Consider the following 288,358-nt stretch of genomic DNA (forward strand, 5'->3'; position numbering starts at 1 on the left):
TGATTTTTGACAAAGGAGCCAAAACCGTCCAATGGAAAAAAGATAGCATTTTCAGCAAATGGTGCTGGTTCAACTGGAGGGCAACATGTAGAAGAATGCAGATCGATCCATGCTTATCACCCTGTACAAAGCTTAAGTCCAAGTGGATCAAGGACCTCCACATCAAACCAGACACACTCAAACTAATAGAAGAAAAACTAGGGAAGCATCTGGAACACATGGGCACTGGAAAAAATTTCCTGAACAAAACACCAATGGCTTACGCTCTAAAATCAAGAATCGACAAATGGGATCTCATAAAACTGCAAAGCTTCTGTAAGGCAAAGGACACTGTGGTTAGAACAAAACGGCAACCAACAGATTGGGAAAAGATCTTTACCAATCCTCCAACAGATAGAGGCCTTATATCCAAAATATACAAATAACTCAAGAAGTTAGACCGCAGGGAAACAAATAACCCTAATAAAAAATGGGGTTCAGAGCTAAACAAAGAATTCACAGCTGAGGAATGCCGAATGGCTGAGAAACACCTAAAGAAATGTTCAACATCTTTAGTCATAAGGGAAATGCAAATCAAAATCTTTAGTCATAAGGGAAATGCAAATCAAAACAACCCTGAGATTTCACCTCACACCAGTGAGAATGGCTAAGAACAAAAACTCAGGGGACAGCAGATGCTGGCGAGGATGTGGAGAAAGAATAACACTCCTCCATTGTTGGTGGGGTTGCAAACTGGTACAACCATTCTGGAAATCAGTCTGGAGGATCCTCAGAAAATTGGACATTGAACTGCCTGAGGATCCAGCTATACCTCTCTTGGGCATATACCCAAAAGATGCCCCAACATATAAAAAAGACACGTGCTCCACTATGTTCATCGCAGCCTTATTTATAATAGCCAGAAGCTGGAAAGAACCCAGATGCCCTTCAACAGAGGAATGGATACAGAAAATGTGGTACATCTACACAATGGAATATTACTCAGCTATCAAAAACAATGACTTTATGAAATTCGTAGGCAAATGGTTGGAACTGGAAAACATCATCCTGAGTGAGCTAACCCAATCTCAGAAAGACATACATGGTATGCACTCATTGATAAGCGGCTATTAGCCCAAATGCTTGAATTACCCTAGATGCCTAGAACAAATGAAACTCAAGACGGATGATCAAAACGTGAATGCTTCACTCCTTCTTTAAAAGGGGAACAAGAATACCCTTGGCAGGGACGAGAGAGGCAAAGATTAAAACAGAGACTGAAGGAACACCCATTCAGAGCCTGCCCCACATGTGGCCCATACATATACAGCCACCCAATTAGACAAGATGGATGAAGCAAAGAAGTGCAGACCGACAGGAGCCGGATGTAGATCGCTCCTGAGAGACACAGCCAGAATACAGCAAATACAGAGGCGAATACCAGCAGCATACCACTGAACTGAGAATAGGTCCCCCGTTGAAGGAATCAGAGAAAGAACTGGAAGAGCTTGAAGGGGCTCGAGACCCCATATGTACAACAATGCCAAGCAACCAGAGCTTCCAGGGACTAAGCCACTAACTAAAGACTATACATGGACTGACCCTGGACTCTGACCTCATAGGTAGCAATGAATATCCTAGTAAGAGCACCACTGGAAGGGGAAGCCCTGGGTCCTGCTAAGACTGAACCCCCAGTGAACTAGACTGGTGGGGGGAGGGCGGCAATGGGGGGAGGGTTGGGAGGGGAACACCCATAAGGAAGGGGAGGGGGGAGGGGGATGTTTGCCCGGATACCGGGAAAGGGAATAACACTCGAAATGTATATAAGAAATACTCAAGTTAATTAAAAAAAAAAAGAGTAAAGAACTTAGACAGCCAAAGTCAACAAGTCTAATAACTTAGCCACGTTAGGAAGAAAAAAATACCTCACTCCCGAGAAACACAAAAGTTAACTTGCCAGAAAACAGAAACCTTTGTTTTCTAATCCATTTACCAAAAGGTAAAGAAAAAACATAGTGCTTTTTTCCTCTTCTGGAAATGGAACATAAAACCTGGAAATTGACCTAATTAAAAAGCCCTTTTGTTTGTTTAAAAACTAAAGGAGTATATGTCAAAATTCTTGCAAGTACCTTTCATTATGAAGAACTCCAGCAAGGAAATCTGTATGATACATGAGATGGTGTGTTAACAACAGTAAAAGCGGCGAGATGATTTGGTTATATGGGTCAAATCACATATGTGAAGAAGAAAAACAAGAATAAAGAATCTGGTCTTGGCTAGGACTTTAAAACAAACCCTTTTTTTAAAAAGTTTATGAGTGTTTTGCCTGCATGTATGTCTGTGCACCTTATGCATGGCCACAGAGTGCAGAAGAGACTGTTGGATCCCTGCAGCAGGATGTAAAGATGGCTGTGAGCTGCTGTCTGAGTACTGGGATTCCAATCCAGGTGCTCTGCAAGAGCAAGTGCTCCTAATCTCTGAGCAATCCCTCCAACCCTAAGACATAAAAAAATTAATATCCAGCCACAATCGCTTAGTGAGAACTGGAGAAAATAACTTTCTTAGAGGAGCTGACCAGAATGTTTAAGAGCTAAATGGAGTCTATGGTGAGAAATGCTACAGTTTAAAATATACATGACATTAAAAAAAATGTAAAGACCCTCTCAGAATAAAAGCCTCATAAATCTCTACCAAGATCTCTAGAGAGAATCTCTTATAAACATCACCTGTCAATAAGAAAGGCAATGACCAATACACTCGGGCAGGAAATAGGAGGTGGGACACTGGCAGGAAGTGAGAGGATTCTGGGAAATAGTGAGCAATAAAAAAGAGACATAGGGAGAGATAAGGGAGGTGAGATTAGAGACAGGCAGAGAAGACAGACATAAAACAGCAGGGAGATGCTGTGGAGATACTAAGGAAGAAGCGGGCTGGAACTGAAGAGCGGTAACTAACGAGTGGTAGAGAATGGTCAAATGGGTTAAATAAGCTACAAGTCAGGGAATGAGCAAAGCCTATGGACTAGGAACTTAATAAATAATAACTAATTAGTCTCAGAGTCACCATTTCAGGAACAGGACTGGAAAGAAAAAAATCTTTCTTTTAAAAATTATTTTAACAAAGATCATGTCAATATTTCAAGAAAATTTTCTACATAACACATAGAGATTAGATCCTGAGTGAAAGGTCTTTTATTTAGGGTGACATCTAAATCAGATGACAAAGATCTCCCTCTGGACTCAACTTGCCTCCTGGCCCTTAGGGTCTGTATCAAAGAATGTAAATGAGATATAGAGACGTAGGGTAGGAAAGGGGCAGAGTTTATCGTAGAGTCATGTGGAGGGTGCCCAAGACTGAGAGAAGACAGTGGCCAAAGGCGTCCTTGTACCAACCTACACTTTTGGTGGGCTTTACAGTATTTCTTCTATTTGTTTTTAAGCCTTCACATTTTTATTCTTTGTGCACAAAGACTAGACAGTTTCCAACATCACTAGACACAGTGGATTTCCCCAAGAGGCATTTTTCTTTTTATGTGATGGACACACCCATAAGAGCTGAACTGCTTTCAGGGGAGGGGACGATGTCATGTTTCTGTTCAGTTAAACAGTAATCTTGTGACCTTTCAGGCCGTTCTAAGAGTCATGTCTCCACCCAGTCCTGAGATTCCATTCTTTTGAAAAAAAATCATGACAAGAAGTGTGTGTGTTTTTTTTTAATTTACAGATAAGAAAACAAACAAAAAACAACCAGGATTCAACAGAAAAAGACAGCCTTCCCTTGATTAGCTTCACTATGCAATGTAACTATGCCTGCTACCTCTAGCTTCTTCACCACAGCCTGAGAGGTCCACAGCCTGCTTGCAGCCCCTAGTGGCTATGGATGGCTATTAATGTAGCCCAACACGAAAGCATTCCACTTCTTTTTGTAACTTGACTGTGCAGTTCTCAATTGTTGTAAACAATTGTGTAAACACAATCGATGATGTCCTCTTGCTGTGTCAAGAAGTTGGTCCTGACTGGATCTGTAACGGTCCTTCTTGGCGTCCCTAATTCTAAGGAGGTATTTCTCCTCTCTTGATGCATCACTGGTTTTCACTTGCAAAGCCAATGTGTTTACAGGGACAATGAAGATAAGGTTTGATGTTGGTTTTCAGGAGCCAACAGAACTGTCAGGCAAACCAAATGTCTGAGGACAAAGAACTCTGCTAAATGCAAGAATATTTCACTCGGCCCATGCAACTTCTGAGCTCTTTCACCTCTGAAAATAGAGAGTACTTTTATTTGAAGCAGAACATCTCTGCTACATTTTCCCAGCCCCTCGATTGAGTAAAAGGATCTCTTTCATTAGTCTCTGTCTCCTGGCTTGCTTCAGAAGAGGTGGTGGGTCATGAGAACTCCAGCGCTCAGCCACAGAGTCCTAGAGCTTCAGTGCTCGCTTTACAAGTTGTTGGTTATAATGGTCCATCCCCAAAGGACTCCAAGCCTGTTAATATTTAATTTTCTACCTGACAGATAGTTCCTGGAACAGAACTCTGCAAACCCACAGCTCCAGAATGCCATTGTAGTAAAAGTGCTTTTATTGTCGCCCAAGATCCCAGACAGATGGAGGTCTCTTCTGAGTTCTGAGGAGTTCGGCCTCACGCGACGCTTCTGTGTGCGCTTGACTTACTCTGTGTTGTCCTTTCTGGGACACGTCGTCCTTTCGTGACTGGTTACAAAGACCTGTTGAGCATAAGAAAGAGGAGGCAGCAAATGACTGGGGGAGGGGGGGGTGGGAGCTGTAGCCAGCAGTTGTGACCTGTTAGATGCAGTCACTATCAGTTTGCAGATGCTCTCCTGAGAAGCAAGGTTGCCTGCAGCCAACTGGGTGTCAAGAGTAGATAATTGGGTTCAGGACACCACCGCTGACTGGAATGCTCCGTGCCTCCTGAATATGAAGAATCTGCTTGTTTTTTACGAACACATCTGTGCCACTTCCCTCCTCCGTACTTAAGATGCCTCACAGGCTGCAAGCTTACTTGCTCTATTAAGTTCTTGTCTACAATATCTTCAAATAATATGGAAATATACATAAATGTCATGTCTAAGCGAACAACAATTCTCAACACACCACTGGATTATTTTTTTACTGAAAAATATGTGCTGATCACTTACACAGAAGCAATGTGTTAGAGATATAGCAATTAATAAACATGGCTATTTCCTTACCACGTCAGAGCTGTCAGGCTAGTGGGAGCAACACGCTGAACATTTCTTGGCATAAATGTACACACATACATCCTTGTTTGGATGTATACATCTTTTTATTTTGTTATCCTGGTCTCTGTTTCTGCAGGGCCACAAACCTGAGGTCTCAAACCATAAATATTAAAGATGATAAAGATAAAATTATAATGTGTTTTCCTGGCACTTAAAGAATATGTGGATTTAGCACTGTCAGAATAAACCTAGGCACATCACTTCCTCACGAGTCTCACAGTCCTGCAGATGGTTTCTTCAATGTTTAAAGAGATAATATAATATATGGGTAAAGTAAAAAACTTTGCATCCCTATCAAGGGGTTTCTGTTCTAATCCAATTTATGAGGAGGCAGGGGCCTTCTCTTTTTCAATGTTTTTATGGCCTCAAATGGATTATTGGATTTCAAAGCTACATTTTCTCCTCTAGGCTTAAGTTTGTTTCTGTAGGTGGAGCTGTGGTTTTATTTCTTTGCTCTTGAATAAAAATGTGAGACCATATGGAGATGGCTATAGGGAAACCACCTTGAGAAAATGCATCAGCTTCATTCAGTCTCATGGTGCTTTTCACTAAACACTGAGGTAGGTAAGAAAATTCTTATCCATGGTATATCTACTCCCTTTTCTCAACTTCCATTCCTCACACAATTTCCCCATATCTCCTGTCTTCCTGCTCAAATGCCCAAAGCACATTGTGCCCCATGTTACAATTTCAGCAACCATGGGATTGGCTCATCATTGCCTACAAAGGCCAACGCCACAGCAGCAAGAACGGGAGCAGCAGGACTCCTTGCTTCATACATGTTGCAGCCTAGAGTCTTAGTTTCTTTTCTATTGCCAAGGCAACTTATAAAAGAAAGCATTTAATTGGGGTTATGGTTTCAGGCAGAGCCCATGAAGGCAGAGCAAAAGCAGGAGGGAGCAGCAGAAAGCTCACACGTGACTCTAAAACAGGCAGGAAAAAAAGGACACCAGGAATTGAACGTTCCTAAAGCCCATCCCTGGTGACACATCTCCTGCAACAAGGCCACAGCTCCTGATCCTTCCCAACAGTTCCACCAAGTGGGGAGCACATCCTCAACCGTATGAGCCTGTGGGGGCCAGCCTCATTCAATCCACCCTCTGTAAATTCTGAATGAAGAGAATCTCTGCCCTGGGAAAGAATTCTCTTTAAAGAAGGTTATTTCAGGGCCAGTGAGATAGCTCAGCATATAAAAGCGTTTGCTACACAACTCTGGTTATGTGAGTTCAAGCCACAGGTCCCATAGTGGAAGGGGAGAGCCAAATTCCCCAAAGTTGATCTCCAACCGCCGCCACCACAGAGTACTATGGCGTGTTCAGACCTGCACTCACACACATCTTGCACCTACACAGACACCTGTGTGTGTGTGTGTGTGTGTGTGTGTGTGTGCAAATAAGAATTGATTTAATGCTAAAATCATAAAAGTCAAATACAGATATTTCAATGAAAGTGGTAAATAGCAATGAAGCATGTTTGAGGTCTGAACACAGATGCTCCAAGTTTGACCTTATTCTTTCTCCTCTGTAAACCTGTAACTGTCTGAGAATCTCACAAATAAGGTAATAGACTTTGTTTCTCATGCAAGGATGTGTCTTAACTCCTCAGCATAGAAAAAACTCAGGCTCTCCGTCACTCTAAGATCACATTCACCCCAATTAGGAATGGAGTGTGGGAAGGGAGGGAAGTTTTTGACAATCAATCCTTTAGACAAATGACGCCAAAAGTCTACATGTGGCTACTGTTAAGATGCTCATGTGTAGTTCTCTTAGAAGTGTATACTTGTGTCTTTGTGGGTACTGTGCTGTTCCTTAAACTTCCCCTCCTGATTCCTGTGCTTTAATACAGGTTAAAAAGTCTTTTCTCAACAGACTCTAACTTTGCTTCCTATTGACGCATTCTGAAATTTCTTCCTCCATCAAAGTCAAGAATCCCCAGCCCACCCAGACAGAGGTCTCTGAAGTCTTTTGACTGCCATAGCTAGGCAGTACTGAGCTGTACCTCCTACTCACACTCCTCCTAGTAACCTCGAGTTCCATCCTACCCACCATGAGCAAAGGATCTGTATGGACGGTTGTTCCAGAGAAAAAATGATTTTTTTTAATGACTGGGAAATTGTGTTTGTTTTAAAAAGAAAATTTGACCAGGTGTGGTGGTGCACACCTTTAATCCTAGCACTTGGGCGTCAGCGGTAGGCAGATCTCTAAGTTCCGGGCCAACCAGGTTTACATGGTGAGTTCTAGGACAGCTGGAGCTGCACAGGGAGACCCGTCTCAAAAAACGAAATAAACAAAACAAAAAACAAAACAAAAAAGTCTTCCTTTTTATTGTTTTAAGAGACACATCTACAATTAACATGCAGAAGTTAAAAGGCAAAGACTCGCAACTCAAAAGAGGAGGCCTTGGATAACAACAAGTTCTCAGAAAATAAAACTGATATCCTAGGAGGTTATGTAATGGTCTCAAGGGCCTTCACATGTCTGAATACACCATATAAAGAGATAAAGACGGACAAAGCCGGAATCAACCTGTGCCTAACAGCACGACTTATGGAACAGTTCACGAGATAAGGAAAGCAAATATCCAGAATCCGGAGCCAGACACAGACTACTTGTAAAAAAAAAAAAAAAAAAAAAAAAAATGAGACAGACAGGGTGGGACTTTGTCAACCTCCTGTAGGAGGGGCCAACCCTATGGGCGGAGACTCTGAACTGAAGGATGACCCAGTTTACCTTAACTGAAGAGCTGTGTGTGCTGAAATTCTAGCACTGAGGATGCTGAAGCAGAATGTTCACGAGTTCAAGTCCAGGCCAGCCAGAAGGTTGTACAGTGAGACTCTTGCTTTGAATAAACACACACATAAACAATCAGACAAATAAGGTATTAACAAAACCAAACAGGAAAAGAATAACCAAACCCTTCGCAGCAACATAGAAACAGAAGAGGGCGCCAGAAAGCTATGAAAGCTAGTTTGTGTTCATTCCTCCCTTTCTGCCACTTACTGCTGGCTTGGGAAAGTACTAGGTACTCAAATCGAAAGAAATCTAAAAACCCTGCACTCACACAGTTACTGTAATCAAAAACATCAAGTGAACAGCAAAACGTTCCAGATGAAGAGAATTATTGCAAACAATTTAGGCAATCCAATGAAATATCCTTAAGCAAGCATTAAAGAGTCTGGGGGAAAAATACACACACAAACACACACACACACACACACACACACACACACACACATATATTTCAAAGTTAAATAGAAATTTACAAAAAACAGAAAATAATGTGAAATGAGACTTGATTCAACTCTGGAACCAAAGATAAACTATTATCGCAGAACTGATGACTAAGTTGGAACATATTTAAGACAACACAGGCCAGATCAACAATATAATAAAAAGAGCAATCACATTAAAAAAATCACAAGAACAGTACAAACATGGAAAACATAAAATGACACAGTATTTTATGAATTTTGTTACACATGTTTGTTTGGGACATAAAATAAATTTTATAAGCACAATGAGAAATAAGTAAAGCTTGAACATAGATGAACAGAAAGGCAATGGCAACATATATAAAACAGTAAATACAGTGAGATAGTATGAGCTAATTATAGCAACAAATAAAAACAAACTTAACCGGACCTTTTAAAAAAAATTACAAATTGGCTTATCCATCAAGATTAAATCCTCCTGTACCTAACACACCCATTTTAAACATTTTGACTCAGAAAGGCTGGCCCTAGTACACATAAATAAGAGTCCACTAATTTCAGTAGTGATTTTTACATGAGGAAAAATTCAAATTTAAAAATATTAAACAAGACCAAAATTCTACTTACTAAATGAGAAGGGCCTAATGTACCAAAATGAGTGGTTACGGATGTGGATACTCACTGAATTACACAGACGCCATCTCAGTAAGTCAGCTACAGGAAATCCCCACCCTATCACAATGGTTAAAGTTGCACTGAAAGGACTAGTTTTCTGGTCTTCTGCATATTGTAACAGTACCACCTTCTGGAAGTCTAGGGATAGCAGAACGATATTTTTCAGAAGTTGGGAACAGTCTTCTGACAATGGTGGCATGAGGACTCTGTGCACTACTGATTTCAAAATAAGGTAAGACAAAATCAGACCCTCCTCGTTCTGTAGTCTCGGGATATATAGTTCTTAGAACGGAAAATGATAGGGTAGAAATTAAATGCTGTGGGCATTTTTCTATTAAAGATATTTCAGAGAACTATGGGAGTTGGAGTAGTGAGTTAAACTAGACTCAACACTTTTGTACTTTCTTCAACCAAGATACACAGAAAAGCACAAACAAAAAGGTAGTGACTACAGGTGATTCTTCAATGCACATTGGTTCAAAATTGATACGATAATTCATACTAAAAAAATCAAATGCTTGGTTAGCAAATTTTTGTTCTAATTAAAATATTTATGATGTTCTAATGAGAAGACACTGATAATCCCCCAAATGACTTCATCTAGTCTTGTCTCTTAAAATAAATAGAATTTGTATAGCAGTGTTTTCTAGTGAGACAAGAAATAACATTTGATAACAGCCATATTGTAATCACCCAAATGTCACACGTACTAAACAAACTTTTCAGAGAACTTTTCACATCAGTCACTGCCTAAGTACCTCAAAATATTTACTTAAATTTCTTAAGAACCATATGAGGTAGATGCTGTAATTCTTTCTGTTGAATTTATATTGAAGTAAATTGGGAAACAGAAGCAAAGAAATTTTCCCAAGAGTACACAACCAGGACTTTAAGATATGGACCTACCTATGGTGATTAGAACAGACAATGCTCCCTATGGGTTCACTTCTTAGAACCTGTGATCAGTCCTCGGTTTCTGATGCTGTGTAAGGGGGTGATGGATGTTTTAGAATGTCTATTCTTCTGGAGGAAGTGCACCACTGCGGATGGGCTTTGCGGGTCTATGGTCCTGTCCCACTTCCAGTTCACTGTCTCTGATTTCTGGGTATGACTGAAGATGTGATTTCTAGGCTTCCTGCTATGACTGCCTGTTGCTGTGTCTCTCCTGCTGTTAGGGAACTGTAAGCCTGTCTCTGGAACTGTAAGCCAAAACAAATTCTTTCTTTTGTCATGGTGTTTAATCGTGGTGTTTCATGGCAGCAACAGAGAGTAAATAATGTACCACTCCAAACTTACTTAACAGTCTATGCAGACAATGACTAAGTCATCTGTCGCTAACAGCTACTTTATGTAGAAAGTCTTCGTACATAATGAAGAGGAAAGAGCAACAAAATAATTTCTTGAGACTTTCGCAATGGTCAGAGGCCATATACTATGCAAACTTGCTTGGGACTAATTCTGAAGGTCAGGGACATAAAGGCAACATAAGTCCATTACAGAGAAAGACTATGCAGTAAATATGAAATGATGATAATTACAGGGAAAACGAGAGCACAGAAAAATGTTACACAAGGTATAATTGAGATCACTAATTAAATAATTGTAGTGAAACCACTGTATGTAGACACCATGTTAGGAAATGCTTTAATAAATGAGAGAGTCTTGAAAAATCACAAGGTGTCTAAGAGGCACTATGAAAACCAGCAAGAGGCTCAAATAGAACAAAGAAGGCCAGAAAAGAAGAGAGGAGGGAAAGAGAGGGGACGCCACAGCAGGACAATGGAGGCTGATGTAAAGATTCCGCTGTGTATTTACAGGTTGTCATTAATGTTCCTAAGGGATGGATAGTACTGGCCTTTGTATGTTTAAGTGGGCAATTATATCTTATCAATTGGGTAAAAAAAAAAAAATAGAACCAAGAAGGCCAGAAGACATCGCTGTTGCAACAAGACGGAAGGAGCAAAAATGTATTCTTTTCTTTTAATCCATTGAAGAGCAATAGATGAAATACAAGACAGAAACAAAACAATAACAACACCTTTTTGCTTTAAGCCAGAAGAGCAATAGATGCAAAGAAGTCTAAATAACGTGAGTTCTAAAGAAAAGTAGCAGTTCTTGGTGACTAAGACCCCATCTGCTTTCTTGGGGCCAATAGTTTATTTGTATATTAGTGGATGCAACATTAGCCTAGAAATGGGTATGAACACCCACCCACCATCACTTCCCCCTGTCCCTCCCATCCTGGGAAGAGAAACAAATAGTACTGTCTCTTCAGATGGCAATATGATGGGCCTAGTAGATTGCAAATAAAAGACATAAAATGGGAAAACAAATCACTGGGCCAGCCTAATAACTCTCCCTGCAAGGGAACTCTGCTAAGAGAAAAGCTGGGGGGGGGGGGGTGACAAAACAAAAAACAAGCAAAACAAAAAACCCAGGAATTTCTCTAGGTTTTGTCAAGACTTAAGTTTGGGGATCTTCCAAGAAGACACAAAACAGGAAACAGAAGCACATAGGCAATGAAGGTCTCTCTAGCTGAAAGAATCAAAGTAATCCATTTTCTGATTGCTGGATGCTAGGAATCAGAAATATCAGAAATATCAGAGATATAAGCTGACACGAAACACATGTGCACAAACACGAGGCTCCACTCCAAGTGAACCAGGGCCATAAAGAAACTGGAAAGCTGACCCTTCTCTGCAGTTAGCTCATGAAAGGGGGCCATGGGTGAGCCTGCTTAAGAAAGAAAATACAGAGATTATGTAGTTCAAAGTTTAATATTCTCGAAACGCCCTTAAAATAGGAAAAATGTAGCCTCAAATAAAAAGTGGACAGGATGCAGCTAGAATTACTATGGTAATAAAAATTACTGAGAAAAATGCTGAGACAAATGAAAAAAGATTAAATACAAAAATATTTTTGAGGTTCTTAAAAGTTAACAGATGCAGTAGAAAAATGAGGAAGAAACTAAAAAGATGTGGGGGAAAGGAGACGTTCATCTAGGGCAGGGTTTCTTCCTGAGAAGATGAGAAAAATCTCATGATGATTATCTCAATAGCTATATGTAGACTTAGACTTTTTTCAAAACCTGCTTATAAGGTTCTTAGATGCTTTAACCTCCCTTCTAGCCCACTGCCCACCAGAGGCAGTGGAAAAGAAAGGTCATTAGGATACAGGAAAGTGGACCTGTTTGGAAATAGTTCTTTGGAGCAAATCCAATCTGCGTTGTCAGGATATCAGCAGTTCAGTTCACACAAATCAACAGCAGCAGCTCAGGCCACACCATTCATGAGTCAGAGACTTGGGGCAATTTTAATCTCCAATTATCATGATACCTAGCAAGCTAGTTCAGTAGTGTCAGGATAGCAAACACCATCAACAGTGATGGCACCACGCAGCAGAAGCAGCCATATTTATTCTCCTTCTTAACACCATGCATCCGTTCACGTGTCTGCTTTAGCAAAGCATCCTTTGAGATAACTGAGTTTCCAAGAAATCAGAAGTTTCCACTTCAGTTACATTTATCTAACAGTGAGCTACAAGAACCATAGAATTGAGAATATACTGATCTTTGCGTTATGCAATTTTTAGGAAAGTTAATGAGTGCTATACACAACCTCATGCCAATAAAAGGAGCAATCTATGTGAGGTGGGGAAAAGGGCTTGAAAAGTACATCCAATGCTCACCCAAGAAGAAACAGATTTGAATACTATATTCTTTTATTTATTCGTTAGAGATACTATGTTTTTAATAAACTTCCCACAAAGAAAATGGTTTAAAAAGTGAAACATGTTCAACTTGTATAAAAATGGAAAATAACTTAGGCATGATATGGAAACCCTGTAACTATAGTACTTTGGAGGTGAAGGTTAAAGGACCAGGAGCTGTGACGGAAAATTATGCCCAACAAAGTACATCTATAAAAATTTTTAAAAAGTGACTAATTCTTTCTAATTCTTTTTTCAAAGGGTAAAACTGTGTATATATAAAAATTACTTTTCTTAACTTCCTTTAAGGATGAGCTATTTAAAGAAAAAAATTATACATCACAGTCTTCATAGGACATGGAGACCTATTTGTATAAGGGAAAGTCTCTTTCAGTGCATGTGAAGTATTATAACATTTGCTCAAAATAAATTGTGATAAGAAACTATATTATACTCTTGCAATGCTGGCCAATTATAATAGCCACTAGCTATGTGTGATTAAAGATACAGTGATTTAAATTTACACAAAATTTACAAGTCATTTCCTCAGTGGCCTGAGGCACATTTCAAGTCCTCTTGGCTAGAGGCTGTGCATTCTAGACAGTATAGCGATCAAAGTGCATTCTAGACAGTATAGCCATTGAAGTGCGTTCTAGACAGTATAGCCTTTGAAGTGCATTCTAGACAGTATAGCCATTGAAGTGTGTTCTAGACAGTATAGCCATTGAAGTGCGTTCTAGACAGTATAGCCATCAAAGTGCATTCTAGACAGTATAGCCTTTGAAGCGCATTCTAGACAGTATAGCCATTGAAGTGCGTTCTAGACAGTATAGCCATCAAAGTGCATTCTAGACAGTATAGTCATGGAAGGCTTCCTTCATCACAGAAAGTTTCACTGCAGAGCATCACAGAACACTGAGGTGACCAAATAGCTTCCTGAGAATGTCTTCTGCTGCTGCCTTATCACCACATCTGTCTTACAGTGTTTCTGCCATCCCATTCTGAATTCCTTGACCTCAACTACAGCACTGACCTCCACGCCACCCCTCTCAGCTACCTGGGGCTGGTGTGAAAGTTATTGTCAATCAAAACTGTTGGTTTCAAGATCTTAAAGCATAACCTTACTCAGTTTGACCCCAACCTGAACACAACTGCCTCTGTTACACCTTACTCCTATACAAAGGGCAGCTTTCTTGCCATGTTCTTCCAACTTCTTAGCACCCACCATTCACGCTTGAACTGTGTTCTAGCCCTAGTACCAGATTAATTATATTGCCTGAACACTCTTCTGTCCTTCAGAGCTCCCAAAGCACCCTTGTTGATATCTTAGAGTTATTAATTTTCATAAAGTATATGCCCAAAACTTTTGCTTCAGGATTCTTGAACCGACTTCCTACTGATTAATCCTCCCATAATCCTCTAGTCACACTGCAAGTTCTTCATTGCTATCCAACAGCTTGTCTCTTTGGATTCTGGTCTAATTCTCTCAGCTGCCATTCTTAGCCTCGTTTTATTTCTTGGTCCTTCAGCCTAAACCCCTCCTACCTTGCTATCCTTGCTTCCTGCTCCCGCTGCTGTGATAAAATACCAGTACAAAGCCACTGAAGGAAGAACGGGTTTGTTTTGGTTCACAGTGTGAGAAGCAGTCCATCCTGGTGAGGAAGTCCAGGTACCAGGAGCTTGAATCAGTTGGTCACACTGTGTCCACAGGCAGAAAGGAATGCTTCGACTTGGTGTCTTCCTAGGTAGTTCTAGATCTTCTCAAGTTTAAAATTAACACTAAGCCATCCCAGTGGGGATTATTTTTTTAATTGATAAAGGTGGCTAAGTACAATGTGATAATTTTTAATATCCATGTACTCTTGTCCACTTAACGTTTCCTATGAAAGAATTTTCTCCTCTATTTCCACTTTTTCTAGATGTCTTACACTGCTGGAATATAGTACCAGTCAATCATTTACTTTGAGCAATAAATCTACGTTCTCTCATTGAGCTCAGAGTCTTATTAGGAATTGGTGAGTACTGATGCTTATGAGTATTTTAATTAGAGATGAAATCATGAATATAATAACTATTTTAGTCAAAGTTTCTATTACTGCACAAACATCATGACCAAGAAGCAAGTTGGGGGAGGAAAGGGTTTACTCAGCTTACACTTCAATGTTGCTGTTCATCACCAAAGGAAGTCAGGGCTGGAACTCACATAGGGCAGGATGCAGGAGCTGATGCAGAGGCCATGGAAGGATGTTACTTACTGGCTTGCTTCCCCTGGCTTGCTCAGATTACTTTCTTATAGAACCCAGGACTACCAGCCCAGGGACCACACCACCTACAATGGGCTGGGCCCTCTCCCCTTGATCACTAGTTGAGAAAATGCCTTACAGCTAGGTCTCCTGAAGGCATTTCCTCAAGGGAGGTTCCTTTCTCTGTGATAACTCCAGCTTTCTGTGTGATAACTCAAGTTGACACACAAACCCAGCCAGTATAATAATGAGTCATGTGACTGGGTTTGAAGCTTTGAAGGTACCAAGTGTATCTATACCTTCTTTATTCTGCTACCCTGCAGTCCCAAGCCAAAGTTGTGCAGTCAGGACAAATACTTTGGAATGAGCTTTTCTTGTAAATGAGAATTCTGAGTGGAGTTATTTGGTAGTTGCCTTGACGTCTGGAGATCTGGTTTTGGTTTTTGAATTAGTTTTGGCAGAAAATTAATTAAGAACTATATGAAGTTGTTTATCCCATTGGCATCTGATCCAGATAATACACAGTGTTTTCAGATATTACTCACTGTGGTACATTGAATGATGATGTCTCTATGGACTGATGGCTCATAGGGACTGACACTACTGAGATACATTCTTGTTGGAGTAGAGGTGGCACTGTTGGAGGAAGTGTGTCACAGCAGCCAGACTTTGAGTTCTGAAATGCTCAAGCTAGGCCCAGTGTGGCATGTCTTCCTGCTGCCTGCTGATCCACATGTAGGACTCTCAGTTCCTTCTCTAGCACCATGTCTGTCTACATCCTGCCAGGCTTCCTGCCATGATGATAATGGACTGAATCTCTGAACTGTAAGCCAGCCTTAATTAAATGCATTCTTTTATAAGAGTTGCCATGGTTATGGTATCTCTTCATAGCAATAAAACCCCAACTAAGACACCAGCATATGAAAAAGTCTTTAGCTTCTTGTTTTCAGTTGGCAAGGACTCTTGAAAAGGCATATCAGGCCAGTAGGAGAAAATCACTCAAGGCAAGTGCTTTCAACAAGAAAATGCTGTATTCTTTCCACTGTCAGAATTTGAAAGATGTCTGCTATGTTGTGGCTCAGAAAATAACACCTCAGACTGAAGTCTCAGAAATAGCCTCAGAATACAAGTTTCTGACCTTCTATCTTCTGGCCTTCTCTCTCTTTCCCTTTTCTCCTTTGTCCAAAGCAAGACACACACACACACACACACACACACACACACACACACACACACACACACACACCCACCCATAAAAACTCTTCCTGAAAAGTGGGTCATGGAAACTAGAACAGCTTTTCCCTAAACCATAAAGTTTAAATTCTTTTAACTATGATATACTCTACCTTACTGTTTCAAATAAACCAACATTCTGACATTCCTTGACTGATGGTGATCAAAACAACCAATTTGGGCCAGCAAGATGGCTCAGTGGGTAAAGGTTATTGTTCTCAGGTCCAGTGACTTGAGTTCAATACCCACGGGGTGGGGAAGAATCAACTCCCTCAAGTTGTTTTCTTACTTCCACACGACTACACACACACACACACACACACACACACACACACACACACACACGGCAAATACCTGTAAAATATATTAAATAAAATCTTTATAGAAAGAAAACAAAACACCCACCAACTGACTCAGACAGGTGCAGAAACCCACAGCTAAACAGTGGGTAGAGCTTTTGAAAGAATAGGGGGAAGGATTGTAGCCCCTTAGGCGATAGGAACTCCACAGGAAGACCAACAGAGACAACTAACCTGAACCCTTGGGGCTCTCAGAGATTGAACTACCAACCAAAGAACATACAAGGGTCAGACCGAGGCCTCCCTGCTCATATGTAGCAGACGTGCAGCTTGGTCTTCACATGGTCCCAAACATCTGGAGCAGGGCTATCTCAAAAGCTCTTACCTGTATATGGGGTATGTTTGTTCTTCTAGCTGGGCTGCCTGGTCTGGCCTCAGTGGGTGAGGATGCACCTAGCCTCACAGAAACTTGAAGTGCTTGGGTGTGGGGATAACTAAGATGGCCCCCATCCACTGAAGAGGAGGGGAGGGGTCATGGGGGAAGGATTATGGGATGGGTGACTGTGAGGGGGACAGTGAGCAGGATGTAAATAAAAAAAAGACAATAAAAATGTGTTTGGCACAAAGAGGCCAAGAAGAGCCCAGGTAGGCTGTGCCTCATTTCCCATTCTGATAATTTGCATGTGGCAATAACCTATTCCCTAATCTGTCTTTCTATAGTTATTTGTATTTCATGTCAGATCCCAAGCACAAAAGCATCCTAAGTATTTGGGCCTTCAGTTGGGCCTTGTGTTACCTAAAAGCATGGTTAAATAAATTTATTATATCCTCTTGTTAATCTGTTATATGGGTGTTGGTTGTGACCTTTTATGATGGACAAGAGGCCATTCCCATATCCACCTCTATTTCAACATCTAAAAATATTTCTTTACCAGGTATTAATTTTTGGTTCTTTTGTTTTGTTTTTTTGTAGTCCTGGGGACTTAACATAGAGCTCATACATACATGGTAGACACGTGCTTTACCAATGAACCATGTCACCAGCCAACTGCTCTAAAGGCATACGACATTTTGTCATGTATTCCTTCATAAATCATTCTAAAAATATTTACCATTTATCTACTCTGTGCTAACTATTGTTGCTAGTGACACATAGTTAGCAAGTAAAACAAATAGTTCTTTACAAAACGCACATAGCATTTTCCTGCATAGTTCTGTAGTTGAAAGTTTCTCAACCAAATGTTTTTTATGCACTGAGTTGGAATAAAGATAATGCCCTTTAAAGATCCAGATACAAAGTCTGGGTCATCAAGGTGGTGGATTTAAAGTAATGTGAACTCTGCAAGATACAGGAACTTAGGGAGACTTTAGAAGTACGTAGTCCCATCGTCTGGTACGTTCTCTTTCTACTCCTTGGCCCATGAATGTTTTTTTCTACCATATGCTCCTGTTAAATACTATCCTTTCCAAAGGCTTGAAACAATGGGGCAGGATCTTGGGCTGGAAACCTCGGAACCATGAACCAAAACTTATCGCCTCTATTTAAAGTTAATATTTCAGGCATTACATTAAAGCAATGAGGTGATTAACACATCATGTTTAGTTGATCATCTTTCTTACTCTCAACTCATCTATCATGCTGAACTCTTGTGTTTTTTGGTTTTTTTTTTTTTATTAACTTGAGTATTTCTTATATACATTTCGAGGGTTATTCCCTTTCCCGGTTTCCGGGCAAACATCCCCCTCCCCCCTCCCCTTCCATATATGTGTTCCCCTCCCAACCCTCCCCCCCATTGCTGCCCTCCCCCCAACAGTCTAGTTCACTGGGGGTTCAGTCTTAGCAGGACCCAGGGCTTCCCCTTCCACTGGTGCTCTTACTAGGATATTCATTGCTATCTATGAGGTCAGAGTCCAGGGTCAGTCCATGTATACACTTTAGGTAGTGGCTTAGTCCCTGGAAGCTCTGGTTGCTTGGCATTGTTGTACATATGGGGTCTCGAGCACCTTCAAGCTCTTCCAGTTCTTTCTCTGATTCCTTCAACGGGGGTCCTATTCTCAGTTCAGTGGTTTGCTGCTGGCATTCGCTTCTGTGTTTGCTGTATTCTGGCTGTGTCTCTCAGGAGCGATCTACATCCAGCTCCTGTCGGCCTGCACTTCTTTGCTTCATCCATCTTGTCTAATTGGGTGGCTGTATATGTATGGGCCACATGTGGGGCAGGCTCTGAATGGGTGTTCCTTCAGTCTCTGTTTTAATCTTTGCCTCTCTATACCCTGCCAAGGGTATTCTTGTTCCCCTTTTAAAGAAGGAGTGAAGCATTCACATTTTGATCATCCGTCTTGAGTTTCATTTGTTCTAGGCGTCTAGGGTAATTCAAGCATTTGGGCTAATAGCCACTTATCAATGAGTGCTTACCATGTATGTCTTTCTGTGATTGGGTTAGCTCACTCAGGATGATATTTTCCAGTTCCAACCATTTGCCTACGAATTTCATAAAGTCATTGTTTTTGATAGCTGAGTAATATTCCATTGTGTAGATGTACCACATTTTCTGTATCCATTCCTCTGTTGAAGGGCATCTGGGTTCTTTCCAGTTTCTGGCTATTATAAATAAGGCTGCAATGAACATAGTGGAGCACGTGTCTTTTTTATATGTTGGGGCATCTTTTGGGTATATGCCCAAGAGAGGTATAGCTGGATCCTCAGGCACTTCAATGTCCAATTTTCTGAGGAACCTCCAGACTGATTTCCAGAATGGTTGTACCAGTCTGCAACCCCACAAACAATGGAGGAGTGTTCCTCTTTCTCCACATCCTCGCCAGCATTTGCTGTCACCTGAGTTTTTGATCTTAGCCATTCTCACTGGTGTGAGGTGAAATCTCAGGGTTGTTTTGATTTGCATTTCCCTTATGACTAAAGATGTTGAACATTTCTTTAGGTGTTTCTCAGCCATTTGGCATTCCTCAGCTGTGAATTCTTTGTTTAGCTCTGAACCCCATTTTTTTTTGGTTCTTTTTTTTTTCGGAGCTGGGGACCGAACCCAGGGCCTTGTGCTTCCTAGGTAAGCGCTCTACCACTGAGCTAAATCCCCAGCCCCTGAACCCCATTTTTTAATAGGGTTATTTGTTTCCCTGCGGTCTAACTTCTTGAGTTCTTTGTATATTTTGGATATAAGGCCTCTATCTGTTGTAGGATTGGTAAAGATCTTTTCCCAATCTGTTGGTTGCCGTTTTGTCCTAACCACAGTGTCCTTTGCCTTACAGAAGCTTTGCAGTTTTATGAGATCCCATTTGTCGATTCTTGATCTTAGAGCATAAGCCATTGGTGTTTTGTTCAGGAAATTTTTTCCAGTGCCCATGTGTTCCAGATGCTTCCCTAGTTTTTCTTCTATTAGTTTGAGTGTGTCTGGTTTGATGTGGAGGTCCTTGATCCACTTGAACTTAAGCTTTGTACAGGGTGATAAGCATCGATCGATCTGCATTCTTCTACATGTTGACCTCCAGTTGAACCAGCACCATTTGCTGAAAATGCTATCTTTTTTCCATTGGATGGTTTTGGCTCCTTTGTCAAAAATCAAGTGACCATAGGTGTGTGGGTTCATTTCTGGGTCTTCAATTCTATTCCATTGGTCTATCTGTCTGTCTCTGTACCAATACCATGCAGTTTTTATCACTATTGCTCTGGAATACTGCTTGAGTTCAGGGATAGTGATTCCCCCTGAAGTCCTTTTATTGTTGAGGATAGCTTTAGCTATCCTGGGTTTTTTGTTATTCCAGATGAATTTGCAAATTGTTCTGTCTACCTCTTTGAAGAATTGGATTGGTATTTTGATGGGGATTGCATTGAATCTGTAGATCGCTTTTGGTAAAATGGCCATTTTTACTATATTAATCCTGCCAATCCATGAGCATGGGAGATCTTTCCATCTTCTGAGGTCTTCTTCAATTTCCTTCTTCAGTGTCTTGAAGTTCTTATTGTATAAATCTTTTACTTGCTTGGTTAAAGTCACACCGAGGTACTTTATATTATTTGGGTCTATTATGAAGGGTGTCGTTTCCCTAATTTCTTTCTCGGCTTGTTTCTCTTTTGTGTAGAGGAAAGCTACTGATTTATTTGAGTTAATTTTATACCCAGCCACTTTGCTGAAGTTGTTTATCAGCTTTAGTAGTTCTCTGGTGGAACTTTTGGGATCACTTAAATATACTATCATATCATCTGCAAATAGTGATATTTTGACCTCTTCTTTTCCGATCTGTATCCCTTTGATCTCCTTTTGTTGTCTGATTGCTCTGGCTAGAACTTCAAGAACTATATTGAATATGTAGGGAGAGAGTGGGCAGCCTTGTCTAGTCCCTGATTTTAGTGGGATTGCTTCAAGTTTCTCTCCATTTAGTTTAATGTTAGCAACTGGTTTGCTGTATATGGCTTTTACTATGTTTAGGTATGGGCCTTGAATTCCTGTTCTTTCCAGGACTTTTATCATGAAGGGGTGTTGAATTTTGTCAAATGCATTCTCAGCATCTAATGAAATGATCATGTGGTTTTGTTCTTTCAGTTTGTTTATATAATGGATCACATTGATGGTTTTCCGTATATTAAACCATCCCTGCCTGCCTGGGATGAAGCCTACTTAGGTTTGATCTTCTCATTGAGTCCTGGATTTCCTGTATGTTTTGGACCAGTAGCTTTTTCTGCTTTACATTATCTTTGACAGTTGAGTCAATGATTTCTATGGTATCTTCTGCTCCTGAGATTCTCTCTTCCATCTCTTGTATTCTGTTGGTGAAGCTTGTATCTACAGCTCCTTGTCTCTTCTTTTGGTTTTCTATATCCAGGGTTGTTTCCATGTGTTCTTTATTGATTGCTTCTATTTCCATTTTTAATTCCTTCAACTGTTTGATTGTGTTTTCCTGGAATTCTTTCAGGGATTTTTGTGACTCCTCTCTATGGGCTTTTACTTGTTTATTTATGATTTCCTGGAATTCTTTCAGGGATTTTTGCGATTCCTCTCTGTAGGCTTCTACTTGTTCTCTAAGGGAGTTCTTCACGTCTTTCTTGAAGTTCTCCAGCATCATGATCAAATATGATTTTGAAACTAGATCTTGAGCTCTCTGCTCCCAGACCCGGTGAGAGAGAGACCCAACCGCCTGGTCAGGTGGGCACTCCTGAGGCTGCAGAGCAGAGGAGACCACCAACACTGCTCACCCCTGCCCACATCCCTGGCCCAAGAGGAAACTGTATACGGCCTCTGGGCTCCCGTGGGGGAGGGCCCAGGAGCGGCAGGACCCCTGCCAGAGACACCGCCGGACCCTGAAGGAAACAGACCGGATAAACAGTTCTCTGCACCCAAATCCCGTGGGAGGGAGAGCTAAACCTTCAGAGAGGCAGACAAGCCTGGGAAACCAGAAGAGACTGCTCCCTGCACACACATCTCGGACGCCAGAGGAAAAAGCCAAAGACCATCTGGAACCCTGGTGGACTGAAGCTCCCGGAAGGGGCGGCACAGGTCTTCCTGGTTGCTGCCGCTGCAGAGAGCCCGTGGGCAGCACCCCACGAGCGAACCTGAGCCTCGGGACCACAGGTAAGACCAAATTTTCTGCTGCAAGAAAGCTGCCTGGTGAACTCAAGACACAGGCCCACAGGAACAGCTGAAGACCTGTAGAGAGGAAAAACTACACGCCCGAAAGCAGAACACTCTGTCCCCATAACTGACTGAAAGAGAGGAAAACAGGTCTACAGCACTCCTGTCACACAGGCTTATAGGACAGTCTAGCCACTGTCAGAAATAGCAGAACAAAGTAACACTAGAGATAATCTGATGGCGAGAGGCAAGCGCAGGAACCCAAGCAACAGAAACCAAGACTACATGCCAACATCGGAGCCCAATTCCCCCACCAAAACAAACATGGAATTTCCAAACACACCAGAAAAGCAAGATCTAGTTTCAAAATCATATTTGATCATGATGCTGGAGGACTTCAAGAAAGACATGAACACACTTAGGGAAACACAGGAAAACATTAATAAACAAGTAGAAGCCTACAGAGAGGAATCGCAAAAATCCCTGAAAGAATTCCAGGAAAACACAATCAAACAGTTGAAGGAATTAAAAATGGAAATAGAAGCAATCAAGAAAGAACACATGGAAACAACCCTGGATATAGAAAACCAAAAGAAGAGACAAGGAGCTGTAGATACAAGCTTCACCAACAGAATACAAGAGATGGAAGAGAGAATCTCAGGAGCAGAAGATTCCATAGAAATCATTGACTCAACTGTAAAGATAATGTAAAGCGGAAAAAGCTACTGGTCCAAAACATACAGGAAATCCAGGACTCAATGAGAAGATCAAACCTAAGGATAATAGGTATAGAAGAGAGTGAAGACTCCCAGCTCAAAGGACCAGTAAATATCTTCAACAAAATGATAGAAGAAAACTTCCCTAACCTAAAAAAAGTGATACCCATAGACATACAAGAAGCCTACAGAACTCCAAATAGATTGGACCAGAAAAGAAACACCTCCCGTCACATAATTGTCAAAACACCAAACGCACAAAATAAAGAAAGAATATTAAAAGCAGTAAGGGAAAAAGGTCAAGTAACATATAAAGGGAGACCTATCAGAATCACACAAGACTTCTCGCCAGAAACTATGAAGGCCAGAAGATCCTGGACTGATGTCATACAGACCCTAAGAGAACACAAATGCCAGCCCAGATTACTGTATCCAGCAAAACTCTCAATTAACATTGATGGAGAAACCAAGATATTCCATGACAAAACCAAATTTACACAATATCTTTCTACAAATCCAGCACTACAAAGGATAATAAATGGTAAAGCCCAACATAAGGAGGCAAGCTATACCCTAGAAGAAGCAAGAAACTAATCGTCTTGGCAACAAAACAAAGAGAATGAAAGCACACAAACATAACCTCACATCCAAATATGAATATAAAGGGAAACAATAATCACTATTCCTTAATATCTCTCAATATCAATGGCCTCAACTCCCCAATAAAAAGACATAGATTAGCAAACTGGATATGCAACAAGGACCCTGCATTCTGCTGCCTACAGGAAACACACCTCAGAGACAAAGACAGACACTACCTCAGAGTGAAAGGCTGGAAAACAACTTTCCAAGCAAATGGTCAGAAGAAGCAAGCTGGAGTAGCCATTCTAATATCAAATAAAATCAATTTCCAATTAAAAGTCATCAAAAAAGATAAGGAAGGACACTTCATATTCATCAAAGGAAAAATCCACCAAGATGAACTCTCAATCCTAAATATCTATGCCCCAAATACAAGGGCACCTACATATGTAAAAGAAACCTTACTAAAGCTCAAAACACACATTGCACCTCACACAATAATAGTGGGAGATTTCAACACCCCACTCTCATCAATGGACAGATCATGGAAACAGAAATTAAACAGTGATTTCGACAGACTAAGAGAAGTCATGAGCCAAATGGACTTAACGGATATTTATAGAACATTCTATCCTAAAGCAAAAGGATATACCTTCTTCTCAGCTCCTCATGGTACTTTCTCCAAAATTGACCATATAATTGGTCAAAAAACGGGCCTCAACAGGTACAGAAAGATAGAAATAATCCCATGCGTGCTATCGGACCACCACGGCCTAAAACTGGTCTTCAATAACAATAAGGGAAGAATGCCCACATATACGTGGAAATTGAACAATGCTCTACTCAATGATAACCTGGTCAAGGAAGAAATAAAGAAAGAAATTAAAAACTTTTTAGAATTTAATGAAAATGAAGATACAACATACTCAAACTTATGGGACACAATGAAAGCTGTGCTAAGAGGAAAACTCATAGCGCTGAGTGCCTGCAGAAAGAAACAGGAAAGAGCATATGTCAGCAGCTTGACAGCACACCTAAAAGCTCTAGAACAAAAAGAAGCAAATACACCCAGGAGGAGCAGAAGGCAGGAAATAATCAAACTCAGAGCTGAAATCAACCAAGTAGAAACAAAAAGGACCATAGAAAGAATCAACAGAACCAAAAGTTGGTTCTTTGAGAAAATCAACAAGATAGATAAACCCTTAGCCAGACTAACGAGAGGACACAGAGAGTGCGTCCAAATTAACAAAATCAGAAATGAAAAGGGAGACATAACTACAGATTCAGAGGAAATTCAAAAAATCATCAGATCTTACTATAAAAACCTATATTCAACAAAATTTGAAAATCTTCAGGAAATGGACAATTTCCTAGACAGATACCAGGTATCGAAGTTAAATCAGGAACAGATAAACCAGTTAAACAACCCCATAACTCCTAAGGAAATAGAAGCAGTCATTAAAAGTCTCCCAACCAAAAAGAGTCCAGGTCCAGACAGGTTTAGTGCAGAATTCTATCAAACCTTCATAGAAGACCTCATACCAATATTATCCAAACTATTCCACAAAATTGAAACAGATGGAGCCCTACCGAATTCCTTCTACGAAGCCACAATTACTCTTATACCTAAACCACACAAAGACACAACAAAGAAAGAGAACTTCAGACCAATTTCCCTTATGAATATCGAAGCAAAAATACTCAATAAAATTCTGGCAAACCGAATTCAAGAGCACATCAAAACAATCATCCACCATGATCAAGTAGGCTTCATCCCAGGCATGCAGGGATGGTTTAATATATGGAAAACCATCAATGTGATCCATTATATAAACAAACTGAAAGAACAGAACCACATGATCATTTCATTAGATGCTGAGAAAGCATTTGACAAAATTCAACACCCCTTCATGATAAAAGTCCTGGAAAGAATAGGAATTCAAGGCCCATACCTGAACATAGTAAAAGCCATATACAGCAAACCAGTTGCTAACATTAAACTAAATGGAGAGAAACTTGAAGCAATCCCACTAAAATCAGGGACTAGACAAGGCTGCCCACTCTCTCCCTACTTATTCAATATAGTTCTTGAAGTTCTAGCCAGAGCAATCAGACAACAAAAGGAGATCAAAGGGATACAGATCGGAAAAGAAGAGGTCAAAATATCACTATTTGCAGATGACATGATAGTATATTTAAGTGATCCCAAAAGTTCCACCAGAGAACTACTAAAGCTGATAAACAACTTCAGCAAAGTGGCTGGGTATAAAATTAACTCAAATAAATCAGTTGCCTTCCTCTATACAAAAGAGAAACAAGCCGAGAAAGAAATTAGGGAAATGACACCCTTCATAATAGACCCAAATAATATAAAGTACCTCGGTGTGACTTTAACCAAGCAAGTAAAAGATCTGTACAATAAGAACTTCAAGACACTGAGGAAAGAAATTGAAGAAGACCTCAGAAGATGGAAAGATCCCCCATGCTCATGGATTGGCAGGATTAATATAGTAAAAATGGCCATTTTACCAAAAGTAATCTACAGATTCAATGCAATCCCCATCAAAATACCAATCCAATTCTTCAAAGAGTTAGACAGAACAATTTGCAAATTCATCTGGAATAACAAAAAACCCAGGATAGCTAAAGCTATCCTCAACAATAAAAGGACTTCAGGGGGAATCACTATCCCTGAACTCAAGCAGTATTCCAGAGCAATAGTGATAAAAACTGCATGGTATTGGTACAGAGACAGACAGATAGACCAATGGAATAGAATTGAAGACCCAGAAATGAACCCACACACCTATGGTCACTTGATTTTTGACAAAGGAGCCAAAACCATCCAATGGAAAAAAGATAGCATTTTCAGCAAATGGTGCTGGTTCAACTGGAGGTCAACATGTAGAAGAATGCAGATCGATCCATGCTTATCACCCTGTACAAAGCTTAAGTCCAAGTGGATCAAGGACCTCCACATCAAACCAGACACACTCAAACTAATAGAAGAAAAACTAGGGAAACATCTGGAACACATGGGCACTGGAAAAAATTTCCTGAACAAAACACCAATGGCTTATGCTCTAAGATCAAGAATCGACAAATGGGATCTCATAAAACTGCAAAGCTTCTGTAAGGCAAAGGACACTGTGGTTAGGACAAAACGGCAACCAACAGATTGGGAAAAGATCTTTACCAATCCTACAACAGATAGAGGCCTTATATCCAAAATATACAAAGAACTCAAGAAGTTAGACCGCAGGGAAACAAATAACCCTATTAAAAAATGGGGTTCAGAGCTAAACAAAGAATTCACAGCTGAGGAACGCCGAATGGCTGAGAAACACCTAAAGAAATGTTCAACATCTTTAGTCATAAGGGGAATGCAAATCAAAACAACCCTGAGATTTCACCTCACACCAGTGAGAATGGCTAAGATCAAAAACTCAGGTGACAGCAGATGCTGGCGAGGATGTGGAGAAAGAGGAACACTCCTCCATTGTTGGTGGGATTGCAGACTGGTAAAACGATTCTGGAAATCAGTCTGGAGGTTCCTCAGAAAATTGGACATTGAAGTGCCTGAGGATCCAGCTATACCTCTCTTGGGCATATACCCAAAAGATGCCCCAACATATAAAAAAGACACGTGCTCCACTATGTTCATTGCAGCCTTATTTATAATAGCCAGAAGCTGGAAAGAACCCAGATGCCCTTCAACAGAGGAATGGATACAGAAAATGTGGTACATCTACACAATGGAATATTACTCAGCTATCAAAAACAACGAGTTTATGAAATTCGTAGGCAAATGGTTGGAACTGGAAAATATCATCCTGAGTGAGCTAACCCAATCACAGAAAGACATACATGGTATGCACTCATTGATAAGTGGCTATTAGCCCAAATGCTTGAATTACCCTAGATCCCTAGAACAAAGGAAACTCAAGACGGATGATCAAAATGTGAATACTTCACTCCTTCTTTAAATGAGGAAAAAGAATACCCTTGGCAGGGAACGGAGAGGCAAAGATTAAAACAGAGACTGAAGGAACACCCATTCAGAGCCTGCCCCACATGTGGCCCATACATATATAGCCACCCAATTAGACAAGATGGATGAAGCAAAGAAGTGCAGACCGACAGGAGCCGGATGTAGATCGCTCCTGAGAGACACAGCCAGAATACAGCAAATACAGAGGCGAATGCCAGCATCAAACCACTGAACTGAGAATAGGTCCCCCGTTGAAGGAATCAGAGAAAGAACTGGAAGAGCTTGAAGGGGCTCGAGACCCCATATGTACAACAATGTCAAGCAACCAGAGCTTCCAGGGACTAAGCCACTACCTAAAGACTATACATGGACTGACTCTGGACTCTGACCCCATAGGTAGCAATGAATATCCTAGTAAGAGCACCAGTGGAAGGGGAAGCCCTGGGTCCTGCTAAGACTGAACCCCCAGTGAACTAGACTGGTGGGGGGAGGGCGGCAATGGGGGGAGGTTTGGGAGGTGAACACCCATAAGGAAGGAGAGGGGGGAGGGGGATGTTTGCCCGGAAACCGGGAAAGGGAATAACACTCGAAATGTATATAAGAAATACTCAAGTTAATAAAAAAAAATTAAAAAAAAAAAGAAAAGGGGAATAAGAATATCCTTGGGAGGGAATAGGGAGGCAAAGTTTAGAACAGAGACTGAAGGAACACCCATTCAGAGCCTGCCCCACATGTGGCCCATGTATATATATATCTACCAAACTAGATAAGATGGATGAAGCTAAGAAGTGCAGGCTGACAAGACCCGGATGTAGGTCTCTCCTGAGAGACACAGCTAGAATATGTAAAATCCAGAGGTGAACACCAGCAGCAAACCACTGAACTGAGAATTGGATTCCCATTGAAGGAATCAGAGAAAGGACTGAAAGTGCTGAAGGGGCTTGAGACCCCATATGAACAACAATGCCAAGCAACCAGAGCTTCCAGGGACTAAGTCACTACCCAAAGACTGCACATGGACTCACCCTGGGCTCCAAATGCATAGGTAGCAATCAATAGCCTAGTAGGGGCAGCAGTGGAAGGGGAAGTCCTTGGTCCTGCAGAGCGTGGACCCCCAGTGTATGGGATTGTTGGGGGGACAGTAATGGGGGAGTGAATGGGGAGGGGAACACCCATAGAGAAGGGGAGTGGGAGGGGTTAGGGGGATGTTGACCTGGAAAGGGAATAACGTTTGAAATGTAAATAAGAAATACCCAATTTAATAAAAGTGGAAGAAAAAAAAAAGAAACTAGATCTTGCTTTTCTGGTGTGTTTGGATATTCCATGTTTGTTTTGATGGTAGAATTGGGCTCCGATGATACCATGTAGTCTTGGTTTCTGTTGCTTGGGTTCCTGCGCTTGCCTCTCACCATCAGATTATCTCTAGTGTTACTTTGTTCTGCTATTTCTGACAGTGGCTAGACTGTCCTATAAGCCTGTGTGTCAGCTGTGGTTAGGACAAAACGACAACCAACAGATTGGGAAAAGATCTTTACCAATCCTATAACAGATAGAGGCCTTATATCCAAAATATACAAAGAACTCAAGAAGTTAGACCGCAGGGAAACAAATAACCCTATTAAAAAATGGGGTTCAGAGCTGAACAAAGAATTCACAGCTGAGGAATGCCGAATGGCTGAGAAACACCTAAAGAAATGTTCAACATCTTTAGTCATAAGGGAAATGCAAATCAAAACAACCCTGAGATTTCACCTCACACCAGTGAGAATGGCTAAGATCAAAAACTCAGGTGACAGCAGATGCTGGCGAGGATGTGGAGAAAGAGGAACACTCCTCCATTGTTGGTGGGATTCCAGACTGGTAAAACCATTCTGGAAATCAGTCTGGATGTTCCTCAGAAAATTGGACATTGAACTGCCTGAGGATCCAGCCATACCTCTCTTGGGCATATACCCAAAAGATGCCTCAACATATAAAAGAGACACGTGCTCCACTATGTTCATCGCAGCCTTATTTATAATAGCCAGAAACTGGAAAGAACCCAGATGCCCTTCAACAGAGGAATGGATACAGAAAATGTGGTACATCTACACAATGGAATATTACTCAGCTATCAAAAACAACGAGTTTATGAAATTCGTAGGCAAATGGTTGGAACTGGAAAATATCATCCTGAGTGAGCTAACCCACTCACAGAAAGACATACATGGTATGCACTCATTGATAAGTGGCTATTAGCCCAAATGCTTGAATTACCCTAGATCCCTAGAACAAAGGAAACTCAAGACGGATGATCAAAATGTGAATGCTTCACTCCTTCTTTAAATGAAGAAAAAGAATACCCTTGGCAGGGAAGGGAGAGGCAAAGATTAAAACAGAGACTGAAGGAACACCCATTCAGAGCCTGCCCCACATGTGGCCCATACATATACAGCCACCCAATTAGACAAGATGGATGAAGCAAAGAAGTGCAGACCGACAGGAGCCGGATGTAGATCGCTCCTGAGAGACACAGCCAGAATACAGCAAATACAGAGGCGAATGCCAGCATCAAACCACTGAACTGAGAATAGGTCCCCCGTTGAAGGAATCAGAGAAAGAACTGGAAGAGCTTGAAGGTGCTCGAGACCCCAAAAGTACAACAATGTCAAGCAACCTGAGCTTCCAGGGACTAAGCCACTACCTAAAGACTATACATGGACTGACCCTGGACTCTGCCCCCATAGGTAGCAATGAATATCCTAGTAAGAGCACCAGTGGAAGGGGAAGCCCTGGGTCCTGCTAAGACTGAACCCCCATTGAACTAGACTATGCGGGGAGGGTGGCAATGGGGGGAGGTTTGGGAGGGGAACACCCACAAGGAAGGGGAGGGGGGAGGGTGATGTCTGTCCGGAAACCCGGAAAGGGAATAACACTTGAAATGTATATAAGAAATACTCAAGATAATAAAAAAAAAAAAAAAAGAAATATCTGGTGACAGAATAACATAAGAGAAAGCCCTTGTCAAGAGACTGCAAAAAAAAAAAAAAAAAAAAAGGAGGGGGGGGGCGTTTGCCCAGCAAGCGCAAGGGCCTGGGTTCAGTCCCAAGCTCCGGAAAAAAATATATAAAAAGAAAAGTCAGCACTGGTTAAAAAAATTTTATCCTATGTAAAAAATCTTTTTGTGTGTGATATTGGGGATGGAGCCTGTTACATATTAGGCAGGGGCTCTACCACTGAGCCACGCCCCCAGACCCTCACTGGGGGATTCTAGGCAGGGGCTCTACCACTGAGACACGCCCCCAGACCCTCGCTGGGGGATTCTAGGCAGGGGCTCTACCACTGAGACACGCCCCCAAGTCTCTCCATCTTGTTTTTGGTTGAGAAAGGGCCTAATTTGATTGCCCAGGATATGAGCCAGTGAGATGGCTCAGTGTTTGCTGTCAAACCTGATGATTTAAGTTCAGTCCCCAGGATTCATATGGTGGAAAGAGAAAATTGACTTCTGTGACTTGTCTTTGGACCACACATACGGTGTTCGCATATGTGCACAAACACAAAGTGAATACATAAATGTTATTTCTTAATTAGTTAAACTGCCCAGGCTGGCCTTGAACTTATTTTGTCTTCAGCCTCATCAGTACCCAGGAAATCTGGTGTACGCGACCATGCTCCGCCTCTTAAAGAGTTGTACAATGGGGGCTGGAGAGATGGCTCAACGGTTAAGAGCACTGACTGCTCTTCCAGAGGTCACGAGTTCAATTCCCAGCAACCACATGGTGGCTCACAACCATCTGTAATGAGATCTGGTGCCCTCTTCTGGCCTGCAGTCACATATGCAGGCAGAATGCTGTACATTAAATAAATTAATTAAAAAAAAAAATAAAAATAAAAAAAAAAAAAAGCCTGTGTGTCAGGAGTGCTGTAGACCTGTTTTCCTGTTTTCTTTCAGCCAGTTATGGGGACAGAGTGTTCTGCTTTCGGGCGTGTAGTTTTTCCTCTCTACAGGTCTTCAGCTGTTCCTGTGGGCCTGTGTCTTGAGTTCACCAGGCAGGTCACTTGCAGCAGAAAAGTTGGTCTTACCTGTGGTCCCGAGGCTCAAGTTCGCTCGTGGGGTGCTGCCCACGGGCTCTCTGCAGCGGCAGCAACCAGGAAGACCTGTGCCGCCCCTTCCGGGAGCTTCAGTGCACCAGGGTTCCAGATGGTCTTTGGCTTTTTCCTCTGGCGTCCGAGATGTGTGTGCAGGGAGCAGTCTCTTCTGGTTTCCCAGGCGTGTCTGCTTCTCTGAAGGTTTAGCTCTCCCTCCCACGGGATTTGGGTGCAGAGAACTGTTTATCCGGTCTGTTCCTTCAGGTTCCCATGTTTTTTTTTTTTTTAATTAGTTGTTTTTGTGCACATCAGTAATTTTCCTTGAAGATATGTCTTAGGGTTTCTATTGCTATGAAAAAGACACCGTGGCCACAGTAACTCTTATTAAAGAAAAGCATTTCATTGGGCTAACTTATAGCTCTGAAATTTAGTGCATTATTGTCATGGTGAGAAGTACGGGCACATGCAGGCAGACATGGAGCAGGTAGTTGAGAGTTCTAAACCCGGATCAGCTGGCAACAGGAACAGACAATGACACTGTGCCTGGCTTGAGCACCTGAAACCTCAAAGACCCCCCCACCCCCCTAGTTTATGGAACTATTATGACTTTGCTGGAGAAAGTTTGTCACTGGGAGTAGATTTTGAGGTTTCAAAAGCCTATGCCATTTCCCAGTTAGTCTCTCTCTCTCTCTCTCTCTCTCTCTCTCTCTCTCTCTCTCTCTCTCTCTTTCTCTTCTCTCCGCCTCATGTTTATGGATCAAGAGTGAAATTTCTACTACTCTAACCCTCTGGCATCATGAGCCCTCTAATTAAATCCTTTCTCTTGTAAGTTGCCTAGGCCAGGGAGTCTTATCCTAGCCACAGGAAAGCAACTAACATAGCATCTAACTCAGCATTCGTCTTTTACCTGCTGAGTGACCTCAGCAGTCCCAGGAATGAGTGTGACAGTTCTTTTAACTTAGGGGAAGGGATTTGCAGTTTCCATGTCTCATACCTTCCCATAGCATCATGTGGGACTTGGATTATTAACAAATTTCCCCACTTCTCTGTTTCTCTATTTCTTCAACTAAAGCCAAGAACAACACCGTGACTGATTTTAATACAACCTGTTCTTCCTGAAACACCCGTTGCATTTGATCCCTTGTACATAACATTAAGAGGTGGGAACAAACGCGCTCTTTAAATGTCAATTTGGGAGCTACGTTCATAAGGGAATTTAACCTATTCATGAGATCAACAGAATCACAGGTAAGTGTCTTATCTCAAGAAAAATCCTGCTATGCAAGTTACTCCAACTCTCTTGACTGAGGAGGCTCAGTGCAGCTGTGAACTCTACCTTCACCAGAAACAGTCCATGGACTTGGTCAAAATGAAATACAGTCACCTGAACATTTAGAAGGAACATGGTCATCTGTATGTTACAGCTTTCTCCACAAAACAAAATACATCAAAATACAAACACACACACCGTGCAGCAATATTTATATTCTTTTCACTACAATTTTGAAATCCCCCAGTCTCAGTAAGGCACTAGGCCATTTCCTCTGAAAAGTGCAAGCAATTGGTGAGGTAGCTTTATACGTATAAATCTCTGGTATAAAACAGAATATCACATTCCCTTGCTCAAAATGTTTCGAGCATGACAACTTCCAGGAAAAACTAATTTTCACTGAAAGGGTATCAGATATGGCATACACGTGCCATTCTTCCTATTCTATCAGAAGAGAACAGAGGTTGTAGTCATCGCAGTAATGCAGTTCTAGTGACATTTTCATAATTAGTGTCTGCTGAGGACAGATTAGAAACTTTTTTCTGATAAGCAGTTAGTGAGTCCTTGAAAGATCCTAACGATCCCATGGTGTGCTAAGCAGGCTTACTGCTTCCTAGTGGGGCCACCTTGATAGCAAAAGAGAGACCATGAGAAATGAAAGAACCACAAACTTTGGTTTTACAGAATTTAATATTTTCAAAAAGACAGAAAATATAAAATTATCAAAAATGTGAGAGTTCATTTTGTGGAAAAGTAGTAGGATTGAAGCTTGCTGCTGATTCATGGTAAAGTGTCAGAAGCCCAGCTGTAGTAGCTGTCCAGTAAACAGCCCTCCTCCAGAGAGGCAGGAACAGGAGGGACCGGAAACACATACACCATGACGTGCGGCTTCCCAGGGTCCCAAAGGAACTTCATTTCGCATGCTTAGATTCTACTTCTTCAAGAATCCACTCAATGCCATTCAAGAAACCAGTCAGAGTCTCAGCCTCTGTATCCTGGACCTGCAAACAAGTAATCAGAACACGGTCAGTTCAAAGCAGAACATTGTGACAAGTCACACTTCTCTAGCCGTGATGCTTTTAAAGGGAGCTAAAACGACTCACATAAAACCTGCGTCCATTTTTCCAGTACTATCACCTGACACAGTCGCGTAAATAAGTGATCTTCTCTTATACTAATCTTAGTTAGTGATCTTCTAACTAATTCAGTATTAGTTTTATTCCTAAAACTAAGCTCTGAAACAGAAGAAACAGGCTTCTTATATATCCAGGAAAACAATCCCTCCAAACAAAAACAAAAACAAAACAAACAAAACAAAACAAAACAAAAACACCCACTTTACCCACTTTAAAAACACTTTTGAATCAACCTAACCAGCCAACTGATAAATGCGACACACTGCAAAACCTGCCAAAGCTGAATGGACCTGCAATACATTTAAAAAACATTTGGCTAAGAGCTGCAGAATACACACTTTTTTCATCAAATACTGGAACATTCTCTAGAATAGACCATATGTTAGATGACAAAAATCTTCAGCAATAATAATAATGAAGTAGAAAATGTATATTTTATGGATACAACAGAATAAAACTGGAAATAACAACAATAATAAAAAGTTAGAAATGGACAAATACGTAGATTCAACATACTAATAAATAAACAACGGGCCACTGAAGAAATTAGAAGGAAAGAAGGAAGGAAGGAAGGAAGGAAAAGGAAAGGGAAGGAAAGAAGAAAGAAAGAAAGAAGGAAAGAAGAGAAAGAAAGAAGAGAAAGAAAGAAAAGGAAAGTATCAAACACATGATATATGGCAAACAGTACAAAAAGGCAAGTTAGAGCAACAAATATTTATTTGAAAACGTACACACACACACACACACACACACACACACACACACACACACAAGATTTCAGGGGTAAGAGCATATGTTAGGTCCAGGCCCCATTAAATAAATAGCATTTCAAATAGACATCCTAATGATGTATTTCAGTGGGTTTGAGAAATCAGAACAAATCAAACACCAAATTATGATACAGAAAGAAATAAGCAAGATACAGGACAGTGATTTAAAAATTATAAAAGATAAACAGTTGGTTTTCTGAATTTTAAACAATATCAACACACTTTTAGCTGGGTCAGGGTTAAAAAAAAAGAAAGATCTTTAATCCCAGCACTCGGAAGGTAGAGGCAGGTGGATCTCTGTGAGTTTGAGGCCAGCCTGATCTACATAGCAAAAACAAGGATGGCCAGAGTTACATAGTGAGACTCTGTCTCAAAATAAATAAATAAAATGATGATGATGATGATGATGATGATGATGATGATGATGATGATATGGTGGTGGTGGTGGTAAAAGAAGATACAAATTAAAAGATAATAGACCATTAGAGACTATTATAAAGTTCATCTATGAAGTTTCATTTCAGTTTCCATTTGAAAAACACTTCATTATTCGAATACAATTCAAAGCAGCAGATTGTGAGGCGTACATTTGCAGTGGTGCTGGAGACCATTTGCAGGTTGGGGCTCCTGCATACTAGGTAGGTAGTTTACTACTGAGCTACCTCCTCAGCCCAGACAACCTATGTTTTTACAATTCGTAAAGCATAACTAACATTGATGTTGAGACAACCCGGACAGTAGCATCCTTAAAAACAACCCCAGTTACTGTCTTAATGTTCCTACAATAGGAGAGGTAAGTAGAGAACAGATGGACAATTCTAATTTACTAGCACCTATCAATCAAGCCCTTATATTTTACATTAAAATGGTAGTTCACATCAAAGATGAATGTTGTCCTCCCAAGTAGTTTTCCCTAAAGTTCTGAGTGTTAGAGGCTTGGTCCCCACCCTGAGGTGCTATTAGTTAGAGGTAACACTTTTAACAAGTAGTGACTAGTGGGGGATCATCTGGAATGTTCCTTGAAGCCTTACTGGGATCTCAGCCCCTTCCTCTTTCTTGTTCCTTTTTGTTCCAAGACAGAGGTTCTCTGTCATGCGCTCATACTATGAGCCTTTGCACAGGCTCAAAATCAAAGTCAACTGAACAAGAAATAAAAACGTTAAAAGCTGAGACAGATATGCCTGTCTTCTTTTTAGGTTCCTGTTTCAGCTATTTTGTTATCGTAAAAGAAAACTCACAAGACACATACCTGTAAACAAACACATGCATACATATGAATGAAGACATATCATAGAAAGAACACTAAAAATGGGTTCTTGGGTGCCAGAGCAGTTAAGACCTTACCATCCATGGGTGGTTCAGAAGACTGAGACGAAGTTCATGAGCTAAATAAAAACAAGGCATTCTTTTTACATCTGCTTGAGAAATACAAGATAAAACCAGCATTGGTCTTCCTGAAGATCCAAAAGCTGGATCTGTCATGGCCATAATACGAGAAAATTCATCTTGCCATTCATGACCTAAGGAATTTAAATTAAAATACATAATTTGCATTACTCAAAATTGCTCTAAAAATAATTATATTTAAAATAGCACACAAAGGAATTAAAATTTTTAGTAGGATTTAAGTACAACAACTGCCTTTATTACTTGGATTTATATATTGTTCTGCCACAGAATTCTATGAAATAGTCTTTCAAAGATATAAATTTAGATGAGGTCATAAAGAAATAGTCAGAATAACACTCAGGTGTACCGATTGTTTAAAGTAACCGTGACATGATAATTTTCTCTTACACATTCTGCAACTATCTGATAACTCTTTCTTTGAAGGGTCTTACTTCCTACATCTGGGCCTAAGATTGGGCCTATTTTTTTTTCATCCAAATCTTTTATGTCTGCCTTTTACTGGAGAGTCTAGATCACAGACATTCTGTGGTAAACAAAATTCCCAAGCCATTTCCCTACACCAGCTCCCAAGAAACTTAGACTGCCAGTACAAACCACGGTTTTTTTCTGTCTCAGAACTTTTAGATTTAAAGCTAGATGTTTTATATATATATAAAAAAAAAAAAACAGTTAGAGACTGGAGTGAAGAGGGCTGACTCTCAGAAGCCAGCTCCTGTGACTGCTGTGTCACTGACATGTTGATTCCAGTCAAATGAGTCATCATTGATGGATATGGTCTCTACTGTGGTAGTTACTGTCAACACAGAGAATTCAAAGTCTCTCCAGTCAGGTGTGGTGGATCACCCTGGTAATACCCAGAAATCAGGAGACTGAGGCAGAACAAATGCCGTCAGTTCAAAGCCAGCCCAGGCGACATAGTGAGGGCCAAGCTCAGTTTCACATGCCAGCACCAGGGCATAAATAGTGAAAACATTTTTTTGGTGTCCCAGCATGACTCCTAAATTCTTCCCTGTACTGGTAGAAAGGTGCTTCCTATCAGAGGGTTATCAGACAGTTGCAGAATGTGTAGTAGCAAATTATCATGCTACAGTTACTTTAAACAATCAGTACACCTGAATATTCTCGAAACTGTATTGATTTGTGACATCAACCAATCAGACAAGGAACCAGAAAACAAAGATTTCCTTCAGTCCAGAGTGCTTGCTGTGAGCTGGGTCCTGACGTCTGTGTTCAGGCAAAGAGCTTTGGCTTCTACCATTGTCTAAGGTAGCAGGCAGCCTCTGCCAGAATAAAAGGCAGGGGAATTTCTCATCCTATGGCTGTTGACAGGAAGCTATGGCTTCGTTTGAGAAAATGATATAGAAAGCAGGGCTGCACTCTACTCCCCTGTGTTGCAGTCGATCAACACTTGCCTCAGCCACGAAGGACCAAGGGGTCTCCTGTCCTCCACTACCCTTTTAGTGCACATCCAGAAGGGCTGCATGGCCAAGATACAGGAAATAGGTACAAATTATTTTTGTATCCTGTGGATTTTCCCCCTTGATCGTGCTTAGGATTGAACCTGAGACCTCAGTTACGAATTATGCTAACCCCTGCTTTTCCTCCCCGTTTTACAGGAAGCTGTTAGGATCAATCTGGAAGACAAAAGTAAGCTCTGCCAGTGTTAGCTCTCAGCCATATCTCCACCAACGAATACAAATATTGGTGGTTCAATAACTTTTTGCTGAACAATTAAGTCTTCCATTGAATAATGGAATAATATGAATAATTTTATCCAGGATTTCTAAGTATAATTTCCTCCAGGATTTAACAGACTGGTAGAGAAATAAATTTGTGGTAAATTAATTCAACACACTAAATAACTATAATATTTATGATGTGTGTTATATAGAAGCAGTATATACATATTAAACAATTCATTCTATATTTATACTCTAACTTGTACACAAAAGATTGGGAGGAAATTATAACACTGTCTCACGGTTCAAAGACATACCAAATATACCAATGTCGTTCCAACACAACATTGTCAGTGACAATTATTGAGAGTATATGGAGAATAGTATCAACCCACTGATTTAATTAACTTTAACCTACTCAATTAAACACCTATCCCCGCATCTCTCTATTATACGGGTAAGAATGAACCAACACATTGTCAGTTACCTGCACAAATCATTTGAATATATCAGAGGCAGAGAGAGCATCAATAAATTTTAAAATGTAGAATTAAACAAAAGAATACGGCGAATCGAGCTTTGGCTTATATCGGAACCCTGTGGTGCTTATAGAAACCAGACGTGCAGGATTCTGGGCAAATCCAGGGATGACAATGTGGCAGTCTAGGAATCTCCCACGTGATCCTACTATACAGCAAGGGCTGAGAACACGAGTGATGGTAACGGCCAGAAACTCACAGTGGTAAACCTCTAACTGCTGTTTTTGTGATGCTGTAGCGCCTTGTAGGAGAGAAAAGGAAGCTTACGTCTATGAGCTTCAGCATTTGCCACGTAGATAAACCCATCTACAACCTCACACACTTTCTGAATCTGTGGGATAACGCTGTAGCGGCTCCCCTGTTGCTCGTCTCCCTCGCTCTGTAGGCTGAACATCTTGTTAACCGTGCTTGTGTGCTCCTCCCTCGCTCTGTCTCTTTCCTTTCTGCAAGGAGAAGAAGTGTAAACATGGGCGACACTGAGACAGTAAACAAGTTCCATTCCACTCAGGTGTTCCAGTGCTGATGTTGCAGGGAGCCTTGCAAACGGTTCGCCTTACCTGGTAGTTGAGTACAGTATCAGGATGTTGAATTTGTGTTGATTGCTCAACTGGAAACTGACTCCAGATCCAATACCTGCATGCAAAAGTCAGTTATACAAACAAACCCATAATAAAAACAGTAAAAACAAAAAAACAAAAAACAAACAAAAAAAAAAAAACCCTCCAGTGAAATCAAAAAGGGCAGAGGAAAAACCCCAGCAAGTTATATGCAACTTTGGAATGAGATGCAATGCTTGTGACTTAAGGCGGGGGGAGGGGTGTGTGTAACTTTGACTCACAGGCAGTAAGAACCTGGAGGGAGAGCTAAGTGTTGGGCGTACTTCACAGCAGCAGCTGGGGTGTGGCCACTAGTTCTGTTTAGCCCAGTACTGATTCCTCCCCGTATTTTATGCTTCCATTGGTTTTAAACTCTGTGGATACAGTCAGCGAGAGCCCACGCCTCCCCTAGGAAAACTGTTTATAAACGTGTGGCCTGTCGTTACAAGTCAGACATTGAGTCACAACTGCAGATGCTGGAATTTGGAAGTAGGGTGACTTGGGTTAGAATCCTAAACTTGCCATGGTAGTCACTGACTTGGGAGAGACTGTTTTGACACAAATCTGAAATAATATGAACTTTTTTTAGGGATAACTGTGAGGATTATTTGAACTATGAGATAAACCTAGATTGCTAAATATTGGCTTCTTACTCTTTTGTGTCTGACTCAACTCAACACCATTGCTGTTTCTTTCTTAACATCTGGTGTTATTGTTGTTGTTGTTGTTGTTGCAAGTTTGTTGTTTTATTAATGATTGATGTCTTTTTTGGCCTTCTGGGGAAAAAAAAATCCCTCTTTATTCCATAGCTCTAGTTCTTGCTATATAAATGTCCTCTCTGTTCTGTTTGCTTCTCTCCACTGCCGTTCTCCTTTCAGTACAAATTAACTACCTGACGTCTGTGACCGCTTCTAACCAGCCCTCCAATTCCTTTAGTTTTACCTAGACTTTCTTGCAATAGCAGATTCATTGCTTAGTGATACAAGTCTAAGTATTTCTCTTCTCTACAATGCCATTGGCCTTCAGACGTACAAACAAAGCTCACCTCATTAGAGACAGCTCCAGCTTTTCTTTCCCCTAATTCTTGACTTCTGACTAAATAAGCTATGTCATGTCGTGTCACCCTCTGTCACCATTCTAAGCAACATGTTTATAGATCTGGACTTGTGGGCACTAAAACCATAAGTATCCCGAGCCACACATTCCTCTACTTCTCCGTGATATTTCACAAAAAAGCACATGGAACTAGAAACCAAATATTTCTGCTCTTCACTTTTATCAGTCTCAATTTCCAGAAATTATCCTTTCAACACATTTAACCTCAGCCCGATTTATTATGCAACCCATGATCTTCCCTGATCTTGTAGACTGGCATTTTCAAGCACTCACTTAAGTCTCTAAGGGGAAAGTAAATGCCATTTCATAATTGTCTGATTTCCTCATGTGTTCTGGCTTTTCCTGAAGTATTGCCTTACTCTAAGCCCTTGACTGGAACTGGTCTGCCTTAGGTAATACTTCTCTTGCCAAGGACTCCTATTTACCAAGATTGCTTTATTTCCTCAGACCCCATGGTGAAGGAGTAGGCTCTCTATTCCCAACGACTTGTCTAAACCATTACTCAAGAACACCCTGGAAGAGCTCCATCTGAAAAACACATCATTCAGTCTCTCCTTCCTCAACTCTGTCATCCACAATCATCTCTCTCCACACAGTAGACTTCAGCATGCAGATCACTATCTTCTCTACCCTCCTAAACTTCCAAATCCGTGAGAACTGCTTATGACTCTCAGTTGTTAATTCTTCAGATCTGAACACATAATCAGTCATTCATTTACTAAATGTGTGTGTGTGTGCACCATAGTTGTTACTTTTCTTATTTTTCTATTGCTGTGACTAAACACCATAATCAACTTATAAAACACAGGATTTAATCTGACAGCTCATGGTTCCAAAGGGTGAGAGTCCATGACCATTACGACGTGTGCACAGCAACAGGCAGGCAGGCTGTAGCACTTGCTGGGAGCTTCTATCTGAGCTACAAGCACAAGGAAGAGAAAGCTAACTAGTAATGGTGTGTGAGTGTTCGAAACCTCAAAGCCTTCCCTCAGTGACAAACCTCTTCCAACGAGGACATACCTCTTAATACTTACCAAATAGTTCTACCAACTCGGGTCAAGTATTTGACTATATGGCCCTATGGAGGCCATTCTCACTCAAACCACCATAGTGTAGAGGCTATGACATGTCTGGTATGACATATACAAACCAAAATAAAACTGACAAGGTCCTTGTCCTTGTGGAACCTAATGAAATTGGGTTGCGTACAACACTCATCTTGGTTTATATAACCTGCAGTCCTCAGAGTCAGCAATTCCATCCCTAGCTCCTGCTACCAAAACCAACAACCACAAAAGTCATTCTCCACTGGTGATTCCTTACCCAAGTGAATGGCTTTCTACTCAACATTAACCCCAAGGCAGAAGCCTGCAGCTATCCTTATTACATTATCTTTATTAATTGCACCAAGTTTCATCCCCAATAGTTATTTGCTTCATCCAGTGATCCCTTTTATCATACATTAGAGCAGCTTCTTCAGCCCCTTCTAATCAGTTTTTTACTCAGGAGCCAGAATAAACACTCTAAAATGAAAGTCTGATTAGGTACCCCACATGTCGTTGCTCACCAAAATCCATTCTTTCTAGATTTAGAGATACTCAACTAAGTCTTAAACATTCAGAACGTTGTGCCTTTTCTGAGTCCTAAACATTCAGAACGTTGTGCTTTTTTTTCTTGTTGTCTTAAGGGTATATATATCTCCTAAGCCTAAAGAGTCTTAGGAGGCATCATCTTCAATGTGCAGCCTTCTTTGGTTGTTATCTTTCTATTCAAAACAAACTGATTGGGCTGGAGAGATGGCTCAGTGGTTAAGAGCATTGACTGCTCTTCCAGAGGTCCTGAGTTCAAATCCTAGCAACCACATGGTGGCTCTCAACCATCTGTAATGGGATCTGATGCCCTCTTCTGGTGTGTCTGAAGACAGCTACAGTGTACTAATATATAATAAATTAATTAATTAAAAAAGGAAACTAACTGATCATATTCTAATCACCCAAATACTTTCCTGTGTCCTCACTTAGATCTATTGGCCTTTATGGAAGACCCCGATTGGTTCCAAATCTCTGTATATATACAATGAGTAAAGCATATCTTACATTCTGTCACTGCTCATGTTAATGATACATTCCCACCTCACACGCTGTTTTGTGGACTTCGCAAATTGATATTCAGTGGTTTTCTTGATATATTTCTCCTATGGTAAACATGCTATGGTCTGTTGAAATTTATTCTTAACATATTATTAAATTCTAAAATTAAAAACTTGGAAAATTAAGAAGAAAAGTACTTCTTATACCAATTTTTCCCATTTAGTAGGACCAGGAGCCCATTCGCCAATTTCTATATTTTATTACAAGGTTTAATTTTTTAAATGTCTATCTCTTTAACACTAATGTCAAGCTCCAAGTATTGTCATTACTAGGTATTGTATATTAACATGAAAATTACCGTCAATCTGTCTATGAGGTAAACCAGCAGTTGGGCAAAGATCCTCAGAAGACATCAAACTCAACACCAAAGATGTGTTCAGTTCTTCCAAACCTGGTCCAAACATAGCAAACCGGGGTTCATTCTGAATGATCAGTGAGTGTAAGAAAGAGGTAACCGCTCCATACATAGGACGGCTGGCTTTCAAGGCTCTTCTCGTATATGGACAGCACATTTTATAACTGCATAAAATTGTCACAATTAGAAAATAAAATAGAAAACATTTAGCTTGTTCATTTGAGAATATATCATTTATTGAGTCCTCTGTAATACATGGTAATATAAAGATTATAGATTCAGCCCTCCCAGACAGTATAGGATAAACACCGTTATAACATGTAAGTAGCAGAGAGCCAAGGGAAAACACTAGGTGCTAGAGTGGGGTGACCATAAGGCTGCAGAACCTCCCTAAGGAAGACGTTATTTACTTTCTTTTACTTAAATTTCTTACATGAAACATGTGTTCTAATGTTTGTTTGGATAGTTGAAACTAATTATATAGAATAGTAGCTGTTCTCTTCCTAAGAAAGATTTTATATTTATCCTATAGTACTTGGCAATGTCTGAACAATTTTATGTGCACATCTGGGGAGGAGAAGGCTGCGATACTAAAAGTGACTTAGTAGAACTAGAGATGTCACCACCCATCCTAAAACTCCCAGGACACTAAAAACTGGTCCAAAACCTCCATAACGTTAAGATTGAGAACCCCCATAATAAAAATCTAAAAATATCACTAAAGCCACTAATATCGAGTTTCTTAAATACTCCTTTAATAGGTTTCACATAATAGCTGATTGAAAATACTAAATAAATACACAAGGAGGCCCAAATAGACCTCGCTGAAAATTAGCAAAATAAAAATCATGTGAAAGAAACCATGATGGCTCAGTAGGTACCAGGGCTTGTAGCCAAGCCTGATGACTCAGGTTCAATCCCAGGGACCCATGTGGTGGGAGGAGAAACTGGACTCCAAAAGGTATGTGTGCCTACCCACAAATACACACAATAAATAATAAATTAGGGTAATTTTAAAAAAAGAAATGTCAGTGTACTTTGAGATTATCTAAAAAGATCATATACATTTTGACCCAGTCACCTCCTGGTATCTGACAGGATAGCTAGCATCTGGGTCAGAGAGGCTGAGTAACAAAACAGTGGGAGAAAATCCTATATGTAGCCACTGAATCACTAAGCAATTCTTAGAGCCAAAGGACAGAGATTCTTTGAATTTATTTTATTATGCTTTATATGTGGAGTTCACAGTAAAGCAAGTTTTACCTATATACACTGACATATTCTGAGGGAACATGATACTATTAACCAACCCTTTATACACCATACCATATGCAAACCATGTAGCCTCTCTGGCCCTCTACATACTTAACACAAAGATAAAATCCTCAGGTTGAACAAGGACATATACACAAGGAGTAGACATATACACATACATATACACAGCAGACTCCCATAGAACCCAAAATGCAGCACTTGCTCAATAAAAGTATTTTTCTCGTGTGCATGATACTCAAGAAACTTAGAGGCCTTCAGGTAATTAAAAAAAAAAAAAACCACAAACTTTAAGACTATGGAGTCTTAAAAAGTCTTTTTCCTCACCAAAAAGAACTGTTTTCTGGTCTCGGGACATTCCTTCTCTGATGATGAATATGTATTTACAGTTTAACAAAATGGAAAATACTATACATATTATGAGAAGTTTAAGAAAGTTTTTTTCTTGTCTACTGTACCACATATAATTAATCAAATACTGGTAGTCATCACAGGAAAATAACAAAAGTTTAAAGCTGCAAGGGTTCTATGAAAAAAAGTCAATTTGCTCAACCCCTAATTTTATCAAGGGGACATTCAGACAAATCCTAAAGACCAAGTTAATATTGGGGTCAGAACTAATGTGGGCCATTTAGAGCTTACTGTCTCGTGTTAAGTCATAGAAATAGATACTTACACCTCCATGTAATCAAAACATGTGCTGTCGGTGACCTCAGATATGGGCTTTTTTAATATCTCTAGATCCGGAAGTGACTTCCAATCAACAGAGGACCAAGAAGGGAGATCTCGAAACAGAAAGTATCTCCAGAGAATTGGGTCTCTTACAGTTTCATTCCAATAGTGATCTGTACTTCCCAACTGGCACAGGTCATGGGGTGAAAGAAATGACAAGATATACAGCTGCACATCAATCTGAAACAGAGGCAAGCAGCACACAAGAGAAAGGAGTCATCTGTCTGGGGAAACCATTTGGTGGTAATTTAATAATTGTTATACCAAAGGTCACCTGGATGCTTCCTTCTTTACAATACTTAAGTCTATCTTACTATCCCTCCATCTAGAGAAAAATCAAAACTAAACGTTTTCACTCCTAGCACACCTATAATGTTGAAAACTCAAGCTCTGACTTTCTATTTTTCAAGCAGAATAGCCAGTTCCTTTAATTTCTCCCCATGAGTATGTTGATGTACCAGTTAATAATTTATTCTTCAAAATAAACGTGTATCAAGTGGATATTTTTCTGATTTTATCACTAGATCAAATGAAAGCATGTGAATCTCTCATTTGAATTTCTCTATACAGTGTATTGATCAGTTTCAGAGAACAGACGAATGAATGTCAGTGGAATGTACCAATAAACCAACAGATAAAAGTATTGTCACCAACAGTGTATAATCTATTTTATCTTTCTCTGAAGCTTTAAATAATATGCATTCTCTTTGTAGCCTGTCCTAACTTGAGGTTCTTGTAACTTCGTTGATTTTCAACTACGTGGCAGCTTTGTGGCTTAGGATATATCAGAGATGCTTGCTCTGGGCGACCCCCTAACTGGAATTCATTGAACCTGGGACTGAAGATTAGTATGTGCACAACAAAGGCACTGAATTGCTTTCCAAGCCAACCCATTTCCTTCATCAGATTTCCACACATCCCATTTGGACGACTGACAACTTGTGGATAATCTCGCTGGTCATTAGTGTGATTTGTGGAGCGACCTTGGCTGGTCAGGGGATACCAAGAGTCACCATCTAAGCGATTCTGGCCCCTTCACTTCCAGGCAAGCACACACCCGGAAGTGGCTGCCCTGCGGGCCCAGGCCCGGGTGCTGTGGCGGCCTCTGTGCGCGGCCTGCGACCTCGGCTCACCGGCAGCCGCGTCAGCGCGCTCGTCTCCTCCGCCTCCTCCTTCCGGGAGGCCGTCCGCGTCGCCCGCTCCTTGCCCACCGAATTCCAGAAGGTCCTCCAGCCGCTCAGGATAGCAGCCTCCAGGCGGCCCCAGTCGCTGGCGGGCGGCGGGGAGCCGGCTCCGCGGGGCTCGCTTCCAGCCATGGCTGCGGGCTCCGCGAGACACGGCCGGGCGCACCGGTTTCCCAGCCGCTCGGCCTCCGTCTCCGCCCGCCCCGCTGGGACGAGCCAGGCTGGTCTGCTGGGCGCGGCTCCAGGCCGAGGTGGCCCGGAATGACTCATCCCGGTTAGCACAAACCCTTGGCCGAATGACCGCTGATGTTAACCCAGACTACATATCCTCTAGGTCCCTGGCTCTAGGCACCACCACAAGGAGCAGGGAGCTAGGGCTTGTGGAACAGCCAACCCTTTTTCTGTAATCTTGGTTCTAACACTTGCTTCCCCTTAAGAGTTAGGTATTAAGTAGGCTGTATGTGTGCTTCTGTGTTTTGGAATCAGCAATCTACCGCTTTACTGGAGTTTAGCAAAAACATGGAGACGATCAAGAGCCTGTGGAACTAAAGTGCTCCAAAAAGTCCCATCTGTTATTAATGACATTGACCTTGGCTGACTAGAACATCGTGCTGTGGAGAATGTATTGTAGATGGAAAGCCAAAACTGCCTAAGGAATAGTCCTTTTAATAATTCAACCTGGTTTTGGTCTGACCTCATCAGGAATATTAGGTGAAACCTGTTGTAAGCTTTGCAAGCATCTGGCCTTTGCTAGTGCTTAAGATTTTATTTAACTACATGATGTAGGTATGTGCATGAGCACACAGATCCTGCAGAGGCCACAGTTATCACATTCTCTGGAACTGGACTCACACTGTTGTGAACCACCTACTCAGGTCCTCTGAAAGAACAGTACATCTCTCAAGTACCTGCCCCCTTTACCTGTGGCTATAACAGTTCATGTAACTGCTTCCACAACTTGGTGTGCTAACAAGATAACTTGAATCCAGTCTCTGGCCATGGTAATTCATATTTTGCTTACATTTACTTCCTTAAGCTCGATTATTAGATATTTTCTACCAATATAGTGAGTTTAGAACAACTACAAAAAAATGTAAGTACACTAAAAAAATTATTCAATGATCTATCATAAAAGGACAGAAGAAAATCTGATAGAAAGAAAAAAAAACAATATGTGGTATTCTTAAAAGCCATTAGTGAATTTTTAATCTTTTAAAAGTAATGTCTATTCCACTAACTTTAATCATAATCTAAAAGAAATTTAAGAAACCAGAGGCAGACTATATAGCAAAATATTAATAGCACCGGATATACTTTCTTTAGGAAAGACACAAATACCTGTTTCCCTGCAGGTGTCAAGTCTCTTTCAAGTAGATTACCTCACTTAATCTAATCCCCAAATCCATTTCACAGCTAGACTTCTTCGCAAGAATACTTCCAATTTAATAGTCTCGTGTTAAATTATTTTAAAATCTTTTAGGATAATCTAGTTAGAATGACTACAGTACACCCCAGTAAGAAAAATGCATTCCAAATAACCTGAGGTGTAAAATCCTGTTCTGGAGAACAAGCAAATAATCTATCTTAAAATCACTGTCAACCTTTAACTCATTACCATTCCAAGACCTGTTTTTCTGAAAAGTTAAATTTCATCTTCTATATACAACTGATTTAATATCAATTGTCAAAATGTTCTACATCTAGTCCATAGGATGTATAAAAATTAATCCCATTTTACAATCTTCAATGTAGAAGGCAAAGGCCACATCTTTAAAAAACACACTAGACTACAGAAAATAGTTGCTAGTACATAAATATTAAAATAATACTCAGCAATATATACCAGCATGTGACAGTACTTAATACTCAGTGGTGGACCCTAGCTGCTTCACTCAAAATGTAGTACCTGAGGATCTAAGTGCAAAGTAACAGAAACTCAATACAGCATGATGCTGGGCAGCTGACGGTCTGTCAGTACCTACACTTAAAAATGATTATTATTCTCTATGACATTGCTTAGCAATGAGTAGGTCAACCACTGGCTCAGATTATCAGGACAAGGGGAAAAGACTTATGAAATACTTATGTGGCCTTTCTCCTCCCTAAGTTGTGTTTTGTATTCAGAGAAAGAAAATTAGCATAAGAAGTCATTTAAGTATGAAGAAATGAAAATGCCACTGCTTTTATATTCAAAGGAAATGTTAATTATCTACTGAATGAGGAAGAATTCAGTTTGTTATAGAAATAATTGTTAAAAGTAAGATATGGGTCAGTACTTAAGAGCTCCTCCTGTTCTTGCAGAGGATAGGAGTTGGGATTCCCAACACACCATCAGATAACTTATATTCATCTCTAACTCCAGTTCCGGGGATCTAAACTCTAGCCTCCATGGGTGTGTGTGTGTGTGTGTGTGTAATAAAGATTTAATAACTGACATAGAATTAGTTAGGAAATGACAGGGTTGTGATTTAACTCAGGCCTTCTAATTCCAGAACTAACAATCTGAATCCTTATGCTAACCTTTTTGAAAGTTACTAGGACCAGAAGGAAGGTATTCAGAAATTAGGACAGTATAAAAGAAAGTAAGAAACAAGTAGGGGAATGTCACTTTATTTTATTAATCATATGCTCCAAAACACTGTAGCTGGAAAATGTCACTAAAAGTTGCAAAAACAAAACTACTAAACGCCGGCATAATACATAATGAATACTTTTAATTCTGGCTATCTTAAGCTTATATTGATATAATACTTCTATAATATATTTCATTTTATATTAAATAAATTCAGGGTAAGTAATACTAGAGAACTATGGAATCCTGGATACTGTGGCAGATGAAGTATCCTCATAGAGTTATAAAAGGGCCCAAGGAGTCAAGCAATGTACAAGTGGACCATGTTAGTAGCAGTGGGTTTTGAAAACATCATGAAGATCACTGAGAACACCTTCAGACACAGTTGATACTTTAATGAACATCACAATACTGAGCACGAGACTGAAGCTGGGAATGTATCTTTTATGGTGCCCTCTTAGTCATGACTTTCACCTCTCTCCACTGTATGCAAAGGTAAGAGGATGTCACCATATGCGCCTTAACATCAAATAATGCACAGCAGCCAGCCAGACAGCCTATAAACATAGCAAGAGACAGGCTCTTAAATCAAGTCTTAAAGTCTACTCCACATCAGGAAATCCATACTGAGTAAAGAATGATAAACATTTAAGGATTGTTGAAAATCCTATAACATTTTACATTTAATGAACAGCAGAAAATTCAAACTGAAGATAAATTTTTACTAGAAGCAGGAAAGCAAAAGCTACCAAACACCAGCATGATATAATACATATGTTGTGTCTATATTAAGTACCTCTTAATGTAATGTTTCACACAACACTACCTCACATTGTGTTTAAGATATATAGGAAGTAATGCTAAAGACACTATAGAGTTTTGGTTTCTGTGGGCAGATGTAATAACCTTATAGAAAATAGAAAAGGGAACTGGAGGGTAGAAAGAAAACCACTTGAGATGAATGAAGAACCCAAGGCTTTAGGCAGCATGCATTAGAAACAGATGAGAAAGACATTAAATACAACAAAGGAGAAGATCTTAAGCATAGGAAAATATCTGAGTGTACTGAATACAAGGCATGAGAAACAACAGGATAGAATTTGAAGGCAGCTTAGATGGAACTTTCTAACTACTCTACATACAATAGCACCCATCTCCAGTCACAGTAGTCCTTACACCCTGCTAAGTGCTTTACAGTGTTATCACTTGGCATACTGTACAGTCGCCTCCACTAAAAGCTCTATAACGGGGGGGGGGGGGGTGCTTACACAGCTATACCCTCAGTGCCTAGGACAGAATACAACATGTTGTAGGCAAACATTAGCTGTTGAAAGAATCTATTATAGCTTATTACTGTTCTTATGTGGAGTATTTGTTATTTTGAGATTACTTCATTCTAAATAAAACAATTTACTCATCAAGATTAAATTAATAAAAAAAGATGCATTTTCCTTTTATAACACCACCATAGAAAGTGCTACAACTATTATGGTCTACAAATTGTTCTTCAATTGTTTGGGGAAGGGGAGTAAATTGTACAAAAAGCACCCAGAAATACCCTCATAATTATACCAACCAGTGAGCACACAAAGGTCATAAAGGCAAAAATGGAAGTTCTCAGCTTCTGAAGACAAAGTCTCATTTTCTCAGGTTTAGTGTTCAATTAACACTTTACTCCTCCGAGGAAGACATACTCCCTTTTGCTGTATCAACCAGTGGTATAGAGAGCATGGCAGTTTGGAATGCAATAGCAGCAACCCTTTTGTGCAAAGTTTGGCATTTCAAATCATGCCTCATTAATTCAAAAAAACATTACTACCTACCATACAATTAACAGTGAATGCAAAGATAAAATTTTAAGATATGAAGTTCATCCAGTAGTAAAAAAAAATAATTACAATACTTTGTACTGTGGTGACATGGGAAAGGAAGAGAGAAATTAAAGAAACATCTAACTTCTACTGGAAAGGGTTGAAAAAAGCCTTTAGACACAGTATTACTAATGGTAGTCACACCAGTAAAGTACTTATCTGGCCACAGAGAAGGGCCCAGCAATAGTGACGTCTATAACAGTACTAAGGCTGTAAAACGTAAGTGCTTGGGAAGGTAGTGGAAGCATTTGATTGATTATGATGATTGATCAGGATTCAGTAAAGAAATCTGTGCTTCTAAAATTCACATTGAAGATTTAGAAAGCTACGATATTTTCCTAGTAAAACTTGCTAAAATGCTAGGTTACATAAAAATCTTGGTTGTAAAAAGACAGGCCAAGAGTTGTGGCAGGGACTGAGGGATATCCCTTGGCTTCCACTGCTTACTCAGAATTTTATAAAAAAGAAGCCTGGGATTTTGATGTCTGAAAACTGTTGGTCTAGAACACAAATAAGAGTGTATGCAGAATTAAGGATGGGAAGTGGACCTTCTATTTGCTATTTGGGAAAACATACAAAACAGGAGGGAAATGAAGCAGAGAAGATTTCCATAAGAGATGAAAATTTGTTATTTGCTCATATTGAACTTAAAAAGACCATGCAGTTAGTATTTGTCAAAGTGGAGACATTTAATAGGGAGTTAAAAATAAAATTCAGAGAGCAAGGAGACTGGGATTCCAGTTCCCAGAAATCAGCCTGACAAAAGCCATGATGGCTGTGAAAAATACTGCTTAACATGAGTATTTAGAGTAAAGAAAAAGAGAGAGAAAGAAGAGAACAAAATTTTTATAAGGACAGGCAGAAACTGAGAAACTACAGGAGAAACAAAGGAAATAACAAAGATCAGTCTTCAGCAGAAAGCTGGCAACCTCTTCTCCTTTAAAACAGAAAAGTGCATAAATGAGTTGATTCTCTCAGAATCTAAACTTCCTGTGAAAGAAAAAGGGTAGAAGTGACCAATGAACTTTGACTCTACCATAGTGGGAGGGGGAGGCACCTTAGTAGCTTGCAGTTAGGGTTTACAGGAAGTCACATGTGTAGCAATATACTTTGAAGGACTGCATGCCTTCCATAAAACTCAGTCTCCTAAGAAGGAATGGCTGACAAGATAATACAGTGTGAGAGCCTGCCAACGATGACTCCAACAGGTAAGACAGAAGAGGAAACAAGGGAGGACAGTATTCAGGTGATGCCCCATGAAGGGTAGGGCAAAAAAGGCATGAAAGAGGTTCACTGTTCAAGGTTAGAGCACTGGAAAGAAGCCTGTGAAGAGGTTGAAAGCTGCAGAGAAAAACCAATAAAATCAAGGAAATTTTGAAAGCTGGAAAGATGAGAATTGTCATCATTTACTAATATTTAAGACTTCAGAAAGAGAAACTGAGTGTGGTTCCTGCTTAGGTGCAGTTACAGAAATGACGGGAATGTGAAGATGCCACTGGGACAAAAGCCTAGTGCATCGGAACGTATCATACAGACCATCGCAAGACAACAGGATTTGAGGTAGGCAGAAAAACAGTGAGCAAGACAGCAAACTAGGCTCTTTGGCCTTTAGCATTTCCATCCTAGTGAAAGGCAAAACATATGTAAAGTTCATTATATGCAAAGGTGTGCCCTAAAAGCATCTGAACTAATGGGAGACTCCTCTACTCTGACTTTTACCTTCATTATTGGAGAAACCATGTAGTTTTTATTTTAAGCAAAATAAAATAATTTATAAAATGGATAAGTAAATAATTTAAGTATTATTACTAATGCATAGCAAAATAAATAAGATTCATTTTTAAAATATTTTGATGTTTAGATTACTGGAAATGAAATCTAATTATTAGTCATAATCTTCCAATTGCCTACATTGATATCTATACCATATATTTGACACAAGGAGAAAAACTGATTTTCATCTTTGAAGTATGCATACTTCAAAATAAGGAGATTCTGTGTTACATATATTTTAGTACAATAAAAAATATAACATAAAATATTAGAAAACAACTGTCCGTCTACATTGGGTTCCTCCTTACCAGTGGCAGGTTTACATGTAGTTCAGGTTCAGTTCGAATGGCACATATGCCATTTCAGAAATTAGAGAATACTTTCTTCACAGACCCAAGACTACAGAGGGAAAGGTGACAGCATTAGAGAAGCGTAGTCACACTGGGCATCTTTATGTAGTGTAACAGTCTCAAGATCAGTGTAGTACATCTCTGTTTTCGGAACCATCTTTTCCACTTCAGCAATCTTTGCTTCTTTCCAGCTGAGACCTACATGAAGGCCTAGCTACAGCGCTGCTGGAAGAAGCCTAAGATCTGCTTCGCGTTGGTGGTGTTCCACTCCTGCTCCTTCAGAGGTCCTTCACACACCGACACATATTTCTTCAAAATCTTTTCTCCTACTTCTCGAAAATCCAAGGGTTCTCTGTGTGTGGTGCAGCTTGTTCCAAAGACATCGGTGTCAACTTCATGGTTTCCTGACTGGTGATCTGTGCAGTGCTTTACTCCCCAGTAGCACATTTCTCCACTGTACATCATAGCCAGCACATGAATATCACTAAATATTCCTGGGAAGAACAGGCAGAATTATGGTTATAGTGTTCAGTTATTGGAACACTAATAAACCTTTCCATATCATTTACTAACTTGGAGAAGGCCACTCTCACTAGCACAGTCCTAACTTAGCATTTCTCTTTAACCTAGAAAAGTTCAGCCCCCAGACCAAGCAGAGTACTGTCAGACAATTTTTTAAAACCGTTTAAGTGTGCTTACTTAACATTTCTAGGAGCCCCTTTTAGGACCTTTTTTGAGAATTAATTTCACTAGTGGAGCCCTTTTAGATTATACCCTAAATTCGGTATACAACTTCAGACCTCTCATGAATTCCTTGAATCATGCTTGTGAACACAAATGAAAGATGCTCTATGACATGTTCTATACTTGAGTCTACCGTTAGTCTCATGTGTCTTCATGTATTTGACAGGCTATACAACTCTAAATTATCACAAATGATGACATCCAAAATGCTTTGTATCGCTAGGAAAAAAAATACCCATGACAATTTCCATCAGAAGGTGACTATTCCTTTAACATTATTCCCAGCAAGTGTGTAATTAAATATTTATTATCAAAGCATGTTAATTTGTTAGAAACATAAATTACTTAGGTAGGCCAGAGGTAGTAAGAACATTTGTTATTCTAGTTATTGTAGACAAGATTACAGTTGCAGACCAGCTTCCTATAAGGCTAACCTAGGCTATACAATAAAACCTTATTTCAAAAACCCAGAAGATTAAAAAGTAAGTAATTGAAACAAAGACAGGTATTGAGATATATGATCATTCAACTTAAGGTCACTTAATACAAATAAATGATTTATTCTAATGTATAACTACTTGTGTAGTAAGGAAACCTAGCTCAAATTAATGATCATGGTAGCTTCACATGTTGGTTTAAATAAGAATGGCCCCCATAAGCTCACATATTTGAATGTTTAGTCACTGAGGGGTTGCACTATTTAAAAAGATTAAGGTTATGGCCTGTTTAGAGGAGGTGTGCCACTCAGGAGTGAACTTTGAGGGTTCAAAACCCCATGTCAAGCCCAGAGCCTTGCTCTCTGCTGGGCCCAAGCTCTCTGACTGTCTGTCTCTTTCTCTCTCTCTCCTTCTCTCTCTCTCTGCCTGCTCTCTATGGATCAGGATATAGCTCTTAGCAACTTCAGCAGCACAAGGCCTGCCTCCCTGCTTCTACCATGATGATAATGGACTAATCCTCTGTGACCCTAAGCAAGCCCCCAATTAAATGCTCTCTTTCATAAGAGCTACTTGTTGCTCATGGTGTCTCTTCACAGCAATAGAACAGTGACTATGAGACACACCTAAAACAACTCAATAGAACTACAACTAGGATGGCAGCAGAATTCAGTTCTGCTGTTCTAAATGTACCAAAATCCCAAAATTTGTTCTTACAAATTGTCATCTTCAAATTCTTCCTAAAAACAGTGGGAAGTGAAGTAAGAGAGAGGTTCAACAAAATAGCTGACTCACTAAAGTATCAACAAAAAATAATTAGAGGAGAGCCAAATCTGCGGTTTGCATTCATGAAAATGAAAAAGCACGCTACATTATGCTTTCTATGTGTAAAATAAGTTCTATGTATCAAGGACATAAAAAGCCCAAATGTCTATCCTCTTTAAAACTTACTTCCAGTATGACATTAACAGCCAAATCTGATTCCGGTCAAAATAAAAATAAGCAAAAGTAATATGATACATTAACTCTCTCAAGCAAGCCCCCTCTGGGATCCTCTTCTGGCCTCCATGGGTACCAACATACATGCATATCCATTCACCCATACACAATCACATGAATAATAGTTTATATGTGTGCATACATAGATAATACACACCATATATATAACATATATACACACATTTGTGTGTGTATGTATGTCACAGCTTACTATGTACCTCTGGCTGTTCTGGAATTTACTATGTAGATCAAACTGACCGAACTCACAGACCTACATCCCTCTGCTCTTGAGTACTGAGATTAAAGACTTGTGCCACCACATCTAACCAAAACTAAGTATTTTAAAAGTGTTTTTTCTACATTATATGTAAAGATTTTAATACTTGAATTCATTTAAAATCTAGCATGAAATTTAAATGAGAGTAAAGTTAGCAAGCTTTCTAAAACCTTTAAAAAAATTTTCAACCACTTAGAAAATTTTAACAAAAAAAAAACCACATTACCTGTACTCAGTAATTTAGCTGTGTCTAGGTCTTGGAAAGAAACACCTTCATTTAACTGGACAGGGCATCGATAATTTAGCATCTGTAGCAAGTAATTGATCCCATCAACCAGGTACTAAATAAAGAAGCCAAATAAATTAAAACATTACACAAAGAACTTAAAAAACAAGTACCCTTTTCTCATTCTTTACTCAAAATTACATAGACTGACATACAGGTACATATAATTACTATTACATTCCAATGGCATTTGGACTCAGCACTCTAAGACTGTCCTAATAAAATAAACCCCCAAATACAAAAATATGAATCAAGAAAAAAATGTCAACTACAAACGCATGCTGCAGTAATACATTTGTTCAGAAATGTTATCAAAGGATAAATTCTGTAAAGATGGATTAAAAAGAACTTTACAAATATATATGGAGTTTCATTTGTTTTGTAATACTTGGAACTGAACCAAGGGCATCATGCATGCTAGACAGTACTCTAACAGGAGACTAAATTTTCAGCCCTTTCTATGATTCAGTTATATTTTAACTAAATTTTTCTACCAGAATGTATAGCCTTCCAAGCTGATGAAAACTATGGGTACATTTAGACTGAGCTAGAATTCTTAGTGACACAGTACTAAGATCCATGTCTCTATACTACTACTAATAATTGTTAGAACAGAGATAAATCACAGGCCACACTGTTTTAAGAGCAGGGTCATACAGACTCTTCAGGAGTATCTTGTCTACAAAGAGATATTCACAACAAGATTATTTCAACCAAAGAAGATATTTAGAAATAAATAGCTTTATCTTACATCAGATGAACATAAAAATCGAGAATGATGACATCGTTCACTGCCATCTTAGTCTTCACAGCAACTCTAGAGCCTGTGAGCCTGAACTGTGGTCTGCTAGTGCAGACCTCTCCTCTCACCACCTTATAAAATGCTCTAGATCCTGGAGATGTCAACAATCAAAATCATAACTGATTTTTCTTTTTACCTTTTGAAGCAAATTAGATTTTCGCAGGAGCCACTCCCTTCTCTTAGTCAGAGAATGGCAATACATATACAGCAGGGCCCCTCGTCTCCAAGAGAGGCACTCCAGTAGCTCATCCCCAAGCAAATCACACAGCTACAAGGAAAAATAAAAGGAATAACCACAAAGAAAAGCAATATTTCTACAGATGTCAAAACTAAACAATTAAAAGCCCTCATTTCACACAGCCTGTCCAAGTTAGGTCACAGTGGAAAACGTACATTTGAATTAAGTAGAAATATTGTAGTCTGTTGGTAAATATACGTCAAAATAATTCTGTAATTTACAAATAGTTTTATAAAATACCTTGAAATTACAGTAGCAAATTCCACTACTATTATTTGGAAAATGCAAAATTCATTATCTCATTAAAAGATATCATTTTAGAAACACATTAATTTGAGACTGTATCTTTTCTCTAGAAATAGGAATTAGACTAGAATAAGAATTAAATTGCTAGAATAATGAAAAGCTATATGCAAAAAATAATTTTAATAAATTGAAATGTTTGTAGTGGTATGGCTTTTATATCTTGGTAATCAACTCTTCCTGCTAACATGTATTTTTTTTAAAGATTTATTTATTTATTTATTTATTTATTTATTTATTTATTTATTTAATGTATACAGACACACCAGACCTCATTACAGATGGTTGTGAGCCACCATATGGTTGCTGGGAATTGAACTCAGGACCTCTGGAAGAGCAGTTAGAACTCTTAACCCCTGAGCCATTTCTCCAGCCCTCCTTGCTAACCTATCTTAATGAATACATAGAGCCAACAAGAAGTGGACACTGAGCAGGCACTTAAATACAAGAAATAGTTTACTTCAAGAAGTATTTAGTAGAGTGAACAAGATAGCTCAGCAGATAATGATGCTTGCTGCCAAACCTCAAAGCCTGAATTCAATTCTAGAACCTATGTGGTAGAAGAGAACTGACTCCAGCAAGCTGTTCTCTGACCTCCATATGTGTACTATGCACGTGTATGTTCATGTACACATATACACCCACAAATAAATGAAAAAAAATTAAAAGAATATCCAGGGCTAGATATGTAAGCCTACCTAAAGAAAGCAGTTAAAAATTGTGTGAATTGGACATTACAGACATAACATAAACTATCAAAGGATGAAGAAGTCATACTTTGGCAATGCCTGTCTATGTCTAAATGAAAAAGAAGAGGGTATCTGACAAAGAACAAGAGAATACTTAAGATGACAGAGAAAAAAGGAAGCAGGAGATGGATGATCAGTGCTGGTAAGAAAGGTCGAAAATATTCATTAGGATCAGGATTTTAAACAGACAGTAAGGACGGGGTGTGGCAAGACACGATTGTAATCCCAGTACTTAAGATGGAGGCAGGTAGCTCTGTGAGTCTGAGGCCAGCCTGGCATACACAGTTCCAGCCAGCCAGCATTTACAGAGTGAGACCTTATCTCAAAACTGTAAGGGGAAAAAAAGGTAATAAAAACAAATGTATCAATTAGATTGTATGACTATCAAGAAACAAGACTTATAAAAGGGTAACGGGTATATCTGTGTTAGAAAAGGGTTCTGTGGAGCACTGCAATTCAAATTCCATTATATAAATATTCTAAAAGTAGTTAGTAATTTTTCCGATCATGGCCTAGAGTATTAAGTTCTCTTCTACCACCCCCTCTATCTTGAGACAGGATCTTTCTAAGTACAAGACAGTATCTTAGCCAGCCTGGAGCTCCCAGAGATCCTCTGCCTCCCAAGTGATGGGATTCAAGCATAACACCACTACTGGCAAACCTCTTCATTTAATCTTAACATGAAACAATGATACGCTCACCACCAACAATAATATACTCTAAAGAACAAAACAGCAACAGGACAACGCAACAGTGATCCGTCATCACTGGAGAGTGCGGGACTTACTTTGGGATGCATATTGTTTTCTTTAGCTAAAATTTCTGGTTCTGAAAGAAAAGCGAGCAGCTCTTTTACTTTTTGTGGAGAACAGTCCTCAGGAAAATCCTCATCTACTAGCTTATTCTCCTCAAAATATGTCATGTCCAATATGGCCTTAAGACAAAGAAGAAATGTATCTGTAAGAGATGGTACTTTGCAGAATAAGGGAGAGTTTAGTCTTGAATATTAGACGCTTTATTAGACATTCAACTATGTCAGCACAGCATTTAAATGTGAAAGTAAGCAAACTGTTCAGCCATAAATAGGATCAGGGATAACACCATTTGAAGAAGTAAATGAAGATTCATGTTTCAACTAACGTGTTATAATTATGAAAATGTAATCAATTATTAAATTATTTGCTGTTAATAGGTATATAACCCCTGAAACCTTTATAAATGATGGAAGCATTACAGTCTACTTCTTTTCAATACTGAATCTTTGGGGGGATTCCCAAATATGCATCCTGCTGTCACATAAATGAAGCACGCCATCAATATATACAATTTCAGCACTGAATGCCCAGTACCCTCTAAGACTTTAAAAGTCCTTTAGTACTTGTACTTAATCTACTGGATTAATACTAAAGAAACCGGGCTATAGTGGTCACCAAACTAACCAAGGACAAGTCAATGTCCCTTCAAAGTTTCTTCAAGAGTAAAATGAATATGTAAAACACACAAAACACTCCAAGCACAATAAGTGGTACAAATCAAGATGGAGAATGACTGAAGAAAACACCCAATTCCAACCTCTGACCACTACATGAATACACATAAGTGCACAAGCACCCACATCCACATGAATACATGTGTAGACTTATGCACCCCCAAGACAGCCAGACCTCACATTTGTTTTAGTACCTGTGTGTATAGTTCCAAAAGATTTGATGGATTTGAACATTCCTCCTCTTCTCCACATAAAAGTTTCAATTTTTCTAGAGCTGCAGAGGCCCGAATTAAAAAGTGATCTGTAAGTAATAAAAACATGATTATTTTACATAAATTCAAACATTTAAACCAGGAAAGCTATGCACCATAATTGATATAACAAAACTATATTGTGGCAAGATAGTGATATCTCACCTCAAACATACATAAAACCCAATCACAATTAAGTAAACATACTCTCAAAAGCAAAGGAGTGCAAGCTTCTTAGATTCACTGTTGCCATTTGTTAAATCCAGTCTACATTCTTTTTTATGAGACATTATTAAGAAATTAAGTATATAGCCCACTTCTTTCTTGGGTGTGTATATGTAGTGTTTATACATGTGTGTGCATGTATAGTAAAGACTGACATCAAGGTGTCTTCCTCAATCAGACACATACTTGAGGCAGTGCTTGTGATTCTTCTAGCCTAGCTAGTCAACTTGCTCTGGGAGCATTGGGATTACATGGGGACCACTACACCACTTGGCACTTACCACAGTTCCTCATATTTGTACCATAAGTAAGTGCTTAACCACTGAGCCCTCTATGTAGCTCTCGGTCTATTCTTAAAATACTTCTTTTACAATGTTGACATGCTCTAAATACTTAAAATTTTACAACTTTTACTGAAATAATACAAAAATCTACAAGTTTACAGAAAAAGCTGCCATTGAATGCATGCAATTTCATAATATACTTGCTAAATTTTTTTTTTTGGTTCTTTTTTTCGGAGCTGGGGACCGAACCCAGGGCCTTGCGCTTCCTAGGTAAGCGCTCTACCACTGAGCTAAATCCCCAGCCCCATATACTTGCTAAATTAACTAAAAAAAAAATTGATCTGATCAAATATTCACAAAATATCAGACTGTAAACAACTCTAAGTTTACCATACTTGTATTTCTAGCTGGTGTAACTACAATGACATTTTAAAGGGTTATCTTATTCATTCAAAACTTCAAAATGGGGGGCTGGAGAGATGGCTCAGCGGTTGAGGGCACTGACTGCTCTTCTAGATTACCTGGGTCCAAATCCCAGAACTCACATGGCAGTTCACAACTGTCTGTAACTCTTAAGATCTTATACCTTCGCACAGACATGCATGCAAGTAAAACACCAATACACATAAAATTGAAATAAATGATTAAAGAAAGAAAAATCTTTGAAATTGAACAAATTACCTCATTCCTTCAAAACCTATAAGAAAAAAATAAAACCCCCAATACTTCCTGCTTGTTTTCTTACCACAATTTACCCAACTTTCCAAACTATACCATCTTAACTCAACCACCTGTTTACTACCATATTTTCTTTATGATTTCAGATTTTGAGGGCCCCACCCTTCTGCTTCATTTCATGCAGTACATATATATAACATATTACAAGACACAAATTCTTTAAGCATCTGTTCTTAAATACAAAACCTTTCCTAATCATCTACCTGTGGATAGACAATGTAGGAATTGGTGTGGCTTCCACAGTTACATAAAGAGATAAGCTGTTCAGTGCTGGAATAAAAATACCATCAGGTTTATCAGCAAGCAGTCACTAAACGACTTTAGTTTTCCTGAATAAGCTGGTGCTTTGGAGGATTTTCTATTGCTGTAAGAACGCTCTTAGCAGTCTCCACATCTCCCCTTGGCCCAGAAGTACCAACCTTACTACCCAGAAAACAAAAGTCTACTGAGAACCAAAATACTCCAGACCATGGCTCTCTCCATGTGCTCTACAAGCTGTTTATATTTTTCCCTTAACTTCAGAGATTATTGTAAATACAAAGACTTGTACTGAACTGCTGACGTCACTGCTGAAGAGGAGTGGTTGGGTGTAGTGGTGGCATATCTATCATTCTGGAAAAGTCCATGAAAACACATTCCCTTTGCTAGAAATATTTAAAGTAAACTGGCAAGGTAAAAAATAGATGACTCATATAATCTTCAGAGAAAGTCCTTCTTATGATTCCATGTAGGACAATATCATACTGTTAAGAATGAGAAATAGATGAACAATAACAAAAAAAATGGCCATAAATACAGAGCATTCTTGGGTGGGATGATGGTTAGCATTCTCTTATCTAGTTTAAATAAAATAGAAACTATCCTTATCGCCAATTCAATAAAAACATGGCAGTTAAGCTAAAGGACAAATCTCTGATGTATATTAATTTTGTTGTATGAAAAAGGGCCAAGTTTAATTCCAATACATACAGTCTCGTTTTAAGTAAGCCCTGCTAGTAATTCTCTGGTAAGATTAACTTCAATGTTGACTAGTAGCTTGTAAAGCAGACGGCTACAGTTATGATTTTAGTAAATTTCCAGATCTATAATGCCTCCAAACAAGGCCACCTAACATTAAATTTTCCTTTCCAGGCTTCCTTTTACATCAGATCACAGAATTCTTTCCAAAAAAAAGAGTTACTGTTAGGTTCAGTAATAAGTGAATAAATAAAACTACCTGAGCTCTCTGGGCTGACACATGGATATAGCCCAGGTAGGTAACAGAGACTATAAGCCCTATGTTCCACTTGCCACAAACCAAAACATATAGCCTCAGTGTGCTGTGTGGGTCATGTGCTTCATTTAATTGAAGAACTGATTCTGTTAATATACCAACTATTCAATCACCTGGGAGAAAGTTTCCTTATGGTCTAATCTTCGAATCTAATCACATGAATTTTAAAGCTCCTGTAAGGTGAAGGCTCAACATTCAAAAACAAACAAACAAACAAAACAAGTACCATCGAACCAATTGGCAACTGAGAATTTATAAAAACCAAACTGAGTCTGATGTCAGAAAAACCAAGTATTTCCTAACCCATTTTCCCCTGTAAGAAAATAGCTAAACACTAAATGGTGCGTGGCGTGGTGGGAAAGGTGCGGGGGAGGGGGTTGCGTTTAAACTACACCGTAACTGTGTAAAATACTACTTATTTACAGTTGTACTTTGAGGTGAACACAAAGTGGAAATTTAAAAGCACTAATGAGAAAGTGAAATGTCATGCATGTCTCTCCGCATTTACTGAATGCCAAAAAAAAAAAAAAAACGTTCATTTTTGGACAGTATAAACATTCTGGAAAACGTCAATGTGTACTTTTATTTAAAGTCTACCCTTTTCGCAGATTCGACACCACACATCTGGTCGGATGTAAACAAAAAGAATTTCAAGGAATCTAGAAAACGCTGCCTTGGTAACACGACCTCTGAGCAGAGGTCCAATGACTGCCCAATAGGGACCGGCTCAGAAGTGCCAGCCCTCAGTAAGGACCCCGCCTCGAACCGAAGGCCGCGCCTTCTAGCTACGGAGCGCAGCGGCCCCACGGGTCTCACTACCGTCCGCCCACTTCCCTCTGCGGCGTTCCCTCACCGTCTTCCCCCGCGGCTTCGCTAAGGTGCTGTATGTGAGCCTGAGCCAGGTCCCCGAGCTCTTCCACCCGCCTCACCACACCGGACACTGCGGCCGCCATGGCCAGCTCGGGCGCGCCCGCCCTGTCCACGTGACCACGCGGGCAGGAGATCACCTGACGGCCTGGATGGCGGAATGGGGGCGGAGCCCACCCTGATGGTGGGCGGAGACATAGGCTCCGGGCTACGACCGCCCCGGCCCGCAAAGGTCGTTCCGGGTATTGAGTTCCTCCCAGTGGCCCTCTCCCTCCCACAATCCTGTGCTGAGAGGGACCGGTGTGATGTAAGGGCACACCTCTCTCCCGCCTCCTCCTTTCAACCAATCGGAAGCCGACCATGCTCCGGGCTGAACCAATAGGACGTCGGCTCTCTCCGCGGGTGCCTGGAGGTTGCAGCCACCTCAGCTGGCTGGAAGGAGGCCGATTGGAAGGTCTGGAAAGAGGATTGCAGCGGTTGGCGCTGTAGTGAAGGAGGTTAACTAAAATAAAACTTGATTGTAATGGGGGAGGTCACAAACGGAAGTCTGCGGTCGGGTGAGATTCATCTAAGCTGCTAGACGTTGTGTGAGGGCTGACAACTCGGCGAGCTAGCTAGAGTAACGCTTTTCCGAATTTTAACCCTGGAGCTTGTTTTTAGCTCGGATTTATCTTGGCTAGCTCACATTTAAAGTACCTTAAATGTCTTGCGCCCTAAACATGGTAGCGACCGCTCTGGGTTTTAGTTTCACCTTGAGACCCTCCTGACAAGTGTTATGTGTTCTTCCGGATTTTAATCAGCACTCAAGATGTCAAAAGGCTTTGCATTCATGAAGGCTAATGTTTGCCGTTGGCCACGGAAATCTAATGCTGGTTTGTTCCCCCCACCCCAACCCCCCAGGTTTGGCAAAATATATCTTGAATAACTCTATCCTTCCCATTTTATTTTTTAAGGTTTTGTTGTAGCCTAGTAGAAAATATTAAAAGTATGAAAATAGTAATGTGATCGTTTAAGAGTGACTAACCACAGTGACTTTTCTGCAAGTGGCCATGGTGACCATTTGTTGGTGGTGGTGGTGGTGTTTTTCCTCTTGTCGTTTTATTCTAAATGTGTTCCGTGTCCTCGGTGCTTGTACTCAGAAAATGGTTTTTAATTGAAAACAATATCAACAACAAATCCTCATGTTACGTTCTAATGAAGAATCTGAAGGCCAGGAAAATTACATTCTACAATTAAGGTGAACTGAAGAGTGCAAATACATGCTAGAGTGTTGACATACTGCTCAGTAATCCCAGCACTTGAGAAGCTAAGGCTGGAAGGATGCTGCCAGTTCTAGAGTAGCCAGTACATCATGAGACCCAGTTTACAAACAAGCAAGCAACCCACAGAAATTAAAGACCCATATTCTAATATGCCAAACTGCACTAAATAAAATTTACAGGCGCAAACTGGAGAGATTCCTGGCATCCACATGGCCATTTCCAACTTTCCAGGCCTCCAACTCCACAGCATCTGATGCCTCTTTTGGCCTCCGTGGACATTATATACAGACATATATACATATACAGACATTTTGCAGGCAAAATACCCATACACACAAAAGTAAAGAAAAAAATTACAATCATGATAATGCATCAAACCACGGTATTCTAAGTGAAAAGCCTTAACACTGGGAATTAGTGTTTAACTGATATTGAGGTGTGTTCATTTTCAGAGAGAGAGTTGGAAGGGATCTGAACCTAATAGTCTAGTCCTTTGTTTGCAGATAAGGAGAATGAAAAGGATGAGACTCTTAACCTCCAAACTATAGAATACATGATTCTCTGGCTTATTCAAGATCATAACAAAGTAACTTCCCATAGAAAGCTGGTTTCATTGCAGAGATACACACAGGCAACAACTTCACCTTAACTCACAATGAAGTATTTAAACACAGAACCCTTGTACTAGAAACAAAATCATTTCCCCCTCCAACTTATAGCTAGTTCTTTTTACCTTAGGAAACGCACATGAATAGAACAAATAAGAGATAAATGCTAGATTTATTTTTAAATCTCAGATAAATTATAATGTGTCAAAACTATGAAAGAAGCAAATCAATCACATTTGTGCTATCTGCCTTTTCACTAACATTCAAAATTTAGCTAAATATCCAGCAAAGAAGAAATAAATTTATGCAGATTTTTGTGAAAGATTTAAAGCTTTTAGATTTAAAGATTTTTTTTCAAAGGAAATCTTGCTTGTCTCTGAACTACCAGTTCTGTTACTAATACCAATGGCCTGTAACATTCTTTTGGAAACTTCTCTACTTGGCTTGGTGGTGGGGACAGACTTATTTTTTCATTTAAATATACCAAATGACTAACAATGACGTGCAAGTGTAATTACTTGCTATAGATGACTTCTATATACTAGGATTGTTCCATATTTATTTGGTTATGAACTCTGATCGATGGCACCGTGACTACAACAGTAAATACTTGTGGCATAACCCCTGCCCTCCTACAGTTTATCTAGTAAAGCAGCATAGAGATAGTAACAACACACAGCGAATTTCAAGTTTTAGAATTGTGGAAGAAGGGACTAGGAAGGAAAAATAAAGGAGTATTATTTGATATGAGATACCAAAGAAAACATTCCTCAGGAAATGATATTGGCACCTAAATGATAATAAAATTAGCCAATGAGGAGCGATAGTTGCTCAGCCAGAAGCTAATGAAGAGAAAGCAAACACATGATGTTGAGCATAGTTATTATAGCTTTGAGTCTAGTTCCAGACTCAGGCAAGTGGTGAGCTAGAATCTTGAGTTGAATAGCAAAATCTTGCTAAGAAAGGGAATGGAGCAAGGCCTCCCCGTGGTAATTTGAACATAGAAAATTCAACTTAAGAAACTATGAAGCATTAGAATGACAGTGTATCTTTAATAAGAAGAAAGATCTGAAGAGTAAAAGTCACAGAAGAAGTAGTTGTACTCATGGGACAAAGATTCAGATCTTTCTGGAGACCTCATGTCCATAGTTTACTGGGTGGCAGTAAGTCACTGGTTCACTTCAGAAAAATGTCCTGGAACTCCGTTTCCTGAAATTTAAAGAAAAACAAAAATCCTCTAAGGCAGTGGTTTTCAACCTTTCCAATGTGATACACCTCCTTTACCATAAAATTTTATTGCTATTTCAGAACTGTAATTTTGCTGCTGTTATTAATATAAATATCTGATATGTGACTCCTGTGAAAGGATCATTTGGTCTCCAATAGTTTGCGACCCACAGGTTGAGAACCACTGGCTCCAAGGTTTTAGGGAAATCTGTTCATGGACAAGTATCTCACAGCAGTCTCACTAGTTTAAAATTTCCCAAGTGATTGTTAAAGCAAGCTGGCAGTTGCTTTTTTTATATAACAATTTATAGCCCAGAGAACTTGGGTTATCTTTCTTTGGTAGGAGCCTGGTACCAGCAAGCTGCCCATTCACTGCCAAGAAAGTGCACTCACAACCAGGAAAGACCTTTTGCCTCCTATATCACCTTTCTAATTCCCTCTACAATCAAATCATTTAATATATCTGCTGACAAAAGTAAAAATTTAAAGGGTCCAGATATGCTTGCACAAGTAGGCCAAGAGGTTAAGTTGGAGCTAAGAGGCAAGAAATCTGTGACTTGCGTGGAACAGAAGAACTTACAAGATTCGGGAGATAACATACGAAAGATGTCTTGAGTTGGGAAAGAGCTTAGCACCTTGGAAAATGAAAGAAAGCCAGGCAAAAGCCAAGAATGGAAGAGAGCCAACAGGAAGGTGAGGCCTTAGAACACATGCAGAGGTTATATCGAGAACAGAGGCCTTCCTCTGAACCACAGGATGGACTCCAAAATGTATGTAAGCCCCATGTTGGCCATGCTGTTAATTGTCTACTGGACCTTAATTTCAACAAAATGGCCTTTGACCATATCATCCTAGTGGACCAACAGGGGGATCAATTTATGCAAACCTGAATCCATATGCTATCTCTGCTCTTTCACTGTATGATAACCAGAAAGCAAATTAAAATCCCTAGTCCTCAAGTTGTTTATTTATTGAACGAGGGTCAAGCAAGGTAGCTATCTATTCAACAAGTTGTTGTGAGGGTTAAATTAAAGGATCTACGTAAGGTGTCAGTGTGTTTCCCAATATATAGTGATATTATGTAAGAATGAGTAAATGGTATTTAACTCCTGGTTGACCTCACACATAATCTACTGGATTATATCTTTTCTTATTGTATTCCATGGCTGACAAATTCTGCTGTTGAAAGAGTTAGCTGAAGAGATGGGCTCTGTGAAAGTTTAGACCTTTACTCTCCCTGGAGGGAGCAGTGCTTCTTTAGACCCACAATCAGTTCTGCTTGTATCCACAAGTACATCTAAAGATTTCGTCATGAACATCCATGCCATAGATTTAGCAATAAAAAGACGTGACTCGATACTTGCTATAACTTGAATGAATCTCAAGGGAATGTTGAGTAAGAGAAAACAATACAAAGCCTGAAAACTATATATGAGTTCATTTACTGTTCTTAAAGTGACAAAACTCCGTTTAAAAAACAACATTTTAATGGTCATCAAACTTAGGGATAGAGGAGGTGGGAGGAGGGAAGCATGCGTGTGTGATAACAAAACAACAGCAGGTGCTGTGGCTGTCCTGTTACCTTTTTCACCGTGGTAATAGACACGAGACTATTTGATCAATTTTCATAGAACTAAGTACACATGCAACTGATGTCACATAAAGTTGACAAAAACCTGCAAAATGTTCCTGAATTGTATCTGTGTCGGTTTCCTTGTTAAACTACAATAATGTAGTTTTCCAAGATCCTTCTTTACCTGGCAATGAGAGTAATGAGATTTTTCTACTTTTTCTTCCAAACACAAGTGAATCTACAGCTATTAAAAAAGAGTAGGAGGAAACAACAAAATGTTAACACTCTCCTGGTATAATAGGTTTAGACATTTAGAATAGGTTTTGACAGGTAAAGATAGAAGTGAAGCATTAAGAGGAACTTTCTTGTTGGAGAGACTTAAGTCAGACAAGTTCTGCTGTTGAGTTAGCTGAAGAGATAGACTCTGTGGAAGTTAAGACCTTTACTCTCCCTGAAGGCAGCAAAACACCACAGAGAAGTGAAGGACATACTTAAGGTGAAACCTGTGACTGAGTTTAGTGGAAGTCTAGAGAGCAAATGGGGAAGTACATTCAAACCAGGCAAGAATGTAGACTGGAGCAGCAGTCAACGATGACCTCGGGGAACAGGAAAAAGCACACTACTGAGATTGGTTATTGGACATGAGACTGGGCCCTCTGTTCTAACAGGACATCATTTGTCACTTTGTCACTGTCCTCTCAGTTCAGTCAACCACTAGACAGAAAATATCCCTAACTAGATGACATGGAGATATAGTGCAGCTTGGAGAGAACAGAGTCATGTGGTACTCTGAGAAGCTAATGGATTGTCAAATATAAACTATAAGTCGAGATGAGAGGGTGGTCTCCACAGCAATTGTTGTAAAGGTCAGATGTAAAGGGTAGGAAAGAGATATCGTTGTCTATTGGTTGACAAGGAGGAAAAGTTCACAAGGAAACAGTTTAATGACTGAGATAGGAAAATAATAGATCAGGGTTCCACCACATGCCTTCAGAATCATCAGTAGTTTGAAACACAATAAAACCTAAAATCATATAAATAGTTGTTCAGAGAGTAATATTTGAACAATATAAACCTTTGACTTAGAAAATTGATTTCTTTTAAAAATTGCCTATCTTCCAAGCTCCGTAAAATATGGCTGGCAATGTAACCCAAAGACAAAGGAAAAGTTGTGGGTCTATGGGTTCTTTCCGACTATGGAGTTAGCTCTCAGTTCCACTATTCGCATCATGGGAGCCTTACAAAAGACATAATGAGATGAACATAGTCAGATGACTCATTTTCTAGCCATGGAGTTTGGTGTAGGAAAACCTGCTCAGGATTCATTAGTCAGCTTTAGTTAGTATTTGAATCAAAGAATAGTTCCTTGTTAAAATAGATACTGTGAAATATTCATTAGGTTCTTTGATTGCACCTATGTTTTATCCGTTTACTCCCTATAAATGTCATTAAGAGTCAAAATATCAAAATATACCGATAGCATCTTCACTTCCATTACCTGTCCCATGCCATGCTTTCTCATGGGTCCTGAAGACCATGTTGGATCTCCTCTGGCTCTGCTGAGCTGAGTTAGTCAGCTCTGGTTAAATTTCAACTATTTAAGGACCACTGAGTCCTGACATCAGCACTCTTTTAAATTTGCGGAACACCAGAATTCTCTTAGCTTATAAATACCCCCTCTCCCTTTAGCAATAAGTATGATCACATTTTTTAGACCTTTCCAAAGTGAATGCTAAACTTTGTGATAAGAAAGTACAAAACAATTTTTTATTAACTTGAGTATTTCTTATTTACATTTCGAATGTTATTCCCTTTCCCGGTTTCCGAGCAAACATCCCCCTAACCCCTCCCCCCTCCCTCTAGATGGGTGTTCCCCTCCCCATCCTCCCCCCATTGCCGCCCTCCCCCCAATAATTACGTTCACTCGGGGTTCATTCTTGGCAGGACCAAGGGCTTCCCCTTCCACTGGTACTCTTACTAGGATATTCATTGCTACCTATGAGGTCAGAGTCCAGGGTCAGTCCATGTATAGTCTATAGGTAGTGGCTTAGTCCCTGGAAGCCCTGGTTGCTTGGCATTGTTGTTCATAAGGGGTCTTGAGCCCCTTCAAGCTCTTCCAGTTCTTTCTCTGATTCCTTCAACGGGGGTCCTATTCTCAGTTCAGTGGTTTGCTGCTGGCATTCGCCTCTGTATTTGCTGTATTCTGGCTGTGTCTCTCAGGAGAGATCTACATCTGGTTCCTGTCGGCCTGCACTTCTTTGCTTCATCCATCTTGTCTAATTGGGTGGCTGTATATGTATGGGCCACATGTGGGACAGGTCCTGAATGGGTGTTCCTTCTGCCTCTGTTTTAATCTTTGCCTCCCTATTCCCTGCCAAGGGTATTCTTGTTCCCCTTCTAAAGAAGGAGTGAAGCATTCGCATTTTGATCATCCGTCTTGAGTTTCATGTGTTCTGTGCATCTAGGGCAATTCAAGCATTTGGGCTAATAGCCACTTATCAATGAGTGCATACCATGTGTGTTCTTCTGTGATTGGGTTACCTCACTCAGGATGATATTTTCCAGATCCATCCATTTGCCTATGAATTTCATAAACTCATTGTTTTTGATAGCTGAGTAATATTCCATTGTGTAGATGTACCACATTTTCTGTATCCATTCCTCTGTTGAAGGGCATCTGGGTTCTTTCCAGATTCTGGCTATTATAAATAAGGCCACTACGAATATTGTGGAGCACGTGTCTTTTTTATATGTTGGGGCATCTTTTGGGTATATGCCCAAGAGAGGTATAGCTAGGTCCTCAGGTAGTTCAATGTCCAATTTTCTGAGGAACCTCCAGACTGATTTCCAGAATGGTTGTACCAGTCTGCAATCCCACCAACAATGGAGGAGTGTTCCTCTTTCTCCACATCCTCGCCAGCATTTGCTGTCTCCTGAGTTTTTTATCTTAGCCATTCTCACTGGTGTGAGGTGAAATCTCAGGGTTGTTTTGATTTGCATTTCCCTTATGACTAAAGATGTTGAACATTTCTTTAGGTGTTTCTCAGCCATTCGGCATTCCTCAGCTGTGAATTCTTTGTTTAGCTCTGAACCCCATTTTTAATAGGGTTATTTGACTCCCTGCGGTCTACCTTCTTGAGTTCTTTGTATAATTTGGTTATAAGGCCTCTATCTGTTGTAGGATTGGTAAAGATCTTTTCCCAATCTGTTGGTTGCCGTTTTGTCCTAACCACAGTGTCCTTTGCTGTACAGAAGCTTTGCAGTTTTATGAGATCCCATTTGTCGATTCTTGATCTTAGAGCATTGGTGTTTTGTTCAGGAAATTTTTTCCAGTGCCCATGTGTTCGAGTTGCTTCCCCACTTTTTCTTCTATTAGTTTGAGTGTGTCTGGTTTGATGTGGAGGTCCTTGATCCACTTGGACTTAAGCTTTGTACAGGGTGATAAGCATGGATCGATCTGCATTCTTCTACATGTTGACCTCCAGTTGAACCAGCACCATTTGCTGAAAATGCTATCTTTTTTCCATTGGATGGTTTTGGCTCCTTAGTACAAAACAATTTGCAGGGTACAAATATCATGTATATACTGCCAAAACCCTATCTATAGGTTCTCACATAGTGCATAGACAAATATGCAGACAAAATATCCATATATACATATTAATATACATATAATATATACATATACATACACAAATATGTACATATTATACATACATATACTACATTGTATATATTACACACACACACACACACACACACACACATGTAGGGTAGGGGGCACTGGGAAGGTGATCAACTGTTAAGAGCACAACAAGGACTGGGATTCAGTTCCCAGCATCCACATGGTACCGCACAAGCATCAATGCTTCCAGGTCTAGGAGATCCAGTGTACTCTTCAGGCATCCACAAAGCAGCAGATAAGATAGTCTGAATAGGAACAGCCCCCCATAAATTCATGTCTTTGAATGCCTGGACCACTGGGAAGGGCACTGTTAGGAGGTATGGCCTTGCAGAAGTAAGTGTGGCCTTTTGGGAGGAAGTGTGTCACTGTGGGATGTGGGCTTTGAGGTCTCTTGTGCTCAAGCTACACCCAATGTAGTATACAGTGTAATACACAGGCTGTATACTACTGTCTGTGGATCAAGATAGAACTCTTGGGTCCTCCAGTACCAAGTCTGTCTGCATACTTCCTATCAGGATGATAATGTACTAGACCTCTGAAACTGAAAGCCAGCCCCAGTTAAATGTTTTCCTTTATGAAAGTTGCTGTGGCGATGGTGTCTCTTTATAGCAATGAAAACCCCAACTAAGACACCAGGCATGCACACAGTGCACACACACATACATACAGTGCACACACATATACATACAGGCAAAACACTCAGACATATTTTTCTTTTTCCCTTTGTTTCTTCCTTCCTTCCCTCCATCCTTTCTTCTTTCCCACCTTTCTTTTTTCTTTTTTGTTTTGTTTACACAGAGTTTCTCTGTGTAGTCCTGGTGTCCTAGAATTCTTTTAGACCAAGCTGGGTCAGATTCAGAGATCTGCCTGTCTTTGTGTCCTAAGTGCTGGAATTAAAGGTGTATGCCATTACTGCCTGGCTATTTTTCATTATTTTAGCTATTTCTTTTATTTTTGAGATTATAATATAATCAAATCGCTTTTCCCTTCTCTTTCCTCCTACCAAAGCCTCTCATATTGCTGTCTTCCAAATTTATAGCCTCCATTTTCTTTAACTGTTGTTGTTGTTGTTGTTGTTGTTGTTGTTGTTGTTGTAGTAGTAGTTGTAGTTGGTGATGGTGGTGGTGGTGATGGTGGTGGTGGTGGTAGCGGTGGTGATGGTGGTGGTGGTGGTAGCGGTGGTGATGGTGGTGGTGGTGGTGGTGGTTGTGTGTGTGTGTGTGTGTGTGTGTGTGTGACACACAACCTGCTCAGTCTGCTCGATGACTTGTATGTATTTGTTTATGTTTTCAGATCTGATCGCCTGGAAAGACCATTTCTGTCACTCTTAGCATTCCTTATTCACTGTAGTTCTTCGTGTAGGGTGGGGCCTTGTGGGCTTTCCCACATCTGTACTGTCGTGGCTGTGGGTGTCATCCTGTTCAGTTTATGGTTAGGCAGTCATGCTGGTGAGATTTATGGGTTTAACTCCTGACATTCCTAGTATACAATCTTACAGCAAACTCCCTGTCTCTGCCTCTTACAATCTTTCCATCCTGAATTCCACAGTAACCCCTGAGCCTCACATGTAAGAATTGGGTTGTAGATACATCCGTGGGAACTAGGTTCCAACTGCATTTTGATTAGTTGTGGTTTTCTGTCTGTTGCAAAGAGAAGTTTTCTTGATGAAGAATAATGACTACACTTATCTGTGGGTTTAGATATTTAGGATATAATTAATGTTAGTGTTGTTTTTAAATGAATGTTGTAGTTTTTCTCTTAACCCAGCTAGCTCCCAAATAATTGAGACTGTATTATTGTATTTATTTATCAAGCATTAAGGGAACAACGACTGGGTATTACTACTCTATTTTAATCCCCTAAACTAATCTGGCTACCTCAATATCCCTGTGATATTTGCATTTTAGTATAGATGTGGCTCTCTGGGCTCTAGATATTTTCTCATGATGTCTCCTGGACTCTCTCCTACCTCCTCTGGCTGGGAGAAAGTTCAGCCCTATTCTCTCCCCTGCTCAGTCATTGGATAATCAGTTAGCTTTCTTGACCAATCAGGGAAGAATTTGGGAGCAATGTTTACACAACACTGAGACAGGAGAGTCTCAGAATAAGGATTACAATCAGATATGGGGTGGGGAAATTGGCATTGAATAACACAAGCACACAACAATATGCCTGCAGCGAGAGTTGCAGGTTCTCCTGCAAGATCCATGGCTTCACTGTCCTTGGGCAGTTGGCTAGGTTTTCCTTGTGCTTGCTGAGCAGGTCTTAAGTCCAATTACATAGGTATTGGTAGCCAACAAGGTGTGAGTGACACTTTAAGTGTGCCCTTAAAGTCATTATGCCATGCTGGTCATTACTGTTGCTTCGCAGGCTTCACAGCTGGGAAGTGCTGTTGATTGCTTCTCTCCTTTGGACACTTGCATGGCACTTTCTGGTACCATGAAAGCGAGTCCTGAAATATAAAGCTTTCAGGTCCCATCCTGAAAGGGTGCAGGGTTTCTGAGCCTTGTGTCTGAAATGCATAGAGTCATCAGCAATATAGATTTATCATTCACCTTTGGCAGGTGACCTCTGCCTTGTCACCAAGGCCACTAACAGTAGCCTGTAATATCTGGGAGTCAACCTAGACCAACAACTCAAAAGTAGACTTCTTATGCCTGGTGTGTGTGTGTGTGTGTGTGTGTGTGTGTTCTTTTGTTAGATACTCTTTTGCTCTTAGAGGAACCAATGTCATTACAGGTGAGAAATTTTCCTTTAAACTCTTTCTGTGTATATATACACACTGACTTCTTTGTATTATAGGTATTTTTTAGGTAGATAGTTAATACTGTGAATCGTTATGAGTTTTCAGGAATCCTTATTGTCCTCTTACCTTCCTCCCTTTGTATTTATCTCAGTGTGGATAGTTTTCAAAAGCTTTAAAAAAAGAAAAGAAGAAAGTTATTATGGGACCTAATAATTCCACCCCTTGGCATATGCCTACAAATACTTCCTCTGCCACGTTCACTGAAGCTCTATTTACAATAGCTAGGGGATGGAGATGACTTAAATGTCTTTCAGCTGACAAATGGATAGTTAAAATGGGGTACATATGCACTATGGGATACTACTCCACTGAAAAATTTATATGAAATTTACAGATAAATGGATAGAACTAGAAATATCACATTGAATGAGTTAACCCAGACTCAGAAAGATCAACATGGCACACTGTCATTTATCTAAGACCCTAGCTCCAAATCTTCAAATGACAGCATACAATCTCAGTAACTACAGAAACCAGGAAAATTTAAAAGGGACTGTGTTGGTGGTGCGTGTGTGTGGTGAGGGCGGGGTAGAGCAGCTCAAACGGATGTCAAAACCTTTCTTTGGTCCAAATAAGAGTGTTTGATCAGTATGTGCAAAAATTATTAACCACAGCTTCCTTCTCACAGGTAACCCCAACCTGAGACTGCTCCCCACAGACTAGCACCCCACCCCATCCTCAGATGGGCATAGCAAACCAGCTCACGTTCCAGGGTGCTGTGCCGTAGCTGCTCTCCATCACAGAGAGACAGTCCACCCAATCCCACTGTTTGTGTAAGGTTTTGGTTTTGGATAGTGTCTGTCATTTCTTCCTTCTCATGTATCCCCTGTCAGGTGTCCAGGACCAAACAGAGGAGATGGGCTAAACAAATGTGGAAGCACACGTGCACTGTAATATAATGGAAACCTCAAAAGTATGCTTTTTGTTTTTGTTTAAATTACATTAGAATGATCGTAACGGGACAAAAGAGATGGCTGAGCACATAAAGGTCATTGCTACCAACCTGGATGACCTGAGTTCAATTTTCACGACCCACACAATGAGAAGGAAGAACTGACTCGACTCCCACAGATTGTCCTCTGATTTTCACACACATGATGTGCCATGTGCCATGGGTGACCATGTTCTCTCTCTCTCTCTCTCTCTCTCTCTCTCTCTCTCTCTCTCTCTCTCTCTCTCTCTCCACAATCAAGGGTAATTGAAGTAGAAGTAAGGATGATGATAAATAGGTGTGGTGATTTGAATGAGCAATGTCCCCCACAGGTTCAGGTATGTGGTACCCAGCTGGAAGTTTTGAAGGTGGTGATGCAGCCTCCCTGGATGAAGTATGTCACTGGGGATGGGCTTTGAGAATTCATAGCCTCACCCTACTTTCAGTTTGCTTGTTCTCTCTCTCTCTCTCTCTCTCTCTCTCTCTCTCTCTCTCTCTCTGCTTTGTATTCGTAGTTGAAGATGTGATCTCTCAACTTCCTGCTTCTTGCTGCCATGCCTCCCCACCATGATAGACTCTTACCCCTCTGAAACTGTAAAACAAAATCAATGTTTCATTCCATAAATTGCTCTTGGTCATTTATTTGAGGAACAGAAAAGCAGCTAATGCTAGGTTTGTATTCAGTTCTCCATCTCTGTGACCGAAAACCTGAGCTCTACTTCCAGGAGGAAAGATACTTTTATTGTACTTACTTGGCTCCAGTCACTCTGGGCCCAGTAAGGCAGAACATTATGTCAGGAAACATGTGGTGGGAAAAAAGAGGCTTGCTACACAACAGAAAAGAAACTGAAGGGGAGAGGAAGAAAGGGTCCAGGGACGAACTATTTCCTTCAAAGACCTACCTCCTCCTAATAGTCCTGCTCCTAACATCCCATTGACTATGATCTCTGTGCATTAATCCCTGGATGGAATCAGTGCTATCCATTCAGCTATCTCTCAGTAGTGCCATCAGAAAACCAAATCTTTAAGATGTGAGCCACTGGCAAAGATTAAAACAGACACAGAAGAAACACCCATTCAGAGCCTGCCCCACATGTGGCCCATACATATACAGCCACCCAATTAGACAAGATGGATGAAGCAAAGAAGTGCAGACCGACAGGAGCCGGATGTAGATCTCTCCTGAGAGACACAGCAAGAATACAGCAAATACAGAGGCGAATGCCAGCAGCAAACCACTGAACTGAGAATAGGACCCCCATTGAAGGAATCAGAGAAAGAACTGGAAGAGCTTGAAGGGGCTCGAGACCCCATATGTACAACAATGCCAAGCAACCAGAGCTTCCAGGGACTAAGCCACTACCTAAAGACTATACATGGACTGACCCTGGACTCTGACCCCATAGGTAGCAATGAATATCCTAGTAAGAGCACCAGTGGAAGGGGAAGCCCTGGGTCCTGCTAAGACTGAACCCCCAGTGAACTAGACTGTTGGGGGGAGGGCGGCAATGGGGGGGAGGGTGGGGAGGGGGAGGGATTAGGGGGATGTTTGCCCGGAAACCGGGAAAGGGAATAACACTCAAAATGTAAATAAGAAATACTCGAGCTAATAAAAAAATTAAATAAATAAATAAATAAATAAATAAATAAATAAATAAAAAAGATGTGAGCCACTGGGAGCATTTTATATACAGACTTTAACAATAGCACAGTTATGTAGACTTACTACAGATCTTCCAATTTAAATTTTCAAATACTATAAGCTGTGAAAAGTAAACTTATAGTCATGATTTAATAGAGCCTTGAACAGAAAAACTTCTGTAAAACGTGTCTGAAAGGAGGTGAGTAACCAGGACACATATGGAATCATGTTTCACATACTTGCTGCTGTACCAAAGCTCCTTAGAAAAGTCAACTTAAAGATAAGCTTTGTTTTGGCTCATGGTTTCAGAGGTCTTTGGACCTGTTGTGAGTCTGGACATCACATAAAACATAGAAACTGTTCTACGTGGTAGATAACATAGAAAAAGAAACTGTTTACCTCACTGCAGCAAGTGTTGTGGGGTATTCACTAGGAAGCCTCCTTGGACGTGGATTTAAAGCAATAGAAAGGTTTATTAACTCTCTGTCAACTACACTGGGTATTCCAGATCCTAGAATAGTCCTGATCCTTTCTCAGGCTTAGCTTTTAAGCACAAAACCCATGTCCTTGGTTGACATACTTCAATAAACAGGAGCAGTTAGCCAGAATTAGAAATACAGAAGCCAAAAGACAAAGTTAGGACATTTAAAGACTTTTCCAGAACTGTGGGCTTCGATGGATTTGGTCTTTGTTGTCATTTTTGGCAGGTGGTGCTGTCTATGTGTTGATTTTTGTGGCCTTAATAGCACTTCTCTCATGGAGGTGGTTGTGCTAAGGTAGGTCTGGGGCCCGGTTACACAAGGAAGCAAAGAGAGGCTAGAGAAAGTGGGCACACACCCTGAGTTTCCTACTTCCTTTAGCAGATCCTATCTCCTAAAACCTCTTCATCTAGGAATGGATTAAATAAGGTTAGCACTTACATAAAGTAATCAACTCTAAAAGGCTCCACCGTGGAACATCACCATTTGCATACCAATATAAAAGCTTTAAAGGAAATCACTTTAAAACCATATCATAACAAAAAGAGATAGTAAAACTATAAAAAAAAAAACGCAGACAGGTGAGAATGCTGTGTGTTCTCTTCATGGATGACAGTGTTAGGAAGTGATCGTATTTGGAGGTGATGGGCTTCAATCCTCGTGATTAACATTCTTTTTTTTTTAAGATGCATTTATTTAATGTATATGGGTACTGTAGCTGTCTTCAGACACACGAGAAGGGGGCATCAGATCTTATTACAGATGTCTATGAGCACCATGTGGTTGCTGGGAAGTGAACTCAGAACCTCTGGAAGAGCAGTCAGCTCTCTCAACCATTTTACCATCTCTCCAGTCCTAATGTTCTTTAAAAAAAAAAAAAAAGGCCCCAGAGAGACTCCTACCACCCTCTTCTAACTAAAGACATAGCAAAACAGATGATTGTCAATTATAAGATCTTGGGCTTCTAATCCTCCAAAAATGTGAAAATGTGTTAAGTACAAGTCATCTAGTATACAGTATATTGTTATGGCCATGCAAAAGGACATCAGTTAATTTTATTCTTTGGTAGATGTTCAAGTAATGGTTGACTATGTAACCACACAAAGAGTTTTGCATATTATTCATAACAGCAATATTTATAATGAACAAAAGTAAAAAATAACCTGAATGCTTTTAAACTGATTAATGAAATATGGCTTAATCGTACAATAGAACATCACTCCAGCATAAGAAGAAATAGTGCTGGTATACATGCTAGCAAATAGCCCTAACGAAGTGTTTTATTTGGTGTGACAAAATCTAGACACAAAAGACAAGTTATTCAGTTCTAAATGCTCAAGTTATATAAACCCCAGAAACAAAGTGTCTGTAATGGTCCCTTGGGTTGGGGTGGGTGGGATTGTGGAGAGATTGCTGACGAGCCAAAGGCATCTTTCTAAGTTGGTGAGGATGCGCTAAACCTGACCGTGGGGATGACTGAATAGTATTTACCTGTGTAGCTACTTTCCTTAAAAGGATGGAAACTAACGAATGAATTATAGGCTGTGTGAGTAATAGTTCGACAAAACTTCTTAAAATCACTGTAGAAATTGAGCAGATATTCCCTAGCAGTTCTTACTCACAAATTCAGAGGTTGTAGCTCTGATGTACAAGTCCTCAGATACTCAGTAGTCAAAGCAATTTCACTCGAGCAACATTTTGAATTTGTCAAGCACAGAGCAGGCAAGTGTTCGATGGATGTCTGGTAATTTTTAGAAAACACAGTCTCTTCTTGTTTCTCCATCTTTATACATGCGTGTGCGTGCGGACACACACACACACACACACACACACACACACACACGACCCTGAATACAAATCAAACTTGAAAAGTTGTCAGAGGAAACACTATGGAACCCTTTATGTCAGGGAAAGGGTATAGAGACGCAGGCCTTGGAGACATCTGGAATGGCTCTCAGCTAGACACAGGCAAAATCAGATTTCTGGCAGAGACATGGGTAGTGAGCATGAGGGATTTTGGAGTGTGAATGTAAAGAGAAGAAAATTGGTGAGAAGACATGAGTAAAAGGCTCGACAAGGATATTAGTAGGAAGGAAAGAAGGTGGACAGGACCAGGTAAATATTATTTAAAAGGAGGAATAAGCAGAAACGGGTCACTAACATGGCATAAAGCAAACACTCAAAAGCACGTCTGCCAAAGAGAACGATCCATCATTCAATCTACTAAACCTCCCCATTGCTTAATTTTAGTGCTAATTTTGGAGATTAGACATTATTTTAGCGTACTTGGGCCTGGTACAAGTCTCAGCATTTCCTATTTTCGTCTTTAATATAGTGAGAGAATGAGTACATTATAAAATATACTATCAGATAGCAGCCTGAACAACGACACTTCCCTTCCTTATCCTTGATCCACAAAGTACCCTTCCTTTGCATTGCAGTCTTTATTGCCTACAATAACCTAATCAACTCTGACAAATGCAATTGACTTTGCGTGGTTTAAAACAACATACATTCTGTCAAGTCATTTGAAGTCTGTCATTCCCCGCCATACTCCCTATCCCTTAGGGGGATCACTATAATTTGGATTTGCTTCCACACCCTCATCTCTATACCCTCAGCTTCTTTTCCCAGAGCATCCTGACAACCCCGGGTCTCCACTGCATCCCTGGGACTCTTGCTCTTGTGTTCATCAGCACCTTTGTTTCCTGGACTTTTCCATTTCACTACATGTTGTGGTGAACCCCTTCACCATAAAATTATTTTTGTTGCTACTGCATAACTGTAATGCTGCCACTTCTGTGAACTGTAATGTGAAAAGCTGTGCTTCCAACTGTCTTAGGCGACTCCTGTGAAATGGTTGTTCAACTCCTTGGGAGTCAAAACCTACAGAATGAGAAGCCCTGACCGAAGGGATAGAAAGCCTTTCTATTCCTGCTTGATAAATCAGCACTGTCTGGTACAGTTTCTGTGGTAATAGAAATGGCCTATATTTATAAATTACCAAAAAATTAATATTATATGTGTCTCTGTGATTAGTACTTCTTACTTATTTTTTTGGACTGTTGTTAAGTAATCTGTTTTAAAAAGTGAACTTCTCACAGAATAAGCATCTTGACATAAAATGTGCAATTTCATCATTCTTGCCAACTCTCTTCCAGCTCCTTTTGTGTCTGACACCTCCCTCCAAAATTCATAATCCCCTCTTTAATATTCTTGTCGCACACACTCACACACACTCACACACATGCAAATACCTATACACACATATGTGTGAATACCTGCATACTTAACCCAGTGAATCTGTTTAATGTTGTTTGTATGCACTTGTGTCGAGGGATTACACTTGAGATTGGATTATCTGTGACAGAGCTCTTCCCTGGAGAAACTTGACACTCTCTCTCCCTCATGAGTCACTGACCACCAGTAGCTCTTCATCTGGGTATGAAGCCTGCTCATATCATGGAAGACAAGAAACAGAGAAGAAGACAGGGAGAGAGCAAAGACATGATTTAAATCCCAAGAATATGACCTACTTTCCCCAGCTATGCCCCGTCTCCTAGTGTTTCCAGAACTTCTCAAAATAACATCGTGAGCCAAGGACAGACCTCTTAATACATGATCTTTCTTTTGAGTGACTCATCATATTCAAGCCATTACATGACCAGAGAATAAAAATAAAAAGGGCTACATATGTGCTGGATGAATCCCCCACAATCCACAGGCCTCTAGACCTCTTTTCCCCATCTTAACTAATACCTATCATTTATCTAAGTTCCTCAAGTTCTGTTGAAATGGGGGTTGGGAGGGGAAGGGAATGATAACTCCATTCCCACATTCCATCTCTAGAATAAAACTTCTTTCTTCTTTTTGGTAGACTATCTTTATTTATATGAGTACATTGTAGCTATCTTCAGACACATCAGAAGAGGACATTGGAGTCCATTACGGATGGTTGTGAGCTACTGTGTGGTTGCTAGGATTTGAACTCAGGACCTCTGGAAGAACAATCAGTGCTCTTAACCACTGAGCCATCTCTCCAGCCCCAACTTATTTCTTTCTTATCACCTCTCTTTGCCAAATGTTGGCTGGACAGCAGCAAGCAGCCAGACCTATGTCTGGCTAACACTCCTGGCAGTGAGGTAGGCTAGTGACCAAATCTCCAACACCTGGCCTTTGAGGGCTGTTTAAGATCCAAAGCATAACAAAGCATATGCTGCTGTTCTCCAGGCACTGAGAGGAAACATTAATACTCAATAGGAAGCACAGCTAATCACTTGAAATTATCCCTGGGTTTACAGGTTAAAAATAAAGCAAGTGCAAGTTGGTAACCAAGTAATATATTACTGAGGCCAGGACTCACACACAGTGTCTCTCTCTTAATAAGGAAATTGGAGTTCCCTTTTTGGGTTCTTAATCTCATGGGTAAAATAATGTAAAACCAGAACAGAAGAAGCATTTTATTAGCGTTTGAAAGAAAAACAATGTAACAGGCCAACTGAAAATCTTAGCAGCTCATGGGACCAGGAAAATGAAACGAAGGAAGCCATGCGTTTTGAGTTAGGGTTAAAAATAAACCATCCTGTTCAGTAGTGGGAATCGGAAAGCAGCTACATAATAAAGAGGGAGAGAGGCTTCAGAGAAAGCACGAGAAAGTCCTGAGTGTAAAGGAAATCATGTTTAGGTTGTGGGCCAGTATCTGAAAGAAAAATATGGAAGAAAATGTGAAAATTATTTTTTGTTGTCATTTCCATTCTGATCTCAGAGCTAAGGAAATCAGGCAGGGTTAGCAGAGGTGCAACTGCATGTGCACGTCACAATTAATTTGTCCATCCATACAGAAGGCGCCTTAAGCAGCTGCATCCACAGAGGAGCTTCTGAGGACTAAGTGCATTATCTCATTAAGGGGAGATTATTTCTTCAGGCTTCTGGCCATGCAGTTTACAAGCCTAGCTGAACTAACTGTTAAAGAAGACGACAGCAAAGGATCTAATTTTTGGAGCAGAACAGAATGTCCTATCTCCAGCTAGGGCAGAAATAGAATCCATTACATTAACTAGGAAGTGGTTTCTTTCTTCAATATCTCCACGGTTTCATATGGTATTTTAAATCCTAAGGAGGGGCATTTGTGGTGTTTACCTCTCTGTGTTACATGGGAAAAAGGAGATATTATCCAAGGCCAACCATATCTCTAGTACGTATTCTTGTTTGATTAAATTACTTACCCTTTGAATAGCAGTTCTGTTGTGGGGCATGCATCAGAAGACTGCTCAGACATGGGTTTAAGCCAATAGAAAGTCTTTATTAACCTGTCAGTCAATGGCTCCCAGTGCAGTCCCTACCCTTTCCCAGGGTAAGCTTTTAAACTCAAGAACTATATGTTCTGGATCTTCACAGTTCAGTTAACAAGAACAGCTAGCCAGAGGTAGAACTACAGAAGCCAAAAAAGCACGGTTTGTACATTTAGAGACTTTACCAGAACCATGGACTTTGATGGATTAAGTCTTTGTTTTCATTTTGGCAGGTGGTACTGTCTACATGCTGAGTAATATGGCCTGAATAACACATCCATCATGGAGTCAGTTGTGTTAAGGTCTGGGGGCGTACTAAAGCTTGGGGCCCTGTTACAGTTCCTCCTTTCCCTCCCAATCACACCCCTGGAAACCAATATTTATCATGTTTCTCAAAATTTGACCATTTTAGAATATAATATAAGTAGAATCTTCTTTGAGAGTATTTTCTTCCTATCAATGGCAGCTAACCCACCAATATTTATAAATTTGTGTTTAATCCCTCACACCTTGTAAAACTTTTATTTCCATGAATCCTCACCCCTGTTCCTGGAACCACTGGCCTAGAGCTGCTGATCTTCTCCTCGATTTCTTCATTTCCTTTGTACCAATTATTCTTTAAACTGTCCTAGTTATGGTTTTACTGCTGTGAACAGACCACATGACCAAGGCAACTCTTATAAGGACAACGTTAAATTGGTGCTGGCTTATAGGTTCAGATATTCAGTCCATTATCATCAAGGTGGGAACATGGCAGCATCCAGACAGACGTGGTACAGGAGGAACTGAGAGTTCTACATCTTCATCTGGACTGTTAGCAGAATACTGGCTTCCAAGCAACTAGGACTAGGATATTAAAGCCCATACCCACAGTGACACACCTACCCTAACAAGGCTAAACCTCCTAATAGTGCCACTCCCTGGGCCAAACAATCACACTAACCAATCAGAAAATCCTGTGAATTTGAATTCTAGCCTATGAGAAAGAAAGCAGCCATCTTGTTTGAGGGAGAGCAAGTGAGTAGTCCTGCCCCAGCATACTGTTAAGCCGGCTTTGGAAGTGTCTCACTGTTTTGAAGTTTCCTTTTGGGGCTCCTTTTGCTGTTCTCATTCATGTGTTTCTCTGTGTGCCCTATGTCAGTTGGCATAGCCTCACAGTGACACTCACGGTGTCATATGTCTTTTTAGGGTGCATACCACGATTTATTTATCCACACAGATGAATATTTAGGTTGTTAGTGTACCTGGACTGCTTTTGAAAGTGTGTGTGTGTGTGTGTGTGTGTGTGTGTGTGTGTGTGTGCGTGCGCGCGCGCGTGTTTATATGTGTGCGCACCCCAGTTAATCTGTGGCAGTTAAATGACAGCTTGCTGAAGCTGATTCTCTCCTTTCACCATGTGGGTCCTAGGGAGTGGACTCAGGTCTTTATGGCAAGGGCCTTTATACACAGACACATCTACTGTATATTTAGAACTCTTACACCAAAGCTATATATCTTGTGAGTTTAAAGTTATGTTTAAGCATTTGAGAATGTTCTTGGTCTTGCAGTCTTGTGATCTTGTGCTTACCTTTCCCTGCCTTTGTATAGATTTCTTTTCTGTTCTGATGTGATAGTACATAACACCTGATTGTCATCATTATTTAATACAATTTGGAGACTGCCTGTTATGCCTACCTTAAACATTACTTTTCCATGTGGCAAGGTAGGATCTCAGGATGATAAACTATAATGAAATGAATCATTTTCTGAAAGGTTAGGTAGTTATAAGTGATTCTGACCTGTATTAGCCTGGAATATGATATGTAAATAAAGGATATTACAATATCTTGGCACCAGTTTTTGAAATGTATTGTTGCAGGCATCAATTGTTGTCTTGGAACATGACCAGTAGGAAGTGTTTGCCAACATTCATGTTTAGTTTTACTTACTTCCTCGTGAAAAGAGTTAGTTTACTTATAATTTTTTTCAAAAGGGAGTAGGAAATAATAATAAAAAAACACAAGGCACTTTGTAGGAAAATAAAGACATATAAAATAATACATTGAGTGACTATTAATTAAATTCATGTTCTTTTATAGCAGGCTATCCATGGGGAAAGGGCAGTAAGAGGGACTGATTACTGTAAGGACCCAGAAATGAACCATCCTAGAGAAGAAAGGCCAAGAACATGGTGGTCAGCAGAAGAAAGAAAATGAATGTGGGAACAATTATTACTTTGATCATGATTGTGAAAGAGATGCTCCGTCTAAAGAAGTGAGCTGTCGGGTTGGGGATTTAGCTCAGTGGTAGAGCGCTTGCCTAGGAAGCGCAAGGCCCTGGGTTCGGTCCCCAGCTCCGAAAAAAAAAAAAAAGAACCTAAAAAAAGAAGTGAGCTGTCAGGCACAGATTACACCTCATGCATTATGTCAGGATAGAGAAAAGGACAAATCACATCCATAAAGATGACATGTGTTGAACATTGTATTAGTTAGGGTTTCCATTGCTGTAAAGAGACACCACAACCACGGCAGCTTTTATAAAGAACAACATTTAATTGGGTCTGGCCTACTGGTTCTGAGGTTCAGTACATTATCATCACAGTGGGAAACATGATAGCATCCAGGCAGGAATGGGGTGCTAGAGGGGCTGAGAGCTGAGAGGTTTACATATTGTTTTGAAGGCAAATAGGAGAAGACTGACTTCCAGGCAAATAAGAGGAGGATCTCAAAGCTCACCCCCACAGTGACACGCTTCCTCTAACAAGGCCACACCTACTGCAACAAGACCACACCTCCTAATAGTGTCACTCCCTGGGCCACCCGTGTTCAAACCACCACAAGCATTTTCTCTGTACTTAGCATTAACTCCACGACACAATGTCTATAAAAATCAACAGTGATATTCCTGAAAAGATCAGAGCCCAGGTGACAAAAGACTCTAAGAGCATGGAGTATGAGAAAAATGTTTCCCTAGGAAGTGGACTTCAGTGTAGTCAAGGTTCATACAGGAGTGACGCTAGATATTGGTCCTGAAAGACGAACAGGAGCTTTGCTCAGCTGACAAAGGAAAAAAGTCATTAACAAAGATTCTATGTCATAACGTCTTTGGCATGTGCAAGAAGAAACAGGCTGATTGATTTAGTCAAAACCATTGTGCTCAAAAAGATATATAGTAAGAGTGACCTTTCAAGTAATTCACATAGAATCCCAACACATACATAAATAAAATGATAACTCATAGTTTAAATATACCATATTCTTTTAGTGGAAGAACATTTCTCTGTTGTAAATGGAACCAATGAGAGAAACAAATCTCTTATGATGATTATTGCAACTATTGGTTTATATCTTATGGTTTATTTTTGTTGTCCTTGAGTTTGGCTATATAATATAAAAGAAATTGTGATCATACCACAGCTTACCCTAGACTCTCATCATATGTTTTAAATAAAGGATGTCACAAACTTGGAGCAAGTAGAATATATTCCTTTCAATAGTCAATAGCTCTGTGCCTTCTGTTGCTATATGTAAATGTCAAGTAGGAAGTAGTTATATTGAAATGAGCCTCTGAAACTATATATAGTGCACTTTCATGGTTTTAAGCACATTGTGTGTGTGTGTGTGTGTGTGTGTGTGTGTTTGTGTTGAGTCAGTCTTATCATGTAATCCAGGGATGCCTTGAACATATGACCCTGCGGGGTCATGGATCATGAGAGGAAGCCTGGTAAGGTTGAGCTAAAGACTTGAAACCCCAGAGACCCTGAAGGGATAGGAGCTTTGCTTGCTGCTAGCACCAGGCCCCTGTCATGTAGCTGCATCATCCCCCACCCTCCACCCTCCTACCCCCCACAGAACTTTGTAGACATCAGTCCTGTAAGGGCAACACCCATGTAGAAGCGGCAACCCCAAGACAATAGGAAAAGAGGTGTGACCACAGTCAAAATAGAGTTCTCCATGCTAATGAGGTACCTAGAAGCCTGGAGGGTATTGCCAATAAACTTCCCTTCCCAGATATTCCTCCCTGCAAAATATATTTAATCTCAGGCCTACCCTGAGAAGTAGAGTATGGTTTTGGGCATCCACTTTCTAACTTGACAATAAACTGTTTGGATACGTGGACATTCTCTTTCTTTGAGATACGCAGTGGGGAGCCATGGAGAAGGCCTTCGCCTACAGAGCTGCAGCCTAATCTCCCATAGAAGGCCTTTCTGTGCACCCAGCTACAACCACCACCAAGCTTTCTGCCTGGAAGTCCAAGATCCTGAGAACCCCATGGCCCCAGCCTCATCACAGACCTGGGGACCCTGAACCAGCTCCTAAGACTGTGGTGTGCTTTCCCACCTTGGATCTGTGCCTCAGTGCTTCCTCCCTAGAGCCCTGCACTAGCCCCAGCAGCAGCTTGTGGATAAGCGCAGTCAAACTCTCCTCGTTCTGCTTCCACAAGTGACCATGCCCTGTGGCAGAACAGACATGGGCCAGCATGACCCAACCGGATTCCCTTACCTCAGCCTCCCATATTTTATATACACTTGTTGGACAACTACCCTGCTGTGATGAGAAATAATATTCGGGTATTATTTACTTTGCTATTACTGTGATAAAACTCTAGAGAAAAAGCAAGTGAAGTGGGCAGGATGGCTAGAGAGATGACTCAATGATTAAGAGTACTGGTTGTTCTTCCAGAGGACCCAGGTTCAAGTCCCAGCACCTACATATCAGCTCACAACTTTGTATAATTCCAGTCCCAGAGGATCTGACATCTTCTGGTGTTTTGGGCATTGCATGCACATGGTAGATGGTAAAAATACTCCCTCCATACATACATGCAAATAATAATACTAAAGATGATAATAGTAAAAATAAAATATTTTTAAGCATGTTGAGGAAGAATTGTTTTGGCTCTCAGTTTGAAGGCAAGTGTCAGCATGAAGAAGGTCACATTATCTCCTCATGTTAGAAGAGAAAGAACAACGAATGCTTGTGTTTATCCAGCTTCTCAGTCCAGGAGGAAACCCCAGGGAATGGCACCATCTCCTTTTAATGTAGGTCCTCCTTCCGTAATTAACCTAGTCTGCTCAGAGACTGCTTTCTTGACTGATTCTCAAGACTATCAAGTTGACGATCAGCATCAAACACCACAGACAGTATGTATGCCTAACCAGAGCATCCAAATATTATACAAACAAGCCAATATTCAGGCAGCTAACTGATAAAACAGGGAATAAAAATAGATAATTTTATGGATGACTTTATTTCTATATTTTTCAAATACAGAAATTGAGATGGTGGGAAAACTATCCTGATGCCTCTTCCAAACTGTGTGATCAGCTAATTATTAATGTGATAAAATCAGATACGTCACAACTTGGTACACAAGTGACATCTAGGTTGTAGTTGATATAACGGTTAAATGTAAACAGTTCGATTTCAAATGTCACCCAGTATCTGTGATGAGTCCTTAAAATTAGATGGCCTTTTAAAGCTGCATGCTTTTAAAATTCTGGCCATAACTGGATATTAAGACTTTACCCTGTGAGGCTGACAGGAACTTCTGACTCAGTGGCATTGGAAATTAATCCGAATCCAAGAATAGGAAGACTAAAACAAAACTTCAATGGAAGTCTTTTCCAGGAAATGCTGGAGACACGGTGTGACGGCACTGACAGAAACAGATTCTGTCTACCTCAGAATCAGAAGCAGGACGCTAATTATATGAGATTGCTGGGGTGACCTGAGGGTCTGGAAATTTTACAGTTAGATTTTTCTTTTAAAAAATAATTATTTATTTTTACATGTATGGATGTTTTTATCTGTGTGTATGTAAGAGTAGTTTGTGCACGCCTGGTGCCTGTGGAGGCAAAGAGAGGGCACAAGATTCTTTGGAAATGGAGTTATAGACAAACATGAGCTGCCACGTGGGTGATGGGAACCAAAATACAGGTGCTCTGCCAGAGTAGCAAATTCTCTTAACTGCTGAGCCGTCTCTTCGGTCACTACAGTTAATATTTTCCAAGGAATATCTTCATCTGAGATAAAGGTCAGCGGCCAGTTCATCCCTGGGTTCTTTGAGACATTATTAATGCCCATCTGGTTCACAGACTTCACCTGCCTCTTGTGCCCATCCTGGTACCTTCAAAGACTTCTCAAAATGCTCAGGAAATGTTGTAAAAACACCGGGTATGCGTCTGAAATGAAAATGGTAGGAATGCTTGACTGCAGTAGAGGAGCGATGTTTACTTAGGGTAGATTCAAAATCATCTACCTATGAATGAAACGGAACCGGAAGCCCAGAAACAGCACAGGTTTAGTCAAACTGGAGAACTGGTGTGAAATTCAAAGACGTCTCAGGAAGTAGGGGCCAAGGGTCAGAAAGATTCATACTAAGCACAGAGTTTGAATCCTGCCTGCTGTTTCCCAGTGTGTGAGTAAGTTGAAATCCTAGCCCTGATCTCAATATGCACTGCCTACCCCTTGTCACCTTAGAAGCTGAATCCTAATCACAAATGTAATAACATGTGGGCGTGGAGCTTTTCAAAAATGATTATGACATTAGGGTGGGGTTCCTATGAAATGGAATTATTGCCTGCATAAAAGATAGGACACGACTTTCTGCTATAAAGATATAAAGAGGAAGGGGTTGGGGATTTAGCTCAGCGGTAGAGTGCTTGCCTAGCAAGTGCAAGGCCCTGGGTTCGGTCCCCAGCCCCGAAAAAAAGAAAAAAGAAAAAAAAAGATATAAAGAGAATAAATCAGCCCATATGAGGAACCTGTTATAAGAGAAAAAAATTAAACAAATTAAAGCCAGAAGTTTATTTGAACAAGATTCATTGATGAGGCAGCATCCGAGTCACGAGTAGTTCAGAGAGCCCTACTCCCTAAGGTAGGCAGATACTAATTGTAGAAAGACATGAAAAAACAAATACCCTTGATTAATCACAGCTCAGCTTGGCCTTTTGTGAGCACGGTGCCCCCGGTTATTTGCATCATAGGAAAACAGCCTGGTCAGCCTATGATTGACTGGCATATAGCTGCTGAGGCTGGCTGGCATTCAGTTATTGGTTATGAAAATATATTCTTAAGTTAGGCTACAACTTGCTGCAGGGAATGCAAAGCACAGAATCTGCTGTCACTTAGACCTTAGGCTCTCTGTACCTAGAACTGTGTGAGATCAGTTTCTATCTTTGTTACCAAGTATAAGGCACAGCAGTCACATGTGTTTTTGTTGGTTTGCTGCCAACGCTTGGCTCTGAAACCGTGTGAGCTCATCCTATAAAATTCCAAAGGCACACCAGGCAGTGGTGGTACACGTCTTTAATCCCAGAACTTGGGAAGCAGAAGCAGGTGGATCTCAAGGCAGAGTTTGAGGCCAGCCTGGTCTACAGAGCAAGTTCCGGGACAGCCAGGGCTCCACATAGGGCGCCAAAGCAGGTGTCCTATGATGAAGTTAGAGTGCACTAGATTGCTGTGTGCCAAGGCAATTTATAGAAGGAAGTGTTTACCTTGGCATGTGCTACCAGGGGTGTAAGAGTCCATCACGGTGGGGAGGCATGACCAGTAGTGGTGATGGAGGCAGGAACAGGAAGCTGAGCTAACGCACCACAATCATGAGCATGAAGCAGACAGCAGACTGGGAGTAGATGGGATATATACGTCCAACTCCTCTTACCAGTACTCCAACAAGACCATGCCTCCTAAACCTCGGAACAAACGTACCAACTGAGGAACCATGTGCTCTAATTCCCAGGTTAATGAAAACATTTCTTATTCAAACCGTTACATTGCACTCCCCGGCCTCCATATGCTCACAACCATATCTCAATGCAAAATTCCTTTAGTCTGATTTCAAAACTCCTCATTGTTTCTCACAGCCTCAATATTTTGTCAAACTCAGAAGCTCTAAGTCTCTTCAGAGGCTCAAGGAAATCTCTTCACTGTAACCCCTGTAAGATCAAAACACAAATTACATATGTTCAATGTATAACACCCAGAATATAGACTAACGTAAGTGGAAATACTATGACAAAGTAAGATCAGAACTCAATAGGGTAAATACCAGATCTGTAGTTTCACATCTGATATCAAGGGGCTTAGATGCCTCTTTTCTCCAGCTTTGTTTCCTGCAACATACATCGCTCTCCTGGACAGTTCCACACTGTGTGCCGTTCTCTTTGGCAGTGTTAATCTCACCAGTTAGGAATAAGACCACCCCCACAGTCTTTGAGCCAAATATGAAGCAATCGTTAATTAAATGCTGGCCAGGAGGATGGACTCTAACCCAGGTTCCCCAGAAAATGGCCATGAATCATCTTGCAGAGGCTTAAAAAGGCAACCCCACAAGGCCAATCAAGGTCCAATCAAGGACAAGCATATATCCTGACAAACTTCCTGTTGACTTACCTCAGCCTACCTGTGATCAACACATCTGGTACAGTTGGGTCACTTGTTTAGGGGTGTGAAAACATGTGGCTTGTTATATTCCTTAAACAATAGCCTCTGGCTTTTTTGAAGTATCTGTCCTTGGGGAAAGAAGAATTCTTCTGTTTCCTGGATCTCTTATGCACAGTCATTAAAACATGGCTTTGATTGTCACAGCAGGTAAGCCATGGCTGCTGAACCACTGAAATGTTGGGATCTTTACTGCAAGAGCTTCAAGTTCACGGCTTCAGGCAATGCTTTCTCAAAGCCTCTGACCTTCTCGAAGCCTTCATGTAGCCACCCCTCTTCCACACATTTCTGGGCCCCAGCAACTCTGTGAAGCCCATGAAGAAGAATCTATGATCCAGCCTTGACTTCCTTCATGCATATTGAGAAACCTAAGTTTGGCTATCAACATGAGAGGAATCCACCGAACCACATTAGCAGCTGCTTTTGTCTGCTGTTGCCTTCTAGGAACAAAAAAAACCTCTTTGTCCTTTTCCTGTCAACATCTACAAGCTTAGCAGGGTGGAGTGTTAACCATTTTCCAGTGCAGAGCAGGCCTCTCTATAACGGAACTTAACTCCTTAACAACTGTAGCCTCTTTCAGTGCAGGCCTTGTTGTAACATTCCCAATGCCCCCTTTCTCACCAAACTGTACATTTTGTATTTCTCTGTCTCTTTTCCATTATAGATCTGAAGCATTATTAATAAAAACCATACCACAGACTCAATGCTATGTAGTCTTGAAATTTTATTCACCAAAGAAATTATTCTGTTACTTTTATTTTTCCCTTAGGCAAGTTCAGATCAAAGCTTAAAGCCATTAGATTTTTTTGCCCAAATATCACAAGGGCTTGGAGCTCAGTGGCTAATAGTTTTCCTCTTTGAAACCTCTTGAGCTGGGCCTCCATAGCCCTCGTTGCTCTCAGCGTGGCTATCTTTCAGGCTCCTATTAGGATTACCATTTAGCTCTCCTTAAAATATTCAGCTGCTGTTATAGTTCAAATCTCCAGTCTTCCATATTCCTCCTCAAAGCAACACAGTCAAGTGCTTTACAGGGACAGCCCACTCTGGTACCAACGTCTGTATTGGTTGCTCACTGTTACTGTGATAAAACACAATGATCAAAAGCAACTTGTGGAAGGAAATAACTTATTTTTAATGATTTATTTGTTTAATTATTTATTATATATAAGTATGCTGCATCTGTCTTCAGGCACACCAGAAGAGGGCATCGGATCCCATTACAGATGGTTGTGACCCCCATGTGGTTGCTGGGGTTTGAACTCAGGACCTCTGGAAGAGCAGTTAGTGCTCTTAACCACTGAGCCATTTCTCCAGCTTAATAACTTATTTTTTGGCTTACAGTTTCAGAGAGATAAAAGTCAATCATGGCAGTCTCTCCCCAACATTGGAGAGGCTGAGACTCCAGAGTGGGTCCTATAGTGAAGGGGAGTGCATTGGATGGCTGTGTTTTCCTCCTGAAATTTTCTTAGTACCTTAACACAACTCTCATTTTCACAAACGCTTTCCTGGCTGTGAAACTCATCTATTTTCATTTTCTCCTATGAAAAATATAATAGGAAAAAAATCTGATTCATTTAAATGTATTAGTTAAACAAAGTTCAGTAAACATTTATTGCTTCAAAGGAACTTCAAAATGTTAAGTTAACAAAATAGGCAAATCAAGGCATAACGATTTACATAGAAAATCAATACTTACATTTGCAAATTTATATGAAACTTAAGATAATTTTTGTTTCCTTGTTTGTTTTCTTACTGGAGGACAAGTGAATGAAAGATTTTGTTTCCCCTACTGTTTAAAGGACTATTGTATAAAATGAGGTATTTATGTATTTTTGTAACTGCCTCACACCATATAGATAAAACTCCTATTACTAGTTAAGCCAGTTAGACAACATTTGAAAAAAGTCTTCAGACGCCCTGGATTTTCATCCTGGAGGAACATGCTGTTAACCACCAGGGAAGTGTCTTATCTTTCAGCAAAGGGTGGGGCTATGGCACTATATTTCAGGAGACTGAAAGTGAAATCTCTCAAGCAGAAATGTCCTGACTACGATCCAGCAGGCCACATTTCCTTGGTGAAGGACACCTCAACTCACAACTTCAGAACACAACACTTTCCTATCACCAGTGTGGAACCTTTCTTTTTAAAGTCTTTGAATTTGGGTTTTCCTGCTTTTTAAGAGTGCAAAAGTTAAGTGGTATAAGATTTCACAAGGAAAAGGCTCACGAATGTGGAATATTAGTTAGAAACTGCCTTTCAGAGATTGAGGAAGATGATCCTGCAGTTGCAGGCCTATAATCCTAACTACTTGGGAGGCCGAGGCAGAAGGATTAGAAATTCCAGTCCAGCCTGGACTACAGAATACATTTAAGGTTCAGCTGGGCAACTTGAAAAATAGAACATGTGATATACTTCATTGGTTGAGTGCTCATGCCGGAGGCCTTAGATTCAGTCCCCAGTCTCCACGCCCACACAAATGAGAGAGGGAAATGGTCCTACTAATCAGAAATTTAAAAGAATCGGAATTTTTAGGCGCAAGTTAAAAATTAAAATGGCTTTTGTAGAATCAGGAAAAAAGATTGGTGCAAAATAAACAGTCTTTCCAGCTGAATTGATGTCTCACACATTGCTGTGCAGGTGTAAAATGAAGCCGTGGGTTTACCAAAGGGCAGCTCCCTTCTGCCTTCTGACTGTGGAGTATCGAGGCTGCTTTTTTTGTTTGTTTGTTTGTTTGTCCCCCCCCCCCCTTTTTTTCTCTTCCAAGAGCCTTAATTCCACAGAATTCAAAATTTAAAGTACCCATCTTCCTCATCTAGGAGCAACACGATGCGGTCAGCCAAGAAGAATGAGTCAGATGACTGACTACACGTTAGGTTGCCAGTGCTTTTTTTTTTTCCTTTTCACGTGGCCATGGATGGGAAAAAGTGGAAGAGCAAGTGCACTGCTAGCTTGTGCTGTTCCTTCTATAAACTGCAGCACAACAGCCGCCACATGCTATGTTAGGGCTCCCGGTCAGGGAACTTCAGTGTGAACATTTGAACTCTTCACAGCTTATTAAAATGTGCCCGAAAATACCTAGGATTACCGAGTTAACATCTCCTATGCCATCAGATACTTTAACTTGATATTTTATTTCCGTGTTAAAATCATAATCTTTACAGGAGACAGTTTTGAGTTAAGGGAGTACTGAGGAGGGAGTTGCTTTTCTGGACAGATTTTAAAATTACTTATTCATTTGTTTCATGCCTATATGAAATGAATGCACAAGCCACAGTATGTGTGAGGTCAGAGGAGGACTTGCTGGAACTAGTTCTTCCCCTGCTACCACATAGGTCATGGGGATCAAACTGAAGGTCGCCAATCCTGGAAGCAAATGTCTTTACCATCTCACTAGGCCAGTAGACAGCTTTTAATGAAATAGGGCTGTTCATCCTTCAGTGTCTTAGTGTACTTTTTCTCTTTCTTTTTTTTTAATATTTATTTTATGTTTTACTTAGTGTACTTTTTGAGGAAGTTGAAGAGTCGTTTAGTATTGTCCTGGGTTTTGCATTACCTCAAATTTAAATCATTCTTCCAGGACTCGGTGAGTTCTTAATCCATTAAAAGGATTTTCTGGGCTTCCAAGTGGTCTTTTCACTTTGCCATGAGCATAGAAAATCCTGAAGAAATTGTTCGTGACCATTGGGTGCCAGTCAAAGGATAAGGCCTGAGCCAGGCCTGAGTGCACACACCCTGGGGTAGGCTGCCCAAACAGAGGGTAGTTTGGAGGTCAGTCTGAGCCATATATAGAGTTTCAGGGGACCTAAGCGATCTAGAGATTCTTCTAAAACAAAACAAAGCAGCAAAAACAAACAAACAACCCCCCCAAACAAAAACCTCCGAAAAGACAAAGTTAATCCACTACCGAATTTTAGTTAAATTTAAGTGCCTAGCATTTGTGTGTTCATTGTGTCCCAGAAGCCTTGTCTGGCTTTTCTCAAACAAAACTAAAAAGGAAGAGCATTACAAGGTGAGGAGAGTTATGCAACAGGACCAAGGACGAGGAGGAGAGGAGACAGACACTTCTGTGTTTATACGTGCTGTGTAATCTCTGGAATTGTTGGGACTCCGGTGCCAGGAAAATTCTGAAACACAAACTAGGATGATGGGGAACAAGGGCCCAGTTCTAATCTTGTCCCTCAGTTTGTTAAGCAGGTCACATCTCGTGAGGGTCAGACTGCTGCTGGGTTTCTGAGGAAACTAAGGGCAAAACCAGACTTGAAGAGAGTTGGGGGTGGTTGAGAAATGTTAGAAACGTGAGCTGTCTAGACCTGGGAGGAGATCTTTATCAGTGACCCTTTGTACCTGTACTCATTCCAGAGGGCGACTTGGAAAAGTAAGACGTTCAGTAAGAGACCCTCCAGCCCCTTGGGAACCCGAAACCCTAGTTGATGCCAAGTCTTGCGATAGGGGAAGGCAGGCATTTGCTCCCCCTCCAGCCTGAGTGGAGCGCCGGCCGCTGAGGGTGTGCTTGCCGAAGAGCTCAGCACCTCCGGTCTAGGCACAACCCGCCAGGCTCGTCCTAGCTGTGCAGCGCTTCCATTCCTCGCCGTGGGCCCCTCCCTGTCTAGCTTCTTGACAAGCCAGCCGGCGGCAAGGGGCGGCACCGCTCTGAGGTCCCGAGGACGTCACTGACGTGCGGTCGAGCCTCCAGCCCGCCCCCCGGCTCGCCTTCCCTTCTCTCTTTAGCGGGTGACGCCGCCGCGGGCCCGGGCAACCAGCACTTACACGCACTCCCGCGCGCGCCACCTTGCTACCCACTCCTGCACCCGGGTCCGAAGATGGCGGCTCTTAAACTCTTGTCCTCCGGGCTTCGGCTCTGCGCCTCCGCCCGCAACTCGCGGGGCGCCCTGCACAAGGTAAATTGAAGGTGGTGGGGAAAAAGGAAGGCCACGCGCGGGAAAAGCGCGGACGAGATGCGAACGGCGCGCGCATTCTTTGCCCTGCCCATCTCCACCGCCTCCAGCCGGGGATCTGGCATCTGTAGCTCCGTGGGGGCTCGGAGGCGCTCGGGTTTCAGGCTAGCCCTGCCGCCGGCCGGCTGTCTGTCTGTCTGTCTTTGCTTCTCCATCCATTTCCCCGATGGAGGCGAGATGAAGTCAAGCTGTGCTTGCAGCGCTGGAGAAGCGGTCGGAGCTCTGTGCACCCAGCTACACTGCAACGCCTTAGGGACTGCCGGCGTCCCTGGTCTTTGCGTCCCCATCTCCCGCCGCCCGGACAGACTTCAGGCTCCCGGCCGACGCCCTTCGGAAGGGGTCCTTGTGGCCGCCGCCCTAGCTAAGGGCGGGTTGAAGGAGCCGAGCGGAGAAGGGCGGCGCGCTAAGGCTTGCGCCCCACCTGAGGGAGCTGCTGGCGCCGGCTGAGGCCCAGAACCCCGGGCCGGGTTAACCGCTCTGCTGGCTCAAGTTCACCGCCAAGTGGGCGGATGCTGTGCGCGCCGGAGGCGGACTGCCGCTCCCCATCCTCCCCTTCCCTATATGGCGGTAGAAAGGGGAACCCGGACTGGAGCGCTTGTCACGGGGCGGTTAGCCTGCCAAGCGGTTGGAAGCGGATGGAGGGCTGGCAGTGCTCAATTGCAGTTTGCAAAGGCCTCCCCGCTGCAGTCTGCAAACGCCTCGGTTCTTTACTTTGAGCCCCTCACAGTCCCCCTCAGTTCTGGGTTAGAAACTTGCAATTTTCAAAGACCGTAAAAGACAGACAGACAAACAAACAAACTCCTGACCCATTGGGTTTCCAGAGTCGCCCTCCTAGCAGACCAGCGGGTGGTGGGTGTTTTTGCTTATACATTGTAGAGGGTCTAGCCTCTAGGCACACATTCGGGTTGGATTTCAGTGTGGGACCAAGGAACTGAGTGCCGGACAAGAATTCTGCACCAGGAGGGTGGGTTCACCTTGGTGGGTTCAGTTTGCTCCGGAACCTCCTTGAACCTGCAAATGAAGCATTTTCTTTGGAGAGGTTTCAAAGTGTAGTTCTGAACTTAAGAATGCATCGCACTTGCCCTGTGTGCTCTGAACTCCTTTCCCTGTTGCTCATTCCCTTGCCTCCAATCTCTGAGTGTTGAGAATCTAGAGAAGTCGCACTACTCCCGCGTGTGTAAGGGAGTGGTTCAGGACTGAATCATTGCGTTGTTAAATTCCTCATAGGAGGCATTTGGGTAATTGCATGCAGATTTGGATGTATAAAACATTAAAAGCGTACTTGACCACCAGCCAGCCTGCTGCAAGTGATGGAGCGGATGCAAAAACCAGGACACTGGGATGTCCTTGGGCCAAGGTCAAAAACATTCTTTTGACAGTGCATGTTTGTCTAAGTTTAATTTATTCACCTCTAGTCTACCCCACTTTCAATACAATCATTAAACCAATTCTCAAGCCAGCAAACCTCCAGGTGGATGAGCTATAATTATGGGCTTTGCTGTTTCATATTAAAAGTTCATGGCACAGTTCAAAGTTAGTCTTCACAGGTATGATAACAGAAGCCGGACTCCTGTTTTCTGGAGCACTCTTCCAGCTCGTGCATTGATTGGTCTAACCGCTTGCTTAGCGCTTAAGTCATCCCTCCTCTGTTGAGTTGCAACACCTGTGTACTTGTTTAACTGGGGCCATGGTATACATCAGTCCTTTGTCTCCCTCAACGTTGCATATTGCTCAGCAAAGAATACCCACATAATACGCTCCTGAGAGAACCTGGAGGATACCTTGAGTAACCTTGAATAGTTTTCAGCTAAACACAGCCTACAGGTAAACGGAGATAGTTATTAAAAGTGCTTTTGTTTTTGGGAGACTGGATCTTGCTAGGGGGGCCAGGAAGGCCTGGTACCCACGATTCTTTCCTTCAGCCTACAGAATTCTGAAAGTACAGGTGTGTACTTACTTAACATACTTCCCTCTCTCACTCCCTCCCTTTCTCCCTCTCTCCTTATTTCTCTCCACCTTGCTTTTTCCCTCCCTCTCTCCCTCCCTCCCTATTTCCTTCTATCCTTGCTTCTTTCTCTCCCAGCATCCCTCTCTCTGTCCCTCCCTTCCTGCCTCCCTCTCTCCCTCCCTCTGTCCCTCCTTATTTCCCTCCATCCTTGCTTCTTTCCCTCCCTCCCTCCCTCCCTCCTTTTGCCCCTCCCTCCATTCCTCCTTCTGTCCCTCCTCTCTCTGTCCCTCCCTCCCTCTCTCTGTCCCTCTCTTCCTATCCCCTGCTTCTTCCATTCATGGTGAACAAGTTCATTGCCTGAAGCTGTAGCATGACCTAGAATTACCTTCAGGCTTTTAAATCTAGTTGCAGTGCCACCCTAAGATTTCTAGTTTGGTAGGTCCTAAGTGGATCAATTCATGCTGAACATAGGCTGATTCCTCTTGGCAGAGATGCCACACTCCTGGCAAGCTTGCATGCTAGTCACCTAATATTGCTGCCTTTTCCTCCGAACTGGTTTTCTTTCCCCCTTTTTTGTGACTTCCTGATTTTGTTTACCAAACTTCCATACTAAGGTAGGCTGTATCAACCTTTCTATGTCACGATTTCTTTAACAGTCATGTGGTGACATTTAGATACCACTTGGGTGTATAGTTCTCTATCACTCTATTATTAAGGTAATACTTATATTTAAAAAACAAACAAAAAAAACCCAAAAGAAAAACAGTGTTTGGGGCCAGTGAGATGGATAAAATGCTGCACGAAGGCTTATAACCCTAGTTCCATCTCTAGGACTTACATGGTAGAAAGAGAGAACTTATTACTTCTGGTTGTCCTTCCTCTAACCTCCATAGGTTCACTGTGGCACATCTCTTCCCTACGCAGATGCAAATACACCCGTGCGCACGTGTGCGCGCGCGTGCACACGCACAGAGACACATACACACACACCATATATATACATATATAATATACACCTTATATATATGCACACACTATATATAATTTACACACACACTATATATATACACACATGCACATACCCTCTCTCTATATATATGCACATGCACTACATATAATACACACACACTATATATACACATGTGCACACACTATATATATGCACACACTATATATATGCACACACTATATATAATACACACTATGTATATACACATGTGCACACACTATATACATGCACACACGCTATATACACACACTATATATAATACATACACACTATATATATACACATGTGCATGCACACTATATACATGCACACACACTATATACACACACTATATATAATACATACACACTATATATATACACATGTGCATGCACACTATATACATGCACACACACTATATAGTATATACACACTATATACACACATGCACACAGTATATATATACACACACTATATGATATATATATGCACACATACATACCATATATACATGCACACACACTCTATATAATATATATACACACACTATATCGTATATACATACACTATATATATATTTGCACACACGTACACACATACACACACACACACAAACATACACACACACAGGCACACACATACTTTTTACCAAGTTCCTTGTTGGATGACAAGGAAAAGAGATGTAGGTAAAGGAAATAGTAGTGTTAATGAATGGTTAGAAATGAAGTCAGGGCATGAAATTTAGGGTCCCCATGGAGTATGACTTCAGCAGTTAGGTGTAAGAAATTGAAGGTTAAAATGGAAATGTTAACAGGAGAAACGTTACACAGAAAGACATTTTGCACCCCAAGAAATTTGTTCCTTTCATCAAAATCCTTAATCATTGTGTTTCTCACTCAATCTTACTATCAGAAATGCTGAAGATAGGAGAGTGCACCAATAAACTACTTTGTGACTCAAAGCTTGGTTAAAATACCCCAGACTAAGTAGAAGTCTGAGCTATACGTGCTGTGGCCCCTCATTCTCACAGGTAGTCTGTGCAAACATGAAGGTTGTTTATGTATTCAGTATTGGGCAGCCTCTGGCACAGGAACTTTTCTTTTCAGGTAGGATCTCTTGAAGCCCATGCTCACTTCAAATGTGGTGTATAGTCAAAGCTAACCTTCAATTTCTGACCCTTTTGCTTCCGGTTCTGAGATTGCAGGTATCCTGCTGGGGCTCAAACCCAGGGTTCTGCTCACTCTAGGGAAACCCTCCACCAATGCATTTGGTTTTAGAAAACACCACTTCATTTATGAAATATATTGGAAGAGGTTAACTAGGTGTAGTTTAAAGAGCCTCTTTGAACTTGCCTATCTGTCTATGGCCATACCACCCTGAACATGCCCGATCTCGTCTGAACTTGCCTATCTAAGGAAGAAGGTAGACGTTATCAGCAATACACTTTCTTCCAGTTGCCAAACCCTAAGAATTAGTGCCAAGGACACAGATATTTCTTGACTCTAAGGGTCACAGTGTGAGTAGAGGAGCTGATGTGTGTGTGTGTACATGTGTGTGTGTGTGTGTGCACGCACATATTTAAGGCAGAAAGGTAAAACCTTCCTTTAAGGGCCTGCCTTGCAGATGCTAAGGTGGGTTTTGAGGATCCTCTGGTGCAGTTAGCCACAGGCGTTGGGATTTTTCCTTGCCCCACTGTGTGCACTTGATCCCTGACTTGCCAAGTAATCTCTGAATCTGCAGATGGGCAGACTGGACTGCAGTTCAGGTGAACGTATTGCTGGATAGTGGTGTTTGTTTGTGGTCCCAGCTACTTGGATGGAGACAGGAGGGTTGCTTAAGCCCAGGACTTTGAGACCAGCCAGACCTACATGGTAAGATATTGTCGAGGGGAAGAAAGAATGAAAGGAATGAGCTTTGAAGGAAGGGAAAGGATTCATAAAGCCGTTTCGAAAATCTTCAACAAATCTAACGACCTACATGAATCTGCGATGGCGACGGTCATGTCACAGATTTCCTGTGTCAAATCATTAATGTGGCAGCAGGGGTGGGGGCGGGGGGCGTGAGGTTAAACATTAAGCTCCAATAGTTGACATCTTGGGTTTGCTGTCTTCAAAGGGAACGCATAAAAGGTGTCATTTCCGAAGGGAAGGTGGCACAGCCTACGTGTTTCCTGTAGCCAGGCATATAGCTTCATTCTAACTGTCTTTGGGAGACAATTGACAGTTGTCATTTTTAGCCCTTCTGTAAGCTCCTCACCTGACTTAGACCAAAATAGCACCTCCCTACAGAGACGTGCTCAGTGGTTACATAATTTTGACACATCTCCTCAGTCCTGACTGAACTAGAATTTGACACCAGGGTACTTTGACCCCCAGGTAAATTCAAGAAAACACCCCAGATAGGGTTTTTGTTTTTGTTTTTTTTTTATTTTACTGTCTTTTTGTGTAGGACCTGATAATTTTGTATGCACCACATACATGCTTGTGCCTGTTAAGGTTAGACATCACTGTATCCTTTGGAACCACAATTACAGACCTTGGGCGCCTTGGAACTGCAGTTACACGCAGTTCTGTGCGCCACCAGATGTGGGTGCTGGGAACTGAACTGATTCCTGAGCCATCTCTCCAGCCTCCCTTACTGATTTTGAATTTTAGTTGTATGGGTACTTTTGTGATAATCTCCCACATGCCTGCTAGACAAGCATTCTTCTACTGAACTCCATCTGCTGTATAACTTCCACCTTTTCTGAAATACTTCTAAAAGTCTCCTTCCTTCCTTCCTTCCTCCCTCCCTCCCTCCCTCCCTCCCTCCCTCCCTCCCTCCCTTCCTTCCTTCCTTCCTTCCTTCCTTCCTTCCTTCCTTCCTTCTGTTCTTCCCTTCTCCCTATCTCTTTTTCCTAAGAAGTTCAGGGAGAGAGACAAGCACTGGGGAATTAGTGCTGACTGCTGATTAGCACTATGACCATACTAATTATCAGCTGCTACAAAGGGATGAGATTCTTGTCAAGTGTGTGGCTCTGTGCTTCTGCTTCTGAGTCTTCGAAGGCTCTCAGGGTCCACAGGGGAACCAAGTCTTCTAAGATACTCACTGGAGTTCCACAGAGAAGCAGTTCAAGGTGACCTCGCCTTTCAGACGGCGTGTAGATGAACTCTTTCGTTTTCTTCCTTATGCTGATGAGACCTGGACTCTTCTTCTCCAGACAGAGATGACGATCGTAGAGTTACACATTATATAAAACAGGGTTCTCATAAAGATTTGTTGTGTGTAAATGACCAAGTAGAACAATAGCGTACTTTCAGAAGCATGGAAGAACACACTGTGGTGCTGTGACAGGAAGCCCAACCCAAGACTGGTCATCTGCTCTTTCTTAGTTTGGATCACTTTGCCTGTGCCACGGTTCCTCTGGTGCTGGAATTACAGGCATGGACCACCATGTCTGTATTCAGTCTATCATATTATTTCTGAGACTCTGACTAACTACCTAACCACCTACCTACCTGACTCTCTCTGTCTCTGTTGTGTGTGTGTGTGTGTGTGTGTGTGTGTGTGTTTATTTAAAACAGAAACAAATAAATCCTTACCAGTTGAGGACAGGAAGAGAAGAACGTCCTTTGTGGTTAAGCCCTTTCAAAGTCCTTGTCTCTCCCTCTTCTTATGTCCCAGGCTTTGGGCAGTGTGCAAACTCCTGACCTGACCTTGACCAAAATAGAAACTTAGAGGAATGACAGTCACGTGGTCATGTGTGGAACCTCAACCATTATTGCTCATTTGACTTTATAGATCCCATAAAATGGTCTTTTGTGCTAATTGATAGATACTTAAAATGTTTTTAGAGGAAAAAAAAAAGAATGATAGACTTTGACAATCTCAGGTCCTAGCTGTTTGAAATACCGTTGGGTAGTCCAGTGGGTGGGACGCTATAGCTGGGCTTGTCTGTCAGGGCACAGCTGTTCCTCTCTCCACTCCTTCAGATTAAATATATAGTGGGAATAAAGTGAAGTTTTGTTAGTATGAGTCATTAGTTACCATAGAACCCATTTCCTTCTTTTCTCTTGTCCACATTGTGGATGGACTATGCAGGGCAATAACTTCCTGGTTTTATGAATCCTCACCCAGTGACTCATTTGAGGCCCATCTCCCTTGCTATAACAAACTTCTCAGCCCGGTACTTAGGAAACAAGTTTATTTAGCTCATGGTTTAACGGAGACTAAAAGTCCACGGTTTGGTGATTGCCTCAGGTGAAAGCATTGTGTTGCTTTATAACTTGGCAGAGGAGCAGAGGGACAAGCAAGTATGTGCAGGAGAGGCAGCCTCGCTTTAGAAAAGCCTCGCCTTGACAGTTAGCAGTTCAGTTCAGTATGAGCAGGAACTTGCACACTCCTGCAAGAGTGGACCCTGCAGCACCAATGCAGGCTCACACACCTGCAAGTCCTACTGCCTCTCAACACTTACCCAGGGACCCAGTTCTGACATGGGCTTTGGAGGTCATAAAAATCATCTACAGGCCACAGTGGGCCAAATAGTTCACTGGTGTGGCTAACCGAGCTCTCCGTGTAGTGGTGGCCTGCTGCCTTTTCTCCAGCTTCCATGATAGCAGCATAAGGAAGGGTGTCCTCTGGTGTGCTGTTTGTCTCTTTAGAGTTTCCCTATCACCTGGAACTGACCACACTACCACACTCTCCAGACAGCAGTAGTCACACCATAATATGGAGAAATGGTGTAGAAGAACTTGGCACAGCTAGAGTCTCAGTATTTGTCAGTTGAATAGAAGGCTAGGCTACTGTCAGAACTTGTGATCAGTGTCACTAATATTGTGAGTTTCCATCCCAGGATGTGAGTTATCTTTTTTGTTTGTTTGTTTGTTTTTGAGACAGGGTTTCTCTGTGTAACTCTGGCTGTCCTGGAACTCACTTTGTAGACTGCTGCCTCTGCCTCTGCTTCCCAAATGCTGGGATTAAAGGCACACACGGCCATGCTCCGCACCTTTTATTCTTCTGGGGGGGTAGTCACAAGTGACACAGACTTTTCCTTTGTAATAGAAGATGTAGATCCAAGGGACCTTGGTGAGAACCTGTGAATAGAACATGTCTATCCTGTCAAAGATAAACCACTTAAGGCCCAACTCTTTACAGATATAATTGTGTCACAGAAACAGAGAGATTAGTGTTAGAGAAACGGTAAAATGATATTACAGAGGCTAGAAGTTGAAGGAGTTGGGAAGATGTTGGTCAAAGGACACGATGTTTCAGTTAGCTAGGAGAAATAAGCTTAGGAGATCTTTAGGAGATCTATTACTTGTGATGGCGATGATCTGTAACAGGGACTGTACTCGAAAACTCTTGAGTAGTTGTAAAATTTTCTTACCACAAAAGAATGAGTGAGGTAATGCCATATTAGGAAACTCCAATTACTCATTTTGTAGTGAATACATGTGTCAGAGTGTGATGTCATATACTATAGACTTACAGTTTTGTCAATTAAAATGTGTGAAGTCAAGCTGCAAATGGTTGTTCACTGGAAATGTTTTCAATCTTTCAGGGGTGTGCCTGCTACTTTTCCGTCAGTACTCGTCACCACACCAAATTTTACACAGATCCCGTGGAAGCTGTAAAAGATATTCCTAATGGTGCAACCTTGCTGGTTGGTGGTAAGTAATGGGGCTGTTTTCCTCTTGATGCTAATATTCTTTGGTTATGTGATAAAGTGATATAGTTGCAAGTGCCAATTATTTAACACTTAACTCTGATATACCGTCTTACTTATGACACACCACGATATTTATCATAGTCTCTTCCTGAAAGATTAGCACTTTACTACGATACTTTTCTATCCCCCTTTTCTGATTATAATCGAGAAGCTGGAAGTCTGAACTTCAGGTATCTGATCAGGAACCATGATGGATCCTATATCCTTGGGAATTCTGGTGAACTTGAGACACGTCCCTCGTCTTGTCAGATTCCCCAGCCACTCATTATTGTTCCTTATTTGTTGAGCTGGAGAGCAGAGGGTCTCTGTGTTGTTGAGCCTCCTATATTCTGTTTCTGCTACTTCTACTTCTTTGGGCTGTCTTTTGTAACCGCTGCCTTAGATTTAGCTCTTAATTTCCTGATTCTTGTATATGGAGTCAAGTTTTATTTTAGGGCTGCTCTTTACTGAATGTCCATCTTAAACCCAACACTTCTGGAAGAATTTTAAAGATATAAAAAATGAAATTTATTGGCCTAGTGCTCTAGTTCTGTAAAAAATACTAACATAGATGCATAAAAATGAATGTTTAAATAAACAACTGGATGTGGTTTGAATTATGAACAGGGAAAAGAGCACATGACATATATGAACTGATAATTTTTGGCCTTTCCTTAGTCAAATGTAAAGGAATTTTAATTCAGCATCATGGCTACTGTGGCAAGGGATCACATCCAAAGACCTAGGTTTGTGTGATCTGCTAGAATACAGACTCCTAAAAAATGACGTCTAATTGAGGATCAGACAAAGTGAGGAATCAGAGAAAGATTTGACAGAATAAGTCAGACTCAGGAGAACAAACAGGAAAGAAAGGACTTAAGAACAGTGCAGGGAGAGAGGTGGAGTGGAGTTCACTTGAGTTCAGTTGAGTTGAATGAGTTGAGTTCAATCGAGTTTGGTGCAGTTCAGTTGAATGCAGTTGAGTTCATGAAGTTTCCTTCCACTCTGGTCAGTATAGTCAGTGCAGTTCAGTTCATGGAGTTCAGAGACAGTTTTTCCAAACAGCCACCCAGTCAGAAGCGGAGAGAAGCCATTTTGAATCAATCTGCTTAGAGTTTGAGGCCAGAACAGCTGAGCTGAAACAGCCAGCCAGCGTTCAGAAAGAGCTAGAAGGAGTGAGTTTATTCTGCAGTAAGTCTTGGAGGCTGAAACGCCTAGGTTAGCAGATGGAACTGGAAGCTGAAGCCTTCGAGGTCTGGGCTTGCGGACGATCAGATTGTGTGGAGGCTGAAAACTTCCAGGCCTAGGCTTAGGTTAGATAGAAATGCTACGAGCTCAGCCCAAGCCATGTATTCATAAACACTGCGTATGTCTCTCGTCCCATCCCTTCCTCTGAGGAAGTAAAACTGACATTTATAGTCACAGCCTTTACAATGGTTTCTGATGATAGATTGTGGTTTGAAGCACTGAGATCCAGTAGCATGACTGACGGCTGTTTATTGAGTTGGTAAGGCACGGTTGTGTAATTGCCGTATTGCATCTAACAGCATGCTTTATGCTTCTCTCTTCTCTTAAGCATAGTGTACAAGGTTTGAAAGAACATTACGTGGCACACATTGTTTCCCTGTTGGGCTTTGCAGGTTTCGGGTTGTGTGGTATTCCAGAGAATCTCATAGGAGCTTTGCTGAAGACCGGAGTGAAGGATCTAACTGCAGTCAGCAACAATGCAGGGTGAGTGGATTTCTGAAATGAGTAGCTAGAAAGAATGCCATTTGAAAGATAATCATCAATCAGGGATGAGACCCCTGATATATTATTCAGTATCAAGTGGCCAGCCTAAACACATGTATACCCAAGAAACACCAAATAAACTCAGTAGGATTTGTCTGCCTGCCTGCCTGCCTGCCTGCCATCCATCCATCCATCCATCCATCCATCCATCTATCTATCTATCTATCTATCTATCTATCTATCTATCTATCTATCTATCTACCACCTATCTGCAACAGTTATAGGAGAAGAGGTCATGAATCCAAGAGGGATTTGGGGGGTGGGAAGAGAGAGGGGAAGGAAGAAGCTGGATGGTGAGGGGTGGAGATAACATAAATAATGTACTCATTTATGAAACTATAAAAATATTAAAAATCTATCAGTGAAATTAAATTTGCCTCCACTTTTTTTTTTCTTTCCTGGAGCTGAGGACCGAGCCCAGGGCCTTGCACTTGCTAGGCAAGCGCTCTATCACTGAGCTAAATCCCCAACCCCTGCCTCTACTTTTAAGAGTAATATGTTAAGGTAGCAGCTAGCTGGACATGGTAGCACATGATTGGAATCCCATCACTAAGGAGACTGGGGAGGATAATAAATGATTTCTAGGCCAAGCACTGAGCCCTTCTCACAAAACAGGAAAGTGAGTAGTAAGGGAAAGAGGGAAAGTTAATCGTTTTTTTTTTTTCTTTTCTTGTTTATTTTCTTTCTTTTTGTTTCCTAACCTGTAGCACTGTGATTGAACTTAGGTCCTTCATGTTAGGCAAGTGATTCACCTCTGGGCTACATCCTCAACCTCCTGTTTTTATTTTTGATTTTGATATAAGGGCTCACTAAATTGCCCAGGCCAGCCCTGGGCTCTCTCTGTAGCCCAAAGAGATCTTGAATTAATGAGTTTCCTGACTTAGCCTGCATAATAGGTGGAGTTTTAGGCCTGTGCCATCAGGTCCAACAAAGTTATACTGATCCATGTATTTTTGATGCCACATTTCATAATTATAAGTGAAGGAGCTTTGCTTTATCTTATATAAATATGTAAATTAATGGCTTATATGTTTTTCTGATAAACTTTTATTTTTAAAAACATGTAAAGTATATTGTAAGTCAGAATAAAACATTTTTTGAAGTTGGTCCTTATATTCTTTGTATTAGAGTCTATTATGTATAAAGAAAGGTGGACATCAATTTGAAATCTGTTTCAAGTTTTTTCTTTTGGGGATATCATTACTCCAAATACCATATAAAGACATACATTGATCATAAAGAATTTTTGGTCTTGACTGGATGTGAAGGACTTGCTGTCAACTTAGCAGTAGGATTGTAAATCAAGTGGTCATAATAAGCCATTGTTTTAAAAAGGCATACATACACATATTGGTACATTCGGTGATGTCAGGAAAAGCTAATTGTATGCAAAACAGTTAGCTCTCCTCCCTCTTCCAACAAATGGATGTAAGACTTTAACTATCTTAAGACGTTTAAAAACGTAACTGAATTAGCAGTTTGGCTCATTAGGATAAAGGCTTTGAGAATAAACAGTGCAGATTTTCTCGGAAGAGAGTGATGGTAAGAGCTCATTTGGAAAGAGCTCATATTGTGGAAGGATCTGTAGAAGTCTCTCTCAAAGTTCAGAGCACTTACCTTGTGTTGTGGGACACTTTTCATGTGGCGATGTGAACAAATATCTCCTCAAGTTCAATAGAGATCAGAAGGTAGACAGAGGCAATTAATGATACCACTGGCATCTAGCCTGAAGAATCCATGAGTTTTTTGGAGTTACTTACAGGAATATGGGTAGGACTTACCAGAGCACAGACCATTCAAAGGCATCCATGTCACCAACAGCTCACTGTAGCATGGGTGTTGAACCCATAAAAACTGCAACCCTGGAGCTCTCTCCCTGACTTGCAGGAAGCCTGACAGGTTGGAGAATCTTCTCAGCAGTTCTTAGTATTTACATAACCTTGGGCTGAAAGGGGACTTGTGAATCTGGTAAGTTTCAGGGAATCCCTGAGACTTGTTTTTTGTTGTTGTTTTGCTATTTTAATTTCCTGAGTCTTAACAGTCTCTCTTTAAAATTTCCTGCATTTTAATGAACTTCCTTCCAGTCTGCAATGTTTCAGTTCAGAGAAAATGGCTACCTAACACTTTTGTATAAGAGAGTAACTGTTGGCCTTGGTGAGATAAAAATTTCTTGAGGTTCACACCTCTGAATATTTTGATATGTTGACTAAAAAGTTGAAAAGGCTGAGAATTTATTCATTTCTTTTGATGATCTTCAGGTTATAAGTCAGTGTGAACCAAAAGTTTCACAGTAAACTATATGCCAGCCGTTTAGCTCAGAGTCAATGGCAAAATGGGCATGTTATGGTATCCATGCTACTTTTTTCCTGACAGTATTATTTTGGGTTATAGATGTAAAAGAGTGGGCTATGGAAGACTCCCTCTTACTTGTGGGAGGTCCCCAGGTTAATTCACTTAGTTAATATGTAAGTAGGTATACTACTGATTTCTCATATCATACTAATCAGATGAGGGAAGTTTGAGAGTGCAGTGAGTAGACCATCATTCAAAATAAAAATTCTAGTTGTGTGCCAGTGTCTTCAAACCTGGAGTTAAAAGCAAGTGACTCTGCTATGCCATATTCCTTTTTTATTTCTACAGCTGCAGCTCTGGTGACCTCATTGAGCAGATACTGGCCATGTTGTCTTGACTCTGAGCATTCTTTAGGGTTTTGTTATTTTGTTTGGGTGTCTAGTGATGTGTACTTGTGTTTATGTACTTAGTTCATGAAAGGCTTTATTTACATCGTGGGATTAAACCTTACATCCACACATAACATTATTCTTTGATTTTCAAACTTTTAATGCTAACAGGGTGATTATAAATTGTGTGATTGAGATTAAAATGTGTTCCTAGATGAAAGCAAAGGAAGTGAAATTTCCCCAACACTTAAAAATTTTAAAATAGTTATTTTCAATAAGTGAAATTTTAGAAAGTAGATATTCAAGAGATTGTTTTGTTGTTCATTTTGTTTTTTGTTTTTTTTTTTTTGTTTTATTTATTTATTTATTTATTTATTTATTTTGCTTCCTGAGAAAAGAATTCTTTATGTAGTCCTGGCTGCCGTTGAACTCAGATCCGTCTGCTTCTACTTTTGTAGTGCTGGGATTATAAGGTTTGTGGTACTATGCCTGGCTTCAAGAAGTTTAATTTAGGATTTAGAAATTTAATATTTTCAGAAAATAGATGACTTTTGTGTTGCATTACATTCACATATCTCCATAGATTTTTATTTTTGCGTTAGAGAGTTCTTTTAATCACTAAAATGTCCTATACTACAAAACCCAGAGTTTCCTTTCTTTAGGTATCCTAGAGAAATGCTGGCCTCTGGAGGTAAGCAGTACAGTCTGTTGGAAATTCTGCCAGCATCACCTTTAGTATCAAGGAACACAGAGTCCATTAGCATCACTGTCAATATCAAAGGGCACACAGGCTTTTACATGCTTGTTTCTCTATTAGAAATGGCGTGGCCCCATTTGCCTTAGAGAACACATCTTTAATCTTTGTATCGTGAGCTATTAGATGTTAGGGACGTAGTTTACTTATTTTCTTTTTATATCCATCAGTGATGATGCTATTATAATCAGAAAGTGGGTTTGATGAGGTCATGGATTAGAGGCGCTACAGAAAGACAAGCTCTCTGTGTAAGCTATCTGGTAGATTTTTCAAGGCCTTAGCGTTAGCTCTTTATCTGGTCCAGTTGTCGAGAATCTTAGGCATTGCCTGGTTGCTATGCCAGGAGACTGGTCTAAAACAAAGCAAAGGCCAAATACATAGTCAGTCCCAGAGCCAAGATCAACAAATACAGAAGGTCATCTTTAAATAGAGCCAAGTTAAAATGTGTAATGTGTTGCAAAAATAAACAGAGAGGTTTGAAAGAGTAGGCAGAAAAATTTCCAAGTCAATGAATGACCAACTGTGTTTGGGTTTTTGGAGTGGACTCTGTAGGCTTGGAGGGAGCTTCGGATATTTAAAACTACAGGAGCCAAATGGGTTGTATCCACCCTCATGGGTCGTTTTCTGATTGTGATTTTATTAGTCACAGCTCTGGATATTATTCCTGGTAACTGAGGAGTTTACCAAAGGGGCTCCTTTAAAAGGACAGATATAGCGGAATGAAAACAGTGTGACCCTTCAATAACTCTGTAGATAATAACAGAAGGGTACTGTTGCCACTGGCCCATGCCTGTGAGGCCTGAAGAGGGCCAGCATTTAGAAGTTTTATACATAGAAGGTGGGGAAGAGCCTGAGTACTACAGATCCTGATATCATTGTTCTCTAGCCTCTACTCTCCCAGAAAGTATCTCCCCTAGACTCAGCCCAAGCAGGAGGCAGTGGCAAGAGAGCTCCTTGGTTCATGGTGTATGCTGGCCACCCTGTCTACCGAGCAGACTGGAAGCCAGCAGTGGATCCACAGGGAAATACTGAGTGATTGAGGTGATCAGCTTTGACTGTCAACTTGATGTCAGCCATCATTCACTGGGGAGAGAATCTTCTCGAGGACTTATCCTGATCGGTTTGGCCTATAGGCATATCTTTGAGGGACTGTTTGGATTGGAGGAAGGCACAGCCCATGCTGGGTGGTACCACTTCCTAGGAAGGGCATCCTGAAGCCTACGAGGGAAGAAAGCTAGCTGAGAGGGAGCAAGGGTCCCTGTGGTATTCCCTTCCTGCTCTTGACTGTGGTTGTGTTAGCTTAATTTCCTGCCTTGTCTTTCCTGCAGTGGGGGACCATAGCCTGGCATTCTAAGCTAAATGAATGCTTTTTTCCTTCTCTAAGTTGCTTTTTGTCAGGCTACTTAGTCACAGAATAGTTTGTTTCTGTTAGAGAAGCTCTGGCTGGAAGAGGCACATGGAATGCAGTAATACATTCTTTTGACAAGTGCTCACCAAGTATTTCTGCAGTCCCCTGTATGTGCTGTGTAGCTCACAGGTGCTTGGGATGCAGAAATGAAAGAAGAAACAAAACAAAACGAAACAAAACAAAACAATACAAAAAACACCACCACCACCACCACCACCACCACCACCACCACCACCACCACCACCACCACTGCAGCCAAAAGCAACAGCAGAGTATTACCTGGGCACCTTTTCTGATACATTGGAAAGTTTGTACCATGGGGTAAAAAAAGAAACAGAGTAAAAGCAAGAGGATTGGGAACCTCCAAATAGAGAGGCCTCTATCAGCAATCGAAGGTAACCTCCGAGCCCACACCTGAAGGATGTGAGAGAGGAGCCATGCAGAGAATAGTTTCAGAGACAAGCACGGGCCCCTGGGGAAACATTTCTGGTAGGGCTTGGGGAGCCAAAAGGACGACAGAGAGACAGAAATGACAGAAGAATAACCCTGAAGGAATTAAGGTCAGGGACATAGAAGGCAAGCAGTTAGTGGGCCTTGCCTGCTACTATAGAACTCCTTGCTTTATTCTGAATGAATAACAACTCTGAGCAGAGTGCTGTCCTGTTTCCACCTCTGCGTTTTACAAGGTGTTATTTATCTGCCATGTTCAAAATTGATTGTAGAGGCAGAAGCAGAAACAGATGAGTTGCCCTGGTGTCCAGGTAAGAGGGTACCAGGTAGAGGCGGGAGCAAGATGTGGCTTGATTCCTAAACAGGTTGTGGAGACAGATTTGGTGGGTAGAGAGTTAAAGATCACGTTTGGTGTTCTGACCATCTCCAAGAGGGTGTTGCTCTGAGGTCTGCGGGCCAGGCTGCAGAAAGAAGTTAAGTTAGGAGGAGAATTGCTCACCTGAAGCAAGGCCTGGGCCTTAGGAGCAGGTTAGAAACAAACACTTGAGGAAGGGTGTGGGGAAAAGAGAAGGAGGAAGAGGAAGGAGAAAGAAAACCAGAGGGACAAAAACAACAGAAATTTTTTTCTCACTGGGAAGACAGTATCTCTGGTATCTGGAGACCTCTAGTGGACAAGTATATTATTAACCCATAAGGCTGTTCCCCCCCCCCCCCCCCCCATAACGTTAAAGACATTCAAAGTAGAATCATATCTGGGTAGGGGTTTGCTTACTGTCTTCCATATGCCGGGGAAGATTGGATAGAGAAGTCACAGACCTGCCAGCGTCTGTCTTTGTCCTAGGCGAGGTGAAATCAATCTTGTGTGCGATCTCCTTTATGGACTTCATTGGAGTTCATCAAGGGAAACTACACCAGGCAGGAAAAGTACATGTTACTTAGCCTTTAATTTGCTTGTGGAAAAAAAAAGAGACTGGGTATAAATTATGTAAATATTTCTGTGCCCTTGGTGGGTAATAAGCAGAGAATACTAATTAGCAGTACCTTGTTAAATATGCACCTTGAGGGATATGGTATACAGGATAGGATGCTGTGGGGGAGGGAAAGAGTGAGCCTACAGATTAGGAAGGAGCCATGTGAGCCAAATGGTCACTGGTAGCCTGGTAACAGAGAGGAGGCAAGTGACTGTTGAAAGAAATGCTAGTGCTTTGTCACACCGGCTGCCACACTTAGCCTTTGCATGCTAATCATGTGGATGTTGATGCCGATAGGGGCCATTAGATTAATTAGCCCCAGTTCACTCTTCCATTAGGTTCCAAGGTTAAAGCCACAGTTCTGCTGGAGATCAGTGTCTCTGCCAGGCAGCTCATCTGGGTGAACCATCTCCCCAGTGTCTCTTGATTGACCCCCTCTTCTCCATTCCTGTGGCCTCCACCTTAGTTCAGATGCTCACCGTGGTTTGGACTGTGTCTTCAAGCCTTTTAACTGACCTCGCTGCCTTTGATGTCATTTTCAGGACTTCATGGTATAGCCTACCACCTTTCAGCTGAATGGTCGTCTTCTGTCCTTCAGGATGAAGTCCTTCCAGGCAGATCACAATCCTGCCTTCCTCCCACTCCTGCCTCTAGTCCCCATCCAGTTCCTGCTGAGCCCTGAGCAAGAGCCTGTAGCCTCGGGATCCCATCTCTGACTGTGTTCTGAAACTGTGTTTTCCTTTGGATTCTGTCTATTTTTCCCCTCTGTATGACCTTCTGCCCTCAGGTGGACTAGACTTTCTCCACCCCCTTTCTCCATCCACCGTCCTTGAGCTTCTGTGTTCCCATCACGAACTACAAAGACACCACTTAACACATCCCTCACCCTGGTGTAATTACGGGCTTACTGTTTATTTCCTCTGAACTCCCAGAACTGCGCAGGGACAGGCACGGGCCTTCTCGGGGCTGTAGGCGTACAGGCGGACATCCCTCCTCTAGGGTGGAGTAAGCTCCCAGTCTGGGTTGCCAGATGAATGAGTTGTTGTGCAGACAACACGAGCTGCATGTGACAGGGGCCATCAGAACGTGAACGTGGCCATCAAGAGGAGAAACACAGGCTGCTGTTCCTAAGGGGATTTCATGGTCAATCTCATTGCAGTTTTCTCTTCATAATTTATTTTTTTATTTGCATTATATCCCAATCGAAGCTTCCCTTCCTCTTCTTCTCCCAGTCCTGCCCTTACAAATCCCTCCCCCGATTGTCCCCTCCCCACTTCTCTTCAGAGTCCCCACCTTGGGACTTTTGTTGCAGTTTTATCCTTTAACAAAACCATAGATACCAAGTATAGAGTGGTATAGAAAACTGACCTTATGCAGAGGTACCAACGGGACTTCACGAGCTGTGCGACCATATAGCCAACACCTGTACAAAGACACAGGACAGGACCAGTCCCCAGGAAGCCCCCTTCCCCATGCCTGCAGTCACTGCTGTCATCCTCCTGCCCCATCTACATTATGGACACTTTGGACCACCCACAGCAGTCCTGTCGAAAGTCTGAAGCTCTCATTAAAAGAAGTGCATAGAGCTTAGCATTCTGCCTGAGTCTGTCCATGGTGGCTAGTGCTGGTCCATCATGCAGTCTCATTGCTCTATAGACTCATTGCCTGGATAGACTGTAACCTATTCTGTGGATGGGCCATTTAGAGGCTCTCATTTTTCCTGTAATGGACACTGCGTTGATGGTTATATTATATATGTCTTTTAGTGAACATTAAGCATGAATTCTGGTTTGGTAAAGATCCAAGAGGAACTGATGACTCAGTAGCACTTGGGAATATTTTTTTTCAATGTCAATAGATTATTTTTTCAATATTAACAGCATCCCGCCACCACTCCCTTAAGTGATTGGTATACATTTGTCTTAGCACATGAGCACATTCTTTGTTTCACGCCCTTGCAAACTGACATGGTTTTTCCTGTCTATATAATTATTCCTTTGTTGTCTCAGTTATACAGTCACATCTTTGTTATATGATCCTATCCTGTTGTTTCAGTATGATCTTCACTTCTAAAATGTATTTCATCCTTAAAAATAGTATTTTATAGTCAGGCCTGTATCCCATCACTTGGCAGGCCGAGGTAGGAGGGTCTTATGTTCCAGGCTGATTTACATCACGTAGGGAGACTGTCCCAGACAGACAAACCAACCCACAAAGTTTGTTTTCTCTCTCTGTTAGGCAGTGAATGTCCAAAACCAGTGAGTAGGCAGGGAAGCTGACTGGAAGGGGCAAGCTTCCATTCAGTAATTAGTCTACCTTATCACATGAATTGTGCTTTAAGATGTAGGTACAATTTTTTTTTCTTTGAAAATATGATAGAAATGAAGAGGAAATATATACATCAGGGGATTTTCATCTAGAAAAAGTCAATAGTATTTGCCCATATCTAAGAAGAAACTGAAATCTTTACAATATTAAACCAAAATATATGTAGTGTAACAAACATAGGATTAATTTTGCTACCTGCAATCTTTTTGTTTGAGAGGGTTGAGAACATTCAAATATGTAGATATTGTCAGGTAAAATGTCTATGATATAGGAAAAAATGTTCCTAGACTTATGTATAATTTGGGTCCTATTTCAATGAGTGTGCTCATCTTTCTCCTAATGCAGGACCTGTCCCTTCCACTTGAACACAGGGAGCCCCTGCACAGAGTTCTGGGATGCCTTCAAAGCATCTTTGCTTAGGTTCTATCTGAAGATCACTTTGCAGTGGGAGAGAGAATAAACGTGTGGCTGGAGCTGTAGGATGAATGTGGGCTGCACGGTGTTAGCTCTGCCCTTTACTCTCTGAGGTCTTGGGGGGATTTGACATGGGATTTTACTGCATAGCCCTGTCTATCTTAGAACTCACTATGTAGACCAGTGAAGTTCTCATACCTAGAACTTCACCTGCCTCTGTCTCCCAAGTGCTGGGATCCCTGTTAGCCTTTTAAGTTTTACTCTCCTCATCTATAAAAGAAGGAAGGAGAGCAGCCTTGTGATGGTCTTGCAGTGGTAAGGGCTAGAAGGAAAATGTGGCTAGAATTCTTTAGATTTCTTTTCTTCTAAAGTATTAAAATTTCACATCTCAAAAAAAGAACCCAAGTGGTAATAGTGTTTTGTCAGATGGCCTCATAGTTATCAACTCCCTTCCTTTCCATTCAGGGTTGACAACTTCGGCCTGGGCCTTTTACTTCGATCTAAGCAGATAAAACGCATGATCTCCTCATATGTGGGAGAAAACGCAGAGTTTGAGCGACAGTTCTTATCGGGTGAACTAGAAGTAGAGCTGACACCTCAGGTAAGGAAATCTCTCTGCTGTTGTTTCACAGTACTGGTTTATAGAAAACTTCCTTTTTTCATTCTTAAATTTTTGTTGTTGTTTAGGACAGAGAGATGGTATTTGGTCAAACCAAGAGATTATGTGTTTAGGTCACTTCTGTTGTGGAGGATTAATGTTTTCTGGATCTGTGGAAGATTAGGTATTTCTAAGTAGAAAATATTCAAGCTGCTGGATACAATTTTTAATATGACACTACAATGTCCGTTGAGTCAGAAGCAAACAAAAGGACCTGCGGAAATGTCTGAGATTGTCCTAAAAGTCAGATCTTATGAATGTCATGTTGGAAATTTTTGAACACTCAAATCCTGCTGACTCATGTCAGGAGAGTGAAGCTTGTCTGAGTGTGCAAGTGCTTCACACAAGTGCTGGGCTCAGAGCCCAGGTCTTTCAGGGACTGATGACAGAGCCAGCCATTGGCACAATCCAGGTCTGCACTTGTTTCCCCAATTCTAATCCACTGAAGGCAACTTTTGAAGCCCTTTGGGTAAAGCCAGGCCTTCCACACTCAGTGTGTCAGTGTTCCACCTTAGACACTCTGCCTTTGTCTCTGCAACTGAGCGCACCATTCTGCCTTGTGGTAATGTCCCTTTACAGTTTTGTCAAGTTGATAAGGGTGGAATGTAGCAGAATTTTGTAAAAGGAAATGATCAGATACGTGCTAGTCTGGAGAAGACAGGCATAGGGGATTGTTCTTTCTAATTGAGGCTTAGCGATATGATAGTCATACCAGCTTACCTATGGTACTATTGCCTCCTCTCGTCAGAGTGCTGGGATATGCTCACTGTTACCCAATTTCTATTTACAGTTGTGTGAATGGGCTAATATATGCGTTTCTAGTCTCCTTGGGTTTCAATAGGAAAATGAAACAAAACAAAACAAAAGTCCCTTTATAGACTGGGTAGCTCAAACAACAGGAATTTGCTTCTCACACTTAAAACAGCTGGGAATGACCATTATGGTGGGGAGCAAGGCAGCAGGCAGGCACGGCCCTGGAGAAACAGCTGAGAGCTTATATTCTTATCCTCAAGTAGGAGTCAGAGAGAGCTATGGGAATGACATGCACTTTTGAAACTACGAAGCCCATCCCCAGTGACACACCTCCTCCAACAAGGCCACTCCCCCAATCCTTCTCACACAGTTCCACCAACTGGGGACCAAATATTCAAATCTTAGGGTTTTATTGCTGTGAAGAGATGCCGTAACCATGGCAGCTCTTATAAAGAAAACGTTTAATTAGGGCTGGCTTACGGTTTCAGAGGTTTAGTCTATTATCATCATGGCAGGAAGCGTGACAGTGATGGGGTGGCATGACATGACACTGGAGGAGCTGAGAGTTCTACACTTTGAACCCTGGGTGGCAGAAGGAGACTGTGTGTCACACTGGGTATAGGTTGAGCATAGGAGTCTTCAAAGTTCACCTCCAAAGGGACATAATTTCCTCCAACACTGCTGCACTCCTAATAGCAGCTCTTCTAGTGGGCTAAGCATTCAAACACACGAGTCTGTGGGGACCGTTCCTATTCAGACCACCTCAGAGCCTGTAGTAACCTGTTGTGTTACTTACTGTTCCCCTCCCAGCATTTAACAACCGGTTTTCCCATATGCCATATTTTTCTTGGCTTTGAATTTTCCTTGCTTAGATAACTTTATAAATAAAACACTTATGAAATGATATAAAATAAATTTTAAAGTAAATTTGAACTTTACATAGCCTGGTTTGGTCTAGTACATGTTATGTAACCCATGCTGGCCATAAGCTCATGGCAATCTTCCTGCCTTAGCGTGCTAGGTGTCACCATTACAAATATTATCACCATCCCTGAACTCAAGCTGTAGTACAGAGCAATAGTGATAAAAACTGCATGGGATTGGTACAGAAACAGACAGTTAATCAAATGGAATTGAATCAAATATCCAGAAATAAACCCACATATCTGTGGACACTTGATTTTTGATAAAGATGCCAATACCATACAATGGAAAAAAAATGGTGCTGGTCTATCTGGATGTCTGCTTGTAGAAGGATGACAATAGACCCATATTTATCACCTTCATGAAACTCAAGTCCAAGTGGATCAAGGACCTCAATACAAAACAGGATACACTAAATCTCGTAGAAGAGAAAGTGGGAAATAGCCTTGAACTCATTGCACAGGAGACCATTTCCTGAACAGATCACTGATGGCTCAGGCTCTAAGGTCAACAACTGATAGACGAGAGCTCATGAAACTGCAAAGCTTCTGTAAGGCAAAGGACACTCTTAATAGGACAAAACGGCAGCCTACAGATTGGGAAAGGATCTTCACCAACCTTATATCTGACAGACGGCTAATATCCAAAATATATAAAGAACTCACGAGGTTACATACCAACAACCCAAATAACCTAATTGAAAATGGGTACTGAGCGAGACAGAGAATTCTCAACAGAGGAATCTCAGATGTCTGAGAAGCACCTAAAGAAATGTTCGAGTCCTTAGTCATCAGGGAAATGCAAATCAAAACAACTCTGTGGTTTCATCATACAACCATCAGAATGACTAAGATCAAAAGTTCAAGAGGGCAGATGCTGGTGAGGGTGTGGGGCAAGGGGAGCACTCCTCCCTTGCTGGTGGGAGTGCAAACTTGTACAACCACTTTGGAAATCAATTTGGCAGTTTCTTAGACAACTGGGAATGGTTCTACCTCAAGACCCAGCTATACCACTCCTGGGCAAATACCCAAAACATGTTTCACCATCCCACAAAGACTCTTACGCAGTTATGTTCATAGTAGCCTTATTTGTAATAACCAGAAACTAGAAACAACCTAGATGACCTTCAACTGAAGACTGGATAAAGAAAATGTGTTACATCTACAGAGTGGAATACTATTAAGCTATTAAAGACAAAGACATCATGAATTTTGTAGGCAAATGGATGAATCTTGAGAATATCATCTTGAGTGAGATAATTGTTGCGCTTTGAATATGCTTGGCCGGGGGCTGGGGATTTAGCTCAGTGGTAGAGCGCTTACCTAGGAAGCGCAAGGCCCTGGGTTCGGAACCCAGCTCCGAAAAACAAAAAAAAAAAGAACCAAAAAAAAAAAAAAAAAAGAATGAATATGCTTGGCCCAGGGAGGGGCACTATTTGGAGGTGTAGACTTGTTGGAGTAGGTGTGTCACTGTGGGTGTGGACTTTAAGACCCTCATCCTAGCTAGAAAGTCAGTCTTCTAGCAGCCTTCAGATGAAGATGTAGAACTCTCAGCTCCTCCTGCACCATCTCTGCCTGGATGCTGTCATGCTCCTGCCTTGATGATGGTGGACTGAACCTCTGAACCTGTAAGCCAACCCAATTAAATGTTATTTTTATAAGAGTTGCCTTGGTCAATGTGTCAGTTCACAGCAGTTAAACCCCGAGACAGTAACCCAGTCCTAAGAGGACATGCATAGTATGTACTCACTTATAAGTGGATATTAGCCATAACATACAGAATGCCCATGCTATACTCCATGGACAGAAAGAAGCTAAACAAGAAGGAAGGCACAAGCAAGGATGCTTGAATCTCACTTAGAAGTGGGAATAAAACAGTCATAGGAGGCAGGTGGAGGGAGGGAACTGGGTAGGAAAGGAAATGGGGAGGGAATTGGGGGAGGTGTTCAGGATCAGGAGCAGGAGGGATGGCCATGAGAGTAAATGGGAATCTGCAACTGACTGGGGTGGGGAGGTCATATCCAGGAAGAGACAGAGACCTGGGACAAAGGAGGTGCCCAAGAATCAATGGGGGGTGACTTAGCTGTGCCTCACAGCATTAGGAATGTGGAACCTGAAGAGGCCACCTCCTGTAGCCAGGCAGGAACCCCAACAGAGCACTGGGGACACCAACCCATCTACAAAACTTTTGACCCAAAATTTAACCTGTCTATAAGAAATACAGGGCTGGGGGACAGAGCAGAGACTGAGGGAGTGACCAAGAAATAACCAGATCAACTTGAGACTCATCCCATAGGCAAGGACCGATTCCTGACACTCTTTCTTTCCTTTTTACATTGGATATTTTATGTATTTACATTCCAAATGTCATCCCCTTTCCTGGTTCCCTCCTCTTCCATCTCCCTCACCCTGCTTCTGTGAGGATGCTCCCCCTCCCACCCACCTACCCACTCCCACCTTACTGCCCTGGCACTCACCTACACTGGGGAATCAAGCCTTCACAGGACCAAGGGCTTCTCCTAATTCCTGACATTATTAATGACACTCTGTTATGCTTGCAGACAGGCATCTAGCATGGCTGTCCTCTGAGAGACTCCACCTAGCAGCTGACTCAGACAGATGCAGACACTCAGCCAAACAGTGGATAGAACTTGGGGACTCTTAAGGAAGAATAGGAGGAAAGATTGTGGGCCCCAGAGGGAATAGGAACTCCACAGGAAGACAGAGTCAACTAACCTGGACCCTTGGGGCTCTCAGAGTCTGAACCACCTATCAAAGAACATTCATGGACTGGACCTAGGCCTCCCCACTTATATGTAGCAGATGTGCAGCATAGTCTTCATGTGGGTCCTGAATAACTGGAGTGGGAGCTACCCCAAAACCTGTTGCCTGTCTGTGGGATCTACTAGCTGGGCTGCCTTGTCTGGCCTCAGTGGGAGAGGATGCACCTAGCCTTACAGAGACTTGATGTGCCATGGTAGGGGGGATAAGGGGGATAAGTTCTACCCACTCAGAGGAGGAAGAGAGATGGGGGAAGGATTGTGGGAGGAGGTGAGTGGGAATGGGAGGTGAGCAGGATGTAAAGTGAATAAGTAAGTAAGTAAATAAATAAATAGCAAATATTTTCCACTCTGCCATACCTACCGCTACTAATGAAAAAAATATGCTTACAGGTGACACATGGTAAAAGAAAATTTAGCATTTAAAAAAACAGAGCTAAATTTACATAATTAAGTTTAAAATTTGATTTTAAGATACTCAAGTGAGCATTTGTAGGGTGTTGAGAGACCAGTGTGGGGGTAGGGTCTGGAGACTGAAAGCACAACTAGACAAATGAACAGTTACATTCCAATGTGGATTGAGAATGGGGCGGTTATTGACCTTTAGTTGATGCCTTCGTCTGGGGATTCACGAGCTCGTACATTGCTATGCACTTTGCAGGACGGTGAGCCTCTCGAAAGTGGGAGCCACATCTAACAGGGTCTATGCTCCCTGTCCGAAGTGCACCTTGTGGGCTTCTCACGGCTGTTGGTTGTCCATTCCTAGGGCACTCTTGCAGAGAGGATCCGTGCAGGTGGGGCTGGCGTCCCTGCCTTCTACACCAGCACAGGGTATGGGACCCTGGTGCAAGAGGGAGGATCACCCATCAAATATAACAAAGATGGCAGTGTTGCCATTGCCAGCAAGCCACGAGAGGTAAGACACTCCCCACCCGTGTGATTCTATGAAATTAATTTACCAAGAGATTCTGTGTGAACTCATTTAGTGAGATAAAACAGTCATTCATTTTCAAAAAGGTGAGGCTTGCAGTGTCTGCTCATACTTAAATCACAGGGGGAAACTAGAATGAGTAGGGTAAGAGAATTATTTATACACTAAACAATAATTAAGATTAGTTAACTGAATTTCTGAAGGAAGCTATAGTCTATATATAATATACTAATTAGAGTTAGTTAACTGTCTTAATCAGGGTTTCTATTCCTGCACAAACATTATGACCAAGAAGCAAGGTGGGGAGGAAAGGGTTTATTCAGCTTACACTTCCACATTGCTGTTCATCACCAAAGGAAGTCAGGACTGGAACTCAAGCAGGTCAGGAAGCAGGAGCTGATGCAGAGGCCATGGGGGGATGTTACTTACTGGCTTGCTTCCCCTGGCTTGGTCAGCTTGCTCTCCTATAGAACTCAGTACTACCAGCTCGGGGATGGCACCACCCACAATGGGCTGGGCCCTCTCCTTGATCACTAATTGAGAAAATGCCTTACACCTGGGTCTCATGGAGACATTTCCTCAACTGAGGCTCCTTTCTCTGTGGTAACTTCAGATTGTGTCAAGTTGACACACAGAACCAGCAAGTACACTGACTTTCCAAAAGGCTTTAACAAATGTTAGAACATTTACCATTGATTATTATGTCCCTATTAAAAGAAAAAAACAACTGGAAGTTGTTTACTGTATACTATGTTAAGCTCTTGTGCTCAGATTTCCTAACATGACCGAAAGAAAATAAAGTAACAGAAGAAATGTGAAATTTATCTGGAAGCATGTAAAACAGGCCACAGTTACAGTTATATAACGGAATAGAGATCCAAATGATCCCTTTCATACTTTATCACTTAGACATAAGTGCAGCCTTTTCATTGTCTGGCCTGTGCTAATTTAGACTGTGCGGTAGGATGGGGTACTTTAGAGTGAGCAACTTTAATCATTAGACAACAGTAGACCTCTGGAAAGAGTATTTGACATAGTTTAGATTTGAAGCAATTAAAAAAAATACACAGACCAGTACATTGTTCTGAGTTTAAAAGTGCCTTTCCATTCTCTTTGTCCTGGTGGCTCAAGGAAGGGAGTCTCTGGAGGCAGATGCAGTTCGGGCTCCATGTCTAGGGAGATGACCTAGTAAATGGGGATGCCCATGAGTGTGGAACGTAGTGCAACTGGTACCGTTGCTGTGCAGGGGAGACAGGAGGTCAAAGACCACGCCCCTCACTGTCTGATGTTTGTCCCAGCTGTGTCTTCTCCCATTTGGAGTTTTGCTCCTTTTCAGGGAGCAACCCATATTGATTGAAGCTTTAATTGAAGAATTTATTTTTGATATTTAGTCTCACTTTTACACTGCCAAATTAGGTTTATAAGTTTCTTGATAAGAGAGACAACCCCAGGAACTAAATGAAAATGAAGCTTAGGAGCATATGATAAAAGTGCATATTCTGATAGCGTGTTAGAAAATGTACATTAACATACCCTAAGATACGGCGGAGGGCTAGACTCTCTTCTAACTTTTCATTTGTGTCTGGAGCCTGGTACATGACTTTATTACCTTTGTAACTTTTATAAAGATCAATCTCTCAGCTTCTCTGACCTCTCTCAGTGCGTTTCGGTCTGTCTGTCTCTTTCTCTCCATCCCTGCCTCCCTCAGTCTCTGACCTCAATTTCTGTTCTGTCTGCAGTCTGCTCTCATAGCTTCGAGTTCATCCACTGTGGTCAGAAGCTAGTGGAATGTGTACGGAGTGTGGTGTGTTCTAAGTTAGGTCTTGTGAAGGTCACTAGGATAACGTGGAGAAGTTGAGTTTGTGCAGCGTGATGAGAATTAGGTCAGAGGTTGATGGTAGAGCCATGACATGTGACACGAGGGCAGGAAACAAGATTGCTGCTTTTTGAGATGGTCAGGGCATGGGGTAACCAAAGACCTCATTCTGTTGGGGAAGAGGTATACGTAAGTTCAGGAGACTCAAGAGGAAGTGCTTGGCGACTCCGGTCAGAAAATTTACAGAGCAGGAGGCATGGCGTGCATGTAGGCCTTAGGGCTAGACAGTGTCCTGGGCCACTGTGTGGATGGAGAGCCACTCTTTAACAGTGGCCATGCAGAAAAGGAAGAGCTGCAGTGGAAGATGGGAAAGGAGGTCCAGAGGAAATCAGGGAGCCTGGTGAATTTGGAAAATAAAAAGAGGAGCAGCTGGGACAGAGGAAGAAGGATGAGCTGTAGTGTGCAGATATGCGAGGTCACTGGCAAAATCTAATTGGAATGGACTCAAGAAGAACCTAAAGATGAACTGGAGGCCGAACCCCATTTGAAGTGAGCACAGAAGTAAGCTTGGTACAGCTGTTGCTTCCCTCTTTGAAGGTTAGAGCAGGCAACGCTAGGTAACGTGTTTAGAAAATACTGTGTTTTCAACGTCACAGCCTTCATCACTGGTGGATTTTTTTGATTGCTTCCTTTTGTGAAAGCTTTGTTCTGGAGTTTTTGGGGCTTTGTTGACCCAGGCTTCTCTTGAATCCCCCAGCTGTCCTCTTGCCTCTGCCTCTCAAGGGCTTGGATTGTAATCATGTGCCACTACCTGCCTCATTGTTGACATCCACAGAGATGACTTCTGAAATACACAAACAAACCTCTAAGATAATTGTGTGTCGATGTGCGGTTAGTGTCATCTATTTTCACATTAGTCAGTGTTCACTGGTGGTTTTCATAGCTCCTGTTTTCTAGATATCTCTGGAGAAACTTTCCTTTACAAAATAGTGTTTGAAACTCTAAAAGTAAGGCTGGAACCTAAGTGATGGAGTATATGGTGATGGGATGAGACCCCAAGCTCAAATCTCGTGAACCCCTAAACAAAGCAAAGCAGAAGGTATTGTACCCCGATGTTGTGTTGGAAGCTTCTAGAAAGTGCACCCAATCTGCTTTCCACTAGAGGGCGCAGTAGGAATGCGAGTGGAGTTCTGCCTTCCGGGGCCTGCATTTATGCACAACAGATCCAGCTCTCTCTGGCTCTGTTTCAGTTCTCGCTTTAATTCCCAGAGGCCAATCTCCAAGGGGAAAAGACAGGAAGAACATAATGGCACAGGAGAGTTTTGTTTTTATACTCTCTCCCGAAAGGCAGTAAATGTTTTTTTTTTTTTTTTTAAGTCAATAGCATTGTATTATATCACTAATGACTGGAGATATGCGATTCGTTAAAACCAGCACTTAGAGTAGCACAGAAATCCTATGAGTCAATGCAAGAATCACACAGGGATTTTATGTGAAGAAAATCTATCAAAAGAGGTATATGAAGATGTTAATAAAAGGAGGTTTGCGTCGTGCGCACAGTAGGGTGACACTCCAGTTCTTTTTAAGCTAATTTGCTTTTTTTTTTTGTGATCCTCAATTCTCTCAACACTAATTATAGATCACAGTTAAAGAGAAACAATAGGTAAGCCATTTCGTGTAACTTACACGTTATAATTTGGAGGGGGGTCGGTAAGAAGGAAAGAGGGGTCTAATCCATTGTCTCAAAGGTAACCGGGGCACACAGTCAAATGGATACTAACACAGTTTACCACGTAGACTTGTGCAGGTTTTAGTTTCTCAGGCGCAGCAGACTTGCATTTACCGTGGGACCCATGCTCACATTCTCTGCCTGGAGCCTCCCTGGACTATTTTGAGAAAGCCTTATGCTTCTGAAGAAGTCTCTTGAGTTTCCTCTCCCTGAAGAAGCCTGGGTCGCTAGGCTTCTGTTCCTCGTGTGAGCTCTTCAGGGCACAGTCGTCTTCATCCTGCACAAACATCTGACAGTGCTTATTTGACTCCTGCAGGTGAGGGAGTTCCGCGGTCAGCACTTTATTTTGGAGGAAGCCATCACGGGAGACTTTGCTTTGGTGAAGGCCTGGAAAGCAGACCGGGCAGGAAATGTGATTTTCAGGTACTGTGACGGTTAAACAAAACAATAGGACAAAGGGGAGCATACTACTGTAGGCATCCCTCCCTGTCCCTTAGCTGTTGAGCCCCCAGCCTCACCTCCTACCTTGGGTAATCGGTTATGCCAGGAGCTAGAGCTCAGGCGCAGTGCTCGCTTCGGGCCCTGTGCTCTGTCCTTGGCACTTCAGATAAAGAAGAAATGAAACTAAATGAATGCGGTGCATGGCAAAGACTGTTTTCTAGATTACGACAGCAGAGGTGGATGTCATGGTGAGGTGCCGTCTGACCATTTTTAACATGGCTTACCGTCATACGTGCCTGTGTATGTATGTGCACAGTGTCCAGAAGAACACGGAGTGCCTGCTGATGTGCTAAACTTATTGGCTTGCTGAATAGTTGCATCCAGGGCTGGGTTGCAGCTGAGTTGGTGGAGTGCTTGCTAGCATGCCTCAGGCCTTGGGTTTGATTCCCAACACCAGTATAGTTTGACATTCCCAGCCGTTGGGGCTGGCGGTGGAGGTAGGCAGATCAGAAGTCCAAAGTTCATTGTATAATGAGTTTGAGGCTAGCACAGAATACATGAGACCCTGTTTAAAAAGAACTGGATCGATGCACTCTTTTTTTTTTTTTCCTTCTTTTTTTCGGAGCTGGGGACCGAACCCAGAGCCTTGCGCTTGCTAGGCAAGCGCTCTACCACTGAGCTAAATCCCCAACCCCCGATGCACTCTTGTACACAGCTGCATACAACTATTTTTTTTCCATCTGTATTTTAGTCACCAGGAGTATTTTCTTAACAAACGTGACAGCAGCCAGCACTTATCTTTAATTTTAAAATTGTTATTTTTAAACAGTGTCTTAAAATGTCAAGACTGCTCTGATGTTTTGGGGAAAAACCGCTAATAATAGTTTTAGGTCAATTTTTTTTCTTGTGCAGTTGATGTCTCCCAGGACAGCCTTTTAAAGGTTCTGTCTGAAAAGCTAATTGTCTTTACAAATGCTTGTTTTCCTTCTGGATAGCCAGAGGCCTACATGATTCTCCTGTCTTTTGATTAACCTTCGCATACTGAACTCTAAGTAATTACGGGTATTTAATGTCTTAGGCTTGTAGATTAGATAGTTGTGCTTTGAAAGTTGGACCACTTTGGCTCCGTATATAAGAGGTGAGCCATATGATCTTCCTCAATTTTGTTATTTGCTGCTTTAAATGAAGGTTTTTTTTTTTTTAAATTTTTTTAACAGATACAGTTTAGCATCAAGCACAGTAAAATTTTCTGTGGCTCCTTCCTTCCTCCTTCCTTCCTTATTCCTTCCTCCCTCCCTTCCTCCCTCCCTCCCTTCCTTCCTTCCTTCCTTCCTTCCTTCCTTCCTTCCTTCCTTCCTTTCTTCTTCCTTCCTGTCTTTCTTATTTCTGAAGAACTCAATGAGATATCGGTGCTCTGATTCCTTGAATTCTAGGCTTTTGGCATACAGCTACTTTTGGAAATTCAAGGCAGACATCTGACTGACATCTTTCCTGCTTTCTTTGACCTTTAGTGTGATGTTTGTGGAGTTCTGATGCTTTATATTAAAAAAAAAAGATGAACGAAGTTATATACCAAAGGACAGTTAACTACTGAAGATGTTTGTAGAATTTCACCCCGTGCTCTGATGCCTGGCTGTGGTTTCTGAAGACTTAACTTGGGCCACTGTAAGCTGCCGTGTGTAGGTGCTGGTGGTTACCGTGCTTCGGTGTGAAGTGAAAGCTCTCAAGTGCTCTAGATCTTAGGATGCAGGTCTCATTCAGTCACTGTGACAGCTGCTCCCGACACCACAAAGTTGAACAAGGACTCCCAAGGACTGGAAGGGATTGCTCAGCACCAGTGAGTGGTTCATGTACTGTCAGCTAGAGGAGGCTCCTCTCAGAGGAAAGCTCAGACCTTCTGTGAAGCACTTGGCATTTTCTCCCTTTCTCTTTCCCTTTCTGGTGCTGGGGTTTAGAACTCAGGGCCTGGTGCACACCAAGTAAGTGTTTTACCACCAAGCTACATCTCTGTAGTGGACATTCCCTAACTATTTCAACTTTTAAAGTTTCTCAGTGAACTATTTAACTATGGGAGCAATAAAAGACTAGAGGACTTTAATTTCAGATATTTATGAACACCCACTTTATTTTTCTGTGCGAAAGCTGTTGACTGTGCACTTCCCTTCCAACAACTATAAAAGTCATGTAGACTGAATGAAATGGCCATGAGAACTTTAAAGATAGGTGTGAGTCATGCACTCATAGACCCATAGATTCTTAGAAGACTGAAAGTCTGCGTCTTCAAGTTGAAAGAGATACATCTTGCCTTTGATCTTTCTCCCTCTTCTGTCCTCCTTCTCTGATACAGGAAAAGTGCAAGAAACTTCAATTTGCCAATGTGCAAAGCTGCAGGAACCACAGTGGTGGAGGTAAGAACAGACGCCTCGCGACTAATGGGGCCGGTTCTTCTGCATTAGCTTTCAGGAGGGCTAATAAGGACAAGCTTTTGTTTTATTTTACTTATGGACAGGTTCCCTCTAATATACAGTTTAGATCTATAATACTTGACAGCCTTGCAGTCAACCGTACACTCACTAGAATGCTACACTGTCTTAGGATATCTGTTTGGCATATAAAAGTAATATGGTCTTTGAATATAATAAGATGAAAATCCCGAAATGAGTTAATAGGCAGTCGTGTGCCACTGAATGGCAAGAAATCATCTGAGAGTACATCAAGAAGTAATTTTACTGTTGTATATCATAGACTTATGCCAACTAAGGTAGGTACAGATCACTTAGTTGTATGATCCTATGGGACCACTGTAGTTTCATAGGTGAGCGTGTGTACAGTCATAGGTACATGACTGTACAGTGTATGGTATTCCGGTAAAGTAGGAAATCACACCACTTGAAAGTGATCAGCTTCCTGATGTAGATGCTGGGAACTCGTTAACAGGGATGGTTGTATAAGTAACTACTTATGCTGGAGTTAAGAGCACTGGCTGTTCTTCGAGAGGACCAGAGTTTGATTCTCAGGATCCACATGATGACCCACAATGGTCTGTAACTCCTGTTTCAGGATGTTCAATACCCTCTTTTAGCTTGGGCTAACGTATGGTGTACAATGTATATAGTGGCATAACCAACCGTATGCTTAAGATGGTGATGATGATGATGATGATGATGGTGGTGGTGGTGGTGGTGATGATGATGATGATAAAGATTTCCACTTCCCTTCCCACATCTGTCTAAGTTTGTGTCAAGTTGACAAAACTCGGCCAGCACAAAGGCCTACCACATAGCTTAACATAACTGATAGCCTCACACTGAGTTTCACAGACTTCTACAAATCAGCCAGAAGCTGGCATCATCATGAGCAGAATTCTCTTTTAATTTTTGTCCTACTATAACCCTTTTCCTTTCAGCAACACTTTTCTTACAGGAGTGAAAACAAACTTTTTGCTGTCCAAGAGACAATGTAGTTAGCAAGAGAGTGTCTTTGGTTCTAAGGAGAGAAAGCTACTGAACTGAGCCTGAAGAGAGACTGCCCCTCCCTGTTCTACATCAGAAATATCCTCTCTGTCACAGCATTCTATCCTGGCTGACCCAGAACCGCATTAGGATCCTGTTGGTGCTGGCGCTCTGGGGCAGCCATTCTCAGCTAATGGCACTGCGTCATAGGCTGGCCACTGGCCCTCTGGATGTGACTTTTGAATTTGTATTCACTAAAACTGAAGGCAGTATAAGTTCAGGTTTTAGGCCATGCTGGTCACCATTCAGAGGCTCAGTAGCCTTTTGTGGCTGGCAGCTCCCGTGTTTACCTACACCATACTCCTCCTGGGAAGGTCTCTTAAACAAAGCTGGGCTAAAAGCTGAATTAAGATGTGGTGTCGAAGAGATGGCTCAGTGGCTAAGAGCAGTAGCTACTCTTTCAGAGGTCCTAAGTTCGATTCCCAGCATGGGAGCTCAAAACTGTCTATAACTGAGGTCTGTCTGTAACTGTAGTGTCATGGAATCTAATCCCTCTTCTGGTGTGCATATATGCAGGCAAAACACCCATGTTAACAAACAAACGAATAATTCTGTTGAAATAAGGAATCAAGATTCACTTCATATAGCATTTTGTCTGAGGAATTTAAACAGAACAGTCTGAGGCAATAGGAGTATTTGAGCCAACCTCCTCTGTGTGCTCTCCATAAAGGGTCCACACGCTTAGACTAACTTGCCACAGTGCTCTCGAAAGTAGAAAGTAATTTGGAATTGAAATTTTTAAATTTGAAATCTTGTACATTTCAGACGCGAAATTCTATTGTAACTTTCTGGTGTTTGTATTGCTCTAAGTAGAGTGAGAACGCCAGAGCTGTGCTTTTCTTGTTCTCTCCTGGGTTCTTTCTTGCCCTTCAGAATGCTAGGTTCTCTCTCTTCCACCCCGTGTGACTGTGTTTTGTGGTAGTCTGAATGGAAAGGATGCTTGTGACTTCATCAGAGGTGTGGCGTTTATAAATGAAACTGGGGAGATCGTTGCATAGTGTTCTGGGTGTTAAACGTCGACCGTGAAAACGTATTATGTGCCAGACACTGCACACTCTTTCGGTGGATTGCTATTCTTAACTACATCATTACGTGGAGCGGCAATGGAGTAAAAACATTTACTCTTTTTTATTATGTTATGTAAACACCTCAAGTCACCATAAATGGATAAAGTTTCAAACTCCTGCGTGATATTGAACCGGAACCAAGTGGGTTGTTGTTGTCGCTCAGTCTGTTAGCTTTCTTTGCGCCTGTGCCACCCACCTTGAAGGTGACTTTGAGTCAGCCTGTAAGCAGTGGCCCTCTGAATTTACTCAGTTTTTTCTCTTGGATTCTGCTCGTTCTGTTGAGTTTTTTCAGTTTCCCTATATCGGGTCATTGGAGGTCACTCTCGTACTGCGAATAGTATCTTACATGGTGGGAAGTATCCTTGTGGTAGATCCTTTATTTCAGGCAGCAGAGGCAAAGATAATTGTCTCAACTATGTTTATAGCCCAAACTATATTTGGACATATGGCCTTCCTGCCTCCATCTACCAAGTGTTTGAATCCTGTAAATCATGCACCAATCTGTGTTACTCAGTTATACAATAGTTCACTTATGATACATGTTTTAAACCAAGAAATAAACCAGCATGTTTATGAAAAGGAGAAAATCAGACCACCTTTGGTATTATTATTTTTACTTTGTATAGGTAACAGTCTTGCATTTAGAGATCTGTTTTCTCTTTCTGGTGCATTCTGGACACCCTTATGACAAAGTACAAAGAAGCAAATGGCGATGTGTGAACACCATTGCACACGCATCTTTCTGAAAGGCAGCAACCCTTTGGGTGCTTCCCCACGAAGCTGCAGCCCTCTCAGTTCTGGTTATGTCTGTCTGCCCCTTTGAAGGAACTGGATAATTATTTAAGAGAGACAGTGGAAGTGGGTACCCATGTTGGCACACAAGCCAGAAAGATGTTTCTCTTTTTAGCCCCAGACTGTTATTTCTGGACCTCCCTCTCTCTGAGTGGGTGAAGTTGTCCCTGATGAACTTCACAAGCTGATGAGTAAAACCAGTCCAGAGTGACTCCTGGGTGTTACACAGCACATGAGCAGCAAGGAGTAGCAAGGGCTATCTAGTCTCCTGGGCTGGCTCATTGGGGTCTGTTTGGGTCTGTCTCAGGAAGATGATTGTCAACTTCCCAGCATCCTTTGGTACCCTGTCCCAGTGGTTTTTGTGCACAGCCCACTAACCCTGTCCTTTTATCTGCTTATTTTTCCTTCTTTTTCTTTTTTCATGCTTAATAAAGAAAACCTAGAGGAGAGAGGGGAGTGCTTCACTTAGGAGACTGCAGATAATGCAGCCTGGAGCGCCCTTGTGTGTACTGTCAGAAAAGGTCATCTGACTCAGCCACCAAAGGCTGCCAGTGCCGCCCGTGACTGAAATAACCTGTTTTATTTGTGTGTGTGTGTGTGTGTGTGTGTGTGTGTGTGTGTGTGTGTGTGTGTGTGTGTGTATGTATGTATGTATGTATGTATGTATGTGCCATCACCCTGTGCTGTGTGTGTGTGCCAGCCATCAGCCTGTGCTATGTGTGTGTGTGTGCCATCAGCCTATGCTGTGTGTGTGTGTGCCATCAGCCTGTGCTCTGTGTGTGTGTGTGTGTGTGTGTGTGCCATCAGCCTGTGCTCTGTGTGTGTGTGCCAGCCATCAACCTGTGCTCTGTGTGTGTGTGTGTGTGTGTGTGTGTGTGTGTGTGTATGTGCCATTAGCCTGTACTGGTCTGTGTGTGTGTGTGTGTGTGTGTGTGTGTGTGTGTGTGTGTTATCAGCCTGTGCTGTGTGTATGCATCAGGGCCATCAGCTGTTTGAGTTGGTGTTATAAAACAAAGATCTACACAACACCCTTTCAACTATCTTAGTTAATTTTTATTTTTAGTTAAAATAAGTATATTTGTGTTCACAAGCTAAGCTCCTTTCTATTTCATAATCCTTATATTTACATATATTAATATAATTGCCTATCAAAAGAATTGTTTACATCACAAGGGCATAGCAACATACAACTGTGTACAGACGCCTGCTTGGCTTATAGAGATTGCAGACCTAGGAATTGTCTATTTGAGGATAAGAGTGTGCCTTATCCTCAGAAGCAACTGCCGTGAGGGTAATTATATGTTTTCAGTCTCCCTATTTTTAAAATTCTGTGTTCCTTATGACATAAAAATGTGTTTTCTAAAATGATATCCTAAGGTTTCTTTTTGTCATATCCATAAGAGCAAAGCTTTGAAAACTGTGACTTCATATTCTGTACCACTGGCAGGCAAACCCCATCTCTTTAGGAGGGTGACTTGAGGAAAAGATGAGGGGACATCTGCTATCCTCCAAGCTGACAGGTCTTGTGTCTGGGTGGAGAGTACAGAAAGGCAAAGAATGAGGTGCAGATGATATTGCAAAATTGTGCTTAAGATGTCTATTTTCAAGATGGGCCATGATCGTACAGAACTGTAAGCAGGGACCACAACGAACCCTCCTCAGCCCAACATTCCCTGCAGTTGGGTATCCGTCATCCTGTCATGGCTGTCCTGGAACTTTCTTTGTAGACCAGGCTGGCTTCAAACTCACGGAGATCTACCTGCCTCTTCTCCCAAGTTCAGGGGTTAAAGGCATGCTTTACCATGCCCAGCCAGGATTTTCAAATTTTTTTTAACCTTTTTTTTTTGAATGTGTATGGCTGTTTGGCCTTCATGTATCACATGCATTCCGTGCCTCTAAAAACCGGATAAGTGTATTGGATCTCTAGGAACTGGAGTTAGAGAAGTTTGTGAGCCACCATGTGGGTGTTGGGGAATTAAACCTAGGTCCTGTAGGAGAACTGCAGTGTCATCTCTCTAACCTATTTATAGGGATTTGAAAAACAACTTTCATTGAGAATCTCATAAATACATAGTATATGTTTTGAGCAAAAGTATACTCCAACTGTCTTCTGGGCAGGGCATTGGCCTTACATGAGCACCTGAGAGGGTAGTGGTGATATCTTCTTCAGAGCTCGGTGAAATTTAATTTTTATTTTCAGGACATTTTATAATAGTTTCCATAAAAGGTTAAGGCTTTTTTAGGGTTTGGATGTGATTTGACCCACCTAGACTCATATTGTGAAATCTGGTCATCACTATGAGGAAGCTAAGGGCTGCTGGAATGACTAAGATTTGGGGATTAGTGGGAGGTAATAGGAATGGTTCCTTTAAGAGGGATTAATACTAATCTTCTGGAATGAGTTCGTCTAGGGCGTGGCTTGCTTAAGGCCACCATCTTGCTTTCTCTCCATGTTGTTCTGAAGTCAAGGGAACCCTCACCAGAGGCAGTACTGATGGGCTACCTGATCTTGGCTTCTAGTCTCTAAACCTACACACTGAACACCTTGTTTTTGTCTGCTATGTTCAAGGCCCCAGTTATTTTGTTTTTTTTGGGGGGGGTGTTATTTATTTACATATCAAATGCTGTCCCCTTTCCAAGTTTCCCCTTTGCAAACCTCTATCCTATCCCCCTCCCACCTGCTTCTATGAGGGAGCTCCTCAACTCACCCACCCACTCCCTGCTCACTACCCTAGCATTCCCCTATGCTGGAACTTCGAGCCTCCACAGGACCAAAGGCCTCCCCATCCCATTGATGCCAGTAAGGCCATTTTCTGTTATATAGGCAGCTGGAGCCATGGGTCCCTCCATGTGTACTCTTTGGTTAGTGGTTTAGTCCCTGGGAGCTCTAGGTGGGAATGGTTGGTTGATATAGTTGTTTTTCCTATAGGGTTGCAAACCCCTTCAGTGCCTTCAGTCCTTCTCCTAACTCTTCCATTGGGGCCCCTATACTCAGTATGGTTGTTGACTGCCAACATCCGCCTCTGTATTTGTCAGGCTCTGGCAGAGTCTCTTAGGGGACAGCTATACCAGGCTTCTGTCAGCAAGCACTTATTGGCATCCGCAATAGTGACTGGGTTTGGTGTCTGTATATGGGGATGGATCCCTAGGTGGTGCAGTCTCTGGATGGCCTTTCCTTCAGTCTCTGCTCCCCTCTGTCCCTGCGTTTCCTGTAGACAGGTTACTTCCTTATAGTAACAGACAGCACAGTAATGCCGAAGTCTGACAGTGAGACTCAGATGGGAAGAGAAAGTGATTTGGAGACGGGAACACTTTAGGTTTTGTGACTCTTCTCTCTGTTCCGAGACCTTTGTGTTAATAAAGCCTCATGGATTATCTTAGCAGAAGTGATCAGGATGGTTATTGTTTCTCTTTGTGACAGAGTGTGGGAACACAGTGGCTGTTAGCCAGGTGGCTTAATTACTTCGGTGGATCCTGTGGATTTGTAATCGTCACGAAGCAGAATAATTAGTGTAGCAACATTAGAGACTGACCATGTTCCTGCTGCTTCAGAAAAAATGGTAGTGCCTGCTGGGCAGACATGGTTCCTCTCCTCTTAAATTGCTTTTCATTTGTTTAACTCTTGTGTTTTATTTAGTGCATATGGGTGTTTTGCCTTGACATATATTTAGCTGTGCATCGTTTGTGTGCTTGGCACCCTCAGAGGCCAAAGAGGGCCTCTGGTCCCCTGCAACTGGAGTTCCAGAAGGCTCTCAGCTGCCATGTGGGTGCTGGGCTCTGAACCCATGTCCTCTGGACGAGCAGCCGTCCTCCTGACTGCCGAGCCATCTCTCCATCCAAATGTCTTTCATTTTAAATCTTGAGTTTAATAAGGACTTGACACAAAGTTCCAACAGCAGTGGGATTCAGGCTGTATTCAATGGACCATAAAGGACAAACATGGTGTAAACAGACTGACAACAAGAATTAATGCTTCTGTCCCCGTGGGACAAATACGTTCAACCATGTTGAGGAATTACTCTAGGAAGATCCAGTTTCAAATGTTCATATGAAATACAGGCAACAATTGCTTATTACCTGTGCAGAAGTCATTTGCACAAACATCTCTGATTGGCATGTGGAGACACAGTATTTATGAGAACTTGGTCGAAATGTCAAACTTGACATTCAGTGTGTGACTGTCCTCTCGTGTACTTCAGTATTAACCCAATAGAGCTCTCTGTTTCCTTTGGCCCCACGAGAGGAACAAGACCAGGAAAGAAACAGTTTACGCTGCCAGACATGGTGGCACAGACCTATGATCCCACACTCAGGAGGTGGTGGTGGGGGAATTACAAATTTGAGGCTACCCTGGACTACACAATGAATCCAGGGCCAGCCTGGACAGCGCGTTAAGATTCTGTTTCAAAAACAAGAGTTGAAAAAAAAGAGAAGAAATAAAATAGTATAATCTGATCATCTTGGATACCCCCACCCCCAATTTTTTGGCCAGTTGTGTGGAACACAAAGAGGAAGGTACAAAGAGAGCTGTTTGCTCTGACAAGAAAGGACAGAATCCTCTTCTGTCACTAAGCCATCTCTGTGTGCCTGGAGACTCCCCTCTCTGATGGTAGAAAGCTGCTGACAGCCTCGGTTCTTTTAGCACAGACGTGAGAGGGACGGAGATCGTGCATATAGGTTGTTTTGCTTTTAAACCCATCAACTTACATCAACTTGCACTCATTTTCCTCATAATTTTCAGTTATTTATGTTTCACTTTTACTCCCACTTGTTAAACCTCTCTAGAAGAAGTAGCTATAAATTCTGGCCTCACATTTGGCCAGGTGTAGAACGTCTTGACAGAAAGCTGGCTCATATCCTCACAGAGCTACACTAAGCAGAGCTGTTTGTCTTAGGGTATTGATGTATTTCAACACTGCTCATTTCCTTAAGTTTTCATAACTGGTTCGCTTGGTTTGGGTTCTGATGGAGTTGTATTTAATGGAGACATATTGCATTTATCTACTTGGTGAAATAACCTCAACAATAAAATTACTATAACATTAATAAACGTCAAATATAGACTTGCCGAGTACCTGCTGTCTACTTTTTATTTATTTTTATTTATTCTTTTTGACTAGTGACGATTATAGATTGCTAAATATAAGTCTTAGCCTGATGACCATTTGCATGGAGAATGGCAGAATAGAAACAAGGTTCATTGATGATAAAGATATATAAAATAAAGTACTAATCCTGACACTTTTATTTCTCGTTGCTTGGCAACAATGCAGCAACTTTTGTGAGAGAGTTCCATTATCTCGGGCACAATGGACTCGGTAGCATTGTGAGGTAGACACATCCATTACAGCAAGTGATTCGTGTGCCATTATCCTCACAAAAGTTTGGCTCAGTTTCTTATTGTTAGCTCAGAGATCCTGAAAGACAAAGTCATTTTTAATATATCATTTTGGGATGGATTGGTGAATTTATTCTAGCTATTTTCAGCTTTTCACTTTGTAACTATTTATAATTTCCTAGGCTTTACAAATTTCTCTTTTAGCAGCTTGAACATATAAACCTAGGTAGGTATTTAAGTGTCGCTAGTATAGAAATGATGCTTCATTGGTTCTTCGCCAGCTTCTCTTCTCTTTGACCATGTGTAGAAGCAGGGCAGAACTCTATCTTGTGAGCAGTGGCCCTTGCCTTTGCTTGGTATACGGTGTTCCTATTTTGGTGACGATGTCAGTAGATCAGGAGAACAGAGCTTGTAGAGTTGTGATTTGTTTTAAAAGAATGGCTGAATCATATTGTGTATATCTATGTTTTTCTCTGCACTATTTTCTATGTGGTGTAATTATTATGATTTAAAACAAAACTTATATAACCGGTGGCCTATTTTTGTACTACCTAAGAGCTAAAAATGCTCCTTCAGTTTTAGAGGGTTATTTGGGGAAGAGAAAGAAAACTACATGGTCACAGCAGTGCATAGCTCATAGGGGATTGTAGAAAACAGTAACTGTGGGCATAAAAATGGTTGAAGACTCTTCATTATGACTTAATGTCCATTTTTAATCCGGACATATTAAACACTGGTCATTATTATACCTTTCTGAGCCAGTGAACTTAGGTAGAGTTGAGAAACAGGATGGACTTCTGTAGCCGTTGTCATTGGCTGCAGGATTTGGAGTATTCCTCGGAGAGGATGATTTACATACACTACCTTGCTTACCCAGCTGTGGTTGTCACAATCTCTTTATATGCTTGATATCTGTTGTCAATGAATCTGACTTAACTGAGCTATAATTAGCTGCTGATAGACCCATTTTCTATTAGAGCCTATCATTTTTTACTTGTCTAACCTTGTATTCATAGGCCAGTGCATATGGGCAGCCATGAGAACAACAGCTTGGGAATTCTGGCTAGGGACTTTTCCACCGTGATGGGGTTCCAAATGAGGATGCATGGCAACCCCAGGATTGGGGTCTTCCTGTGTATATGTAGTTTTCAAAGGCCACCATGTACTTTTTTTTTTTTTTTACCTGACATCTTAGTCAGAATGAGGAGAGGTGGGTGGCATGATGAGACATGCCTTGGATGGTGGCTTTCAAATTGTGACATTTGGATACCCATTTTCCTTTTAGTTGGGAACATGCCTGTGAAATTTGCTTGTGTATCCCTCATTATTCGCTGATAAAGTAAAGCCTCTAGTCAGGAAGTTAACCAGGATGCATAACATGATTTCCTCTTAAATAACAGAAAAGGCTTGAACCAATTCTGTTGACAAAAATCAGCTAGTTTATGGCTGGATTCACTTCATTCCTTGTACTGCCTGGTTTTATGTCAACTTGACACAGCTAGAGTCATCAGAGAGGAAGGAACCCCAGTTGAGAAAATGTCTCCATGAGGTCCAACTGTAAGGCATTTTCTCAAGTAGTAATCAATGGGGGTAGACCCAGACCATCGTGGGTGATGGCATCCCTGGGCTGGTGGTTCTGCATTCAGTAAGAAAGCAGGCTGAGCAAATCAGGGGAAGAGGGCGAGTAAGCAACACTCCTCCATGACCTTTACATGAGTCTTGCCTCCAGGATCCTGCTGTGTTTGAGGTTCTATCTTGACTTCCTTTGATAATGAACAAAGCAATTTGGAAGTGTAAGCCAAATAAACCCTTTCCTCCCCAACTTGCTCTTTGGTCATGGCGTTTCATCACAACAATAAAAACCCTAACTGATACAATCCCTGAATTAGAGACACCACACACTTCGGACACAGGACTTCTAGGAAGTGAGCTGGAACTGACCCGGAAGCTTCCTCCTGAGGACTGGCTCGCATGGTATCTTGAAGTGCTGTGCAAGCTTCCAAGGGAGAAAAGCAATTACTGATTCTGCTCAGCTTTGAAGCCTACAAACTCCCCAAAATGATTGGCCTGGCAAGGGAATCCCAGTGGCACAATAGTGACAGTTATTGTGGGGTAACTCACAGCAGCTGTCTGCCTAGGGTTGGGTCCAACTCAATGGTTGGTAATTGATGTATTCACGTTTTCCCACCTAGGTCCTCCTTAGCACGGCTGTTGTTACTGACCTTGTTTAACCTTTGTTTTTATTTTGCGTATGTCTGTGCATCACATGCATCCGTGTCTGTAGAGGCCAGAAGAGTCCATTGGTCCCCCAGGACCTGGACTTAGAGACATGTATGAGTTGCCATGTAGATGTTGGAGAACTTAACCTGGGTCCTCTGGAAGAGCTATATTCTTAACAGCTAAGCCGTCACTCTAACCCATGTATAGGGTTTTCAAAATAAGTTTTCATTGCAAATTTCATACATGTCTCTTATGTGTTTTGATCCAAAGCATCCTCCAAGTTACTTTCCTATCTACTCTATTTCTTCCTCCCAATGAGAACCCCATTATTAAGTTCAGAGAGTCCACATAGCGCTGTGTATGTGCATAGGTATAGGGTGTGTTCTAGAGAATAGATATAGATGCTTTCTCAGGCCACATCACTGAAGAAAATGGACTCTGTTCTCCAGCATCCCTTGACTGCCAATAGATCCTCAGCTAGGGGTAGGACATTATGAGCCCTCCCCATCCGGGTTGGAATTTGGCTTGTGTTGATCTTGTCCAGGTTCCATGCACGCAGTCACAGCCACTGTGAGTTCCTGTCTGCAACAGTGCATTCATGTCTAACAAATGTTCTTTTACTGTGGACGTCCACTGCTTCTGCCCTAGGGCCTTCCTGCACCTCTTCCTTAATGGTCCCTGGGCCTTGGGGAGAAGGCTGTATCACAGATGTCCCATTCAGGGTTGGCCACACTACAATTTCATACTCCCTCAAAGCTGAGCAGTTAAAGGGTTATGCATTGCCCACTTCCCATTGCAAAAAGAAGCTTTCCCGATGGGGGTTGAAAGATGCACTCATGAGAATAAAAATAACTCAGGGAATGGTTTGTTACTATGTTCATTTGACAGAATAATAGATTATGCTCTCCCCGAGGGCCTATGACCTAGCGAGACAGCCACAGGTTTTTGGCCCAGTTAACTATACCAGGCATGAGTTTCATCTCGTGGAACAGGCCTCAAATCAAATCAGAAAAGAGATGATTACTCCCATAAAATTTATCATTATACCAGTGGGCACATCTTCTCAGTCAGTATTATTGTAGCTTGCAGGGTTCACAGCTGGGCGAGATCATTGATTCCCTTTCTCCTAGTTGGTGTGTACATAGATAGCACCTTTAAACACAATGAATGCTAAATGGTAGGGAAGAGGATTTCAGGTCAGTGTCAGCTTGTTTTCCCACTGTCCTATGACTCAAGTTTGTAGTATCTATAGCAATAGGCCCTTGCCATTCTGTTCTTGAGAGTAACCCAAAGCAATGGCAATAGCCTCTACAGTTTTGGGGTAGGAGGCCTATTGGACCCCATTGGCTAATAACTTACTGATGTTTTTTATTACAGTGCTTTTGACACCTAAACATTTGTCCTCAAAAGTGTTTATTTTGCTTCTCTGTTAGTTCATACTTTTAATAGCAAGATAATATTTTAGGTATAACTTGACAGAGACTAGGTTTTTAAGGGAGGTAAAATAATAGAATGGAATGTTTTCGCCATGGAATTTCTCTCAACAGGGCAGGAAGGTCAGTAAAATGCTCTGAGTATACTGTAGTCAGCGAACACCGATCCTACACTGCATCATGTGGTAGACACTGTGACTGGAGTGTTTTCAACAGTGGCAATAGCAAGTTAAGGAGTTGTAGCCTAACAGAATACGACTTAGTATGACAAACATAGCATCAACGAGGCTATCCATGCCGTGCACTTTAGAGTATGTGCTTGAAGTCGTTTCTTAAAAATAGTCCACAGAGGTACTTTTTATTGTATCTGAGTACACTGTTGCTGTCTTCAGACACACCAGAAGAGGGCATCAGATCTCATTACAGATGGTTGTGAGCCACCATGTGGTTGCTGGGATTTGAACTCAGGACCTCAGGAAGAGCAGTCAGTGCTCTTAACCACTGAGCCATCTCTCCAGCCCCCACAGAGGTACTTTTTATTAACCACTATTTTATACAAGGAAGAAATAGAGATAAAGAAAGGCTTTAAATAATATCAGCCAGTGAAGCAGTGTTCACATCTACGTATCCTTTCGTAGTTTTGTTTTGCTTTGTTCCAAAGCTTCCATTCTTGAGCAGAAGCAGAGGATTGTGGGTGTGTTTTCTTGTACCTCATTATGCTTTATGCTCTTAACATTTTTATATCACTTTTTTTCTTTATCAGCAGAGCCGCACCTCTTTATATAACTGAATTTTTCAGTTAACTAGATGCACCTCCAGGAGCATGTTGGTACTTTCATAAACACAAAATTAAAAGCCCATCCAGTAACTCTAACCTTTTAAAATGCCAAAACCAATACAACCAATCTCTTAAAGCTGCAAGATTAAGGCCCTCGTATTTGGGAAGCTAGACTTTCCCCTCCCAGAGATAGTCCCCATTGTAGCTAAAAGAATCAGTTGAAAAACAAGAATGATCAACAGTTCGTCCTTAGTCCTTCAGAGAGCTGAATTCACAGGACAAACTGCTGCCCTCAAATGAGGAGACAAATAGCACCAGAGTCCTGACCAGAAGCCTCAGTGAAAACCCTTGGAATAGGAGAACCTGACCTGCAGTGAGTAGACTATTGGAGGTTCATGACAGAAAGTCAAGAGTTACGGACACCAGGGTGGCCTGTTCTTAGAAGAGACCATACACTTCTACAGTGTGAACTATTAGATCCTTCCTTGTGCCTTTGTGAAGAGAGGGAAACGTAACTGTTACAGTATATGTCCGCTGTATTCTGTTCCTAGCTAGGCCTGCCCTCCTGGGAACTGTAAGGGGTGGGAAGAAGTGTAAACATCCTGTTTCAAGGCATTTCTGTCTCTCAAAGGGACATGTTCACTGTCTTAGCCCATAGACTATTGCAATCTGAACATAGGACTGACCTAAAAACTTGAAGATAGTGATTGGATGGTGTCTTAGTTTAGATTTTTTGGTGGTGAAGAGACACCATGACCAAGTAAAGTTTATATTAAGAAATATATTCTTTCATTTCATATTGTTTTCCATATTCACTGTTTTTCCTGGTGCTTTATTAGAAATCTTTCTATGGTTACCCACCACCACCACCACACAGCCCACTGCTATGGTGTGTGCATGTGCGTATGCGGGTGTGTGTGTGTGTGTGTGTGTGTGTGTGTGCACGTGTGTGTGTGTGTTTATGTGAGTTGGTGTGTGTGTTTGTGTGCGCATACATTTTAAAACTTACTGGCAAATATGTGTTCTTATCTATAAAAGTAATACCCACAGTGACATGTAAAAGTATCATTTTGAGCTCTTCTTGACAACATGAATAATAATATTTTAAACATGTTTTTGATAATTTTGTAGGTAAAAATACCATCTTGGAGTTTTAGCTTCGTGCCTTTGATGACAAGGGAAGGTGATCATTAATCACGTGCTTGCTTGCTCGTTGTGCGTCTTTGTGAGAATTTAAGCGTAGAGTAGCACTATCTGGCTTGCTCTGGTGCAGCCACCCCAGCCATGTCATGCCTGGAAGACAGTATTTCACCGCACTTCTGCCCATCCCCTGGTTCTTCCTCTCTGTTCTTTTTTTCCCCGATGTTCCCTGAACCTTCCAGGGAAAGAGGTTGATACCAGTCTTCTGTCCACCACACAGCACTCACTGTTGCTTATCCTCAGTGCATTGTCTGGATAAGGGGCTCTACATCAACCGCTGCCCACTGGAAAAAAGCCTCTGTGACCGCCACTGAGAGCAGCACAATATATAAACATAAAGATTTAGAAGGAACTTTGGCAATGGGACCATTTGGTAAAACAGTAGTAAGTTTCTCCTATAGCCCATGACCTCCCATGCCATGGGCTTTGACTAGGTTTATTCAGTACCATGAATTCCCTCCTGTAGAACATGGTTCAGTGAGAAAGCAGTTAGTCATCCACCCTCCCACCCCTGCCAATTAGCACCTCACTTCCCTGCTGCTATTGCCCCTTGGCAGGTCAGTACTATGGTACTCAGGATCCAGCCTGGGTAAGACCAATAATGTCTTCTCTTTCCTAGTGGCCTCCATATTACTTTACAGCACTATGAGAGCTCTCGAGCTGGAGCCAAATGCCCTTGAGACTCCCACTGTGATAAAGAATGAATTCAGAGGGAGGAGGGTATGGTTCAGGAGTGTGGTACACTTGGAGTTTGAACTTAGCATCCTGAAGAATCTTCCTGTCTCTCTGCTTGACCCCTCATAAAGGATGTGGCTGTCTACAGATAGGTAGCAGAGCAGAGCAGGAAGAGTCGGGAGCCTACAGCACCTCCCAGTTACTGAAGTAAATATGGAGAAAGGTAGCCATGGCCAGCAGCTGCTCCTGCAGAGCCTGTTCCCTAAATAAAATGCCAGCCAAATGCTCTGTTGATTCCCTATTTTGAGTCAGCTCTCGAGAACTCATGGCTGCAACTTCCTATTCGATCATCTGTCTGCAAATGAGAACGTAGATTCTGCTTGCACAAAGGAAAGATGGGCCAGAGGGTATTATTTTTAACGTGGCACGATGGTTTCTGTAATCTCCGCTCATTATATCCTCTGAAATGGTTATTAAATAAGTACAGTGTGACTGACATACACCAAGGAGGCTCTTATAAAACAAAACCATCTTGCTGCAAAAAGGGGTAAAAATTCCATTTCCTCTTTTAGGTAACTAACAACTTCTGGCCTACTTATCAATTCAGCACATGTTTGTGTTAAGAATTTATCTTGGGATTTTAAAGTCACTCCCACTAAGATTAACACCGGCTTTCCTCACTCCTTTTAAGACCTTGTCAAAAAAATGTTATTTTTTTTCCACTTCAAATATAGGTCAACTCTACAAACACTGAAGTGATAATTAGGGCTTATGCAAGATTGTTTAGTATTTTAAATTAACTGCCTTTTTTTTTAAGAAAAGGAAGTCAGTTTCCGGGGTGTCTTGTTATTGATCATGAATTCCTCTGAATGAAGAAAGCGTTTTCACAGTCAGAGCCTTCATAGATGATTTTAGCATGAAACATGTGAGAGGCAAGTCAGCAAGCATTTCTCATTGCTCTTTTCCGTGCTAAGCTAATGGTTGTCTCTTGTAAGCTCATTTGCATCCTTCTGGCCGTTTCAGCGTGCGGCACACGGCAGCCTACCAAAATTAGAATCTATTCATATCTACCCGTGGCCTGTTTCTAGTCCTCTAGGAGAGTCCAGGTGCTTAGTCAAAAATTGATAAGAGTAAGAGAAGTCAGTGGCCATGATTTTAAATTTTTCTTCTTGGAGAAAAGCCACAGTAATCAAAAGACATCGCTCTCATGACATTAGCTAAGGTGAGCTTGTGGGTTTTCTCAAGGATGAGGAAACTCACAGTATGTTGTTGTTGTTCAAGTGAGCGGTTATCACTTCTGATGCTCTTCCAAAGTTAGGCTCTCTATTACATTGAATTAAACATTACGAACCTTTTTTTCTGACCTCCTCCGACCCCTATGCATCCCCCCAAATCTTCCCCAAGTAGCATCTTCCTACATTTCACAAATAGCTTCCAACCTTTTTGTACCTCATGTCTTGGCCCTGACAGCCCTGCTGCCTCCGATGTCCTCTCTGTCCTTCTCATGGTGCCCTGTCTGTGACTCTCCACATCGTAGCACTCTTTGCCGTAGTACACTATGATGAGCTGTCTGCATTTCTTCTCCATGAAAGTCTCGAGTACCCCCTTTGACCTCGTCATAACTTACCTTTGTATGGCCAGCATGCGGCACATAATAGATGCTCATTAAGTAATGTTCGAGGCTCCGAGCCAGACATTTTACAATATAAGCAGCACTTCCTAAGCCTAGAAATGCTCTCCCCATTCTGCTTGATTGACATCATTATCATGCCTCAGTGTTAGAAAGTAAAAATGTGTTTTTCTCAGTGCTTCTTTCTGGCCGCTTTATATTGGAGGGAGGCCATTGTCAGGCCCTGTGCTGGGGTACAATAATGTGTTTCCAGCTGTTCTGTAATTCCCTTCCTTATTACTGTGGCCAGCTTCCTCCAACTTCTCCCGGATCATTTTATCTTCAGGTGTGCCATTTGACGCTGGCTGGAGGAGATAGCGTGCCTCGTGTAGGAGGCTTTTTATGATTCAGCTGAAGGAGAGCAAGCCCTAATGTCAGCTAATGAGATATGTAAAAGGCCAGAGATTGGTGGCACATAATCTGCCCTTGTGAGTCCAACCGCCGGGCTAGTCAGGAGAAAACTGGTGCGCCAAGAACTGAGAGTGGGAGGGAGATAAATGGCGTGACACAGAATTAAAATCGTGTGTCGCACTTAGCAGTGTGTGCCCAGTGACAGGGAACAGATTGATCCAGTGTCAGCGACCCAGAAGAAGTGAAAAGACACTGTCTGGTAATGGACTTGTTTACAGAGTCCTCAGGAAACAAGGCAAACTCACAACCCGGGAGGAGTGGAGCCATTAGTAGGCATCGCTTATGTTTTAACTTTTGAATTTTAGAGATTGACCTTGCATGGCTTTCTTTTTTTTTTTTTTTTTTTTTTTCCTGGAGCTGGGGACCGAACCCAGGGCCTTGCGCTTGCTAGGCAAGCGCTCTACCACTGAGCTAAATCCCCAACCCCTCTTGCATGGCTTTCTTAAGGACACAGTCTTAGTCACCTAAAGTAGGAATGGAATGCCGGGCTCCATATCTGGTGTTCTCTTTGTAGCACTATCGGTTGTCTTCTCTCTCTCTCTCTCTCTCTCTCTCTCTCTCTCTCTCTCTCTCTCTCTCTCTCTCGTTTAATCTTAGAGGGCATTGAAATGCAAGTATAAGGACCATAAAGAATAAGGACAAGTGTTTACAACGTCTTGGCACCATTTACTCTGGTCGGTTGTTAGTTGGTTGGCTTTTCAGGCTAGCCTAGGATACATCACGTCACTGACAAGGACCATGACCTCTGGCTGTCTTTCGATTTCAGCTTCTCAAGTACTAGGTTTCTATGTGGGCCCCACCACACCGTGCTTACTTATATCAACCAGCCATAACTGCTTTTCTTTAGTGGGGAAATTGGAGGGAGGAAGGAGAGAAATATTGTGATTAGATGTTACAATCTAATTTCTTTTTAAAGATAAGGTTTTAGCTTAAATGCCCCGATGAGTTTCAGGGATGAGCTGCACATGTCCAGCAGACTGAGTTAAGGCCATCTTGCTCTCTCTAGTGATGTTTGTATGTTGCTGTTGCTTAGTATGAAATAAAAACCCGGAACCAAGAGTTGATCTTTGGAAGAACTCATTGTATGGCTCTAACACTTCTACTAAGGGGTAGGCAGTTTGATCTCGATGCTCAAGTTTACAGTGGAGAATGCGATGCATGTGTATTTATTTCTCTGGGGCTGAAAGCTACAGTTTTGGAAACAGGGAGGGGGAAGGCCATGTTGTTTTGAGGTTTGTTGACTTTTGCATTTTATGGTTACCTCACACTAACTAAATCAGAAAAGACAAACATTTAAATTTTTGTACTGAAGTGACCGGGACTGCACTGCACTTGCTGCTACGTAGAAACTGAAGAGTGGAGAACACTAGAGGCGGAAGCTGTGCTTCACCGAGCGACACCATGTGCAGGGATCATGCAGTCACTCACAGACTGGACTCAAGCCGCACACTGTTAGACTTAGCAGTCTAGACCCAATTCCACTGTGTAGCTTATGTGTTACTTTGTGTTGTTAGATTATAAAAAAACGTTCCAAGGATGATTAATAGCCCCAGATGGAGGGGGATGTCTTACAGAGTAACATTTGAAGTCTTGGTTTTAACTGTTAAAGTTCCATTCGGCAGCTCGAGTCTGTGGCTGGGAACCGCCACAGGTTTCAATCCTCCAGTTTCTGTAACTCTCCTCACTGAGAACTGCCCTTATTCTCATTCTGTTAATTATACCATGTCCCTCTGACTTTCCTGGAGTCAGTGAGAATGGTGTGATTTCTTCTTACTATTATGGACTAGCGTTTTGAATGGAAATGTTAGAACTATTTGATTCCATTTAATTATTTCTCCATATTTGTTAAAGACTTAACACGTTTTCACTTGGAAAAAGAAATGACAAGTAGAAGTTGGACATTGGGCATGTGTTTACATCCTACCAAAGCTCACATTATGAATTACACATATTGAAGGCAGGCTTTTTTTTTTTTTTGTCAGACAATACCAGAATAGGCCACACTAAGTTGTTAGGAGTTGTTATTAGAAATGGTGAAGATGGAAAGTAATGTTTATAAACTATGTTTACATTTAAGAAAATAGTGATTCCAAATTACAAACAAAAAGCCATTGGGATGTTTCATGGTAATGATCCTACTTTGGGGGTCAATATGTTCTATTGATTATGCTGTAAGCCATAGCTTTAACAAACTCAATTGTTTTAAGCAAAACTCTGAAAAGGGCTTCAACTGCTCCTCTCACTTTCATGCATGGCCCACATTCTTCACGTTCTTTTTTTTTTTTTTTAGTTTAATTATTTTAATAGCAAACTTACAGGAACAGCAGAGAAGACAGACAACATTAAAAACACGTACTTCATGTAGGACAACTCCGTTAGAAAAATGTAGTGAACGGATGAAATCTACTATATGATAAAATGCTACAAACACCATTTAGTTCTTGTCAATAAGAAATTTACTTATTTAAAAAAAATCCAAATGCTGGCATTGTCCAGAAAAATATAACAGGTTTATTTATAATTGTTATAAAGTTGAACTGTTGAAATGCGTTCACTGAAACATTTTCCTTGCATTGATGCTTTGCATCTTGCATTTATACAAAAATTCACACAAAAATGAACGTGGAGAAACTGCCAATACCTAATTCTGTCCCCTATGTTTCCACTCAGAATCATGTACTTAGATGGAAATCATGAACTTTGACCCCATGGAAAAATATCTAATGTTCAGAACTACTGATAACAGGAAGAAGAGGGAAAAAAATTTTTTTTTGAGAATGAAATGTTTCCCCTCATAGTGGACTCTTAAGCACGTTCTCCGCATATGCGGCGTGCTAGCTGGATTTCTTTTGGCATAATTGTTACACGTTTGGCATGGATAGCACACAGGTTGGTATCTTCAAAAAGGCCAACCAGACAGGCCTCATTTGCCTTCTGCAAAGCACCAATCGCTGCACTCCGGAAGCGCAGGTCCGTTTTGAAGTCCTGAGCAATTTCTTGAACCAGCTTGCGAATCAGAAGTTCAGTGGACTTATGGTAGCGGAGTGCCACAATACCAGGCCTGTAACGATGTGGCTTCTTCACCCCTCCAGTAGAGGGCGCACTTTTGCGAGCGGCTTTTGTAGCCAGTTGTTTCCTGGGTGCTTTACCACTGGTGGATTTGGGCAGTCAGCTTTGTAGGAGCCATGGTATGGGTACCTCCTTACTTAGCCCCCTTCTCCTTCGGCTGGAGCTCACTCAGCAAGTGAGAGGCGACGCTGGTATTAGAGAGCAGTGGCAGCGCGGCGAAGGTTGTGAACACAATTCCGTGGTTCGCATTCTTAATGACTCATATGTGGAAACTAAGGGTCGCTTTTGTCCCATAATGAGAAGCATGAGGCTGAAGGTTGGCTAAGGAGTGGAGAGAAAGACACTTCTGGATGGGGCTGTCTTTGTGGTCTAGGCCTGTGGATCACTAAGCCCTTTTCTTATGTTTTCAACAAACTGCTTTTATTCTGAGACCTTGGCACAGATGTTTGCAGGACAGAACCAAAGGACTAGAACCTTTCAAGCAGAGGTTTCTTGTCCATGGGAAGAGGTTAAAGGACTAAAGTTCTCTCTCTCTCTCTCTCTCTCTCTGGTGTGTGTGTGTGTGTGTGTGTGTGTGTGTGTACCAACTGTGCATTCACATTCCCTTCTGAAAGCTAAACCAGAGAAAAACCATAGCATCACCATTCTAAGGATCTGTAAAGCCCTCAAATATTTGATCTCTTTCTTTTCTCCTTCTCCTCTTCCTCTTCTTCCTCCCTCCCCTCACTCTGAATCTCTGAGTCATGTCTGTAACTGCCTGTGTAGACTGGGATGGTCTTGATCTCACAGAGATCCACCTGCCTCTGTGTCCTAAATGCTGATAATAAACGTGGGGGCCACCACATCCACTTCTACTTTTGCATTTAAAACAATGATTTATGTATCTTTATATGTATAGATATTTTGCTTGTTTGCTATATTTGTGCACTATGAGCATATAGAGGCCAGGAGAAGGTGTCAGGTCACTTAGAACTGGAGTTACAGACACCACTTTGGAGTTGTCATGTAGGAATGGAACCCCAGGTCCTCTGAAGGGGCCCCCAGTTTTAACTATTGAGCATCTCTCCAGTATTTCTGGGTTGTTTGTTTGTTTGTCTTGTTTTTGTTTTTGAGTTGCCTGTTGTCAGGTCTGGCATGACTGCGTAAGGGGAGGTGTGACACAGTCCCTGCCCCTGGAGTATCACCAAACTGTCGATCTCCATGACTCCCATGTGTGCTGATGACTGCTGTTGGCCTGAAACTGATCCACTGTCTTCTGTTTTACTTTCTATCTCTTTTCCTGGAGAATACACTTCTCCCATTACTCAGAGCTAATCACACCATAATAAATGATGCAGTTCTCAGCAATGAGGAGTGGAGGTGGTCGTGAAGCTGGGGAGGATGAGGAACAGGCTTCTGCTTGGCCTTTAGGACCACGGGAAAGGATCTAGGCAACATAACCACAGAAGCCATAAACGCCTACATGGTCCTTTGTAGAAATTGCTCATTGCTAGGCTCGGCCTTGAACTTGGAATTATGAGGAGATACAGGTACCCTCTGGTCCAATGACTGCTGCATTAATTAGCCAGGGTGAACTTGGGGACCTCAAAGATAGAGTTAACGTGGTCTCAGGAAGAAAAGACATGGAGAGGAGAAGACAATCCATAAAATACAAGCAGGGCTTGTATATGATCTAGGAACACAGAGAATTAACGTACACGAGGCTGTGGAATTGAGAGCTAGCTGCGTTACTTGCAAACATTTTAAAACGTTGTAAGAAATCATTTCAGCCTTAGTAGCTGTCACCTCTGTTCTTTTGTGAAAGTAGTTACTAAAGAGTGCTGTCTGCTGTACCAGGAAACCACAAGAGCTGTGCCCAGATACCCGTGAAGAGCAGGCTGTGAACCTTGTAAGGAAATGTGCTGTTGCTTCCTGTTTAGTTTCTGTTTTAAAGAAGCAGGGGTTTAGACTCTTGATCCAGGACTCATAGAATCTTTGCACATTTAAGAATTTCTAAAACTTGTCAACAATGGTCAAAGCCTTGCTGATATAGTAGCTCTAGTAAATGAAAGACTGGGTTCGGGCTCTCTGATTAGGAAAAGGCAAAAGAATGGGAGGAAGGAAGAAGGAAGAAAGGAGAAGAAGATGGGAATCCTCTGGCTAAAAGAGAGCCCTTGAGCTGACAGCTTGCATCCATTACTGAGTCCAAGACATTGAATCATCGTGGCTCCCATCCCCATGCTCCCCCAACCCTCCTCACACTGAGGCTGGACCTCGGCAGCATGCTGTATCTCTTCACGTCAGAGTAAGCTTCCTGCGTCCTTGTGGAGCTTCGCCTGTGCATAGTTTGTATTTGCTGGTGTAAAGTGAGTGAACCTGACGCAACATTCCAACTACATCTGTGAACACTCCCACGTGAGGGGCTCCACCTGAGGCTGTGTGACACCACACAGTGTAATCCTCCCTGGCTCATCATGGTGTGAACTGGAGGACGGTTGTGTGAGCTGCAGTTAAACGCCTGCTCTTCCTTTCTGCACACCAGCTGTTGAGCGGTTGGCACAGGCTACTGTGGACCGACCCTCACCCTGAAAAGGAGTGCTCTTACATCTCCTCAGCGGCTGACATCGTCACCATTTCTCTCTTGGTGGCAACTTGAATGTATATTCGGGCTTTTAAAGAATAATGCCTTGAAATCTAGAATTAGTTCAGAAAAAAAAATCAGTATTTCTTCTTAGGATTTGGCTCTTCCTCAAAAATGTTAGCTCTGTCTTTTCTTCCTACGGCAAAAATAGAGGCAGAAAGAAGTTGAGCGGAGAATTTTGTCATTCCTAATGCTGCAGCAGCAGCAGCAGCAGCAGCAGCAGCAGCACACATCTTTCATCACCTTTGGCACTTTCGACAAGCATCGTAGTATTCCAATTTATTCCTTTAATCTCCTCTTTCTTCTCCCCCCTCCTCTTCCTCTTCCTCCTCCTCCTCTTCTTGTTTGTTTGTTTTTGAGACAGGGTTTCTCTGTGTCCTGGAACTCTCTTTGTAGACCAGGCTGGCCTAGAACTCTGCCTCCGGAGCTCTGAGGTTAAAGGCAGGTGCCACCACGCCTGGCAGCGTTCTTAAAGTGTCAGAAATCGTGCACGTGTTCCAGCCATGCGTGTCTGTATTGTGAGGGTCATCTTAGAATGTGAGCAAATACCGCTGCCCACGTTGTACAAAACTCATCTCTTATAGAAAACTTCTTTTTGTCGTCAAGGTGGATGTCGGGGTGTGTCCTCCTGTCCTTCAGGGGCCCATTTGTCATTTGCAGCTTGGGACACTGGATCTGACTTCTCTTTTGTCCACACTTTCTGAAGTCTGGACACAGACATCCTCAATGGCCAGGGTATATCTGCGGACTGCCTCTCTGATTCATTACACACCCACCAGACCAGACTCACTGGCCATGGCGTCACTGCGAAAGGCAGAGCTCGTCAGAACGCCACACAGAGTCCATCAGCAGACAGTGTTCCGAGAACCTGCATCTCTGCTGATGCCACTGTCTTATTTCTGAAGCAGTTTTGTCGCTTCCATTATACTACCCTTGTCTTTCATGGGCGGTGAGTCTGATTTCAATCCCACATTAAGTGTATTTACTATATTTCATCCATAGGTCTGACTGGCCAAGCACTCATATTTTCTTGATAACATTTTTTTTTTTTAAATCACAGCCTGTTTTCATTGGACACTGTAGAGTGACCTTTGGCATGAGATGCGATCTGCCAGGTTTCAGTGACGGCTTTGCAATCGTATTCCCTACTGTCTCTAATGGTGTCTGAAGAAACAAGTGTAATTAATATGCTGGTGGCTACCTAGCTCTTGCCGCTGTGCATTTCTGGAAAGCTGTCCATATGCATTTCTGTTCGTGGTCCCTTAAGCTTCTATGCTACTGCCTCACATGTTCCAACTGGCCATGTTCTTCCTTAGCCTGGGGTGTCTTAGGGTTTTTATTCCTGCACAAAACATTGTGGCCAACAAGCAAGTTGGGGAGGGAAGGGTTTATTCAGCTTACACTTCCACATTGCTGTTCATCACCAAAGGAAGTCAGGACTGGAACTCAAGCAGATCAGGAAGCCAGAGCTGATGCAGAGGCCATGGAGGGATGTTACTTACTGGCTTGCTTCCCCTGGCTTGCTCATCTTGCTCTCTTATAGAACCCAAGACCACCAGCCCAGGGATGGTACCACCCACAATGGACCTCCCACCTTGATCACTAACTGAGAAAATGCCTTACAGCTGGGTCTCATGGAGGCATTTCCTCAAGGGAGGCTCCTTTCTCTGTGATTACTCCAGCTTGTGTCAGGTTGACACACAAAACCAGCCAGTACATGGGGCTTTAAGTAGGATGCCATCCTCTGTTGTCTTTCTTTTGCCACTTTGCATTTTTCAGAAAGATAAATATTTCTCCACAGTTCCTCTTTCTCCTCTCCTTCTGTGGGCGAGTGCAGCATCACCCACAGAACTTGGACCATTGCCCTGGCAAAAGAAGAGTGTTCCTCCTAACCTTCTCTGAAAGTTGAGACTCAGGAAACAAACCTTTCCCTTGCTCCAGGCAGGACCCTGTCTTTACACCACTGCAGACGTCTGCAGGTGTGCAGTCCTTATCTCAGACAGCTCTAGGGTCAGGTTCCTGTGTATGGATGTAAGAAACTGAGGTTGTCATTTAAAAAAAAGTGTCTCCTCATAGCTCCTCTGTTCTATGGTAAGATGTTTTCCACGCAATATAAAAACATTGTCATCGGGGATAAATAGGAATCTTTCTCTGGGCTTTAAAATAAAACTTTTCAGACTTATAAAGTAGGAAGGTGCAAGGCAGAGAGAGTAAACCTCTAAAAAAGTTCAAATCAATAAAGGGTAGCATTTCCTAGCCTCTGTTTCCTGCTGATGACCAAAGAAGACAAGTACTAATTAGAGAAGCCGCAAGTGTGTGGACTCGGAGCGGTGCCAGATGGTGCTGGGTGAGAACTATTCACAGTGCCTGGGAGAAGCCTGGGTTGTTCTTAGCTGCCATTCCTCTGTCCTGAGCTTGTTCAAGATGCTTACATTTACCCATCCCCACCTCCACAGCCCCCTGGTCCTTTGATTTTGCTCTGGTAATGTCACAGATACCTTCTGGTGTCTCTCCTGAACACCTCTTGTAAGATGTTCACTTCATTCATTGTTGTCAGGTTTCCTTTCTTGCTTAGATCATAGCTTAATCACCTTGGACTTTTAAATCATCCTGTGGGCTCTTTCTGGATGTATCTTAAGACCATCTTCAGTCCTGGGCACAGATACCATAAAGATATTTCTCCCTCTTCTGCTTTGTTGTGGTTGAACCCCTCCTAGATTGTCTGAAAACATTATTTTCTCCTTTTGGTTTGTTCTTCAAATATTTGCTACCAACGCCATTAGCCAACACTAAGAAAGCTTTGTTTGTTTGTACAGTGTTTGGCCCAGTCCTGTGTTGGTATTGTTTTGACAAATGCTGCCCATGCATTTTCTACAATACGGAAATTAGCACTGCAAAGTGTGGAACTGATTATGTTTAACGGAATTGTTGCTTTTTAAGACTTTAAACTAGGGCATGCTTATTGTATTTGTCGTGAAAGTTACATTATAATTGCCCTTATGAAACTTTGTCTTGATTTCATAAGTTCTGAGGGAACTAATTGGTGGACCAGAAAAATCAACAGTGGTTATTTACTCTTGAGATTTCCAGTTTAAGTGAGGACTACCACCCCCATTCTATTGTTTTCCTTGATCTTGCTGAAGAGCAAGTCTGGCAGACACATTAGGAATCTGCTATTGTTAATTCCAGCAGGAGATCTGAAGGCCAGACTGACTGGAGTAGCATTAGGTATGAAAAAGAATTCATATTATTGCCATCAAGATAATGGAGAAAAGGTTTTTGTAGTTTATTTCCTGTGGTCGTAATTGATTTTTACAGCTTTTCTATTTTCTCCTTACCATGCCCTTTTAATTAGGTGCATATCTATTTGTGAGATCTCTCACATGCTTCATTTTTATATACTTTATATATTTTTTATACTTTATATTTTCTAGTTGGGAAAACATTTATTTGGTAGCTATTGTGTCTTTTGAGTGCTTAACCTTCATGAGGGTCTGTGGACGGGATTCAGTGACGTGTGTGTGTGTGTGTGTGTGTGTGTGTGTGTGTGTGTATATGTGTGTGTATATGTGTGTGTGTGTATATGTGTGTGTATGTGTGTGTGTATGTGTGTGTGTGTGTATGTGTGTGTGTTTGTATATGTGTTTGTATATGTGTGTGTATGTGTGTGTGTATGTGTGTGTGTTTGTATGTGTGTGTGTATGTGTGTGTGTGTTTGTATATGTGTGTGTGTGTATATGTGTGTGTGTATGTGTGTGTGTTTGTATATGTGTGTGTATGTGTGTGTGTGTGTTTGTATGTGTGTGTGTATGTGTGTGTGTGTTTGTATGTGTGTGTGTATGTGTGTGTGTGTTTGTATGTGTGTGTGTATGTGTGTGTGTGTGTTTGTATGTGTGTGTATATGTGTGTGTGTGTTTGTATATGTGTGTTTGTATATGTGTGTGTGTGTGTTTGAATGCTTGGTCCATGGAGCGTGATACTATTAGGACGTGTGACCTTATTGGAGTAGGTGTGTCCTTGTTGGAGGCAGTGTCACTGTGGGGGCAGTGAGGTCGCCTATGCTCAAGCTACCCCCAAATGTGGCACAGTCTCCCGCTGCCTGTGGATGAAGACGTAGAACTCTCAGCTCCTCCAGCACCAAGTCTTCCTGCACACTTCCATGCTTCTGTGATGGTAGTGGACTGCACAACCTCTGAAACTGTTAGCCAGTCCTAATTAAATGACTCCCTTGGTAAGAGTTGCCCTGGTCATGGTGTCTCTGTACAGCGATAAAACCTTAGAAACCTTACCCTGAAGTGATCAATGCCTAGCCTTTGTGAGGCCATGGGCACCTAACCCAATCCTCAGATGTTTTAGATCCTTCCCATCGAAGGGAAACAAAGATAACTTGTATGGAGCTGGAGGTATATGTCAGTCAGTGAAGTGCTTGCCTTGTACGTGTGCAGACTTGGGCTCAGTTCCCACGACTTATGTTTAACCCCCCCTGGCAAGATGGCGTTTGCCTCTTGACCTTGGGAGACAAAGACAAGCAGATTTCCGGCGCTCGTTGGCCAGCTGCCATAGCTACCCAGTTGGTTCCAGGTCAGTGAGAGTCTGATTCACAGAACAAGGTGGGCAGCACCTAAGGCATGGCACTCGAGGTTGTCCTCTGGCCTCTGCAAGCAGCCTCCGCCCCCCAGAAATACCTTGTGTAGCTACTCAGAGAGAGGAATTATTAGAATTTCACTGTGCTTCTGCTTTTCATGGGTTTAAACATACATTGCAGAAAAACAATACTAGTTACCCTGAATTGATCAATATATTTGATCAATGCAAGTGTCCAAATGAATACCATGTTTTGGGATTAATAGTTTATAAAGAAAAGAGAAAAGGAAAATGATGTAGTTGCGTTAAAGCATATATGTATAAATTCTTGCTTGTAAAACGTCTTGTATTATTATGAAGCAAATTTCGAACTACTACTCAGTGTTACAAAAGCGTAACAATAGGTCCATTCTGTTAGGACATCTAATATTTATTTCTATCAGTTCTTTACAGTTGACCATTGATGTTTTTTCTGACTTTATACTGAATGCTGTAGTCAATATTTTCTTGAATATTAAGCCTTCATATATATCCTCAGTATAATAGGAACATTTTTAAAGTCAAGGACCTCATTGAAGGCTTAAATTGAAAACAATGGGAAGTTGCGAATAAACTGTAAAGTTATAGCCAGGCTTAGACATCGCCCCTATGCTTCATTTCTTAGGACCACTTCCAGCTCTTTTTAACCTGATCCTCACCCACTGTGTAGAAAGAAAGTCAGGGCAGGGACCTGAGACATGGCTAAGTCAGTAAAGTGCCTGCTGTATAGTGTGAGGGCCTGAGTTTGGATCCTCAGTAACCACATGAAAATATCAAGTGTGGCAGCAAACATCTGTAATCCCAGGGTCCCTAGAGCTCACTGGCTAGTTGGCTTCACCACATTGATGAGTTAGAGGCTTAGGAAAGAATTTTGTATAAGAATAATAAGGGGTGGGTGAGATCGAGAAAGACCACCATTGTCAATTTCTGGCCTCCACATACATGTGCATATGTGTGCCTGTACACCTGTACACATACAGACACACACCCTTTTCAGCATGACTATATACCACATACAATAGAGACAGAAAAGAAAGGAAAGAGAGGGAGCAGGAGGGAAGGAGAGAGGTATGGAGGGAGGGAGAAATGAGAGAATATGAGTATGAATAAATGGTGAATATACCATGGGACCATTCAGAGGGGAAGACAGAGTTTAAGCAAGAAGCCCTGCTCTCATTCCCTCTTGGAGAACACGGGCCCCCAAATCCTTGTCCCTCTTGCTTGTTCCCAGGTCCTTCTCTCAACACTAACTCAACATGGATACCATGATTCCTCCCTGGTGTTTTAACTGTTTTCCAGATCTTTCTTATAGGAAGCAGTCCCCACCCATTTCCCTGGTGTTCTTCAGCTGCTTGGGGGCAGTGTGTAATAACAGATGATCTGAAATCTGTGTTCCTTCTCTGTGGCAGGAGCCTGGTGAGAGATAGGGCTTAACTCCACAGACCTCCGGGTAGTCTCCTTAGTATTTTAGACGGCAACTTTGAAACAACTCTGCCTGTTTGAATAAGTCAGCTCATTTAAGCAAATGGTTATTTGCTTTAGGCATTGTATTAGATTTCTGTCACTACATCGAAGGATTTGGTAATCACCCCATGAAGAGAAAAGGATTATTTGGGGCTTCACCATGAGGCAGGCCCACAGTTTTTGGATAGCAGTAGTGGGGGATATGTGCTGGAACAAACAGCCTCCTGCTTACCTCAACTGTGCTCAGAGAGCATGAAGCATGGATGAGGGGGATTTGGTCCCATAAAAGTGACCCTCCCCACTTTTTAAAGACCACAAGAAGTGTCCAAGAGTCAAGCCATAGCATATGTGACATCCATTACGCTGATTTGAATTTGTCATGTGCAACCATGAGCTCAGCCACTTTGTTTCCTGAAGTAGCAACTCCAAGACTTCTTATGTATGAATAAATGCCTAGGTCAAAATCGAGGGCTTGTTCCCTGACTAGCTCATACCCCAATAATGCTATTATTCTATTCTGCCATGTCCGTTGTTCTGTGGTCCTCAGTTTTTTTTGACCGTCTTCCTCTGTCTCTGGGAACCTTCCTTCCCATGCTTGTCTCTTTCCCAGAGTTCCTTCTCTCTGCCAGGCCCCCCACTTTCTAATCCTGCCTCAGTTCATTGACCAATTAGATTTTTATTGATAGGAGCACAGTGCACAAGAAAGAGAGTATCTCTACAGTCATGAGAAAGCTGATTCTTTAACCAAAATTAGCTTTAATGTTTTTTAATTTAATGTTAAGATTAGTTTTTCCTGACTCCTTGTCATTCTTAGTTCATTTATGTTATTGTAAAAAAAAAAATGAATCCCAAAATAGCAGACGAACTTCGGAACATTTTATATTACTGCAAAATGTCACTGTGAATGACTCTGATTGGAATTAATTTGACTATTTCTAGTTATTACTTAATAATTCCTTCTCGAAGTTTCCATATTAAAATAATTATCCATCTTTGAGTAAAATTATTTCGATGATTGCAGTTCTGTCCCGATGCTGAGGAGGGGAACAACAGGAGTAATTAAAGCTGGCTGTGAGTGGCATTTGCATCTATATTGAAAGACCTCTGCAAGTGACCACACAGATGTTGTTACAGATTTTTCCTTTGATATGATAAATTTCTCATTAATTTAAACAGTGTGCTTTTGAGCTTTGCATTGGCAAGCTGCAATTCATGAAAGCCCAAGCCACTGTCCTGATGCATGCGATGAATTTATAACCAAAGTTCTCTCGGAAAAGGCTAAGTCTTGTCACTTTCTGTCCTGAATTTTGCATTCAGATAAATGTATGGATTTTGGTTTCTTCTCAGTTGTGGGTCTAAAAAGTCTGATATATGTTACATTTGCTTATATAGATACACATGCTTTTTATTAATACTGTATTCACAAGCTGGACATAAATTTATACGTTTCACTTTTAGAAACATAAACATTTATTTTAAATGGTCACTGTCTCACTTAACATTTTTTCTTTTACCCTAGGTTGAAGAAATTGTAGACATTGGCTCGTTTGCTCCAGAAGATATCCACATTCCCAAGATTTATGTGCACCGCCTTATAAAGGGAGAGAAATATGAGAAGAGAATCGAGGTAATTTACAGAGCCTTACTGCCAGTCCATATAGATCTGGTTACCAATGGTCTCTCAGGCCATTCCAGGTGATAAAAGGTAGGAGCTGAGCAGTCTCACTCTGGCTCTTAAGTAGGAGCTTCCGGTGTGCCACTGGAAAGGAACTGACTGTGTATCTATCTGCCCAGGGTAACAGTGTCTTCAGGTCTTGAGATTTTATAGGCCATCATATCACCAGGATTCTGTAATGGTTGCAGTTTTTGATCCCTGATTTTGGGTAGAGGGCAGAGATGAATAATCAACCTTGGGTGGCTTTACCCCTCTGGTGTCGGAATGCTTCCTCATAAATATCTATCTGTCTTGAAGTAGTTTTGTGCTTTATGGATGCAGGAAGAACGTGGTTTTTAACTAGCTTTGAGCAATGGGCAAATGATAGGTTTGAAGGTGGCCAGGGGTTGGGTTTAGGAGGACTGGAGCTCTTCCACAATGGCTGACCTGCCAGGTCTCCGTTGATGTTAAGAGTCAAAGGGATGAGGACCATGATAGGAATGTAGTGGGATATTAAGAGTCAGAGTGAAAGTCAATATGCCACCCCAGACTGCTGCTGGGAGCCCTGAGAGCCAGGGGAGGATATCGACAAACAGACCAGTCCCTGACATCTTCTCCGGGCTTTAGGAGATTTAGTAATGCAAACCGTCCTCTGGCTGTTTCCATGATTCCTGCGATGCCTGCACAACGAAGCCAGCCTGGAGGCTGCAGATGGAAATAGGCAGTTGGGAGCAGTAACATGGTAAACGCATTCTGACAGCCCTGGGAGACATGTCCAGGGCCCACGTCTTTTCCCTCACTCAGGCTCGGCTTCTGAACCCCTGAGGAGAATTCAGCTGTTAAGTCTTAGGTAGAGCGGTGCTGTAGTCGGATTGTTTACTTCTCAGTGCAATCGGCTCTGTCTTCCTCTTCAAACAAATCTAACCTGCTCCATTTACTTCCTAAAGAAAAGATTTCTGTCTGACTCACCACCCATGTGTTCTTAAAAACTGGCCCCTTATATACTGTAGGGCTTGCCTCCCACTGGTAATGAGTGCTATACATTTTTTTTCCCTGTGAATTGTTATATCCAGGCAGTGCTGGGGTTGAAAGCAGATCTTAACCGCGCATACTTTGTTTCTGTTACTTTAAAGCGTTTATCACTGCGAAAGGAAGGTGAAGGAAAAGCCAAGTCTGGTAAGCCCGGAGAAGACGTCAGGGAGCGGATCATCAAGAGAGCCGCTCTTGAGTTTGAGGATGGCATGTATGGTATCCTTTGTAGCCTGAGCCTCACCAAGCATAGGGTCCTTGATTTCCCATGTTCTGCAGGCCGTTAGGCCTCTGAACAATGATTTCTGTCTGGTTCACATTAACTTTGAAAGTAGTCAAACTTCACAGGATGGGATGTGTAATCCTATATCCAGGTATAGCAAGATTTTTTTTTTTTTTATTTGTGATCTACTAGCCTTCTTTTTTTTTTTTTTTTTTTTTGGTTCTTTTTTTCGGAGCTGGGGACCGAACCCAGGGCCTTGCGCTTCCTAGGTAAGCGCTCTACCACTGAGCTAAATCCCCAACCCCTCTACTTGCCTTCTTGATGGCAACTAAAAACACTGAGTTTACATTGCATTGTTACAGTTTGGCATTTAGCTAGACAGTTCGGGAAGGAGCTATTACTCAAGATGGGGGCTTCAAATATTAGAATCATGGTTGTAACCAATGCTGTTTATTTTCTTGGGTATTCTGACATTAGATCACTCAATAGGCCGTTCAGTCCAACTTCTTTTTTTTAAAATTTATTTATTCATTATATATAAGTACACTGTAACTGTCTTCAGACACACCAGAGGAGGGCATCAGATCTCATTACAGATGGTTGTGAGCCACCATGTGGTTGCTGGGAATTGAACTCAGGACCTCTGGAAGAGCAGTCAGTGCTCTTAACCGCTGAGCCATCTCTCCAGCCCACAGTCCAACTTCTTAACAAACCTCTGCTTCCTTTGTTAAATATCCTATGTATACACTCTTTCATCTAATATTTTATAAAAGTACTCAATGAATGATTCAAATTCTGTGCCTTGTACCTTTCATCTCTGGCAAAAATCACCAGAGAGGACATGATTTGGTGCACTTAGCACTTGGAGTTTGAATGCACTTAAAAGCGAGATTGCTCACCATTTTGCTAATTTTCAGTATACTAGAGAGTGAATAATATACACGGTGTATGACAAGACAAATGTTCATGGGCTTTTGGCTGCAGCAAAGCTGTACTTACAGACCTAGGGCAGACAGAACTAGAACCTGTCCGTCCATGAGCTCCTGTTTCCCATGAGTTACAGTCATTTCTCCAATCAGTTTGACTGAGATAATTTCCTACTCCTCCTGCCTTCACCTCCAAGCCCCTCTGCTTCTCAGTTGTCCAGTTTGCACCTGTGCAGCAATCAGAATTCACTTGGGGGAAGAAGAGTATCATATTAGTCATCACGCACTGTGTGCATAGGCAAAGGAGGGAGTCAGCGTCCTCCTCTCTTTCCTGATGCTGTCTTGGTCATACCACAGCCATCAAAACACTGACAATTTGGTCTGATCCGAATTTCGTTTCTTTAAACTTAAAAATATTGTCTTTTGGGATTTTAAATCATCATTCTTCTTAATGATGGCTTTGTATAGTGGAAATCGTTTTTAAACAAAGGCCTAACCATGCTTAGTAATGTCAGTTGTCCTCTATACGAATCTAATTTGCAGAGCACATTAATAAAAATAAAGTCTGACTTATGTTATTGCTAAAATGACCTTAGTTGTCTTCTAAAGTCACTCCTTTGGTCTTCGTGATAAAGCATAATAATGTTTGTGGGAAATTGGGGACTAATTAGAGTTTTATTTTGAAGAATTGTCCGTGAGTGTGCAGAGGGTGTCTGGAGAATTTATTCTGTTACTGTATTAATGACAATTCCCTCTAGAGAAGACTCTTGTTCCGGTTTATATATGTGAAGAGTGTGTCTGCTGCGCTCCTCCTTAACATCTCTCCTCAGCTAACCTGGGTATAGGGATACCTCTTCTGGCCAGCAACTTTATCAGCCCAAACATGACTGTTCATCTCCAAAGTGAAAATGGAGTCTTGGGCTTGGTAAGTTGACGACTCCTCTTTAATGATAGCTGTTGTTTACTTGTCATACTTTTCCAGCGTTTCATTATTTCTCAGTAGACTTTTGCTGTCACTGTGATAATATATATACAGAATTATATATACAGAAGATCCTGTCTGGGCAACCTGTGTGATGACCACAGGTACATGGTAAAGACTGATCACTTGAGCCACCTCGTGGCCGTTTTCAGAGACATAAAAATGTTGTGTGTCTGGAGAGAAGCAGTTTCCTGTTGATGTCAAAGCCTGCTACTTTTGAGGAACCTCTGAGGTTGTCTAGAGCGGTCAGCTTTTTCATTTTGAAGACAGAGGAAAAGTAAGTTTCTGTGAATTATCCACATCGAATGTTGAAATAGAGATGTGCAGAGGCCTAAAACATTAGGTGTAATTCAGTTCATTTATGAGATAGTTTTCAGTCCCACTTTTGTGAGTCATTAAAAATTTATAGCTAGTGTTGCTTCATTCTTAACTCTAATATCTTTTCTTTTCCCCCCTTTCCCTTTCTGTTGGTATGTGTTGTGATCTAAAAGTTCTCAGTTCTATTCAAGTCATTAGAGTTACTTTATAAAAAGGAATATGAAATTAGATCAAGTGTAGCAGAGAACATATGTGTAGCAATGTGAAGTCCTCATTTTGATCTCCACAAAAACATATGCATATAGTCACATGTGTACACGTGAATGCATTCATACATACATATATACAAACATACACAACTATATATTTTAAATATCCTACTGAGAAATGAGCAAAGGGAACATAAGGAAGCCCATGTGTAGATACAACGAGAGGTAAAATTAGAATTCCAAATTCAGACCTCCAAAGTGTTGTATACCAAAGCAAAAGGACAGCTGTTCCAAGTCCGTGTAGCAGAAGAACACATGTGTAGGTGCCGTTCACTGCCCTCTGGGAAAGGGCTGCAGGTAGGTTCACCCTGTGATCCACAGGCTCAGTGTGGGCCAAGAGAGTTAACAATGCAACCGACGAAGGTCACAAACTTAAAACGCTATTTTGCTATTGTTTTTTATTATTGAAAAATTTCACACAAAACATACGTTTTAAAATAATCTAAATTTTATTGCAAATAGATTTTATATACTTTATGCAAATCACAACTTCCCCTCCCCCAAGTCTTCCTAGATTCTTCCTATCCCTCCACCCACACAAATCCACACCCGCTTTTTCTCATAAGGAAACAGAGACCTTTAAAACAAAGAAAAGCAAGCAGGCAATTAAAAAAATAAATCAGACAAAATCCCCAAACCTGAATAGGATAAAATAAACAGGAAAAAAGAACAAAGAAAAAGCTCAAGAATCACATACAATATAAACACACACACACACACACACACACACACACACACACACACACACACCACACAATGAAAATAAAATCAGAACCATAATATTAAAGTCAAAGACCTGTAAGATTGAAACAAAAACAAAATGTACCAGCATTATGAGACAAAATCCTCCCAAAATACCATTGGGCTCATTTTCTGTTGACCATCTATGGCTGGGAATGAAGCCTTTCTTTAAGAGCTGTTTGTATACCCAGTTAGACTACATTGGAGAAAACTAACTTTTCCATGGGGCTGTGGTGGCACACCCTTTAATCCTTGCAGCTGGGAGGCAGAGACAGGTGGATCTCTGTGAGTTTGTGGCCAGCCTGGTCTACAGAGTGACTTTAGGATAGCCAGGTCTGTTATACAGAGAAATCTTGTCTTAAAAAACAAACAAATAAACAAACAAAACCCCCCCAAAAACTAACCACACTCCCATCCAGCCAACCTACCAGCCAACAAAAACCCCAATTTTTCCTTTGTGAGTTGTCAATTGGAGATAGCTCCTTCCAGATCCTCCCCACCTCTCCACAGGTCCAACTCCACACCACAGAGTTTTCTCTCTGTTTAGAAAACAAATATGATGGACACACACACACACACACACACACACACACACACACACACACGGGGGGGTCGGGGGACAGACAGGCAGATAGACAGACAGATGTTAACTTTCTAGATCTTCAGGGGAGATACTTAAATAGTTTTAGTATATGATGGTGGAAATGTGCTTCTGTCACTCACTGAATGTGTGCCCTGATGTGTCTGTCACTCACCGATTGTGCCCTGCTATGTCTGACAGGGCCCATACCCACTAAAAGACGAAGCTGATGCTGACCTCATCAATGCAGGTAAGTTCACTCCTCTTTTTTTTCACCATTTTCCTTTGCTAGTTCTGTGTCACACCAGCAACAATTTGATCTGAGTTCTTTGTCTTTCTTGGGGAGAGCTCATTGTATTTACTACAAAGTGGGGAAATGACCCCTCTAGTGTTTGAGATCACTCTCGTCCAGTCTCAGCTGTGATAAAGGAGGATGTGTAGGTGCTAACTTAATGGCAGAACCGTGTGACTAGAGAACACACCCTTACATGGTGTTATTGACGAGTTCAGAGATGGGCCATTGACGAGCATGTGAACAGTATGAAGGAGACTCAGAAGTGATGAGGAAATCCTATAGAAACTTATTCTTCTTCATTCTTAAAGGGTGGTGGCAGGAAAGAGCGAATCAACAGAAAGTGTGGCATTGGGTTAGAAACCACCACCAAATTATGGTGACGTTGGTGGACTGAAGATACCCTCTGGGTCTCCTGCTTGGGCCCTTATTGGCCAACCCCAAATGGAAATGTGTCAGTCTTCTGTGGAGAGAGAAAGTGGGAGTGGATGCACAGTACTAGGCTGGCGCACTGGGGCTTTGACTGTAGGTCGTGTGTACCGTTCTGTACTATATAGGCCTTGTTAGTGTGAGGGAGTCCTCTGCAGATGGGGCTGCCTAAGTCTGTACCAGGCCACTGGGTTCATGCCCAGGATGTGAACTGAAGACAAGTAGAGAGTTTCTTTGACTTGGGGACTCTAGCACTATGTTCTCGTCTGCTCATGTAGTCACACGCTTTGCCTTTTGTTATCAGCCTGTTACTTGACAGGGACATGAAGTATATTAGCAACCTAGAGAATGAACAGGTCAGGCCTGGGGCAACTGTCACGATGCTTTAGGTAACATTGCCTTCCCGTTGGCCTTCGGCGCATCCTTGGAATGGAGCAGCTCTTAAGTTAATTTCTGTCCTAGGAGGATTTTCAGTGCCTTCTTTGTTAATTCTGCCCCCACAGAAGTATTGTTCTTCCTTTGCACTCAGAAATAGTATGTGGAACTCTCAGAAGTAATGTGAGCTGTGCATAAAGGCCAGCTGTCAAACTGATGTCTGATGCCGGGGAGTTTTGGAAGCTATGCACATTAGGGTTGTGTCTGAATTAGCTAACACAACTCCGAGAAGGCCCAGTATGATGAAGCATTGACATTCAACCAACGCTGTACTTGATTTGTACCGTACCCTTCAGCAGGAGCTCACTGATCTGTGAAAATATTTGCTGTTTGCTTTGACTAATTTATTATGTTAGTTGGTTATTTGCAAAAATGAATAACTCCTTTTCGGAAACCTTTGGCTTTGCCGTTTGTAAAATCCGTTTTCCTTGGAAAAGCGCCTAAGCGTCTCAGTCGCTTTGTGGAACTGGAGGGCTTCCTACCTTATAACATTTCGAGGTAGCTCGGTCCCAATGCAGCTACCAGTTTTCCAGTCCTGAAATACCACTGTAATCTTAAAGTGCCCAAGATAAAGTCAGCAGAGTCTGAGCTCCCCGATGCCTTATTCCTCCTCCATGGCTCTGTCATACGCTGTTACACCTGCTGAAAAGTCGGCTTTAGAGAGGCCCAGATGGCAGCCTGCAGTTATGATGGGAATCCAGTACAAATCTACAGTAACTGTGAAGTTTCTAATATTTCCCACGCTTCTGCTCTTTCATTAAAAGTGAACCCTGCGTGTTTCCCTATTGATGCTGCTTTCTTCTAATACACTAGCAAGGCTCTTCATGACGTACCATCCATGGAAACTGCTTTAGAAACATTTGCCTCGTGCATCTTGTGACCTGTGTAGGCCCTGCTGTGTAATTTCCACACTGGCCATGTTCAAAAGGCTCCTGGGGACATTTGGCACCGTCTGGAAATATGTTTTGACTGTTAGGTCTGGGTGGGAGCGCTACCGGCATCTAACAGGTAGTGAGAGGCCAAGGACGCTCCCAAACATCCCGTGACAACTAGAACAGCCTCCCCAAAGTTCACCCTGTCTTTGAGGGCTCTGCCACTTGTGGAGCATCACCGGCCTGCGTACTGAAGCACGGCAGCTCGACACTGTGTGTCTCCTCAGCATTCTCTGCTTAGGACCACTCCTTTGTTTCTGTAGCCTTGGCTCTTACTGTGTGCCCACCAGAGTCTTCCCTTCATTTTTGTCAACGTCTCTAGGCTCGTAATTCATCATCAGAATATCTTATAAGAGCTCTTCACATTTGGCTCATTGTCCTCCTCCAATCCTTGCACAGGACAAGACTGGTCCCTCCCCTGAACCCCTAGTACATCGAGTGTCCTCCCATCATTTTACCTTGAAACTGTTTCTCCTTTTTTGCTGTACTATAAGCTCCTTTGCTCCCTAAGGTTATTAGTTCATCAAGTCTGTATATCCACAGTGGCAGCATGACCCATGACTGTTAGGTCTCAGCTCCTAATATCCATGTACTGAATTAGAAACTGGGCGCGTTGGAGGAGGGGCCAGTCTGTGTACGTAGTCTGTGCGGGTCTGATGGGTATTTGTGTTTGAGAACCACTAGCACAGGGTAGTTGAATGTTGCTTACAGCTTTGTTCGGTGCCCACAGTAGTTATTTGCTACTCAGTATTGAACTGTGAACCAAAGGCAAGGAGAGGATGAAATGAGTGGACTCTCCTGAAAACAGCTGAGTGAGAAGATTTAGATGTGCACACGGTTGTTTGCTGATATTTCCGTAGGTGTGTTAGTGCATTCTGTTGCTCTCTTCTCTCACCCTCTCTCATCTCTCATCCCTATCATCCATGTCCACTGCTGCCCCTCCCCTAGACTCAGGACTTTCCGTTTTGTTTCATGATCCATTTAATTTAGTCAGGGTCATGTGTGTGACCGTTAGGTTGAAAGTATATCCACTGGAGCCTGATAGAGTCAGCAGTGGGTACACGACTGATGACAGTGACTCCCTCTCTCCCTGAATTGATCAGCAGTAAATAGTTCAGTAGTGAGGGTTGGACTTTGTGAGTCCCTCCCCATCCGTACCTGACAACATTCAGTCCCTTTGCGTTCATGGTTTCGATGGCCATGTCTTATCTATAGGATATCTTTTTGCAGCCCTCCTTCCTGTCTTCCTCCTTTTTCATTTTTTCTGCCGCCTCCTCTGCAGTGTTCCCAGAGCCTTAGAAATAAGGGTTCACCTTGCTCTCTTTCAAATTTACCACCTCTTTTTCTTTAAGTGCGTGTGTGTGTGTGTGTGTGTGTGTGTGTGTGTGTGTGTGTGTGTATTCCCAAGTCTATAAATATGACCTGTTTAGTCTGAATAATGATGCTGGCATGTGGGTTTGCAGGGCTGACCTTTGGGCTGGAGACCTGTTAGCATGCTTACAGCCATTATAAATGAATAAAAGTCAAGCTAGTGAAGCAGCTCTTGGGCAGAGATACAGGCCTGACCAGAGTTCAATCCCTGTGTCCCACAGGGCGGCAGGAGAAAAAGGAGTTCTGAGAATTGTACTCTGACTACACACACACACACACACACACACACACACACACACGCACACACGCACACACGCACACACACACACTTAAAATAAATAACAGGAATAAAAATGTGTGGAAGTAGCTACTTTAAAAGAATATAACCATGTGTTAGAAGACACAGGAACATACATACCCTCAAAATTAACAGTATAAATAAATGAAGATGTCAGGAGTTAAATTTGTTTCAGAAGAGAGTAATTTTTAAGACTGCCTTAGAAGGGATCTGGGTCCTTTCCCATGAGAGTTGTTCTCAGGGATTTTAAATAAAATTATGCTTTGTACTGCTTTTAGCAAGCCAGAATGTTCCTCATTCATCTCAAGATTTCCTATAAAATGCTAATAGTGATACTACTAATAGCAATGCCAATTCTAATAATCCTAATAGTAGTAATTGTGAACACCCACCCGTGTATCATCAGTGGAAAATGCCTTTTGGACGCCATTGTGATTTATTACTCAGAAAACAAATGCATGTGGTATATTTATGCCTCTTTCATGCCCTCTACGGTTTTCCTCCATGACTCTCCACTTCGCACAATTGGCGAGGATCTGTTGTGCTAGATGGAGAAGTTGTGTTTGCATGGAGTCTGGCTGTACTGTGCGAGTCCTAGAGCTTAGGGCTCATGCTGGCTGCCTAGGAGCCTTACTTTATAAGCCAGTTGTTGGTCCTCTGCAGTCATCCCTGGAGGGACAGCAGCTCTGCCTCTTTTTCTAAGTGGTTTGGAGAGGCAGTAATATGATAATCGTCACAGTGGATGTTGTGGGGCTACTGTTCTGTGCCAGGTTCTGAAGGAGGACTTCACATGCATTATCTCACTCAATCTCCTAAGTCTTGTGTGCTCCCTAAAAGCCAATTCTACCCACGTCAGAAAAGTGTTCCCCAAAGCATCTCAGTTTTATGGTACTTTGGAAGAGGAGAAAATGTTTCCAGTATTTAGAATCAAACTCCCCCGGGCAATAAATATTTCAGTATGATATAAATAGGCTTACTTTTTCCCCCATACTTGAGCTGAAGTGGGGATATCGATGACAGCATTAGCTTTCAGCAGTCCTTGAGAAGTAGGCAGTGTGGCTGTGGTGCACAGCTCGGGATGGGCACACCTCTTCTGGCCCTGCTGCATCTGCGAGCTTTTCCTGTATTCTGACCTCCCAACTGTAGCTTTTCTTCCTCTTCGTAGCTGCCTTACTTCATTGGAGGAGAGGACGTACTGTTCAGAGACAGCCAACTTACTGCAGTCAGATGGCATTTAAGCGCCTTTCCAGTGGAGACCGTGCGTTGTTCTGAAGCAGAGAGAAAGTAGATCACACAAGATGGGCAGCTTGGGTCTAACCAAGGCACCGGTAGTGTGGTGCAGCTAGCGTGCTAACCGGATGGATAGGGCCTCAGTCTGTAGTCCTAGCTAGCCTGAAATTTGCTATGTAGACTTTGGTGGTCCTTCAGCCTCAGCCTCCCGAGTTCTGGGACTATAGGCATGTGCTGTCACACCCAGCCAAATGTGAAGTTGTTTTTTTTTCCCAAGCTCTGAACTTTTATACGAATGTGTAATTTTTAGAAGTCTTTCCAAGAAAGTCTCCAGGAAATTAGTATTAAATGTGTTCAGAGGTATTCTCTGATTTCATGGAAGTAGGTGATTGGAAAGAAACTCATGGCTTAGGGGATCTAGAGAAAAAGATGGATGTGTGTATGTACTGGAATGTAAGGGGAAAGGGCCACAGGCTAAATGATAACAAGGAGTTAGTTAGGTCCTTTCTGTATTGTTCACGTATTTTTATTTTAGATTTTCTTCCCAGAATTATTGAGGTATAGTTGGCGTCTTAGTTAGGGTTGCTGATGGTGTGATAAAATACCACGACCAATGCAACTTGGGAGGAAAGGGTTTATTTGACTTATACTTCTGTATCACTGTTTATCATCAAAGGAAGTCAGGACAGGAACCCAAGTAGGCCAGGAACCTGGAGGCAGGAGCTGATGCAGAGGCCATGGAGGGGGGCTGCTTACTTGTTTCCCATGACTTGCTAAGCAACCCCAGCTCAGGGTTGGCACCACCCACAATGGGCTGGACCCACCCCTTCTATCACTAATAAAAGCATAACCCGCAGGCTTGTGTTCATAGCAGCCAGGTCTTATGGAGGCATTTTCTCAATTAAGGTTTCCTCCTTCCCAGAGATTCTAGCTTGTGCCAAGTTGACACAAAGCTAGCCAACATGGTGGGCAAGTTAAAGCAAGCGTGTATTCAATGTTTAACATTTGATGTGTGGATTTGACGCATGTCTACGTAGTGAAATGATTGACATAATCAAGTTAACGACCGTTCATCGCTCCACGGCTGCCATCTGAGGTCTCCTTTCGGAACTTATTTCAAACCCACAGTGTGGAACATGCCACCGTGTTGCATGTCAGATCCCCGGCATGCTTTAGTCTTTAACTGCAAGTCGTCAGTGTGCAAAGCCGAGATGCTGAAGGACATCCTATAGATCCTAGAGGGTGCTTTGCCTGTAGAGAATTTTCAAGCAGTAATCCCATAAATGCTGGTTCTTATCACTTTTCATGGACAAAGCTATACAGTGTCAGTGGCGAAGCACACCCCTTCTCAGGGTGGACAGTTGATTACCTCACAAGCAAATGCATTTCGGTTGCACTGTAGAGTCTTTCAGAAGCAGGCATAGCACTGACCTCTCTGTCCATCATCATACTCTCAAAGAGCTAATAGTTCCTCCCCTGCTTCCCTTCTTTCTTTTGTGTGTGCATTTAGGAAAGGAAACGGTTACTGTTCTCCCAGGAGCCTCTTTCTTCTCCAGCGATGAATCATTCGCCATGATTAGAGGGTATGTAATAACGGAGCTCCTCATATTCCCATGGGGTGGAGTGGGCTGACTCATCCCCTGAGCCTGTGAGCAAGGCTCTGAGGCACAGTCCCATTTCCCACAGTCCCTTTAAACGACCAGGGTTTGTTCAGCTGCAGAAAGCTGTGAAATGATTCCCACTGAGGTCTGGGCTTGGAAAGATCCACCCCACCACTTTGAAAAGACCCCCTGAATGGAGTTTGCATCTTTGTGCTGGCTCGATTGAAATAACATTGTGAGGTATTCCCAGCAGTTTCTTCCAAACTGTGGGCTCACTTTGCAGCGACTGTTTGTCTTTGAAACAAGTTACGCTCACTCCCTCACTGAAAGGAAACAAACTTCACTGTGCACACCTGTGCTTAGTTTGTTTCTGGAAATGCTATAGGCTATAATTTTTTTTAAGAACTCTTAATGATTATTTCTTTGGAGCAGCTTAGAGCCGATCTATTTAGAAATCAATTGTAGGGAGTGGGAAAACAGATGCATTTTGGGGCATGAGATTATTTTAACTGCTGACGTTTTCAAGCCGAGGAGATATAAGTCTTGCAAAGTTTGCTCTATACTTCTCGTTTCTTTCCCAGGGGACACGTCAATCTAACGATGTTAGGAGCCATGCAGGTTTCTAAATATGGTGACTTGGCCAACTGGATGATACCTGTAAGTAGACATTTCTCCTTCTTCTGAATTACGTTGGGTCAGAGTACTTTGTCAACATTAAGAAAGACCCTCAAATTGCTGTGAGTGTACAATAGAATCATCAAAAATGAATAAATACATTCTTTTCCTGGTAGAATCAGTTTTGTTGAGACAGGGTCTTAATCTGTTGTGCAGGCTGGCCCTGAATTCATGCCATTGAGCTTCAGCTTCCTAAGTGCTGGGACCACAGATAGGAGACATCATATTTGGCCCAAATTGAATTTAGAGTCCCGAGAAGTGCTCAGCACTTACTGTGTCTTTGGGACTAATGACCAGAAGTGTCACAGAGGCTTTCCCTTAGAGAAACGAGACTGAGAAAATGGATCAGTTATAATCTCATGACTATTAGAACCGACAAACATTTGTTACAAGCAGGATTTATAGCTAGAAAGAACAAGGATCGTTTCTTTCAAATGTCATTGATTGTATCTTGATTCTAGTTTTCTTCTTTGCATTGATGAAACATCCTTTCTTGATTGGTTATGTGACTCCTTGATCACATTGTCTTCTGCTAGGGAACTGAAAACCTGTGGTGGTTCAAGTAACGCTCGCAGAAGGCAGCAGGTTTTCATTTGAATGCGCAGATCAAGGAGGAGGTCTCAGCATTAGCTTTGGAAAAGGCTTACAGGACTTCTTTCCTTTGATTTTGGGCATGAAAGGGCTGTTACTCTGAGCTTACATGGAGGAGAGCAGCAGTGGACATGTGTTCCTGGGGTGAGAACACTGGCTGCTGGCTCAGGTGTGTGTGTGTGTGTGTGTGTGTGTGTGTGTGTGTGTGTTTAAGGTTTTCTGTGTGTTTATCTGTAGCACTAGCTAAAAGAAATTTTGTTAAGACACTAATATTGGTGCTCTATGATAGCTTATTTCGAAATCTCTTAGCTTTATTTCAAGGAAAGTTTTGAACCTCCTGATTTACATAACTGATAGCTATGTTATAAATTGTGTTACATTGGCCTTGTTGATGAAATATTAAAGTTTAATAATAATTAAAGCTCTGACTCTCAAATTCATTGCAAATTGTACTCATCTTAAAGGTTAGGAAATATTGAGGCTTGGGTAGGAGAGGTGGCTCTGTAGTTAAGAATATTTACTGCTCTTCCAGAGGACCTGAGTTTGGTTCCCAGGTAAGGTGGATCAGAACCAACTGTAATTCCAGCTCCAGGGGATCTGACACCCTCTTCTCATCTCCATAGGCATACACCTACATGTGGCATACATGCATACGAACATTCACATAAATAAAAATAATCTTTAAAAAAAAACTGAGGCCAAGTTTGCTTCCAGCCAAGTTCTTTAGTTTGATTGACCTCTGACCTAGCCTGGGGATGGTGTGATGTTTAGCAGCCTGAGTGGTTCCAGCCTGGGACTAAGTTAGAAAATGAGCACATTAAATAATTACCACCCATCCATTCATCATTAAAACATACGGGAGCATACCTTGGCTCTGCCTGAAGTAACAATTCCTAGAAGACTGTGGACTATTGATACCTGAGTGGTGGAAAGATTATTCCAAGTCAGTGTGGGCATAGTGAAGGCAGCTTTTGGAGACTGTAGGAACCATATCCCAGCTATCACTCAGTGCGTCACAGTGACAAGTAACAGAGTGTGCTTTGGACTAGGAAATCAGAATGTATTCCCACCTGCAAATGTTATAAAAAGCCAAGGTAGTAGCCAAGGGGTAGGAGAAGGTACTTAGAAAGGCAAGCCTTGGGTTCTTTCACTGACAGTATCAGTATCAGTCTAATAAGTAGGTATCAGGCTACTTGATACCTTAAATGTTTTGCATGAGAGCATTCTCATTTTGATATTAAAATGGGAGTTTGAGACTGGAGTGTGATTCTCCCGACTTAGTAGCTGAGAATAAGGGCCCCATGGTGAGATAAATCCTGGTTGAAACCTGGTGTCATTTTTTGAGCAGGATAACGTGATCAGCTGCCTGCTTTGGTTTTTCTGTAAAATAGGAATGGTGTCATGGTACCTGCTCTATAGACCTATATAAAGGAACAGGGAAACACAGAGTAATGTCACAGAGCCTGACTCAGTACGTGGTAACAAATTGGTTGTTATTTTAATAAGCCAAGAAGATGACCTGGGTAGAAGAGTTGGAATCCTGGCAGGGAGGGAATAAAAGCATTGACTCCAGTACGTAGGAGCAGCGAGCTTAGTGTTTCCCTGTTTATTAACACTGTGACTCGAAAGTCTGGCATGCACAAGGCTTCCGGGGGCATCAGTAAACAGAGTCAAAACGTGTGCTGTTTGTTTTCCTTAGACTTTAACATGCAGCGAGACTGGAATGTTTGCTACCAATTACACATTGCCATTTTAAAGAAAAATTTCCAATGTATATCCTATTATTTTAATGCCTTCCTAAGATTTCAGTGAACGATTAAAGCACCCGTATGTGTTCTCTATCATTTTCTTCATATAATTTTGAAACTCACGAGTTCCAAGGGAACGAGCCCGTTGGAACGGTGCTAGGGAAATTCTGGATCTGTGAAATGACATTCGGTGAGCTGAGAAACTAAGCATGCAAAGTGTTCTTTGATCTGGTCAGACGTTTTTGGTCACGGGAGTCGGCAGCATCATTTGTCTTTAGCTTTTATTTTTTTTAGCTGACAACCCCTTCTTGACCCCTTTGTGTGAGTGCAATGCACAGTATGTGTTATTGTCCTCTGTGACTCATGGTGGTAACGAGCATCCGGTTTCCTTTTGAGGTCAGTTTGAGCTCCGGTTCCACCCCTTACCTAGGATCTGGAATACGGAACTCTGTGACAGCTTTCGTTGACATCGAGGGATGGGAAGTTTAGAAAGTGCTCATGCCCCCCATGAACCTGGCTCTGGTGCCCATCTTCTTTCACACCGTGCCCTGAGATAGGAAAGGTTATGTGCCTCAAACTGAACTGACTCGGGCAAGACATTGCCACGGGAACGAGGAGAAGCTGCTCAGCCTAGGCCCCCGTTCACAGCCAAACTTCAGGTGCTCTGAGATACATTTCTTGCTTTTGTTTTTCTTAGGTAAGATGTATTCTGCCCTCCCCGTGCGGTTTTAGGAAGCAATCTATTGCTGTTTGTCTCAAAGATGTAGGTCGACTTATAAAGTATAGATACATTTTTATTACAAAATCTGACAGTCTTGCACTGGGAAGTTGTGCTTCATGACGTCGTTTTTCATTGGCTTTTATCTTCTCAGTCAGCATCATAATTTTTTCACTGGCTGTGCGAGCCGCGAGCTCTCAGCACCAAGGCACTGGCATCCATCATGGCTGTGTCAGAATGTAATAAACGCTGCGACTTTAAGACAAGAAAATGCCGCGGACGCTTCTCGGTATGCAGTGTCGCTCTCACGTACACAGATTTTTTTAACAGCTCTGCTCCGAGTACCCAAAAAGGGAACATTGGACAACAGCAGTTCCTTCCTTCCCATCCCCTGATTGGCATGGTGATGGCAAAACCCCAGATGAGCTAAGGAAACGTGGAGGGGTGCGCAGCTGACAGAATCTGCTTTTGGGTCTGCTCTGGTGCCTTCCTGGTGCCTATTTTTGGGAAACAGCTGGAGTAGATTATTGACTTATGAAGGGACACAGATGTGGATGATCATCTAGGAGAGCTGGTTGTTGAAGGCATAAAATAGCTGCCCAGAGAGTGGAGCTGCGCAGTGCGTGGTACTAGACACAGAGGCCCTCGCAGTGCGTGTGGAGATGCGTGGCATGACCATTCCTAAGGCAGAGGAGACACGCACGCTTTGATGCTCGCTTTAACCCATATTTTTCAGTCTTTGTGCATTTGAGAAGCACAGACTGAAATACGTGTCTATATATACATATACACACATATACATACACACACATATATATATATATATATTTGTGTGTGTGTGTGTGTGCACTTTCTGTGTCACTTAGAAACTTGATGTTCTCATGATTTACACAGCATGGGAGCGTAGTGACCCAACGCTTTCTTCTTTGATTAAGCTTTACTTTCTGAGGCAGGGGCTCTCACTGTAGCCGAAGCTTCTCATTCTCACTAGTCTAGCTAGCCAGCATGCCTTGGGTAGCCCCTGTCCCTGCCTCCCCATGGCTGGGATTACAGACAGGCTCCCACACTCTCATGACTTTAAGTGGATGCTGAGGGTCTGAACACTCCTTCCCGTTGTGTGATCTGTACTTGATCCACCGAACCACCATGCCAGCCCTATAAATTATTTATTAAAGCTCTTTACTTGGGTACTATACTTATTTACACAAAAATAATTTTATCTCTCATATGTGACTGGAAAGTATTATGTTAAAAAATTCCTTCCTTAAATTTAATAGAAAGTTTCTTTAAGAATTTGATTGAACACTTGGTGTCTCTTCTGGTGTTAGAAGGCAGGATCCTTTGCGTTGAGGGAAGTCTGTTTTTCCCTTCCTCCATTTCCCTCTCATTTTCACCCTCCTTCCTCTCCCCTCTTCTTTTTATGTAGAGAAACGGAGAGATGAACGTGCTGTTTGCAGTAATATGTTTGGCTAATGATGCATTCCCATGACTGCGACAGCCCCTTCTCATTAAACAGCCCACTTACAAGGAGAAAAACATTGGAGATGATAAACGAGACCTCCTAGACACCCACTATTAGTAATATGACGACTAATGGTTCTGCCGGGATGACTTAGCAGGGAGCAAAAGCGCAGGGTGGATGGCAATGTGACCCTGCAGCTAGAGGCTAATGACTCTTGGATGCTCAAGTTTATTAAATCACTGAATTTGACATTCCCACTTGGTGAAATTGTCGCTTCCTACTTTATTCTTTTGAAGTGGAGACCATCTTGATCAGCACTTCACGTTTTTGGAAAATGGTATTTATACGTGGAATCATCTAGTTAAAAACTGTCCACGCTGTCTCTGAAATATTCCCTCCAGACCTTTTACATATAAGGGGCGCTACATAGATCGCAAGCTGTTACCTCGCCCTCCAGTAAGGAATTAAGGCACCGAGTCTCTAATATTCAGTTACAGAGGGACGGAAAGACGAATTGAATGTAGAGAACTGAAGTGGCTGAACCCGTGTTGCAAAACTGGTTCTCAGCTACTCGACTGTGTGAGCTCATTCTGCAGTCTTCGAGTTTGATGCTGATGGTCTTAGCCTTCCAGGAGGATGGATCCAGTGTGTTCTCCCAGTGCACGGGACCCTCCATCTTCTTTGAAGCATCTAACTCTGAAGTCACTGAACCTCCTGGACACGAAGTCTTTATTTTTAACATGGGATGGAGAGAATAACATTTACTCAGTAGATTTCACGGGAGCATTTAAAACTTACTTAGTGTTAGTTTATGAGGGTTGGCCTGCCTGTTGCGTGTACCATGTATGTGTCTGGTGCTGGGAGAGGCCAGAGAGGAGCAATAGATTCCCCGGAACTGGAGTTATATGGAGTTGTTAGGAGTCATGTGGGTGCTGGAAATCAAGCCTGGGTCCACTGAAGAGCCAACCAGTGCTCTTAACCCCTGAGCCATCTCTCTGGGCCCAGAGCGTGTTCTGAATTTTATTAGCAGTGCAGAGGGAGTTGTGAGCAGCACCAACATGGTCTTTCACCTGACAGAGTTCGACTTCTAGGATGAAGATAGTAAATGAGGAGGAGGAGAAGGCAGAGTCCTGCTGATGTGCCCTGGAGCCCTGAACATTACAGGTGTTCGCTAGGAACGGTGTTCTGATAGTCTCCTTGGCCAGAGATTACCCAGCTCTACTCAGCCTATTCACACCTCACTTTATTTCCATTATACTCTCATTTAATTACATCATTGTATAGGCCTTTGTCAGTATTCTGAGCTAGATATGACATTTAAGTTTAATTTTCAAATTGTCAAATAGCTTGATAATATACAAGAAAATGCCTTACTATTGATCGTATGTGTCACTAAGTTCTTACGAGCTGACATTTTTATATTAGTTTACATAGTTATCTTCAAATAGTTTCTCATGCAGTTACCTTGTCTTTATTTAATAGAATATCTAAAATATTGTGAGTGGTTAATAATGGTTAACGATTTTACTTTAATGGAACAATTCAGAATTTGAGCTTGTAGTGTATTTGAGGTTTTTCCTTTTAAATTTTGTAAAAATTAATTTCTAAGAGTTTTATTTTCCCTCTGAACTCAGGACCTCTGGAAGAGCAGCCAGTGCTCTTAACTGCTGAGCCATCTCTCCGGCCTCTGTGTTTGGAGTATTTTAACAGGCCTTCAACTACAGAGAACTGTTAATGAATAGGATCAAGTATATATTAGATTACCCAACTATAGCTATGTGAACACCAATGTTAAAATATGGTTTCGGTGGATATGCCCGACTCCTGACTTTGCTACAGTCGTGCGTGCATCAAGCATGGACTTTGGCTCCATACAATCCGTTTTTGACATGTTTTGGCTTTCTGTTGTCTGTTTACTTATTGCAATGTAGAGCATTTCAAAATAATCAGAAACGGAAAACTTAATCTATGAATGAGCAGACGTAGCTACCTTCATTTTGTGTCCGTCCCCTCCCCCACTATATGAGAAGTGCACTCTGGTGCCCACAGGTTTCTGTCAGCTAGCGTGTTTCCACCCTGAACAGAACTGCTGCTCACCTAAGGTATTGTTTTGGAGGGAATGTCATTTTCCCAAGTCACAGCTTTCAGGTTGGTGAAAGATGAATGGTTTGTTTGTAAGAACATTGGAAAGTTTTATAATTTGTGCCCTGAAGAATCTAACTTTATTTTTAGAAACTGTCCAAGCTGAAGCTATGTAGGACATTTCCAGCCTTGCTGTCTGCCTCTTAACTAAGTCAATTAACACCATCCAACAGATGAGAAACAATAAGAAAGAAAAATAAGGCAATAAGTCTGACTTAATGGGTTCTTTAAAATAGGAAGCGTATCGTCTTCTGTGGGGATTCAATTACTGCTCTCTGGCAGTGGAAGAGATTTCACCCCACACCTTTCTCTCTGACTTGGTTTATAACTTTAGGAAACTTAGTTAGCTTTGCCATGTGTTTTCTTTTTTTAATAAAGGAATATAAGTACTTCAAGTACTATTTATTCTTTTCTTTTTTGTGATTATAATTACAACATTTCCTTCTAATAAGGAATTATCTTTGTAAAATAAAGACTATAGAATGATATATAATATGAACAAAATAAATCATAGCAGTAAAAATAAACTAGGATAACAAAAGAAACAGCCCATTGTTTGTTGTACAGCAGTTACATGCATATATTTTTAAATCATAATATACATATAAGTTTATTATATATTTGATAATAATGTAGTTTATTTTAGAAGATCTTGATTACTGTTTGATTTACAAAAGCTTTTTCAGAATTTAAGATGCCTAGCACTGGGACGAGCTGATCAAAAGGAAAACAATTTGGACGGCAACATTTCTTACCAAAATGAAAAGAAAAAGTCCAAACCCAGTGCTCATATGTGCAGTTCTCAGAATCATCTGTTTATGTTTATTAAGGAACCACCCCAGTGAATTCTAGTAGCCACTCAGTTGTTAAATGTTAGCTTCTGCCAAGGAATACAGTCTTGCCAGAAAACAGATCTTATCTCAGTAGAAAGCATAGATCAACCATCACAAATGTACTTGTTCTTAGAGTCAGATTTTCTAAAGCCATCAGAAGAGTCATCAGGAGAGCCTCCCAGAGGAGAAAATTTGAGCACCAAATCTCTATTTTGATTTCCATTTGATGGGAAAACAAACAGAAAACACAGGGACACACAATTATAGAATTTTATTTTTTAGAAGTTTTTATGTAAGTCCTCCCCATATTACTCCTTCCCCTTCTCATTTGAGAAGGGGAGCACCCCACCAATCAAGTCTATACACATCCTCACCCACTGAGGCCAGAAAAGACAGTCCATTTAGGGGACTCAGGATCCACAGACAGGCAGACAGGGAGACTCGCTTGAAGGTCAAGGTACTCATCTGCTACATATATGTGGCGGGGGTTGGGGGGGTGTTCCTAGGTCCAACCTGTGCTCACTCTTACACTGGTTATTCAGTCTCTGAGAGCTCTGAAGGGTCCAGGACTTGAGTGAGGGGTTACTGGGAGTAGAGGAAGGGCTGATATTGGGTTATAAAGGAAATAAATAAATAAATGGCTCAGTGGGTTAAAAAAAAAACAGTGGAGCTCACAGCTTAGCTGCTCACTTAAAGCAGAATAATAAGGCATAACTTGCTAGAACACTTAAGCATCTCTCAGCTCAAAGACCCGGAATTCAGTCTGTCTTCCTAGAGTGTTGATAACGCCAACAATAGTGACCATAACTTTATCATAGTAACCTAAGTACTTGGTTCACAGCAGATACTCATTTACATTAGATAGAAAAAATGTTACATAAAGTGATATAATGCTCAAGAAAAATAGATACTTGTGTATAACCAAAAAAAGGAATGTTTAAAAATCAGGATACTTCTAGATTTACGGGAAAGCATTGGAGATAGTCTGGGGTTTGCGCCTGTTATTACAATCACATAGTACCATGGCTTGTGCCATATTTGTCAGCACTGAGAAGCACACATTGACACATTCCTGTTATAGAGACATAGTGCATTTGTAGATGCCATGTTTCCCCGCACCTCTATTAAGGTCCTCTTTCTGTTCAAGATCTGTACAAGGTGCTATATTGTATTTTCTTCTGATTTAATTTTAAAAGACCAATGCCCTGGGATGTTCGTTGGTTATCCTATTGTGTTCTTTGGTCCATGACAGTTTCTGTCATTCTTCATTTCATGACTTTTCCTGTCTGATATTTTTATCATGGTTCATCTCATATTAGAGTAGAACCATAGTCATCGAAGTAAGCGGTGGAATAGGGACAGGTTGACTAATGAGAGCTAAACTACAGTTACAGTGGGGTGAGGAAAATCTTAAGCTATTCACGGAACTGTGACTGTATACAGCAACACTACCCTCTACTCACAAAGCGAGAAAGGATTTTGAAAGTTTTTATCCTAAAAGAAATATAAAAAGATGTATGTTTGAGAAGACACACTTAAATGGATTTAGACATACGATATGGGCATGTGTTTAAGTATCGTGTTACTCTATTGATACGTACAACTTGATTGTTTCGTTTAGATTGGTGACAGGGTCTTACTACATAGCTGTCACTTGTCTGGAACTCATTCCTGGATGTGGCTGACCTGATCCTCACACTCATCCTCTGCTGTCTCCCACCTGCCAGGGTTAGAGGCCTGAGCCACCTGCCCGATTCAGAATAAGTTCTAAGTTCGGCTGATCGAAGAAACAACTCTGGATAGGTAGAAGCAAAGGGCATAGCATGGCACACGGTATTCATGGTTCTTTGGTTTTCTAGGGTTGCTCACTGTTCAATACCACTTCCTCCTTTTCTCGCTTTATTTTCTAAAAACAGATCAGTGTACCTAGCCCCTTTCCAGGGTCAAAGGAGGAAGCGCTACCTTTTGAGGGGAAAGTATAATCACAAGAAAAACATATACAGACTCTAAATCAGTTGGAATTTCCTGGTAGGAATGTTGCTTGTTGATGGCAAGTCCCTTTTATCTCTATCCAGGGTTAGACTGGTTAGGTGACGCAGGGTCTCCAGAGAGTGGAGTCATGATTCGATGGACACCGCTTAAATAGAACTCTCTCTCTGGAGGGAAGACTAGGGCTGGAGATCCGGTTTAGTTATCAACAGCAGTGAGTTAATCAATTACACCTAGAGGATGAGACTTTCACAAAAGCCCTAGATGGTGAGCTCTGAGACAGGGATGTACAGTACAGCCAGGATACAGGAGGTGTCCCCTCCATGCGCCGTGCCTTGCTGCTCTGGCATCCCTTTCATTTGACTGATCTTTGGGTGTATCCTTGATCACAAACAGCAGTAAGTCAGATGCTTTCCCGGATTCGGCAACCTGCACTAGCCAGTTACTAAACCTGAGAGGGGGTTGTGGGAGCTCCTGATGTCATAGGCCGGGCATCAGAAATGTTGGGAGCTACCATTTGCTGTAGTTGTTTTTTGAGGACCTATGAGGTCATTCTTGTGGCGCTAAGTCCCTTCCCTGTGGGTCTACGCTTACACAAGGTGTTTAAAGTCGGAAGCGTATTGAGTTGGTGAGCACGGTATGTGGTAAAATGCTGTGGTGCGTATGGTCTTCGTTTATGTGCCCTGAAGCATCCTCGCTGGGAGCTCTTTCAGGTTGGCTCGCACTTGGATCTCTTTGGTACCCTACCATTTTTTTTTTCATTTTCCACTGAGTGCTTCCTCATGTTCTGGCACTACAAAAGATGCTCATCTCGTTGAACAGTTGTTATTTCTTCAAGCAGTTTGGTCTCTCGTATTGAAAGAGTGGTGCTGAGAAACTAAGATGTGGGTGCAGGCTGCTTCCAGGTCCAGGCGGTTTTCACTGCTCCTAGGCCTTCCGGTTCACAGACCTGTGTGAATTCCTACGGCTTCATGCGAAGGCTTTTGAAGAATAAGAATAACATCCCATTTTCAACCTAGTCACTGAGGGGGAATGCCTGTGCCTCTAATTTCCCAAAGCAGTCCTTTGAAACGGTCTTGGTATTTGAAAAGATCCTTATTTCTGCTTCCTTCTGCATGCTTTGAAGAACAGCCATTTTTAGTTTATAGCAGCTGTCTTGGTTCTAATGAGAACATGGACGTTTGATTTCCAAGAGTGGCCATTGCCTATGATGTCAGGACCCCTGGTCCATTCCACATCAGCTCAGGACCTCTATGTTCTTAATATTCCAAAACAAGAAAGTCACGGTTATGATCATGACTATAAGCATGACCTGTCTTCTCTGGAGCTCTGGAAGCTCAGGCCTCAAGTGCCGTGAGTCTTTATGTAGTGGTGAGGCTTTCTCAGTCACTTGAGTCAGACCTGCCTCTCGTGTAACAAGCATTCCTCACAAAGTAAGCCTTGTACCTGAAATAACAACAACAACAACAACAACAACAACAACAACAACAGCAGCAGCAAAAACCAACACAAACAAAAATACCAAGACTTTCTAGCAGTAGCCTGAGACCAGTTTGCCATGGTTGTTAATAACCAACCACTCCTAGCTGGTTCTTCACCGCCCTCTGACTGGACAACAGCTGAGGTATAAAGGAAACACTTACAATTAATGTAGACTCAAAATGATCTCGTCCGCTTTCATCCAACCCTTTCCTTGCTTAATAGCGAACTCACATTTAGTGTCGGCAACATGCTTTTTCATAATTGCTCTTAGTGGGCTTTAAAAAGAAAACTCTTAAATCATCTACCCTATTTTTTTTTTAATCCTTTTGGCTGTGGATAAAAAGGTGCCATCGTTGCTGGCTTTCGTGTATTCTTCAGTAATGTTCCTTCAGTCACCATGCCTCTCACTGTAAATGTCCCATCCAGCTGTCAGAAATGGCAGTGTAATTACAATAATTCTGTAATGTGCTCTTCAGAGCTTTGCAAGTGGTGGGAGGTGACGGTGAGGAGGAGCTCGTGCCTCTGCCATGGTTCAGGTTCTCACACCCTCTTGGAGGAATCAGAAGAGAAAAGTTCTGGGGTTTGCTATTTCAGATTCCAAAAGACATAGGCGTCATTTAAGACTCCACACTGAGGGGCTGTTGAAGAGATGGCTGGATCTTTGCACAGGCAACATAAAATGAGTGTTTGTGTTTTGGCCGTTGTCTGGTAGGGATTATCCAGGGACTTTCTGAAGTCACCTAAGACTTTGAAATGGCTACGTGATCGAGAGTGCAGGGTGTAAAGGACCTCAGTCTCTACTGGATCCTTGAACCCAGTACAAGGAATTTATGTGTTTGTAGGTCATAGTTGGTCATACATGAACAGTGTCCTATTTTTCTAGCACATTCCCCTTGGTTATCCAATGTGGAGGGAAAGTACTAATCCTTGGAATTTTTAACATGGAGCTGGCACCTGTTTCTGTTTCTGTCTGATGAATGGCTCCAGAACACATTTGTGTTATCACAGCACTTAATCGTTCTCAACAGAAACAGCACATCTATCTGTTCTGAAACCCGTGTTCAGATTCCTCCCACTGGTGCCTTCGAAGGCGGTCAGGCAAAGACGGCAGCTCAAGTGAAGTTTGTTTTCATCTCCGCTTGTTGTGATTCGACTCAGTGAAAACCGAAACTCTACAGCTTTGGGAGGGACTTAAAATGAACAGCATTTTCTCTGCCTGCCCATTTTGTGAGTCCAGAAAATAGATCAGACAGCCTATGTGTGACTTTATGACGAAGAAGTCAACCTCTGTAATGTGCCTTCTTTGTAATGCCAACGACCAAAGGAACTAGGTCACACATCCATTGCTCCTTAGGAAAAGAAAGACATTGTTTTGTAGCTCATATAACAAGTGTGTTTTAGCTCCCCATGCCCAGGTCTGCCTGACAGCCTCGATGCAGTCTGTGATGGCCAATGTTAAATCTATTGGGCCTTTTGTTCCTGGGGGTGATGTTTCATAGGAACACTGTAGAAGCACTTCTGACTGGTGTTTACACTATTATGAAATGAGGGATTCATTGTGGTTAATACCAGAAACAAAACTCACTTTTCATGTTTGAAGTTAATTGATTTCTTTAGGAATCAAGCCTATTACATTTCTGACCTGTTCCAGCCTACATAATGGTTTGTTATGGATTACCTCATAAATTAATGAAGATTCTGATCATGGTTTTTAAAAGCATCTTTACAATAGGAATTTTGTTCTCTTCGGGCTCACTTTGAAATAAACAGCATCTTGAAGAAACGTGTGCTTTTGCCTCTATATTTTCTGCTATAAAGTGTTAGAAACATTTTCTGTAGAGACTAATTTCAAAAATTCAGCCTGACACTAGAAAAAGACATGTGGTTGTAAATTATTCTGTGTAACTTTCCAGAATATTTCAAAGTTGATACATGGTCCTTATTCTATAACTGTAGTTATTATAATGGAGTTCATTCCTTGTACTTCTAGGGAAAATAAAGTTTATTCTTGGAATATTTGAAAGAAAATAGTGACAGTGTTAAGGCTTTAGAATTTGCACTGTTGATATCTTTCTATCCCAGGAACAAAGGAGGGCATCAAGGAACTCTGAGGTATTCAAAGCAAGGAATGCAATATGCTTACAGATGGGAGAGAGTGCCTGACAAGTCTGAGGCAGAACCTGAGTTATCATGTTTCTTGGGTGGTTTGTCATTGGTCAACTTGTAAATGATACTTTCCTCCTTTGAAAAAAGAAACAACAATTTCAATATATTTTGGATGTTTATGAAATAACATGTACTTAGAACTAAGCCTTGAGAAGGATATAAGACTTATTATATAAAAGAGTTATTAATCCCTTACTGGGGCCAAGGAGAGAACCCTTAATTTGACCACCGTACTATATTGCTTTGGGACAATAATGGTAGAAAGGATCCTTAGAGCCCTGAAGGGGCTCCAGGAACTAGGCAAGGTTTGTGCCATGGAAACTTTTGAATGTATAGTTCTAAGCATTTGGTGTAACAGACTGTAAAATACTCAGGGTTGTAAACTCCAAAGGTGCTTCCTAAATCAGACAACGGCCAGGAAGGTCATCAAGTCCAGGTCTCCCTGCACGGAGACAGTCTAGGAAGGAACCAAGTTCAAACCCTGAGGACTAAATCCAGAGGAGTCAGGGCAGGTTATAACTGGTAAAACAGGTCCTTGCAAGAACCGGAATAAACGTGCTTATTAAAATGAAATGTCAAGTTTATTGCATTTTGCTTTTGGAAAGGCCACTTTGTGATGGATAACTGGTATTTACGAAGCATAAGCTATTTTACCTAACTAGCAAAGAGGACATAATTATATTTCCAGTCCCGTACTAGTTCATTTACACGATCAATTCACTTGTCCTGGGAAATGGAATTAAATCGATGAAAGGAAAGTTGCCCTATTTTGGGGCTTTTGGAAGCTAAGTTTAACGCAAAAAGGGAAAGCATTCTGCCGTAACTTTGTTGTAAACTAAGGCAAATTGAAAATCTTCCTTGTCCCTAAAGAAAAACAGTTATAGTTCTTCGTGTTTCAACAAATATTGTTATTTAGCCGTCTTACACTGCTTCTCTCCTGCTTTAGCAAGGAGCACGCTAAGGAGAACGTTTCCCCTTGAGCACTGTTTAGTAGTGGGGTAGACAGAAATACAGAGGCTTATATTTGGTTTGAGGTGGGTACTTCATGTTCTGGTGTTTAATGCTGAGCAGTGAGCGCCAGTTTTATTAATAAATCGCCCCACAGCCTTCTCTCCCGTACACTTGCCACGAGTTCACATTTCCTACTGTGGCACATGGCACCGCTTAAAAATGCCACACAACTGTTTCTAGAGACGATAAAATGGTTTCTCACTTCATACTGAATACTGAACAGTAACAATCCAGAAACGATCTGATGCTATTTATGGCCTAATGGAAAAGATGGTGTCATGAATAATTTTTCAACGTGTTTTGTATTTTATTTTGAGCATGTTTTGCAGTGCTTCCCAAAATATTCAAACCCCTTGTAAAAATCATCAAAAATTACATGATCATGTTTAGAGCTTGACTTACCATTTCTTTTTGCATGTAATTTAACATTTGTAGTTCGATACATTGACGTGCTTGAGGTTAACACCTTAATAGTTTTAATTTTTAAAAAGTTCAGCACTAGGAAATAAAAGCAAAGCGGATGAAATACATTGAAAATGCTGATTTTTTAAAAGGAAATTGTATATTCTAGAATTTTATTGGAACCACTGAAGGCCTTGCATTTCTGATTTTTGTCTTGGTACTTGCATAACAGACCCCGAGAGCATGGTTACGGATTAAGGGTCATTGTTGGAGCATTGTCATTGTAGAAGTGTTGTGTGGGAGAATACCACATTTCTAGCTCATTTTATTGCATTCTTTCCGTGCTTGATGTCAGGGTCAGCCCTTAAATGAAAGATGATGAGATGGTTCCAAGCTGAGCATCCAGCAATCATCTCCCTATTATGCTGGAGGGCATACAGTACAGATCTAAAGTTACACCATTCAAGAGATAGGTGTGTGCTGATGGGAATTATAAAGAGGCTACACTTGGTGTCACCCTGCCCAGCGTTCACTCATGCCCAAAACCTCTTCTGCACTATGGGGTTCTTCCCCTACAGGTGTCATCATTCCCTCATGATTTATTTAAAGGTCTATTTTTAGTTCCTTAATCTTCTCATTTATTTAGTTTTTTGTTGTCTATGTTGCATAGGACATTGAGTCTGGTAGAGGGAGACGAGCGTGGGATTGGAAGTGATATCCTTTTCCAGCTGTTCCCTTAACAGATCCGTCCTATTTGCTTCCTCTCTCATTCCCGAGAGGCAGTAGCATAGCTTTAAGGATGTCAGATGATGTGCTGGGTGTTTGGATAGAGCGGTGAATTATGGTTCCCAGCATAGTGTCTGGAAGGGTCACCTTCCCCTTGCCTCTGAAGAGCCTTGCTAACTCCCGTTTGCTCTGTTATGTAGTTAGCTCTCACTCTAGACCGTGTTCTCTGCTGTTCATTAATACACTCTGTCACCACATCAATGGATTGGTTACACTAGCTGCTCTATCAAATAAGTCTTCCAGCTTAAGCCATTTGGGTCCCTAAGCATTTACTTTCTGTTGATGTTGATGATGATGTTGATGTTGATGTTGATGTTGGGGTGTGCTTCTGAGTAAGTGGGGCTTTGTTATGCACGGTCCTGTAAGGACCCAGGAGCTCATCCATCTCGTCTCCCATCACTTCACCTTCTCACGCCTATACAGTAGAAGGTGGAAGACTATGAAGGACTCATTCATACAAGACTTATTATGAGCCAGCACCTAGAAGTCACAAATATTACCTCCCCTTGTCCCATTGTCTGGGTTCCAGACTCATTACTGCTCTTTACTGCAGTAGAGCTGGGAAATCAAGTGGTTGGGTCTCACACGAATGCTGATAAACCTGAGTTGAGGGATATTGATGACTTTACCTTGATAGCTGTTTGTTTTTCTTTTTGTTCTTGCCAGTCTAGAGAGGGTCTTCCTTCAGTAATTGATTTTCTTTCAGGACTCTTTGGGGAGTTCGGATGTCAGGGAACATCCTATTTTCCTTTTCCAATGCGTTGAGCATACTAAAAGAGTAAGAGAACCGAATACCTGCAGATTTTACCATTGCTACTAGAGACATGTTGATTTGGGAGTGCCACTCTACTATTTCTCAGTGCTGCTTTGCCCAAGTTGGAGATAAGTTTACTGAAATCCCCTCTTGGTAAGATTGCTGTCACCCCTTCCTGCTGTCCCTTCTCCAGGCACAGTTACCAGATGCATCCACACTGTCCTGGTACAGCGTGAACACACCGGTGCCAGTCACTCTCCTCATCCAGATATTTATGGTGTAAGGGAAAAGGAGTCAGGAGGAAGGAAGGACAAAGCTGAAAATTCCAGTAATAGTAGAATTATATACTAGGGAATTACCATAGGGAAAGGTCATTTGTCTGCATGTTGGGAATAAGGAGAAGTGGGTTATGCCACTTTCAGAGAAGGAAAGCTTGCTTGGTCTAAAGCATATATACATATATATATAATTTATAATATTAATATTATATGTTGTATTTGTATATAAACATAGACATGTAGTTATATATATACATATATATAAACATATATGTCATATACATGCCTGTGTATAGAGACATCTCTTTCTCTCCATATATATGATACATATATGTACATATATATATGAGACTCTCCTTTAATTAGACAGTGAACATTTCAGAGAAAAGGATCTTATTTTTGAAGATTTCTAGTGTCATATCTAGCTTGCACCAGCTATTCCACAGTTTGAGATGACTGAAGATTTATATGAATGTCTTTGTAAATTTGTTTTACTGTACACTTCCATACATTATCATATGCCATAGCTTTATGGCAGAGATATATAGTCTTATTTTAGGTTTATAAATACTGAACTCCGATTCAGAGCGGTTTGATATATGGCAATGTCACACAGAGTTTAATAGTTGTTCAGTCTTAGGCACTTTTCTCTTTTGGAAGCAGGCATTTGGAGGTTGAGATGGTGCCGTGAAATGTCCAGCCTGTGCTTTGGGGGCTAGGGAACATCCGATCACTTAACTGAGCTCTGAAGGCCTCATGGACAGTGAGTGTGTAAAGAGAGGCCCCTTTAAACAGAAGCAAGCAGGTGGCTTCTCTCCAGTTGGTTCACGCTGTTTCTGCCAGCTCTGTTCTGGACCCAGGAGGTTCTCTCTAAGTATTTAACTAACTGAAGTGATTTCAGATGTGTGCATCATATTCAGTTAAGTCGAGCAAGCTCCCTCTTAGAGGCTGTCATGGTTTAAACCTTTGTAATCGTTTTGTCCCAAGGTTTGCCTGTGGTGTATTCTTACCAAGAATTTTTTTCTCATTCAAGGAATTGATAGCACATTACATTGATTTCTGGTTTCTTGTTTCTGTTCATGGCTTTCCCATACTCATTGGGCCATAAAGATATTGGTGTTTTCAGTTGTGGTAAAAATAAAAAGCGATGGAACCAGTTACCACAGGTTCCCACTCCTTGAGGATCTGACTCTGACTGCTTCTCTGCCAGCCGCTTTCACACTCTGTCCCCTTGGCGGGTTGTTACCACACCACACACACCACATCACATCACATTTCCGTGGGGCGTTCTAGCATGGCACCACACCACGCTAGCCCCAGACATTCTATAGCCTAGCACAGCTTCCCCGGTAAAATCAAATCTCTAGAAATGTGTAGTTTGACAGTTAGATTTATATGTTAAATTCTCAATCTACAATACAACCACAGAATAAATTCACTGCCAGTTAATAAAGATAGAAATAAAGATACCTAGACAAGATAAAATTGACCTAGTCCACCTGGATCTGGATCATCCTGCTCTGTCGTCCCCATCTTGATTCTCCCACTTCTTCTCCTCTTCTTCCTAGACCAACCCCCCTCCCCGCCCCTACACTTCCTTCTTATCCAGTGATAGGCTTTGCCTTATCCTGGACCTGCCTTGCTGCATAATGATGTCATCCTACAGTTTTCTACAGAAATCTGATGACCTCATGACCAACCTGTTAGAACTGCAGCTGACTAGGCATTGATGGAGAAGTTAAAATTGCATATTTAAATGTATATTTTGCATCGTGTCTGAGTCTAACTGATCCTGTATCCTCCACACACCTCTCCACTGCACCTTTGTCAGCTGCTGCCCATCTCCTTGGTGGCAGGCTGTAAGCCACAAAGTATCCAGCTGCTTCCTTCTTTCCTACATGCGACTCGCTCGCCTAATTCATGCCTGTATTGTGCTGTGTTTACCTGAGATGTCTCTGAGGTCATGGATTTGAGGTCCTATTTTAGATCCACACGTACCCTTCTTAATCCCCTCAGAGCTCTGAGATGATGGGAGAGTATTTTGTGACAAAACGCCTGAGCTTACAAACAATAAATAAAACATTATGAAAGTTTCTATGCTAGAAGTCATGTCTTTTCACTGTGCTGTGGGAGGATGTAGTTCATCATCTTTGGAAACACCTGTGTTTTCCAAAACACAGATCCAGGAGACAGAGCAGGTGGTTGGAATCGTTGCATGTGCATGGCAGTCGGAGGCGGCTGATAAATGAATAAGGAAGATGGAGGGGTGGGTCGGAACAGATCAGGGACAGCAGGACACTTCTGAATGCAGCTCCTCCTTTCTGTTTTTGCTTGAATGGGAGGGTTTTTCCCTTTGTTCTCTTAACCCTCTTTTCCAAGTGCAAGATGAAAGCCCGGAGGCAGAAAGATAGACAGACTCACCTTCCTGATTAGTCACCACTAGAGGACTCCTTTCGTGCCTCAGCCTACTGATGTGAATCTATAGGAAACCCAAAAGTGTTTTAGAAAGTGTCTGTAATGGGTGAATTGGTAAAAACAACTACACGTTTGAAAGAAAGAAACGAAGGCCATGGCTGTCAAGGTTTCAGTCTGATCTGTTTTCTGCAGGAATTCTACAAAGGTTCTTATGTTAGCTTTTTTATTCACTTATCTTATTACTAATAAGCTGTCAACAAAAGATGTATTAGTAATGCTTAGAATAAATGAGATAATAATATTTATCCTGGGGGCTGGCGAGATGGCTTAGCAGGTTAAGGTCCTGCTGCACAAGCCTGATGTCCTGAGTTCGATCCTGAGAACCTATGGAAAGGTGGGAGGAGAAGCAGCTCTATAGGGTTGTCCTGTAACTTCCTCACGCACAACACATCATGCCTATTTTTGTGTCATTCACACAAATGCACACATAATAATAGCAGCAATTATAAACACATTGAAAAGATTATCCTGAGCATTGTCCTTTAACCATAGGCTAACAGAATAGCAGAGTTTTGGGTTGCAAAGGTTCGAGTACCGAGTAGTGACAGTAAGTTTTTCCTGCAGTGACTTGAGTTGACAAGTTAAGAGTGAACGTCCTCTTATGATAGACATAAACTGTGCATGACAACTCAGTTTCTGTTTCTGTTTCACAGGGGAAAATGGTGAAAGGAATGGGAGGAGCTATGGATTTAGTGTCCAGTTCCAAAACCAAAGTGGTGGTCACCATGGAACACTCCGCAAAGGTAACGCATGTTTCCTCACACATTTGAAACAGTTCACAGTACACTGAGCCTCCGTGTACCATGTCGCCGGACAGTGATTTTTAGTTTTCTCTGGCTTATTGAAGGTGATGACATTTACGTTGAAAAGGGAAAGAACACAGAAAGGTAGCAGTTCATTGCCTGGCCAGATGCTTGTTCAACTTTGAGGGACTCCAGGTATTAGACTGTTCTTTGAACAGTTGTGTGCATCTCCCAAGTTAAAGCTTAGGGTCTCTGAAGTCAGTGAAGATGTGCTGATTCCTGACTTAAGATGATGATAGTCGCCGCTCACTGTGGTCACGTGAAAAACCCATGATGTTTCTGACAGTAGTTGTTTTCAAGTGGTCTGTGTGGCCTCTTACCGAGCCTGTGGTGTCCTTTCCAGAAAGTGTTTGAACATAATAGCTACGGTAACAGCAAACATCCTTCTTCTGAGAAGCTCATTTTTGACAAATTATCAGACAGTTATAATATCGTAGATGCTAGCTGATCATAGCTAGGATTTGGCAATGACACTAAGCCAAAGTCACTCATCTAATGGAGTTCATTTTCAACGTTCTTCCTCCTTTTACCCTAAGTTAAAAATAGCTAACATGTATGGTGCTTTTACTGCCTGTTGGTTATTTCTACGTTTGTGTTTGCATGCCTATAAAGTCGATAATGGGTATCTTATTTTTCACTACATTTCTTTTTTTAAAAAAGATTATATTTATATGAGTACATTGTAGCTGTCTTCAGACACACCAGAAGAGGGCATCAGATCCCATTACAGATAGTTGTGAGCCACCATGTGGTTGCTGGCAATTGAACTCAGGACCTCTGGAAGAGCAGTCAGTGCTCTTAACCACTGAGCCATCTCTCCAGCCCTTCACTACATTTCTTTTTCTATGTATTCACACACGTAATTATTTATTGTCTGTTTGTGGTGTGCTTGCATCCGCTTGCCAAAGCATCTGTGTGGAGGTCAGAGGACAACTTGATTCTGGTTCTAGTGATTGTGCTCAGGCTGTGAGCCTTGAAAGCAAGAATCGATGGCCTCTAATAATAGTCCTCCCTCCTCCCACCCCACTTGCTCCCTACCCCCAACCCTAGTTTGTGTTTTGGTTCTGGCAGCAAAGCCAAGAGTCACTTGCTTGAGGTCTTATGACTATTGAATTGAGACTTGTCTTTCACTGCAAAACCCAGCCTTCTGACAAATGGAGCTGTTCTTACAACTTGCTTACTTCTTGTCTTTCCTGTCTAGGACCCATCGACTTCTGATGATTGGTGAAGTCAGTTGGGTGGTCTGTCCCTCCCTTGCTATGGCCTTAGTTTTTCCTTTATTAATCCTTCGGGGTTTACCAATCTGAGTGGAATGGCCCTGTGCCTGCTCGGCTTGATTTAGTGATGCACCAGCCCAGCCTGTAGGAACACCAGGCTAGCTTTGCACTTCGCTTGCTGGCCCGGGGAGTTCCGTTGTTAAAGAGAGCTGTGACTGCTAACTGTCCTAAGTGTGAATTAGCATAGGTTGTTTAGACAACAGTGGGAAGTGAGCAGTGGAGCATGGACTCGGGATAATAGAAATGGAAACAACCAGGTGACTTCTGCAAAATGCCTTGCACAGCATCCAAAATGCTCATTTCAGAGGCGGAAGAGCGCCAAGCCGCAAATCAAATCTAAGTCTTCTCTGGAATATAATGCATTTGGAGGGAACTCCATCCAACCTCCCCCTGGTTGTTATTGTAGCGTTGGTGCATAAGCAATGGAGTCTGACTTATTTTGGATTATTTTTGCACATTCATTTTCAAAACATTAGGCCTGTGTTTAGCAAATTCTCTCTCTCTCTTTCTCTCAAGTCTTTCCTTCTCAGTTGGAATTTCTGATAGAGGAAAATAAATGGTGCTTCAAACCCGTAGTTGAAACCCTGTTAAAGCTTGTTACAAATGCATGGTCACGTGTCTCACCTCTTCCCTTCCTTCTTTTATCAGTGAGAAATTCGGCTGTTTCACACTAGAATTGGAGGGTTCCCACGGACAGTTTCCTTTGAACAATGCAGATCCACTGGAGATTTTTTTTTTCAAAAACTTGGAGGGAGGGGTTGTTTGTTAGTTTCATTCTATAATCCAGGCTTGTTTGGAAATCACCCTGGAGCCATAGCTGACCTTAAACTCATGGTCATCCTCCTGCCTCAGAGTACTGGGACTACACCATTCACAGTTGTGATTAGAATAGTTATTAAAGACTCTTCACACATAACATTTAGATAAACTCCAAGTGCTATCCAGAAAAGCATCCGTCCTCACGTCTCACTTAAGGTCCCAGGAGTATGGTGGTGGTTCAGACTGCCTTTCTGGACTCTGTGAATGGCATGTGGATATGACCCTTGCCATGTCCTCCCTGCTGGAAAGGGACAGGTTTCCTATTCCTGATAGCCCTTCTGGTTAGCCACCCATGCTTTATTTCGGGGCAGCTTGGCGACCGCTGCTGTGTCACAGCACACAAGCAGCCCCCACAGGCTGCTTATAACTCAGAGCACAAAGTTCACAAAGGGATTCAAACAGGAGGAAAGAGATGTAGTCTTGAACTCTTGACTGTGGTCTTGTTCTTGTAAGTGTCTGGACCTACCTGCCCACCAGTTTTTTAGGTGTGGCTTTCTGCCTTTTCACTTCCTACCTAACTCACCCGTAGGGTTACAGGCACATCAGCCGGCCTCCTTTAAAACACCTTTTATCTCTCTCTCTCTCTCTCTCTCTCTCTCTCTCTCTCTCTCTCCCTCTCTCTCTCTCTCCCTCATCGTTTTATTCAGATTGGGATATGATAATACCAAGGCAGAATAGTGCAGACAGTGTTTTCTTGCTGTTTTTCCATCTTTCTTCACTTTAGAAAATATAGTATTTCTAAAAAGTTAACTCTTGTACAATTCCTTACACACACACTTGTCATGATTTGAATATGCTTGGCCCAGGGTTGGAAGTGTGGCCTTGTTGGAATAGGAGTGTTGCTGTGGCTTTAAGACCCTCCTCCTAACTGCTTAGAAGCCAGTGTTCTTTAGTAGTTCCACATGGAGATGTAGAACTCTCAGCTCCTCCTGCACCACGCCTACCTGGATGCTGTCATGCTCCCATCTTGATGATAATGATCTTAATGATGAACCTCTGAACCTGTAAGCCAGCCCCAATTAAATGTTGTTCTTTCTAAGATTTGTCTTGGTCATGATGTCTGTTCATAGCACTAAAACCCTAGGCAATACTTTTCTTCTTTTCATGTTTGATCTACTCTGTCCCTTAAAACTGGAAAGAAAATCAGGAAGAGCCTGGGTCCTTAGCAGCTGGACGTGTGGCTAGCACAGACTTAGTCTCACTTCCTTGGAAGGCTTCTGAGCAAGTTCAGAATGTAGGCAAGCCACTGTAGGGAAGTGTAGGCCGCTGTAGGGAAGTGTAGGCTGCTGTAGGGAAGTGTAGGCTGCTGTAGGGAAGTGTAGGCCGCTGTAGGGAGGTGGCCAGGCTAGGAGTTGGATTCCATCTCTGCCAGCCCATGTCTGTCTTGCCCTCTCAGATAGCCTGCACACACCTACCTCCACCCATCTTACCCAGATTTGTCCTTTTAGGAACTTTAAGTTTCAGAGAGACTCCTTCGTGCCCCTTTTCCCAAGCCATAACTCTCATTGCTTTCATGAGAAGGCCATCGATAAAGGCTTTAAAACAAAACAAAACCATCTTAGAAGGTGGGCTCTCTCTATTTTTATTTTCTCAGATATTGTGTCACAGTCTTTTCCCCTGGATGCTTGATAGTCTAGTGGCAGACAGCATTTTCAAACCTCTCTTCTATACCACTAGGTTGGGATTGGTGCTCTTTGAGCATTTGTGATATCTGGATCATTTGAGTTATAATTTTAAGGATGAATCCAGCTGTACTGCGCTGCCCTTCCCTTGTTCTCTCTGTTCCCCAAAGTCCTTTAAAAATGGGCAGAGCTACATTGCTGCTCAGTCAGCTCAGATCCACAGATGTCCAGTTCCTTTCCTTGTGAGTTCCCAACAGGACTTGGAGCTCCGCCTCTGGGCCTCTGAGCCTTATATCTTTATACCATTTTGGGGTACTGTTTAAAACATTGTTTCTGTACCAACCGTGGTATTTCACTAGGTGGGTCTAGAAAAGCCTTTGTCTCCAACTGTAATTCCCTGGTGAGCTCCAGAGTTGTATTGCTAATTCCTTTTAGAGGACTTTTACCTGGATGTTCCAGATCTACCCCAACTACAATGTGCTCCCAAGTGAAATTGTCCATCTTTCTTATAGCTAAATGCTCTCATCTTCCTGGCCCAGCTAGAGAAATCTCATCTCCCCACTTTTATATCTAAACCATCACCATCGTGCCCTTCAGCTTGCACTGGATCTCCACAAACGTGATCCTCGTGCTCTGTAGTCTTCTTGCTCTCTTTTTCCTCTCCTTACTCATATTTAGGTCCCTGATGTAGTGCCCTAAAGGTCTTCTAATCGCTTGTAATCAAATACATGAACTAAGTAGTTACTCTTTAAATCTTGGTACAGTCAGCACTGCCTGGGTTACCTTAGCCTATCTGCTGTATGGGATCAGCTCCCTTCCCCCAATGTCTGTAAGCCATCCTGGTTTCCAGGATTTTAGTCTCCTCCATGGTGTGGCTGCTGTCCCAACTCACCCATTCAGTCTTTCTTTTGGTAATTACCATGAGTACAAAGCTATAGGCAAATGGAATAACACCTGATGGGCAGCAGGCGGAGTGTCTGCTATCTTCCATGAATGGACAAAGGAATGTTCTTTGATGCTTTGCCTTGAAATTTGGTAGGAAAACCTTATGTGGGTGTGTTGGGTCACCTGTGTATGCAGGCATCAAATGTTTATCAAGGACTACTATGTGATGGGCACTGAGGAAAGAAAAATTAAGAGATATGGTTCTTCTTCAGACATGGCAGTCTGCTTATGCATTTATGATAGAAGGCTGTACGACAGGTCATGCGGCTGAATAGACAGTTCATTTTTGAGAGGTGACAACAAGTTTCCCGTGAGATGTGTAGAGCATTTTCAGAGACAGCTGATGGCCCGGGCAGAGTTTCACAGGGACCTTAGTGTTATGATAGATAAGGGATTGGAAATTAGAGCAGTGGGAGACTAGGACAGTGATTATAGGGGGATTAATTATGTTCTTCTTAGAGAGCAAAGGTGGAAGGGTTAGGTGCAGGCAAACTTTATATATTGCGTGTGTGTGTGCATGTATGTGTGTGTGTTTATGTATATATGTATGTATGTATCTATCTATCTATATATGTTTATTTTATACACATGCATACATGCACACATGCATGAACACATGAATGCACAAGCACACGGCCATGCCATCTCTTTCTCAGTCCAGGAACCCTCCAGTGGCTTCCCATATCACTTAGATTCAAGACTGTTCCTCAGTGTTGTCTCTAAAGTGTACATGGTATGGTTTGACTACATTCCCCCATCACTGCTACTGCTCTCTCCCTCCCTCTACTTCCACTGGACTCCCTTCTTGAAAGTCTGGAACAGTCCAAGCAGAATCCTGCATCATGGTTTTTGTACTTGGTATTCTGTGTTCTTTGAATGCTCTCCCCTAGACAACCTGTATGGCTCACCCCCACACATCACTCAGGCTCAAGGCACCACACGGGCTTTCTCTTAGTGCCTTTCTACAGACCTTCCCATACCTTTTCATCTGGGAAGCTCCACAAGACCTTGGACTCTGTGCTGTGAGCCTGGGGCACAATGGTGCCATTTCTGAGTAGAGAAAATATTAGTCAGGCGCAGTGAGTTCTTGTTGGATTGATTCATAGTTGAGATCGTGATAGTCTGAGCACATCGAGCACTCTCCACCCTTCCCAGTTGTTGATGTTCATTGTTTTCTCTTCATCGTTGCAGATCTTATTTCCATGCCGCAGATAGACAAACCAAACTCCATAGAAATTAAATATTCCAGTAAAAATCAAATGGGAAGAGAGAGCAAGAGTAAGCCTGGAATCTGGGTGTTCTTCCCCTAAACCTCCTTTGCCTTTGCAAAACTTTCCTGACACTGCCATCACTGCCAACAGTGGGAACCACATGCTGCCTTCTCAGTACTGCTTGCTGAAATCTGTCCCCAGGGGTCTGACTGAGGGCAAAGCATCTGAGTTGCACTTGACATTTACTGTAAACAAGAGAAGGCAAAGCCTTTCTTTTTGAGAACACTAGAGAGAGCTTTGTTTCTGAGGAAGGCTTATATTTGCTTTCTAATACAGTGAGAGATTTGGGTTCTGAGGGAGGAAGAGGAGTAATTGTGTTGTTCTGAAGTTGAGAATAAATCTTCAGGAATGATTTTTCTGATTTAGTCTAATCTATCTGGGAGCATGGGTCTCATGTAGATATTTTGATGCTGATTTTTATCTTTACTTTTTTTTCTGAAAGAGAATTATAAAAATGGACTGAAGCCTATTAGTCTCATTTATTTTAGGCCAAATGTGTTACTAAAAGCAACAAATGTGAAAGATTTTTGGGGTAATTTTGCCTTGGATTGATTCATAATTAATGGTAGTTTTTGCTTGTGTTTTTACCATCCTGAAAAGCGCATTAGTTTTTCTATACTGACTGTTAATAAGTCTATATAGTTTGGAAAAAAAATAGTCTACTTTGATAAAAAATAAATCAAAATTCTGAGGGGCCTGAGCTATATGTAACTTTGTAATAAGATGTACACTTAGCAAACACAAGGTCCTGGTACCATCAGACTAAGAACACAGACATGTTTATATGTGTTTGCCCTTTTATTTCTCCCTTTTGATAAAATCATTGAGAAACAAATAACTCTTCAATGTGGACACGACACAATCCAACATCCAGTAAAAACTTTAACAATAAGCCTTATGGACTATAATTAAGCTAATTGTTTTAAACTGTATAAGTTTGAGTTTGCCAATCTAATGCTACATATTTTAAAAGGCAGAGAAAAAGTTATACTAAGAAAACACTAAGCGAGTGTACTTATAGATAAAAAAATAAGGGAAGTCCCACACCGGCGGATCCCGGACCGCAGCAGCTCTCTGCTCCCAAACCCCGTGGGAGAGAGACCTCACCGCCTGATCAAGTGGGCACTCCTGAGGCTGCAGAGCGGAGGAGACCACCAACACTGCCCACACCTGCCCACATCCCTGGCCCAAGAGGCAACTGTATAAGGCCTCTGGGTTCCCGTAGGGGAGGGCCCGGGAGCGGCAGGACCCCTGCGCCTGAGACACTGCCGGAACCTGAAGGAAACAGACCGGATAAACAGTTCTCTGCACCCAAATCCCGTGGGAGGGAGAGCTGAACCTTCAGAGAGGCGGACACGCCTGGGAAACCAGAAGAGACTGCACTCTGTGCACATCCAGGCGCCAGAGGAAAACACCAAACGTCATCTGAAACCCTGGTGCACGGAGGCTCCCGGAAGGAGCGGCACAGATTTTCCCGGTTGCTGCCACAGCGGAGAGGACTTAGGCAGTACCCCGCGAGCAAACTTGAGCCTTGGAACCACAGGTAGGACCAACTTTTCCCCTGCAAGAAACCTGCCTGGTGAACTCAAGACACAGGCCCACAGGAACAGCTGAAGACCTGTAGAGAGGAAAAACTACACGCCCGAAAGCAGAACACTCTGTCCCCATAACTGGCTGAAAGGAAACAGGAAAACAGGTCTACAGCACTCCTGACACACAGGTTATAGGACAGTCTAGCCACTGTCAGAAATAGCAGAACAAAGTAACACTAGAGATAATCTGATGGCGAGAGACAAGCGCAGGAACCCAAGCAACAGAAACCAAGACTACATGGCATCATCGGAGCCCAATTCTCCCACCAAAGCAAACACGGAATATCCAAACACACCAGAAAAGCAAGACCTAGTTTCAAAATCATATTTGATCATGATGCTGGAGGACTTCAAGAAAGACATAAAGAACTCCCTTAGAGAACAAGTAGAAGCCTACAGAGAGGAATCGCAAAAATCCCTGAAAGAATTCCAGGAAAACACAATCAAACACTTGAAGGAATTAAAAATGGAAATAGAAGCAATCAAGAAAGAACACATGGAAACAACCCTGGACATAGAAAATCAAAAGAAAAGACAAGGAGCTGTAGATACAAGCTTCACCAACAGAATTCAAGAGATGGAAGAGAGAATCTCGGGAGCAGAAGATTCCATAGAAATCATTGACTCAACTGTCAAAGATAATGTAAAGCGGAAAAAGCTACTGGTCCAAAACATACAGGAAATCCAGGACTCAATGAGAAGATCAAACCTAAGGATAATAGGTATAGAAGAGAGTGAAGACTCCCAGCTCAAAGGACCAGTAAATATCTTCAACAAAATCATAGAAGATAACTTCCCTAACCTAAAAAAAGAGATACCCATAGGCATACAAGAAGCCTACAGAACTCCAAATAGATTGGACCAGAAAAGAAACACCTCCGGTCACATAATTGTCAAAACACCAAACGCACAAAATAAAGAAAGAATATTAAAAGCAGTAAGGGAAAAAGGTCAAGTAACATATAAAGGCAGACCTATCAGAATCACACCAGACTTTTCGCCAGAAACTATGAAGGCCAGAAGATCCTGGACAGATGTCATACAGACCCTAAGAGAACACAAATGCCAGCCCAGGTTACTGTATCCTGCAAAACTCTCAATTAACATAGATGGAGAAACCAAGATATTCCATGACAAAACCAAATTTACACAATATCTTTCTACAAGTCCAGCACTACAAAGGATAATAAAGGGTAAAGCCCAACATAAGGAGGCAAGCTATACCCTAGAAGCAAGAAACTAATCATCTTGGCAACAAAACAAAGAGAATGAAAGCACACAAACATAACCTCACTTCCAAATATGAATATAAGGCGAAGCAATAATCACTATTCCTTAATATCTCTCAATATCAATGGCCTCAACTCCCCAATAAAAAGACATAGATTAACAAACTGGATACGCAACGAGGACCCTGCATTCTGCTGCCTACAGGAAACACACCTCAGAGACAAAGACAGACATTACCTCAGATTGAAAGGCTGGAAAACAATTTTCCAAGCAAATGGTCAGAAGAAGCAAGCTGGAGTAGCCATTCTAATATCAAATAAAATCAATTTTCAACTAAAAGTCATCAAAAAAGATAAAGAAGGACACTTCATATTCATCAAAGGAAAAATCCACCAAGATGAACTCTCAATCCTAAATATCTATGCCCCAAATACAAGGGCACCTACATATGTAAAAGAAACCTTACTAAAGCTCAAAACACACATTGCACCTCACACAATAATAGTGGGAGATTTCAACTCCCCACTCTCATCAATGGACAGATCATGGAAACAGAAATTAAACAGAGATGTAGACAGACTAAGAGAAGTCATGAGCCAAATGGACTTAACGGATATTTATAGAACATTCTATCCTAAAGCAAAAGGATATACCTTCTTCTCAGCTCCTCATGGTACTTTCTCCAAAATTGACCATATAATTGGTCAAAAAACGGGCCTCAACAGGTACAGAAAGATAGAAATAATCCCATGCGTGCTATCGGACCACCACGGCCTAAAACTGGTCTTCAATAACAATAAGGGAAGAATGCCCACATATACGTGGAAATTGAACAATGCTCTACTCAATGATAACCTGGTCAAGGAAGAAATAAAGAAAGAAATTAAAAACTTTTCAGAATTTAATGAAAATGAAGGTACAACATACCCAAACTTATGGGACACAATGAAAGCTGTGCTAAGAGGAAAACTCATAGCGCTGAGTGCCTGCAGAAAGAAACAGGAAAGAGCATATGTCAGCAGCTTGACAGCACACCTAAAAGCTCTAGAACAAAAAGAAGCAAATACACCCAGGAGGAGTAGAAGGCAGGAAATAATCAAACTCAGAGCTGAAATCAACCAAGTAGAAACAAAAAGGACCATAGAAAGAATCAACAGAACCAAAAGTTGGTTCTTTGAGAAAATCAACAAGATAGATAAACCCTTAGCCAGACTAACGAGAGGACACAGAGAGGGCGTCCAAGTTAACAAAATCAGAAATGAAAAGGGAGACATAACTACAGATTCAGAGGAAATTCAAAAAATCATCAGATCTTACTATAAAAACCTATATTCAACAAAACTTGAAAATCTTCAGGAAATGGACAATTTCCTAGACAGATACCAGGTATCGAAGTTAAATCAGGAACAGATAAACCAGTTAAACAACCCCATAACTCCTAAGGAAATAGAAGCAGTCATTAAAGGTCTCCCAACCAAAAAGAGCCCAGGTCCAGACGGGTTTAGTGCAGAATTCTATCAAACCTTCATAGAAGACCTTATACCAATATTATCCAAACTATTCCACAAAATTGAAACAGATGGAGCCCTACCGAATTCCTTCTATGAAGCCACAATTACTCTTATACCTAAACCACACAAAGACCCAACAAAGAAAGAGAACTTCAGACCAATTTCCCTTATGAATATCGACGCAATAATACTCAATAAAATTCTGGCAAACCGAATTCAAGAGCACATCAAAACAATCATCCACCATGATCAAGTAGGCTTCATCCCAGGCATGCAGGGATGGTTTAATATAAGGAAAACCATCAACGTGATCCATCATATAAACAAACTGAAAGAACAGAACCACATGATCATTTCATTAGATGCTGAGAAAGCATTTGACAAAATTCAACACCCCTTCATGATAAAAGTCCTGGAAAGAATAGGTATTCAAGGCCCATACCTAAACATAGTAAAAGCCATATACAGCAAACCAGTTGCTAACATTAAACTAAATGGAGAGAAACTTGAAGCAATCCCACTAAAATCAGGGACTAGACAAGGCTGCCCACTCTCTCCCTACTTATTCAATATAGTTCTTGAAGTTCTAGCCAGAGCAATCAGACAACAAAAGGAGATCAAGGGGATACAGATCGGAAAAGAAGAGGTCAAAATATCACTATTTGCAGACGACATGATAGTATATTTAAGTGATCCCAAAAGTTCCACCAGAGAACTACTAAAGCTGATAAACAACTTCAGCAAAGTGGCTGGGTATAAAATTAACTCAAATAAATCAGTTGCCTTCCTCTATACAAAAGAGAAACAAGCCGAGAAAGAAATTAGGGAAACGACACCCTTCATAATAGACCCAAATAATATAAAGTACCTCGGTGTGACTTTAACCAAGCAAGTAAAAGATCTGTACAATAAGAACTTCAAGACACTGAGGAAAGAAATTGAAGAAGACCTCAGAAGATGGAAAGATCTCCCATGCTCATGGATTGGCAGGATTAATATAGTAAAAATGGCCATTTTACCAAAAGCAATCTACAGATTCAATGCAATCCCCATCAAAATACCAATCCAATTCTTCAAAGAGTGAGACAGAACAATTTGCAAATTCATCTGGAATAACAAAAAACCCAGGATAGCTAAAGCTATCCTCAACAATAAGAGGACTTCAGGGGGAATCACTATCCCTGAACTCAAGCAGTATTACAGAGCAATAGTGATAAAAACTGCATGGTATTGGTACAGAGACAGACAGATAGACCAATGGAATAGAATTGAAGACCCAGAAATGAACCCACACACCTATGGTCACTTGATTTTTGACAAAGGAGCCAAAACCATCCAATGGAAAAAAGATAGCATTTTCAGCAAATGGTGCTGGTTCAACTGGAGGGCAACATGTAGAAGAATGCAGATCGATCCATGCTTATCACCCTGTACAAAGCTTAAGTCCAAGTGGATCAAGGACCTCCACATCAAACCAGACACACTCAAACTAATAGAAGAAAAACTAGGGAAGCATCTGGAACACATGGGCACTGGAAAAAATTTCCTGAACAAAACACCAATGGCTTATGCTCTAAGATCAAGAATCGACAAATGGGATCTCATAAAACTGCAAAGCTTCTGTAAGGCAAAGGACACTGTGGTTAGGACAAAACGACAACCAACAGATTGGGAAAAGATCTTTACCAATCCTATAACAGATAGAGGCCTTATATCCAAAATATACAAAGAACTCAAGAAGTTAGACCGCAGGGAAACAAATAACCCTATTAAAAAATGGGGTTCAGAGCTGAACAAAGAATTCACAGCTGAGGAATGCGGAATGGCTGAGAAACACCTAAAGAAATGTTCAACATCTTTAGTCATAAGGGAAATGCAAATCAAAACAACCCTGAGATTTCACCTCACACCAGTGAGAATGGCTAAGATCAAAAACTCAGGTGACAGCAGATGCTGGCGACGATGTGGAGAAAGAGGAACACTCCTCCATTGTTGGTGGGATTGCAGACTGGTAAAACCATTCTGGAAATCAGTCTGGAGGTTCCTCAGAAAATTGGACATTGAACTGCCTGAGGATCCAGCCATACCTCTCTTGGGCATATCCCCAAAAGATGCCTCAACATATAAAAGAGACACGTGCTCCACTATGTTCATCGCAGCCTTATTTATAATAGCCAGAGGCTGGAAAGAACCCAGATGCCCTTCAACAGAGGAATGGATACAGAAAATGTGGTACATCTACACAATGGAATATTACTCAGCTATCAAAAACAACGAGTTTATGAAATTCGTAGGCAAATGGTTGGAACTGGAAAATATCATCCTGAGTGAGCTAACCCACTCACAGAAAGACATACATGGTATGCACTCATTGATAAGTGGCTATTAGCCCAAATGCTTGAATTACCCTAGATCCCTAGAACAAAGGAAACTCAAGACGGATGATCAAAATGTGAATGCTTCACTCCTTCTTTAAATGAGGAAAAAGAATACCCTTGGCAGGGAAGGGAGAGGCAAAGATTAAAACAGAGACTGAAGGAACACCCATTGAGAGCCTGCCCCACAGGTGGCCCATACATATACAGCCACCCAATTAGACAAGATGGATGAAGCAAAGAAGTGCAGACCGACAGGAGCCGGATGTAGATCGCTCCTGAGAGACACAGCCAGAATACAGCAAATACAGAGGCGAATGCCAGCAGCAAACCACTGAACTGAGAATAGGTCCCCCGTTGAAGGAATCAGAGAAAGAACTGGAAGAGCTTGAAGGTGCTCGAGACCCCAAAAGTACAACAATGTCAAGCAACCAGAGCTTCCAGGGACTAAGCCACTACCTAAAGACTATACATGGACTGACCCTGGACTCTGTCCCCATAGGTAGCAATGAATATCCTAGTAAGAGCACCAGTGGAAGGGGAAGCCCTGGGTCCTGCTAAGACTGAACCCCCAGTGAACTAGACTATGCGGGGAGGGTGGCAATGGGGGGAGGTTTGGGAGGGGAACACCCACAAGGAAGGGGAGGGGGGAGGGTGATGTCTGTCCGGAAACCGGGAAAGGGAATAACACTTGAAATGTATATAAGAAATACTCAAGATAATAAAAAAATAAAATATATAAATAAATAAATAAATAAATCCTGGAAAAAAGAAAAAAAAAAAAAGAAAACACTAAGCTTCTACTCCTTTGTGTGAGTGGAAAAGATTTCCTACTTATCCCTGATATCTGCTATACAGAGAGTAAAGATGGCAAGGTTCAGAGAGACAGAGAGAGAGAGAGAGAGAGAGAGAGAGAGAGAGAGAGAGAGAGTGACAGAGAGAGACAGAGACAGAGAGACAGAGAGACAGAGAGGAAGAGAGAGTGAGAAAGAGAGAGAGAGAGAGAGAGAGAGAGAGAGAGAGAGAGAGAGAGAGAGAGAGAGAGAAAGCTCAGCTAACACGATAATCCTGTTGAAGAGACGGGGCCTCAAAACCCTAAAACGTCTTCAGTTTCAGGGAAATGGCTTGACACATCCCTTGTCTCAGTTGGCTACTCTTCCCCTGAGAGTATTACTAACTGTTACTTCATCCACATTTAAAGATCACTTGCAATTGTTGTAGAAATATTTAATCCCAATCCAGGGTTTCTACCCTGCCTTAGACCGGTTAGTTCCTGGATAAAAGACACACAACCTTTATATTTATAATATTTCATGAACATCACTAGTCCTGGGCAGATATCTGCCTTCTATATACTATTGTGTCTATTTCCCACCCAATACTCCCATTATATAATTTGCTGAGTTCCATTTGGGATGCTCTTAACTCCAAATAGCCCACCCACATGGCCATTGTTTTATGACTCACCTGGCCCATGCTAGCTTCCTTCTTAATACCAAGCACTGCCTATTTCAATTCTTCCCAGCAATAGGCTGTAGCCATTTTTATTTACCAATCAGAAATAACTTGGGGGCAAGGTCACACAGTATCACTTGCGTCTATGTGTGTCTCTCTTGTCTCTTGGGCAACCCACACTTAGTATTACAATACAGAGCAACAGACCAAACCTCAACATTTCCCCTTTTTAATCCAATAAAAGTCTCCTTTTCTTTTAGATAAATCGAATACAATTATAACAATTCTGAAAGTTATAAGGTATAGTATACATTGATAATGCCCAGTCCGTTATATTTGGCAATTTAGATAAAGTATTTTATCATCTATCCTATCAGTGAGTTAGAAATTTGTATTTAAATCATTTATTTTCTTAACTTGTATTACCATTCTAAAAAACATCTTTTTAGACCCAGAACAACTTCTTAAATCTTAAACAACTTAAGTTTAATTGTGAGACTATAACTATGTAGTCTTCAGCCTCCTCAGAGATTTGAGAAGGAATAAATATTATTTGAGTATGCAAGAAGCACAGGGATGCAGCTTCTAAAAATCATAGAAACAACAGAATTTGCTTACTGCCTGGACAGTCCCTAATATGCCTTATAACAGTGGAGCGTCTGAAAGACTTTACGTGAAGCAGGAATTATGAAGGACTAGCTTACCCTGTCTTGGCAAAGTTGAGCAGTTGACTATCCTGTGTCCACTTGACCTATTCTGTGTGCACATAAAGCTGGGCCTTTTTTCCCCTAGTGACTAGCTTGCCATAGATGAAACAGCATCACATGGAGATTATTGATTCTCATCTTCTTCTTTGAAGTGGAACAGGGGTATTATCAGCAGTAACTCTGTCTCATCGTCAAAAGATTTTTTAATAATGAAATGATTTTAAATGCCATATCCTGTGGATCTTTGATGCTTTTGAAGACCATCAATCTGTTTATAGCATATCTATCTGAACAAGCAAACATTGCCCGTCTCCAGCTACCTATTATCTGTACTACTCAGCATGTATATTTTTGTGAAAATCCAACATGACTATGAATTTGATTGATTGACTGTTAACTTGCATTACTTAATTATCCGAAACAGTTTGTCATAGCAGCCATTTAAAGGACTGGGATTAAACCTTGTATCTTTAAATGAGTTGCATAGACATAATGCCTAGGAGTAACAAAATTCAGAAATAGCAAAACATCTCTGTGCCCACAGGCTATCTCTACTAGCGCTCCATGAGAGCTCGTAGGATCTACTGAGTAGATACACAGAAAGGCTGGAATTTCTCAGTGAGAGCAAGCTTATCCTGGCCCGGTACTCGGTGCACCTGATTTTCTTTGTTTAGCCAATCCATTTTTGTTATGCCCTACCTTAGTCATCCTAGTAACCTGACAGTCACTTAGTTGGTAACATGTACATCATTCCACAGTGAAGTGTACACGTATGTAGAAAATAGTTCACTTGTTTTCACCATTATGGCGAGGGTGGTCAGGGAGAAGGCACTGGGCATGTAGACAAGCAGGCTTCTGTGATTCTGTGGAAAGACTAAAAAGAGACCTGATATTGGCTTCTTTGTACTACTGATTAAATATTCTCTTACAGAGTTCAGCATCTGGTAGCTTAGAACAAGCTTTGACGATTAGGAAGGGACCAGAGGAAGAGGCAAAAACCCATTTCATTTCCTCCTTCTGATGTTCTGTGTCTCACACTGCAGGCCTGGTGTGTCTTTGCTCCTCCCCTTTGCCCTCTTCCCACCCAAATCTTGTGATTTCCTTTCAAGTCCTTTCCTTAGATGAACTTCTGTGGAGCTCCGAGACACTGCAACTGTGGAAGTGTCTTTCTGAGAGCTAGAAAGATGCCCCAGTTAGCCCACAGGTACTTAGTCACATGGTATTTTACAGCTCCAAGTCAGTCAGAAGTCTCTGAACCACATTGCAGTACCAAAAGCGTGTTGGCCATTTTGATATACTTAGTGTTCTTCTCATACTTGTAGATGCAGAGATGAATTCTCTAAACCTTGAGCAAGCTCTGAAGCTGTTAGGAATTGATAGGAGATGAACATCCTAACATGAGTAATGGGGGAAGGACGCACAGAGCATCAAAGAGGGCCATGGCCATGGAGGTGCCCTTGGGACACTGGAGTGGATACTGTGTAAGGTATCCTGGAGACACTCTTTTGACAACTAGAAAGGGCATGGCCATTTGACTCTGAGGTGAGAGGTTGTGATTTGGTGCATTTCCCCAGTACCTGGTGACATGGGAACAACCCATTCCTAAAACATTCTTTTAATGTGTAAAAAATGAGTTGGTTGACCGCCGGAACCTGAAAGAAACAGACCGGATAAACAGTTCTCTGCACCCAAATCCCGTGGGAGGGAGAGCTAAACCTTCAGAGAGGCAGACAAGCCTGGGAAACCAGAAGAGACTGCTCCCTGCACACACATCTCGGACGCCAGAGGAAAAAGCCAAAGACCATCTGGAACCCTGGTGCACTGAAGCTCCCGGAAGGGGCGCCACAGGTCTCCCTGGTTGCTGCCGCTGCAGAGAGCCCCTGGGCAGCACCCCACGAGCGAACCTGAGCCTCGGGACCACAGGTAAGACCTAATTTTCTGCTGCAAGAAAGCTGCCTGGTGAGCTTGGGACACGGAAGCAGAATTTCTCTAGGAGGCACGGTCTGTGTTTACCGGAAGTCCCACACCCGCGGATCCCGGCCCGCAGCAGCTCTCTGCTCCCAGACCCGGTGAGAGAGAGACCCAACCGCCTGGTCAGGTGGGCACTCCTGAGGCTGCAGAGCGGAAGAGACCACCAACACTGCTCACCCCTGCCCACATCCCTGGCCCAAGAGGAAACTGTATAAGGCCTCTGGGCTCCCGTGGGGGAGGGCCCAGGAGCGGCAGGACTTCTGCGCCTGAGACACCGCCGGAACCTGAAAGAAACAGACCGGATAAACAGTTCTCTGCACCCAAATCCCGTGGGAGGGAGAGCTAAACCTTCAGAGAGGCAGACAAGCCTGGGAAACCAGAAGAGACTGCTCCCTGCACACACATCTCGGACGCCAGAGGAAAAAGCCAAAGACCATCTGGAACCCTGGTGCACTGAAGCTCCCGGAAGGGGCGGCACAGGTCTTCCTGGTTGCTGCCGCTGCAGAGAGCCCCTGGGCAGCACCCCACGAGCGAACCTGAGCCTCGGGACCACAGGTAAGACCAAATTTTCTGCTGCAAGAAAGCTGCCTGGTGAACTCAAGACACAGGCCCACAGGAACAGCTGAAGACCTGTAGAGAGGAAAAACTACACGCCAGAAAGCAGAACACACTGTCCCCATAACTGACTGAAAGAGAGGAAAACAGGTCTACAGCACTCCTGACACACAGGCTTATAGGTCAATCTAGCCACTGTCAGAAATAGCAGAACAAAGTAACACTAGAGATAATCTGATGGCGAGAGGCAAGCGCAGGAACCCAAGCAACAGAAACCAAGACTGCATGCCATCATCGGAGCCCAATTCTCCCGCCAAAACAAACATGGAATATCCAAACACACCAGAAAAGCAAGATCTAGTTTCAAAATCATATTTGATCATGATGCTGGAGGACTTCAAGAAAGACATGAACACACTTAGGGAAACACAGGAAATCATTAATAAACAAGTAGAGGCCTACAGAGAGGAATGGCAAAAATCCCTGAAAGAATTCCAGGAAAACACAATCAAACAGATGAAGGAATTAAAAATGGAAATAGAAGCAATCAAGAAAGAACACATGGAAACAACCCTGGATATAGAAAACCAAAAGAAGAGGCAAGGAGCTGTAGATACAAGCTTCACCAACAGAATACAAGAGATGGAAGAGAGAATCTCAGGAGCAGAAGATTCCATAGAAATCATTGACTCAACTGTCAAAGATAATGTAAAGCGGAAAAAGCTACTGGTCCAAAACATACAGGAAATCCAGGACTCAATGAGAAGATCAAACCTAAGGATAATAGGTATAGAAGAGAGTGAAGACTCCCAGCTCAAAGGACCAGTAAATATCTTCAACAAAATCATAGAAGAAAACTTCCCTAACCTAAAAAAAGAGATACCCATAGGCATACAAGAAGCCTACAGAACTCCAAATAGATTGGACCAGAAAAGAAACACCTCCCGTCACATAATTGTCAAAACACCAAACGCACAAAATAAAGAAAGAATATTAAAAGCAGTAAGGGAAAAAGGTCAAGTAACATATAAAGGGAGACCTATCAGAATCACACCAGACTTCTCGCCAGAAACTATGAAGGCCAGAAGATCCTGGACTGATGTCATACAGACCCTAAGAGAACACAAATGCCAGCCCAGGTTACTGTATCCAGCAAAACTCTCAATTAACATTGATGGAGAAACCAAGATATTCCATGACAAAACCAAATTTACACAATATCTTTCTACAAATCCAGCACTACAAAGGATAATAAATGGTAAAGCCCAACATAAGGAGGCAAGCTATACCCTAGAAGAAGCAAGAAACTAATCGTCTTGGCAACAAAACAAAGAGAATGAAAGCACACAAACATAACCTCACATCCAAATATGAATATAAAGGGAAACAATAATCACTATTCCTTAATATCTCTCAATATCAATGGCCTCAACTCCCCAATAAAAAGACATAGATTAACAAACTGGATACGCAACGAGGACCCTGCATTCTGCTGCCTACAGGAAACACACCTCAGAGACAAAGACAGACACTACCTCAGAGTGAAAGGCTGGAAAACAACTTTCCAAGCAAATGGTCAGAAGAAGCAAGCTGGAGTAGCCATTCTAATATCAAATAAAATCAATTTCCAACTAAAAGTCATCAAAAAAGATAAGGAAGGACACTTCATATTCATCAAAGGAAAAATCCACCAAGATGAACTCTCAATCCTAAATATCTATGCCCCAAATACAAGGGCACCTACATACGTAAAAGAAACCTTACTAAAGCTCAAAACACACATTGCACCTCACACAATAATAGTGGGAGATTTCAACACCCCACTCTCATCAATGGACAGATCATGGAAACAGAAATTAAACAGTGATGTCGACAGACTAAGAGAAGTCATGAGCCAAATGGACTTAACGGATATTTATAGAACATTCTATCCTAAAGCAAAAGGATATACCTTCTTCTCAGCTCCTCATGGTACTTTCTCCAAAATTGACCATATAATTGGTCAAAAAACGGGCCTCAACAGGTACAGAAAGATAGAAATAATCCCATGCGTGCTATCGGACCACCACGGCCTAAAACTGGTCTTCAATAACAATAAGGGAAGAACGCCCACATATACGTGGAAATTGAACAATGCTCTACTCAATGATAACCTGGTCAAGGAAGAAATAAAGAAAGAAATTAAAAACTTTTTAGAATTTAATGAAAATGAAGATACAACATACTCAAACTTATGGGACACAATGAAAGCTGTGCTAAGAGGAAAACTCATAGCGCTGAGTGCCTGCAGAAAGAAACAGGAAAGAGCATATGTCAGCAGCTTGACAGCACACCTAAAAGCTCTAGAACAAAAAGAAGCAAATACACCCAGGAGGAATAGAAGGCAGGAAATAATCAAACTCAGAGCTGAAATCAACCAAGTAGAAACAAAAAGGACCATAGAAAGAATCAACAGGACCAAAAGTTGGTTCTTTGAGAAAATCAACAAGATAGATAAACCCTTAGCCAGACTAACGAGAGGACACAGAGAGTGCGTCCAAATTAACAAAATCAGAAATGAAAAGGGAGACATAACTACAGATTCAGAGGAAATTCAAAAAATCATCAGATCTTACTATAAAAACCTATATTCAACAAAATTTGAAAATCTTCAGGAAATGGACAATTTCCTAGACAGATACCAGGTATCAAAGTTAAATCAGGAACAGATAAACCAGTTAAACAACCCCATAACTCCTAAGGAAATAGAAGCAGTCATTAAAGGTCTCCCAACCAAAAAGAGCCCAGGTCCAGATGGGTTTAGTGCAGAATTCTATCAAACCTTCATAGAAGACCTCATACCAATATTATCCAAACTATTCCACAAAATTGAAACAGATGGAGCCCTACCGAATTCCTTCTACGAATCTACAATTACTCTTATACCTAAACCACACAAAGACACAACAAAGAAAGAGAACTTCAGACCAATTTCCCTTATGAATATCGACGCAAAAATACTCAATAAAATTCTGGCAAACCGAATTCAAGAGCACATCAAAACAATCATCCACCATGATCAAGTAGGCTTCATCCCAGGCATGCAGGGATGGTTTAATATACGGAAAACCATCAACGTGATCCATTATATAAACAAACTGAAAGAACAGAACCACATGATCATTTCATTAGATGCTGAGAAAGCATTTGACAAAATTCAACACCCCTTCATGATAAAAGTCCTGGAAAGAATAGGAATTCAAGGCCCATACCTAAACATAGTAAAAGCCATATACAGCAAACCAGTTGCTAACATTAAACTAAATGGAGAGAAACTTGAAGCAATCCCACTAAAATCAGGGACTAGACAAGGCTGCCCACTCTCTCCCTACTTATTCAATATAGTTCTTGAAGTTCTAGCCAGAGCAATCAGACAACAAAAGGAGATCAAAGGGATACAGATCGGAAAAGAAGAGGTCAAAATATCACTATTTGCAGATGATATGATAGTATATTTAAGTGATCCCAAAAGTTCCACCAGAGAACTACTAAAGCTGATAAACAACTTCAGCAAAGTGGCTGGGTATAAAATTAACTCAAATAAATCAGTTGCCTTCCTCTATACAAAGGAGAAACAAGCCGAGAAAGAAATTAGGGAAACGACACCCTTCATAATAGACCCAAATAATATAAAGTACCTCGGTGTGACTTTAACCAAGCAAGTAAAAGATCTGTACAATAAGAACTTCAAGACACTGAAGAAAGAAATTGAAGAAGACCTCAGAAGATGGAAAGATCTCCCATGCTCATGGATTGGCAGGATTAATATAGTAAAAATGGCCATTTTACCAAAAGCAATCTACAGATTCAATGCAATCCCCATCAAAATACCAATCCAATTCTTCAAAGAGTTAGACAGAACAATTTGCAAATTCATCTGGAATAACAAAAAACCCAGGATAGCTAAAGCTATCCTCAACAATAAAAGGACTTCAGGGGGAATCACTATCCCTGAACTCAAGCAGTATTACAGAGCAATAGTGATAAAAACTGCATGGTATTGGTACAGAGACAGACAGATAGACCAATGGAATAGAATTGAAGACCCAGAAATGAACCCACACACCTATGGTCACTTGATTTTTGACAAAGGAGCCAAAACCATCCAATGGAAAAAAGATAGCATTTTCAGCAAATGGTGCTGGTTCAACTGGAGGGCAACATGTAGAAGAATGCAGATCGATCCATGCTTATCACCCTGTACAAAGCTTAAGTCCAAGTGGATCAAGGACCTCCACATCAAACCAGACACACTCAAACTAATAGAAGAAAAACTAGGGAAGCATCTGGAACACATGGGCACTGGAAAAAATTTCCTGAACAAAACACCAATGGCTTATGCTCTAAGATCAAGAATTGACAAATGGGATCTCATAAAACTGCAAAGCTTCTGTAAGGCAAAGGACACTGTGGTTAGGACAAAACGGCAACCAACAGATTGGGAAAAGATCTTTACCAACCCTACAACAGATAGAGGCCTTATATCCAAAATATACAAAGAACTCAAGAAGTTAGACCGCAGGGAAACAAATAACCCTATTAAAAAATGGGGTTCAGAGCTAAACAAAGAATTCACAGCTGAGGAATGCCGAATGGCTGAGAAACACCTAAAGAAATGTTCAACATCTTTAGTCATAAGGGAAATGCAAATCAAAACAACCCTGAGATTTCACCTCACACCAGTGAGAATGGCTAAGATCAAAAACTCAGGTGACAGCAGATGCTGGCGAGGTTGTGGAGAAAGAGGAACACTCCTCCATTGTTGGTGGGATTGCAGACTGGTAAAACCATTCTGGAAATCAGTCTGGAGGTTCCTCAGAAAATTGGACATTGAACTGCCTGAGGATCCAGCTATACCTCTCTTGGGCATATACCCAAAAGATGCCTCAACATATAAAAGAGACACGTGCTCCACTATGTTCATCGCAGCCTTATTTATAATAGCCAGAAAATGGAAAGAACCCAGATGCCCTTCAACAGAGGAATGGATACAGAAAATGTGGTACATCTACACAATGGAATACTACTCAGCTATCAAAAACAACGAGTTTATGAAATTCGTAGGCAAATGGTTGGAACTGGAAAATATCATCCTGAGTGAACTAACCCAATCACAGAAAGACATACATGGTATGCACTCATTGATAAGTGGCTATTAGCCCAAATGCTTGAATTACCCTAGATCCCTAGAACAAACGAAACTCAAGACGGATGATCAAAATGTGAATGCTTCACTCCTTCTTTAAATGAGGAAAAAGAATACCCTTGGCAGGGAAGGGAGAGGCAAAGATTAAAACAGAGACTGAAGGAACACCCATTCAGAGCCTGTCCCACATTTGGCCCATACATATACAGCCACCCAATTGGACTAGATGGATGAAGCAAAGAAGTGCAGACCGACAGGAGCCGGATGTAGATCGCTCCTGAGAGACACAGCCAGAATACAGCAAATACAGAGGCGAATGCCAGCAGCAAACCACTGAACTGAGAATAGGTCCCCTATTGAAGGAATCAGAGAAAGAACTGGAAGAGCTTGAAGGGGCTCGAGACCCCAAAAGTACAACAATGCCAAGCAACCAGAGCTTCCAGGGACTAAGCCACTACCTAAAGACTATACATGGACTGACCCTGGACTCTGACCCCATAGGTAGCAATGAATATCCTAGTAAGAGCACCAATGGAAGGGGAAGCCCTGGGTCCTGCTAAGACTGAACCCCCAGTGAACTAGTCTATGGGGGGAGGGCGGCAATGGTGGGAGGGTTGGGAGGGGAACACCCATAAGGAAGGGGAGGGGGGAGGGGGATGTTTGCCCGGAAACCGGGAAAGGGAATAACACTTGAAATGTATATAAGAAATACTCAAGTTAATAAAAAAAAATAAAAAAAAAAAAAAAAAATAAAAAAAAAAAAAAAAAAAAAAATGAGTTGGTTACATGAGATTAGGTTCATTTTGATGCCCTGAAATATACTGCTATGGTAGCAAGAGATATTATCATTTAGCTAGGGTTGTTCATTACTGAAAAAAAATGTAGTTCTAGGGTTTCATGTATAGATCTAAAGAATTAAAGACCTCTCAAGGAAGCAAATTCTAGAAAGTTCTGAGGCACAAGTCATTGAAAAAAAAATTGTGAGATACCCGAGGTCTCGAAGGGGAGAAAGATGTCAGGGAAACAGATGGACGCAATAGGGTTTAGGAATTAGTCCTGGTGATATCAGGAGCCCTTAAACTATTTTTTTGTTTTTGAGTCTTACTGAATTGTTCAGGTCAGTGCTGAATTCCTTGCTCCAATGATCCTCCTGCTTCAGCTTCCTAAAGCATTGGGTCTGTAGTCTTGCACTGCTCACCCGACTCAAGACATTTTAACTCCTACACTTTGTACTCAAGCTTCTGTTTCTCTGAGCTGGCTTCTGGAGAAGGAAGATGACAAAGAGGCAGAGTGATCAAGGTGAACCCCCAAACCCCTCCTTTTGAAAATTTATTTTATTTATTTATATTTTAATCATTGGCCCCTGCTCAGTCCCCAGCCCCACAGTCCTCATCCCATTTCTCTTCCCCCTTGCCTCTGGAAGGGTGCTCCCCACAACGGGCCACCCCTTTCCCTGAAGCCTCAGTTCTCTAGAGGATTAAACTCATCCTCTCCCACTGAGACCAGACCAAGCAGACGTCTGCTAGACATGTGCCAGGGGCCTCAGTCTGGCCGTTGTATGCCTCCGGTTGGTGGCTCAGTCTTTGGGAGCTTCCTTGGCTTAGTTGACTCTGCTGGTCTTCCTATGGGGTCGCTCTCCCCTTCAGCTTCTTCAGTCCTTCCCCTAATTCAACCATAGGGGTCCCCAAATTCAGTTCAGTGGTTGAATGTAAGTATCTGCCTCTGTCTTAGTCAGCTGCTGGTACAGCCTCTCAGAGGACAGCCATGCCAGGCTCCTGTCTGTAATCACATTATAACATCAGTAATGGTATCAGGCCTTGGTGTACCCCAATGAGATAGATCCCAAGTTGGGCCAGTCATTATATCACCTTTCCTTCACTCTCTTCTCTATTTTTGTCCCTGTAGATCTTTTAGACAGTAACAATTCTGGGTCAGAAATTTTGACTGTGGGTTAGTGACTTAGTTCTTCCTCTTGAGGCCTTGTCTATCTACTGGAGGTAGAATCTTCTAGAGGTCCCACTCTCCATTATTAGGCATTTTGGCTAAGGTCACCCCCAATGAGTCCTGAGACTGTCTCATCTCCCAGGTCTCCAGTACTCTCTAGAGGGTACACCCACCTCTCACCCTCCCCGCAAGACTGCTTATTTCCATTCATTCTCTTTGTGCTCTGTGCCCACCCACCGCCATTATCTGATCCTGTTCCTCCTGTTTTTGGTTTTTAAACCGCAGTTCAACCCCTCAGTGTACCTTCAATGTTTTGTTTAATACCATGATCAGGGAAGTAGATCAAGGCAACAGAGGATTACAATCCAGAGAATTTAAAGGTCCAAATAAATGCCTCCAGCTCTCCATTAATTTAATTAATTTAGAGTACTAGTCTTTGGACTCATGTAGTGTTTTTGATGCTGCCATACTGTACTGACAGTGCTTATTAGAATTTATTTTTAAAAGTTCAAAATCAGCAATCCTTCCTGCTCTGTGAATCACTGATGAATGCAGCTGTCATGCTATACTGTGAGGCTCAGCTCAGCACGCTCAGGAAAGTGCAAAAGTGGGAGTCAATCACGTTTGTCTTGAGAGCCAACCTGTTGTTGCGCTGCAATGCTGATGCTTATCATCTGGGCGAATTTTATTTTTGCTCTTGATCTCTGCTGTGTCTTGGAGCTAAATGTGAATGGAATCACCTAGCTACATTGTTTTAACTGTACAAATACAAGTGCTGGTTTCCTAGGTGAGCCTTCTGGTTTGTCTCCAAATATGTACTGTGTTTTCATTAATTCTGGTGTTCTGAGGAAATTAATTTAGCCCATTCTTTGCTTATTTCTATGTCAGACTTCATGTAGGGACTTAGAACTTCATAAAGAATTTATTGGTAGGTGTACTGGCTGGTTTTGTGTGTCAAGTTGACAGAAGCTGGAGCTATCAAAGAGAAAGGAGCCTCCCTTGAGGAAATGCCTCCATGAGATCCAGCTGTAAAGCATTTTCTCAATTAGTGATCAAGGGCAGGAGAGCCCAGCCCATGGTGGGGGGGGGTACCATCCCTGGGCTGGTAGTTCTGGGTTCTATAAGAGAGCAATCTGAGCAATCCAGGGGAAGCAAGCCAGTAAGTAACACCCCTCCATGACCTCTGCATCAGCTCCTGCCTCCAAGTTCCGGCCCTGTGTGAGTTCCTGTCCTGACTTCCTTTGGTGATGAACAGCAATATGGAAGTGTAAGCTGAATAAACCCTTTCCTCCCCAACGTGCTTCTTGATCATGACGTTTTGTGCAGAATACAAACCCTGACTAAGACAGCAGGTTACCTGAATTTTAATTATAGGTTGTATAAACAATGGCAGTTAACAGTTATTTATACTAAGTGTTGGATGCTGCGTTTAATTTAAATCTAATAATACTATAAAGTGACACAGCCAAGTATGAACACACAGGTCTTGCACGGATAGTGTGAGAAGGACCAGGTTTTGTAGAAAAGTTCCTTGGTGAGGTGTCTACACCTTCCCTACCTATGCTATATTATTTATGCAAAAAATGGTTTCTAAAAGGTCTGTGTTGGTAGGGCTCCATTAGTGTTGTCAGTCGACATTCATCATTCCTCCTAAAATGGGGCTGCTTGTTCATTAAAATCCACGTGGCTGCCTTCACACCCAATGCAGCTCCTTTTCAAATAACGAGAACAAAGTGAGAGCTCCCTGCAGGAAGTGTTCCTCCGAGGCCTACAGACTACTCACTTCATTAGAAGTCAGACTTGGAATTCATTGTGACATGTCTTATTTGAGCTATATTAGATGTAAGAGAGCCTGACAACTATAGAAGTTCAATGTTCATCATTAATTTCAGCTGTTAAATTTAGCTTCCGTGACATGCAGAATTTGAAATCTCACAAGGAAGGTGACAGTAGATGAGAAGAGAAGATGAGAATTTCATTCTATATCTGCAGCTTTCCTTATAGAGCAAGCTAGATCTAGAAACAACTCGTTTTTTTTTTTTTTTTTTATTAACTTGAGTATTTCTTATATACATTTCGAGTGTTATTCCCTTTCCCGGTTTCCGGGCAAACATCCCCCTCCCCCCTCCCCTTCCTTATGGGTGTTCCCCTCCCAACCCTACCCCCATTGCCGCCCTCCCCCCACCAGTCTAGTTCACTGGGGGTTCAGTCTTAGCAGGACCCAGGGCTTCCCCTTCCACTGGTGCTCTTACTAGGATATTCATTGCTACCTATGAGGTCAGAGTCCAGGGTCAGTCCATGTATAGTCTTTAGGTAGTGGCTTAGTCCCTGGAAGCTCTGGTTGCTTGGCATTGTTGTACATATGGGGTCTCGAGCCCCTTCAAGCTCTTCCAGTTCTTTCTCTGATTCCTTCAACGGGGGTTCTATTCTCAGTTTAGTGGTTTGCTGCTGGCATTCGCCTCTGTGTTTCCTGTATTCTGGCTGTGTCTCTCAGGAGCGATCTACATCCGGCTCCTGTCGGTCTGCACTTCTTTGCTTCATCCATCTTGTCTAATTGGGTGGCTGTATATGTATGGGCCACATGTGGGGCAGGCTCTGAATGGGTGTTACTTCAGTCTCTGTTTTAATCTCTGCCTCTCTCTTCCCTGCCAAGGGTATTCTTGTTCCCCTTTTAAAGAAGGCGTGAAACATTCACATTTTGATCATCTGTCTTGAGTTTCATTTGTTCTAGGCATCTAGGGTAATTCAAGCATTTGGGCTAATAGCCACTTATCAATGAGTGCATACCATGTATGTCTTTCTGTGATTGGGTTAGCTCACTCAGGATGATATTTTCCAGTTCCAACCATTTGCCTACGAATTTCATAAAGCCGTTGTTTTTGATAGCTGAGTAATATTCCATTGTGTAGATGTACCACATTTTCTGTATCCATTCCTCTGTTGAAGGGCATCTGGGTTCTTTCCAGCTTCTGGCTATTATAAATAAGGCTGCGATGAACATAGTGGAGCACGTGTCTTTTTTATATGTTGGGGCATCTTTTGGGTATATGCCCAAAAGAGGTGTAGCTGGATCCTTAGGCAGTTCAATGTCCAATTTTCTGAGGAACCTCCAGACTGATTTCCAGAATGGTTTTACCAGTCTGCAATCCAACCAACAATGGAGGAGTGTTCCTCTTTCTCCGCATCCTCACCAGCATCTGCTGTCACCTGAGTTTTTGATCTTAGCCATTCTCACTGGTGTGAGGTGAAATCTCAGGGTGAAACAACTCGGTTTTGAAGGTGTAATATCTAGCTACTTAACATGTAGTCGACACTAGTTTTGACTAAGTTAAGGTAATCCTTTGTCTTAAAAAAAAACAACCCATCCAAGATTCATAATAGTCTTCCATTTTTATTCCTATTCCCTTTCATTCATTTATTCGTACATCTGTCTATCCATCCATTTATTCATACATTGTCCATCTATCCATTCAGAAATTGTAGAATACCTTTTATGCCTTGCACTGACTTACACATATCAAAGCCTTCTTAACTATAGGTCCATGGCAAAGTTGAGGAGTTACTGTGAGGAGTAAAATCACAATTAGTTTGAGTTGTGTGAAATGCATTGTCTCTGCCCATGTACATGGTTTGACACCAGTCTGGGGAGACATCTCATCTAATTCATGGGTGGATGTTTAAGAAAGCTAAACAGGCAAGGGATGGTGGTGACGTCCATTGTATTTGGTGTGTTTAGATCCACAAGAAGGAAGAAGCATTTTACCGTTTTTAAGGCAAGACCCACAGTGCACTAGGCTAGCCTACAGCCTCAAAGGCGGCTACCCTTTCATCTATGCTCTTAGTGCTCTGAAGTTAAATAGGAGTTTAATCATAACCGGAAGGTCAGAGCCGATGTCGCCTACAGCTGGGCTCCAAGGAAACCTCTAAGAAGCCACTTCTACACTGGGGTCAGGAAGGAGCTCAGGAAGGGAGTTAATGGGTAAAACCTGGTTTCCACTCATAATCGCCCCCTTCCGTTTTCTGTTGGCAGAAAGGAAACTGTGGTTAAAAGAAATTGGAAAAGAAAAAGCTCATTTAAGACAGGTTATGTATTTTCAAAGTAAAGCTCAGACAATCTCAAGGGAAAAGAAAACAATAAGCACAAGAGAAAGTGAGTACAGTATGCGGAGTCACTTGGCCCCGCAGTGGTCTATTTTGCGTGGTCATTAGGAAAGAAAAAAAAATCAATTCCAGTGGCTGAAAATAACAACAAATCATGACAGGCCTTGCCTGGGAGGACTGAAAAGGATGATGGGGACTTTGGGACTGCAAGTGGGACTGGTAAGAAAATTAGGTGTTCATATACCACAAGTAGATAATCTCTAAAGTTCGTATCGAGGAATTAATAGCATGCTAAATATACTGCTTTAGATGTAGGAGACACACACACAAAAATATAGAATTGATGTGTTTTCCCATTGACAAAGGAAACAAGGCATTGCTGTTTTCTGTGCGTGTGTGTGTGTGTGTGTGTGTGTGTGTGTGTGTGTGTGTGTGTGTTTAATGAACAGAATTAAGTCTGTTTTAGGAGAGGAAGGTTAGGTCGCATGCTTGCTTTGTATGTGTCCTTCTTACTCTTGGCAAACAACTACAGATTTATTAAGAGGACCATTCTTTGGAAGAGAATAATGAGGGGATATTATACTGGAACCACACATCAGGTGCTTCAGGTTATGAGGCTTGAGGGTACTTATAGGTGGAGCAGTGTTTTCCTGGTAAATCTCATAAGCTGAGCGTTTGGTAACTTATCAGGGTCCTCACTAAGTCATTCTAGGAGTGATAGCTGAGAGAAGAGAGCTTGACAAAGGTTTGGAAATAGCCTCTTTAAAAGTTGATGTCTCTGACAGCTTCTGATTTTTCTACAGTCATAGACCAATTCTAAGGAATTACTCCCCTAAATAGTGTTGTTAATGTTTTTTCTCTTTGTCCTTTAAAACAGGGGAATGCGCATAAAATCATGGAGAAGTGTACACTACCACTGACAGGAAAGCAGTGCGTCAACCGCATCATTACAGAAAAGGTAAGGACCGCTCTTCTCTTTGCCTCCAAGCACATCAACCACCCCCTCCCTCCCTTATTTCACTGGGAGACACGTCTGGGGCTTTTTAAAAGTCACCGTCTGAAACTATATCGCATCAGTAGCCTTGAGGTTCCGAGAGTCTGTGGAACGAAGGGATGGGGAAATGAGTGTTTCTAAATGCAGACTTGCTCATGTGTAGTTCTCTGCAATTACTCTCACGCACCGGAACTCTTATCCCGGGTAGTTCTCCCACTACGCTGTAATCAGAGAGGACTTAGATTAATCCTTAAATCTGAATTCTTAAGGCATCAGGATGGGCGATGAATGTAAATTTCAGAGTGCACTTGTTTTTTCTTATTTTCTTTCTTGTCTGCCCAAACAACAAGGATAAAAGGTTGGATTTTTTTTCTAGGAAAATTCACCCACAGTTGAGTCACTTGGGTGTGAGTTGTGGCATGGACCCACAGTGGGCCCAGACACACATACTTAGCATGGTTTCCGACCTTCTTATGAAGTGGACTCCAGAACACATCTGTCACTTCCAGGCCTCTGTATTTTGTTTCCTAAATGGACAGTTTTGGCCAATTGTACAGTAAAAGACTGCTCATGTTAGAGAAGTATTTAGGGATGCTGTCCACAGCCAGATTTCTTTCTCGGATTTAAACGGACAGTGTGGGAATGTCATGGTTCCCATGAGTCCTCTGGAAAAGTGGTTTTCTAGAAGACACGGGGCAGAACTGCTTGTCTGAGTTTTCCCCACTTCTCAGCGGTGCCTCTCTTCTTTTAACCAGAGCTGTATGGCAGTGTCTCACAGCATCTGGCTCCCCAGCCTTCTAGAGAGCCACGACAGGAACACTCTAAAGTACACTCTGCCATGGGTTAAGTAGACAGCACTTCCCAGAAGCTGCATTTTCAAGGAAGCTTCCCTCTGGTCCTGCATTCCTGAGACTGTATGGAATTCCATGAATGTGCATCATGGCACACAAGGGCAGAAGAGCAAGTGTATCAGCCACTGTTATTTCTTGAGTCTCCTCTAAACTGTGGGTAGAACTTGTTGAGATGATCCTTTGCTTTGTAGTGAGGACAGGGCCATTCTCAATCCTGATTTCTTTAGTATGGTGGTAGCCTTAACCAGGGGTTTTCTAGCAATGGTCTTCCCAAACCTGAGCTTCCTTTATCCCTGAGTAAGGCTCTCTCCACTCCTCCCCTGCCCTTGCCTGCCCTGCCCCTGGCTTCCCAGGTCTGCTACCTACACAGCCTCCTATGCCACACTCTGCTCTCTTGTATTCCACCCCTCCTTTAAGCCTAGCTACACCTGCATCACAGTGGGGCTTGCCACCCTCTTAGTGGCCAGTGCTTTCCTCCTCACAGTGGCCCATCATCCCCATCATTCATCCCTAGCATTTTCCATTTGATACTTGTGTTTCCTTATGTACTATTTATGGGTGATAAAGTTTAATGACATTCCGAGCACCTTTTTTACTTCCTTTTTCCATTCTTCCACTCAATAAACCTTTCTTTGGAGAACCTTCTCAGAACCACACTGTCTAGCAATGCCTTACAGAAAGAAGGAGGAGGGGGGAGGGGGAGGTGAGGGAGGGAGAAGGGGGAGGGAAGGAAGGGGGAGGTGGTGGTTACAGATGTCCCTCACAGGACACATTCCATGGGATTAGGCAGCAGGCACCCAGGGGAGTAAGGAACTCCATAGACAAGGCACAGCACACCAGATGTCATCCCACATGGCAGCCCAGCAGCAGTACCAAGAACTGCTACTCGGGGGCTGGGGATTTAGCTCAGTGGTAGAGCGCTTACCTAGGAAGCGCAAGGTCCTGGGTTCGGTCCCCAGCTCCGAAAAAAAGAACCAAAAAAAAAAAAAAAAAAAAAAAAAAAGAACTGCTACTCGGCGGCATCATACACAGCATCGCCCAAGTTACACTTTTTCTGTCAAGTCTTTCTGACTTAAAACTCTCCTGCCTCAGCAAGCTTCTATAAGGGTGCTCCCCCCATCCACCCACCCACTCCCTCTCATCTCCCCTCCCGGGCACTCCCCTACACTGGAGTATTGAGCTTTGACAGGACCAAGGGCCTCTCCTCCCATTGGTGCCCAACAAGGCCATCCTCTGCTGCATATGCACTTGGAGCCATGGGTTGATCCCTATGTACTCTTAGGATGGCGATTTAGTCCCTGGGAGCTCTGGTTGGTTGATACTGTTGTTGTTCTTATGGGGTTACAAAGCCCTTCAGCTCCTTCAGCCCCTTCTCCAACTCCTCCATTGGGGACTCCGTTCTCAGTTCAATGGTTGGAATTCAGCCTAATCTTATGAGTAGGGCACCACTGGAAAGACAGGTAATTTCTATATTTTTTTTAGAGAAGGAGAATGTCTGACTTACTGTATCCTGGCAAAGCTCAGGACAGGAGGGAGGGGAAGAGCAGTGTGAGGCAGGAAAGAAGAGGGAAGAAGAGGGAAGAAGTGGGAGGCAGAAAGGGGTTTCCTTTTTAGCTCTCTGGCAGAAGGGTGCATTAGAAGAACAGAGTCTGGTTGGCGGCACACATGATGAGCTTGGACCTCTCTTGGACCTCAGATCTTGTTTTCTGGGCCCACTGTTCCTTCTGTCACCTTCAATTGGACACCTTCAATTTCATATTCCTGAGAGTCTGAAAAAGACAAAGGGAGATTCAGATCTAGGGTTCAGAGGAGAAGTCGGAACTGTTATAAGCTACCGAGAGACCTTAGCAAATGGCCACAGATGGCCACAGTCAGAACATGAAGTATGAATGACACTGTGGGAAGGAAAGAAAGTCAGGACAGCTAGGCTAGTGTGTCTGGCGTCTCAGGGATGGGCTGCGTGCTTACCTCCGTGAGTCGTGCAGGGGAGGGTGCTCTGTGGAGGATTTGAGGATGCATATCATGCACCATCCCATAATTCCTTCCCAGGAGGATTCCCTTAGGCTGCCCTTGGAAAGCAATTGTAATTGTTTCCTGTCCTGTGGATCAGTTATAATAGATAGTGTCCCTATCAGCACCTGCCTGTAATCAACCCTCCGATCCATAATGTAGCCCTTATGGTGGTAATAAAGTAATTAGCTTACTTACCTGTAAGACAGGGTAGTTTCAGTATCATTTTTGATTAGCAGTTAACAATTTAGCTTTTAGGTTTTCACTCTCTGTTTTGTATCAAGGTTTTGTTTGCCCCTAAGACTACTAAAACTCTTCCCAAATAATTCAAGTTTCCATCTTTTTAAAGTCTATAGATGGCTGGCCTTCTGTATAATCTGGGAGTTAGTTAGAGCATGATGATAGTGTTAATAAAAAGGGTTTTCTTTTTAAATCATGCAGCCAGTTTGTAATCTCACCTCCCTTAATCCTGAAGCCCCACATTAATGACACCACAATTATCTTTTTCTGAAAGCATGTCTGTATCTCTTCTTAATAACATAATCCAGGGGTTTTTTGGTCATTTTTCCTTTATTTTTATAAATTTATAGTTGTTTATTGTTAGCATTCTGTCTAAGCTCTGTCCCACAGTTACCTGGCAACAGCCAGGTGTGTTCGCCAGGTATGCTTGACACTATAAAAGGGGCTGCTTGCCCCCCTCCTCACTCTCTTGCTCTCTTGTTCTCTCTTGCTCTTGCCTTCCCACCCCCTCCTGTTCCTTCCCCTTCCCACTCCCTCCCTCCTCCCTCTCTCTTCACCATAGTCTGCCTCTACTCTTCTTCCCTATCCCCCCCTCTCTCTGTCTCTCTCTGTCTCTCTCTCTGTCTCTCTCTGTCTCTCTCTCTCTCTGTCTCTCTCTCTCTCTCTCTCTCTCTCTCTCTCTCTCTCTCTCTCTCTCTCCCTCTCTCTCTCTCTCTCTCTCTTTGCTCCTACTACCCTCTTAACTCCCCTTCCCATGCCCTGAATAAACTATTCTATACTATACTGTCCTGTGGCTGCTCCCTCAGGGGAAGGGATGTCTCAGCATGGGCCCTCAGAGGCACCCCCTTCCCCCATACCTCACCACACCCCCATAGAACATATCCCCCTTCTCTTTATCTTTTTGTAAACACATCAGTTATGATGCATGAAAAAGCAGCAGATCAGTTTTAATGGTGCTCTAGACAGACTTTCTACAAAAGAAAAATACCCATTTAAAAAGTTTTTATCATTATAAAGGCAGCTAATAGAATATATAAACAGTCCCAAAATTAACATTTTCCCCACTCATAGAGCACACACTTCTGCTGGAAAAAAACAACAACAACAACAACAACAACAAGGAAGGTTTTGTTGTTTTTGAGAACGGAAGTGTTGACCGGAGAGCTGGCTCAGAGGTTAAGAATGCAAGTGTGCAAATAGAAGTTTGCTGTAGTATTTGCTCTTAAATTTCAATCATTGTTTCAAGAAAAGCAACTAACTTATCAAGCAAACAAAGAAAGTAGGCATCTTTCATCCTGTGAGACTTCTGAAAGAAAATGCTAACAGACTGGAGACTAATTTTTTCAGGCCTTTGAATTGGCTTAGTCAATCTGCTAAGTAATAACAACACATCTGTCCCAGGTGTAGTCCAGAGAACGTGTCACTGTCCTGTATGCTCCTGTACCACAGCCCCCTGTACCACAGCCCCCTGTACCACAGCCCGAGGAAGGGGGAGGGGGTTTCTGTGCTCCCACACCACAGTTTCCCCAGGCTGCTTAGCTGTTGTGCAGCAGAGCTCTGTGACAGGCGAGCTCAAAGCCAGTGCTTTTCCCTCAGTGTGGCGCCTTCTCAGTAACCATGTATTTAAACATGACTTCAAAGATAGTTGAAAATAAAGATTGAAGGCTACAAAAAAAAAAAGGGTAAATTTATGTTATATCCACTGTAGAAAACCTGGGAGATATAACCTTTAAGTCTGAGAAAGGAGACTCCCTATGAAAGCTGCACAGAGACCCATAGAACAGGGTTTGAGGGTCTCAGTTACAGCTTATCAATACAGTCTTCCCGAGGCAAGTGACCCTATGTCCCAAAACTAAGCAGAGCCCAGCAAATATCTGAGAAGACTTCTGAAGAATTCCCAAGTATAAAGCTATATTGAGTGCTTTGTAGACCTCGTCTAAAGTCAAGCATACTGTGGTGGAACCATCACAAGGTGGTGGCGTGACCACGATGCTAGGTGGGTTGTTCAGGCTGGGGTTGGCATTCCCTGTTTGCCTTAGGCACCAGCACTGCCATTCGATTTGCTAGAGAAAGGCATAAGCGTGGGTTCTCATGCTCTCCTCTTGGGACCCACGTGTTTCCATGGGAATGTCAAGGTCGGAGACCTTTACCAGGGAGCACTTTAACAGCCACTTAGAGGAGCTGGCTGGGCTTTCATTTCATAAGTACACTTGGGTACTACAGTGTCTTCTGTTGTTTACTCAGCATCGTTTTCCCTTCATCCCCATCCTGTCTCTTCCCTGCTATCCCCCTGCCTCGTTCCCACTTTGTTCATTCCTGTCCCTCTCCCTTTCATTGGTTGCCTCTCTGGCATTTCATCTAATGACTTCACAAATGGAAGACAGCTTAAAAAATGGAATACAGTACTAGAAGAAGCCAACTGTAGCCAAGAAAAATGGCTGATGAAGGACTTGGTATTGTTTATAGTAGTCATAACAGACATTCTTTTTTCCATTGCCTGGATTTCTGTTTCTGGCCCTGGATCCTCTCTCTGTCCTAGGAACTTAAAAACCTATATCACCCCTATGATATTTTTTCATGATGGAAATGGTTGTCATTTTCTTGACTTTCCTACAGGGTGTGTTTGACGTGGACAAGAAAAACGGGTTGACATTGATCGAGCTTTGGGAAGGCCTGACTGTTGATGACATCAGGAAGAGCACAGGCTGTGACTTTGCAGTAAGTGCTTCTGTGGGCAGCGTCTTGCACGGGACCTCAGGCTGGGTGGACAAATGGTTATAGGCACCAACCATTCATTTCTGCGCAATTAAGGAGCTGATCTGAGCAGGAGCAGAAGGGGAAGCTGCGTGCGTGCGTGACTCAGGCCAGGGCCGTCAGTAATGTGACAGAACATGACAACACACCAAAGAGCTAGAGAGGACAGAGGACACCTGCTTTGTGTGAAGTTATGGAAGTTCTCTATTTGTCAGATGTGGCCAATCCTGATGTTTGACACTTGTGGAGAAAGGAGGCTTCCTTGTCCTTACACTTGTCTGACAGTGACCCTCTCCTTGGCTCAGTTCTGTGGTTTTTATTCTAATATTAGAGATACTAGAATGTAACAGGAGCAAACCTGTTGCGTCCTACCTGCAGGTAAATAATAGCGCACAGAAAACTCAGACTTGGAAATCTAGTAAATATACAAGGAGAGTCCCTATTAAAATTCCCTTAGTCACACTTACTTATGTCTGCTTTAAAAAAATGTATTCATTTATTGTGTGTGTATAAAAGTGTTTATTATAAATCACTAGTCACCTTCTGTTAGGGTTGACAGATAGATGTAATTAACTTAAAGTTAACCAAAGGTAAAAGGGATGTATATGTCTGAAATAGTGTAGGACAGAACTCATTTACTAATTACAATAAAACACACTGAGAAGAAATTAGAGAAACTCATTTAACAAAAAGTGTTTGATGCGCCGACCATAGATGTCATACTTAACTTCCTGAGCACGCAGGCTTGGCCTGTTCCTACAAATGCATAACGAATTTCCTTGAACCAACTTTGTTGTATAATTCATTATGTACATAGTAACCACCTCTTGGTACTGTTCCAAGGCCTTTTGTTTATTAACCTTTTCTGAATTTCCCTTTGGAAAAAAGCAGTCTCCCAGTAATACCTTGCTTGAAAAGCGCGTTTTTAATTAGCTTTCTCATAATCTCAGGGGAAAGAAAGGGAATTTATTTATTCTTGAACTATTTAGGACTTTTTACTCCAGTGAAACAAGCAAACGGTTTCCTAATAGGCTCCTTTGTTTTGCTTTGTGCCTGTGCGGAACAGGAAACCTCTGACAGGTAACACCTTCAGAGATCTGCAGAAATTTCAGTTTCTGCTGCAAAAGAATGCCCAGCATAAGACCCTCATTATTGAGGTATTAGCTATTTATGTGGGTAATTCAGAAAGCCTCACTGTTTTCATTAGACACCCATGGGGGGAGGGGCTACTTGTCATTTCTGTATAGATTTGAAAATTTCAGCCCTTCTGATATCCCAGTATAATCCCCTCTGTTTGCATTTATGAAACCGATATGAAATTGGTTTACGTTTTGATGTTTTAATATGTATATGTGTTGTGTTCAAGTCAAGATAGATGTTCCTATGTACTAAAGCATCAGTGATGGAAACATTTAAAATCCTCTCCAGCAGTGTGACGCATATCACACATCGCTGTTATACCTAGGCAGTCACCACTGCCCAGCAGCACAGCACACATTCTCACGCCCAGCCTTGGGGAACCAGGATTCCACTCCCACTCTGACGTCATACTGTTTTCCAGTCTCCATGCAAGTGAGATCACGCAGCGCTCATTTTCATGTGCCTGCTCCCATGTCTCATCTAAAGCGGTGACTTCCACTGCCGTGTGTGTTGCCACAGATTCCAAGAATTCATTTTTTTTTTTTTAGTAACTTGAGTATTTCTTATATACATTTCGAGTGTTATTCCCTTTCCCGGTAACCGGGCAAACATCCCCCTCCCCCCTCCCCTTCCTGATGGGTGTTCCCCTCCCAACCCTCCCCCCATTGCCGCCCTCCCCCCACCAGTCTAGTTCACTGGGGGTTCAGTCTTAGCAGGACCCAGGGCTTCCCCTTCCACTGGTGCTCTTACTAGGATATTCATTGCTACCTATGAGGTCAGAGTCCAGGGTCAGTCCATGTATAGTCTTTGGGTAGTGGCTTAGTCCCTGGAAGCTCTGGTTGCTTGGCATTGTTGTACATATGGGGTCTCGAGCCCCTTCAAGCTCTTCCAGTTCTTTCTCTGATTCCTTCAACGGGGGTCCTATTCTCAGTTCAGTGGTATGCTGCTGGCATTCGCCTCTGTATTTGCTGTATTCTGGCTGTGTCTCTCAGGAGCGATCTACATCTGGCTCCTGTCGGTCTGCACTGCTTTGCTTCATCCATCTTGTCTAATTGGGTGGCTGTATATGTATGGGCCACATGTGGGGCAAACTCTGAATGGGTGTTCCTTCAGTCTCTGTTTTAATCTCTGCCTCTCTCTTCCCTGCCAAGGGTATTCTTGTTCCCCTTTTAAAGAAGGAGTGAAGCATTCACATTTTGATCATCCGTCTTGAGTTTCATTTGTTCTAGGCATCTAGGGTAATTCAAGCATTTGGGCTAATAGCCACTTATCAATGAGTGCATACCATGTATGTCTTTCTGTGATTGGGTTAGCTCACTCAGGATGATGTTTTCCAGTTCCAACCATTTGCCTACGAATTTCATAAAGTCGTTGTTTTTGATAGCTGAGTAATATTCCATTGTGTAGATGTACCACATTTTCTGTATCCATTCCTCTGTTGAAGGGCATCTGGGTTCTTTCCAGCTTCTGGCTATTATAAATAAGGCTGCAATGAACATAGTGGAGCACGTGTCTTTTTTATATGTTGGGGCATCTTTTGGGTATATGCCCAAGAGAGGTATAGCTGGATCCTCAGGCAGTTCAATGTCCAATTTTCTGAGGATCCTCCAGACTGATTTCCAGAATGGTTGTACCAGTTTGCAATCCCACCAACAATGGAGGAGTGTTCCTCTTCCTCCACATCCTCGCCAGCATCTGTTGTCCCCTGAGTTTTTGATCTTAGCCATTCTCACTGGTGTGAGGTGAAATCTCAGGGTTGTTTTGATTTGCATTTCCCTTATGACTAAAGATGTTGAACATTTCTTTAGGTGTTTCTCAGCCATTCGGCATTCCTCAGCTGTGAATTCTTTGTTTAGCTCTGAACCCCATTTTTTAATAGGGCTATTTGTCTCCCTGCGGTCTAACTTCTTGAGTTCTTTGTATATTTTGGATATAAGGCCTCTATCTGTTGTAGGATTGGTAAAGATCTTTTCCCAATCTGTTGGTTGCCGTTTTGTCCTAACCACAGTGTCCTTTGCCTTACAGAAGCTTTGCAGTTTTATGAGATCCCATTTGTCGATTCTTGATCTTAGAGCGTAAGCCATTGGTGTTTTGTTTAGGAAATTTTTTCCAGTGCCCATGTGTTCCAGATGCTTCCCTAGTTTTTCTTCTATTAGTTTGAGTGTGTCTGGTTTGATGTGGAGGTCCTTGATCCACTTGGACTTAAGCTTTGTACAGGGCGATAAGCATGGATCGATCTACATTCTTCTACATGTTGACCTCCAGTTGAACCAGCACCATTTGCTGAAAATGCTATCTTTTTTCCATTGGATGGTTTTGGCTCCTTTGTCAAAAATCAAGTGACCATAGGTGTGTGGGTTCATTTCTGGGTCTTCAATTCTATTTCATTGGTCTATCTGTCTGTCTCTGTACCAATACCATGCAGTTTTTATCACTATTGCTCTGTAATACTTCTTGAGTTCAGGGATAGTGATTCCCCCTGAAGTCCTTTTATTGTTGAGGATAGCTTTAGCTATCCTGGGTTTTTTGTTATTCCAGATGAATTTGCAAATTGTTCTGTCTAACTCTTTGAAGAATTGGATTGGTATTTTGATGGGGATTGCATTGAATCTGTAGATTGCTTTTGGTAAAATGGCCATTTTTACTATATTAATCCTGCCAATCCATGAGCATGGGAGATCTTTCCATCTTCTGAGGTCTTTAATTTCTTTCTTCAGAGTCTTGAAGTTCTTATTGTACAGATCTTTTACTTGCTTGGTTAAAGTCACACCGAGGTACTTTATATTATTTGGGTCTATTATGAAGGGTGTCGTTTCCCTAATTTCTTTCTCGGCTTGTTTCTCTTTTGTATGGAGGAAGGGAACTGATTTATTTGAGTTAATTTTATACCCAGCCACTTTGCTGAAGTTGTTTATCAGCTTTAGTAGTTCTCTGGTGGAACTTTTGGGATCACTTAAATATACTATCATATCATCTGCAAATAGTGATATTTTGACTTCTTCTTTTCCGATCTGTATCCCCTTGACCTGCTTTTGTTGTCTGATTGCTCTGGCTAGAACTTCAAGAACTATATAGAATAAGTAGGGAGAGAGTGGGCAGCCTTGTCTAGTCCCTGATTTTAGTGGGATTGCTTTCCATTTAGTTTCTCTCCATTTAGTTTAATGTTAGCAACTGGTTTGCTGTATATGGCTTTTACTATGTTTAGGTATGGGCCTTGAATTCCTATTCTTTCCAGGACTTTTATCATGAAGGGGTGTTGAATTTTGTCAAATGCTTTCTCAGCGTCTAATGAAATGATCATGTGGTTTTGTTCTTTCAGTTTGTTTATATAATGGATCACGTTGATGGTTTTCCGTATATTAAACCATCCCTGCATGCCTGGGATGAAGCCTACTTGATTATGGTGGATGATTGTTTTGATGTGCTCTTGGATTCGGTTTGCCAGAATTTTATTGAGTATTTTTGCGTCGACATTCATAAGGGAAATTGGTCTGAAGTTCTCTTTCTTTGTTGTGTCTTTGTGTGGTTTAGGTATAAGAGTAATTGTGGCTTCGTAGAAGGAATTCGGTAGTGCTCCATCTGTTTCAATTTTGTGGAATAGTTTGGATAATATTGGTATGAGGTCTTCTCTGAAGGTCTGATAGAATTCTGCACTAAACCCGTCTGGACCTGGGCTCTTTTTGGTTGGGAGACCTTTAATGACTGCTTCTATTTCCTTAGGAGTTATGGGGTTGTTTAACTGGTTTATCTGTTCCTGATTTAACTTCGGTACCTGGTATCTGTCTAGGGAATTGTCCATTTCCTGCAGATTTTCAAGTTTTGTTGAATATAGGTTTTTATAGTAAGATCTGATGATTTTTTGAATTTCCTCTGAATCTGTTGTTATGTCTCCCTTTTCATTTCTGATTTTGTTAATTTGGACGCACTCTCTGTGTCCTCTCGTTAGTCTGGCTAAGGGTTTATCTATCTTGTTGATTTTCTCAAAGAACCAACTTTTGGTTCTGTTGATTCTTTCTATGGTCCTTTTTGTTTCTACTTGGTTGATTTCAGCTCTGAGTTTGATTATTTCCTGCCTTCTACTCCTCCTGGGTGTATTTGCTTCTTTTTGTTCTAGAGCTTTTAGGTGTTCTGTCAAGCTGCTGACATATGCTCTTTCCTGTTTCTTTCTGCAGGCACTCAGCCCTATGAGTTTTCCTCTTAGCACAGCTTTCATTGTGTCCCATAAGTTTGGGTCTGTTGTACCTTCATTTTCATTAAATTCTAAAAAGTTTTTAATTTCTTTCTTTATTTCTTCCTTGACCAGGTTATCATTGAGTAGAGCATTGTTCAATTTCCACGTATATGTGGGCATTCTTCCCTTATTGTTATTGAAGACCAGTTTTAGGCCGTGGTGGTCCGATAGCACGCATGGGATTATTTCTATCTTTCTGTACCTGTTGAGGCCCGTTTTTTGACCAATTATATGGTCAATTTTGGAGAAAGTACCATGAGGAGCTGAGAAGAAGGTATATCCTTTTGCTTTAGGATAGAATGTTCTATAAATATCCGTTAAGTCCATTTGGCTCATGACTTCTCTTAGTCTGTCTACATCTCTGTTCAATTTCTGTTTCCATGATCTGTCCATTGATGAGAGTGGGGTGTTGAAATCTCCCACTATTATTGTGTGAGGTGCAATGTGTGTTTTGAGCTTTAGTAAGGTTTCTTTTACATATGTAGGTGCCCTTGTATTTGGGGCATAGATATTTAGGATTGAGAGTTCATCTTGGTGGATTTTTCCTTTGATGAATATGGAGTGTCCTTCCTTATCTTTTTTGATGACTTTTAATTGAAAATTGATTTTATTTGATATTTGAATGGCTACTCCAGCTTGCTTCTTCTGACCATTTGCTTGGAAAGTTGTTTTCCAGCCTTTCACTCTGAGGTAATGTCTGTCTTTGTCTCTGAGGTGTGTTTCCTGTAGGCAGCAGAATGCAGGGTCCTCGTTGCGTATCCAGTTTGTTAATCTATGTCTTTTTTTTTTTTTTTTGAATTTTTTTTTTTTATTAACTTGAGTATTTCTTATATATATTTCGAGTGTTATTCCCTTTCCCGGTTTCCGGGCAAACATCCCCCTCCCCCCTCCCCTTCCTGATGGGTGTTCCCCTCCCAACCCTCCCCCCATTACCGCCCTCCCCCCATAGACTAGTTCACTGGGGGTTCAGTCTTAGCAGGACCCAGGGCTTCCCCTTCCACTGGTGCTCTTACTAGGATATTCATTGCTACCTATGAGGTCAGAGTCCAGGGTCAGTCCATGTATAGTCTTTAGGTAGTGGCTTAGTCTCTGGAAGCTCTGGTTGCTTGGCATTGTTGTACATATGGGGTCTCGAGCCCCTTCAAGCTCTTCCAGTTCTTTCTCTGATTCCTTCAATAGGGGACCTATTCTCAGTTCAGTGGTTTGCTGCTGGCATTCGCCTCTGTATTTGCTGTATTCTGGCTGTGTCTCTCAGGAGCGATCTACATCCGGCTCCTGTCGGTCTGCACTTCTTTGCTTCATCCATCTTGTCTAATTGGGTGGCTGTATATGTATGGGCCACATGTGGGGCAGGCTCTGAATGGGTGTTCCTTCAGTCTCTGTTTTAATCTTTGCCTCTCCCTTCCCTGCCAAGGGTATTCTTTTTCCTCATTTAAAGAAGGAGTGAAGCATTCACATTTTGATCATCCGTCTTGAGTTTCGTTTGTTCTAGGGATCTAGGGTAATTCAAGCATTTGGGCTAATAGCCACTTATCAATGAGTGCATACCATGTATGTCTTTCTGTGATTGTGTTAGCTCACTCAGGATGATATTTTCCAGTTCCAACCATTTGCCTACGAATTTCATAAACTCGTTGTTTTTGATAGCTGAGTAATATTCCATTGTGTAGATGTACCACATTTTCTGTATCCATTCCTCTGTTGAAGGGCATCTGGGTTCTTTCCATTTTCTGGCTATTATAAATAAGGCTGCGATGAACATAGTGGAGCACGTGTCTCTTTTATATGTTGAGGCATCTTTTGGGTATATGCCCAAGAAAGGTATAGCTGGATCCTCAGGCAGTTCAATGTCCAATTTTCTGAGGAACCTCCAGACTGATTTCCAGAATGGTTTTACCAGTCTGCAACCCCACCAACAATGGAGGAGTGTTCTTCTTTCTCCACATCCTCGCCAGCATCTGCTGTCACCTGAGTTTTTGATCTTAGCCAATCGCACTGGTGTGAGGTGAAATCTCAGGGTTGTTTTGATTTGCATTTCCCTTATGACTAAAGATGTTGAACATTTCTTTAGGTGTTTCTCAGTCATTCGGCATTCCTCAGCTGTGAATTCTTTGTTTAGCTCTGAACCCCATTTTTTAATAGGGTTATTTGTTTCCCTGCGGTCTAACTTCTTGAGTTCTTTGTATATTTTGGATATAAGGCCTCTATCTGTTGTAGGATTGGTAAAGATCTTTTCCCAATCTGTTGGTTGCCGTTTTGTCCTAACCACAGTGTCCTTTGCCTTACAGAAGCTTTGCAGTTTTATGAGATCCCATTTGTCGATTCTTGATCTTAGAGCATAAGCCATTGGTGTTTTGTTCAGGAAATTTTTTCCAGTGCCCATGTGTTCCAGATGCTTCCCTAGTTTTTCTTCTATTAGTTTGAGTGTGTCTGGTTTGATGTGGAGGTCCTTGATCCACTTGGACTTAAGCTTTGTACAGGGTGATAAGGATGGATCGATCTGCATTCTTCTACATGTTGCCCTCCAGTTGAACCAGCACCATTTGCTGAAAATGCTATCTTTTTTCCATTGGATGGTTTTGGCTCCTTTGTCAAAAATCAAGTGACCATAGGTGTGTGGGTTCATTTCTGGGTCTTCAATTCTATTCCATTGGTCTATCTGTCTGTCTCTGTACCAATACCATGCAGTTTTTATCACTATTGCTCTGTAATACTGCTTGAGTTCAGGGATAGTGATTCCCCCTGAAGTCCTTTTATTGTTGAGGATAGCTTTAGCTATCCTGGGTTTTTTGTTATTCCAGATGAATTTGCAAATTGTTCTGTCTAACTCTTTGAAGAATTGGATTGGTATTTTGATGGGGATTGCATTGAATCTGTAGATTGCTTTTGGTAAAATGGCCATTTTTACTATATTAATCCTGCCAATCCATGAGCATGGGAGATCTTTCCATCTTCTGAGGTCTTCTTCAATTTCTTTCCTCAGTGTCTTGAAGTTCTTATTGTACAGATCTTTTACTTGCTTGGTTAAAGTCACACCGAGGTACTTTATATTATTTGGGTCTATTATGAAGGGTGTCGTTTCCCTAATTTCTTTCTCGGCTTGTTTCTCTTTTGTATAGAGGAAGGCAACTGATTTATTTGAGTTAATTTTATACCCAGCCACTTTGCTGAAGTTGTTTATCAGCTTTAGTAGTTCTCTGGTGGAACTTTTGGGATCACTTAAATATACTATCATGTCATCTGCAAATAGTGATATTTTGACCTCTTCTTTTCCGTTCTGTATCCCTTTGATCTCCTTTTGTTGTCTGATTGCTCTGGCTAGAACTTCAAGAACTATATTGAATAAGTAGGGAGAGAGTGGGCAGCCTTGTCTAGTCCCTGATTTTAGTGGGATTGCTTCAAGTTTCTCTCCATTTAGTTTAATGTTAGCAACTGGTTTGCTGTATATGGCTTTTACTATGTTTAGGTATGGGCTTTGAATTCCTATTCTTTCCAGGACTTTTATCATGAAGGGGTGTTGAATTTTGTCAAATGCTTTCTCAGCATCTAATGAAATGATCATGTGGTTCTGTTCTTTCAGTTTGTTTATGTAATGGATCACGTTGATGGTTTTCCGTATATTAAACCATCCCTGCATGCCTGGGATGAAGCCTACTTGATCATGGTGGATGATTGCTTTGATGTGCTCTTGAATTCGGTTTGCCAGAATTTTATTGAGTATTTTTGCGTCGACATTCATAAGGGAAATTGGTCTGAAGTTCTCTTTCTTTGTTGTGTCTTTGTGTGGTTTAGGTATAAGAGTAATTGTGGCTTCGTAGAAGGAATTCGGTAGGGCTCCATCTGTTTCAATTTTGTGGAATAGTTTGGATAATATTGGTATGAGGTCTTCTATGAAGGTTTGATAGAATTCTGCACTAAACCCGTCTGGACCTGGGCTCTTTTTGGTTGGGAGACCTTTAATGACTGCTTCTATTTCCTTAGGAGTTATGGGGTTGTTTAACTGGTTTATCTGTTCCTGATTTAACTTCGGTACCTGGTATCTGTCTAGGAAATTGTCCATTTCCTGAAGATTTTCAAGTTTTGTTGAATATAGGTTTTTATAGTAAGATCTGATGATTTTTTGAATTTCCTCCGAACCTGTAGTTATGTCTCCCTTTTCATTTCTGATTTTGTTAATTTGGACGCACTCTCTGTGTCCTCTCGTTAGTCTGGCTAAGGGTTTATCTATCTTGTTGATTTTCTCAAAGAACCAACTTTTGGTTCTGTTGATTCTTTCTATGGTCCTTTTTGTTTCTACTTGGTTGATTTCAGCTCTGAGTTTGATTATTTCCTGCCTTCTACTCCTCCTGGGTGTATTTGCTTCTTTTTGTTCTAGAGCTTTTAGGCGTGCTGTTAAGCTGCTGACATATGCTCTTTCCTGTTTCTTTCTGCAGGCACTCAGCGCTATGAGTTTTCCTCTTAGCACAGCTTTCATTGTGTCCCATAAGTTTGAGTATGTTATATCTTCATTTTCATTAAATTCTAAAAAGTTTTTAATTTCTTTCTTTATTTCTTCCTTGACCAGGTTATCATTGAGTAGAGCATTGTTCAATTTCCACGTATATGTGGGCATTCTTCCCTTATTGTTATTGAAGACCAGTTTTAGGCCGTGGTGGTCCGATAGCACGCATGGGATTATTTCTATCTTTCTGTACCTGTTGAGGCCCGTTTTTTGACCAATTATATGGTCAATTTTGGAGAAAGTACCATGAGGAGCTGAGAAGAAGGTATATCCTTTTGCTTTAGGATAGAATGTTCTATAAATATCCGTTAAGTCCATTTGGCTCATGACTTCTCTTAGTCTGTCGACATCACTGTTTAATTTCTGTTTCCATGATCTGTCCATTGATGAGAGTGGGGTGTTGAAATCTCCCACTATTATTGTGTGAGGTGCAATGTGTGTTTTGAGCTTTAGTAAGGTTTCTTTTACATATGTAGGTGCCCTTGTATTTGGGGCATAGATATTTAGGATTGAGAGTTCATCTTGGTTGATTTTTCCTTTGATGAATATGAAGTGTCCTTCCTTATCTTTTTTGATGACTTTTAATTGAAAATTGATTTTATTTGATATTAGAATGGCTACTCCAGCTTGCTTCTTCTGACCATTTGCTTGGAAAGTTGTTTTCCAGCCTTTCACTCTGAGGAGTGTTTCCTGTAGGCAGCAGAATGCAGGGTCCTCGTTGCGTATCCAGTTTGTTAATCTATGTCTTTTTATTGGGGAGTTGAGGCCATTGATATTGAGAGATATTAAGGAATAGTGATTATTGCTTCCCGTTATATTCATATTTGGATGTGAGGTTATGTTTGTGTGCTTTCATTCTCTTTGTTTTGTTGCCAAGACGATTAGTTTCTTGCTTCTTCTAGGGTATAGCTTGCCTCCTTATGTTGGGCTTTACCATTTATTATCCTTTGTAGTGCTGGATTTGTAGAAACATATTGTGTAAATTTGGTTTTGTCATGGAATATCTTGGTCTCTCCATCAATGTTAATTGAGCGTTTTGCAGGATACAGTAACCTGGGCTGGCATTTGTGTTCTCTTAGGGTCTGTATGACATCAGTCCAGGATCTTCTGGCCTTCATAGTTTTTGGCGAGAAGTCTGGTGTGATTCTGATAGGTCTGCCTTTATATGTTACTTGACCTTTTTCCCTTACTGCTTTTAATATTCTTTCTTTATTTTGTGCGTTTGGTGTTTTGACTATTATGTGACGACGGGATGTGTTTCTTTTCTGGTCCAATCCATTTGGAGTTCTGTAGGCTTTTTGTATGCCTATGGGTATCTCTTTTTTTAGGTTCGGGAAGTTTTCTTCTATGATTTTGTTGAAGATATTTACTGGTCCTTTGAGCTGGGAGTCTTCACTCTCTTCTATACCTATCATCCTTAGGTTTGATCTTCTCATTGAGTCCTGGATTTCCTGTATGTTTTGGACCAGTAGCTTTTTCCGCTTTACATTATCTTTGACAGTTGAGTCAATGATTTCTATGGAATCTTCTGCTCCTGAGATTCTCTCTTCCATCTCTTGTATTCTGTTGGTGAAGCTTGTATCTACAGCTCCTTGTCTCTTCTTTTGGTTTTCTATATCCAGGGTTGTTTCCATGTGTTCTTTCTTGATTGCTTCTATTTCCATTTTTAATTCCTTCAACTGTTTGATTGTGTTTTCCTTGAATTCTTTCAGGGACTTTTGCGATTCCTCTCTGTAGGCTTCTACTTGTTTATTAATGTTTTCCTGTGTTTCCCTAAGGGAGTTCTTCACGTCTTTCTTGAAGTCCTCCAGCATCATGATCAAATATGATTTTGAAACTAGATCTTGCTTTTCTGGTGTGTTTGGATATTCCATGTTTGTTTTGGTGGGAGAATTGGACTCCAATGATGCCATGTAGTCTTGATTTCTGTTGCTTGGGTTCCTGCGCTTGCCTCTCGCCATCAGATTATCTCTAGTGTTACTTTGTTCTGCTATTTCTGACAGTGGCTAGACTGTCCTATAAGCCTGTGTGTCAGGAGTGCTGTAGACCTGTTTTCCTCTCTTTCAGTCAGTTATGGGGACAGAGTGTTCTGCTTTCAGGCGTGTAGTTTTTCCTCTCTACAGGTCTTCAGCTGTTCCTGTGGGCCTGTGTCTTGAGTTCACCAGGCAGCTTTCTTGCAGCAGAAAAGTTGGTCTTACCTGTGGTCCTGAGGCTTAAGTTCGCTCGTGGGGTGCTGCCCACGGGCTCTCTGCAGCGGCAGCAACCAGGAAGACCTGTGCCACCCCTTCCGGGAGCTTCAGTGCACCAGGGTTCCAGATGGCCTTTGGTGTTTTCCTTTGGCGTCCGAGATGTGTGTGCAGAGAGCAGTCTCTTCTGTTTTCCCAGGCTTGTCTGCCTCTCTGAAGGTTTAGCTGTCCCTCCCACGGGATTTGGGTGCAGAGAACTGGTTATCTGGTCTGTTTCCTTCAGGTTCCGGCAGTGTCTCAGGCAGAGGTCCTGCCTCCCCTGGGCCCTCCCCCATGGGAGCCCAGAGGCCTTATACAGTTTCCTCTTGGGCCAGGGATGTGGGCAGGTGTGGGCAGTGTTGGTGGTCTCTTCCACTCTGCAGCCTCAGGAGTGCCCACCTGACCAGGTGGTGATGTCTCTTTCCCACGGGGTCTGGGAGCAGAGAGCTGCTGCGGGCCGGGATCCGCGGGTGTGGGCTCATTTTTTTTTAAAATAGTAGATAGTATTCCATTTTGCATGAACACCGTTTTCTATAACCAATCATTACGTGGTAGGCCCTCAGGTTACTTCTATTTCTTGGTTCTTAGGAATGGGGAATGTGTTTGTATTGTTGGAGTAATCTTATCTCCTTTGTAGTGAGATTGCTGGATCATATGGTGATTCTATTTCTAATTTTTGAGGAAATCTTACACCGAGGTTCACAATGGCTTTCCCATTCTGTTCCTACCAAGTGTCCCTTGTTATATCCTTACCAACACTTGTTCCTTTGTGCTTTTACACTTGGTCTCAGCAGAAAGACCAAGAGCAGTGGTCTTTGTCTCTCTGGTGAAAGCTAATTTAACTGGATTGGGCTGGGACCTCATTGTGGCTTTGATTTTCACTTCTTTAATGATTAAGGATGTTGTGAATTTGCATAAATCCTTTGGCTGTTTGTATGTCTTCCTCCCACGTCTTACTTAGCTATATTGTCTACTTCTTGTTTGTTCATTTTGAGACAGGGTTTTCCTGTGTAGCTCTGGCTGTCCTGAAACTTGTTCTGTAGACCAGGCTGGCCTTGAACTCAGCGATCCACCTGTCTCTGCCTCCTGAGTGCTAGCATTAAAGAAGGGTGCCGCACCCAGCCATGTTGCCCGCTTTTGATTGGATTATTTGAGGGATGTTTTTACCTTGAGTTGTTTGACTTCCATAGACACATCCTGCATAGTAACTCTTTTGTCCCATATGCATTTATTGTTTGTGCTCTGTATGAACATCCTGCATGTGCCTGTCCCTCTGCCCATTGTCCTTTGTTCCTGACTGGCTTGTTCCATCTGCAATTTAGTCGATACAACCTCAGTTGTTTACTTTACTTTTTTCTCCTGTGCTTTTGGTGGCTTGCTGGCTGTCATCCCTCCTGCCTGCCTGCCTTCCTTCCTTCCTTCCTTCCTTCCTTCCTTCCTTCCTTCCTGACAAGATTTCTCCATGTAGCAGCTCTGGCTGTCCTGGAGTTCACTCTGTGGACTAGGCTGACCTCACACTCAGAGGTCTGCCTACCTCAGGATTTGGTGCGGGGATTAAAGGCTTGCACCACTCCCACAGCCAGCTTGGCATCCTTTCTTTAAAAAGAAAGAAATTCCTTGTCAATTCTAAAGTCCTGCAGCGTTTGCTTACTTTCTTCTGGTAGTTTCAAAGTTTGAGAGTCTTGTATTTATGTCTTTAATCCAAGTTGAACGTAGTTTGTAATTGGTGAGCAGAAGACAGGGGTGCAGGAGTCAGGGGAGGTGGTGCCTGTTTTGTTTTTGCACATGGATGTCCAGGTTTTACTTGGGCAAATACAGAGGAGAAGCCTGGCCTTCCTTTATGTTTCAAAGCTTTCAACATTGTTGGTAGCTTTGTCAAAACTGTGTCACTTTCGATGACTGGATTTAATTTTAGAGCCCTTGTTCTTTTCCACAAGCCTATGTCTGTTTTCATAAGAGCATCACACTCTTTCAGTAGCAGTCTATTTAAAATTTTATTTCAGATTTGCAGTATATTTTGAATTCCAATAGTGTAATGTTTTCCTACTATGCCCCTGTGACTCAAAACAGCCTTGACTATTCAAGGGTTTTCGTCGTTCCATTTAAATTATAATGTTTTTTCTGATTCTGTGAAGAAAGTGACTGGTGTTTTGAATAAGAACATGGGAGCTAAAGGAATGGCTCAGAGCTTAAGAATGCTTGCCACTCTTGAAAATGACCTGACTTCAGTCTTAGCACCCACATAAATGGTGCCTCACATCTGCCTTAACTCCAGTTCCCTCCATTACCCTCTTTTGACCACCATGGGCATAAGGCATACACATGGTGCATGTGCAAAACACACATACACATTTTTTTTAAAAAAGAATTGCATTGCACTTGTAGATCACATTGATAGTGTGTACATTTTCACCATAATTGTTCTTCCAGGCCATGGGCATGAGACGGCCTTCCATTTCACCTTACCATCTTCAGTTCCTTTAGGGCATCATAGTGTTTATCTGTGCCTGGGCATTTGGGTCTCCTTCACCTCCTCCTTACTGTGAATATTGGTGTTATAGACACTGGTACACAGTATTTCTTTGAGATCTGAAATGTTCTGGACATGTCCCCAGAAGTAAGACGGTGGGTCATATGTTAACTTTAGTTTGTGAGGCACTTCCACAGTTTTCCACAATGATTGAACCACTTTATTTTGAAGATGTGTGTGTGTGTGTGTGTGTGTGTGTGTGTGTGTGTGTGTATACATTGTTGCTGTCTTCAGACACACCAGAAGAGGGCATCAGATCCCATTACAGATATTGTGAGCCACCATGTGGTTGCTGGGATTTGAACTCAGGACCTCTGGAAGAACAGTCAGTGCTCTTAAATGCTGAGCCATCTCTCCAGCCCCCCACTTTGTATTCTTATTGCCAGTTTTCAGGACCTTCATTTGCATTTCTCATACAATTGGCTTGCAGAATCATTTGTATATTGGCTATCCAGAGGATTTTCTTTGAAGAATTATCTGTTCTACTTTGTAGTCAACTTATTGTTCTTTGTTGTCTTATAGATCATCCTTATATATTCTAGGCATTACCCCCATTTTTCTATAGAAGACTTGTGTGTGTGTGTGTGTGTGTATGTGTGTGTGTATGTGTGTGTGTGTATGTGTGTGTGTAGTTTACATACAGAAGTCTGTAAGTTAGATAGTCAGTCCTGTATGGCTTATTTTTGTGCAACTGTGACCCAATATTTTCACAACTAAGAAACCCTGTTTACTTTTCCCCCCTTGTGCTTATACTTTGGAAGACGGCTCTTCCTAGATTGATCAAGTAATTTCTTTTCAATGAACCCAATGATGTATACCCATATACTAAAGCTTTGACAAGCTGATACGAATTCTGATTCCTTTTAAAGAATACTTTTTCTTTATTCTTCAACAACTTTATACATGTTACCAATGTATCTTCATCATATCCACTTTTATCTCCTCTCCCCTTGGCCCAGACTTCCCTAACAAGTCTCCCTGTTATGATCATAACCTTTTCTTTCTTTCATTAATTGATTGATTTACTGACTTATCTATTCACTTCACATCCTGATTATAGCCCCCCTCCCCTTCTCAGAGATGGGGAAACCCCTTATAAGTACCAACCTATCTAAACGTATTCTGTCCCACTGAAGCCAGACAAAGCAGCCCAACTAGGAGAAGGGGATACAAAGAGAAGCAACAGGATCAGAGTATCTCCCCCCTCCACTTGGTAGGAAAACTACATAGAGACCCTACTTTACCTCTGAGATATAGATGTGTGTGTGTGTGTGTGTGTGTGTGTGTGTGTGTGCGCCTATGTCCAGCCCATGCATGCTCTTTGGTTGGTGGTTCAGTCTCTTTGAGCCTTCATGGCCCAGGTTGCTTGACTCTGTAGGTCTTCTTGTGATGTCCTTGACCCTTCTGACTACTCAGTTCTAACCTCCTCTCTTTCACAAGACTCCCCTAGCTCCACCTAGTGTTTGTCTGTGGGTCCCCACATCTTCTTCTGTCAACTGCTGGATGGACCTCTCAGAGGACAATTCTATAGGCATAGCAAAATATTAATAGTGTCAGGGGTTGGCTCTCTCCCATGGGATGGGTCTCAAATTAGGCCAGTCAGTGGTTGGCTGTCCCCTCAATCTGCTCCGTCTTTATCCCCGAGAGACCCACCTAGCTACAGGGAGTGACCACTTCTATCTCCATATGTATGGCCTCCACTGCTAGGAGTCTTAGCTAGGGTCACCCCCATAGACTCCAGAGAGCCTCCCCCCCTCCCAGGTGTCCAATCCTAGAGATGCCCCCACCCCCAACCAACTTCTGTTCTCTTTCCTAGCCCTCACCTCATCCTCCCCATACCTGATCACCACCCCTGTTCCTCTCCCCACCCCCTCTTGTATAACCTACTGATTCAAATTACTGCTGCCCTGCTACTACATGGGAGGAAGTCACTCACCAGACCCTGGCTACTCACTGAGAGCCAAACTCCCAAAGAGAAATGACTACTCTTTCCCTAGCAGCCATCAACTGCCAGTAGCTCTTTTCAGCTAGATGTGCAGTTTCATGAGTTCCTCTCCTAATCATAAAGGAATGTTGACTGGCTTAACTTGCATTGATACATTTAATTTTGTCTATACTTGCATTAGTCATCGTGTACTTGAAGGTAAACTGGGGAGCGGGGAGTAATTTTCTACTGCTTCAATTCCATGATCTCTGAAGTGTCTTTTGCAGTCTATATTAAGTTAAATTGGTTATTTACTTATTTCTTTCCTGATGAACAATTAAGTTATATAAGATAGGGTTTCTTTATGCTGTATCTGTGGATTACTTTTGAAATTTAGTATTTCCTTTAGTTTTCAATTTTAATTTAAAATGAAGTTATTAAAAATAAATTGAAGCAGTATTTGAACATTCTGTGCTAAACTTTAATTATTTTTGCTCTTCTTTCTTTCACCAGGTTTCACCAAACCTCATGCCAATGCAGCAGATCTCAACTTGAAGTGTCAATTGGACATTTGCCCCAGGCTGCTAAGATTTCATTTTCAACAAATAGGATTTAATTGAAAGGATGTCAGTAATCAACAGTTACACATTTAACAAGACGTTTCGACTAGTTTTCTTCTAGTATTTCTGGATTTGTGCAGCCATAGACTTTGCTCTCTCCAGTGTGATGTATCAGTTCCATGAAAAACAAAAGGAAAACGTTTCATTGTGGTCTTGCTTCATGAGTGCTAAGAAGGTTGTCTTTGTCATTGGTGCTCACAGTGGATAAATGTTCATCTTTTTTGCTGTATATATTAAACATGACTTAGCAGCCGTGAAGGAAAATTTTCATGTGCATTTGTGATTAGGTAGAATACTTTTTTTGATGACTATGTATTTTTATCTTCCTCTGTTTTTGAGAAATGCTGGTTATGCTTGCCTCCTTAGAACATTCACCTTCCCCACACACTTCTTATAGATACCTGAGACGGCAAACAGGAGCATCCCTGAGAAAAGTAATCAGAAGAAAGAACAGGGCATAGGCTCTACCAGTGCTGGCATCCCACCAAATATTGCCTTTAAAGACAACCAACCATCTACCTATGTGTGAAAACAGCTGAAGCTAAGGATGGGAAGAGGATGGGAAACCTACTGACATACTTACCTAGTTCTCCTATTATAAAAGGGTGTGCTATATCTTTGTATTCTGAAGACTCTGTTTCTGCATTGAGCTCCAGTGTTTACTTAATACAACATCTCTTGAGCAAAAAAGAACCATGGGCAATTCATCATGGGTCTTCAATCTTGAATGACAGTAGTACTTAAAAAGATGATATTCCAAGAGATCCCCCTTTTAGGATCTCCATTCTGCTCAGCAAAGATTGTAAACACTTTTTCTACACTACAATGGGTATTCTGCATAGGCTAGTTCTCTTAACAAAGTGCTATTACTTTAGCCTTATCTGTGCTGGGAATGATGGGAAAGGCTCAGATCGGAGTAGTCAGTTAGCAGGCTTTGTGTGACAGAGTAAACACAGTAGCTTGTGTTTATCAGCGATGCTTCCTCAGAAGTGGCCACAATATAGACAGTTGCCAGGGGCCATCACTCCAGAAGCACCCTTTGTATCAGATGTCTGAAAGCCTAGGTGTCCTGAAGCTAGACTGGACAGCTGGTGTCTATACAGTGAAACATATTGTCCTTCTGGCACTAATTATAGGAATTTATGCACGTCTTAGGTGATGGTTGTCACTGGAACTCACTCTTCAAGTATAGCCACAGTTGACCTATACATGATGTGAAAGGAAGATAAGCTCTTCCTCCATAGTACACTCTATGTAGGACTGCTTTTTCTGGATGGCCACAGGGTTGAAAGCATCCTCTGCCAGTGTTGGTAAGAAGAACCCATCTTAGAAGGTCCAAGGCCCATGAGAGTACATATGTCTATGTTAGAGTGCACAGTTGAAAAACGTTCCTATTGTTGGTATGGATATGTCTTCACATGCACTTGCTTATCATTCCAGTCTGTTACTTTAAGACAAGGAGGTTCTTAGAACATTTTAAACCTCAAAACCTGAATAGACAACTTAAGATTCAAAGAGTGTCATGACATTTTAAAAAAAAATGTGTTAAGTGATACAATAAAAATTGCAGATTGATAGAGATGAATGTGTTTGTCTTCATTTCTCGCTTGGGAATGGTACGTGGGAAACACCTCAAAGGTTGAGTCTAACAACCATTGGTCATTAGGTCAGCATACTCTTACTTCTAATCAAGCTGTTACTTTCTTTTTGGGGGTGGAGGAAGGGAGTGTGGAAACAGGGTCTCTCTGTGTAGTCCTGGCTGACATGGGACTCATTCCCATGACAAGCGGACCTCAGACTCACAAGAGATCCACATGCCTCTGCTTCCTGAGTAATGGCATTAAAGGCATTCACCATCATGTCTGGCATTGACTTTTCTTTTTATCTTGCCTTTTTTAGAGAGCAAAAGAAACATTTCCTAATTGAATTTTGCTGTACCTTTCTCCCCATCACTGAAAATCATACCTGTGAAAATTGAATATCAAGCCATCATATGTTAATTTTTATATTGACATTTTTCTTCACGATATACTTTTTTAAAATTAATATTCCGGTAGTATGTTGAGTTTTATTGCAGTTTAAAATGTCTTCTTGTAGTCTGTCCAGTGTCTGTTTCCTCTCTACTAACACTCTCTTCCAGGCCAAAATCCAGGGACGGGGGCCAGGTTTCTAAGCTATGTCATTCTTTACTACATCCCCTCTGTTCACTTAAGGAGTTGTCACATGATATATAGGATATACCAATTGGGTTATTTCTCCCATGTTCAAGCATAGAGATAGAAGAGTTTTCTTCCTCTTCTGTCCATGAAGCTGGAAGAATGTGATTTAGTATTGGTACCAGTCCTCTGCTAAACACACATGCACACAGACAACTGTCCGGGAGTTGCAAAGGAAGATGCTGGCACACAAGAAACATGTGTTAATGGAGCACGATGTGTAGAGGAAATATTCTGATTGTATTTGGGCCCCAGGTTCCGGTTCTACCTAAGCCAGTTTCCCTCCATCTTATTTATAGACCACTCCCAAGTCTTCCCATTTGTCATCCACTACCATAGTATTTATTAATAGAGTCCTTGAGTTTTGTGTGGGGTCTGTCCTCGTACAGATTTTTATAATATGAGAAAAACAGCCTGTACACTGAGTCCAGAGAACACATGTAAGCATGTGGTATGGGTGATACCGGTGGGCAATGAGATTGAAGAAAGATTTTCCTCTTACAGTTCTACTCTGTAAAGACATGCTATATGGAATTAAGCAGAAGCTTAATCGGTGGGTAGGTTTCTTTGGGCTTAACATCTTTTTTTTTTTTTAAATAGACTATGATCTCTCATTTCTTAAGCTTAGTTTTGGATCATCTATGTTTAAAATGAGGGGATTGCAATGTTTTCCCCAGTGGTTCCGTAAGATAAAATTCAACCTCATAAAGTCTTATACATCTTTCAAAATTGCCATTTCATGTTAGTGTCAGCTTGCCTGTTGGAGGCCGTATTAGTATCACATATCACATATCAGGTTAAGCACAAATACTAACAATGAATTTATTTGCAGGTGTATTTATGTGACATACTTGACATCCCTTCCATTGAAAAAATTAGACGTGTCTATCTATGGAATCTTCTGGCGATAGTTTGTGAATCACCCAGCATCTCTGACCTCTCTAGACAACTAACTGGACAGATGACTCCTTCCTTCCCATGTTTCATTGTGGAGGCTAAATGACCTAGATCATGGTCACTATGGTCTGTAAATGGAGTGCCCTCTTGCAAAGTACCTTGGGTACCTGTTTCCTGCCTCTTCTGTAGAATGGCTTAGTAATGTGAGTATCTCATCTGACAAACTGGGATCCTGGTGCCAGTGCAGCCCAGCCCCTGCATGTGTGGCTCACTGCTTTGCCGTGGTGCATCCCATTTGTTGCTCTTTAATCAGTTCAGGAGGGAAGGACTCCAGAAGTTCATGGATAACCCTTGTTTCCCTTGGAGCTCGGTTTTGATTTAGGAAGAGGAAGTAGCATCCCACTTTGTTTTTCTGGAAGCAGAATGCCTTTTGCCCTCTCTAGATATTGTCTCTAGCTGCCAACCTAGAGACAACATCCAGTTTAGGCAAGAGTTAAATAGTTATGCTGGTCCTCAGGCGGATCTGTCAAACTCAATCTCTGCACCCGTGTGTGTGTGTGTGTGTGTGTGTGTGTGTGTGTGTGTGTGTGTGTGTGTGCAGTGCTGTGTTCTCAATATTTAACAGTTCCATGGCTGGCCATCACTGGCCTGTGATAGCTTTCTGAATATATTTATTGAATTAACCTACCAGTTGAAAACGCAGTTAATACTGAGTCAGGCTTAGAAGGTCCCCATAATTATATAGTGATGTAAGATCTCTTAAGAATATGTAGGGGAATAAAACAATGGAACCTGGAGATTGTCACAATGGAATAAATAGTTCCGAAGTACCTATATTTGTTTAAACACTTTATAATTTACAAATCACCCAGAATATTTGAACTAGCTTATTTGATTTTCACAGTAACTTGCCAGGGAGACATTAAAATTAACTTGATTAGTCTGTGAGAAATAATGTTCACTAGTTCTTTAATCAAATGAGGCTTTCTGAGCTAATGTTGGATTTTGCCAAGTTAGTTAATGAGATGTGAATTAAATTCCCTGAACAGAACTAGATTTGTTGTTGCTCTCTGGATATGCCATAAAATAAAGTCAACACCCTTTAAACCCAATGGGACAAATATTCTAATTGTGTTCCTTCTGTTCAGATCACTTTTGTGCAGAACCTAGTTCATGATAAAATGGATAGTTCTTAAAGCAAAATGGATAGCATTACCATCCGGAAAGTGTTTCTGTGGAAGATGCCTAACCACACAGATTGGTTCATTTGAAAGGCTTTGTATAGGTAACCAAGAGTAAACAAAATCATATGATGGCAGCAATAAGGACAAACAGGTTAGCACCATTCTGAAATTCTGTTTCCTGGGTGTTACCTGTTCAAAGTCAGAGTCATACATCAGACTGATTCACATGAACCACAAGAGAACCATAGTGTCACACAGAGAGCTTGACCTAATGAGGGCTAAATCCAGTCCTCCCACCAAGAGAGAAAGGCTCTGTAGAGAGAAGCCTGGGATCATAGGAACTCAAGACAAGACATGACGTGATGCATGAGGAATACTTGAACTCAGCAATGTACACGTGAATGAGTACAAGTGAATGAGAAGATTTAACCATTACTATGCTATTTCTTGGATGTAAGGCACCACCAGTTAGTTATAAAATATAGCATGTGTTGTGTACAGAGCAAGAAGTTTTAAATTTCTAGTCCTACATGGATTTACCAAGTATTTCCTCCCCACTGGCAAAAGGCCACGGACGGATGTTTTATGTAGATGTAACCTAAGTAGTTAAAGACTTAAAGTTGTCTATTTTAAAGTCTGCACAGTTTCAATTCAGGGCTTCTTCATCATTAGTAGTTAAAAGGACTAGGTCATAATGACATGCATGGATGCCTGTCTCAGCTTCTCCTCTGGAGCTATAAGGCAGCAAGAAGCTGAAAGTCCTCAGTTATATGATGCCATCAGTTGAGTGATTTATCTTATTTTTAGATACGTTAAATGTGGGCAATTAATACATTGGAGTTAGTCCCCTATGATCTTTCTGAATAACACTCGATTAGAAAATAATTTGAAGAATGCCGCTTTCATGTAGCTACACAGTACTAACTGCCTAGAAAAATGTCATTAGGATTCACTTTAAGAGGAAGAAGGAGTGGGCAGTTTTATTTTGTATGTTTGGAAACTAGTGCTCATAAACAGTAGCCAATCAATTGACCAATCCAATTGTTTGTCTTTTCCCAATGGTCTTCCCATTAGCTATGCCATTGTCCTGTCTTTGAGCCTTCAGAGCCATCTTTTCTACACATCTTAAGCATACAAAAGTTGAAAATTTTAGATGTTGTCATTAAAGTTGTTTGCTTCATTACTGGGACTCAAGTATATAAACCAAGTCTGAAAAGCCAGAACATTGTAAGAGATATTTGTGGCTTTTTAAGATGCTTCAGCAGGTCAGATTACACATGGCACAACATTGACCACCTGAGTTTATTTCCAGGAATTGACTCCCAAAAGTTGTTCTCTCACTTCTATTTAAATGCCATTGCATATACATTGCTGTAGTCACATCTCTCTCTCTCTCTCTCTCACACACACACACACACACACACACACACACACACACACACACACAACCCCACCACCACCACCACCACCACCACCACCACCACCAACGCCAATAAAATTTAAAAGATGGCTAGCAAACTTCCTTCCTAAGGTTGGGACCCTTTTAATACAGTTGCTCATGTTTGGTGAACTCCAACCATAAAATTATTTGATGCTACTTCATAACTGTAACTTTACTACTGTTATAAATTGTAAATATCTGATATGTAGGATATCTGATATGTGACCCCACAAAGGGGCCATGACTACCACATGTTAAAGACCATCGCCTCAGAGAGGTAAAGGCATTTGTCTGAGGTTGACCCTTGGAATCCACTTAAAGATGGAAACAAAGAGCCTACTTGAAGTGGAAATTTCTGGTTTCTTTGGAGGCTCAGTTATTTCATGTGATGTTTTTCTGGAAGCTGTCTTATGAGAGGATGTTTTGCTGAGGCAGACACTTGAGAGGACACATAAGATTTGGAAAGAGTGTAAGTAGAATCCAATAGTCAGTGAACGACACTCTTGCATTGGTACGCCTTGCAATCCTTTGCTGGTCTTCACTGATCTTCGCTTGTCATGACTTCATAGAGAGAAACATGCCAAAGAACTTCTCATGGTATTCTGCCTGCCTCTTGCCCTTTCTGAGGACTTGTGCCAATTCGGTGGAGACTCGTGGTTTCTTCTGGATCAAGCCATTGTTACTGATTCATATTTGGTGTTCAGTGATTGGACTGGACTGCTACTACTGATTCCTGTTTGATGAATTGTACTGGACTGCTGATATCCTGACAACAAAGATTGGTAACACCCCCAAAGAACTGCTTCTAAAGAGGTCCACATTTCCCTTGTTCTATTAACCATCTTCCTCTCCTACCTTTGGTTGGTGGGCTAGAAGAGAGGCAGAAGTATTTAAGAACCCTTATTAAAATAGATGTTAAAAAATCTAAGCCTACACCTACTCAATAAAACATTGCCCTCAGATTTCGATAGGCACATCAAGGCATAAGTACAGCCTCTCACACACAGATCTCCCCTACTCTTTCCTTCGCTCTCCTCTCTCTTTCTCTCCCACATTGCTAATAACAACAAAGTTAAATCATTTTTTAATGCGGAGAAAAACTGCAGTGCCCAGCTACAACTGACACATTTACAACCCAATCCAACACCAAAGGCTCAGGAAACATTATGGAGGAGGATGTGGGAAAAAAATCTTAAGATCCTGAGGATCAATGAGCACTGTGGGGTTATGTCCTCTAGAATGACAAGAAAGCTTGTGTAGCAGTTTCCCTAGGGTTAAAACTCCCCTCTTAAAGGGAAACTTGTTAAGACGTAGTACAAATGTCTGGGGGGAGTTGAACTAAGAAGATACTTTAAGAGTGGATGTTTGCAGGGAGGTGAAACAACAGGATTGTGTTTTAAAGGAGATGAAATTCCATTCTTCAGAAAAGCACACAATTCAAAATAGCTTCAGGAAGTTTCCAAGAGTGACCACATTTGCTAGGCTACTCCCTCTCCATATGTGTATAAACACCAAGGGCTGCTGAGAAAACCTCCTGGACCAGCTGAATTTCTTAGAAGAAGCTCAGACCAATGGCGCCACCTGAAAAAGACGCCTCTCAAGCTGCTGAGCTAACTGCAGACTGTCCAGTGAGCTTCAGGTTTCCAGTTTTCATGATCTGATGATTTCAATGCTGAGAAGTCCTTTGTGAGTCATTTCTGGTCCTATAAATAAGCCCTCTCCCATACCCCTGTAAGTAACCACAGCAAAGTCCAGCAATACAAACATTGCACTTCGGTGATATCTGTACTTCAGTTTGCAATCAGTTCCCTATCTTGGGTAAGATGTCTGTTCACATATCCCAGGGACTAGTGTTGAACAGCAAAGATGCACTCATGAGATCTCAACAGGAGGACTGCCTAAACAATATCCAAACAATGATGATACCTATGGGCATGCCAACATGAATGAAGGACATCTCACAGGGCCCCACCTATATGGAGAATTGTATCTGCTGAGCAAGGGAGAATTATTCTTCCCAGAATGATCTCCCTAGCTGGCAATCTAGTACCAAGGGGCCAGTCCTAAAAACATATACCTTAAAACTAAATTTAAAGCTAAATGCACTCAACAGTTTCTATTCTCTCTCTCTCTCTCTCTCTCTCTCTCTCTCTCTCTCTCTCTCTCTCTGTAAGAATAAAAGGCTATGGATTTGAGAGGAACAAGAGAGGAAGTATGGAAGGGATTGGAGGGAGAAGGGGAAAATAATGTGATTAAAAATGTTGGCATTGTTGTTCTTATGGGGTTGCAAGCTCCTTCAACTCTTTCAATACTTCCTCTAATTCCCCCCAAGGGGGTCCTGTTCTCAGTTCAGTGGTTTGCTGCTAGCATTGACCTCTGTATTGGACATGCTCTGGATGTGTCTCTCAAGAGAAATCTATATCCGATCCCTTTCAGCATGCATTTTTTAGCTTCCTCAATCTTATCTAATTTTGGTGGCTGTATGTAGCAGAGAATAGCCTTGTTGGGGCACCAGTGGAAGGTGAAGCCCTCAGTCCTGCCAAGTTGGATCCCCAGTGTAGGGGAATATGGGGGCAGTAAGGAGGATGTATGGGGGAATACCCATATGGGGGAGGGGGAGGGAAGAAGATGGGGGCTTATGGGCAGGAAACCGGGAAGGGGAATAACATTTGAAATGTAAGTAAAGAAATATATATAATAAAAATAAAAAAAATAAAGCAAATTCTTTTTTTTTATTAACTTGAGTATTTCTTTTTTTTTTTAAAAGATTTATTTTATTTATTATATATGAGTACACTGTAGCCGTCTGCAGACACACCAGAGGAGGGCATCAGATCTCATTACAGATGGTTGTGAGCCACCATGTGGTTGCTGGGATTTGAACTCAGGACCTCTGGAAGAGCAGTCAGTGCTCTTAACCACTGAGCCGTTTCTCCAGCCCGGGTATTTCTTATATACATTTCGAGTGTTATTCCCTTTCCCAGTATCCGGGCAAACATCCCCCTCCCCCCTCCCCTTCCTTATGGGTGTTCCCCTCCCAACCCTCCCCCCATTGCCGCCCTCCCCCCACCAGTCTAGTTCACTGGGGGTTCAGTCTTAGCAGGACCCAGGGCTTCCCCTTCCACTGGTGCTCTTACTAGGATATTCATTGCTACCTATGAGGTCAGAGTCCAGGGTCAGTCCATGTATAGTCTTTAGGTAGTGGCTTAGTCCCTGGAAGCTCTGGTTGCTTGGCATTGTTGTACATATGGGGTCTCGAGCCCCTTCAAGCTCTTCCAGTTCTTTCTCTGATTCCTTCAACGGGGGTTCTATTCTCAGTTCAGTGGTATGCTGCTGGTATTCGCCTCTGTATTTGCTGTATTCTGGCTGTGTCTCTCAGGAGCGATCTACATCCGGCTCCTGTCGGTCTGCACTTCTTTGCTTCATCCATCTTGTCTAATTGGGTGGCTGTATATGTATGGGCCACATGTGGGGCAAACTCTGAATGGGTGTTCCTTCAGTCTCTGTTTTAATCTTTGCCTCTCTCTTCCCTGCCAAGGGTATTCTTGTTCCCCTTTTAAAGAAGGAGTGAAGCATTCACGTTTTGATCATCCGTCTTGAGTTTCATTTGTTCTAGGCATCTAGGGTAATTCAAGCATTTGGGCTAATAGCCACTTATCAATGAGTGCATACCATGTATGTCTTTCTGTGATTGGGTTAGCTCACTCAGGATGATGTTTTCCAGTTCCAACCATTTGCCTATGAATTTCATAAAGCCGTTGTTTTTGATAGCTGAGTAATATTCCATTGTGTAGATGTACCACATTTTCTGTATCCATTCCTCTGTTGAAGGGCATCTGGGTTCTTTCCAGCTTCTGGCTATTATAAATAAGGCTGCGATGAACATAGTGGAGCACGTGTCTTTTGTATATGTTGGGGCATCTTTTGGGTATATGCCCAAGAGAGGTATAGCTGGATCCTCAGGCAGTTCAATGTCCAATTTTCTGAGGATCCTCCAGACTGATTTCCAGAATGGTTGTACCAGTTTGCAACCCCACCAACAATGGAGGAGTGTTCCTCTTTCTCCACATCCTCGCCAGCATCTGCTGTCCCCTGAGTTTTTGATCTTAGCCATTCTCACTGGTGTGAGGTGAAATCTCAGGGTTGTTTTGATTTGCATTTCCCTTATGACTAAAGATGTTGAACATTTCTTTAGGTGTTTCTCAGCCATTCGGCATTCCTCAGCTGTGAATTCTTTGTTTAGCTCTGAGCCCCATTTTTTAATAGGGTTATTTGTTTCCCTGCGGTCTAACTTCTTGAGTTCTTTGTATATTTTGGATATAAGGCCTCTATCTGTTGTAGGATTGGTAAAGATCTTTTCCCAATCTGTTGGTTGCCGTTTTGTCCTAACCACAGTGTCCTTTGCCTTACAGAAGCTTTGCAGTTTTATGAGATCCCATTTGTCGATTCTTGATCTTAGAGCGTAAGCCATTGGTGTTTTGTTCAGGAAATTTTTTCCAGTGCCCATGTGTTCCAGATGCTTCCCTAGTTTTTCTTCTATTAGTTTGAGTGTGTCTGGTTTGATGTGGAGGTCCTTGATCCACTTGGACTTAAGCTTTGTACAGGGTGATAAGCATGGATCGATCTGCATTCTTCTACATGTTGACCTCCAGTTGAACCAGCACCATTTGCTGAAAATACTATCTTTTTTCCATTGGATGGTTTTGGCTCCTTTGTCAAAAATCAAGTGACCATAGGTATGTGGGTTCATTTCTGTGTCTTCAATTCTATTCCATTGGTCTATCTGTCTGTCTCTGTACCAATACCATGCAGTTTTTATCACTATTGCTCTGTAATACTTCTTGAGTTCAGGGATAGTGATTCCCCCTGAAGTCCTTTTATTGTTGAGGATAGCTTTAGCTATCCTGGGTTTTTTGTTATTCCAGATGAATTTGCAAATTGTTCTGTCTAACTCTTTAAAGAATTGGATTGGTATTTTGATGGGGATTGCATTGAATCTGTAGATCGCTTTTGGTAAAATGGCCATTTTTATTATATTAATCCTGCCAATCCATGAGCATGGGAGATCTTTCCATCTTCTGAGGTCTTCTTCAATTTCCAATAAAGCAAATTCTAACAAAGTTTAAATTTCTCAGAAAAATACGGATCTGGGGAATTCTAGGGACAGCTCATGAAGTATGTATGCCTTATATAAGAAAGGGTGATAAATTTTAGAAGTTGACTTCACTTCCTGACAAATAGACCTAAAAGAATATACATTTCCATAATTTTACGTACTTTGGTTCTTTGATGGATTCCATTCATGTACGTGATGCATTATGATTGCTTCACCCACACCCTCTCCCTTCTCCCTCACTCTCCTGTCCATTCCCCTCTTCCTTTGTTTTTCACAATCATGTTTTTGACCCTCTCAGCTTCCTCTGGGCTATCTGTGAAGTCTTGAAATAGAATAATCTACAGGACTCTGGTAGGCACACTAGTGATATGCAACCGAAGATGGTGGCTTTGCCCTCACTCAGCAGTAATGGATATATTCTCATGTACACACACACACACACACACACACACACACACACACACACACACACACAAAAATTCTGGCCATTCTCACCCTTACTCCTCCTATCTCCTACTAATGTCAACTCTTCTGCTCTTTACAAGTTCTTTTCTTTTAGTCATGTCTTTGTATTTTCTCTGATACTGCACTGAGTTTAAGCAGTGCTGTCTATGTGACCATAAGTTCTAAACTACTGGAGCCTGGTGAACTCTCTTAGGAGGTGACCTCTCTCCAAGAATCTGTTAGTAGTTAGTAGCTCCTCGGGGTGGGGTATGGTCCTATGAGTCTTTCAGCCCATTCCATTCTTGACTGATGACAGGCCCAGTCTTGTATTGGCCCAGTGCAGGCAAACGTAACTACTGCCAGATCATGACTGTAATGGCAATGTCACGCCCTGAAGATAGAATTTTGCAGCCCTTCTTCCTATCTTCCAACTGTTAGCATTCTTTCTGCTCCCTCTTCTGCAATGTTCCCGAGCCTTAGAGCAGGTGGTTTAAATGACTCGGTTAAGGCCAAGATCTCACCTTCCACTCATTTTTAGCACCTTGAAGAGCTGAGTCTCTGTACTCCCTGCTATTCATTGCAAATAAAAGCTTCTGGAGTGCCGAGAGTAACTTTTGCTTAGGGTATAAACATGATATTCAGAAGAAAGTTTGATATTATGTTTTCCTAGCTGCTCATCAGGAAAGCCCAAGCCCTGCGGAGGCATGGTTTTGTTTGTTCTTGTTTCATTTTGTAGAATTATCAATTCTCATTATTCCACAAAACTTAGTAGCCTATACTTCTTACACAACAGATGTTCACTAAATTTTAGGAAATAAGTGAGCAAAATTGGTGATGAAAAACATAAATTAATAGTGAAAAATTCAGTGGCATGGGATTATGTTCAGAAAAAAAGCTAAATTTGTCTTTTAAAAATTGTAATTTTAGTTCACAACCACAAGTACATACCTAGTTAGGGGCTGTAACAGTAATCATCTCCTTTCTCTCTTGACCTTCCCCAATTTTCCTCTTGCTTCTTTCCCTCTCCCTTGCCCCTCTGCTTTCCTATGTTCTCCCCCCTTTTCCTCTTCATTTGTTCATTCCTTTGAACAGATGTTTACTTATTATTTCATCATCAAAGTCTAATTTGGAGACAAATTACAAAACAAGTAGCACAGGGAAAGTTGAATATAAAGAATTTTTAACTTAACACACTTGGCATAAAGCAGAGAGAACTCTTAACGATACAAAGTACAGTCAAGCAGATGGGATTAAAAACTAGTCCTTCCAATGAGCAGATCACCAAGATTCAGAGCTTGAGGAATACATGTGGGTGGGACCCACTGGAGAACAGAGACTTCACCATAGTGAAGTGGAAATTTGTCAGTGTGGTAGAAGCAGAAGCTGTTATATAGGAGAGGGATGAATAGTTACCCTTTAGCCATTGACACAAAGCCACCTAGAGAGGTACTTCACAGGGAAGTGTTCCAACAGAGCACTCTACTGTGTAGATGCTAAGGAGGAGACTTCTGAGTGCCGGACCTCCTTCTTTGTCACACTATGCAGAAGCCAGGAACTCAAAAAGCCAATCATGCAGTGTTCTCTGGGTGTTGGCACAATACAGAAACTGGACGGTAGAGAAACTAAGCTATAGAATGCTGGCAGGAGAATCATACCAGAAGAAGGAGAGATATCTCTTCTTCTTTCCTATTCTCCAATGCCTCATTCTGGCAAGGATGAATCAAATATCACATGGTGAAAAACACAATCTTTGCTGTGCCCATCTTAGTTTTCTTAGAGCAGGCAAGGAAGAATGGATGTTCTTCCAAATTATGTAACAAATTGCTAATGGCAGGAGTACCTTCTATTAGCCAGCATTGTGTGCTGGGGACACTGTACTAAGAAAGCATATCTGGTCTCACTGTTAACCTTCTAGTGGAGAAAAATAACTCAGTCAAACAGTGACACGTGAGAATTGAATTTCCCTATTTTATGAAGCGAGAGCGTGAATGTGATAAGAGATTATTTGAGCAGCCTCGAAATTACATTTTATAGGCATGTCATCACATTCTTAAATACATCACAGATTTTTTTCAACAAAAATTATAAGCATATTTAAAAAGCAAAAGTTAAAGTGACTCGCTAGGCAAAACCCTGCAAAGAATAAGGAGCTCAAGTAATTTGTGGCTTAGGATTTATTCAGAATCACAAAAGAAACTCAGCCATAATGGCAACCAGTGAGGAAGAAGTGATTGGAGAACAAACATTAAATATCCATATGCCTCGTTTTGGAAAATTCAAATCTCACAGTTTCATGGAAATAATAGGGCTATTGAAAGCATATGCAATAAAATTATTCTGGCCCAGAATAGGGAAGCACATCATTCAGTAGCTATTGTAGTCATTTGATTATGGATGTTTTATTGTTGAAAGAGATCACATAGATACAATCTGTTCTGAAGGGGTCAATTGAAATATTCTAGTGACTCAGGAAACACAGCAACGAGAATGCCACTAGCCAAACAGAGCCAGCTGTGCTTTGCAGAAGCGAAGCAATTGTAAAATGACCTCATTGTCATCTGCAATGTCGAGAAGAAGCAGAAATGTTCCAAGGACATCTGAGCTGGTGGTAGAGATGAACAAGTTTGCAAAACTAAACTAAGCCACAAACTCAAAAGAAATTCCTGTTGGTAGAAAGAGAAAAATCAGAGAGCAAAGTAATTAACTGTCACACAGAGAGAGTTAGCCCATGTATATTTCATATGACCATAAATTCATAAGGAAATAATTTTCTATTGGGTAAAGACCATATCAGAAAGGATTAAATTACCCATGTGTATAGACCCTTGCCTAGTCCATATGGAGAATAAATATGTTAAAATCTATCTGCTAAATTATTCTAAGAAGTTTACCTGTCAAATACATCATATTTTATAAGGACTAGTTTTGTGTTTTAAAGATTGATTTACTTTTATTTTATACATATGAGTGTTTGGCTTGCACTACCTGCATTCAGTGACCTCAGAGGACAGATGAGGGGTGTCAGATGCCCTGGAAAAGGATCTTAGAAGGTTATCAGCCACTGTGTGGGTTCTCCGAACCCAATTCAGCTTTGTTTGTAAGAGTAACAAGCATATGGCAAAACAAATAAGTAAACAATATAAAATTCAATAAGATTGCATGATAGGGCTAATGGAATAGCTAAGATGAAGCAGTGTTACAAGCGGATGCTGGTGAGGTTACAGAAACACTAATCCATCCATGCACTTTTATACAACCAGATGCTGGTGAAGTTACAGAAACACTAACCCACCCATGCATTGCTATGTACAACCAAATGCAGGTGAGGGAATAGACCCATTAACCCACAACTGCTATAGAAAATGAAATGTGTAAAATAATCCAAAAACATTTTGGCAGTTTCTTATAAAACTTAACATGTAACTTAGTATACGGCCCTGCAAATAGAATATTTCATTTCAAAAATGAAAGCTCATTTTCATGTAATATTTTATTAGCAAATGTTAACATTAGCCCCTAAAGAGAAGAATTACAGATGTTCTTCAATGTATGAATGTTTAACCAAATTAGTAAATCCATGTATGAAATGTTACTCCACAGTTAAAAAAAATAAACATATTACTAATATATGCAACAACCAGGATGGAATCCTCAAGAAATTATAGAATGGAAAAAAACCAATAAGTGTTATACACATATTATTTCATTCATAACATTTTAAGAAAGATAACATATTAGGATCAGAGAACAAATTAGTGAATTTTAGGGGTTAGGGATCTAGGCATGAGAGGGAAGAGGTGAGTGTTTTACAACATAGTCACACAAGACGTCCCTGTGTTGGAACTGCTCTCTTGTCTTACCTTGGGCGGTAGTTATGGGAACCAGCACTTGACAAGAGTACACACTGCTACACACACACACACACACACACACACACACACACACACACACACAGAGGGAGAGGGAGAGGGAGAGGGAAGACAGACAGACAGACAGACAGAGAGACACTGTGAAGACGGTGAAGATGGCTGAACTGGAGAAGTAGGAGCAAATGTGGTGAGTTACCTTTAGCATGCTCATAAGAGTGAATTATAGTTTCTCAAAATGAAAACCTTGGAGAGAAATAGATGGGGCCCAAGGGTTCTCTGCTGTTATATCTTTCAACTATATGCAAATAGAGCGTGTTCTCAGCAGCTTCTAACACACACAAAGTTCAGAAGTAGCTCATGTACAGTGGCTGGCCTCTTTCCTTTTCTGAAATGAGGATGGAGCCCATAGTCTTTAGCATGCTAAGCTAACATGCTAATAGGGACCTACAACCACAGTCTAGAACTTGCCTTTTGAGTTTATTCAAAACCTTAGTGGCTAATCTTTGTCTTATTTTATCCTTCTTTTGCTTTATTTCCCTTCTTAAATAAATGAGATGTTTCTATTTTTCTTATGAGTGCTAACATACACTTATGAATGATCAGAGTCTACATAGGATATCATCCATTAACAGATATTTCCTATTTCCTAAGACATTTCTTCAACCCCTGTGTAGGCTTTCTGATAAGGAAGGAGATGTGATGCCTTACTCTGAGGGCTGTAGGAACTAAGAATATATTTCACATCCATGTCATATGGTAGCCACCTAAAGATTTCCCTTTGCACTAGATACCAGTGTGTGTGTGTGTGTGTGTGTGTGTGTGTGTGTGTGTGTGTGTGTAAATCCTAATGGTGGTCTCCTATTGGCCTTCATTTATCACTAAGAGCACATGTGGATTTAAAAATGTAACAGCATCCAGAAAAAGCTTTTTCTGGCCTTTTAATGAAATGTTATTTTTAAAACTGCATTGTGTCATCGGTAATTATGTTTTTACTCATATCCATCTATTTTTATAAAGCAGATCATAGCTCTTTTAAAGGTAAAATGGAAAAGTATACTCTTTTGAAAAGCAAGCAATGGATTTACTACCTCTAGTAATAGTGGTATAGGTAAAGACAGATAAAACTGGTCACAGGAAGCTAACAGAAAATCTGGATACAACTTCCTTTCTGGTCCTACTAAAGGAGATAATCATGAACCATACAATTGCTCTTAAACACTTGAAGCATAAAAATAGCACAATGAGGTTACCCTTGAGGTTGACATCCAATGGTATCTTCTTTTTTGAGGCATTGCCAATTTATAAAATTTCTGAGACCACAGTTCAAAGAAAGTATAGATAAAGTGACAAGAGTTTGCACAACTTTAGAAAACCTTAAACTGTCTTTCACATGGGAAACAAACAATGTAAACTAGAAGTGATGGAGAAGGAAGAGTCCTATCTAAACACCTTGAGGTTCCACCTAGTCCCTGGCATGCATCACCTTGGAAGCAAGGGTAGAATGAAAACCACTGAAGCTCTATAAAGACAGAAATCCAAATTCCAAACATCTCCATCCCCAAGACAAGCAGGTATCTGTTATAAGTTCACTGATAAGCACAGAGAAACAAGAAACTCTTCTGAAGAGTACATCAGCAAGATGTTGCTCACATTTGGGTATTGAGATGTTAGATACAGAATTCAAAAAATATTTATTCAAGAAAATAGACAGTAAGGTGGAGAATTTAACCATAGAAATTTTAACAGAATACCTTAACACAAGGGTTAAGAGCTCAATACATCTGTATATGAGTCAGTGAAAGAAAATGTTTGTAAACTGACAGGTGAAGCAATATATCTAGAAATGGAAAGGAAGAAGAAGTGGATAAGAAACTTATGAAACATACTAAAAAGTCTAACATCTACGTAAAAATGTCCCATGGAAGGAGTGATAAGAGGGCTAGAGGTTTGATGAGTAAACCAGTTTGGAAGGTTGTAAAAGTTCTTAGATATCGTAAGAAGAATCACCAAACCTAAGCAGAAACAACAACAAAGTAAAATAAGCCTAGGCATATCAGGTATCAATAACTACCCATTCAATAACTAATATTCAATAACTACCATTCAATAACTACCATTCAATAGCTACCATTCAATAACTACCGTTCAATAACTAATAATCAATAACTACCATTCAATAACTACCATTCAAGAACTAATATTCAATAACTACCATTCAATAGCTACCATTCAATAACTACCATTCAATAACTAATATTCAATAACTACCATTCAATAACTACCATTCAATAACTACTGTTCAATAACTACTATTCAATAACTAATATTTAATAACTACCATTCAATAACTACTGTTCAATAACTAATATTCAATATCTACCATTCAATAACTACCATTCAATAACTACTGTTCAATAACTAATAATCAATACCTACCACTCAATAACTACCATTCAATAACTACTATTCAATAACTAATATTCAATATCTACCATTTAATATAGACATTTGTCTATTCAATATAGACATAATGTCTCATTCTTCTTCTCAACCCCTGCTCCCAGAAATAAGACTCAGATTCAAAATATATTTACAAAAACCCTGGCCATATAGCTAGGCTTTTCTCTTATTAGATCATAAATTATCCCATTTATTCTAATCTACATTCTGTCACATGGCTAATTACTTGTGCCTGGTTACCACACGTCCTTCTTACCACATATTCCCTGGGCAAATCTCCCATGCCTGGCTCTATCCCAGAATCCATGTGCTGTGTCAAAATCGTGAAATTGATGGTAACTTATATATAATACAAATCATTCTGCCCCTGAATGTCCCACCTTCTATCTACACTTTCCTATAGGCCATAGGTTTTTTTTCTTAGTTGACAGGTGATACATTCATGTAATATACAAGATATTCCTTCGACAATTCAGTGGCAAAGAAAAATCTTAAAAATGTAAAATAGTAGTATAACAAGAGAATGAAAGCTGATTTTAAAAAACAAAAACAAAAACAAACAAGCAGAAAGCAGTTTGTGTAGACAGGACAGAATTAAAAACACTTAAGAGAACCTCCATGAACACTGGGTTGGGTCAATAATACATTTCAGAGAAAATTTCTCTATTGATTCTAATGAGGAACTGGGAAGACAGAGTGGTTTTGAAACTGTTTTTCCTAACGCTGCTTTCCAGAGGAACCACTTCACCAAACTCAAAGTTGCAAGGGTGTTATCAGATTTTAGCTGACTTGGAAGAAGGATAGTACTCAAACACAGCTCATTCAGGAGCACAGTCAGTGAGGAACCTCAGTTCCTCAGAAAGAAGGACCTATGACTGTGTACTCCACATCCCTATGCTCAGAGAAGACTGAGACCAATACTAGATCAGCAGAACAGAACTTCTTCACCTTTGCCGTAGCATTAGGGGATATTTCTATTTGGAACAGTTTCTTTTACTTGGGAGATTATGTCTTTGGATCATGAAAAAAAAAATACAAACCACATTAAAAGCCCAAATAGTTTGAAGACAGGAAGTGAACATCAGAACCAGACATAACAAAGATGCCCCAATTATCTGACTAGAAATTTAAACCCATTTGAATGTATATGATATAAGTCCTAATTGGAAAAGTAGATAGCATTCAAGAACACAGGTAATGCTAGCACAGGCGTGGAAATTCTAATTAAGAATGGAAAAGAAAAGCTAAATATCAGAAGCAGATAAGAATAATGACTTTGCTAGATGTCCTAGTAGCATGGACGTAGTTGGGGGAAGAAACAAACCTCTGGATTCAAGGATATATCTATAGAAGTCTCTAAAGCTAGAGATAAAAAATGAAAAACTAAAACAGGACAGAAATCCAACTGTGTGGCGAAATTATGAAATTGGTTGTGACTTATATACAATACAAATAACCAAAATTTGAGAAGAGAGGGGCCAGATAAACAGCTAAAACTTATAAGCATTGACAAATTTCCTGAAGGTCACAAAACCAGGAACTTCAAAGAAGAGCAACTAGGATAAATTGCAAGAAAGAGAGTGAGTGGTGAGGAAGACAGAACAGGGGCCGAGAAGGAAGGAAGGCAGAGGGAGAGAAGGGAAGGAAGAAAGGAGAAAAAAGGAAGGAATTCAAAAGCAAAGCAGAGAACAAAACAGAGTAGTCACCCACTACCACATCCACACAGGTCATTTTCAATATATAGAAAACCAAAGAAAAAACCTTTGAAAGACAGTAGAGGGAAAATTTACCATACCTGTGTGTAAATGTCACTTTTACTTCTGCAGAGGAAGAGATGAGATGAGAGCTATACCCAAGCTTTATGAATATATGGCTTGGACTGAGCCCAAAGTGGTTTTTATCTAACCGTCCTTAGTTTTAAACCTAGAAACTTCTAGCCTCTGTACAATTGAATCTTTTTGAAGGCTTCAACTTCCAGCCTTTGTCTAGGCCTATGTGATGCTTCAGCCTCTAAGGGTGAGTAAGTTCACCCTTTGTAGCTCTTTGTGAACCCTGGCTGGCTGGTTCACATCAGCTGTTATGGCTGAAAATCCTCACACTGACTGATTCAAACTGGCTTCTGACAGAATTGCTCTGCTTGAAAAAAACTGCTTCTGAACTCTACAAATCAAACTGCACTGAATGCATGAACTGAACAGAACTACACAAACTCAACTGAACTCAACTCTACCTCTCACTGCACTGCTCTTCAGCTCCTGTCTGTTCTCATGAGTGTTGGGCATATCCTATCTATCTCTGATACATTCTGTCAAATGTTTCTCTCTTCCCCTCAATCAGACGTTACTGTTTTGAGATTAAAGATGTGTACTAAGGGCTGGTCTGTATTCCAAGCAGGTCACACAGATCTAGGACTTTAGATGTGATCCCTTGCCTGAGTAGCTATGTTGCTGGATTAAAATTCTTCACCCATAGAAGCAGAGATATGAACCACATCCAACTTTGCCTTGACTAACACACTCCATAAAAGAATAAAATGAGAAAACAAATAAACAAAAATAAAGCCATTAACCACCCCGTGAAGAGTAGATGTTGTCTGCTGTGGTAGTAGTAGATGCCTCTTTTCCTGGAACTGGAAAGCAGAGGTAGAGGAAGCTTGCGTTTCCCTAAGTGGTTCTAGACCACCCTGGGATGACTAAAAGATCTTGTCTCAAAGAAAACACCACCACCAACACACAATCACCACTAACAAAAAAAAAAAAAAAAAAAAAGAGCAAACCCTAAGGAACACTTTCTCAGACAAACAAAAGTTGAAGACATTAGTCATAAAGAGGTCTGACTTGCCAGAGATACTGAAATGAGTTCTCATTTTTCTTTTTCTTTCTCTTTCTTTCTTTCTTTCTTTCTTTCTTTCTTTCTTTCTTTCTTTCTTTCTTTCTTCGTGTGTGTGTGTGTGTGTGTGTGTGTGTGTGTGTGTGTGTGTGTGTAGGGAAATCTGGGGCTCTTTTGGGCTTGTTTTATCTTTAAGAATTATTTTATTATTTATTTATATGTCTCTGGTGGGTCTGGGTAAATGTATGTGTGCCTGTGTTTGTGTATGTGTGTGTCTCTCTGTGTGTATGTCTGTGTGTTTGTGTCTCTCTCTGTGTGAGCCTGCACACGCCTGTTCCAACAGAGGCCAGAACAGGGTGTTAGATCCCCTGGAGCTAGAGTTACATGTTGTAGGCCACCTAATGTAAATCTGGGAGCCAAACTCCAGTCCTCTGAGACAGTAGCATGCTCTCTGAAGCACCAAGCCATCACCCTAACACCCCATTTTGGGTTCTTAGTTTCATTAATAAAATAATTTTAAAAACTCAGAAATAAGAAAAAAGATTGAGGATGATTTTATTAGAGTTTAAAAGAAAATCTGCAAGGTGTGTCCTTTGCAGCTGCCAGGCAGAGGGAGAGTAAGAGTTGGGGTGCAGGAAAGCCAGCATGGTCAGCAGTAGAGGGCAGTGAGCAGCCGCATGGTGAGGGGAGAGGAGCTTCATAAAAAGAATGATCATTCCAGAGTGTCAGGAAAAGCCTGTTTAGGCTTTTGGCCAGCATCCAAACATAAGACAGAGAGAAGGAAAGAAAATGTTACTTTCTTTTTTGGTTAGAGCTAAACAAAGTTTAGTATGGCTGCAAGGTGGATACACTCTAAACAGCTACTCCCCTCCGGTGGGCCTTCAGGGACATACACTGATGCATTGCTTCATTAGTGGAGTATTTGGACCTCTTATCTCCTTGCAGGTTTTGAGGTGAATCATCGTTTCTGTGTCTCTTTGCCAGGTGACTGACAGGGTATAGCTCTGTTAGTTCTTAAAGAAGGAGGCAACAGTGTCTACTATTATAATCTTAGGGGTGGGTGGGGGATGTGTAACAGAGTGTCATGTCTCCTCCACACACAAGAGCTAGAACTTAGATTTTATTCTTTTGAGCAGGAGGAAGAATCTTTGCCTTAATGGGACTCAGCAAGTCCCTGATAATCTTCATTTTTTTTGATATTTTATTTATTTACATTTCAAATGTTATCCCCTTTCCTGGTTCCTCCCCTCCCCCTGAGAATCCCCTATCCCATTCCCTCTTCCCCTGTTTCTTTGAGGGTGCTCCCCACCCCACTCCCACCTCACTGCTCTGGCATTCCCCTACATTGACGCATGGAGCCTACATAGGACCAAAGGTCTCTCCTCTCAATGATGCCAGATAAAGCCATCCTCTGCTACATATGCAACTGGAGCCATGGTTCCCTCCATGTGTACTCTTTGGTTGGTGGTTTAGTCCCTGGGAGCTCTGGGGCATCTGGTTGGTTGATACTGTTTTTCTTCCTGTGGGATCCAAAGCAAATAATGAGAGAGTGTCCACCTTCAAAGGCCTCGAAGCCAATGGTTCTTAGCCTGTGGGTTATAACCCTGATAGGGAGTCACATATCAGATAGTCTAAATTCCAGATATTTGCATTATGACTGATAATAGTAGCAAAATCACAGGAAATAGCAAGGAAATAATTCTATGGTTGGGGGTCACCAGAACGTGAGGAACTAAGTATATTAACTAGTCTGGTCCCAGCATTAGGAAGGTTGAGAACCACTGCAACCTGCTAACTCTGAACAACCATTGAAACCCCCCTGTCATAAACAACAAGTGCAAGTTCCTTCCGGGTGCACTTGTAGTTCCTGAGTGCAGTGGACACGATGCTGTGCTTGGCTGGCACTGGCCGTCACTGAAATATTCAGATAATCAGAAATATTCAGATAATCAGAAATATCTGGCTTAGAAAATCAGGGCTGTGTTTCAATATCTCATCCAGAAAGATAAGAGTAAAAGGCAATAATAGATCAAATGGGTTGAAATGATAACCAGTACATAATCCTCAAACCCAAAGAAACAAAAACAAAAACAAAACTTTTTTTTAGATCTTTACACAAGAAAAGTCTCTTGTTATTTTCACCAATGCAATTTCTGAGCCTATTGACATCTTAGGTAAATCATCCCAAAGGACGCATTATTCTACTACATGGTGGGAGAGGCTTAGGTAGCAGGGATGCTAAATGGTGGCTGGGGGTGTCTTTCCCAGATAAGAGCTTTTGTTCACTCTGTCCTTTCTATCTGGGATTTGTTCTTGTTCATTTAAATCCCACCTGTCCTTTAAGACACAGAAGAAGGATGACTGCAGTGAGGGGGAATATCTTATTCCTTATTCCTATAACAATCGAAATTTTCTTAACATTGCACAAATATGTGTACTATTTTCCCTTAGTAATATTCTTCTTTCTTCCAGAATGATATAATCTGAAACTAAATTATGTTCACATAGAAGTCTGATCTAAAGGACTTCCAGGCCAATGACATCGATACAAAAATAAAGTTAAGATGAGTTCTCTATGTGACTGCGAAAGAAACACATTGTAACGCTTTTTACTACTATTGAAAAAATACTGCGTTGCTATAGAGCAGATAGGATGTGGGGAGGAAATTACTACTTGAAATCTGTGGAGGGGCCTCACTTTTTTTTCTGAGATTGAACTGGGGCACTGATCAATTGAAAGTTAGTTGTGTCAACGTAGATAATTTCAGAAATATCAGGAGAAGCATTCCTTTGGTGACAGGATGGCTGAAGACCAAGCTGAGGACAATTATGAGGCCATTCCTGGAGATGGAAGAGAAATGTACTGTTCCTCTGGAAAACACTTTGTGAGTGTGCTTGGTCGCTTCTGCTGCTGACGTTGTATGGCGGTTAGAAGCTGGCTGCTGCCTCTCACTCCAGTCAACCATGCAACTGAGCACCCGCAATGGTAGCTTTAAGAAGAACCTACATTTAGTTTTTTTTATCTGTATTAATGTTCGTGTGCATATATGTGTACCCCGTGTATGCCTAGTGCCCTCAGAAGTCAGGAGAGGGCTTCAGATCCTCTGGAACTGGAGTAATGGATTGTATGAAATACCATGTGGGTTCTGGGAATCAAACACAGGTTTTTCATAAAATAACAAGTGCTCTTAACTGCTGAACCATCTCTCAACCTCAACAGTTTTTTTTAAAAAGGACTTTACTTTTACTTTACTAATGTCAAGTATCCACAGTTACAGTGTCATACAGAATAGTAGTTTCTCTACCCTAAAACATCTGTGTTTTACAGATCTCTCTCTCTCTCTCTCTCTCTCTCTCTCTCTCTCTCTCTCTCTCTCTCTCTCTCCTCTTGTCAATCATGGTTCCTTCTACTACAACTGGGACTGTATTATAATGGAGCTACTGCTTAATACCATAAATCCCACACGCTGAACTCTTTGCATGAATTATTTAACTGCATCTACTAAAGCTTATGTGATAAGTAGAACCAACCCCATTGTAAGAACAAAGAAAAGACTTGGATAGGTCACCTGTATGAAATCATACAGCTTGGTGTGGGCAGAGTCAAGCTTCGGGTCTATAACAGCCTGCCTTTTCCTAGAGCCTATCTTATTGCCTCCATGCTATTCTAAAATATATGAGTTTCTATTCGACATCTTTTCCTATCTGGCACTAAGGTTACCCAAAACCAGAGCCCTCTTTACTTTATCAAATTTGTCCTCTATCGCGCCCTTACATGTCAGCGAAATTGATGCTCTCCTTGTAGATCCCTGTTTCCTTGTCATTTTAAAAACTGAAAATAAATAAATAAAACTTAATTTTGTTACACCGAAGAACCTCCTCACAGTAAATAAAATATCTTTGTTTCCTTCTGAAATTGAAATATAATTGCTTCATTTCCCTATTCCCTAGCCTCCATCCAGCTCCTCCCACATCCATCTCTGTCCTCCCCAGCTCCCTCCCAAATTCCTAGCACCTTTTCTTCAACTGTTATTGTTTCTCTCTCTCTTTCTCACACACATACACGCTCACACATAAATGCACAAATATATAAATACGACCTGCCAAGTCCATTCAGTGTTATTCCTATTTGTGAGTCAGGAGCACTGTCTCCACATTTTTAATGACTGTAGGTCCCTTGCAATGCTCTCAGTCTGAGTCCCGGTCGGTCTCTGTAGGAGCCTGTCTCCATTCTCTAAGCCTGCAACCATTTTCTCTCTGTAGCTTCCTTTCCGTAGTAAGGGGGTTCTCTGAGTTTCCTGTGAATGTTGCTTTTATTTCTTCAGATGGAGGGTTGAGGCGAGAGCTGTAGTCACGCTTTTGCAACTACATGGCTTGGGCTGAGTTCAGGGCATTTCTGTCTAACTATCTCTAGGCCCACTCCTGGAAGGTCTGCTCTTCTGCAAGCCCAGACCTTAGAAGCTTCAGTTTCTAGCCTCCGTTTGTTAACTCAGACCTAGAATGCTTCAGCCTCTGAACACAGGTACCGAGAGACCCAAATGGGAGCGGGAGGACTCAGATCTGGTAAGATTTTGAGAACCTAATTACGACAGAGACACAAAGAGCCCGATTAAGTCATCAAATGTTCGAGCCTCAGAGAAAAACTTCACACTTGAAAACTATGGAAAACAAGAAATGCATTGAACATTCCTGAAACATTCCTGAAGGAAGGAAACATTCCTGAGATTCTCAGGCTACTTCTCCAGGGGAGAGTCAGTGTGGACTGGAGGCACCCCCTCCCCTTAGCTAGCGCAACTGTCATTGTAGTAGCCCAGAGATGCAATTAGTGACGTGGAACATAGATTCCTTTGGCTTCTATTTTTCCCTTTCTGACAAAAAAGGTTGCGTGTGCGTGTGCGTGTTTCCAAATATGTTGCTTCTCTTTCACTACTGTCCTCTGGTAGGGGAGAAGTAAATAACTTGAAACATTTTGGGTCCTAGGCCATGAGACTTCGAAGACTTATATGAAAACTATGGAGAGGACTGGACACAATCCAGAAATAATTTTATGCTTTTGCTGCCGAGCAAAAACTGAATTCCTGCCGTGTTAAACTACTTATGCATTTGGATTTTTTTTTAAAGCAGTTTTGTCTTACATTAAGGTTAGCATCTAAGAATATAAGATTGCCTTGAGAGTATTTATTGATATGGGAAAACGCATCTTAGAACTATGGGCAGACCCATTCCCCACACAGTGGGTACTGGACTGTGTGAAGGGGTGAACGTGAACTGAGCTCTAACATCATGCACAGCAGGTTACTTGTGGGCAGCTGTTTCATGCTCCTGTTGCTTCCATTTTTCCACCTCGATAGTTCCTGGTACTATGAGCTTAAATAAACCTCTTCTCCCTTAGGTGACTCTCATCAGAGTAGTTTTCGCAGCCACAGATAAAGAAATGAGGGCATTCATCTTTGTATTTTTCCACCAACTTTACAAGGTGGAGCTGAGGCTTGCAGAAGTGAATAGACTTGCTTAGGGTTGTAGAACTGTTAGGATGGCAAGTAGAATTTGACCACGTTTATCTTCATCCCACATAAACTGTTCATAAACTAGAGAGAAGAATAGGCATCAGTTGCAGACTTATTAATTAAAACCAGCACCTCAAATAGCCCGTCTTCAGCTGCACTCGTGCCACACACACAACGGACAGGCGGCTTCCAGCAACAGCACGGGCTATGTATTTCAAGTAAAATACAGTTACTATGCAGAGTGCCTGGTTTTGCGACAGAAGGAAAACAAAATTCAGAGCTTCAGAGGAGACTTTGAAGATAAGTTTTTCAAAAGAACAAATGATTATTTAAAAGGTATTTGGATGAATTTCCAGGAACGGCTGATGTATTTTAAACAACTTCTTTTTTTTTACTTTGTTTTAAGAAACACAGGTCTCTGAGAAATTTGGAGAGAGATGGTAGGAATAATAGTTCAAATAACTTTCTAAAATATAAGCAACCGTGGCCCTGAGCCTAAGGTAAGAGCTCAGTGAAAAAGGCAACTGCCACCGACAGCCATTAGTCCTTTCTTTTATTTCTCTCTTCCTTCCATTTTATTCATGATGAAAACCACAAAGCACAGTGTAAAGTGCACATAGTGACTTTATTAAGCTTTTATTTTTGAGATAGGGTCTTGCTGTGTAGTCTAGGCTGGGTTTACATTTGTTACTATTCTTCTGCCTTAGCTCCCCATTATAAACATGTACCATCAAGTTGTGACTTCAAAAAAAATGACTATAAAGCAAACACCCAAAACATAAACAATTAGTTCATTAAATGATGAGTTCTGAGGGTCCTTCCCTATCAAGTCCCCTCTTCCTAGAGATTATCAAGTTACTTTCTTAGCATTTTTTAATCATTACACAGAGAAGTAATTCCTAAGGATTTTATAATTAATTACAAAGACTAGAGGACAAAGAAGAGAGACGAAGAAGGTTAATTAGTGAACATGCACACCCAAACCAATGAGAGAATAAATAACAGAATCTCATCATCACCCAGTAGATGCATCCGCGTCCTTCCCAAGCTCAGCATCCCAGAAGCAACAGTTGCTTACCCCCAGGAGATGCTAATTTTCCCTCTCCCAGCAGTCAATAGGTTTTTGTCTAGGGGCAGAACACCATGAAATATATAAATATCAACCGATCATATTCTTTTATTTTAGAGCTCCCACAGTTTCTGTATATGTATGCACAGATCCTCATCTTTCAAAAAATCAATATGATTTTAATTGAGTAGAGTTGCATTGATTTTTCCTCTCTTGTCCTCTCTCCATCCTCTCCCAGGCACCCTCCCTTGGACCCCTCCCATGCCCCTTCCACTCTCAAGTTGATAGCCCCCTTTTCTTTGATTATTATTGATGTGTGTTTGTGTGTGTGTGTGTGTACAAGCAAACCATATACACCTAACAACTTGTTAAGTCCAATTTTGTGGTTCATATGTGTATGGTTTCAGGGTTGATGACTCTGCAATGAACAACCAAAAAAGGATCTCATCCCTAAGAGATGCTAATTATCCTTCTCAGAGGTCACTGGTTGCCCATAATTCTTTGTCTAGCCATGGGACTCCATGATATTTTCCCTCTTCTAAGTCATTAACATATCCATTGATATTTCCATGTGTTACTTTTGTTTATGCAGCCATTTCTAGGGAGATCGTTTCACAGTAGACTTCCCGGTGTTCTGGCTCTGAGAATCTTTCTGCTTCCCGACTTCCATGATGCACCTCGAGCTGCAGATATAAGCGGCATCCTGTAGATGTGTTGGTTGGCGCTGGGGTTCCCATGCTCTGTTTATCTTTGCATGTATCCAGTTGTGGGTTTCTATTTACTGCAAAGAGGGGCTTCTTTGATGAGGCTTCTGTGGACATAATAATAAGGTTTAGACTATAGTGAGGAATTGTGCCGGTCTACAAGGAGATATTTTAAGTATCATTTCTGCTATTCCTAGCACTAACAGCAATATAACTGTAGGAATGTAGTTCAATGGTAGAACACAAGTCAGTATTCACATGGCTCTGGGTTCCATTACTATGATGTAGTAAGTAAAAAACCAAATCAAGAAAGGCTATAATTTTTTTGGATCAATTATTTTATAGCTTCATATAACCATATAGCAAATCCATGGATATTAAAAAGTCAAATAGAGTCCATATATTTCATAATGTTTAAGACTTATTTCACTTTTTTCTGGTATACCTATTTGATTACAGAAAATATTTAATGTGTTTTTCATGATTAAGGCATTCACTTTTATTTACAAGGCATAGAAAAAAACCTAGATCAACTTTAAAGAGTAAGATATTTGATACTATATTTGTATTTACATGCCATTCTGGGAATAGCAGATTTGAAAGACAACCAAGGTTAATATTCTAGTAATCAGCCAAAGTTAATTGATGGAGACACTTCAGAGTAAAATAAAATTATCTTGACAGCTTTTCATTAGGATAACAACCTGACAGTCAAAGGACTACCTAATTTTTTCCTTAATCATGGCAAATTATTATTAATAGCAGCTGTCTTAGTTTCTTTTCTTGTTGCTGTGGTAAAAATAGACTAACAAAAGCAACACAGGGAGAAAGGTTTATTTGGCTCACAATCCCAGGCTCCAGTCTCACACTGGGAGAAAAATCAAGGTAGCAGGAAATTGAAGAAGCTGCCCCCACAGTCAAGAGAGCAATGAGCTCACGCATGCATGTTCAGCTAGCTTTCCTCTTTTCATTTAGTACAGAACTCCAAGCTTAGGAATTGGTGATGCCATAATGGGTAGGTCTCACATCAATTAACATAATTAAGCTCGGGTGCTCTCAGAGACCCTTCTCTCAGATTCTAGACTGTGTCAAATGCACAATGTTAACTACAGAGCAGCTTACATATGTGTTGCATATATTAAGATCTTTGCAGACTTAAAGCATGATTTATGAGTCTTCTCCATTAGCTAGGACCTGAGAGTCTTAAAACAGTGATCTAAAGCAGTGTTTATTCCAAACAATATTCAAAGGTCTCTTTGGTTTTGTACATTTAATTCAGAAAGCAAAGATCTAAGACAAATGGATACTGAGAGGTCAGTATAAGGTTAGTCAAGATGCTAGCATTCAATAGAAGGGGTCCAAAAGTCCCCTGTCCTCAACTGAGGAGCTGTGGATGGGTTTTTGCTTCTGATCAAGGGAAAGACAGTTTAATTTAATGGTATGGCTCCTAGTAAGTTGACCGTGTTCCAGTGCACAGCCCCAACTGAGATATTCATGGGCAACACAAATTGGGACAGATAAAATATTAAGTTAAAAAAATACATGAAGTTAAGGGCAGTATGGCCATGAGGATAGATTTGGGAAGAGTTAAGAGGAGCAGTTGGGGTGAATATAATAGAAATACATTTTATAAAATGCTCAAAGAACCAATAACTAAAAGAATAATGTTCCAGAAACTCTCAACAAGTTATTGTTGTCTATGTGAGTAATTTTTATTTTTCCTTTTCTTCTTTATTCTTTTCCATCGGGGGAAAATGACTTTCTTTTTTTTTTACTTTTTTCATAGCTATGGAATATATATTTCATAGTACAATGAACTATATTCATAGTTTTCAGCTATGAATTGGTGTTTGGACATATACCCTGGCAAAGATTTGAATAATTTATTGCAAACTTATTGGTGAGAATTGCAGTGCTTCTTTCTTATGCCTTTGATTGTTGGTGAGCATGGACAAAAAGAAGAAGGTTACCTACTCATATCTCTGTCTTTGAATCCAAGGAGACAATAAAGTAGTAATATGGAGAGCAGAACTGGCAAGATTTTTCACATGGACTGGAGAGTTCAACACAATACTGGAATATTCAACACAATACTGGGGCAAAGAATATGTGTGCTGGTCATGCATAAACCCTCTTACTTTATAAACTCTTTTCTCCCCATACCTTTGATTCTTATATTCATAACAACAAATTAAAAACTATCATTTTCATATGATATATATATATATAGTTGTGGCTACACTTGTTAACTAATCTTAAAAAACTAATAGAAATAAGTAATGAACATCATATACATAAATTTACTTAAGCAAAGCTGAAATTTAACATATTTTAAAGCATAATTATACTTTAAGAGTCTTACTATTTATGATTACTGATTTTCCAGCTGATTAGCAATGTATAGAAGAAACATCATAACTAGATATAGACAGTTAAGACTGGATTATTTAATATGGAAAATCTTTTTCTACCAAGCACAATTGTTGTGAAAATTGCACTAATTCATGAAGATCTCCAGAATTTATTAATTTACATAGCAAAGAGAATATAAGAAAATATTTAGGACTAGTAAAAGACAATGGTTTTTTTATATAAGAATATTATTGAATGCATCAAGTTTGATTGAAAAGATAAAGTCCTTCCCTCCATCCTTCCTTCTTTTCTTCCCAACTTTCCTCCCCTTTTCTTTCTTTTACATCTGCTGCCTACATCTTTTCTGACTACATATATGTTTTCATCTTCTATAATGTCAACAGGGATATATCCTAAAAGCTGCATAATATTTAGCTACATTTTCTCCCCTAGTACGTAGGGAGATTAGAAGAAACCTTAGGACCTGAACAGTCTTGGTTCTAGGCACGGCTATTGAAGCCTATATGCTATTTATCTCAGTTGAGCATGGGATCCAAAAGGTCCAGGAAAATGGTATGCTTTTAATTTTTATCTCTATGCATATTTGTCGTATATATTCATATAATTTAGTGCTGAACATTGTTCATTGTTGAAACTGTGGTTTCCTAAATTTTCTTCTTTGTTTGTGCTTGTGGTTTGGGCTCTCAGCAAACCATGTTTAGGAAACCTTATGCAGCCTCAGAAGAGGATTTTAAGTTTTTGAGGGGGGCGGGCTATGAATTCCAGCCATTCCACTGTGTTTGTAGAAGGCCATGGGGATTTTGAGATAGCCAGTGAAGACAGGAACAAGTGAAGCACAAAAGCATTGGGAGGGTGTGTCCTACCTGATGTCCTGGGTGCAGAAGGGGATGCAGGATACAGGCAAGAGGCATATGTGATAGTGAGGATGGGAGAAATGCTTTGAAGGCACCATTTGTTGAGGCTCCTATACAAACTATTTCCAAGCAAACTTTGGAATAGAAATTGTAACTCTTACATGGATGTCTAGATTGAAAGTAGTATTAGAGGTATCATGGAGTCTTTTCTCCTCCATAAAAATTTGCCAAAGATTCTTCAAATAACCTTGTGACTCTGCCCCTAAACCTGTTAAGGAGTAGCTTGAGATGTTTAAGGCTCCCCAGAGCCTTTCAGTTGCTGTAATAATGTTAGGTAAGAAAGATGAAGTCCTTCATGATAGTCTCAGCATTTAGAGCATTTGTTCTGTTTTCCTTTTGTCTGGTTCCTGTTTTTCAGGTGTGTCAAGAGTGCAGAGGTTAAAACTGAGGAAGGATGGAGAACGCTGCATGGTAATGAACTCCAGGCACTCATTAAGCATCCCTTTATTTCCAGAGAGGTCAAGTCACAATGTAATGCACATTTTAAATGAAATTTATTTTCTTGCCTTGTCTTTTATAGAAACAAACCATTTTTAAAAGATAGCATGAAAATTAAAGTTGCCTTAAAGATGTTCTGTATACATGTGATTGGTGAGTGTTTCGTCTTGAAGTATTAGGTAGTCTTGAAAGAATTATACATTTAGATTGCTGTGATAATGATTACAAACCTAAGTAAGAAGAATACTTCCTTTGATTGAAGAAATTCTTTATATTCTCTCAGTTAAAAAAAAAACAAGAATATAATCCTCTATTTTAACAGCATGGTCAGAAGCCAAATTGAAAACTCTCAATTGTTCATCTGATACACTGGTATCAAGTCTGGAGAAAATTAGAATGTGTCCTTCATATCCCCAAAGTGGCAGGATTTTAAAATTTTGGAACAGTGAACCCACAGTCTTCAAAGGCGGTTTTCTAGGCAGAATGGAGTGAATGCTGTCATCTAGGTTTAAGAGGTTGGCACAGAAAAATCATTTCAGATACAGTGGGTTCCGTCATACAGTCTGGGTTTGGGTAGATCTTGTCAATCTAGGAATTTTCATGGCGCTGAGAAATAATGGGAACTGGATAGAAAGGACAAGTAGTCTGAATGGAAGACAGGTATGCATCCACATTTGTTTTATTTAAAAATTTGCTAAGAAATTATTCTCCACACTTTCAGTAAGACCTCTGCACTCTCTAAGTAGTGTCTAAATTCCAATGCCTTTACTTTTGGGAAGGGTTGATTTCTTTCTCTTTTACCACAAGCTTACTTAATTTATTCACTGTTCATCCTAATCCCAGTCCCCCCTCCTCCTACTTCCCTCTCACAGAGCACCTCTCCCTAACCCCTTCCCTTCTCCTCTGAGAAGGGGACATCCTAACCCCCAACCCCTGTACCAACCCATCCTAGCACATCAAGTCACTGCAGAACTAGGCATGTCCTTTCCCATTGAGGCCAGAAAAGGCAGTCCAGTTAAGGGAACAGTGTCCACAAATGGGCAGCAGACTCAGGGATAGCCTCTGCTCTAGTTGTTCAGGAAACTTGTCTTTAAGTAGTGTTTCAGTAGTAAACAGACCACACACACACACACACACACACACACACACACACACACACACACACACACACACCATGAAAATCAGCTCCTTTATTTTGAAACTCAACATAGAGAGAAGCAAATACTAAATGAAGTCTGTACTCCAGCTTGACTAGGTGCTGCAAAAACTTCATAGTGCAAATGAAATCTTAGCTGCATCCCATGAACGTCAAGGTTATTTTTTATTGTGTCTCATTGCATAGATCAGAATAATGTTTGTCACCATTTTATGTCCCGTCATTATTATTAGGATCTGCCGCTGTCTTGTCTGAACTCGTGGTTTTGTGCCAGACACTTAGAGAGGTAGATTAATTTTCCCTTGGCACTAGGAGCCAGTTAGTGTGTTATTATTGCTGTATCCTTAATGATACCCTAAAGACACAAAAGAGTTCATGTTCTCCCTTCAGCCTTAGGAGCTAAGAAAAATCTGGATGTGTGTTATTATAATCAGAGATAAAGGAGATAATAAGCAGTGATAATTGGTGCACGCTGACTATAACAGCTTGATAAACTTGGAACAATTCTCTTTGGCCAGACCACATATTATTGTAGGAGAATAGATGATAGATGATGCATGATTTCTTTTTCTTTTTGACTACGTGCTGAATGTTGGATGAGTTGTTTCGTTAGGACCTCTCATCATTACCTGAGGGAAGATGACTTTCTCTGTGAGTCTCAATGTTCCTATATCACTGAGCACTAAATATGTATCACAGGACATGTGGGTTGTTGTGAGCATGATGTGTGACCACGAGCCTCAGGTTGCTCACCCTTGCCTAATCATATCTAGAAAGCCTATCACTGTCAGGTCCATCCTAGGGGACGAGCATCCATCCTATTTCACCTGGTGTTATCAACACTGGCCAGGATTTGCTGCTCAAAGCAGTCATTTAGAAAGAATTTTTAGGAAGGATATAAAGAAGTGTCTCTATGAACTGGCGCTAGACAATAGCTAGATATTCCACAGTATAATGTGTCTGTAATTGTCCTATTATCACCAAAGTTAACAGTGGAAACCATTTTCTTCTCTAGTCAAACAGCATCTGCTCTCTTACCTTCCTATGATTTCTCTTTAATATTTAGAGTGTTTATGTTAATCTGATTTTCCTATGTTCAATGTATGGGAGAAGAGGGTACAAAAATACTCGTATGCCTTATGCTTATTTATTTTTTTTAATTGTACTGGCCACTGATGCTACTATTCTTTTTTAAATTAAGGTATTTATTTACCTTACATATGCATTGAAACTTCCCCTCCCTCTTCTCCTACCACTCCCTTACCCTCTCTCCCCTCCAATCCACCCTTCCTCCTTTTCTCCTCAGAAAAGGAGAGGTTTCTCATGAATATCAACTTATCGTGGCAAATCAAGATGCAGTAGACACATCTTCTATTGAGTATACAAAGCTAGCCAGTTATGGGAAAGGGATCAAAAGTTAGGCAATGTAGTCAAAGACAGCTCCTGCTCCTGCTGTTAGGAGTATCACAGGAAAACCTAGCTACACAAGTGTCACATATGTGCAGAGGACATAGGTCCATCCTATGCATGCTCTCTGATTGGCAGCTCAGTCTCTATTGAGTCCTGTGGACTCCGGTTAGTTGATTCTGTAGGTTTTCTGGTGGTGTCCTTGACCCTTCTGGCTCCTTCAATCCTTCCTCCCCATCTTCATGTACAGGAGTCCCCAAGCTCCACTGAATGTTTGTCTGTGGGTCTCTGCATCAGTTTCTATCAGTTGCTGGGTGAAGCCTCTCTGATGACAGTTATACTATGCTCTTGGTCACAAGTATAGCAGAATAACATTAATAGTGTTAGGGGTCAGCTTGCTATCATGGTATGGGTCTCAAGCTGGGTTAGTCATTGGTTGTCCCTTCTCTAAAATTCTGCTTCAATTTTTTTTTATCTCTGCACATCTTATAGGTAGGACAAATTGTGCTTCTAAGGTTTTACTCTAGCCAAAACATCAAGTATTATATTGAATAGATATCTAGAGAGTAGACAGTGTTGTTTTGTCTCTGATTTTACTAGAATTCCTTTAAGTTTCTCTCTATTTAATTTGATGTTGGTTATCAGCTTGTTATCTATTTCATTTATTGTTTTTAGGTATGTGCCTTGTACCCTGTACGTCTCTAAGACTTTTATCATAAAGGGGTGTTGGATTTTGTCAAAGTCCTTTTCAGGGTCTAATGAGATGATCACATTTTTTTGTTTTGTTTTGTTTTTTCTTTCAGTTTATATGGTGGATTACATTGATGGATTTTCATGTTGAACCATTCCTGCATTCCCGGAATGAAGCATACTTGATCATGGATGGGTTCTTGGATTCAGTTTGTGAGTATTTTTGCATCAATGTTCATAAAGGAGATTGGTCTGAAATTCTTTCTTGATTTGGTCTTTGTGTGGTTTAGGTATTAGGTGACTGTGACCTCATAAAAGGAATTCGGCCATGTTCCTTTTGTTTCTATTTTGTGGAATCATTTGAGGAGTGTTAGTATTAGTTTTTGTTTTTTGTTTTTTTTTTAAGATCTGGTAGAATTCTACACTTGCACTTCTGCACTAAAACCATCTCGCCCTGGACATTTTGTTGTTGTTGGAGACTTTTAATGACTGCTTCTATTTCCATAAAAGCTATAGGTATATTTATATCATTTACCTGATCTTGATTTAGCTTTGGAAAGTGGTATCTACCAAGAAAATCACTCATTTTGTTTAGATTTTTACAATTTTGTGGAGTACAGGTTTATTTTGAAGAAAGATCAAATGATTCTTTGGATTTCCTCTGTTTCTGTTGTTATGTCCCCTTTTCATTTCTGATTTTGTTAATTTGGATCTTCTCTCTCTGCCTTTTGGTTAGTTTGGCTAAGGGTTTGTCTATCTTGTTGATTTTATCAAAGAACCAACTTTTTGCTTCATCAATTCTTTGTATTGTTCTCTTTGTTTCTAATTTATTGATTTCAGTCATGAGTGATTACTTCCTGCTGTCTATTCCTCTCGGCTGTGTTTACTTCTTGTTTTGTTCTAGAGCTTTCAAGTGTGCTGTAAAGTTGCTAGTATGAGATCTCTTCAATTTCTTTATGAAGACACTTAGTGCTATCAATTTTCCTCTCAGCACGGCTTTCATTGTGTTCTATAAGTTTAGGTGGGTTGTGTAATTATTTTCACTGAACACTAGAAAGTCTAATTCCTTTCTTTCTTTCTTTCCTTCCTTCTTTCTTTCTTTCTTTCTTTCTTTCTTTCTTATTTTGCATTAGCTCTGATTGTCTGTGGGTTTTTTTTTTTTAATTTGGGGATTAAGTCCATTGACGTTGAGAGATATTAAATACCAATGCTTGTTAATTCCTTTTATTTTGATGTTTTTGTTGGTCGTGTGTGTGTGTCCCTTTGTGTGTGTGTGTGTGTGTGTGTGTGTGTGTGTGTGTGTGTGTGTGTGTGAAATTATTTCCTGTGTTTTGTTCGGTGTAGTTAATTTCCTTCCTTGGGTTGGAGTTTTCCTTCTAGTATCTTCAGTAGGAATAGATTTGTGGATGTTGTTTAAATTTGGTTTTGTCATGGAATATCTTGTTTTTTATATTTATGGTGAGTGAAGTTTTGTTGGGTATAGAAGTCTGAGTATAGAATGTCTGGGATGACATTTAGTATTTCTTTTGAGAAGCCACAAGTAATTTCAATAGGTCTGCCTTTTTATGATACTTGCCCCCGTTCTCTTGCAACTTTTACTATTCTTTATTTGTTTTCTATATTTAGTGTTTTGTCTCAAAATTATGTGGCAAGAGAATTTTCTTTTTTGGTCCAATCTATTTGGTGTTCTGTAAGCTTCTTGTCCATTTTTAGGCACCTCTTTCTTTAGGTTAGGGAAGTTTTCTTCTATGATTTTGTTGAAGATACCTTCTGGGTTTTGTGAGCTGGTAATCTTCTATTCCTAGTATTATTAGTGTTAGTATTCTGTCTATACTCCACCCCCACAGCTACCTGGCAATATCCAGGTATGTTCCACCCCACAGTTGCCTGGTAACAGCCAACTGTGCCTGACACTATATAAGGGGCTGCTTGTCCTCTCCTCTTTCTCATTTTTCTTCTCTGCTCTCTTCCCCTCTTTCCCTGTCCCTGTCCCTTCTCTCTACCCCCACCCCTTCCCTCCACATGCCCATGGACAGCCTTTACTCCCCCACTCTTCCTTCTATTCTTCTTCTCTCATTAAACCTCTCCATGTGGAACCGTGTGGGCTTAGTGTGCTTTGTATGGGCGTGAGCTGAGATTTAAACACCAACATTGGTGGCCTGTACGTACAGGGAGGTTGATCTCCCTGTGCCTACATGGCCTGCCTACATGGCCTGGTGGCCCCCAACTGAATGCTTCCATTGCCTGAGGCTGCTTGAGCAAAACTGTGGGGCTGAGGTAGGGATGGATGGAACCGAATGCACACCCACTGCTCCGGCCACAGCGCCCACTGGCCCCCAGTCCCTTGGCTTGGCCAAGTGCTCACACAGACTGTGGAGAGGAGGAATGGATCCCTCACCATCCGATCACTGTGCATCTCGCAGTTACATCCACTGCCGCTTCCGTGCACACCACCCGAATTTGATCACAGCTGCTGCCTTTGCTATGCCATCTACACTGTCTGACCACCACCACCACCACCATCACCACCTGCTGGCTGCTGTGGGACTCAGGACTTATACCACATGAGTTGCTGCCACAGCTGGTGCACATGTAGACTTCTGCACGAGCCTCTCCCCTCCATGGTTCACCACGTGGTGCCAGCTCTTGCCACGTGGGGCCACTTAGACAGGCCCTCACCAACTACCTTTGCTCGAACCCCTCTCTCTGTTTCTGCTTCCCGTGGCACCTGCTGAGGTAACCTGTGTCCTGGGTACTGGCTGGTCAGTCCAGCAGGCCTCCTCATCGCAGTGGTGCCCTGCTTGCAACTGCCTGCCAAGGACAGCACCCTCTTCAGTTTCCAGATGAGTGTTTTCTTTACCTCAGAGAGACTTTCCATGGTGTACACATGGTCTCAGGGGAGAGTTTTGAACTTGGAGCTACCTGTGCTGCCCCTGACCTCGTTCTAGGACCTTTTCCCTTGGGTGAGATTTTTCTCCCTCTTTTTGAGACAGTTTGAAATGCCAGGCCAGACTTGGATAAACTGCTGTCTGGCTCAGGAGCACCAGCTCTAAATGTAGCCCCAGCACTGGTCGGGGAAATTAATAATCCCTAGTCTCATCCACGGGTCTATCGGTCTTCACCGCCTGTCCCTATTTCCTGGGAGGTTTCGGTTTAATTTACATTAAGCAGAAAACAATATCTCTGGCCCCATCCCCAGGCCTCCTCCCCTCCTCACTGCTGTAGCTCCTGGTTCATGCCCGGTGAAAGCAGGTCTGGCCCTGTCCCTTGCTTCAGCAGGGACTCTGTCTGTGAGACCTGCTTTCATACGTGCATGCAACCCCTTCGCTTGGCACTCTCTTGCACCGGGCTTCTGTGCTCTGCCTGTCCAGGTAGGGAACACCCTTACCCTCATCACCAAACCACACCATTTAGCTGCATTTTTATGGGTGTACCCCTTACCCATTCCTTTTTGCTAGTGCCAACATGCCCTGTTCCCTTATTGGGAAGGGATCTTCTAGCTAAGTTTGGGATCTTTTGGCTAAGTTATTTCCTTAGCTCCACCCATTTGCCCAAACTCATGCTCGCCTGTAGCCCTTCTGCTTCTTCTAGCTAGCCAACCTACTAACATGGACATGTTGCTTCCTTTACCAGCTTCTCAGGTAGACCCCTGAGTCTGGGAGGTCAAGAACCCCTCTGTTGCTAAACAGTTTTTCCAAATAGGATCTGGAAACTGCTTTCTCTATCTGCCTTTTTGTCGTGGCACTCTGTTTTAAGACATTCAGGACACGTTCTGTAGGAAAATTCTTCCTTCTGCTCCACAAAAACTTAAAGAATGTTCATGTTGTTAACTCATGTTGTTATCTCTTTTGTAAACTTATAAGCTACAGGAATCCCACGCAGATCTACCTCTCATGGACCAAATAGACTCCACTCAGATAAGTATATCTGCCTAAGGCTCCCACTTACTCCCTGTTCCAAAGGGTGGGTGGGATTCCTCTGGGTTTCGAATGTACATCTAAGAAGAAAATTTTTCTATTCTCCAAAACACACTTAATCTTATTATCTACCTGATATATATATATATATATATATATATATATATATATATATATGTATATATATATGTGTGTGTGTGTGTGTGTGTGTGTGTGTGTATGTGTGTGTTCCAGCATGTTGTCAAGTCCAGGCACTTACTATACCCAGGATAGCTCCAGAGAAGCAACCTCCAGATGTTCCAATCTCCTTTCACAGACATAGACGCTTCTATTGGACCTGTTCCTTCTGCTCTGTCCTCAGATGTTTCCACAGACCGTGGAGAACAAGGAAACAGCCAGCTTTAAGACTGGACAAACATCCCATACCCATTTTTCTAGGTTCCCTAGAGACATATCACCCCATCCCTGCTCCACCATTACCTTTCTAATTTTTCTTTTTTAAAGTAAATCCAAATGGAAGAACATTGGTATTCTGTCTAAGCTCCACCCCAACAGCTACCTGGCAATAGCCAGCTGTGCTCTGCCCCACATTGCCTGGCAACAGCCAGCTGTGCCTGACACTATATAAGGGGCTGTTTGCCCCTCCTCTTTCTCTTTGTTCTTCTGTCCTCTGCTCTCTTCCTCTCTGTCCTTGTCCCTTCTCTCACCATCTCCCACTTCCCTCCATGTGCCCATGGCCGGCCTTTACTTCTCCCCTTTTCTACTCTTTTTCTCTCATTAAATCTCTCCACATAGAACCATGTTGGCTTTGTGTGCTTTGTCTGGGTGTGAGCTGAGATTTAAACCCCAAGACTGGTCCTAATAATTGGGATTAGTCTTTTCACAGAATTCTAGATTTTCTGGATGTCTGTGTTACAAACTTTTTAGATTTAACATTTTCTTTGAGGAATACATCAATTTCTTCTATTATAGCTTCTTCACCTGTGATTCTCTCTTCCACCTCTTATATTCTATTGTTAATGTTTGTGTCTGAAGTTTCTGTTCTTTTGCCTAGGTTTTCCATATCTAAGATTCTCTCAGTTTGTGTTTTCTTTATTGCTTCTATTTACTATTTCCAGGTCTTGAACAGTTTTATTCATTTCCTTCACCTGTTTGTGTTTTCCTGTGTTTCTTTGAAGGGTGTATTCATTTCCTCTTTATTGGATTCAAGGTCTCTTTCTTGTGCGTCATCTGTGTTATGATATCCAGGGCTTGCTATAATAGGACAGCTGGGCACTGGTGCTGCAATATTGCCATGGCTCGTGTCGACTGTGTTCTTATGCTGGCCATTAGCCGTATAGGTTTTGTGGTTATTATAGTTTTAGATGCTGATTTCTGAGTTTATCGTTGTTGGATGGGTATTTTTGTGGCCTGTGTGGCCTCTGGGGTTTTAGGTGCTAACCTTGCCTTTTGGGTCCCTAGTACCAGTTTGGCCTGGGTTCCTGGTCCAGAGTGGCCTCCAGGAATGCAAGCAGATTCCTGGACTAGAAAATGGAGTACAGGGGACAGGGTGTGTGTACTGCTGTGTGTGCTGTGTGTGCTGTGTACTGCTGTGTGTGCTGTGTGTGCTGTGTACTGCTGTGTGTGCTGTGTGTGTTGTGTGTGCTGTGTACTGCTGTGTGTGCTGTGTGTGCTGTGTACTGCTGTGTGTGCTGTGTGTGCTGTGTACTGCTGTGTGTGCTGTGTGTGCTGTGTGTGCTGTGTAGTGCTGTGTGTGCTGTGTGTGCTGTGTACTGCTGTGTGTGCTGTGTGTGCTGTGTAGTGCTGTGTGTGTGTGTATGCCGTGTACTGCTGTGTGTGCTACTATTCTCAAAGCATATCGTTCATCAAACACTTTAAGTTTAAAAAAGAAAAACCTATCAATGCTAAATGTCATGTAGTTTGTTTCATTTCTTCATTAAAAAATCTCATCTTCCATCATTCATACATCTGACCTGACAGCACTGAACGACTTTAGCAACCAGTGTGTCTCTTTGATTTTAAAAATTATATATTGTAGGTTCGTTGAAGTGTTTTCTGATGGAAATGGAAATCAGAGAAGTGTTTAAGCTTCTTCCCAGATGGCCCTTAAAACAAATTCAGCTTTAGTTTCCTGTTGTTACGAGGACATTTGTACCTGTGAGAATCATTTGATACAATACTTTGGAAAGTCCTACATAGAGCAGTTCTATAAAAACACAGGCTTTTGCAGTTATTATCCGACAGTGCTATATACTGGGGAATCTAATAGGCCACTCTGTGTTAGTTAGCATTTTATTGCTATTATATTATATTCCATGGAGGATAACTATAAAATTTTGGATACTGAAAGTCCAAACAGAGGCCCTTTATCTGCATTACCTCGTGGAGAATTGTTATACTGAGAGTATTCTGGAGAAACAGATACATTTCTAGATAGGAAGCCAGAAAGAAAGATTTGGTGGTAAGGGTCAAGATTTTATAACAATGTTCACAAAAATACTCAACTTCAGAAAACCACTATTCCCTTCCAAGGTGGTAGCTACAGTTACTGAGGGATCTCTCACCATGCCGTCTCCACACTGAAATGCTAAGCATCAGACCTCTGACATCAAGATCACTGGAGGCAAACCACATCCAGGTCACAGCAGGATGTATGAGAAGAATGCCTCCCCACCAAAGAAGGTTTTATGCTTCATGAATCTAAAATAAAATTTTAGAAAGGATTTCATGATACATTAAACATTTTTAAAATCAATTACATACACACTGGAAAACTAGTAGCTTCTAGAAGATGTACTCCACTGATGAGGGCCTGGGGTTAAAATTATCATCAGGTAAAGTGGAACCAAATTTTGGTTAAAATATGTTACTGAGTAAGTGTTGGGCATTTGTGTATTTGTATATGGGTGTATATACAAAAAATAGGAAGAAAGAAAGGTTATCAAAATTCACTCCTCATATATTCATCTAACTATATTGATTTTTGACCATAAAGTATTCTTTTCATATATCAGTTTACAACACTACTTGGTCATCTGATCTCCTTATTCTCTTGAGCGTTAAAGCCTTTCTACCTCTTGTCTTTCATGGACCTCACTGTTTCCATGCTCCCCAGGTAGGATTTGTAATTGAACTACTATCACCTGTCCTTTGCCATGGACTGGTTTGCTTCTGCTATGATTGAGTAAATAATAGGAAATGGAGTACTAGATGTGCTCTGCCTTGGTTGGAAGGACTGTGAGGTATCTCACCACACAGATAGTTTCAGCTCATGCACATAACATACTTATATCTATCATGTTGCTAATAGGCAGGGATTTGTGACATTATAAGCTAATATTATGTATGGGCAACAATTTTGTCCTATTGGCAGCTCCATTAACAAGAGGAGAAAAGCTGCTTCTTAGTGATTAAGACAGCTCTAATCTCAATGGTGTCAATGGAACACAAAGGTTTGAGGCTCATCTTATGACTTGCCATGGGAAACTGTGGAACCATTTTTCCAAAAGTCTTATAGGTGGTTCTTCAGCAAGTGCCATTTAGTGCTCCCATCCTGGGAGACACCTGGAAATATCTAGAGACATTTTTAATGTCGTTGTAGGGAAAGTGCGGCTGGTATTGAGTAGCTGGATTCTAGGGCCACTTCTACACGCTCTTTGCTGCACAGAACAGCTCCTTCCCAGGAGGTATCAGGAACAAGATGTCAATAGTATCAGGGTTTAGCAAACCTGCCTTTGAGCCAAACAGCTGGCAGGATGGATGGGGAATGAAGTACAAGCTTGGGTCAGTCTCTCCCACACAGACTGTTTTAAAACGTCAGATTTAATGATGATGAAGTATGATTCATAGAGTTCCTGTTCTGCGAATACAAAGGCCTCCTTTCTCTTCCTGAACTACATTCATATTGCTCATATCTCACTACTGATTTTTTTTTAAATTCAAGCATTTGGTGTTCACTTCTCTTGCTAAGGGGAGAGATAATCCACAATTCCTGACATGTCACATTTCCATCACAGTCCAATCTACTGACACGGAAAACATCCGGAGAGGGGTGCAAATTATACACCTGGCAACTTTCGTGTCAACTTTGAATGAGGAGCTTGCAGAAGGTATACACCGTCTGGGTCCAAAGAATGCAGATGCCGTGGTAGAGTGACTGCTCAATAACAGACTAAGCTTCCAAGTTCCAGGGATCATGTCAAGACTCATTCACATTAAGGCCACCTGGAAGTTGCAATCCACTGTAAACTAACCTAATTTGAGAAGGGCATCTGTTGCATTCTCCCTCCCATGGCCTCCAGCAGGCTTCCCATTTCTATAAGAGAGGGTTTTTTTTTTGCTTTGTTTTGTTTTGTTTTCTTGTGTCTCCTTAGGGCTACTCCTCTCTTCCCTGAAAAGCTGAGCCCCTGCCAACTTTCCAGTTACCGTCTGAATAAGCTCTGGTCCAGCACTTTCCAGAGAGGGTGCATTGAGTTTTCTTGTGCTGGATGACTTGAAATACCTAATTGAAATAATATATTTTTTTTCAGATGCTTTTGCTATGCTATAAGGAAATATACAGCATGTCGTCACATCAGGACAAATACCTATCAGTCTAAATAGGAAATTTGGAATAAATATGTTTCTCTTTGCAGAGAAATGGAGTTTAAGAGGAAGAGAAAAAAAGAAGAAGAAACCCTACCTCCAGAATTTCTACTTTACTAAGGCAGACAGCGACAGCTATGCCTAAAAAGGGCATCAATTTGAGGCTAATGTTATAATAAACTGAATAAAGAAGGATACTTGTACAAATTAGCTGCAATTTAGGGAAAGAATAGCTCTCAAAAAGCCAACATAAAAGTGTATAATTTAGAAAATCAAACTCCCTTCCTGGGCTGCAGAGTCCACGAAATAGGAATAAATTTTCTTGTAATAGGATTTCGCCGGGGTCTGATGGGAAAGAGCAACCAACTTAGTGGCTTAGGTGCCAAGAGAGATGCAGGTGTGTGCAAAACTAACAAGCGGGAAATGTGGTTCCCCGAGGAAATCTCCAAATTAATTTTTAGGTCTGGTTCTTTGGATGGAGAAACATTTGCAACGGAATCGATAGAAGTAAAAGGCTGACTGTTTAATGGACGCAGGGTCGCGCTGTTCTTCAGTCTGGTTAGGTGCTTCTGGAAACCCAAGGGTGTGATAAGAAGGCCCTGGCTGGGAGAATGGCTGTCACAATGCTGGAGCCAAGGTGTGCTTCTGGAGGCTTAGCAGGAGAATGCTGTATAATAATGAGATAGAGGGAAGAGGAGAAAGGGTTTGGAAGAATAGGAGTGAGCTGGTGCCTGGAGCATCCCTGTTGCATAACTCAGTACTGTCTAGACTGCACTGACTGATAGCCCAGACAGCCCCTTTATCCTGCTCGGGTCTCACAGTCATTCAGGGAAAGACAGAGCTCGGAGATGCTTCCCTGGAGGGCTTGTCAATTTCTTAAGGGCCTGGTCCTTAGTTATTTATTACCAATAATTATCAAGTTGGAAAGAGAACTCGGAATGAGCAAAGCTGGCATTTCTAAAACAATCTGTATAAGGTTGTTCTTTATAGGTGAATACTTTAGAATAAATGTGGTTTCTGTTATATCCCAATACTCGCTCGAATCAGGCTTTTGCTTAAATGTCGCCTCCCCAGGGAACTAGGCCATCTCATGGTATTCCATCCACAATACCCAAATCTATCTTCTCAGTCTGGTCTAGTTTGATTTCTTGATATAATTTATTACTTGTTTGATATATTTTTCAAATAGAGTTGTTTATTTTCTATTCTCCTTCTACTCCGTCTCCTGATCCCAAAAGCCATAGACTAAAGGGAGAAGCCACGGAAGTCTGTCTTGCTCACTTGTTTGCTCTTGATGTCTAGGGGCCTGGAAGGCAGCATGCGAATACATAAATCCTTTTGATCTATCCCAAACCAGCTTTGACTTCGTGTCAGCCTGTAGTCCACGCCCACCTGAAGAATAAGTGACATTGTCATGAGTGTCACCTGAGTTAATGGACATGGAGGTAGTGGTAGATAGTGGTTGGTGTCTAAGTTACTCAAGGAATCTTTACTGGTGAGGCCTTTGGCCTCTCCTCATTAGACTCTGATCCTGACATAATGTGCTTCCTTTCCTCTTTGGTCTTTAGACCTCTATTCTTGTTTTATCTTAACATATGAACTCAATTCAAGCTTTCTGAATCCCCAGTTTTAATCACCAGATATCTATTCTTATTTGTCCAAGATTACAATCAAATTTATGAATTCAATACCACCCCCACCCTCCTTCTATATGGTAAAGTACATCTAGCAGTTCTAAGGGTTTGACAACAAAGAAGCTTTCTGAACCCTGTAGTGATTTTTGTGAAGGTGTCCTTACAGATATATAGATGGATATACAGGTAGATACAGATAGATGACATCATTGGCAACCTGAAACCAAGCCAAGTGTCAGCTCTTCTCGCCTCCTTAGGGGTTTTACAGGGAGCACAGACTGAAGCCTGAATGAGCTCACATCTAGTGTTGTCACCACTGCCTTCTTTGCTCATGGGCAATGTGAGGACAATGGAATACTTCAACCACTTCAGGCTGCAAGAATTGTAAAAGTAAATATCTACATTGTGCTTAAGACAAAATATGGAAGATGTGTAGAATGAATATTAAGTCTAATTGCATTTAACTACAAACCCAAAGGACTGTTTCTGACGTCTTGATTTGACAAGGAGGATTGGAAAGTAGGGGCACAAAAAAGTTAGTCCAGAACTTTTGTTTCAAATTAGGAAGTTAGTAGATTCTAACAGGAAGACTGCATCATCATGATTTCTCAGATGATTCAATAATCATTTTTACCTATTTATTTTCTGATGTAAGTTCTTGCTCTGCTTAGCCATGGCTAAGCAATTCCCCACCCTAGCTTCCCTTACTCTTAGCTGGGAGTAAAAGGGTATACAATCACTCTCATATTGCAAACACCAGAAAAACCTGAGCACCAAAAGGGCATCACGTACTCTTTTAAGCACAGGTGAGGCTGCAGGTGGCAAATCCAGCAACAGAGCACAGGGATCATGGTCTGTACCAAAGTGAGAGCCGCCAAAATGATGTAAATATTACATTAGCTATATCTAATGAAGGCGCTGGTCCAGTCAGCGGAACTGAGATGACTTTAATATAAGGTATTTGAATCTCCGTGGGAACTCTGGATGGTGAACAACAAGTTTACACTTGCTGAAAGCCAGTATCCTCACTATGAGCACAGGGCAACTTTTTTTTTTCTTTTTCTTTTTTTCGGAGCTGGGGACCGAACCCAGGGCCTTGCGCTTGTTAGGCAAGCGCTCTACCACTGAGCTAAATCCCCAACCCCACCGGGCAACTTTTGAACATCTCTTCTTACCTTATGGCATCTGTCCCTGGATCTAGCTAGATATCTGTGATCTTTATACTATCCTTTTATAATAAGCTTGTAAATATATTTCCCTGAGTTATTTCCTAGGATATTAATTGAAATGAAGAATTGAGTAGTAATTACCAATTTATAGCTGGTCAGTCAGAAATACTGCTGACTTGCTCCTATTGTTAACCTGTATCTGAAGGTGTGGGGGGATCTTATGGAAGACAGCCTTTGCTCTGTGGATCTCACTTGATCTTTGGGTGTCTTGATCTGACTCCAAGGTTTCTTATAGATAATCCCTGACACAAATTGTACAAAGAAATGCTCATGAAAGCTCTCAGCCAGTCAGTGATTAAATATCCCATTGGATTTGGCCATTTTATGTTTGTTTAAAAAGTTTTGGGCATTTCAGGATATAGGATAAGCAAGAGCCAAGATAGGAGACCTCACAATGAAACTTGCCCCACTGACACTGTGTGCATGAAATTGTCCACCTTAAGAACTGGGTGACATCAATTTCTACTGTAAACCACCCAATCTACAGTCGTTTTTTTATGCCAGCACAAACACGTGATTTATAGAGAAACCATTTCAAGAACCTGTTTTGGGCGGAGGTGTTCAGTATGAAGTAAAGAATATGATAGGTGCTTCG

General features: G+C 41.5%; 3 protein-coding genes across 4 annotated transcripts; 1 reads left to right on the plus strand and 2 right to left on the minus strand.

Annotated features, from left to right (window-relative positions):
- Positions 1-33,356: 33,356 nt before the first annotated feature.
- Fbxo4 (F-box protein 4) lies at positions 33,357-46,351 on the minus strand. Its single transcript, NM_001107672.1, has 7 exons — positions 45,701-46,351; positions 44,512-44,747; positions 42,507-42,727; positions 38,904-38,979; positions 38,614-38,789; positions 36,063-36,238; positions 33,357-33,813 (listed from the first exon to the last, which is right to left on the minus strand). The coding sequence occupies exons 1-7, from the start codon at positions 46,019-46,021 to the stop codon at positions 33,724-33,726; spliced, it is 1,296 nt and encodes a 431-aa protein (NP_001101142.1). The 5' UTR covers positions 46,022-46,351; the 3' UTR covers positions 33,357-33,723.
- Positions 46,352-48,345: 1,994 nt separating this feature from the next.
- Positions 48,346-62,540, minus strand: Rimoc1 (RAB7A interacting MON1-CCZ1 complex subunit 1). 2 transcript variants are annotated; one of them, NM_001395104.1, is given in 6 exon segments: positions 48,346-52,811; positions 54,998-55,112; positions 55,996-56,127; positions 57,937-58,083; positions 58,833-58,939; positions 62,263-62,393. In NM_001395104.1, coding segments are annotated over 6 exon segments (885 nt in total). In that variant the 5' UTR covers positions 62,363-62,393; the 3' UTR covers positions 48,346-52,527.
- Positions 62,541-94,926: 32,386 nt separating this feature from the next.
- Oxct1 (3-oxoacid CoA transferase 1) lies at positions 94,927-243,266 on the plus strand. The gene is made up of 17 exons (NM_001127580.1): positions 94,927-95,102; positions 103,635-103,743; positions 105,422-105,512; positions 115,044-115,179; positions 120,459-120,608; positions 124,485-124,591; positions 126,957-127,017; positions 157,000-157,107; positions 158,268-158,382; positions 160,143-160,237; positions 162,404-162,452; positions 168,700-168,772; positions 169,372-169,447; positions 188,956-189,045; positions 218,543-218,623; positions 224,377-224,478; positions 241,579-243,266. The coding sequence occupies exons 1-17, from the start codon at positions 95,025-95,027 to the stop codon at positions 241,618-241,620; spliced, it is 1,563 nt and encodes a 520-aa protein (NP_001121052.1). The 5' UTR covers positions 94,927-95,024; the 3' UTR covers positions 241,621-243,266.
- The last annotated feature ends 45,092 nt before the right edge of the window (positions 243,267-288,358 follow it).

Source organism: Rattus norvegicus, chromosome 2 (genome assembly GCF_036323735.1).
Source record: "Rattus norvegicus strain BN/NHsdMcwi chromosome 2, GRCr8, whole genome shotgun sequence".
NCBI classification, from domain to species: Eukaryota; Metazoa; Chordata; class Mammalia; order Rodentia; family Muridae; genus Rattus; species Rattus norvegicus.

Bases quoted from the DNA above. Each gene is read 5' to 3' on its own strand.
- Fbxo4 (NM_001107672.1), bottom strand. From the start codon at position 46,021: ATGAGTCATTCCGGGCCACCTCGGCCTGGAGCCGCGCCCAGCAGACCA. The intron at 44,748-45,700 runs GTGAGCCGAGGT...CCTCTGTTTCAG, and splicing joins GCGCGCTGACGCGGCTGCCG to ATTGATGTGCAGCTGTATAT. The intron at 36,239-38,613 runs GTAAGCTTCCTT...TAAATTCCTTAG, and splicing joins AAATGCTGAAGCTCATAGAC to GTCATGAATGGCAAGATGAA.
- Rimoc1 (XM_017590858.3), bottom strand. From the start codon at position 62,362: ATGGCGGCCGCAGTGTCCGGTGTGGTGAGGCGGGTGGAAGAGCTCGGG. The intron at 58,940-62,262 runs GTGAGGGAACGC...TATTACTTACAG, and splicing joins CGAAGCCGCGGGGGAAGACG to ATCACTTTTTAATTCGGGCC. The intron at 55,113-55,995 runs GTAAAAAGAAAA...TTCTTTATTTAG, and splicing joins AATCTAATTTGCTTCAAAAG to TACCTGGTTGATGGGATCAA.
- Oxct1 (NM_001127580.1), top strand. From the start codon at position 95,025: ATGGCGGCTCTTAAACTCTTGTCCTCCGGGCTTCGGCTCTGCGCCTCC. The intron at 105,513-115,043 runs GTGAGTGGATTT...CTTTCCATTCAG, and splicing joins GCAGTCAGCAACAATGCAGG to GGTTGACAACTTCGGCCTGG. The intron at 157,108-158,267 runs GTAATTTACAGA...GTTACTTTAAAG, and splicing joins AATATGAGAAGAGAATCGAG to CGTTTATCACTGCGAAAGGA.